Source organism: Haemaphysalis longicornis, unplaced genomic scaffold (assembly GCF_048455015.1).
Source record: "Haemaphysalis longicornis isolate Haplotype H1 unplaced genomic scaffold, Haemaphysalis longicornis Haplotype H1 scaffold_8, whole genome shotgun sequence".
NCBI classification, from domain to species: Eukaryota; Metazoa; Arthropoda; class Arachnida; order Ixodida; family Ixodidae; genus Haemaphysalis; species Haemaphysalis longicornis.
In genome coordinates this window covers 165,520,327-165,808,684 of record NW_027526445.1, presented here as the reverse complement: position 1 = coordinate 165,808,684, position 288,358 = coordinate 165,520,327, and the positions used below count along the sequence as shown (strand labels likewise).

The 288,358-nt window shown below is 48.3% G+C and overlaps 9 protein-coding genes, 1 long non-coding RNA gene and 1 pseudogene across 12 annotated transcripts in view; 6 read left to right on the top strand and 5 right to left on the bottom strand.

The window, feature by feature from the left end:
* LOC144150035 (ubiquitin-like protein NEDD8) overlaps positions 1–3,351 on the top strand; it is a 12,479-nt gene extending 9,128 nt beyond the window's left edge. Inside the window, exon 5 of the mRNA XM_077681831.1 lies at positions 3,102–3,351. Within this exon, the coding sequence (XP_077537957.1) occupies positions 3,102–3,210 (109 nt within the window). The 3' untranslated portion in view covers positions 3,211–3,351. The remainder of the gene's footprint in view (positions 1–3,101) is intronic.
* The window catches only part of LOC144150034 (sulfotransferase 1B1-like), a 55,057-nt gene extending 34,141 nt beyond the window's left edge, over positions 1–20,916 (bottom strand). The window contains exons 1-2 of one of the 2 annotated variants that reach the window (XM_077681829.1): positions 19,985–20,916; positions 15,796–16,768 (exon numbers count right to left, since the gene is read on the bottom strand). In XM_077681829.1, coding sequence (XP_077537955.1) covers positions 16,094–16,768; positions 19,985–20,539 — 1,230 coding nt within the window. In that variant the 5' untranslated portion in view covers positions 20,540–20,916 and the 3' untranslated portion in view covers positions 15,796–16,093. Of the gene's footprint in view, positions 1–15,795; positions 16,769–19,984 lie in introns of those variants that run through there. The other variant, XM_077681830.1, reaches the window with a different exon arrangement.
* Positions 20,917–22,589: 1,673 nt separating this feature from the next.
* Positions 22,590–31,387, bottom strand: LOC144149234 (BTB/POZ domain-containing protein 3-like). Its single transcript, XM_077680775.1, has 3 exons — positions 31,051–31,387; positions 28,506–29,062; positions 22,590–26,850 (listed from the first exon to the last, which is right to left on the bottom strand). The coding sequence occupies exons 1-3, from the start codon at positions 31,320–31,322 to the stop codon at positions 26,318–26,320; spliced, it is 1,362 nt and encodes a 453-aa protein (XP_077536901.1). The 5' UTR covers positions 31,323–31,387; the 3' UTR covers positions 22,590–26,317.
* A 75,933-nt stretch (positions 31,388–107,320) lies between these two features.
* On the bottom strand, positions 107,321–113,161 carry LOC144148805 (sulfotransferase 1C2-like). Of its 2 annotated transcripts, XM_077680308.1 has the most exons (3): positions 112,800–113,161; positions 111,418–111,800; positions 107,321–108,113 (listed from the first exon to the last, which is right to left on the bottom strand). In XM_077680308.1, the coding sequence occupies exons 2-3, from the start codon at positions 111,709–111,711 to the stop codon at positions 107,388–107,390; spliced, it is 1,020 nt and encodes a 339-aa protein (XP_077536434.1). In that variant the 5' UTR covers positions 111,712–111,800; positions 112,800–113,161; the 3' UTR covers positions 107,321–107,387. The 2 variants fall into 2 exon arrangements, with proteins under 2 accessions (XP_077536434.1, XP_077536435.1); XM_077680309.1 differs by lacking the exon at positions 112,800–113,161 and having other exon boundaries at positions 111,418–112,435.
* A 16,780-nt stretch (positions 113,162–129,941) lies between these two features.
* LOC144149900 (sulfotransferase 1E1-like) lies at positions 129,942–138,095 on the top strand. Its single transcript, XM_077681626.1, has 3 exons — positions 129,942–130,707; positions 134,662–135,006; positions 137,733–138,095. Exons 1-3 carry the CDS (start codon positions 130,429–130,431, stop codon positions 138,039–138,041), a joined length of 933 nt encoding a protein of 310 aa, XP_077537752.1. The 5' UTR covers positions 129,942–130,428; the 3' UTR covers positions 138,042–138,095.
* A 10,049-nt stretch (positions 138,096–148,144) lies between these two features.
* Positions 148,145–150,106, bottom strand: LOC144150038 (sulfotransferase 4A1-like). The gene is made up of 2 exons (XM_077681835.1): positions 149,913–150,106; positions 148,145–149,145 (listed from the first exon to the last, which is right to left on the bottom strand). Exons 1-2 carry the CDS (start codon positions 149,915–149,917, stop codon positions 148,284–148,286), a joined length of 867 nt encoding a protein of 288 aa, XP_077537961.1. The 5' UTR covers positions 149,918–150,106; the 3' UTR covers positions 148,145–148,283.
* Positions 150,107–165,098: 14,992 nt separating this feature from the next.
* On the top strand, positions 165,099–166,480 carry LOC144149752 (uncharacterized). The gene has a single exon (XM_077681406.1). It carries the CDS (start codon positions 165,218–165,220, stop codon positions 166,469–166,471), a length of 1,254 nt encoding a protein of 417 aa, XP_077537532.1. The 5' UTR covers positions 165,099–165,217; the 3' UTR covers positions 166,472–166,480.
* Positions 166,481–175,233: 8,753 nt separating this feature from the next.
* Positions 175,234–203,966, bottom strand: LOC144150051 (thioredoxin domain-containing protein 9). Its single transcript, XM_077681848.1, has 4 exons — positions 203,830–203,966; positions 200,475–200,595; positions 191,270–191,523; positions 175,234–175,664 (listed from the first exon to the last, which is right to left on the bottom strand). The coding sequence occupies exons 2-4, from the start codon at positions 200,593–200,595 to the stop codon at positions 175,377–175,379; spliced, it is 663 nt and encodes a 220-aa protein (XP_077537974.1). The 5' UTR covers positions 203,830–203,966; the 3' UTR covers positions 175,234–175,376.
* Positions 203,967–204,319: 353 nt separating this feature from the next.
* LOC144150048 (uncharacterized) lies at positions 204,320–214,951 on the top strand. Its single transcript, XR_013318412.1, has 2 exons — positions 204,320–204,507; positions 205,234–214,951. It is a non-coding gene; the product is annotated as an uncharacterized LOC144150048 (long non-coding RNA).
* A 7,618-nt stretch (positions 214,952–222,569) lies between these two features.
* On the top strand, positions 222,570–224,699 carry LOC144148565 (CCR4-NOT transcription complex subunit 3 pseudogene; annotated as a pseudogene).
* Positions 224,700–230,091: 5,392 nt separating this feature from the next.
* LOC144148795 (CCR4-NOT transcription complex subunit 3-like) lies at positions 230,092–248,676 on the top strand. The gene is made up of 2 exons (XM_077680302.1): positions 230,092–230,170; positions 245,566–248,676. Exon 2 carries the CDS (start codon positions 245,607–245,609, stop codon positions 248,310–248,312), a length of 2,706 nt encoding a protein of 901 aa, XP_077536428.1. The 5' UTR covers positions 230,092–230,170; positions 245,566–245,606; the 3' UTR covers positions 248,313–248,676.
* The last annotated feature ends 39,682 nt before the right edge of the window (positions 248,677–288,358 follow it).

Genomic DNA, 288,358 nt, shown 5'->3' with positions numbered 1-288,358 from the left:
GCGTATAATCAGGTTCAACCGTATTGTGGTCAGCAAATCAAATGATGGTCGCGGTTAATTTCCAAATTCAGAAACTAGTGTTTGTATGTGTGGTTGTTCAGTAAGATGTTTTCATCTGCTGAGCACGAGGTCGCGGGTTCGATTCCCGGCTGCGGCGGCTGCTTTTCTGATGAAGACGAAAAGCAAAAGCACCCATGTGTATGAGATTTCGGTGCACGTTAAAGATTCCCAGGTGGTCAAAATTCACCCGGAGCCCTACACTACGGCGCGCCTCATCGCCTGCGTTGCGTCGGCGCGTTAAACTCTACAATCAATCAAGGTGTTTTCATCTTCACTTTTGGTTCTTTACGAACCTGTGTCCCGCTATTGTACAGCATATTGTCACGAAGAGAACGCAAAGACGACAAAGCTGTGTGCGTGGTGCTGCTGGGGGCTGTGATGGCCAACATCATGTCATTATATCGCTTCACATTCAACAATGGTTCCTGCGTCTTGCCGCCATGTGACGTACCATCCTGGTCAAGGTCGCAGTGGATGGGCGAGTGCGTGGAGTTGAAAATGAGGTGATGCATTCGATAAACCACTGCCCACAAACAGTGATGCCCACCAATCTAGGAACCCCCAGGAAAACGTACAAGGAGCTGAGACAGGCAATGCTTGAGGACAAGTATAGGGATGTACCCCGCACCTTCACCAAAACGTTAACGTGTCAGCAGGACAAATGACAGGAACAATGGTTGAACGCGAAGCAATGTATTTACTTGATGTTGGCCATTACAACACCCAGCAACGCCACGCACACAGCTTTGTCGTCTTCGTCTTCTCTTTGTGACACTATACAACACCACTTTGTACCAAGGTGAATTTGCGTAGATCAAGATTTCTACATGTAGAGGTTTGTACCCATTGCAAGCACAATTGTTTTGAGATTGCTTTTCCAGCACTGCAGCTTACTCCTACCTATTCTGTTTTTAATCCAGGGGTCTCTGAAGATAGTCTGGGAGGAAACGATTTTTGGGAGTGGTTTTTGTACACAGGTCTCTTTTGTGCTGTACGAATTTGTTTTTGACCTCCATATTACTTCTAAAATGCAAAAGAGGTGTAGTCACCATGAGCCTTTTATTGGTGAAGTAGGAATTTCATTAGTCTCCTGTTTTGCCAGTGAGAGAAAGGAAAAAGTGCCCCAAACTTCCTTCGTTTGAGTTTCTGTTGCTGTGCAAATCAAAGTACATTTTCCAGTGCCCTAAAAACAGACTTATCGTAACGTCTGTCTATTCAACGTTAGTGCATACCATTAAAAGTTTATGGAATATCGTGCCTGCTGGCAGGGGAATATTTTAGCATAGTTTCGGATCCTCTGGCTGGACAGGTGACAATATCTTCGGGGTCCAAACAAAACAGAACAAAGAAGTACGGTATTGATGTGACACTGGCCCCTAAACTTTTTCCTCCATGCTGCCTTGGTGCTAAAGCTGTGCGGTGCTGTTTTGGGCTTTGAAGTAGAGTGCAAATGTCTACAATGGGTCATTTCTTGTTTTAAGGGGCAAAGTCCTTTAGGACCTCGCAATGTCCGTGCCGATGTCTGGCGATGTCCGTGTGCAAGGAGCTTTACGTAGCACAGCATTGTACGCCATCTATCGAGAGCAACCACATGTAGTACCATCCGCGCGCCATCTGGGGAGAGTGCCGATAACTGCAGTAGCAAAGAGCGCGAATTTCAAAGGGTAGAAAACGCAAAAATATAGCAAAAACCCGAAACTATCTAATGATAATTTGCGGGAAAAGACGCCATGAACGATGCCGAGGGTGCGAAGTACTGGGATGCAAATTGTCTTTCGTGTGGCGCTTGTCGTTTGCAGTCCATTTACTGCACCTCAAAATCATTTAAAACTCAGAGTGCATCAGCACGCACGGATGATGACGCTCATCACACAAGCAATACACAACTTGCGTGCCAGTGCTTCGCACCCTCGGCATCGTTCATGGCGTGGAGATGTGCGATTTTGTTTTCTTTATCTAGTGTCTTCCTACTGGAGTGTCTTTGTAGGCAGTAGACAACTCTGGTAAAGCATGAAAAATGTTGGCGCCTTGAAATGAAGGCTGTTCAATTTTTGGCGATGTTTGTCAAGCCTTTCTACGGGCAGGCAGTCTTAGCTTATCTTGTTCGGTGCAGATGCTGCCATGCGGACGTTGTATTCTGAAGTGATATTTTTTTCCATTCCGACGGCACTCAATTTTTAAAATTTTTTTATTCTACTTTGCTCGCAACGCAAAAGATTTCTACTCTAACTGATATCCTGGTCCAGTGATGATGTCCTGCCACACAGTGGTTAGCAATTCCATCTCGCACTTTCCAACACAATGTACATAACTCATTAGCGATGGAAACATGGTGACAGCTCTGCGTGCAACCCGCAATGCTAATTGCACCTCCCAAAACTCGTTTTGAAGGGCATCAATGAATGGCTGCCGGTATGGCTGTTCTCTTTTCTTCGGTTTGGGTTGGGAAAACAGTTTTTGTTTTGTAAAGTTTTTCACGAGTCGTGTGTTGCATCTTTTTTTTTCGAGTGTGGGAACCAGACAAACCGGTTTTGCCTTCCAAGCCCAAACTTCAAACGGTTGAAACTTCTGCTACAGACCAGATAGAATGATGCTGTTAGTCTCATTGCACTCCTTGACTTCTGCACAGGTCACGGGTACCTTGTTCAGCTGCATCACTCCGGCAGTTCTTTTTCAAAAGCTGTCAAAAAATAAATATAAAAATCCGAATAAATTAGAGTGTAGTCGTTTTACAGAAAAACAAATTTTGTATCTACAATCAGAATGAAACACTACACATGTCCTCCTGCAATTTTTTTATCATAACTGCAAAAATGAAGTTTTTGATCAAAGACCCACGTGCCCCCTTAACACCCTAAATTCTAATGTCAGCAAACAGCACTACAGGTAGGGTTACCTACATATTTTTTCAAACTTTTCTGACTAAACATAGCTATGCGTTACAATCCCGCATCAGAATAGTGCTGGTACGGTGTCGTATTCCGTGCTCCTACCAGCTCTTCCGAAAGACGAGAACTGAGTCTGTTTTCTTCCTCCTCCAGGAACGACGACAAGACGGCCGCCGACTACAAGGTGACTGGCGGCTCGGTCCTCCACCTGGTGCTTGCACTGCGTGGCGGTCGGGGACAGCCCGTGTGTCGTCGAGAGTGAGAGAGAGACTGTCAAGGCCGCAAGCTCGTCACACCCCCACCCCGCTGACGCCAGCAGCCGCCGTGTGCGGCAAACCCAAATTTTTTTTGTAACTTCAATGGGGTCATTAATAAATTAAGCCTGCCATGCTGTTTTAAGGAACGCAATGTTTGGGGCAGTGTGGACTCTAGTTGCATCCCCGCATCATCATGGTCGTTACACAACCGGAACCGTTCTGTGGCGTTAAGAATGTACAAGCTCACAAGGTCTTCGGTATAGCCACTCATTTGCTGACAAGCTCGTGATTGTTTGAAAGGAATTTCAAGCTAAGCTCATTGTGGTGAAGTAAGGCACATACATAGTGAGGTGAACATTAATGTGCGGTTTGCGCTCATCTTTTTCATACGATGAGTGGCACCAGCCCAGCTATATTCGAGCAATATATATATTTTTTTTACTACTTTGAGTTTTTGGAATGCAAGATGTTGTTGTAGCTGTCAGATGTTTTACTGCTTTCTTATTTACTTGCACAGCAGCTTGTCAAAAAGTAGTCAGAGTAAGGATCTCTCCTGTAATATCTCTTCAGAATGTCTCTCCTGTAATAAATTGGAAGTGTGACGCTAATTTTCATTGCAAAATAGGTATAATTGCTGCTCTTAATGGTACTTTAACATGAATATGGAGGCGGAGCGTTTGGTCTTGTTCAGTCAACAGTGACGTTCAGCGTGAGGGGTTGTAGCACTTGAGTCTTTGGAGAGTCCGTGGCCCGTTCCTGGTCGATGGCTCTTCGCGATGGTCGATCGCGCAACTTGGACTAAAAAATCAAATTAGTGATTCTTGATGTAAAAAAAAAAAGAGAAACGCAAACAAGAAAAACAGAACGAAAATGATAACACAACATTGTTCCTCCTTGTGTTGTCTTTATTTACGTTGCGCGGTTTCTTTGAATCGTGACTCTAAACCAACTAGCCCTACTTGGTGTCCTTTTACAAATGAATGATGGCAAATGTTGCATCTGTAGAGTAACCAGTAACCATTCAAAGTGTTATAGACCGTGGCACCATATTTGTATAATTTGAATAACCCGTAGACTGGCTAAAAAAAAAAAAAAAGGTTAACTTTTGTACTTGGTGAAAATGTTCTGTTGCAGCATCGCAGTGTGTCTCAGAAGTGTAAAATCATGGCTGCACTTTCCCACTGACAACGTTGGTTATGTGCGTGCATAAATAACACGGCAATGTCCAGTAGAAGAGGGGGTTGAGTTGCACGCTGCTCGAATTGGGCATGCCTTCTATAAAACTGGTTCCCAAAGGGGGGCTGCGAGAACATTTCAGAGTCTGCAAAATATTCCATGAAACTCTCCATTTTTTCTCCTTTTTGCGAAACCTTGCTCACTGTGCAAAATATATATATATATATATATATATATATATATATATATATATATATATATATATATTTGACTTTAGCTGCTAGAGCAGAATGTTCGACAGTATGGCACTGACTGACATTTCACCCTCGCCACTTTCGCTATCCCACAAGAAGTCCCCAGGACGCCAGTGGTTAGAAACCAATGCTTCATCACACTGAAAAATCTAGAGTCGGGAAATTTTCACTGAAGCTGCTACTTTCGGTGCTTCTTTTCTGGCTCTGAAGCTTTAGGGTTTTTGGCTACATTCTTGTGTTGGAAAGTTAATATTTTTGCTACTTTCTTGGCCACAATGCAGAGGTAGGGTGAGACTATGCACACCACCCTAAGCGATCATTATTTACCTTTGTGCTGATAGATTTAACATTTAGAGCTTTATTTCTGAGTATGTTAGTTGAGTTCTGTATATTTAAACATACATTGGTGAGATTAGTCGAATATCTCAAACAAACAAAAAAAAACTAAACTTAAAGGGCATGTTTTTAAAGTGTGTTGCTATTAACAGTGGCAGTTGCTGCTTTTGAAGGTGCCATCTAAAGCAGCGGGCCCAACATGCAGCTTTTTTTCCAGACAATCTCTAGTGTGTACATGCCATCTGCACTTGTAGAAAAAACCCTGGGCTTTCATGGTAAACACTCAAGTATGTGTCCTATCTTTGAAGCTTACCGTCTGCCATCTGAAGATGACGAATTCATTGGCCAATCACCGTCTCAAGCTTTCCCCAACAACCCGTGTGGCGCTATCACTGTATGATACAGGTTGTATTGAAGTTTCACTAAATGGTGCTTGGTAAAATGGAGATATGCTGTCTTTATTTTCCTTACATGCTTGTTTCTGTGAAAGGAGTTTTTAAGCATTTGTCAGATGTTAAGTTTTTAAACCGCATTTCCTATCATGCATAATCAAAACTGGCCCTATACACCAGCCATCACCATTGCCTTTTAATGATTTTACGGTTTGTCTGGCTTACATGTTTCAGAACCAACTTCTTTGTGGTAATCACTTTTGTTTGGAGCTCTTTGCCCTAGCTGGCCTTGCTCCAAAAACATCCAACAATCATCATCATCATTGAATATGCAAGCTGTTTTTATCAAGCGATGAGACATCACCTGTGCATACGCTATGGCAGCCACCTTATTACTTCGCCCACATTCTGCCTGCAATGAGCAAACCCTTTCATTTGTGACACTTGCAGATGGCGTGCAACATGGAGCCAGAAAATCAACATTCTCTGGCAGAATTAACTGGGCGTTAATGCTTAGTTGCACCAAATTGTGACAGAATTTCGTGACGACCTCACGACACAACTTACCTGTCTTTCAATGGAATGAAGTGAAACTTTGGAGCGGCTTGCTACATCGGGGTACAAAATCTGGCATACATGTTGAGCACAAAAATGCAGCTTAAGCTAAAGAAATTTCAAAGTGTAGTCAATGGGGATTTCGCTGGTGGAATTCAAACTTCTGCCTCTCACTTTAAAGGGTAGCTCATGCACTATGGGGAGCAACAGGCTGGATGCCAGTAGCAGCGTTTCCTCGCATGGTTGTCTCGTTGAGCACGGATTCCAGTTCGTTCCGTGTAAGACGAAAGTTGTGTATGGCATTTTCATGTTCTGTGGCCGTACATAACTGGTTGCTGTATGCAAAGTCCGTATGCTTAGCGGAGCACCATTCCTCCTTGAATGAAGGCCATACACACATATGGCTCTGCACTGTGCTGGCTGCTGCTGCAAACCACGTTTTTCAGATACGGGAGCACTTTTTGAGCATGGCAATTGTGCTACAAGAGAGCTTGCTGAAAAGTTTCACATCCGATGAGGTGTTTTCAATGAGTCAATCAACCATCACTGGGCGTTCTTGACATTTCGAAGGGCCCCCCCAAACAAATGTGTTAGGAAAATAAAAAGAAAGGGGAGAGAATTAGGGAGTGTTTTCACTTAGGACCTGTGCACACAAGCAGTGATTACGCGTGCATGAGAGTTGGGCCTTGGGCACGTAAATAGGTGCTTTCTTTGTAAGAACTTTTTGGTTGATAGCAAGCACTGGTGCTGCTTCTCTTCCTTGCCCGCGTGTCAGTTCCCCCTAAAGTTGCACTCGTGAATACTTTTACCTAGCTTATCTACCATGATTCATAGTTTTTAGTTTCTCCGTAGTGCAATGACAGTATTGGGCCTGTCCATGGTTTTACAAGCCCTTCCTTTCAGGCTGTCTTTGTCATTTTATTGACGTTGTGGTTTAGTACGTACTCGATTTTCAAAATGTATCGTACTATACTGACTGAAAATAACACTCGGTTCATATCTCCCTCCGCTGCCTTGATCAGTGCTTTGGCAGAGTGCCTAATGCCCGTCATTCTTTCGTTCACTTCTAGGCACAGTGGGGCGTCTGCTTATACACAGAGTGTAGAGCCCCTGTTGCAAATGTGATGCAGTCCTAGTGCTGTTACACCTTTCCAAGTTCCTTGCACCTTTGGCATTCTTTGTACACTGTATTTCTTATTGCTGAGAGGTTAATTATAGCTGTGTTTTGCCTTCCTGCAAAACTTAGTATTCCTTGTGAGTTTTCGAGCAGTATTTTTATTTGTCCAAACTGCCGAACATTCATGGAGTGTGTGTAGAGGGGGATAAGTTGTGGGGGGCCGGGGCTTCATGATGCACGTTCGTACGTACTGATAATTTTTTAAGCTTGGAACGGGGCTTACATCACATCTTGTGATAAAACCATTGCCTGTAGTTTTCCTGTGCTTGAAATAAGGTTGACATCTGTGGCTTCCAGGCCACGAATAGCTAGGAGTAGTCAGCGCCTGCCTGTCCTTCTGGTTGTAAACCAGAAGGACGTCTTCGTGTGTGTTATAATCGTGTAGTACAATGTTTTTGTCATGTGAACCGATGGTGAGGTTGTCTTTACCAGCTCAGAGAGGTGGACACAGGAAAGCCGTTGACATGTTTAACAAAACATACATTTAATGCACACTTGGAAAACCCGAAAGCAAGGCACTCAAGAATCAATTGCAAACAACCGATAAACAATCAAATCTCAAACTAAATATCTCAACGCCAGTTCAAAGTAAACCCCATAAGTATCTACAATAAAGTTCTACACCATTAGTTTAAATGCACTAATTACCTAAAGTCCTACTTAATCTCTTTGTCACCACAACCCCCTAGTTGTGTCCTATGACTATGTCCTTAATGGACTGACCTACCCCGATGTCGTCGGCGCTGACGTGTCGCACCCGTTGTGTGGCCACGACTCGGTGGTAGCCTTCCTTGTCTCGTATCGGTGCCTGCGTTCGATGCACGCAGTCACTCCTTGGACGGCGTGGGCTCCACGCGTCCTGAGTTGTTTCCTCGGTGGCTACCCCCTGGTAGCCGCTCTCATTGGAGGTCCTTGATGCCAGCGTTCGACGCGCGCGGTCATCCCTTGGGCAGCGTGCTTCCTCAGTGGCTACCCTCCGGTAGCCGCTGCCGCTGAAGGTCCCAGGTAGGCTCGGCACGACTTAGCCCTTCGGGGCCGTCGAGACGGAGGTCGATGGCCCCGACCCCTCTTTGTACGCCCCGCTTTTATCCCCTCTGGGCTTTCCCGTGGCACACTCTCATTGGCTCTTTGCCTTTCCCATGTCCATATATGGCCATCACGCCACTGGTCTCCTGCGCGGCGTTCTGTAATTGGATAACCAGTGCGCTGCCATATTAGCCCATGATGCCTCGGTGTTTCGGCGCTGGCGCTCGCTCATTGGTGCGCTCCTGGCGCGCACTTCAAATTCCCGTTCCTTTGTTTATTTCTTTCACTTTTTGGGGGGGTTTTGGTGCATCCCCTTTCCGGGGGTGCCCTGACACATGACAGTTTTAACCACGTTCTTTTGCCAATGGGCACTCTTCAAGCCTGTTTTTCTGTCGTGCCGTATCGTGTTAACAGTGGTGAGCTTAGAGTATCCCAGTTTAAACTGGTGGACCGTATCATCGGTTGAAGGCCAAAGGCCATACATCTTATGTACTCCGTAAAAGGGCTGTACCAGCCTTGGGAAACCATGTAGTTATAAATTTTGCCATTGAATCTGTAACTATTGCAGATTTTTAAAAATATCTACAGCTGCCTGTTTCTCAGTTCAGATTTTTATTAGGAAGAGTTAAAACCGTGGAAGCATGTGTGGCAAAACAGTCAGACCAGTGTGCCCCGCTTCTTGAATGACATCGAAAATATCTGGTCTTCAGCAGACCCAGTCAATGAAAATCGAGCATGGGCGTTGCCAGGGGGGTGCAAAAAGATCTCACCACCCCCAACCCCTCCCCCCACCCCACAAGACAGAGCTTGCTACCCCTTCACCGCCACCCTTCCTCTGTCTTCCTCAGACGCTCTGTTCCATTCGTGCTTGCTTATTTTGTGCTGACATTGGGGCCGAGAAACTCCAGAAAGTTCATTGAGGCCGCAACAGCTTTGCCGTGCTAACTCTGATCTTGGCTTCTTTTTTTTTTTTTTTTTTGAAGAAACAAAGTTTTCACTGTAGAAGATTTCGTGACCTACCTTGGGCATTTCCAGCTCAGCTACGCCTGGTTTTTTCCCAAGCGAACCTCTCGCCTAACGGCAGGTACTTAGCCACCTAAGGACTGTGTCAAATCTGTTTGAAAGGCCGGCTTCTGCAGCTGCGAAACCCTCTGTTCAGAAGGTGCTGTTTCCTTTTTTCCGCACATCTTTGCTAGGCCCCAACTGCAAGGAACCAGGTTCCCATGATTATGGTAATCTGTTCCGACCCCGCAAACCTTCGCCGTGTTCACTACAAAAGGCCAGAGAGCGCATCAGCATCAACAAGCGCTACCCCCTCCGTTCCCCCTTCCCCAGCATTTTGCATCTCTGGCTATCTGCTTGTGGGTGTGTGTTCAGAGCATTTGTTGACTCCCATAGTCATAAACTCTTTGATCCCTTTTGCCACCTCTTGCTGCCAGTTTTCTTCCAAGTGGAGTGGCTAGTTCACTGTGTCGCCTGAAGTCTTACTTGCGGCATCCGTTTGAAAGGCAAAAAAAAAAAAATTCGTGCCCGCCCCCTTTCCCTTTGAAAGCGACAGGTGAAATCGGCAGCACCCGTGTTCAGCCGTTCAGCTGGCGGCAACTCGCCTGCTTACTCGAGGAACCTTCTCACCTTCGTAGGTGAGAAGGTGTACTTCGAAGGTGTAGGTGTACTTCGTAGGGCAAGCAAAGCAAAAAAAGGAGAGAGAGAGAGAGAGACAGAGAGAGAGAGAGAGAGAGATTAGTCCGGCAGGGCACTTTTCAGCCTCTGTGCGCTAAAGTGAACTCGCGTCGGCGAGCATCGCGAAGCTGTTCTAGACAAGTGCGGTGCCACTTCAAAGCTAAAATGGTCTTCAGAAGCCTAATTACTTCAATGACAACCAGATACTGATTTTCATGTTGCGTCTTGTTTGATAAAGAAGATGAAACTTTGCAACTTGGTTGATGATCCTAAGTACGAAGATATTTTGCTACAACTGCCGCACCTGAGCAGCTTCCACCATCGAAAGACCCTTGAAATAATTTCTCGCCTGTAAATTCACCCAAACCAATAGTCAGGCTTTAGTTTTTGCCAGAACATTTATGTTCATCCACTTTTTGGGCAAGGCTAATTAAAGATAATTCATTACCAATTTCTTCTTTTTTGTTTTGCCTCTTTCTCATTATTAGAGGATAAATGTCCTTTATTGAAGCACCTCACCGACTCCAATGATGATCTCTTTGAGGAAGCATATAGAATTGAGAACCGTTAAGGAAACACGTGAAGCAAGTTCACTGTGCTCATGTATGCCTGTCTGTCCGGTAGTGCGTTGGTCTTGTGCGGTGTGGTATTCGTTCTAGGAACATATAATCTTCTCGTTATGCGATTCTGGAAATTTTCTTCTCGTTATGCGATTCTGGAACACACTACCGGGTAGACAGGCATACATGAGCACAGTGAGCTTGCTTCACGTGTTTCCTTAGCGGTTCTCAATTCTATATGCTTCCTCAAAGAGATCATCATTGGAGTCGGTGAGGTGCTTCAATGAAGTAAAAAATATTAGGCTTAATTTTAGAAATACAGTCGATCCCGGATATAACGAACCCGGATATATCGAATTATTGTATATATCGAACAGTCTAAACATCCCCTTGGAAATCCCATGCAAAAGTATAGCGCTGTTGTACGCGTGTATCGAACTCCCGGTCACCGCCACATGCGTATTTCGAACACTCCCGCGCGTCAAGCGCCCCTGCAAGTGCGCTTCGCCGCTCCTCCTGGGAAGGTTCCGGCGACGAGTTCTCGTGCGCGCTCCCGCGCTCGGTGAGAGAGAGGCTCCGTCGCGTCGCTAGAGTGACCTTGGACGCCTCAGCCGCGTGGCAAAGAACGCGGGCGAGAGACAGTTGAGGAGGAAGGAAAATCCAGTTTCTGCGCGCTTGAGCCTGTTTGCTTGAGCGGCGGAGTGGTCCGCTCTCGCCGCTTGGCCAGTGGCAGTGGTTGCTCCGTCGGGAAACTCATGAAGTGTGGTGCGTGTTTGTTTTGTTTTTGCGGCGTTCAGCGTGTCGGCTTGCGTCGGCGTTCAGCGTGATTCGCCGCTGTTGCGGCGCAATGGAAGGCGCCGGACTTTCGCATTTGGACAGCGTCAGCAAACTTGAAGACAGTTTAATGAACTTCATGGCGCAAAAGAAGAAGCAGTCCAAGCTCACGGACTTTTTTCATGCCAAATAAATGGCCGTGGTCGTTGCGCTGTGTTTCGTATTTTCCGTGCTTTGGAGAACAAGTCGGTTACAAACCGCTTGTCACGATCTCCGAAAGCTCTCAGTGATGTGCGGAGTATTCAGGTAAGCTTCAGGTAGGCATATTTTATATTTCGAATTATCGATATATCGAACTATTTTACGATCCCCTTGGAGTTCTTTATATCCGGGATCGACGTATGCAGATGAAACTTTCAATATACAAGTCAGGGTGCCGATGTACAAGATCTTTTTAATTGAAAAGCGAAGTAGCTTTTTGTTTTTGCTTTTATATTCAATTTAGGGCATTATTTAATGCTTCTCGGTAACTTTGTACGTCCACGGGCGGATCCGCTTGTACATCCGCTTCAGGATGTCTTCTGTACGTCCGTAAGCATCCAAACATGGACGTACAGTGGCCGCCAAAATGGGTATTGGCTGGTCAGCTGTATTTCGGACGTCCCACGGACCTCCGTGGTTGCTTGGGATATGCCAGGATATACGTAGCGTGAGCTAAGGTTCAGCTGGTTATTCTTACACTTCCTGGTTGTCTAGGATTAGCTGATTATCATGCTTACTGCTGCTAAAATGATTTCCAATCCAGTCCAGTCACTGCTCCTCGCGCACGCGCAGCTTGGCTCTCCAGGAGCCACGCGAAAGTGCTATTAAGCGGCTCTGGCGCAGCGTCAGACTTCGCTACTGCGCAACGGAGGCGCAAAGCTGGGCACGCGCCGGCGCCAGTGCGTCTGCCGTGGCTATGACGTCACTCCTCTGGAATGCGCAGACCGGCGAATGTGCATCCACAATTCTCTACACACCCATACTCCAATTGGGTTGGATTTCCAATCCAATCCAATTTAATCCAATCCAATCGAATTCCAATCTAAATCTAATCCAATCCAATCCGATGCTCCTCGCGCTTGCGCAGCATGGCCCTTCGAGGTCCACGCGAAACTGCTCAACCTCGGCCAGTGTAGCTTACGCTACGAAACCGCTTTCCAGTCTAGAAAAAAAAAAAAAAATCCTAGAGCCTTCATACTTTGACACAAGACGGTTTGTACTGCCCCTGAAAGAATGGGCCTCTTCGATTTTCCACTTCTGGCTCCCCGCGGGCTACCCGCGGGTAGTCCGAGGATTCCCCGAAGCCATAGGGATACACGGGAAAATCGAATGTTGGACTGCTTCTCGGGGAGTCCGCGGTGAGCCCGAGACTGTAAATCGAAGAGGCCCAATATCTTGCTAGCAGTGCGCTTGTGTTTAGAGGTGAAACTGACTTTAGGTAGATCGGTGTAAGCTTGGTCTTCATAAGCTGGCGTTTCCACATTGTGCGTTGCACAGTGAAGCATGGCCATCTATGGAGGGACTAGGATTACAGAAAACGGCTGCTACTATTGTGTCATCCAAAGTACCGTAATTACCCGGTTCTAACGCGCCCCCGATTCTAACGCGCACCCGATTTTCCTGGCAAAAAAACCGAAAAAACTTGCACCTCCGATTGTAACGCGCACGGAACTTTGTGAGCAAAAAAAAAAAAAAAAATGCGAGAGAAACGGGCGATTTACTTCCCGAAGTAATCTCACTCATCTCGCTCCTCGGTCTCCGCTGACCACAACATCTCGTATTCGGTGCCGTCAAGCGCGTTCGCGATGCCATACTTCTGAACGAACGTTCAACCATGGTCGATGGTATCGTGGCCCACGCCTCGCAAGCCCATCCCGCGAGCTTCTCCAGAGGCGCAGGCTTCAGCCGACCGCTCGTTTTGAGCGCGAGAGAGCCGCTGCTGCCATTGCTGTTATCAAGCGCGCCAGTGGAACGATTTGACGATTTGTGTGAACGCCGATAGAAAATCCCAGGCGCCTATGCTTCATGCGTCCGAAAAATTGTTGCTAAAAACTTTGGTGCCATTATGGTCCCTCGAAATATGTGCATATTCTAGGGACCATAGTGCCATCTTGAGATGGCGATGGGTGGGACGAAATTTCCGCTGTTGCGGCAATTTCGGTTTCGTATCCGATTCTAACGCGCATGCGATTTTTCGACCTATTTTTCCGGAAAAAAAGTGCGCGTTAGAATCGGGTAAGTACGGTACACCAAAAGAGATCATATGGCCATTAGCCGCTAATACGACTCTACCAGTGGGCGTGTTTCATTTGTGATTCTTTCACTGTGAAGTTTTAGACGTTACAGAATTAATGTCTGCTTTCAATACATGGTCATCTCAGGGAGGAGTGCGGTTGCAGGAAACGGCTGTAACTGTTGTTTTACCAGAACTCTCCAAAAACAAATTATACGACAATTAGCTGCTATGACTAACATTACGCACCACATCTTCGCTGGTCATTTTTCTTCAAACAGTGGGAGGTCACTGAAGTTTTTTGTTGTGCTTGTTCTGACCATTTCGTTGAAACACATTAAGGTTTGCTGAAGGGAAAGCTGCCTTTTAGTCATAATCTTCTGTTTTAGGTGGGCCCCTCGGGTTTCACCAGGAAGCTACATGTTCTACAAAGGAAGGCTACATTAGTATAGTGCAGCATGCGCCATCTTAGTTTTTTTCTGTTCTGTGCAATTCATTTAAAAATTATACAATTTAAATGGAGATATCGAGAGCACGCTGCGCAGACGTCATGCCCGACACTTTGCTTGCGGCGACGTCCAGTCGGCGTGGGACAGCCGGGAAAGCTTTGTAACCGAGAACTGGAGGACCAAGGTTATACTCCCGCCGCAGCAGCGTTTTCGATTTTTTACTTGCTCACAAGAGGCTTCATACAACCGGGAGCACTGCAGGTTGGTAAACAAGTAGTGGTTTCACAGTAAAAAAATCAAGCCCCCCTCCTTCTAACGACGACGATGGTTGAACGCGGAGCTTTCTCGTGACGTGTCATCGTCGTCTTTACACGGCGGGGTGCACGATTTTTCTGTGTAATTTTTTTGCACGTCCATGCACCCCTCTCAAGATCCAAACCACTTCGGCCATGTCGAAATGGAGCAATCAGATAGACCCCGGCTTCATTCTTGAGGGACCAAGGTTTGATTCCGGCCACCGGAAGGGTCTTTTAGATGCAGAACATCTTTTGCTCGGGGCTATGTCCGTTGTCCGTTGTCCGTTGGCGTCCGCACCTCTCCTCCTCGTTCCCCTCTCTACACCAGTTGCGCGATAGCGCGCTACTCCCTCCGTCCTCCTCTCCACGCCAGCTGCGCGATAGCGTGCGCATGCGCGCCTCTCCCTCCGTCCCCCTCTCCACGCCAGCGCTATATATAACCGCGTGCACGCGCCGCTGCCTCAGTTGCTTCGTCGGATGAGTCTCGCTCCGGCGTCTGATGAGTACCGACAGTCCTGCTAGCGGATTGGCTGACACAAGTTCAGCCAGCATCAGCCAACCAGTTAACAGAGCCGTTTGTCAGAGGGGAACTCTTAGGTGATGCGAAGCATCGCGGAGTTTCCAACAACGTTCACGCGATGTGGGTAACCAACGCAAGTCAAAATAAAGGGAACTCCGCGATGCTTTGCATCGCCTCGGGAAGATAGTGTAATTTTTTTTCTTCCACTTCACCCGTTTTCGCGTTACAGACGCCATCAGTAAGAACACGAAAGCTTCGCTTTAAAGCAGCTACTTGCCTTCCGACGGACTAACAACGAAGCGAGGATGGAGTCACGTATGTTGCGAGGGTCAGAAAGCGTAAACTCGTGACGTCGCTATCAACGTCTCTCGGGCTATAAATCTAACCACGTGATGTTATTAGCGACTTGGTAAAAGGGGCGGGATACGTTGTGGTGATAAATGCACGTAAATGAGTGGGTGCAATATTTTTGATCTGCAGCGCCACTTCCGGCACAAGCGGAGGGAGTGCCTTCTATGGTTTGCTGGCGTGACATTCAGCATATATATGGTCATACGCTTTGCCCGTTTTGAAGACATCCTTAAGCATGTTTATTAAACATCAAGCAAGCAAATTTACAATTTGGTGATGGAAACGAGGAGACACGTTGAGAAGGTTGAGAACGTGAGACGTAGGAGTGAGCAAAATGCGTCACGTGGCGTAGTAGGTAATCGCTGAACGTGACGTTATCACAAAAAAGCGACGTTATCAGTCACAGGTGCCCTGCTAAATCTGTGATTTGTTTCCTGGCGCAAGTCCACTGAAGTTTCATACACATTCACTGCAGGCGTGTTCAAGCCTTCAGTTTTAAACGCCACCAATTATTTTTCGATGGCTTACCGGTATTCCTGGCTTCAAGGCTGTGTGGGACACCTTAAGATAGAGTACATAAAGAATGCGCAGGGGACACAAGACAACTTAGGAGAACAGCAAAGAACTGCAAGGACAACAAAAGAACAACAGCCGGCATACGAGGGAATAATAGCTGTAAATCCATGCGCTTACTGCTGTTGCTTATCTTACTTTACGCCCCCAACCGGGCTAACCTACAAGTGATAACTCTTCAGTATCTCTGCTCCATCCTTACGATCTGCGAAAGTTTCTCATTGTCGTAGTCAGACTCGCGCATTACAGAGACATGAGGCCTGTAAATGTTTACACATACAAGGGAACAGCGTGTTACAAAAGGCAGGAAGTATACACTAGTCCACATGGGCTGCCCAAGTCTCTCTAGCACAAAGTGCACTTTTGTAGTCACGATTTGCCTCGAGGAGGACAAGCCTTCTCTGAAGCTGCACATATGCTCTTTACGTTTTTTGCAATAGCAGTAAAAGCACATCCCGAAAGCCACCGGTAGCTGTCTTCACGGCCCTGACAGATCATTCGAGCCACTTCTTCCACACACGCAACATGTCCGTTCCCTTCAACCGCTCTTCGCACACCTGTCGCAGGCGTCGCTGCTGTTCTGGCCTTAGATGCCCCTTGAAATCGCCGACTTCACCCTTGCGAAAGAACTTCTTCGCGAGATTTTCAAATATGTCCTCCTCGCGAGAGGGCCTTCCGTTGGCTACGCTCTCGCCAGAGCCGCCTGACGCTCCTTCGGCGCTCTCCTTGAGACTCTTGAACGACGTCTTGTCGACGATGAACCGCAGAGTCGCCTCGTTGTGCCGAAGCCGCTCGGCGATGGCTGGGTCGAGGAACTCGGCGATTTCGAGAACCACGCTTGCGGGACGCTCCTTCAGCGTCTCGTAGTAGAAGAAGAACACGTTTGGGTCATTGCGCCGAGCATACCAGGAGAGGACGTTGTCGAAGTACGAACCGAAAGGAACGCGTCCCGCGAGGAACTCCTCGAAGAACTCGTCGAACGTGGCACCCGGCTGCATGCCCATGTGCGGGTCGGCCGCGGAGTGGTGGTAGAAGGAGACGAGGCAGTCGAACGGGTTGCGCACGATCACCACGTTCCGCGCCTGGGGATGGTACGGCGCCAGCGAGAAGGGAAGGTGGTGTTTTATTATGCGTGGCTCGGCGAGCTCTTCGACGGCTGTTCTGCCGGCCTGCAAGTAAGAACGTGCGTGTGAATGTTGTTGCGACATGGCTGAGACGCTGCACAACGTTTTAGCAAACAGGTGACATTGACGGCTTTGCTATAGATGAATGAGTAATATCACGGCGAACAGCGCCATGTGGAGAGAGAGAGTAAACATTTATTTCTGAAAATTGGGTGAAGGTAAATAGGGTGTTAAAGAAGACGGGCAAGGGCGGCCATCCTAGTCCGGTAGGGCACGTGCCACGGCCGCTGATCTAGCCCGTTGGACCAGTGCAGCTGGGTCCTTGGTCCTTGAGCAGCACGCACTCCCACTGATCGTAGGTTGGGTGGGGGTGGGGAGTGAATGGTTAGTAGGGCCCTGCCATACCAAGTGGAGTGCTGTCAATCGGGAGTTGCAGTGTGTGCAGTTTAGGGAGTAGGTGGTCGGAGATATGCGGTGTAGATGTTGGTGGTTACAGAAAGTGCCGCTCTGTAGGCGGCGCCAGATCCGAGCGTCCGCGATGGGAAGGAAGAAGTGAAGTGGTGAGTGGTGGGTAGTGGCGGCGGGACTGACGGTAGTGGGGGAGTATATCGGCGTGGGGGGGGGGGTGTAAAGGCTGGAGGGTAGGGGTGTCTGGGGGTGGTGGGTGGTTCATCCCCTCCGGATATGCCCGGTAGGTTAAGGTGCGGGCAGTGGCCTGAGCCACCTCATTCCCAGGAAGAGGCGAATGCCCTGGGATCCATACGAGGCGGGTGTCCGGTAGTGTGGGTAGCTGGGTGAGGATGGAAAGGGAGAGGTTGGTGATACGACCCATGGCGTAGCGACGGCAGGCGAATTGGGAATCAATCAGCATGGTGATGTGCGTAGCAGGCGTGTGTGCAATGGTGAGTGCAATGGCCGCCTCCTCCGCAATGTCAATAGATGTGGTGCGTATGGTGGCTGTAGTGGTGGTGCTGCCTGTTGAGTGTATGATTTCGATTGCGTGCGCAGGGTGTGGGGTGGCGTCTGTGTAGTAGGCGTTGGGGTCAGTGCCATAACGTTTAAGCAGTAGTCGTGTGAGGTGTGAGCGGCGCCCCTTGTTGTAGATGGGGTGCACGTGCTTTGGTATTGGGAGTACTTGGATGGCAGCGCGGGTTGTGGGGAGGAGGGTGCAGAAGGTTTCGGGAGTGGGGTTGAAGGGGTAGCTGAGGCGGGTTAGGTGGAAACTTGCCCATTTTCACTTAGCGCCATTCACGGTGACAGGATTAGGCCTCATTCACACAGCTGTCACCTTCTCCCTCACGGCACCGTCACGTCGAAAAACGGCGACGGAGACGTAATGGAGAAGCTTTCGTACTGGAGCTCTCCGTCAGGGTACAGGGTCGTTTGCCTAGTGATCAGTTCAGCCTAGAACTGAGCTTGCTTAATCTGAGAAGTAAAGAAAAGGTCTTGATACATACCATACAAGGCGACTAGATTGCTTCAATGCAAAAATACACAATGGCTCAGATTTTTGCTTTGCAAACGGTGTGCTCTATTTCGCTAAATTTAGTCCTAAAATTTAAGTTTTCTGATTGGCTGGTTACCGCGGGGCGTGGTCCCGTCGCGTTGACGGAACTGGAACGTAGAGCTCGTTTTCCCGTCGCCGTCGCACCGTCTTCGGCGAGAAATCGCCCGAGAAACCGTCGCCCTTTACGGAAGACGGTGACGTGACGGGGTGAAAAACGGCTGTGTGAAAGATGCCTTATAATGTCCTTTCTACAGACACGTAGTTTCAGCGCCGGTAAGACAGCCCTGCATTCTGCTTCTATGGGCCTGTTCGCTCAGTTTTCGTCCTGTGCGTTCAAAAATGGCTCAATTCAAGCGTCACACGAAAGTCGTACCATTATCAAGTCGCAGTATAGCGTTGCCGGCTTAGGATCTCATGGGCTACCGGGAAAAATAATTGACGATGCACTGGACACGAGTAAAAATGCGCTATTGGCATCTTTTTGCCATCCGCACTACATGTATTACAACAGATTCGTACACATTCCCCCGCCTCACTCTCGGTTCAAAGTGCTGTGCTCTCAGATACCGTTTTGTTCCTTATACGTTGGAGCTTTTACTATAAAAAAGGTGGTTGTGAAAACACACGTCTGCAACAAGGAAGTGGGTTAAATTCGGACGCAGGGCTGCGGAGCTGACCGTTCGAAGATTTGTCGGTTGAGCGAAATAGACGAAATTGTGAGTCAACACACGGTCACGCAATTTCGAAAGCGTTCAACGCAGTGGACGTCGCTTTTACGCATGTATGACAAAAAAAGCAGCTGTCTGTTTCGGGGAAAATGTGCGCGCTCTGCTGTGCGCGTGCACTGGTGTAGTAATGCTTTCCGCTACAATGAAGCTGTCGAGAGGGTTGCGCTTTGCCGCGTGCTGCTTTTCCCACATACCAGTATGCCACCCACCGGACCTACGTACCTCTACACCTCAGCTCCCGCATCACTTCCTGAGACCACTGGCTCAACCCGGGCCATGTCTGTAGACATCAAATCGACTAAGGGAACTTCTGGCACACCACTGCCTTCAGGTTAGTGACAGACTTTGGGGGAGTTATAGAGACTAGCCGTCTCCTAATATATACGCTGCGGCATGACGGCCCGGACTTAACACTAAGTCGGCGCGGCTGTGTAATACTAAAGCTTTTTTTTAGGTGTGGAGTACCTTGGGACCGCACAATGTCCGTCCGCGTCCGTGCGCATAATCGCAAAAAAAAAAAAAACCGCACAGGCCCCGGCAGGATTTGACCCTGTGTCTGGTAGACCAGACAGAGTTGGTGTCAGTCGTCATTGGGTTACGACCGTGAGTATTTGAGAGTCGAACAGCTTACTCCCTCGCCCGTAACGGTGCGGAGTACCTTAGGACCTCCCAATGTCCTTCCGCGTCCATCCGTGTGCACCCCACCACCAAGCGAAAATCAAGCGAAATTCGATTTGAGCCGTGAGTTGCAGTTTCGTTTAGGGAATAATCAAGGTGCAACTGACAGCTCAAATCGAATGACGGTCGGGGCGCAAATGGGATGTCACTCGGGGCGCAACTTGGATGTCATTTCGAGTCCCCGTACTCCGCACCCTCACCATCATCCACGGAGTGGAGATGCTGCCATTTTTTCTTCTCTATCTGTCCTTCGGCTGTTTTTTAAGCTTTTCTATACTTTTTTTTAACTTAATAGGAGATATCTGCAAGGCACTCTGCATGCGATCAAAGGAGAACACATGTACTCACAAGTTCCAGGAAGACTACAAGCCGCGTCATGATGTCCTTGAAGGAAGGCAGGCCCTTGTCCAGGTTGAGCAACATCCAGACGATGTACTGTGTCCACGTGGTGCCGGTCTTCGGGTACGTGGCCACGAACACGTCACCAGGCCGGGCCTGGTAGCGGAGAGCGTCCCGCACCACTTCGAGGTTGAAGCCCTTGGGCGGAACAGGTAGCCCGTCCGCAACGTACTCCAATTCAACGACGCTTGATGATGATGATGATGAAGATGACGCCCTCGGTGAGAACGGCAAGCTGGATACCTTTAAAGACCGGGTGAGATCATCTGGAAGTTCATCTGTGTCTTCAGCGTCTGAAGCCGGCGATGGACCGCGTCTTTCGTTAGCTTCGGCATTGCGTCGAAATTTCTTAAAACGGGTTTTGAGAAGTCGCCTAAAATCTTCCATATTGCTACTGATGCTGTCGAATAATGCCGAGGAAGCGGGTGATATAGTCGAAGCGGGTGACTCTGTTCGGCTGTGCAGGTCGCTTGAAGAGCTTCGTGCTTGCCTTTCTGCTGTCATGTAAACTATTTAAAGAGGGCGTTAAAGTGCAGCGTCATCGACTGGAGCTTGTACAGCTTATTGTGATGTCAGTCAACCGACTGCTGTCAATAATTACTTGCAATTACATGCACGAGGCGGATTGTCTCCTTTCGCTATAATCACGCTGCACCTACAAGAGCGGCTATAGCTTCCGAATATTGTCTAAACAAGGCTGCAGTCTGCCTTTAAGTGTTCACAGCCGACAAAGAAAGCGCCACTATTAACCTCAACATTCGTCATCCACCAAGCGTGGCATATTTCGGAAGGCCACTTAAATATGCAAAAAGGCTGTTTAAAACCGCTTTATAAACGCGTAGCCGTAGGTGCTGCCTACTGGTCTGCCCAGACTTCCCAGCTCAACGTCTCTGAACAAAATGGAGAGGACGCAACGACGCAGACTGCGTAATACGGCTTATCACGGGATCTACCCGTAACCATGTCCGTACACAGACTACAGTTGGCCTTGGCGCGAGAGGTATCTGCGAGTTCATTGTGACGAAAAACTGAGATGTTACCCTCGTAGGAATGGTTCGCTGAACACATCTCTATGGACACGTTGGTGCGTACTATGCGGAGCGGCGGATGTTTTGTATGTAATCAGAGGTTACGGCTCGATGGTTTTCAATTCCCGCAGCGATAAGGTCTCAACTTCCTGGGCCTTGTACGGGATGTTAAGACAGTGAAAGGGTTCAACCGGAGACGCACGGCACAGCCGTAAGCTTCGGACACTGCTGGTAACCGCAGCAACCTTTGAAGGCAGTTGCGGGCGCAAACTTGCCACATTGCAAAGAATGAAGGAAGAATAGTATTGGCAGAGCTGCACTCAGGAAAGATAGTGTACCATGTCAAATGCAAAAATTATTCCGACTGCAAGATGATGAGGTCTTAGGTACTTATTCCCCTACCTTCTTAGACCTCTCAATTCAACAGGTTGCCAAGAAATGTTCACTCTAAGATGTCCCCGTAGGTCTTCTTCACCACAGCGATTTAGATTGACCAATCGAAGTGAGAAAGTGTGCAAATTCGGCGAATGACGAAGCCCATCATACGATTTGACTAAACAAGTATGTGTACAGGGACAACACGAAAGGCGTGAATGGCGTTTTGTAATGCGCAATTTTCCTGAGCAGATGCCCTTTTTCACTTAAATTGAATGCTCGACCACGCAATTCGTCAAATTTGCACACTAGGCCACTTCGATTGGTCAATCTGGAGCATTGTGGTGAAGACGCCCTACGGGTGCGTCTTCTGAGAGTGTGGAAATCCCTACGCGACCAGCAACTTGCATGCGATCAGCAACAATTCATTTCCAACTTGTGTGTCCAATATGAATGCACTTGAAATTTAACGAGTTTCTTCATTCAGTTCTTTTTGTTCCTAAGCTCATTTTCGTCGCCGAAGGATTCATCTCCTCTTGCCGAATCGGTTTTGTAGCACAATATATGATATATGACGTCGCATTCTGTGACGGAATTTTATGACGCAAGTGTTTTATTTAAAATCAAGGGTTGGACGGAAGTTAGTTTGGGCGGGAAAACGCATGACAACAATTAAAAACTGGCCCCGAATAAGAATGTTTATACAAAGAAAGACGTGAACAAGGCTCCCGTACGGGATATGAAAGGTCTTCTTTTTTTGTCGTACGGGAGATGAAAGGTCTTCTTTTTTTGTTTTTGCAAACATTCTTGGTCGGTGCCAGTTTTTAATTGCAGTCAAGTGTTTGTTTCCCCGGAACCTCCATCTGCTTGCATGCATACCCGAGTGAAATTAGATTCGGTGAGATAAATGCTTTATGAATCCTACGCCCGCTTTACGACTTAAACCTACGGCCATTAAACCATCCCAATTCGCCTTCACAAATATGTTATGGTTTGCTTCCTCTAATCTCTCAATATCGTGCTTCCTCTAATCTCTTCAAAAGTGTGGCGTGAAGATAAAATACACCGTGTACCAGCATAGGCAGTTACGAGACGTCAAAGCAGCGGGTAACTGGACATTCAGAGATAATTTATTCAACATTTCGACAACATAATAAGTATATTTCTGTGAATTGTGCTTACAATGCGCACGTTCGCTCTCCCGGGTACCCTGGACACACCAGAGTATAAGCACAGAATAGGCGCTGTGTTTATACAGCAGCCACTAATGTATACCTATGTTTTATTACAGACGCTAAGCGTTGTTCATGCCTGAGGCACGAACTATCTTTTCAACCAATGGCAAAAAAAGGGCGGTTTCAAGGGCTGCGTTTGCTAGCACCACTTGCGTGGCTGTGATTTAATTTAAACAGGTTAAGTAACAAAAGCTTTGAAATATTTTTCAATTGTTTAAAATGCTGCGGGTGTTGATAAAACGAAATTCGTAAAAATTATACAAAAAACATTTCTGGCGGATGGTCGGTCCGTGTGCACGACTAATAAGTTGAAAAAGAAACTGTTTTTAATGAAATGACATTTAGCTAGTGCCATGTGGCAAATCTGTTGTGGTCGTTCGAGCTTAATAACGCTTGCCGTGCCACAAACCAATCAGCGCACCAGGTTCTTTACACAGTGTTTTGATCACACGCATGCGCAGTGCACATCAATGTTGAAGTGTAGAAACTATTGTGCATGGACTTCATACAAGCCCTGCGCATTCTATTTCTGTCGGTGAGCTGGAGAACTTTGTCTCGAGCCTGACGAGATTTCTCGTTTTTGCCTCTCGACTGGACAAGGAAATATATATATAGACAGTAGTAAACATTGCACATTTCAATTCTGTTTGAACTCAAATAAAGTGATAAATTTGGATACTGTTTTCCTATTAATATTTTGCAATACAATATCAAGGATTTTGAATAACTTAATTTCAGTATACAAATGTTCTACGACATTTTCAACCATGGCCGTTGTGGAAACGCTTCATCAAACTTCAAAAATAATGTGGTGGCAGGAAGGCAAGAGGCAGTATATGTTCGAAGAGGCAGCATATATGCCCTTGTAAAGTAGCAAACATGTTACATGACTGTAGCAATGTCACCTGGAATCGAATTGTGATTGGCTGACTACAAAACAGTCACAAACTTCGGTACAAAGCAGACAGTCGCTGCGAGAGAAATTCCAGGCATCGAAACCGCCAGCCCGCCTTGTGGCCTGTATCGGTGGTACATGGCTGCAGCCTTCTTCAGCATTCACAAGAACCCTTCATTCGCCATCTGCTCACACGGTTCGCAGCTCAGCTGCCATATACAAACTCACCATCAAGCTTCAAGCTTCGTCAGCCTGTAAAAGCACAGGAGAGTCGCAGGGAACTTTGAGTACGGCGTGAATCTTCTCTTCCAGACCTCTGAGCGCTTATGATCTCCAAGTATACCCTAGTAAGCATGTAACAAACCGGTCGTTATAGGCCTGCTCGTCTGTTATGCAACTGACCTGATTGGGACAGCTCTGCATAATTCCTGTGGTTGGTGTGATGTTTGAGATAACAGTAAAGAAAACGCACCATGATTCCATTGTGTAGCGAAGTAAGAAGCAACAGATAATCGCTAATGTCAGTTACATTTACAGAAAATTAGAGCGAAAGCTTTACTAACCACGCCATGTCTCACAAGGTCATTCATAGCGTCGCAATGACCTTGAGCCGCCCGAGCGCAAGCGTGGCAGGTGTATCATCACGCCACGTGATCCGCTGTGGAGAGGCACCACAGCTGTGCTCGCTCGGAGCCTCGCCGCTGTGTTACGACGTGACTAGGTGAGGGTTCAACAGCTGCTTCGTTGGCGCTTGGTCGCTCTGTCTCGTGACGGATGGCGCTCCGGCTTGGCAGTCTGTGCGCGTGCTTCAGCGCAAGCCACAAACAGAATCCAATCATCCTGTAGCCCAACCTTCGTGAAGCACTCTGTACATAATCTTTGAAAAACCAGGCCAAACTGACCGTTCGCTCGCTCGTAATAATTAGGTTTGAAAGCGCTAAAACTGACCCATTTTTTGTTTCGTACCAAGTTTCCAAGACTAAAGCTAGGGCAAAACAATAAAGCTGTACTATAGTAACAGGGAACTCCTTTTACAAATCCAAAGGAGTGCGTGCTCGTAAGCCACTCGTTCTGACTGTTGAACGTGGGAAATGGGTAACACTAGCTTTTTTTTCTAGTTCAAGACGTGACTATCTTGGGAACTATACTTTATGAGGCCCCCAGAGGAGAGGTGGTAATGGCAGTACTTGGTTATTCAACTGGGAGGCTCTTGGCCGGCTCTTCCACGGCCCAAAACACGCGGCTGAAGATGTGTAGCGTGAACGACAAGTTATATGTAAATAAATGAGCTTATGCTTGAAGAAGAGAACGTTATTTTCAGCAGAGGCAACTTTCTTTGCTGAGTCAGGTGTTAGAGTATTGAATCAGTTATACAACAACAGGGTTAGAGGTTTGGTGGGTTGTTTCAAAGTGTAAAAGAGACGCCTTAAGACCTCGTCGAACAAAAGTTCGTCACAACAAACGTGAAGTCATGCTCCTGAACTCCATAATGGCGTGCCTTAAATAGCATCGACTGCGCGAAATTGGTGTGTGGAGGCTTTTTATGTTAAGCATGATAAGAGTCGTTATTAAAGGGTGCACCTAGTTAGAAGTTGGAGCGGCGTCTTCTAAGAGTGCGAAACCTGTTTCAGCTCTCTAAAGGACTGCGAGGATTTTACAAAGCTCTAGAGGTGGAAGACAGAAGACCGCTACTGCGACGCGCGTTAACCTTTCAGCAATAATACAGCAGCGTATGTGACAGGGCTAAAATTCCTTATAGTTACCCACTCGAGCGTGTATTACCTGTTGTCGGCTCTTGTAGACCTCACCTCTAAACCATGGGGTAATGAAGGGCCGCGCTAGAACGCAGTCCAACAGGAGTCATTACGGAATGACTGCAAAACGAAGCTCACTTCATAAAAAAAATGAGAGAATGCCTACATTAAATACAGTTATGCTACCTGCCTGAGTACATGGCGGTACGGTGCCGACATTTCGCCTCGTCCGCGTGGGACGATGCTTATTGAGCATGCCCCTCTGAAGCTGTCGTCTAGGCTCTTGTTAACAAGTTCACGAAATTGTATTGTTCAGAGCTGGGAAGAGAAGCTTAGAACCTATACGCACACCTACAGATAAAACGTTCGCTAGAATGGGCTAAGGGAATTGCTGTTCTTATCAAGAACACCTGGACATTACAAACAGGCCCTGAGAGAGGGAAAAGGCAGCAACTTCATCAGGAGAACACCCAAACTGTAACAGGGACACCATCATGTATGCTTGGTAGCAGGAGTGGTCCTTTCCAGAAAGCAAGATTCTTGTCAGGAAAGGTGCCCATTCGGCTTTGCAAACAATTGCTCGCATATTAGAAGATTGCCTTCACAAAATGGCGGCGGCACCGATCTTCTGTGCACCTGTGCTCGGTGTTCGATGTGGTGTTACGTGGCTCAGACACTTTCCTTCAAGCCGACGAGGCTGAGCTATAAGCGCGACCTCTTCGAAAACATCCTTTTTTGTCGGGCAGTTACTGTGCTAGACGTCAGAATATGCTGTTCCCTCGCGGCTGCTTAACTGCAGCGCCACAAGTTTTCCAAGAGTCGCACAAAATCGGCACTTCAAAGTACAATGAACAAACCAGTTTCACGGCATTTACGAGAATAAAGTACCCACTGCACGTTACTGTCGTGCAAGTGCGGAGATCAACACGCACTTCCTCGCAAAGCCATTATCGAGAAACTCGAAATAAAAACCTTCACACAAACAGTGCACCAGTTCAGAAGTAAAAGAGCAAGTCGGAAAACTCGAGGATCTCCAGCACGTTCGACATGTGCGGCCGCTGGAAGGCCGAGAACTGGAACGTCACACCTTCGACCGTGTCCTCTTTCTTCCTGTTCTTGAGGGAGGGCACGATGACGTCGTCACTCATGAGCGCGCTCAGCTGCAGCTCGAGCTCATACTCGAGCCCCTTCCGCACGAACAAGGGTTTCTTGAACTTGATGCGCACGTCCTTGTCCTTGGCGAGAGAGAAGGACACGTCGAGCTCCTCGCGCTCTCGCCGGTCCTCCTGGACCTTGTAGCTGCAACGCAGCTGGCCGTCGAACTTGGGCTGGCGCACGCTGTACGAGCCGAGGTCCTGGCGCACGGGGAAGCCCACGCCGACGAGGAACACGTCCTTGGTGGGCACGGTGAACTTGAGCCCGAAGAGCCGCAGAGGCCGCGACGGCGCGTGAAAGGACACGGCCTGGTAGCGCCGGGCGACGAAGTGCTCCGGAGGGGACGTCCGCTTGGCGCCCTCCATGCTTACACCTGGAGGGAAAAGCAGCACACACACGCACTCAAGTTCGAGGTTACTTGAGCTCCGCAGAAAGGAGAGGTTACTCTTATATTGCGCAGCAAAGTAATATCGCCATTTTGAAAACAGGCGCGGAAATACGTTGACCAAGAAAAGAAATACACAGGACGACGCGCTACTTGCAACTCGTAACATTTATTAAGAAAGGAAAATAGATAGGGTGACCAACCGACATAATCCAACTGATTAAGACTTACGCAGAGATTATCAATAAAATTACCCCAGACTTAAAAAATACAACCTATAATGTGCTATCACCGCACGTGTCGTCCCAGAAACATCAACTCTATGTCTTGCAGACTGACTGGAGGATGACTCACGCACATCGACCGCTGTTTCTTAATAAATGTTGCCAGTTGCTAGTAGTGCGTCGTCCTGTGTATTTCTTTTCTTGGTCAACGTCTTTCCGCGTCTGTTTTCATGATGAATCAACACCAACTCGCCCAACTTTCCATCCTGTTAATATCGCCGAGCAACTGATTGCACTGCTGCGGGAGCTGGACATTTGGCGGATGATTTCCGCCGCCTCAAATGTGTTCCTAAGTTTGATAACACAATAGTCTTGCGCCGCTTTTGTGAGTAAATCGACAGAGAAGTATTCGACGCATACAAAATCAACAAAGAGGCGGAGAGATGTGTAAGCACCCCGTCACTGGCATTATCAAAGAAGTATCTGAAGAAAGGAGCAACTCAACAAGAAATGCGTATTGTGATGTAATGTGCGCACAAGCGTGGTTTTTGGGGCCCCGGCGTTTTCATGGTTTAATGTTATGTAGTTTTAGTTGATGCCTAGCGTTCGCTCCGTCCGTAGTCTCCTCCAAGTTCCCGTCTTTATTGCGCTTGAAAACATGTGCCATTTATCCCAGTGCCAAATTTCCCAACTTTCCTTTACCCTTTTGACCTTTCCCATGCCCTTTACCCGACCCTGCATCGTTCTATTGCCATCAAGTTCCTAACGATGATGCTCATTTCTTGCGTGACTTCTGTCATTTCAGCACCAAAGGGGTATCCTCCCTCTAAATTTTTACCTGATATTCTATTCGAAAATTTCCTCTTTTCTGATACAGGAAGGACGGAAGAGTCTACGGGGCCGTGATACGATCTCTACCTGCCCACTTTGATTTTAAGTAAGTAAGTGTTGGCATGCATTGCAAGTGGATGGCATGCATTGCAAGCAGGGTGTACATAAACACAATCCTCGAGTCTAAGGCAAGTACAATTCAACCATATCGCAAATTTTGGTGATTAAATATCCCATCTTAACGACCACGTGCGAAATGCCCCTAGTCGACGTCATTTGCAACATCATGCATCTATCTATAACTACGACGACATGACAGCATCCGAACATGGAAAGAAGGTACGGTGCCCCCAAGCTATGTATACTTTCCGTTGGCGGCTGAGTGTTTAGCGTTTCCGGAATGCTGCCGGCCACTCCAAAGTGGCCTTTGGTATGTTATGCAGTTCGCACTTACCACATCATGCTGCCGGGCGCAAAGTGCGAGCTCACTTTTTATCAAAAAACAGAATTGACACTAAAGTATCTGGGGGCTCCATTCGTGTAATTTAATGCTACCAGTGTTTACAGAATAGTGGTTACAGAACTAACCTTTCGGCAGAGGCACTATCCCCGGAATGGCCATGTTCATGAAGACGGAGAAGCACTCCTCTTTGGAGAGCAGGCCGCTCTTGGCCGGCCCCTTGCAGAACTCTTCGGGACTCATGGCCAGGAAGCGGATGAGCGGCAGCACCGTCTCAATGACGCTCCGCACGTTGTCCATGTCCCTCTCGAGGTTCCTCCGGGAGCACTCCTCCTGGCCCCACTGGACGACGGCCGAGTAGAGCGCGTACTCGGAGTACAGGTTGAGGTACTTGCGCCGCACGATGGTCTCGAGCGTGTGCAGCGCCACGTTGGGGAAGTTGGTCGAGGTGAGCACGTGGTACGTCTGCCGGTCGATGATGTTCAGGCACTGGTGGATCAGCGCGAAGGCCTCCATGACCTGGGCGAACTCGAACACCTGGCACACGGTCTGCGGCGTCACGTGCTTCTCGATGAAGGCGAAGCAGTCCTTGAGCAGGTGCGGCAGGATGTACTTCTTGGCCGCGTACGCGGTCAGCATCGCGTCGTCCACCGTCTGCAGTTTCAGGTTGTCGGTGTAGGCGTACCTGTCGGAGGAGATGAAAATGACGGCAGCGTTGAATACGAAGTAGCCTGTTTGAGTATTAGCGCTCTCATTTTCGGTTTAAGTATCGAACTTTAAAGAAAGAAGCGGAAAGTGTCGTGATTATGGGTACGGGACATCCCTGTCGTCGCAAATTGGATATTTTCCCTGAGGCATATTAACAATAAAAAGTTATTCATTGGCTTACGTAGTTCTTTAGCGTCTTCACCTGTATGAGTGTTCTTTCACGTACTCGTATGTTGTGACGCCATGGCGTTATCTGTGATTATTGTCAGCTGTAGTTCGCGGTAGGTTCTTCTCTGCATGTGAAGTGTGGCCGTATCTTCGGAGTCTGTTGTGATGTTGTAATCTGTAACCGGGTTACAAAAGTACTGCCCCGCAAGACTTTCAGAAGATATACCAGTCATACTAGTACGACACTTGTATACAATTACCTGAGTTCACTTTTTTTTCTTGCCGGCGTTAATGCCGCTTGAAATAAAACATGAAAGCTCGACAAAGGAAGGTTACAGGAAGCAGAAGCGAAACAGTTTTCATGAGGCATTTTGTGTGATGTCATTGTGTGATGTCGTGACCCGGAAAACGGGGGGGGGGGGGGGGGGGGGTTCTTTATATACCAGCTGGCGTGGTAGAAACAGGTAATAAGGAAAAAAAACTGGCGCTCCTCGTGGCCGCATCATGAATCATTGCAATGACGCCATAATTGTTTCAAATGGGGTTTCATTAGTTTGCTCTCCAAAATCTTTATGCCGACGTAAATCTTGCTCGCGCCTATTAAACTTGCTCGCACCCCAAGAATCCAACGGAACCAAATTGTGACGTCACATCCGACCACCAAATCGGCGAGTAGTATGCTGCAACGCAGGCGGCACGTGTAAAGTTAATTTTTCTTCTGGAAATAGGCACCTCGAAGTGGGCCGCTTCTGCGTACATAGCGTCGGCCGCCTTCTGCTCGGAGTCAGCCGCAATGGTTCCCGCTCTAAAGAGTGATAACAGTATCAGGTCGACTTACAGCATGATCACTTCCTTCTAAAAAAACTCAGAACATGTCTATTTATTCTAGACATCCAGCAGACAGAGCAATACGACAGCGTCTAGGCTCCATTTAGTGTCCCTTAAAAGGAAGGGGGGTGGTTAAAGGGGCGGTGAAGGCAAAATACAAGCTTGTATTCCGAAAGATTTCGTGTTTTATCATGTCCCAGCGCTTGTCCGGAAGGAAACTATTTATTCACAGAGACATCAATCAATTAAAATTAAAATTCTGATTCTCCCGCCAAATCGTGTGATTTCAAGACGTCTGCAATGACATCACAAGAGCAGGTCTGCTTGTTTACCGTTAGTCAACCGAGATGGCACCACCATACCGCGGCAGGACGTTTTCTTCCTTTGCTTTGTTTTTGACCGTATTTATACCTGGCTGGTTTTTGTTAAGGTAGAAAATAATCGTTTCGTGAAACATGGTGTTCGCTCGACAAATATGTTCACGTAAGACACCGTCGCTTACGCCAATCGGCTAGTGTCGTGTGAGACAACGTACCCCAAAGTGCTGCAGTGCTGTGCAGCTAAAACAAGTATAGTGCGCGCAGCTACAACAAGCATAGTACTTTCGTAACTTCCGCTGTTTAGCCCACCATTCTTACTCCTATAAAAACAATATGCCCTAAATGTAAGCGCAAATAGCTCGTTCGGCAAGCTTATCAGCTTTGCCTAATTTAAGTTTGCTTTTGCCAGTCCCAGCCAATCGCACAGCTGGCACATATGACATTATAGGTTCTGTTGTGGGAAACGAGCTAGTGGGTCGTATGACCGTTCCTTTTTTCCTAATTATGTAGCTTATTAGCGGGAGTTTTATATTAACGGTGGTGTCAGTATAACTCTAACGAGGCAGTCTTTCGAACGAACCAAACTTGTATTCTGTATGCGTGAAAGCTCGTCGGCATGCGGTCGTCCTCCGCTAGCTACGTGCCTCACCTGAGCAGGTTCTCAAAGCCGATGGGCGCGATGTCGGCGATGCGTATGACCTTGGACTTGTCGGCCATGTCTCCGTAGAACATGGCCTCGAACACGGGACTGGTCATGGCCAGCAGCACGCGGTGGCCCACGTACTTCTTGGAGGCCGACGGCGGGCCCACGATGAAGGTGACGTCGGTGAAGGCCTTGTTCTGCAGCAGCGACGAGGTCCTCTGCAGGACCTTCTCGCCGTCGGGCTCCCCGCCGCCCCCGGCGTGCGACGAGGGATCCATGCCTCCCCGGCCGCCGCGAGGGTTCCCCTGGGGGTTGCTGCTGCTGCCTGCGTGCGCCAGCTCGCTGCAGCCTGCAGTGTCCAGAGGCGACCACTTCAACTGTTACTCCCGCCCTACCAGTTCACATGGAAGACTAGGAAATAAGCATACACCGCTCTTCTAGGCCCTTTAAAAGGACAATGTAATACTTTTTTTTTCAACTTCTTTCGAAAATTTAAATACTTGCAGAACGTAATCAACCAACACCCAGTAGTTAGATTAGGGGGTCGCAAAGTACCTTTGCCCGAAATTACGGCTCTATGCCCATCAGATAACTCGGGAACCTGTTCAAGAGATTTTTAATGCGAAAGTGTTTTTGGACACACCAAGATTTCGCTGACGTCATATCCGTCCCTGAAGTGACGCCTGGACGACTAAGCCAGCGGCCTGTGAAGGGTGCACTCCTGCACACAGGGTCTTTTTGCGGGGAAGCAACCTTTAGTACCAAAGAGTACGTTATAATGAGAGTTGTTCGTTTTCGGGATTTATATTTTAACACGAAAATGTTTTATGCCGCGATACTCCACGATTTCACTGACGTCATATCCATCACGGAAATGACGCCAGTACACCTTTTCTGAAGCGACCCGCCAGCAGGACGTCGCTCGCCAAGCACATCCACAAGACCCGCAAATCACGCTCAGCTGCAGATTTCGGTGCACATTTTACTTCCGTGTTTTACTGATTCCTATGACGAAAGGAATAAACCGCGCAGTATTTTTCTCTCTTTCCCGGTCTTGACGCTGCTTGACCGCTGGAATTACGACATTACAGCGGTGTAGCGGCTATTGGCCGGCTCCCCTTCGATGCAGCAATGAAGGCATTCGATAGGAACTTTAAAAAAATTCCCGCGCCTTCCCGCGAGGGGAACACGAGTAAATGCAGAGCAGTGGGGGTCGTTAACGCCGCGTAAAGTCGCGTTAGGGTGGGTAGTTGGGTCGTAGTTGCGTTGGTGTTGGTTTGGGGTAGAGAGAGGAGAGTAAAGTCGCGTTAGGGTGGAGCGAGCGTCAACCAAGGAAGGAAGGAGCAACGCAGTGACTGAAGCACGAGCGACCGCTAGCCGCTTTATATTTGCAGCGCGCGCAGTAGAGGGAGAGCAGTACAGGGGGGGGGGGGGGAGGGAGAGCGCGCATGCGCAAGCAGCGCGCGCCCTTCCACGCACCACCGCGCTGCTATCACGGACCTGTTACGCCGAGACCGCGACGGAGCGAACGGGCTGACTACGACGCATGCGCGCGCCAGCTGCTGTTGAGAGAGAGGAGGGAAGGAGGAGAGGCGCACCTGCTGCGGACGCGGAGCTGTGGACGCCGTCCGACGCAGGAAGAGGCGAGGCTAAGAAATGCTCTGCATTTAAAAGAAAGGCACAAAATCAAAGAAGAAACGGAAGGCGTATCTGCTGTGGCGAGCAAATCACGCAGTGCTGCTCCGTGCTTGCGATAAGTATAGCTTTCGCAGTGCTTCCAGACGCGAAGAAAAGAGTGAAAGCAGTTATTGGAAGTATTGCAGACTCCCATTAAAGTAGTTTTCACTACAATGCAGTCATGTCTCGTTAATATGGACCCCGTTAATATGGATACCCCGCAATATGGACGAACTTTTCGGCGACCGTTCTCTCACTATGCAATTCTGCCCCGTTAATATAGCAACCCAGGGTCCGGACTATGGACGGCTATTTTGAGGACGAAACGGGTAATTACAGGCCTTTTTGTCTCGTTATTATGGACGCGGGTGCACAAAGAACAAAATAGAAAAATGGCTGATGTGGAGAAAAATAGGTTTATTGCTTCCACTTTAAGCGACGTACGACTACTGTTCTTTTCCGTGGCGGAATGCAGCTTTTGCGCCCCTTCGCGCGCTCGCACTCTCTCACATGATGCTGCCGCGCGTCTTCGGTTATGGGATCCAGCGGGTATCACGTCGCTTCGGATTGTTTTCTGCCCCCGGTAATCTCTTTCAGAAACGCCGAAGGGAATACGGACACGGACGCCACCACCACCACACGCAATTGTGGTCGTTTCGGCGGCGGCAATGGCTGGGGTTAATCGTAAACGGACTGAGCTTTCCTTTCAGCTGAAAAAGGAGCTTGTCGGCGGATCCTCTCAACAGACCCAGCAACTCGAGGAGAGCTTTTCGCCGACATAAGCAGCCGGTGAATCAGACAGATCGACCGTCACCCGACGTGAAGTTCGCCGTGGCTTGGAGACGGCTATCGCATACATTAAACAGGAGGTACACGCAGAACGCGCACTTCAAGTAGCGGACGTGGTGCACTTTCTAGACACTACAGTAGGATCGAAGGCATTAGTGCAAACCCACATCTCCTCGTTTTTTGGCTGAATAAACCGTGGTATTTCCTTGAACGATTCTTCCTTAATGTTTGTGTTTTTGACCTTGAATCGTCAGTATGGACGATTCACATTATGGACGATTTTAGGGGGAACAGAGGCGTCCATATTAACGAGACATGACTGTACACAAATGCGTCGCTGAGACATTTTTCTGATGGTGATGGTTGTCGTTTAATGGCGCAAGGCCAACTGAGCTGGGCCAAAGAGCGCCAAAAGCGAGTACATTTTTCTAGGTGCGATATGTAGGGCTCCGGGTTTTCGGATTAAGCCGAGAAAATCCTGAAAAAACTCGCCGGAGAAATATAGAGCAATTCAAATTTATCCGATAAATACCAATTTCAAAGCTCACGGCAGCAAAATAACGATCAAAGTTCGGACTTCAAGATATCCGCTAAGTTATTGGCCCCACTGGCCGTTCGCACTTTTCGGCGATGACCACGAATTGTCACCGGTCCCACAGGGAGGCTCCCTTGTCCTCTTTGCAGACCAGCACCATTGCCAAAACGAGGGTTATCTACCTTGATTTGGTTGGACAGAAAAGGCTTCTGTGGCATCACGTGCCGTGGCATGGTCGTCTTATCACTGTTTTTGCATCTCTCAGGTAGCGTGCACAGTTACAATCTTTCAGTGTGCCTCGAGTAAACAGTTTCAGTTTCACGTGCGTACAGACTTTGTGTACGCAAACGTGAAAAGTATACGTAGCCAACGCGCATGTACTTTGAAACACCTTTAGTTACAGGTACGCGACGCACTGCACGCGTAGGTCGTTTGTATGCATGCGCTCTCCGGGCATAGCCGCGCGTTATGCCTAGCGCCATCTACCAAACGACACAGATCCGCTTGTGACCGCTCGTAATCTCGCGATCCTGTTGCTATGACGACGACAAACGCTACTTCGCCAGGCTTAACAGCTGAAAAATCGCTCTCTAATCTGAGAAACAAAAAAGCTGTTTGTCGATTTAAAGGGGCACTGACACAAAATTTTGAAGGCGAGATAACTTCGGAGATAGATTGGTGGGTACACATATACATCATCTGCAAAATATCAGCGGCGAATACAGCCTAGAACATATTTGAAATCAATTTTAAAGTGTGCGAAACGCAACCGAGCAGCCAGCAGAGGACCACGCGCAATGGACATCCCGAGGATAATGTGTAAATACACAACATCCAAACACGTCACGAGTTTGCCGCTTCCGCACTGCCGGCGTTTTTCGCCGGCTCGCCCGGCTCGCCGCTCCAATCGGAGGGCCGGAGGGCGGAGCTTCTGCTCTCGAGAACGAACGACCCGATCGTTGGCGGCGGAGGCGCCGTGATTTCGTCAGCTAATCGGGTAGCTGGCCGCGACCAAAGTTCTACAGCGATTCCAGGCACTCTGTTTCTATTACTGTTTATTACCATTGGATGCGAAAACGCGCCGGTGGCACGAAAAGCCCACTGAGCTAGCCGCACGGTCGCTGTGCAGGCGGCGGCCACGGCCGCGAAGTGGCCCAGGCCGGCGCAGGTAGCTCGAGTGATAGCTTGTTACCGCTGCACGAAATTGTCCCCAAGTCCCGACCATGGTGGCTTACATGAGAAAGGAGTTAATGATGCGATGGCGGGTTGCATTAGAAATTGTCATCTGCACCGCTTACGAGAACGGCACTCGAATATCCGCCGCAGTGCTAAGCCGAACACATCCGTAGGCGGACCTGTAGGCAGACCGGCCGGCTGCTCCCAGCGCGCGTCTTGCCACCCAGTGTCTCGAGCGTCGCGCGTCGTTCTTTAGCCGCGGTAGCATTTGCACTCGCAGCGCCTGCGTCACATCCACGGTCGCTTTTAAGAGCGAATGCTCTTAAAAGCGACCCCAAACTATCCACCGCCGGCGGCGGCGTCCGCAGTGGTCCTCTATATTTAAGAAAGAAACAGCATCCGGCGCCAGGTTTCGATCCGAGGACTTTGCGGGCCGCAGCCCGACGCTCTACCGAATAAGCCACGGACGCGACGCTGATATCGGTGTCAGAACGCGCCTTATATCTTTAACGCACTCAAACTACGTCGTCAGCGGCGTGCGTTGGCGACTCAGCGGCGTTATAGCGGCTTGATAACTGCGTGGTGTACACGTGATACTACAAACCCGATGGAAGAGATGGAAGAGAAGGCGGCGAGGCGGTGGGCTGCGGGGGCCGAGCGCAAGCGCCGCAAGCGGGCCGACAACCGTGCATTCGCCCTTTCACATTCTCCCCCTCAGGGAAATGCGGGGGAATTTTTTACTTAAGCGCCTCACTAGATCAATACGTGAGGGCATTCGCAGAAACTGCCGTCGATGCGGATTCGACAGTGCTACGGCGGCTCTGCTCTGTGATATGCCACTGATATCCCTCCGACGGTCACGTGGTCAGCTTTGTTCCCACAAAATCCACAAAATCCATCGTTTCGCGGCCCTCGCTGATACCGAAACTGGGACTGGCCGCATTGAAAATGCCTCTAATTAAACAACCGTCGCACGCTGAAGCAAATGAGGTTTCTACAGGTTATAAGTAGGTCACTAGCTACTTATCGCAAAAAAAAAAAAAAACGATGCAAAATTTTTGTGTCAGTGCCCCTTTAACCTGTAGATGGGCGTAAGAACAGGCAAATTGATGGCGAAATCAACAGCTTAGAACACAATATCGCACAGAGGGATTTAGCGACGAAGCTGTTTTCGCTGCAAAGCGGGAGGGCAGGGCGTCGCCATGTTGGTCAACTCTACGTACGGAAGCAATGTGAACACCACAACGTATAAATTCGAATCTCACGTACGACCCGCCGCGGTGGCTCAGTGGCTAAGGCGTCGCGCTGCTGAGCATGAGGTCGCGGGTTCGTTTCCCGGCCGCGGCGGCCGCTTTTCTGATGGAGGCGAAAAGCAAAAACGCTCGTGTGTACGAGATTTCGGCTCACGTTAAAGATCCCCGGGTGGTCAAAATTAATCCGGAGCCCTCCACTACGGCGCGCCTCATCGCCTGCGTTGCGTCGGCGCGTTAAAAAAAAAAAAACAAGAGCGAGAGAGAGAGAGAGAGAGAGAGAGAGAGAGAGAGAGAGAGAGAGAGAGAGAATCTCACGTACGTCCGTGAGACTCACGTAGGCCCTTTGCGTTCTGAGCATGCGCCGCATTATCACGCGTGAAAGGTTTACGTACGTGTAGGTTCTACGTACGTGAAACTAAAACTGTCTAGTGTGTCTTGAAACTGAACACATAAGCCAGCTCATGAAAGATTTTGCAAACTTACAGAGATATGAAATAAAAATTAAAGCCGTTCCACTCAATTTAAAAGCTGTCGGAAGTGCAGATTAGTGATTCGCCATAATGGGCCGCAGCGCCGTTATTCGCTCACTGCTACCACCCATCACGCTCTTCGCCGCCCTGCCTCACTCCTCTCATGATGAATTTAGCGGAGGTTTGTCCAATGCAATTCAAATTCCCCGCCTTGGCAGTGCTCGCGCGCCCCCTGCCTGAAACGGCGCCAGCAGGAGTTCTGTTTTTTTCGTGCTTGCTTTTCCTCCCGCGTGTGCCGGCGTTGCACTGCCATTTTTTTCGCTTACTATCGGAAAAACCAACCCAACGAGCGTTGCTAAGTAAATGACCGCGGGCGCTGCCGGTTAATTACGTATATGTTGCCTCAAATGTACCCGCAGTTTTCTTTGCGCTAAACAACGTGGAGATTTATAGGTGTATTTAGGCCCTCTAGAAGAGGGTATTGGGGGAGGGGGGGGGCAATACAACATAGTGTGAAAACAACAACAAAAAAACAGTACAACAAGATACATTGCAACCTGACAACCGCAACAAAACGCGAACCATGAATACGTGCAGCAATTGCATGGCGTTATACAATAGTTAAAACAAAAACAAAAACAAAACAACAAAAGCAACAAAAAAATACTTAGTCACCGTAGTGCGCATGAGTTGTAAAAACTTAGCTGTCTTTTTCGGTGGCAATGTGTGCGGGCACACTGTTCCACTCAATAATAGTGCGCGGGATGAATGACTGAGCGAAACGAAGTGTGCGAGATTGCGGGTGCTTAACTTTGTTAGTGTGATCACGGCGTGGAAAGAGGGAACAGGGGGGTTCAAAAAACTGTCATGTAATGATGGGTGATTGTAAAGTTTGTGGAAAAGTGATAAGCGCGCATATTTCCGACGAAGGGACAAAGTCTCTAGCTCAGCACGGTTTTTTAAGTTAGTGACGCTGGAACAGGAAGAATAATCTGAGTAAATGAAACGAGCAGCACGGTTTCGCAATGATTCAATATTTGATATGATGTAGGCTTGATGAGGGTCCCAAATGGCACTGGCGTATTCTATTTTAGGGAGAATGAAAGTGGTAAAAGCAAGCTTTTTTTCCTGCGATGGAGCCTGTTTAAGATTTCGTTTCAATAACCCGAGAGACCGGTTAGCAGCCCCAAGAGTGAGTTCTATATGATGGTGCCATAACAGATCCGATTGAAAGTGGAGGCCGAGGTACTGGTAGGTAGATGTTAACTCAAGTGTCATATTATTCAACGAGTATTGACTAGGAAAACGGGTAGCAGCGTTAGTAAAGGACATACACTTTGTTTTAGAAACATTTAACGACATAAGCCAAGTTGAACACCAATGATCAATTTTGTTAAGGTCAGATTGCAAAGCTAAGCGGTCAGAATCAGAAGAAATGTTACGGTATATTACGCAGTCGTCCGAAAAAAGTCAAACGTGTGAAGATAAAGAATTCGGTAGATTAATAATATAAACGAGGAAGAGTAGAGAACCAAGAACACATCCTTGGGGTACACCAGATGTTACCGGTAAAGAGGAGCAGTAAACATTCATAGCAAAGGTGAATTGAGACCTGGAGGAAAGAAAAGCTTTGATCCATTCAAGAACGTTAGGGGGAATGTTAAGTTGTTCTAGTTGTTCTAGCACGGATAACTTAAAGGAGGGAGGAGACAGTGTACTAGACGTGCTTGGTAAATTATTTTTAGAATGCTTAAGGACTTTGAGGGTGCCAATAACCCAGAAAAACATCAAAAAAAGTTTGATTATCAAGAAAGCTGATGTTAAAGAGCTTATGAGTTACAGGCCAAATCAGCCTACTATCGGTTGTACACAAGCTGTTTACCAGTGTAATACTTAACTACACAAGCGACAGCTTCGATTTCCACAACGAAGGTGACAGGATGTGTCTAGAAAAGGTTACTTAACAATGGATCACATCGATATTACCAGTCGAGTAATACAAAATCCGCGGAGCGTAAAATACCCCTTTACATGACATTTATACACCACAAAAAGCGTTTGATTCTGGCGACACAGCAGCAGTACCGGAAGCATTGAAGCACAGGATAATAGAGGAGAAAGAAGGGATGTACGGGCAGGATAGTTCATCACAAGAAAAGCGAAATGTTCTCCATCAGACGGGAAGTACGACCGGGAGATGCCATCGCGTCAAAATTGTTCACAGCATGCCTGGAGAAAGTATTCAGACAGGTTGACTATATAGAATAACGCAGAAACACGGAAAAACGTGGATTACCTGAGTTACTTCAGGTGCGGACCATATAAACTTTTTTTAGAGTCTGGAGCGCAACTGTAAAAAAATGCTGCAGCATCTGTAATTAGAAAGATTGGCCGAATAAATTTGACGAATAAATTTGTGCTGAATACATCTGCTGGAAGCCCTCTCTTCAGCCTGTATAACGAAATAAAAGAGCAAGTAGACGGATATAGCTACCTCGGACATCTTGTCACATTGTCAGTGCTGATTCCAACCACAACAAATCCGACGGTTTGGGGTGCACTCGGCAAATTCTCCAGAAGAATGAAAAGAAGGCTACGTCTATCCCTAAAAAGAATAGTACACAAACCAATGCGCATTGTCGGTGATGATATATGCGGCGGAAACTTGGCGCCATAGAAGCAAAACTTAGGTATGCTCAACGGGCCCTGGAACGCCGAATGATAGGTATCACGCTTAGGGACAATGAACTATACTCGGTTACAACTCAAGAACGGCACCACCTCATGTAGTGTATCACTCCACCAAAGCGCCGGACCCGTGACGTCAGTGCGCGCGTGTTTTGAAAGGGGTGTGCTATGAATGCGTGATATCGTCTGCCTTGTCTCACGCAGTTTTTTTGTCGTCACTGGAGTAGTTTATAAGCATATTAAGTCCAAAAAATCACGGGAACGGCTCATGCCATGTTCAAAATATTCCCAGTAACACCCTACTTGCGCCGCGCGGAGAAACATCCGGCTACGGTGATAAGGCACAGCGGCAACTTCCGGTGCCGTTCTTAAAGGAGCCATGAAGAGAAAATACAACTTCGTTTAATTTGAAAGAACTAGGATACAGTATCTCACTCAGCTCCATTGCAGCCCCAAAAGATGTTTTTTTAACAAAAAAAAAGCAAAAAGTATTTATTAACTTTCAAATTTTGCGCCACAGTGACGTGTTATGAGCGAGAATGACGTCATACGGGCCAACAATAAAACGTAATTTTCAGTCCGTTAACTGCACGTTAGCATTCAAGTGATGCGGTAAAATGGAACTAGAGGCCCCATTACAGACGTCCAGTCATGTGTCGTCGCGACAGGTCAGTTAGGGGGGCGCCAATTGCACAAACAAGGTTCCGTGACGTCATAGAAAAGTTGCGGGAAATTGGCTAGGGGGTCGCCACGGCTTCACACGTTTTCGTTAATATCTCCGTTATTTTTTCGAAGATTGCAATGATATTGGTATCATTGTTATCGGGACTAAGCAGTCTTTCTAATAAACCCAACTTGTATTTTCTCTTCATGGCTCCTTTAAGTTGTCACCAAGTAGAGTGTCCTGCACCAGTGAAAAGAAACTCAGGTGGAAGGTGTCATTGCTTAAATGAATAAAAATAATTGGGCTTGGGCTGACCATGTAGTGACAATGTAGCGACAGCAGGTGGAGCACCGGCATTACAGATTAGATCTAGAAGTAAGGGAAGGCCTTTAAGCAGATGGAAGGACTAAATAAGAAAACTCGGGAGCAAAGAACGGACTCGAACAGCGCAGGACAGGAGTGGTTGGAGGTCAATGAGAGACGCCTTCGTCCTGCAGTGTACCTAGATGGCCGACGACGGTGATGATAATGATGACGATTTGGGATTTCATTAACCACACGTATTAGAGTATAGTGCACCCGATTTTTATTAGTTTGATCGCAGTCACTACCAACGCCAGTGGCACCCTGTTTTTGTCAAGTTACGCTGTGAAGTAAGTCTCCATGTTTGCAACAAAGGAGAAAATCTGTAGGCATGAGCCGACCGAGTGGCCAAATATGAGTACGTGCCGCAGTTGACGCTGTCGTCTGCATTCTAATGGTGCACACTGCACACCGCCATGTTTCGTCGTTAATAGCCTTATTTTGTTATGCTTTCGTTGTGCTGTGGTACTTGTGCTTACTTTTTTAATGCGAGGTTGCGTTGTTTAACTGACATAGCTATAAACACGGACGCAACCGCATTTATATGTAGTACATCCGCTGTGTTGTGGGTCTATAAACCTTTCCACGTTCCTCGTCCTGGGAGGATGCCAATTTATTATTAGGCCGGTCTGTTACCTGGCACATGCACAGCCCAGTGCAGGACATTCCAAGTTGTTGTACAGGTTTAAGGACTGAAGAGTGAAACGGCGGATCACAAAAGGGGGACAACGTCCAATTCCGACTGTGCACGCGGGATCGAGTATTTATACCTCCTATGGACATAACTAAATGCTTCCCATTATAACCACAACGCACTCTGTCACCTGTCTGCGGATCTCTCTGTTTGCGACGTAAGCTGCCTGCATGATAGAGCAGTGCGGTTGCTTTCACATCGTCCGTCTTGCCTCGTTGTAATTAACATTATCTATCCTTACAAACGCGGTTGCAGTTCAGTCTCGAGTTAAGCGTAACTCACAACCATTACCAGAGCAACAACAACCAAAAGAGAGCGAAACTAAACGGAACTTCCAAGGCCCAATAAAAGAGAGGAGACATAGCTGCAATGTGTTACTCGCGAGCTGGCGAAGCGAGCAGTGATACAAACTGTCCAGGAACCACACGTCGCAGTAAACCGAGCGCAATAACACCAAAAAAAGGGAGCCGCACCGCGATGTGGTAAATAGAACAGACCCGAATGCGGCCGGACTGGCGGGAAGGGCCGGGCGTTCTCAATAGGCTCCCCAGGGCTCGCTTAACCGCGCGAAGGTTGCGACGCCCGGGAGGATTGCGCAGGACCCCCGCCGCTGATTGAGGACGCGAGTCTGAAGTGGAAACGTGACTGGGCGTGCTTTAGCGCCAACGAATCTCCGAGCAAATTGGCGCTGCTGGCTCCCCACGGAGATCGTCACAAAGGCCCGAAAGGACGAATGGGAGGCAAAGAAGGAAGAGCGATGGTCCCAATAGGGAGGCTGAGACTAAAAAAAAAATAACGAAAGAGCGAGTGAGGGGTGAAAGGAAGGAGAGAGAAAGGAGAGAGGGAGAGATGAGAGAGAAAGACAGGAGAGAGAGAGAAAAAAAAGAGGGAAAAAGGAGGGAGAGAAAAATGAGAGAGAGAGAGAAAGGAGAGAGGGAAATGAGAGAGAGAGAGAGAGAGAGAGAGAGAGAGAGAGAGAGAGAGAGAGAGAGAGAGAGAGAGAGAGAGAGAGAGAGAGAGAGATGATTTTTAATGGTACTGGTGAGGTTAGTCTAGAACAGGCGCCTAGCTTGCTACACCAGATGTATGAGAAAAAATGACATTGATGAAGTGATGATGATTATACTATGACGACCATGATGCGCTCACTTATGAAGCCTTATTTTGCGAGTCTGATGAAGTCCTGTACTTCGCAGTAAAGTCGATAGAGCTTTTATTGCTCGGGGTTCACGTTTAGAGTTAGACCAGAGGCCTGGCACGTCACTTAGCGTTGGTCTTTTAGAAAGCGGCCGGCCCAGAACCACTAGAAGGGACGTCCTAGATGCTCTATACCGCGCACATTCACGTATTACGGAGTTTAAGACCTTGGGCGTCACAAAGAGTGCAGAAGGGGGGAAGTGTCCTGTTGCAGCTTGAATCTAAAATGACTCGTGTAAGGGACATTCAGCCGCACGCGCTGAAGAACCGCTTCGTCGTGCAGAAGAACCGAGAAGTGAACGAATTCCAGGAGACTTTCAAGTCATCCGCGAAAGATATCCCGAGAAAAAAATTCAGTACCATTCCTCTCTGTGAAAGTGGATGACCAGCGGCAATGTTTGTGGATTATTGGTTCGTCACAAACTCCCGCTTAAATTGCGTCGTCACGCCGGGGAAGCTTCCGGCGAAATTAAAAGTAGGCTTCACCTTGCAACACACACATGTGCGAAAGCCAACTTACAAAAACCGAAGTAACAACGATCCCTAATGTCGCTCCTTAAAGTCGGCTCCACTTCTAAACACAAATGCATTGCTGGGAAGAACATTTTTCAGGGACAACATACGCCATCCTATATCAAAATATGAATTACCGGAGACCAAGAGGTGGCCTAAAGGAGACGGTATGACGAATTAAGGAGGAGGGGGGCGGCTTGTCTTGTCCTACGGAAGCAAAAAAAAAAAAAAAAAACCCGAAGGTGTTGGCTTATAACAATTCCGCTTTAAAAAACGCGACAAGTGACACGAGAGAGTGTACAAGCCAAATCTGCTTATGACGCGCGGCCCTGCCTCCCTTGTAACGAATACTGTGCTGGACAAATACCAGCACAGACAAAAGAGCAATGGTGCTCCGGTGGGTAGATTGAAAAGGAAACCCAAAGGAAGAGAGAGAGGTGGAGAGGGAACCTTCAGAGAAAGGCAGTGAGAGAGGAAGAAAGCAATGAATGGGAATGAGGGAGGAGCGAAAACATGTAGATGGAGATAAGTCACATGCGGGATGTAAACGGCGACAAGGAATACAAGCTCCTCAGTTACGTCAACGCACGAGCGCAAGGCGGATAAAGCCGGCTCTAGGAAAAGACAAAATCAAGCCACAGAGAAAATGGAAGATAAAGAAAGAGGGAGAGGCGACAAGAGAGAATAATAAATTAAGCACTGAAGGCGACTTCCAGCTTGAAGTTCTCTAAAACACGAGGTGGTATGAATAAAGTGGGTAACTTGGGAGAAAAATAGGGTAGGTAGCCGGAAGCGAGAGAAGATAAAAAAAAAAGAACGGAAGGGTGGCGAAGTGGCGGCAGCTAGAACTAAAGTTCGAAAGATGAGTCCGCCATAAAAAAATGAGAGGACAAAAACTTAGCGGTCAAAAGCGAGGATTATGAAAGAGAAAGAGCGAGGGCATTACAGGCATGGAAAAGACAATTAAATAGGCTCTTGAGCTAAGGACCTGAGAGCTCACGTGCGCTTAATAACGGAACGACGCCGCGGCTTCCCGCCGCTCTTGATAGATGGCCGGCTGGTGCATCGTTGACCCGCGCTGGCTGCAGTGAAGAGCGCCGTCCCCTCCGGCGTTGCAGGGAACGGTTTAGCGCGTATTCAGGTCTCCATAGGCTCGTCATATAAGCCACTGACCTGGTCCCGAACGCGGGGCTACGTGACGGGTGAACCTTGACGACCCCGGCTCACTTAAAGTGAGCTGCACTGGCTTATAGCTGCAGTGCCATGCATTGTCGCAAAATGACCCGTTTTTAAAAGGTCGTAACCAAATGGGCTGCTCCCCGGCGCAACCCGGGGGGTCAGGCCGTCTCCTAATTCGTGTATTGCGAACCATACGTTCGATGTTCCTGCGATACGGCATGACACCGATGGTTTAAGGTATTACAGGAAACCCTCGTTTTAACAAAATCTTCGGGGGAGGAAGCTGACTTTTTTAAGTGCAATGCACTTCTTAAGCGACCCTGAACCTGCGTCCACCGGCGATGTCCGCGCACGTGGAGATGGGCGCGCGCAGCCTGGCCGCTGACATGGCACATACCCACGTGGGGGATTGGCCAGGAATCTCCTCGTCTTCCTTGGCAACGGGGGGGGGGGGGGGGGGGGGAGATGGGCGCGCGCTGCCTGGCCGCTGACATGGCACATACCCACGTGGGGGATTGGCCAAGAATCGGGCGTGAGAAGGGCTAATGCACCTGCTTAAAGGAGTACTGACACGAAATTTCAAAGCTGAGATCCGCTCTAGCAATCAAGTACAACGACAACACAAATAGGTGTCTGTGAATAAATGCATCTTTCTTTCTTTGTAGTTGTGTGTGTGTGTGAGATCTCTCTTTCGCGAACATTACCGAACCGCGCAAATTCAACTCGTGCATTCGCACTTTCACATTCTTCTCCTCGGGGAAATGCGGGGAATTTTATAAGCAATACTTTGTTATAAGCGGGGATGATTTGCTGTCTGTACACTGAAGTCTGGACCATGGGACACTTCGAATAAAACGAGATTTCAAATAAAGCGGATTCGTTATAAGCGGGGTGCACTGTGCGTGTTCGTTGTTTTCGCTCAAGAAGATCGCGCAAGAAGATAGGAATGGTTAGGTTATATCATAAGGGAGCTTCGTTCTACAGCACTATCAGTTGGCAATAAGGTCGCCGAGCGGCTCGTTGCGCCATATATCAAGGCCTACGGTAAGCAGGAGCACTTTGACATGACCTCCTGGGAGCCTGCCGGTTTTCGTTGGATTGTCCTGTTTGGATATGCTACGTGAAGTCGACACACTAACTCTCCGTTTTAGGTACCTGCCAAAAAACGTCCTTGCTGACGTCACAAAACATGAGGTGCAGGGCGGAAACTAAAACTTTTGCTGAAATCGTTATAATTTTCAGTGAATAAAGCATTGTTTGCTGCGGGATAAGTGCTGCGGGTACTATAAAGCACCTAATAATTTGAACAAAACAAAGTTGTATGTTACCTTCAAGGCCCGTCTAAAACGGCCATGAAGGGACACGGGACACAGTCATTCCCCCATCTTTCCTGCAGTGCCCGCTCGATGGCTGCAGCTTCCCTAATGAAATCATTCTCTGTACGAGGTGGATTTAACAGGAATTCATGTCCGGGAAAATGTTCATTGAGTTAAAACATGTGCCGCTCGTGAACCCTTTCAACGGAATCCATTACGCCACTTTCAGCAATGACCTCCCGGCCGACATTTCTTTTTTTTCTTTAAACAGCAAAGGTTCGTTAAACTGAGATACTGTTGCAAACGCTGTTCGTTTAAGCGAAGATTCGGCGTAAGGGAGCGCTTAGTGTCGCTCAAAGCGGCTGACACGTGACACCGCGAGCGCGTGTGAGGCGTCCGAGGCGTAAGCGACGAGTGGAGTAGAGGCTGGCACGGGTGTGATCGGAGAGGATCAGGGCGTGGTCTGGCTGTGGCTCGCACGGTGGGCTAACGACCGACGCTCACCGCCAACACAAGAAGCGCACAGGATTCGCACGCCGGATATGCCTGCGTGGTGAGCTGCCTCAGCGCTGTCGTCGGGAACAGCATACTCGACGCTGTCGACGCTATCAAGCGGTCGTGGAAGAATTGGTTATTGGGTGCGCGTGAGCGTTGGTTGACGTTTAGCGTCGCCGCACCGTACCGCTGTGCCGACGCCACACTAACCCCGTAGGCGTCGGCATCATGGCGACGGCACTGGCCATGAAGCGGAGCAGGTAGCTCCAGCGACAGCTTCTAGCAGCTCCTTCAAATGCACTACGAGGCGCAAATGAAGTTGCTCACGCGGGAAAGGAGCTTATAATCCGGGCAAAAAGTTCACTATAAAACGTAATCCGCGCCGCTTGCGAAAGCGCCCATCAAATATCTACCGTGGTGGTAAGCCTAAAAGCGGTGCCAGCCTACTGACTGCCTCGAGCACTTTGAAGCTCCCGCCATAAAGAGCTTCCCATTGGCGAAAGTCGTCAGGTGCGAGACGTCACCACACGTGATCACGACCACCATCGCTCATTGGCCTTTGCGTCCTGCAGCGGCACGGCAGAAATGGGTCTAGGATCCATTTGCTCTGCGTTCTCGGCGAAATTGGGTTTCCAGCGGCTGCCGACGTCGGCAAGAGGCGCCTGGCACGGCACGGCGACGCTAGTGTGCACGTAGCTTTAGGTCGTTTCAAGGAAGTTGGAACTGGCTAACTGCGGCCGAAATTTGTTCCCAGTTCGCAAGTAATAACACTCTGTGAATCAGAAGTAATTGCGCCTAATTTTGACGTTCAAATCAATGAAGGACTGCAATCTTAGTAAGGGTGCTCTCTGAATTGCAGACAACATTGCAGACAGCTGCTTAGGGAGCAGTCTCAATTAGGCGTTGGAGCATGCGCGAAAACCACGAGGATTGATTGTCGGGTTTAACGCGCCAACGCAACGCAGACGATGAGGCGCGCCGTGGAGGGCTCCGGATTAATTTTGACCACCTGAGGATCTTTAACGTGCGCCGAAATCTCGTTCACACTAGCGTTTCTGCTTTTCGCCTCCATCATAAAAGCGGCCGCCGCGGCCAGTAGTCGAACCCGCGACCCCGTGCTCAGCAGCGCAACGCCTTAGCCACTGAGCCACCGCGGCGGGTGCATACACACTTTCTTTTTCATGGATCTACAATGTGCTTATATTTACGCATGCGGGGATCTCCTGCAAATGCATGAGACATCACGTGCTAACATGTATCGTGCAGCTGTACCGTGCAGTAACCTGCAGTTTTAGTAACGTTCAGCTGAGCGCGGTGTGTTCTTTAAAGGTCCCTGTGTGCATGTTTTCGGAAAAGGAGCCACTGAAGTTGTTTTCGCGGCACCTATAGCATCTTGCCGACAAGGAAGACTGTATTAAGCGTGGCTACGCTAGAAAATTTTGTTATCGTGAACAATATGGAACGTTTACAGGAACGCCATTCTGCGCTGTTTGATGATTTTAAAATAAGACTGGCATTTAATTGTGTTTGGGAAGTAATTGTATGTTGCATACTTTGTAGCAATATGTCTACGCAATGGGCAAATGATTGGAGATGACGTTGAATGGAGAGTTGGGTTTAATTGCGTTCATGATGTAAAAGTATTTGCGCATTTTTTACCAAAACGGTAGTGCAGTACAGTAATGACTGGAAAGCTTTGCAAACTGCATATCAAAGTTAGCTTCATGCACCTCAACTTATATACATACATATAAATAAGTTGCACGGATACTCGAATTCATTCTGAGCGTGCTTTGAAGACATAACGTTGTGTATGCATGTAAAAAAGGACACTCGATCTATATACATTACATTCGGAGCAAGCATAAAGGCAGGCACAACTAGCAGTAACCTCGGTAAAATGCGTCTCAATGTGTGTTCTTGAGGCTCCATGTCGTAATACGTGACTCTTGTCAACATAAGCCGTAGGGCTAACAGCAGCACATTTAAAGTGGCCCTGAAACACTTGTTTTCACTATCTTTGTCAATTTGAAATGCTTTGAAACGTAGTCAGTAAGCGCATCGAGTACTTCAAATAGGGGACCACGAAGTACTCCAGCCAAATATTACTGCTTACGCCCATCAGATAACTTGGAAACTGTCTCAAAGAATGTTTATGTCTTTCTCAGTATTGGCGTTGTTTGCGCACTCCAGTGTCGACATTCGAGTGATGTTGCGGCTATAAGCCGGATTCTTTTCTGTTCCAGCAATAAACGCATTCTACATCCATGTTAAAGATCACAACAAATCGAACTGGAAAGCGTATCGGCTGTGATGAGCAAATCACGCAGTACTGGCGATAACTTGAGCTTTTGCAGTGCTCCAAGGCATGAAAAAAAAAGTGAAAGCCTTTATGAACAGTGCTGCAAGGTCTCTGTAACGTACAGTAAACCATCGTTATCACGAAGTCTTCGAGATTGATGTAGGCGAAAAGGGAAAACGCCCTCGTGTTCGAGATTTCGGAGCACGTTAGAGATCCCCGGGTGGTTTAAAGGGGCACTGACACAAAATTTTGAAGGCGAGATAACTTCGGAGATAGATTGTTGGGAAGACATATACATCACCTGCAAAATATCAGCGGCGAATACAGCCTAGAACATATTTAAAATCAATTTTAAAGTGTGCGAAACGCAACCGAGCATCCAGCAGAGGACCACGCGCAACCGACACCCCGAGGATATTGTGTAAATAAACAACATCCAAGCACGTCACGAGTTTGTGTTTGCCGCTTCCGCACTGCCGGCGTTTTTCGCCGGCTCGCCTGGCTCGCCGCTCCAATCGGAGGGCCGGAGGGCGGAGCTTCTGCTTTCGAGAACGAACGACCCGATCGTTGGCGGCGGCGGAGGCGCCGTGATTTCGTCAGCTAATCGGGCAGCTGGCCGCGACCAAAGTTCTACAGCGATTCCAGGCACTCTGTTTCTATTACTGTTTATTACCATTGGATGCGAAAACGCGCCGGATTCACGAAAAGCCCACTGAGCTAGCCGCACGGTCGCTTTGCAGGTGGCGGCCACGGCCGCGAAGTGGCCCAGGCCGGCGCAGGTAGCTCGAGTGATAGCTTGTTACCGCTGCACGAAATTGTCCCCAAGTCCCGACCGTGGTGGCTTACATGAGAAAGGAGTTAATGATGCGATGGCGGGTTGCATTAAAAATTGTCATCTGCACCGCTTACGAGAGCGGCACTCGAATATCCGCCGCAGTGCTAAGCCGAACACATCTGTAGGGGGACCTGTAGGCAGACCGGCCGGCTGCTCCCAGCGCGCGTTTTGCCACCCACCGTCTCGAGCGTCGCGCGTCGTTCTTTAGCCGCGGTAGCATTTGCACTCGCAGCGCCTGCGTCACATCCACGGTCGCTTTTAAATTAAGTGCCTCACGAGGTCAGTACGGGGGGGGGGGGGGGGGGTATTCGCAGAAACTGCCGTCGATGCGAATTCGACAGCGCTACGGCGGCTCTGCTCTGTGACTGTGATATCCCTCCGACGGTCACGTGGTCAGCTTTGTTCACACAAAATCCACAAAATCCATCGTTTCGCAGCACTCGCTGAAACCGAAACTGCGACTGGCCGCATTGAAAATGCCTCTAATTAAACAACCGTCGCACGCTGAAGCAAATGAGGTTTCTACAGGTTATAAGTAGGTCACTAGCTACTTATCGCAACAGAAAAAACAAGATGCAAAATTTTTGTGTCAGTGCCCCTTTAAATTATTCCGGAGCGCTTCACTGCGGCGCGCCTGATAGCCCAGGGCAAGCTTCGACGGGAAAAACATGCACAATCAATCGATGTCTTTGAGACGAAAACTGACTTCGTTATACGCAGTACTTCACATAAAGGGGTGAGAATTTGATCACTCGGTACTGCAGCAGGGAGGAAAAAACTTCGAGTGAAGAGAAACGTTGAATGAAGTGATTTCGTTATACCGGGGCATTTACTGTATTTTCCAGAAGGGTATGCTGACGGGCCAGTTGGTACATTGTAAACTAAGAAAAACAGCGCAAACGACGGGACGAAGAAAGGTAAGACAGCGCATGTGTTTAGTCTTACCTTTCTTCGTCCCGTCGTTTGCGCTGTTTTTCTTAGTTTACTGTATTTTGTTGCAATTTTCAGACTTCACGGGAGTAACGTTTAGAACATGGTTTACATCAACGACAGCCTGTTTGAGGGGGGGGGGGGTCTTTAATTATTTGTTGAAGCAGTGAGGAGGTCTGAAATATGTCACGGCGAAGAGGCTGTTTATGGCCTTCTCCATGTAGTTAGTAATTCGTGTTCCTGTTCATGCACAAGTGCTAGTTCCACACGCTGCCTGTAAAGCTTGGTTTTCTGTAAGGATGGTAGGTACGTTTGAGGAGCCGACTTAGGGAGTAGTCGAGGCGCGGAACGCAGGCCAATTTACAAGGTAATCCTGCGGTTCAGCTTCATCACAATGCACTCGTATAAACGACCTATGCAACCAACAGAGGACTTTCACGTAATGGCGATGTCGAGCAGACAATCTGACTCGGAAGTTCGGTCCGCGATATGGCATCACGCAATGCAAGCATGGCGTCCTGCATTGCGCGAAGCCACGGCGCAGATTACATTTTGTGAGTAAAATGGTATCTGCGTTACTGCTACTTACCCAACTTGCTTTTTTGGCGGCATGGATTGGTCACTGGAGGGCATTGTGGTGAAGCTGAACCACGGGACTGCCACAGAGTGTATGGGTAACTGTCTACACGAATGAAGGAATACCGGAATCTACAAATTGGTGGACGTCAGCTACACGGGCGGCTAATGCCTTTTAGCACTGCGCTGACAAAGGTGCTGCCGCTGGCGCATGCGCACGGATTTCAAATGCATGTATAACCGAGTGACGTGACGGTGTTTGCATAGCCAAATTACGGATTGGCCACTTGTTATGCGCGTCTTGACAAAGTCATTACTGGTGATGTGCCGGCGGGCGTTAAAGATCCCCGGGTGGCCTAAAATATTTCTTAGCACTCCACTACGGCGCGCCTCATAGCCAGGGTACAGTAAACCATCCCAGTCGTAGCTTCAGCATATAAATAACCCCAATATTTGAAAAAATCCCGGGCAATCTACACTAATGTGAAACCTGGGGAGAGGCGAAGCATGCAGTGTATAAGTGTATTCTTGGCGCCCTGGCGTTTTTTCCAACGGATATTAAAACTTTGGGGGATAGAGGGTTGCAGCTTTGCTGTAAAAGTCTCGTGTCTTTGAAGCACGCAGCTCTCTAGCGCGAGGCGTAAACGAGTGTTCCGGTGTTTTTTAGTACGCGTTACGTTCTAGCGCGAGGCATAAACGAGTATCCTGGTGTTTTAGTGCCGTGACTACATAAAACGACGATTACGACGACGACAGGAGACGCCAACAGCCCGAACCCCTGAGGGGCTTCGCCCCTAGAAAAAAATTTCTTCGTGCTCAAGAGGTACATCTGAGCGAAAATGGTGGCGTCGTCGGCGTGCTACCCCGGCTGCGTTAGCTAAAGGTAGTGAACTAAAGCGACGAAATATCCTCGGGATACAGAATAGAGCGCCTCCTCAGAAGCCGACCGAACCCCACAGAATTGTTGAGGAAAAAGCCGCTTCAGTCTCCGTACTGAAGTAAAATGCCCCAAGGACCTTTGTCAAGCTGCTGTATGGCAGCTTTTTGTTCTTGCCCTAGCATTCGCGTTGTTCTTTGTTAAAGAATGCCGAATAAAATGAAAATGAAATGAAAAATGAAACCCTGTTTTATTGTTTTATTCTTGTGTTTATTTTTGACGCCTGCCATCGTCCTACTTAGATTTACCTTCTCATTTTCCTACTAGCGGAAATGAATGTTTTATTGTATTATGTTTCTGTCAAACTAATACCGAAGCCTCAAGTAATGGTTCTAAGGAAAGCGTAGAAAAAATATCACATCCGGGGATCTGACATGTTCAGTTTGGGATGAGCAGTTGAATGCACGTTACGACACAGGTTTACAAACCGTTCATTCGGAAATGACATTAAATTTCTTTAAAGGTGTCAAGAAGACAAAATACAACTGTGTTCAACTAGACAAACATAAATAGCCTTTGGTAACTCAACCAATCAAACTTCAGTCACGGAACTTGTTTTCAAAAACAACCAAACGCAAAGAAATATAAAAAGATTTCATATTTCGCGCTACCGTGACACGGTATGGGAAGTAAACACTGTGTTACCTGCACTTTGTTACTCAAAAGATACCATCAAGTGGAACTCGAGGCCTCACTACACTGGCCCAGCCATGCCTCTTGGCGGTGGCCTCGGTTGGCGGCAGCCAATCGCACAAACGAAATTCCGTGACGTCATAGAAAATCACCTGAAAGTGTCAGGGGAGTCGCCACTTCTCCATCTGTTTTCTGCAATATCTCGATTACGCGTTTGAAGCTGGCGATAAAATTGGTGTCATTGTTATCGGGACAAAGTAGGCCTTTTGATTAACCCCACCTGTATTTTGTTATAATGGCTCCTTCAGGCTCAGTAAGAATCTGAAACACGTATAAATGTGTCCAATCGGAGAGCGATCACACCGCTCTTAGATCTCACCCGACCCACAGCTCCAACCTCACCCTCAAGCTCATCGGCTGGTGTTGATCTCAGCCTCTGGCCTTCCACCGAACTCACCGCTCATGGTGAGGTTCGCGTCCAGTTCAAGTTGGGGCGAGCCTCATGAGCCTGCCCTTTTCTATACTGTTGTATATTTGTATACTTGGTTTCGGTTCCGCGATCACTGCCGTTGGTGGCACCACTGTTGTTTAGGTATAGGTGGTTTTCATTGAAAATTTTAGCTGTCAATGTCTTCGCTTGGCAACACTGGAAACGGCCACGGACATGGCGCTGCTTGTGCCACTGCGCCCGCACGCCCAAGAAAAGAAAAAAACACCGGCGTGCGTCATCTGCTCCGTTTCAACCCTATTCTCAACGGTGGTGTCAACAGATGTTATTAATCGCCCTCCCATTGGAGTCGAGGCATTACTGTGCGTTTGGTGGGGTACAGTTTGGAACGTCCAACACACATCATATGCTTAGCGCAGACAAGTACCACCATCCCGCGGAGCCCGACGTAACCAGTGACGGCGCACTCACATGGTTGCCTGCATGCGCGCCTCGCCAGTGAATACAAGCTATGTAAGCATGCGCAAGTTGGAATAACGGGCTTTTAGTTCCGATGCGCACTGAAGTTGCATAGTCGTTCATTCATCGGCGGCACACGCCGCTACTACATATACTGCTGAAGCACCTGTTCTCAATTATGCTTCGTGTTTTTTTTTATTCCAAATTTTTCACTAAAAAGGTGTACTTGAAACGATAACGCCCAGTAAAGCCTCTTATGTGTTGTCTGGACAAAATAGTGCTCATGAAGAATAAAACAAAAACATGCTTCAGCTAACACAAAGACCATGCCACTCAAAGACCGAATAAAAATGATTAATTTCCAGCCGCTATGACAGAGTAACTTAAAGGAGCCATGAAGAGAAAACACAAGTTTGGTTCATTCGAAAGATTGCCTCGTTAGAACCATAACGACACCACTTATAACGCAAACTTCGCTCAAATAAGCTACATAATTAGGAAAAACGGGAATGGTCATGCGACCCACCAGCTCATTTCCCGCAACAGAACCTATGCCGTCACATGGGCTAAGCTCTGCGATTGGCGGAGGCCGGCAAAAGCAAACGCATGTTAGGCAGGGCTTACAGCTTGCATAGCGAGCTAAATGCCCGTGAAACATACTGCACATTCTTTTTATGACAAAGAACGGTGGAGTAAACGGTTGAAGGTCCGAACGAACTCGCAAGCGTTTGCGCCAATGCGTACGAAACTAGCGCGCCGGCCGAGCTCGACATCTCGCCGTCGCGCAGACGAATTTTCGGGTTCGAGGCTCTTCGGGGCCAACGAACCGTTCCAGCACGCACAGCCGCGACCTTGCTTCGTATCGTAATCCCTTCACAGGAGGTTGGCCGTCATATCGCCAACCAGCAAAGGTAAAAATAGAAACGAGGGGAGTAAGGGACAGCAAGAAGCGACGAGATAGTGCCTGTCGTCGCGTAAGTTTCGAATGGTGTTGGTTTGCTGCTGTCGTTACGAGCTCGTTTCCAGTTTACAACCACTGAAAACTTCAGTTTGTTCAGTTACGGCAGGGACCCTTACGTTAGCTCACTCCTGGAACATGCTGGCGCTCGTTGCCGACTTCGTCAAATCGCTCTGACCTTGGGGAAAAAAATGCCGTAAACACCGCGCATTGACGCTCGTATCTTTCTGGTCGAAGCAGAGAGCTCGCGCGAACGGCTTTCCATACACGACACCGGCCAACTGGCATAAGTGATACTGCTACTGAAATTGAACTATTATTAACCGTAATCAACATACGGCACATACGTACCAGTCTATATTCGTCCGTCGCGACGGGGCTGACGAGGCAGCGGTGCCGACGGCTGGGCGTTCGTCTGTTGTGGCTATCGCGGAATGGTCGCTTTCCCGTCCACCGCGTATCCCACAACCCTTGCCGCTCGTGCACTTAGAAGCATTGAGCGTTTTTGTGGTGTGAGGTTGTTAAATGCAAGCCCGAGCTCCTCGGCGAGAGTTTTGTTCTCCGGATCAGGCGATTCCATGACTAGGGCTGCGGGTGCACTAGGTTTTACTAGTATTTTTAAAATGGCCGCCGTCTCGATCGACTCCCGCGTGTGGGTGCTATATGGAGTCGACATACTAAGTATCTGTTTCATGGACCGGCTCTATGACGCCATTGTACACGTCACGGAATGTTCAATTTTAGCGGGAGATTTAAAATTTTGGCTTAAATTGCCTTATTTATCAGTGAATAAAGCATCATTTGCTTCCGGGAAAGCGCTTGGGGTACTATGAAACACCTAATCTTTCGAATAAAACAAACTTTTGTTTTCTCTTCATGGCTCCTTTAAGAAACCTGCTTTAAAATTCGCATATCTCGAGGTAAATCTTGCCGATAAAAAGCAGGGGGCAGCACACGTAATTACTTTAGAAGGAAAGAAAAACTGTGAATATATCTTTGCAATCCCAAAGGAAGGAGAATATGCCAATCGGCGAGCCTTCATCGCCTTCCCCTCCATGGTTGCCGGCGTTTTTGCAGATGAAGTGATTGAATTGTTGCTGCTCTCAGCACAGATAAAAAAATAACCAATAAGCCATCGCTCGTCCATTTGGCGTCAGAAGCATTAGGGATCTGTGAGCTCTGCGAAACATTTCCTTTAAAGCTACGACTACACATTTTCAAAACCTAAAATCCTTGCATTTTTTTTGTTGCTATCGTGGGTTCTGGATACTGCATCATCGGGTATTCCTCCACACCGTTACCCTACCATTAAACGCATTGAATCGCATATTAAGTAATATTTTTGTGCATTGGACATTGTCATTCACGGGTAGAGCTTATTGCCGGATTGCGCGATAAAGGTAATTGGGGAAAGTGCGAATACTAAGAGTTCAGCCAAACGTAGTCGTTCGCTACCATTCAGCGCTTATTGAAGCAAGCGCTTGTACGTGCAACAGTGAATTGCAATATGCCGATCGCGTTCGAAATTCCGCGAACAGAAATGTGGGAATTCCCTGTGAAAAGTTAGGCGCGAAGAACACTACGAGTTCAGTCGAATGTAGTCGTACGTTACTACGCAGCGGTTGATGAAGCAAGCGCACGGTAATATACGTGCAACAGCAATCTGTTACACGCTGTTCGCATAGGAAATTCCGCGAACCTAAAGGTGGGCATTCCCCGAGAAAAGTGAGGCGTATCGGACCACTTGGCGTTTGCGAACGTCATCAGGTTGTTTCCTGGTACTCTACTCGCCCGGAGCAGCCGGGCCGCCGTGGCAACGACCAGCCGTCGGTGGATGCGCTTGGCCTGGTACAAGCGCCATCGATCCGCAGGCGTCCCGCAGGGCGCAACTTTTTCCCCTCTGCTGTTCACTTCCCCACCGCACGTGGCTTCGGATTCGAGCGGGGCAAGCGCTTCACTTTTCGGTTGAAGGACCATCCAGGTCTGCACTGGTTTTCCCGTTTTACCAGGCGTTCGTCGTTTTTCCTCTTCATTATTTTGATATAGGCTTACTGTTTCGGGATACCCCGGTAGTGCTTTGTCCACTACAGCAATACATTCCCGTGGTGCTTTCCTTTCATGTCGCCCTTACTCGTGCATGTTCTTCCTGTTTCATTGTACAAGGCTGCAGCATTTTCCGTATCACACAAATCTCACTGGGAAACAGAATAAAACCGTCCTTCACAACAAAAACCTCGTTCTGATTTTTTTCTTTCTCGTGTCTTCATCCACTTAGCAGTGCCGCCGCGTCCCGCGTTTTAATCTGATGTCATACTTTTCATGCATCACAAATTTCCTCCTGGTACCCCTGTTCCCGTTCTCATGCTCCCAGTTTTATCCAGTGTAACCCCAGTTTGCTTTCGTTGTCTCTCTTACTCCGGAGCATTTCGGCGGTTCCTGTTCCGATCCAGGTCACTAGATTCAGGTCGCTTCGGACGGTGGTGGGAGAGCGCCGACGCGCCGTGTACGGACCTTATTACACTCCCATCTGAACTCGCCAATGCAGGACCTACGCCACCGAGGAAAGAGGAGGCCTGCGAAGTACACGCCACTGATTAATTCGGAATACCTTGAACGTGCCCTCGTGAGGGATCGTGAAAAAAACCACAACGATATTCTCTACGAGAAAAAGAAAAAAAGAAAAAAAAATCTGGAAAACCAGGTAGGCAACCGACCTGGTTAGCAAAATGTTTTTTTTTTCGCCGACGCGCATATAGGTGATGTCCACCTTCACCTAGCGCTATGCAAATGTGACGAGCTACGCAGCTCTAATTCGGAAGAAACGTGCCATAGGGTCAAAAACACCATCGCTTGTTCTTGCGGGCATTGAGTATAGCCGTATGTGTTGAAGGGTTTATTGTCGCGTTATCGTTTTTTTTCGTAATCAGCCCCACGCTCAACAGAATTCTAACCAGAGCTTTTAGAGACAGCCCCAGAGAAAGCAGTTGAGGAAGGCGAGAGAAAACTTTTTTGAACAAATTCCTAAGTTATCTCATCTCAGAGGTATAGAGCAGTAATTTTTGGCTGAGGTACTTTGCGACCCCCTAATCTAAGTGCTCGATGTTCTAAGTGCTCTAAGTTCTCTCGGGAGATTTGCTCTTATTCTTGATTTTTTTTCTCGATTGCATAATGAACCAACTGCCTTATCTTTCCAAGTTATTAACCCTGGAAAGCTGTTTTCTTAATCTTGCCGGATGACGCAGCACCCACCCATCGTGATTTTATTTCAACTATTTAATTTGCATTCCCTGTTAAAGCGTCACATGTACGCCGCGGCATCTTGGTGTGTGTGTGTGTGTGTGTGGGCCCTGTGCAACCCTGTGCGCCCCTATGACCATTAAATACGCGCAGAGAAGAACGTACCCATCAAGGGGATCAGCTAAGACCTGATGAAACAGCTAATAAAATAAATAATTTAAGTCAATTGCAATCAGCCAACAATTTGAAATCAATCCAGCGATAGACCAGTATACCTAAAGCATACTTCCCATTGAGGTTCGGCCAGCCAGAACTCCCTGACAAAAAATAGGCCTCGCATCTGCTCATTTCGCTGCAAAAGACTTCGAAAGATGATAGCGCTTCGGCCATGCGTGCCATATCAGCCTTCCTCATCTCCACCCTTATTAACCGGCACACTCTTCCCCTCCTCTCGTCACTTTGCCGCTCTTGCCCATCGCGCTTACTACGCCCCATTCATTTCAACCGTTCCCGTACCCCTCAATTCCTGTCCCTCGAAACTCCCCTAAACTCCCCTCCTCGCTAGCCCTACTGCTCCCACTTTATTCCGCTTCTCTACTCTCTCCTCGCATTCCCCACCTTTTGGTTCCTCCCCTTTCCCGGACCCTCTCCTGCTCATACCTTTCCTTCCTCCCAAATCTCCCCCCGCTTCTCTATCCCCTCCATCTTTCCACCACACCATGTCTTACCACTCCTTTTCCCGAATCCCTGCTACTCCCTTCAAGAGACCCTGCAACGCTTTTTTCAACTTTTTTCGATATCTTAAACGTTTGAAGAACGCCGTGACCCAACACATCGAGCACTTAGAATAGGGGGTCGCAAAGTGTCCCAGCCAAAAATTACTACTCTGTGTCCATGAGATAAGATAACTTAGGAATTTGCTCAAAATATTTTTCTCCCTTTCCGGTGTTGGCGTTCTTCGAGCGCTGGAATTACGTGACTACAGCGGTGTAGCGGCTATTGGTCGGCTTTCCTCCAGTCGCAGCAATGAACACATTGGATAGTCACTTTAAAAAATTGGCCGCGTATCTGCTCCTTTCGTTGCAAATGTCGTCAAAAGACGATAGTCTTTATCGGCTTTTGCGAAGTAAATGCCTCCCTTCGCTTTACCGCTCACCTCTCATGTTGTTCCTCTTGCGTCGCGCTCCTCCCAAGGTAAAGGCGCCAAATGTTTGCTTAAATCATTTTAAATTTCCCGCCTTCAACTGCTCCAAACCGGGTGTCTCGATGCGAATGCTGCCGTCGGCGAAGACGGGCGTTAATCGAGGCACCCTACTTCAACGTTTATAGAACCGCGTTTCCCTACTCCACGTGCGTTGCAAGCAGAACGTGGAAACTATCTAGTGGAACCTTGCGTAACTGTTGCCGGTTGATTTCTTAAATTGGCCCCAGAAGCTATAGTGGCGCGGGCGACAGCAGGCGACGGCGGAGTGAATTCTTTTTCTACAGTTGATGAAGTATTTAATTTCGCAAAAGTCAAGCATGTTTGAATTTTTATAAAGGAACACTGCAAATATCACTTCCGTATTGATTTGTTGTCTCATATTTGCGTAATGTCTTGTTCTTCTTCAACAATGTTGACAAGTATGAACATTACACTGGACCAAGACGGGTAGATTTAGTTGTGACTATATAAGACTATTGCGCAGGCATTGTTTTGCTTTGGCCGGGTGGCTGAATCGAGTCACAGACAGACAGACGGACAGACAGACATACAGATAGACCAAAATTTCTGGGTTTAAGTAGCCCAAGAAAGACTATCGTCTTTAAAACAAAGACAGAAAAGCTAAGAAGAAACGGAAGGCATATCTGCTTCGACTAGCAAATCACGTAGTCGCCCTCTGTGCAGGCAATAACTATGGCTTTCGCAGCGCTTCCAGACGCGTAGGAAAGAGTGGAAGCGTTTATCGGAAGTGTTGCAGAATCACTTTCAACTTTTAAAAATTTTCATTCATCCTTCCCAATCTCTACCTCCACATCCACCTCTCGCCCTTCCATCTTCCCCTCTCCTTAATTACTTTCACCATCACCTATTCTTCTTCCCCTCCTTCACCAATTTTCTTCCTCCCTCCTCTCGTATTTATCCCTTACCTATTCCTTCTCGCCCACCCCCTCAACACTCTTTCCCCTACTCCCGGTTTCATCCATTACGCTTCTTTCACCCTCCCTCTTCACTTCCCTTTCTCTCTTCATCCCACAACCACCATTCCCTTTAGCCTTCTGCTGCACTCTTCTTCCCTCTCTCTCCTCTAGTCCCATCACCACCCCAAATTTGAATTCCCGTGCCCACCCTCCTCTCCACCTCATTATACCTCACTCCAATCTGCGCTCAAGTAAAGGTTTTACGAATTCACTCAAGTAGGACGCACAAGCAATCCCACACACAATCCATCGCTGTTTAGCAGCGAGCTGGCGTTTCCCGTGGCCGACTGATTGATTTCGCATATTTTAAGCGGACGCAAACGTCTTCAAAAGCGCTGTTTAGTCAAGCTTAAAAGGTATTTTACGCAGCTGTCAACCACAGGGCTACATGGCATACACCAGGTAGAAAAAGCGACTGACTGCTGAACGGCCGCCAGCAAACGGACACACCCGTGACGCAATTTCCCGAGTGCATCCAGAAATAATCGATCGATACTTTGAAATGAACGCACGAGGGGCTACCGAGAGCTAAATCACACGCTCGGAACCGTTTATTCTACTCCAGATTTTTGACAGAACGAGGACAGTGGCATATTGGAGGACGAAGGACGACACAGAGAATAGGGCTTGCGTTAGTATTATTAAAACAGGTCATTTTTGACCGCGAAGTACGAGCGAGACGAATTAAAACAAAGTGCTTGTCGGCGCTTTGAGCCCTGGGTTGGACGAGCTTGACCAAGGCAGCGTGCAATGTGTCGTTAACAACAAAGAAATGAATAAAGCAAATGTAAGTGATGAAAAGGAAACCGTGAACGCGGCCGTGTACGCAGAAAAACAGGGCGGTTCGTTGGCCATTATGACGTCGGCCAGAGCTCGTTCGCGTACGCAGTCAGGTGTGAAGTCTGCGTGTTCCGTGGGCGCAGCCCTAAAGCAACGAACATTTTTGTGGCGTTGTGGACGCATGGCTCAAGCCGTTAATTGGCGCCGCAGCGGAGTGCAGCCGCATCTGTGAAGAAAGGTCCGGTGCGGTACGGTAGTGCGCGAAACGTAGACTGTAAATTCTATAGTTAGACGTTGTTTGAACCTTAATTTCATCACTTCCTGCAAGTACTAATATTACACAGAATGCTACTATTACCACTGTCGACTCTATAAGGACAACAGTACTTCAACTACTAGTATGCTACACCTATATTAACTTGTATTTTTTTAATTATTGCTCACAATTAACAGTTTCACTATCCTCCTGATATTTTTTTTTCGGGCGCATTGTGCGTTTCGTATCAATAGCGCTTATAAACAATTTTGATGAATTCCAAGACGTTTGAATAATCAGTATTCTATCAGCTGAGTGACGTGTTTAATTCCATTCTGCCTATGTCTCCATAAATACCCGTGTACAATGTGCCATATAGTTCGCTACAGTACTTTATCTTCACTGTACCATTTACACTTACACTGTCATGTCGTATTTGTCTTGTGTATGTGTCTTAGTACGAGTATGATTACGCTTCTTGGTTTTTGGCTGTATTACTATTCTTTTTTATTTTCCTAGTACACGCTGTGCCAAGTTGTCTTATGTTTGTTATTTTTCTTTGTGTTGCACTGCTCATGCACCACTCCCCTCAGTAATGCCCCGGGGAGCATGAGGGTATCCTAAATAAATAAATAAATAAATAAATAAATAAATAAATAAATAAATAAATAAATAAATAAATAAAAATAAATAAGTAAAAATTAAAAAAATAAACAAATAAATGCTGTGCCCCTCTATGCCGCGTGCTAAAATTTTTCGCCGGTCATCCACTTTTTACAGAATACAATGGGTGATAATTTATAACCATACATTTTCAGCGGGACTTTTTAACATGGGTATTAAACAAAGCAGGTGGTGTGACAGCTCGGAAGAAGCTGCGAGCAAAAAAATTTCGCTCCAATCCACGCTGTGAGGGTGGTTGGACTGCGAAGCTGTAAACGACGCCCACAACTATTACCCATGCGGCGTCACTCTAACTCATACACGTGACTCTACAAAGAGCGAAACCAGAGACTCTGGCAGCCGTTAGCTAGGTCTCGCGGGGGCGGCGTTCGCTTTACCGAGTGAGCCAACGCAGCAGCGGCGGCAGAAAGAAAGCGGAGGGGAGCGTCTGCCAATGGGTGAGGAGGAGGGCGGCACGCGCGGCTAAGGCGTCATCTCTCTCATTGCCCCCTCCCCTCGCTCTTGTTTTATGCGCCATCCCAGCCCTCCCCCTCCCCTGACGCTGCTTCGTTCGCCGCTAATCCAAACCACGTGAACGTCGTTACCATACATTCTGCGGTGTGCACTTCACACGAGGACTTTGAATGAGCGCAGGTGCTAGACCCACCACTGTGCTCGTTGAGTACACCGTCTGTCTCCCCGTCTCCTCAAGTGGGCGTAGCTTAGTCGGTAAGACGAGCTCTCGCTCCGTTTCTCTATTCGGTCGGATCCAGGTTCGATTCTTGGCGGCGCCAGTAATTTCTTTCATTCGACCCATCATGACTTACTGATTGCCACCACCTCCTCCTCTTCCCCTCTTCCCCTTCCTCAACTACGCCCATGTGGCCTTCCCCATCTCAATAAACGTTATTCAATTCAATTTAGCCTCGCGTTTTCTGCTGACGCGGACACGAAAATCTCCTTGGCTGGTGAGGTGTACTGCTTCGCAGCAAAAGAAAAAAAAAGTGCAAGTAAATGTCTCGCAATTTAGACACGTCGAATGAGGTAGAGTTCGAACGCGCCAGGGTAGTTCGTGTGTAGCGCACAAGCACGCCGTCCACAAGCGGCGACAGAGACACCGACAGAAACACTGTAGAAACGTTGCATGGCAGAGACGCCGCAAACCGCGCGCTGTCTTCGAGGGGGCGTGGCGGCTGCAGCGACGACAGCGTCGCCCTCCGCGTCACCCGCTAGGGTACGTCGCGGCAGCTGTCAAGCGCGGCCGTCTGGCTCTTTCAGACAGCGCCCGACGTGCGGCGGTGCTATGCGGACTCGATAAGTGGGCCGTAACTGATGACCATCGCCGTGGTAGCGGGCAAGCTATTGGCTCGATACGCCGCGACCATACCACCGCGGGCTGACACCTTTGTCACAGAATGTAATGTATAATACACGTCTGACTGCGAGCAGGAATTATGTTTTAAGTACGGACTTATACCATAACGTACAAAAATCATGCGCCCCTCCGTCTAACGAAACTGTTTTATGCCGGGATACACCAAGATTTCACTGACGTCATATCCGTCACGGAAATTACGCCAGTAAACCTTTGCCGAATCGACCCGTCAGCAGGACGTCGCTCACTAAGCACACCCACAAGACAGCCGCCGACCCGCAAATCATACTTAGCCGCAGATTCCACGGCACATTTCACTTGCGTGTTTTACCGATTGCTATGACAGAGGAATCAACCACAGTTTTTTGATAACGCATCTTGCATGGGAATCCTGCGTTTGAAGCCCCGCGTTCTGCTACTTGACGCAAAGCGAAATGCTTCAATTTGAATAACGGTGTCTTCGTTGCAACTTGATAGTTGTGCAGCAGCTTACCATTATTTTGTTGAAACACTCCACATTTTGCATATCAAAGCTATTGCGTTTTGCAAAATTTCAGTTGGTTGGTACGCTGGAGTACCAAGGCTCTTTCCCACTTCAGAAAGCGCCGCTGGCCAATACCCATTGCCGCTGCTTTCACGCTTACATAGACGTCTAAACAGAGTGCTTTTTGGGTCTCTTTCCTTCTCTCTGCGTGCTGCAAAAAGAAAAGGGGTTTCGTATACGGAGAAATCGGTAAACTGCAGAGAGGCCTAATTCTGTGCAGGAGCGACTTTTTGCGGTAATCCTCCCAGAGTGTTTTTGCTGCACGGACGAAAACAGCGCGAGTTTTCTACTAAACTACCTACTAAATCAAAGGATGAGCCGTAGCGAAACCGCCACGAAACACTCACAATCGCTGCAGGTGTCGTCGGAACTGTCGCTGGCATCGACGCGCGTGTACTCCGGTAATCCGGCGGTGGCCAGAAGCGCCGACGGACTCTTCCAGTAAAGGGAGCCCAGCATAGCGGGTTCCGTCCAGCTGCGACGAAGCCGCCTCAGACCCGTCTCACAACGGACGCAGGGTAGCACAGGCACCGTGCTTGTTCGCACCTCGATCTTCGTCGCACCCTCGTCGTAGTCCGATCCAGTGTTTCGGTCGCCGATTGCCGCCAGTGTGCGTTGAAACCGGGCCCCTATGGAGGCCAGAAAAGTCACGCGAAACCGAGGACCAGGAACGGGCGTTTGTAGGAAGAGGGCTGGCCGGTTTTCGCTCGGAATCACGTCTTTTCCTTGTGATAAAGCTTAAAGGCGAACGGCCAGTAGAATGTCACTTTTTACTCAGTTCATACGTGTCTTGGTCTTGGCAGGAACCAGGTTTTTCACTCATTCATAAATTTGTTTGTGCTGTTTGTCCTGTCTGGACTATCACTTTCTTGATATCCTGCGTGTTCACTTCTTGACGATCTTTTTCCTTCACTCTTTTCACTTAAAAACGTACGAGGTACTCACACAAGCATTGAAAAGATCACGTAGGGACACTGACTTCATAGAGTAACATTTCTATGAGAGGAACTTCTTCGTACGTTGGCTTGGCGAACTGTTTCGTATACCGGAGAATGCCGAGTAGGAACATGCCGTCATCTTCATTTCGTATCTTGAAAATCCGGTGTACAGCTCGGAAACGGTGGCCGGAATAGGAGGGTATACAACTTCAAGCGATGTCCTGTTTTGTTGTAACTTTTTCGTAGCCTGCGATAGTTTGCTCGAGCGAAATGCAATTTCAGAGACGGGACTTAAAATTTGTCGCAAAGAGCGCTCTCAAAGTGGTGGCAGCTGACTCGGACTGTAAAACACGGGAAATGCTGTCAGAATAACACGGTTCTCTTCTACTTCCGTGCCTTAATCTTGTTCTTCAAGCAGATGCCTCTACGACCATTGTCTCTCGCTGTTCATGGCAGTACGAGTAGCAAGCCTAACTTCATTGATTTATCACAAGCCGTAACTGAGCATGGCCACATCACTCTCCTTCGTATACACGGCTTTCTTCTTCAGTTACAAATCTCGTCACATGCAGGAGTGTTTGCTTCCTAAAATGTTACTAAGCACTTCAGGTACTGTGTGCTACCACGTATCGTCACCGCCGGTCGCCTGCGTCGCGGTCCGTCGGCACGAGGTATCGTCTGCACGTTGGTTCGTCTGCCCAACAGACCGTCTTCCGCAACAATTTTCGTTGACTGCACGACTAAAACGGCTGCTCCACTGTTAGCCCGCACGTGTACAAATCACTTCCGGTTTTATGCACTACCATGCATCCTCACCACTGATCGTCTGCGTCGTGGATCGTCTGCACGATGTATCGTCTGCACCGATCATCTGCTGCAACACTTTTTGCTGACTGCACCACTAAATCGTCTGCTCCACTCTTCACCCGCACATCGACACTCACTGTAGGAATGACAAGGAAGCCAGGTCGCCTTCCCGTCTCCTCACCCACCGGCGACCGGCGCTGCAGTGACGTCCGATACACCCGTAAAGCTCGCCGAGGGGCGACTCCACCACGTCCGACTCGATCTCCACCCTCGACCGAAGGTCTTTGTGGCACCTCGCCCTCCGAAACCTCCCATCAAGCCCGGGAATGAAACGGGGAGGTACTGCCGAAGTGGAGCGCGATTTTGTTTTCCTTTTTTCCCCTCCCCCCCCCCCCCCACTCCACTAGCGGGACACACGCAGACAAAGAGGGATCCATACTTTATTTCCATAACGGATTAATAAAAAGCGTCGTTTCGGCGTAAGTGGGCGGGCGTGCTGCCTCGCCACGGCCGCCTTTCAAGGTCGCGTCTTTCCCGCCGTACGCTTCTTGGCAGCCCGGCCAGCGCTCTCTCCCTCCGCACGCGTAACCCTGGGGCCCCGGGCTTCAACCTCGAGTCAGCTGTCGGTGGGCCCCGAACAGAAAACAAAAATAACCCCGTGAAGGCGTAATGGCACTCAGGGTCGCGCGACGTAACCGCCCCTACCGTGTTTCCTTCCTGCCTCGCGATGGGGTAACAGTTATGCTGCTTTTGTTCCAGCGGCCACTTGAGTATTCGAGATGAATCGTATCCTGGGCGGCAGAAGAAATATTAAATTCCGTCCGCACTTAACGGAAGGAGCGCTTTAAAACGACAGCGGTTCAGGGAAACGCGTCCTCTCTTCCCTACATGCTGAAAAGCAGTGCAAAAGCTGTAACTTATCATATTGCGCAAGCAGCGCAAAAACAACAGACTGAAAAAAATATGAAGGAAGCTCACACCAACGCATAAGATTTCAATGTAGCGAAGCTGTGCGCAACCTTCACAACCACCACGAAGGATTAAGTCCACGATTGCAGCGGATTTGCTTCTTCTTCGCCGCCGCAACGACATTTACTCCATCATTGTTGCTATAACTGTGAGTTCCTTTCATTATTTTTTTGCAATGTTAATCATTACACATCACTTTGAAGGGTCGTACGCTATGACGTGTCATTATGGTTCTGAGTGAGTTTTGCCACGCTCACGGCGATCGCTGGAGTTCTTTTTTTTTTTTTTTCGCCGATCCTGGGCCATCTCCCTAAGTGGTTATGCTTGGCCTGACAAACGTGCACCGGAGACGCTGGGCGGTAGCTGCGCGACCCGCGTTCACGTGCGTGCACTCTGGACTATCTTGGTATTTTTAACTGCAGATGCGGCTAGAAAAAATTACGACTTGCTAAACAGCTTCGTTGTTCAAAGATGGAGTCCGGGCAGCACGCGTTTTGTATTCCCATATTTCAAACTCCGTCATCTTTCTGCTGTTTGCGCAATATGAACCAGCGCCAACTTTCCCGTCGGCCGTCCCTCTTCCGTAAGTTATCGGAAACGAAGAACAGAACTCTGCGATTTGCTGACCGCAGTGTGATATCTCTTTTAGTTCCCACTTTGCACTTATTGCGACTTTCCTCAAAGTGGTCATCGAACGCTTTATTTCTGCAAAAGAAGGCACCACCCTCAAAGTGGCGGGGAGGTTTGAATGTGCCAAGATAAGATAGGCGGAACTGCGGGATGGCACTGAGATAAGCAAGGCTGCGCTTGTCACCGGGGTGCCACTCTGACTGTCCGTTATCTGGGTGCCATCCGCATGCAGATCAGGACATACACGCACGTATCACTCGTGAAGAAAAGACATGGACATCGGGCAGCGTATATGCGTTTCCTAGTCAGTACAGCCAGCCGTCACCTGAGCCTGCTTATAGGGGTTATATGACAGCATAAACGTACCTAAAGCACACAAAACCACCCGAACTGCAATAAATAACAGCCAAAGCGGACCTGCAATGGTTGAACACCACGGTGTAGAAACAATATTCAACAGAAATAACCGAAACCGACCTAGAAGGGGAAAACCCGCGAAAGCGTACAAGAAGCAGTAGCTGAAACTTACCAAAAGGCAACAGAAATACCCGAAATTCCATTTATAATGCATAAAGATGTCATAAATAGATTATACGCGTGATAGCAAATGTTAATATTCAAATATGACACACCCTTGAAAATGAAAAAAAAAGGGGTAATAGGATTTCAACTCGGGTTAGGATGTTTGCTTCGCAAGAGCGGAACTACTATACTACGAGACCAAGCGGTTCTGAGCGATTAAATTGAGAGCCACAGGCGTGTGGACATGGCTTGAAACATGCCCCTAGATGGCGCCTTGCGTCGCTTGGCTGCGCTGACTAGGACACGCCTGTACCCCATAGGGTACGAAAGAACTAAGTGAAACGAAAACGCTAGTCCAACAAATACGTGCTGGGCATGTTTGCAAGGAAGAAGTTTCTTTCATTACCAAGCAGATGACAGCTCAGCGGACTGCGGTAGTCCTAAAGAGCGAAATGTTTCCAGCGAACAGCCACGCTCACCGACACTTATATCCCACCCTCAAAAAGTTGCTCCTCCTCAAAGCTCTCTGGAGACCCACATTCTGTTACTCGGGGGTACTTGTAAGAATGATGTGTGGTCGTATATTTTTTTGTATTTACAACCTAAAAACCAAGCAATATATCTTTTTTCTTGTCTTTTTGTCCCTTGGTGGCGGTATTATAATCTCTCACTTCATTTGTTGCGATTCAGAAACGGCCGCGGCAAGCACTTCAGCAGCGGTGCATCACACAGAGAAAAGCATCCTGACCTGAATGTTCTTGCAAGATGACAGTGCTACCCGCCAGGTGGCCAGCACAAATTTGGAATTGCGAATAGACTATTGCTTTCAACAGGGCCGGTGCTATGGACGGGCCCACTCTGCCAGGGCGGGCATGGACCCAGGCCTCGAAAATTAAGCAAGTACAGCCCCTTATCGTGAAGCAGTGGCGTCGATTGGATGCAAAAATGTTGCTTCGGCGTAGCAGTCTATTTCAGAATGCATAGGGGAGTTGCGGTCAAGCTAATGTGCTCTCTTGAAAGCTAATTAGCAAGCCACATTAGCAAATGCGAGTTCTCAGAATGAAAGTCGTTAGGGCTGAAGCTACCCTTCAGCCTTTCTCTGGCTTCGGCGTAAATCAAGGCGCACAAACTGCGACCGCAGAACATCACGCCCGCACTAATGAGACACAGGAGAGCTGACGTGCCAGCGGCTGCCGTCACGTAACATGTGACGACACATTCAGAGACGACGCGATAATTGACATTAACGCCGTGGTGGAGTCGAGCGTGGTGAAAAGTTCGTACAAGGGCGTTATAAGTTAACCTGCACGTCCAAGACGTGATTACACGTGGCTGACCGCAAAATGAAGACAGTTGGTGATGCTTACATAGTGTATACACTCAGTAATACTGCTCTGGAACTGGAGAGAAAGGTATAACTCGAAGTTTAAAAATAGAACAGTTTTACGTTGCATCGATGGAGTGTGGGAATTAATCTGCTAGCAAAAGACGAAAGTTGTTTTTAGTTGGGCCTCGCGTTTCGGAGGCGTTGGGCTTGGATGGCCAGGGTTGCCCTGTACAGGGTGATCAAAGGAAAGTGACAGGTTTTTTTAAAAAAAATAGGCGCTTAGATGTATGTGAAGGCCACTTTTACACGAGGTTATGCGCCGAGGGGACACCGAGGGAGGTGGTAATTATTGATGTCGTTGGCTTAATTAACTAAAATTGAATAATTAACTTTTTGGTGGCTGCAGTAAGCAGGCATGTTTGTATTCATAAATTAGACGCAATCGTGTTTCTAGGCAGTTTCATTTGGCAAATTCTTCTAGCGCATCCGTGCTCCGAAATATCGAACTGCGAAGCGTAATTGCCATTTGCATGATTACGCATGCTAGACAGCGAAGACCGGCGCAAAGCTCCTCCCTTTTAAGTGCGAATGCACTTCTTAAGCGACCCTGAACCTGCGTCCACCGGCGATGTCCGCATAGCATACCCACGTGGGGGATTGGCCAGGAATCTCCTCGTCTTCCTTGGCAACGGGGGGAGATGGGCGCGCGCTGCCTGGCCGCTGACATGGCACATACCCACGTGGGGGATTGGCCAGGAATCGGGCGTGAGAAGGGCTAATGCACACGCTTAAAGGAGTACTGACACGAAATTTCAAAGCTGAGATCCGCTCTAGCAATCAAGTACAACGACAACACAAATAGGTGTCTGTGAATAAATGCATCTTTCTTTCTTTGTAGTTGTGTGTGTGTGTGTGATCTCTCTTTCGCGAACATTACCGAACCGCGCAAATTCAACTCGTGCATTCGCACTTTCACATTCTTCCCCTCGGGGAAATGCGGGGAATTTTGTGACGTGCCTGCTGTGTACGGGGTTTAGTTTGGCAACTGAGTGGAGGCATAGGAAAAAGTGATAACTGGCGCCCTTTCAGTCTTGGCTGACGTTATCGCTATCTGCAGTACTCGGAACCGCTATCGAAACACATAACAATAGGGATGAGCTTTGCGCCGGTCTTCACGGTCTATCGATCGGCAATTAAACTTTGCAGTTCGATATCTAGGAGCACGGATGCGCTAGAAAAATTCTGCCAGAAGAAAACTGCGTAGAAGCACGACTGCGTCTAACTTTTGAATACAAACATGCTTGCTTACTGCAGCCACTAAAAAGTTAATTATTCAATTTCAGTCAATCAACCCCCATTAACCATTACCACCTAATTCGATGTCCCCCTGGGCGCGTAACCTCGTGGTCTTCACGTAAATCTAACCGCCTAATTTAAAAAAAGAGACCTGTCGACTGAATTTTGACCACCCTGCATATGTACCATCGGATGCTGGCTGTCGAGGTCACAGGTGGTCAACTGGCCTGCCCAATGCTGATAGGTGGGAACCCGCCGCAGTGGCTCAGTGGCTAAGGCGTTGCGCTGCTGAGCACGAGGTCGCGGGTTCGATTCCCGGCCGCGGCGGCCGCTTTTCTGATGGAGGCGAAAAGCAAAAACGCCCGTGTGTACGAGATTTCGGCGTACGTTAAAGATCCCCAGGTGGTCAAAATTAATCCGGAGCCCTCCACTACGGCACGCCTCATCGCCTGCGTTGCGTCGGCGTGTTAAACCCTACAATCCACAATCAATGAAAGGCCGAAGTTTTTTTTTTTTTTTTTTTTTTTTTTGGGGGGGGGGGGGGGGGTGCTCGTTGTATGGCACCACCGTCGTTTCAGCGAGCAACGCCGCCCGTGGCAAACTGCTAGTCAGTGGAATGCCGGTGGCGCTCAGCGCAGCGTTCCTATGCACGTCTTTTCGTCGTTCTGCTGGTGCGGCAAGCGAAGTTTAAATAATTACAAGGACTTCGTTGAAGTATGTGATCCTTGAGAGTGGAGACAACCTTTACGGGACATGCCACGTGCATGATTTACGAACATCATCAAGCGAAAACCGAAGAAGCCGCTCAATGCACCAAGCTACAATGTCGAGCTGGATTCATTCGTGTAACCGCTGTAATACACAAAACACATTTTCATGCCTGCTGCCTGCGTGCTGCTTGGCGTATTCACGTATACCCAGCAGCTAATTGCTCCTGCAAACCAATCGCAGGCGCCCGATCCAAGCACACGGCGCGTTGGAACTCACAGTTGATAAAGAAACGGCCGTCGCGCACGAGCGAAAAAAAAAAAAAAAAAACCTAAGTTGGAGGCACCTTCTCAGATTTGCCCCGAAAAAAAAAAGTCTACGTACCGTCATTATTCACGGTAGAAGCGGGGTTAATTTAACGGCAATACGTTTACAACAGTCACTGTGGTACGTGTTTGTAAAATAAATACCACATGCCAGTAGAAATTCATTGCGTCACGTGGAAAGGCAAGACTTTATGCCGTTATAAGACTGGGTTGCAGGCTACTTGATTCGTGCCCTTTGAAAAAACAGTTACTGCGTGGATAAGCGATAACAGAGACAAGACTGTGCCAAAGAGCTGCTGCCTTTATCCTGATGCTGCAGTAGAACTGTCCTTCCACCTACGCTTGAATGAACAGAAACTGCATCGCTTGCGCTGCACTTAAACCGTTATCGCTAGTTGTAGGTCCAAGTGAATTCCCCCTCCCCCTTTAAAAAAAGTTGCATAAAAGTTGCCGGGGCTCGATTGTTCCCTCTCTCCTGGAATCCCCTGCCAGTGTGTTGAGAATGAGCAAACATTCTAATGAGCTCAAAAGTGAGAAGGGAGCCCTAGTTCGTGAATCCATGCGTTGCCCTATCCGCCTTGGCCCATGTCACCAGGAGAGTCTAGTCCTCCAGTTTAGGAAAGGAACGGGTGGAGAGGGGTGGTAGGGCTGGGTTGGGAGCGCTTTCTAGAATTATATGCTGGAGGGTACGTATCTCTGTAGAAAATTTGCATAGAGCGGAGTACTGTGAGGGAAACAATAAATTAATTCGAACCGCGTGTACGTACGTCCCTGCTTGTAATTGTCGGTGTTATTTCCTGAGTTTTTCTGAGGAGTGGGTAAGGGCACGGGAATTTTTGTCTGGTTGTCCCGCAAAATTGAGTAATGTCCTGATAGTTGAGAAGTGTCGTCGGAGTTGCGGTGACCTCGGAGCTCGGGTGGGCCAGTTCGCGAGCCTGTTGGTCGGCGAAGTTGTTGCCCGTTACAGAGGCATGACAGGTGTCCAAACGATCGCCATTCTGTGAGATGAACGGTAGTGTTGAAGTACCCGTAGGGTCGTTGGTGCCACCCTCCCTGAAAGGAAACTGCGGCAGGCTGCTTGAGAGTCAGTGATGATGACTTTGATTTTTGCTGTTTCTCCAGCATGGCACCACTAGTGCAAGTTGCGCCAATTTTTTGTTGTTGTGACGTGCGAATGTAGCGAAATTCCCCTTCTCTGCCTTCCTCAAAACTGTAGGAGGGGCTGCAAGCCATACGGCCACGACTTTCGAGTGAACTGCCGCACTAGTTGTTGTTGTTGTTGTTGTTGTTGTTGTTGCTGCTGTTGTTGTTGGTGATGATGGCGATGATGATGATGACGATTATGATGATGAGCAATACCCAATCAGGGGATCGGCCAAACAACAGAGGTTGGAGAAGAAAAACGTCTCATGTGATTACGGGGTACTGTATAAGGATAATTCGACAAAGTTGGAAAGCATTTAGGTGCTTCGCCCTCTTACCCCTCCCCGTCATCACTGTCAGTGGCAAGTTCTGCACTGGTGAAATCATAAATGTTGCCCTCCGTTGCCAGCGCAACACACACCACCACACTCGCATCAATATGATCCATGTCCGCGAAGAATGCGCGTCCAAAACGTCCGCCATGAAATTTTAGATTGGTTTTACCCCCCGCGATTTTGCCTGATTCTACCTTCTCTCCGTTCTCCTTTCATGTCCGGAGGTGACGTATCCTCGTGTGTAGGTAGCGGGTGCGTGTCTCTGGCCGTGTGCCAGGCGCCAGTGGCTTTGGCGCCTACTCAGTGGCCAAGCCTACTCGCGTCCGAATTAACGGACTTTTACTGCGAAGCACTTTACCTCGACAAGCCAAGGAAATTTTCGTGTCCGCGTAATAAGAAAATTCCAGGCTAAATGAAAGAAATTACTGGCATCGCCAGGAATCGAGCCTGGACTCGGCCGAATAGAGAAACGGAGCGACAGCCCGTCCTCTTACCGACTAAGCTGCACCCACACGAGGAGACGGGGAGACAGACGGTGTACTCAACACTCTTAATAGAAAAGGTCGTAAAAAGGTAGTAACGGCCGTATTTACCAACTCCTTACGAACCTTACTACCCCGCGGTTTTGTACGTAGGCTCTGCCACTAGCAACTGCATGGTTAGTAAATTAACTGAGTGTAGGAAGCAGTACAAACTAGATTAAGGTCATGCTTATGACTAGGTTATGCATGGCGAGTTAGTAACCGCATGTAGTTCAGAAGAGTGCTATCGCTAGGACTTTTCTAGGGGAGGTAGTGGTGCTTACTGCCTGCTTCAGTTTGTAACCCTGACTAGTGCTAAATTTACTACCTCCAGTTACTAAGTACCTAGTGTATACTGGGACAAGTAACTCGTTAGTGTTCCATTAGTGAATGTCCCGACCTTTTTTTTAAGAGTGAAGAATTACAGTGGCGGGTCTACCACCTGCGCTCATCCAAAGCCTTCGTGTGATGTGCGTACCACATAATGCATTATAGCGGCGTTCACGTGGTTTGGATGAGCGGCGAATGGAAAAGCGTCTGGGGCAAGGGCCTTGGCGGCGACGCATGAAACAAGAGTGAACGGGAGGCAGTGAGAGAGCCATAGCCACACGTGCCGCCATCCTCCTCAGCCAGACGCTCCTCTCCGTTTTCTTTCTGCCGTCGTTGCTGCGTTCGGTCACTCCGTTACGTAGACGCCGCCCCGGGGAATCCAGCTAACGGCTACCAGAGTCTTTGGTTTCACTCTTTGTAGAGCCACGTGTGTGAATTCGAGTGACGCCGCATGGGTGATCGTTGTGGGTGCCGTTTGCAGCTTCCCAGTCCAACCCCCTTTACAGCGTGGATTGGGGCCACATATTTTTATACACCTACTTCTACAGAGCATGAACAGACCAAATCGTACAGTTCGAGTTATCCATAAACTTTTATTATCGAAGTTAGAAATCACGAGCTTTCACTCTATTCCAAACTCAAAAAAGATAATGGAATCGAAGTGACTTCACTATAAGGAATTATATAGACAGTGTTGCTGAATTCTTCAATGCTACGGCGGCCAAATCTGGCTAAATGTCTTCGGTTCTTCACACTCTGTGAAGCAACAAGGACTTTAACGAAGCCGGCTTTGCCCGGACTCATGAACACACCATCGGAATAGAGGAAACGGGGTCGCCAGGAGGTGCAGCTCACCTTGCATCCCAATGGCGGAGAGCGCCGTGACTCACCCGGCCCGCGGCCCGATCACGTCGTGCGAGTCGATAGCGTTGCTGCACCTTGGACGCGCTGCACGGTGTCGCGAGCCGGGAGGCAGGTACGGTGGCGCCTGCGGAACGAAACACCGGCACGGACCAGTGAGCGCTGGGCCGAGAGAGGTCAAGGAACCGCTGCGGCATGCGCCCCTCCATTCGGTATACTATCAGCGGCCATAACTGAATGGGCTAAAAGCCTCGACGTGCGGCAGCATCGCTTTTCTTAAAGGGACCGTGCAACACTTCTTTCAACTTTTTTCGAAGCCTTAAATGGTTGCAGAATGTAGTCAACCAACTCATCCAGTACTTAGATTATAATCGGGGGTCGCAAAGTACATCAGCCAAAAATCATAACTCAATGCCCATCAGATTAGAAACTTGTTTGAAAGATTTTTCTCTCTTTACTGGTAATGGCATTCTTCGACCGCTCGAATTACGTAATTACAGCGGTGTTGAGTCTATTGGCCGGCTTTCCTTCAGGTACAGCAATGAATGCATTCGATATCCACTTTAAGAAGAAGGCCACCAAAGCAAAGCAGAAACGGCAGGCGTACTGCTGCGACGAGCCAATAACACAGTGACGCTCCGTGCTGGCGATATAACTACAGGTCTCGCATTGCTTTCAGACGCGAAGGAAATAGTGAAAGCATTTATCGGAAGTGTTGCTGAGTCCCTTTACAAGGTGCTGAAACAGCTGGATAAATATAGGAGGGTGTAAATTGTGAATTAGCAAAAGAAACTACTCAGCCAATCGGCACAGTGATGGACAAATGAAATGCTAACATTAAAATATGAACCTGAACACACAAAATCGAAAAATACTGTTCGTAGAGGTCCAATAATGGCGCGCTATTGGTAAATTTTGAAGGCCCGGGCCACATTTCCTGACTTTATTACCGTAAATAGGGCACGCGTCTATTTGTCTTGCACGGAAAGAAATCGCGCTATTGTGTGTTCCTGTTCATATTTTGGTGATCGCGTTTCATTTGCCTATGACTGTACATCCCACTGGGAACGGGTGACCACATCCAACTCTGAGCCACCTAGACACACACTATGACGTATCAGTGTAAGGTTTTTCGACGTAGGGAGGTGCTTTCACCAGGCTCTGAATAAGGTTTTTGAGCGACAACAAAGACGGAATTTTATTAGAACTTCATTTGGTCTACAGCCACTTTCACTGCGTATCTCATGGCCATAGAAGGGCTCTTTTTATGAATAGCGCCATCAAAATTCTCTCGCAGAATACGTTTTGTTTATATTCGACCCCGCTCATGTCTGCGATCGTAAAGTTGGCTTTCCTCTATTAAGAAAATGACTGAGGTAATGATCTGTTGCAGGGTGTTCGCGGATCGGATGGCACGCGGTGTGAAACCATGCTCGGATCCCACACAATTCTGTGGTTGTAATCACATAATTGTAAAACTCGACAATCCCTCTATGGCAGCTCATGACACTGCCACAAACAGACGCACCACGATAGCAGGTGTTTCTAGGAAACGCAGGATGAAAGCAGCGAAGTGTTCGTCGTATGTGTAGAGCGGACCGATCGTGCCAGGCGGAACGAAAGCGCGCTACGGACCGGAAGTGTCCGATCAACTGAAAATACCTTCCTTGTGTGTTCCTCCTAATCATAAATGTTCGTGCAAACTCTTATTGTGAGTACGCAAGTAACGACATATCTTTCGTGATGCATATGTCCCGGACTGTTTTTCGGGTCACACAACGGATGTTACGCCCCAAAGCTAGAAATTACCATCAATTAACCAGCCCAATGGCTGCCAAAGCAAGCAGTGCATATTTTTATTTTCCCAACGAAGCTGTCAATGCCAGCTTTACCGGAATATTAAGTGACTGTCGTTGGTGTACAGAGACAGAACACTCGTCCTCACGCAGACACCCACTAATCCTCAACGCACTTTTTGAGCGGGATCGGGTGGCACGACATTTACCCTACCCTAAGCAAGCACATTTACCAGCCCACCCTCGTTTCTTCCGTAAAAAGAACAAAAAGAAATCTCGGAGTTAGATGGCTCCGTCACTACATTGAATTGGGCCGCGCACTCCAGTCCCTGACTCGCGTGCACAGCTACCCCGGCAAAATCAGCGTTCGCAACAAACTCAACCTTGACCCTTGTCTGTTAGACTACTCAAGCAGTGCTAGATAAATGGCTATATTCCTCCCTCCCCCACGCCCCATGAAAACACCGAGGTTACTCTAACCCCCAAACCGAGTAAACCAATTAGCGTCGAAAATCTCCGGCTCATTTTCTTGACCTGTTTCATGGGAAAGCTTTACGAGCTCCTCGTCAACAAACAACCCGGAAGAAACCGATATCTTCCCCAACCCAACGTTTGGATTTCGAGCTTACTTGTCCGCGCAGGATGTCTTCCTACAGCTCAAAGAAGCGCTCGACAAGCACGCCACGCACTGCGGAACAATTGTACCATCCTTGCGTAAGACATTAATAAAGCCTTACTTGAGAACCGCAAACAAAGCTCCGTGATTTATCCGCTACTTTAATGCGTAGCATTGTTTGCCGAGTTCCCCCACAAACGCCCCGTATTTCCCCAAAAATGCAGATTGGGCGCTCAACACATTTAATCGTTATAATAGCGTAAATGAAGACAATTGGTCGGAGAGAATTTTGAAAAAGCAAGAATTAATAATAAAAAAATAACACTTTACAAAAATAATCTGACGAAATCAAAATTATGCACCTTATACATCCCCCCCGAAGAAAACGAAGAATAAACAAAGATGTTCCGCAAAAGAACGCTAGAAATACGAATAAAAATACCGTACACTGAACAACTGTGCAGTATTCCTAGCATCTTCAGCAGAAACAAACAAAAAACTAGCAAAGTAAAGACTATCGCTATGATGGCACACATTTTAGACTATTGGCGAAAAAAACAACAGAAAACTTAAAGAGAATAAAACAATCCAACGTATTTCGCTGCTCATGGCCGTATACTATTTGGCTGCAAGCAACTCACACTCTAGAGAAGCGGGCTAGCAGAGAGAGAGAGAGAGAGAGAGAGAGAGAGAGAGAGAGAGAGAGAATAATACTACGCATTAGTAGGCCTCTGAATTTATGCAGATTTTAAAAAAAATAGCCATGCTGCAACTACACCTTCTACAGTACCTCCCACGGTTATAGCATGTTCTGTACACAGCTGACCTTACTATCTTGACAACCGTAGATTCATAGGCTATCATCAGTACGCCCTGGACGGAGTTCTTAACGTCACCGAGACATGCCTCCACGCCCGGTCTCTCCTCTGCGCGGCCACGATATGGAACCTCCTAGTGTTATTAAAACGCATTCAGGGCCGACGACGCCTAAAGCTCATTCCGGGCTCAATTCGAACTAGCGGGCACCATCCTACTCCTCGAAAGGACGCTATCCGTTTCTTACACCTGACCTCCGGTTGGACGGGGCAGGCATGCACACCGCCCACAGACTTGAGGGCAAACTCCTCCAGATTACAAACCTCGTCTGCCGTATCGCCACCCGCAGTCGAAGGCTTAAAGAAGTCCACCTTAGGAAGTCCACCTTAGGAAGAAGTCCACCTTAGGAAAGAAGTACACCTTAGGAAGGCTTAAAGAAGTCGAAGGCTTAAAGTCCACCTCATACAAACACTACTTGTAAGCCTCATCACATAAGGCACCTCCTAACTAGAACCAAACAAATATATCCTGACAAGCTCAACATCATGCTTCGATAAGCACACAAACTATAGCAATGGGGCTTCCCCCAACGACTTCCACTGCACAATTTTTTTACAGACGCAACACATAGGATAAAGCGTATCAGGTAAAACAGATTGCAGTCTGAAACTTGCAGCCACCGGCTGCAACCTGCTCACGTGGCGTAGTTATAAATTTTCAGACACTATCAACCCCAGATGACGCATCAATTTTCACACCTGCACACGTTCCCTCGCCCGAGCCTCAAGCCATTCTACACCATCAGCATAACACCGAACCCAGTACAGTCCGCAAGGACAGTCAAAGAGTACTACGAAGTTTCGCCACGAACGATATCGCAGCAGCTGTTTACACGACCCTTACGGCATCCCTACAAGCTCGTCTCCACCTACGCGTTTTCCTCGACTGGATCCCTGGCCAGGAATGCACAGATGGTTCTGAACCAGCTCAGGCTCTGGCCCGCGACGCTCATTCCCCGGGCAGCGTTCAGCCGCCCTGGACTGACTGTTGAAAATATTTCAAAGGACGAAGAGGTGGCCACTGGCAACTGCTGCCTAGTATCACCATCATTGTTTAGTTCCATCCGCCATTAAAAAAGAATCACCCACGTCCCGCGGTCCCCGCCTTGGTTCTTCAACAAAATGGTGCCGTGACCAGGATCAAAGGATAACACAGTTGAAGACCTGAGTGCGCACCACCCCACAACGATGACGTGAGTGACCGCAACGATGGGACTGAACTGTCACCGCTGACCATTGACCGCAAGCGTCCACAAGAAAACTTAAGGAATTGAGGACGAGCCAACCGTGCATGTACCGAATCCCACGCCCTCAACCATTTTACCGATTCTTGACGGACGTCTCGCGGAGACAACTGAAAGACAACGACCACGGCTTCGACATCAACGACAACGGCTTCGACATTCCACCGAGCGTGATCCTTCTCGACGACTACCTAGACATTAACGACGTCGAGAATGGACCTGCAAAACCTTTGCCAAAGAAGAAGCGTAATCCGACAGGACATCAAAGCACTGATCGACGACATAAAGTCACGCATTACTGACGAGACATCATCAATCGGTGAGCTAATTTTGCTGAAAAAAAGTTTATTAGAAAAATATGAAATCCTCAAGAAACTGGACGGTGAAATTGAAGAGCTTGTCGAATTGGATGATTTAGAGAAAGAATGTGAAGCATCAATAGAATTCGAAGATTCAATCCTGCTGACAATATTTAGAATGGAACGATTGTTCCCGGAATTACAAAAATATCCTAGCAATGACACTGTAGCAATAGCCTCCGAACAAGACGACAGCACCATAAAGAAGAAAGAGTCAGCACTAAAGAACAGTGGCCGTCCTAACGAAAACAGCGATTTGGCGGCACCTCCGAAGGACGATCGTCAGGAGCCCCATGTCACCGCACGAGCTGGTACTTTCAAAGTACAACATAATGCCTCAATTGACAAAGTGCAGGCAGAGGCTCCTAAGGCTTGCTCAGATGAACTGACAAAAACTTTTTCCACAGTTGACGCTGCAAGCGATGAACCTGTGTCATTACCTCCAATGAATATAAAGAGGGATAGAAGCGACGACACTACATTGGAGGTACCAAAAAAGAAGTCTTCTGCGCAGGATTTTGAAGAGATTAAGAAGTGTGCACCGCACAACGAACGACTTCATGGAACCCCGAAGGTGAACCAAAGAACACTGCAGAAACATCGACAGATTGACGCAGTTACAGGCGCACCTGTCGATCGTTCAATTATATGTTGCCATCACGGAAACACGACTATTGTGGGGATTTTATTGAATAGAACAAAACGTGAAGATTTTATAACCCCGATGCCAAAACAACGACGGCGAAAATGGCGAAGCCGGACAACCCTACGACAGGCAGGTACAAGTAGCACAAATAATGCTCAACCGAAACGTGTGATCCAGTACAATGTGAGACTAAAAGCAAGGAATCAAGGGAAAGCCCCATGTCGAAGGACCTGTATACACCTGAAGAGATACATCCGGTACTTGAATTTCCTTAGGACCCGACAGTCAACCCGACGACCATGCCGCATGAAGTTTGTACGAAGTCTGCAAGGTCGTCATCCAGGACAAACGACAGTCCAAAATAGTCGATTAACCTGTTCAGATTCCGCGATGCACAGGTTTCACAGACGCAGGAAACATCGGTGGAAACGAAAGCATGGACTAACCCGGTGCGGCTACCACGGACGTGACATCGATTTGTGCTACGGACTGTGTAATGATTTTGAACTTGGACTGATGGGTACATCGAAGAAAGCTATTCGAGAAGACCGCTAAACATGGTTCACTCTTCCCGTCATGTTCAGCATCTTCCTGTGCAAATCGCGTGGCCGGGAGGATGTTGAAAATATTTCAAAGGACGAAGAGGTGGCCACTGGCAACTGCTGCCTAGTATCACCATCATTGTTTAGTTCCATCCGCCATTAAAAAGAATCGCTCACGTCCCGCGGTCCTCGCCTCGGTTCTTTAACACTGACGAAAAAAACTCAGTGGAGTAAATGGCGGTGCACTGCAAGCAGCGCCGCGAACCTCTGACCACCGGGCAGCCAGATTGCTACTTCCCTTTCCGTCATAATTCATGTCACGCAGACACGCTATATACATCAGAAAGGCGCGGAGATTGTCCCTCCACTTCCATCTCTTCCAACGATGCATACACAGTACTCCAGGCCGTCCACAATGTCTGGTATACAGCAGCTAGACGGATAATGAGCCTACATATTAAAGGGCCGCCTCGTCTCCCACATTTCTGGCCCTGGACGCGTGCGACCACTGGACACACTGCCACCTCTCCTGCCTCGCTTCTCCCACGACAAACAAGGTTTGCTCAAGTCGATTCAAATATGCCGCGTTCCACTTCTCGCGCGCCATCTGGTAGAACCTTTCGTTACTTGAAATGCCGCCACGAGGTCTATTCTCGGGCGACATATCCTTTTTTAATTTTTGGCCCGAAAATATTGTTTCAACGCGCATTTTTATCTGCTGTCGCAAAAAATCAATCACACATCTATTTTCAATTAAAAGAACATTGCTAATACCAGTTATGTGTTTATTTTTGCCTGAAATATGCCTGATGTCTTGTTATTGCACCACAATGTTGAAAAGTATGAGTGATGGTACCAGATTTATTCGACTAGAAAAGTTGGGTTTATATAAGGTTCTCCTTTCAGAATTCTTTTAACTTTAAGCCAAACAGCTGAATCCAGGTATGGAACGGAGTCGTACGTTGAGAGGCAAAGGCGCAGTTTATGCAGTCTGGCTCAGCATGCTTCCATGTACGGACATAGACATGAGTACAGAGGAGAACTGATGTGTGTGAACTGTTGGGGTTTTTATGTCGACCCCCCGCGTGAACTCTGGTGTCTGGACCTTGTGCCGTGGACATTGACATTAATGTAAAGCGCCTTCGGTCCGGTGGACCTTGTTATAAGTGCGAATGCACTTTATAAGCGACCCGGAATTCCGATGACCGCCGTCCGTCTACATAGCAACAGCTGCGGGTGCGCGCGCTCCTCGTCTTCCTTGGCAACGGGGGGAGATGGGCGCGCGCTGCCTGGCCGCTGACATGGCACATACCCACGTGGGGGATTGGCCAGGAATCTCCTCGTCTTCCTTGGCAACGGGGGGAGATGGGCGCGCGCTGCCTGGCCGCTGACATGGCACATACCCACGTGGGGGATTGGCCAAGAATCTCCTCGTCTTCCTTGGCAACGGGGGGAGATGGGCGCGCGCTGCCTGGCCGCTGACATGGCACATACCCACGTGGGGGATTGGCCAGGAATCGGGCGTGAGAAGGGCTAATGCACCCGCTTAAAGGAGTACTGACACGAAATTTCAAAGCTGAGATCCGCTCTAGCAATCAAGTACAACGACAACACCAATAGGTGTCTGTGAATAAATGCATCTTTCTTTGTAGTTGTGTGTGTGTGTGTGATCTCTCTTTCGCGAACATTACCGAACCGCGCAAATTCAACTCCTGCATTCGCACTTTCACATTCTTCCCCTCGGGGAAATGCGGGGAATTTTTTTGTGAACTTGTGTGCTGCTCACTCTGTTTCCTCTCTAGCACATTGCGTAAATCCTGTGCCCTGTCGACCCGTGTAGTAGCTAACTACAGGTGTCCTAGCTGTAACTAGTTTTAATAAATTATCTTTTCGACAGTCAGACAAACTGGACATACAAAACGAAACACATACATACATACAAATGGATAAGAGACAGACCAACATTTTAAGTTATATTGAGCCCCAGAAAGACTACTGTCCTTAATATAGTTGCGGCAAATGCGACAAAGAGCCGTGCGATAAGAAAGGCAAGGTTGTAACGCATGACAAGGAACGAAAAGTTCGACAGTTATTGAGACGTTATTGAGATCTCCTAGTAAACCATCCAAAGCAGCAGCAAAAGATGTAGCAACTGTTCAAACATTCATGTGCACAATTATATGCCGGACTTGATGCTCACCCCATTTCCTCCCTTAGACCAAGCACTTGGCCATAAAGGTGTACTAGAGCTAATCAGGCTCACATTGTGAGAGTGCACTTCGTTTATGTCAAAGATGTGTAAAGGGTGGCTTAGCAGATTTCTTAGCTTGTTTTCAGGTAATATGCTTCTTGAAGTGGTAGCAGACAATCGTGAAACTTGAAAAAAGAGAAAAGAAATGCAGCTTGAAGTTTACAATGTGGTATATCGGGAACCAAGGAAGATTGCTACTTTTTTGAAAATTCACCCCCTGGAGCCATACTTGGTTTAGTCATAAACGATGTGGTGTTTTTGTGTCAAGTAGGGCCCTTATAAATTTTTTTCCAGATGTTACAAGTACTACTACACAATTTGTAACGCATTACATAACTGGGATTGAGCGGTCTAATGTATAAAGACCACAGGAGCTCAAAAGCTGTTTTAGTTAATGAGATGCTACGTAGTAAAGTTCTAGTTTCAGATTTTATTTCGTGGCGTAGGCCATGTCAAGGCGAAGGCTATGTAATAACGTGTCATCTAAACGACCGAGATGGGATGCACATTGGTATGCAAGGGGCAGGTCCACTTCAACAGTGATGGGCGATATTTATCTGTCCACCTGGTTTCCAAAGAAATGTTCAACTTTCGGAGTAGCCAGCTCCTCTTTAGGCTGGAGCTAAGCGCTCAAATAAAAACAAATAAATAATTATCTCTCTCTCTCTCTCTCTCTCTCTCTCTCTCTCTCTCTCTCTCTCTCTCTCTCTCTCTCTCTCTCTCTCTCTCTCTCTCTCTCTCTCTCAGGTTGCTTTCACTTTCTTTTTCACAAACTTTTGATTTTGTGCAAAAAATAAAACGATAACGCTCCTACAGTGGGGCGACAACTAAACGGTACTGTAAATCATACCTTTGGCATCGCTGATTTTCAGCTTGCATGCAATGGAAACTAAGTGGTTACTATCTGCCGTAATTTAAGGCAAATATCAAAGTATTAAATAACATCCCAAAGCAATAGGTGTCGAATCCAGGCGAATAAGCTTACGTTACATTCCTTTTGCAAGTATATACGTTTGTTATATATGTAGGACTGCCTCTCTCCATGCCCTAGTTCTAGCTGTCAGGATACGTTAATGAATGAATGAATGAATGAATGAATGAATGAATGAATGAATGAATGAATGAATGAATGAATGAATGAATGAATGAATGAATGTCAACTCGTAGCCAGCATCTTCTTATGGCGTGATTGCGCTGTCTTTATCGTATAATATCCAGCTTATCCGGGTAGAAAATATATCTTGTATCGTGGCCGCATGTCTTCTCGTAATGCTTCTGTTTTTTTCTCCGGTAAAACCAGCCAGAATGTCAGGCATTTTGTACAAGCACGGTGTTCTTTGTTGGCCTGTTTTCAGCGCTTGATGAGTCAAGTATTCGAATCAACCTTCAGTTCGTAATTAATGATTTGACACCTTTTTTTCTATTAAATTCGGTGTGGTATATTACAATTCCCACTTCACCGATATAAATGTTAATTGACAATATGAAATCACCGAATACGACGAGGTAGGTTACCCTACAGTTTTTAGTTGTATTACCGTTGCTGGGTACGGGCTGCTTCAGTGCTTGAGTGTGATCCCATATTTTAATCCAGAAGCTTGTCGCAGGTGTAATGCAAACCATTATCGATGCATCGTCACGCCTGTTGACACTGGCTGTTATCAAAACTCTCAATTTCCGGGCCCTTCCTGCCAACCAAAGAATTGAATCCCTGACCGTTGGACGGAATAACTGATAGGTTGAATTGTTGCTTGAATTATTCATTGAGACATATCCTGCTGCTCTTTCAGATGGGAAAGCTTAAAATTCGAAATAGTAAAGTCACTCCGAGCTTTGCCAACAACTATGCTTTAGTCCTATAGTTAACGAACAACTTCCTGACATGCAAAACTTTGCAAGCTAATATAAAGCGGTAGTCAGAATACATAAAAGATGAATAAGTGTCATTTTACTATGTAGGTTTAGGTTTTCCTCTGCGGTGCTGCCACTTTGGACACCTGAAGTGCATTTTGATCTTGTCTCAGGAAAAGTCCCAATGCAAGGTTCTACATGGAATGACTTGCCTTGATGACAGCGAACGCTGCAATGTATGCAGTTTACTATGTTCTCGGTATTTTGCTTCTTGGTTTGAAATGAAAAAAAAAAAGCGGAAACATGTCAAATCTAACTGCCAGTCTACCACAATGTTATAACGCTTTCAACACAATATAGGTTTGATAATTGTACAACCCAAAGCTTTGGATGCTGCCATTGTCACCAGGAGTGTCGCATGACTGACGCAGTTGAATATATAGTCGAGTATAGTTGACTCCTTCAATAAATACACTTTACACTGGGGTACTACGGACGTAGTAGGTAAACAACCACTATGCTTCTTACGTCTAATTTGTGCTTTCGAATTTACGCGCAATAAATAGATGCATATCAGATGCCCGGATAAAAAAAAAGCAATTTGTTATAGTGCCTCACAATTTTGAAATGAATGCCATACCTGGAATCTAACCTCAATGGTGTCTGTAGACTCACCACCGCATTCGCCGAGAGGCCTCCATTATTTACGCGTTTTTACACATACGTGCCAAAAAACGCGAGGCAAGCGACGTGATAGAGTGCACGCTTTGCCGGCGGGTCACTGAACTCCCCTTGGCGAGCGAACGTGAGAGGCAATTACCTTTACGCTGTCTCTCCCGAGCGCAAGGGCGTATTCCAAGCGCACCACCTATTCACAACTGCTCCCACAGGTCTCCTGTCAAGTTGTCCAGCACTTCGGGCCCATGCAGGTAGTCGCAGTCTTCGCACGTCTTCACCGAGGACTCGTCGAGGATATCGCGCTGTCAACACTCAATTCGCACACAGTCAGGTTTACACACAATAATCCTTTAAAGGTGTCCCCACCGCTTTCTAAAGCAAACCCTGTTCTTAAAACAACAGTGGTGGGTCGTACTTGAAGCTAAGCCTACGGCGGCGAAAACGCGTCTGATGGTTCTTGGGCCACCAGTCAACGGCCAGCTGGTTAACGTGGCCGACGCGACGAGTATACGCGCACGTGTGTGTGTGGTTGGATGGCGACGGCGCACGAGGAGGCGCGTAAAAGAAACAGAAAGCAGCGCTGGGTGAAAACAACGAACCCCTCCGGGGTGGCAGGGGAACCCACGGCGCGAATCGAGGTCAGTGCGCTGATTGGCCCGGGTCCGGCAGGCACGTAGCTAGCGGAGGTTGTTATGGAGACGGGGTCCTCCCGCGATGCACACCGTTTCCGCGCCGAGACCGCGGGTCGGGGTTCCAATCCGACAGACACCACAGACCCGGACACCGGTTGGAGACTGAACGCCGCGAATATTACGCTGCTGTAGGCACATAGCTGCAACCAAGGTTTGAACAGAACCCTGCTATGGCCTCTTGAGAAGCTAGGGCGCTCGGCCGCTCCATATGGCGTCACCTTCATCAGTTCCACATAATGGTTGCTGTCCTGTGCTAACTGCGACCAATTTGTCCCCGCAAACGTCTTGATCTCATCTGCCCACCCAACTTTCTGCCGCCCCCTGCGACACTTGCCTTCTCTAGGGACCCACCAACGTTTTCTTGCCTTCGCGTTACATGCCCTGCCCACGCCAATTTCTTCTTATTTTCTACTAATATGTCCTTTACACGCGTTTGTTCCCCGACCCGCTCCGCTCTCTTCTTGTCCCTTAATGTTGCACCTATCATCTTCTGTTCCATTGCTCGCTGAGTCGTCCTCAATTTAGGTTGAACACTTTTAGTAAGCGTCCAAGTTTCTGCCCCGTTGGTGAGTACCGGTAAGATGCCGCTGTTACACACTTTCCTCTTCAGGAACAATGGTAATTGGTGATCGGGACAATTGGAGATCTAGGGGAGAGGCCTTTTCCTTTCAGTGGGCGTAGACAAGCTGATGATGATGATGATGATGAATGGTTGCTGTACCTCCAGGGGAACGAGTTATAAAGACATGCGTGTAAACAGGGCGATTGCATAATGACTTAGCATACTATGAGGCCTTCCTTACAGTGGGCTATAAGAAGGTGTGTCTTCAATCAAAGAACCTGAAGTGCGCAAGTGTTGGTTGCACTCCCTCTAATGAGCTTGCACTGGAACGTTTGCCTTGGCTATACTCGCTCCTTTAATATGCGCGGATTTCTTATATTGAGGCGATGTTGCACCAAGCGCGCATAATGCGGCACAGCATAATTCACTGGACTTCAGCGAGAGAGCAGTTAGTGGGGAACTTAGCGGTTGTGCTGATTTTTCAGCGTCGCCCGCGCTCCATATCGACGTGTACGGGTTTATGCAATTAGACAAAACATTCCGCAGGCCGCTCAAGGACGAAACGAAGCGTGCAAAGCAGCGCGCGGATTGTGCAATGTCAGTGGTGACTTGCATATTAATGAGTTCGGGAAAAGCGCATGTGGGGCAAACGGGAAGGTGCACAAATGAGAGGGCGAGGGTCAGTAAAACAGTCGCCGCCGGTGCAATCTGGCTAAACACTGGGACAGGCGCCCATGTGACCAATACTAATCACAAGCAACGATTCTCTAGAGATATGGAGATAGAAATGCTTTAATATTTAACAACGCATTTTGTACCGGAAGACAATGGGAAAGCAACTGCGTGAGTTCCCAGTGAATGCACCTGACAGGTATAGTGATTTGTTTTCGGAAGGAGTAGCCAGAAGGACGGTAAAAATAGTGTATTTCTGTGGCGCACTTTGTCTTGCCCAACTCCTGCCCCTGTTTATTCATACGTTTACTTTTACTATATATCACTATTTCTACCGATGTGATGTGTGAATAACAATGCGTGAACTAATGACTCGCGGCCCAGAAACTGGGGGAATAACTAGGATCCTCGAAAGAAAACGTAGGACACCCCAAGCAGCCATGGAAGCAAGAATGATAGGAGTAACGCTTAGAGTTATGAAGCGAGAGTCTCGATTTAGGGAGCAAACTCTGGTTGAGCGACATCCTATCTCAAATCAAGAGAATCTTATGCGAAATAAGATTGAATGTGCCTCGTGGCATCGGTGCATTTTTAGCACTACAAAAGCCTCACGGCACTTGGAGCAGTCCCGAAATAGTTCTGGCAGTCACTTAAGTGGTTTTGGGAAGCAAGAAATACCTTGTCAGTGCTAAATACATTTGGTCAGACGCCCATGAATTGATAACACAGCTAACTGCCGACCGGTGGACCAGCATGATAGCGGAGTGGCTACGGAGAGACTAGACTAGGTGTAGGGGATGGATTATAAGTCGATGGAGGGATGAGATAAGAAAATTTGATGGCAAATATATCTTTCTGTCAGTGCATGGTAGGAGAAGCTGGAAGTCAATGGGAGTGGCTTTTACCTTGCCACGGAACTTCCTGCCCTGGAATCTGACGCCTCTATGGAGAAAATCATTCATATCCGGAATTGATTCCAAAAAACATATACCTCAAATTGGCCTGCTGCAGATGACGGTTGCACATATTAACAGATTTTACTCGGCAACTACTCACATTTATACCGATGGATCGGAGACACCTGAGTGCAGCTCCTCGGGAATTTTCATTCCATCAAGTGAAAAAGCATTGTCATATCGGCTTGAACGACCGACTTCGCCTTCGTCGGCGGAGCCCTACGGGATTAGAAAAAGCACTTCGATACATTCTACGCCAGCCGCCGACATGTTGGACCGTTTTCTCTGATTCGAGGGCAGCACTTAAAAGTTTACAACGCGCTAGCTGTTTCAGCTTGCACGAACATGTCCAGCGCGACGTAAAGTATTTGCGCCATCTCGCATACGTCGCTGTACATCGCGTTACCTTCCAATGGCTTCCAGGCCACAGCGGCATCATGGGAAACGAGAAAGCGGACGAGGCTGCCCGCAGGAGCCTACAAATGAGAAAAAGAAAGAAGATTTTCTTCACGAAGCATGATACCGCCACAATGATGAAGACTCTAGCTTTGTCGGAAAGGAACCGTTTATGGTCCTTGCAGCAGCATCATTACGGTTTTTTATATTGCATAGACCCATATATCAGAATGCGGCTGCCAGAGCGTCTACCCCGCCACTTGGAGACGTTGCTGCATAGACTTCGTCTTAATGCAGCACTAACAAATTCCTATCTACATCGGATCGGCCAGACTTCAAGCCCATATTGCGACAATTGTGGTTCACTTGAAACTGTTGAACACATATTACTGGAATGCTCTGCCTATGCCGACTCAAGGTGCCGTTTACAACATAAAATTGATTGCCTCCACCCTGGACCATTGACATTAAGATTGGTACTTGGACCATGGCCCTCTCCCTCCGCTCAGCGCGTCTTGTCCGCGCTATTTGAATTCCTCCAGGACATTGGTGTGTCCACGAAATTGTAGTCGTTCCTCCATCTCAAGAATCTTTGAACTGAATACCTTGAAGAAGGATCATATTTTATTTTTTTCTCTCTACTACTACTCTCCTTTTCTTCACTACACCTACTACCATTTTCTCTCTCCTCCTTTCCCCGCAGAGTAGCATGCCGGCGAACTGATGTCGGCAAACCTCTCTGCATTTTCCTCTTTAATAAAGAGTTTCTCTCTCTCTTGCAGTCGACAGAAAACAGGCTACTGCTGCTACTGATAATGATGATGAGGACGATTATGATGATGGCATTAACGACAATTACGACGACGAGAATGATGATGATGGGGCTGAAGAAGAAGAGGAGGAAGGCGTTCAGGCAGTTCATCATCGCACCAACGACAGGCAACGGTTCATGCATACGCACCCAGCATCGTCATTGCCTGTATATCAAACTGGGTGCATGGTTTTCGAAGTGCCCTTCAATTACACTCGTCGTTTGTGTCCTAAATAAAACTGTTTATCGGTTTAATGAAACCCCCTCTACATCCTGATTGGTTTCAAAACGCTATTATTGAATTTTCGCTTAGTGTGTTACTCGGTTTAATACGAAAAGCCTATGCGCACTATGGTTCGCACTCGAACCTTGTCCGTCTATCAAGACAATACTATCTGAAATTATCCATGAAAATGTTCTGTAATCCTCTGCAATTTCATATTGTCCGATGTAGCAATTCATCTGTCGCTCAGCCACTGCAGTGCCCTGCGCTTTCGATTTATTTGGGAAACTGCATTTTACTGTTACATGGTGGCGTTACCAAGAATATTTCATGCTTTAAAGTATTCTTTTGTGTTAATAATCACAATTATAAGTGTTCCAGCACCTCTATAATGACTTCTGAGTGACCAGTGAACCAAAGGTGAGAGCTTTGGACCACTTGTAGACATCATTGGTTCCACGTCGCGGCACCCCCTACAGTTAGGCGAACGAGTTTACAATAATAAGGGAACTACAGAAAACCACAAAAAGATTTCAGAATGCATGGCGCATCTTGCAGATGCGCTACTACCTATGAATGAACACCCACCAGGATTATTGTCACGCATCCAGGTTCCTAAACAGTGACATTAGAACCAGGTTGTACAAGTAGATGAGAAACGTCATTCCCCAAATGTGCCTGGAAGGCCACTGCATCTGAACCACTATTTCACGTGTGCATCGAGAACTGTGTTACAGATGTTTACTTGGCGAGCGGTTCCCTTGGCAACAAGTGAAACACGTGTACAAGAATGTTCTGCTTTATGTGAATCTTATGTGAAAGCAGTTTGAGTATGCCCGTTGGAGTCACTGCATTGTTAGCACAACAAAAACATCACGGCAGTTCGAGAAGTCACGAAGTAGTTTTGACATTCACTGTATTGGTTTTGGGAAGCCAGAAATACTTGTCAGTGCCAAAGACATTTGGTCAGGCGCCCATGAATTGATAATTGATCACTTGAAAAATAAATTTAGTCTCCCTGCTGTCACAGGGCACCATATCATCTATTTATTGTTCGGCCTGTGGAAACTTTTACTTTACCTGGCACGATTATATTGAAAAAGTGATTTGTATAGTTTACGATCCCCTTATTCAGTTCAGTTGTGGCGAGAAAATTCTCCGGAGTAACTAGACGTTAAGCACTTGTTAAACGATTCTTGAGGGACGTGCGTTGTAACTGCTATACCTGTGTAAAAAAAACCACTTGCTCATAAAACACACCTGGTGATGCGAGTTTTATTCCGTCGAATTAATCGCAACGTTATATTGTTATTATGGCTGCACTACAACGCAAGGACCTGAATGGTAAGGGGTGGGTGTTTTGATACTTCCCCAAGGAAAAACGAATTTGTGGTTGGTGGTTAGCCTAAAGGACTATCGTTTAACGCAATATCGTTGCGTGCTTCTAACAGCGGAGCGGCTGTAGAAGCCGTAAGCTCGCCGTCGCAGGAAAAAAAGATACCAAGAAAATGCGAAGCGCTCGTGAGCGCGTGCTCGCGGCGACCACCGAGCGTTCCCGGCACGCGCAGTGGCTTTAGCAGGAGGAGGAGGAGGAGTAAACATTTATTGAGCAAAAGGACGGGAGTGAGGGGTGGTGGTCAGCTTCCTTCCTATACGTCCAAGAGGCCGCGAGCTTTTGCTGATTCCAGGGCTCGTTGCACCAGGGCTTTTTGGCGCTCCGGTGCCGAGCTGGTCAGCGCAGACTCCCACTGCTCAGGGGAAGAGGAGGGGATGGGGTCAGGATTGCGGCTTTAGCAAAAAAACAAAAAAACAAACAAACTCTAGCACTGTTGTCAAGCGCTATGCGCATGTCATGCTTGGCATGAAGAACAGGACGATATCGATGCACATGACGATGAATACTACTAGCACAGTGCAAAGCAACAATGGAACATGTAATTAAACAATTTCAAACTTGTACAAATGCGTGGTGATGTGTCCTTTAGCGCCACGTATACAGATCCTGCAGCTTCGCTATGGTGCAAGCCTTGCGCTACTTAGTTCAAGCTTCGCCAGTTGAGTTGGTGGAAATCTACCATGCTGAGAATGACCTCGCATCTGACGACTTATCCGATGGTCGGATGCAAATTCGACGATCGGAAGACGACGACCCCTTCCATGCATATGACGACGATTACTAGCGCCGCAACTATGCAAATGAACAATGATACTAAAACCTAACTATGTGTCCGGCAATGCTCATCTACAACAGCTCCACCATTCAAGTCTTGCGCGTGAGTGCAAGCATCCGTAAAATTTTTAAAGCGAAGCTTTTTACCTTTACGCCCCCCCATCCCACCCTCCAAGGGTTCTGTCACGACCATTGGTGTCAACAGAAAACGCCTGCTAACAAATACAAGAAGGTACTGGCAGCACCAGGAATGGAACCTAGAACGAATGGTGAAACGAAGCGAGTGCCCGCTGTCGTACCGATGCAGCTACGAGTCCACGCGGAGACGGGGGGGGGGGGGCAGACGGTGCACTCACCGGACACATCTGCGGGTTTAACCCCTGCGTTCCTGTTGAATGCCACGTGATAGCGTCGCGCGACCTCTCGCACCACTGCGCGCTCCGCCCACGGCACGTGTAGCGGCCGTTTGCGCGCCTTGCGCATGCGCTAGGAATTATCCAAATTAAAGGGAGCTCAAACAAACGCATGGCATCTCACTTCTACTTCGTCTCTGCCTCCGATCTCGTCACCTCCGTCGGCGGTGGCACAGACGGAGGAGAATTGAGATCGTCTAACACCGGGTTTGAGCTTCCTTTAAATTTATATAAAAAAGATTTTCCAATCATGTGCTTCACCAATGCAGCTCAACCAACCACCGTTCATGAATCATGCGTTAATTTAATATTAGCAAAGAATATCTCTCTGAAGTAATAAAGGGTGTGGTTAAGTGCCTTTAATTGTCTTTGGTTTAACCCTTTGTAGAGCCAGGTGTGTGAATTCAAGTGACGTCGCATGGTTAATCGTTGTGGGTGTCGCTTACGGCTTCGCTTTCCAACTACCTTCACAGGGTGGATTGGCGGACATTTTTTTAACAAGACCCTTCGCTCCTTGTACAGTGCGCCACACCCTTGTCTATGGCACTGAGTTCAACTTCAACTAGTTACCTCTCAAAACTACGGAATCAAACTTTTCACAAAAAACGCTGAGGTCAAAATATATGGTCAAAACTTCAGTATGGCACAATAGTTTTCTTCAAATGCTTTTCGGCCGAGGCAAGGCTATAAGTACGAAAGCTGTGTTATAGACAAGTGTGTTGACCTCTGTACAATGACTTTCTCACTCCTCCTTCCTCCCCAGTGGCTCACGCCATACTTACTCTCATTGATTTAGTCTCGCCGATATTCTCACCATGGCGGTAACAACAATGTCTACATCTCCAGTACTTGTACTAAATGAAATTCGTAACAAGGCTACTGTCTTTCAATGGAACGCGCGTGGTCTCTGCAGCCGCCTATCAGACCTCAGGCAACTCATCCAAAAGCACCGCTTCCCAATTATAGCTATTTCAGAGTCCCGGCTGCCTTCCCAAATTCGCCTTTCTAGATACTCGATTTTCCAGTCTGCCACAGACGCAGACCAAAGCAGGGTTCTACTTGCGATTCGGAATGACTTCACCTTTATATCGCACACTGTGCCCAAGGACTCGTCGAATGAGTATGTCGCAGCTACAGTGCAACATAAAAATATTACGTTCACTGTAATAGCAGCATATGTACCACCCCGGGCCATGTTTGACGCCAAACGGCTTAGTTCCCTGCTCACAGCTACACAGCCACCACATGTGCTAACAGGCGACTTTAATGCTCATCACCCTGCTTGGGGAAGTGACAAACTCACCATGAGGGGTCGTCCCCTGCTGGACATGGCCAGTCAGGCAGGACTGGTGGTGGTAAACACAGGAACCCCGACATTCATTCGTGGCTCGATGGCTAGTGCGTTGGACGTCACAATGGCCTCTTCCTCGTTGATGAACTCTGTAACCTGGCACGCCGACATTGAAACCCTTGGAAGTGATCATGTGCCAACCTACATCCTTATCAAGGGTCTACGCGGGGGATCATTCCAATCCAAAGTTGCTAGGGTAGATTGGAATGGCTACAGGGCTCGTTTAGAGGCTTCCAGCGACAGAATCACAACTCACGACGAGCTCGTCGAGATTGCAACAAAAACCGCTGCCGCAAGTACAGTTCGAGTTCAACAACTAAGTCACGCTCTGTGGCGGAAGCTGAATACGAACGGCTTCGAGCCATCCGGCGCCGAGGCGAACGCCGTGCGCGAAGGACGTTATCGCCAGATGATATGCGTGCTGCCCGGCACGCACAAAAGCACGTGAGAAAACACATCGACAAGCTTGGCAAGGAGCAATGGAGGCTGTTCTGCTCACGGCTGGACCCACGCAAGCCTCTCTCGCACATCTGGCGCGTAGTCAGAAGCTTGAAGTCGGAGCAGTGTCAGATGCGCCCATTTCCATCAGTGGCTCTACGTGGCGGACTCAGTGAGATTGAAGTGGCGGAAGCGTACTGCAAGAAGATCACTTTTCCTTCCACCTCCACTGTAGTGTCTTTTTTCGCGACTTCCGGACTCTCTACGTCAAATGCTGTGCATTTGGACTGTCCTTTCACCATGCGGGAGCACATTAATGCCTGAGCGTCTGTGAACCGATCGTCAGCACCAGGCTCTGACAAGATTACCTATTCCACGTTAGCCCATCTTGGTGAGAAGGCCCTTCAGCAGTTACTCTCCATTTACAATTCTTCCTGGAGCACAGGGTGCCTCGTTGCCAGCTGGAAGATCGGGCTTGTGAGACCAGTTCTCAAACCGGGCAAGTCACCAGCGGACATGAACTCCTACCGACCATTAACACTTTTGAGCTGCGTTGGCAAGGTTATGTAGAAGATGGTTTTGGAGCGCCTGGACTGGGACCTTGAAAACAGGGCAGTATATCCACCACAAATGTCGGGTTTCATGCGTGGAAGGAGTAGCATGGATAATGTTCTTATGTTATTACGGGACATAATCCAGCAGATGGCGTTAAAGAACATTGTCGTAGCTGTCTTTCTGGACATCAAAGCTGCCTTTGACAGTGTCGCCCATGATGCTATTTGCCGAGAAATGACGGCTGCAGGTATCAGGGGGCAGATGTTTACGTGGCTAAGGGACTTTCTTCTAGACAGGACTGTATATATGACCACTACTAGCGGAGATACCACCCGTCACACTATAAGACAAGGTGTTACGCAAGGCGGTGTCCTTAGCCCCACTCTCTTTAACATCTGTCTTGTTGGTCTCACAAAAGTATTACCCTCTGGAGTGAATGTATCATTGTATGCTGACGATATATGTGTCTGGTGCTCAGGGAGAAACCGCCGAAGCATACGAGCGAAGCTGCAACTGGCGATCCTACGATTGGCGCGATATCTGAAAAATTGTGGACTGGTTCTTTCTCCTGAAAAATGCGCTGCGATGGCATTTACAAGACGTGACATGTCTCGTTATGCCCTGACTGTAGCAGGCTGCACCATACCATATGTGCGATGTCATCGATTCTTAGGCATTGTATTTGACAGGTCAATGTCATGGACTTATCATATTCGATGCCTCAAAGACAAACTACAGTCTTTCGTGCACATCCTACGGATGCTTGCAGGCACTGCATGGCGTTGCTCGGTTGCTTCGCTACTACGACTCTACAGGGCACTCTTTATTGGTCTGCTTCGCTACACCCTGCCTACCCTCGGTTCACTGTCCAAGAGCAACGTCAATCAGCTAGAGGCACTACAGGCGCAAGCTCTGCGTATTTGCCTGGGACTCCCTAAGTGCACTTAAATGTCCTGGACACTTTGTGAAGCGAGATGCCTCTCAGCCAGGGTACTATTAAGACAAAAAAATATCCGTGTCTGCCTCCGCCATGTTAGCGGTTCATTTGCCCATCCTTTGGCAGATAGCTCAAGAAGACATGTGCAGGAATTCCTGCCGGTTTACTATCAACGTCCTATTAGACCCGAGTTACCACCTTGGCAATTTTCTACGTGGTCAATAACAACATCAGGGCCTGGGATCGGAAAAAAGTCAGCGATGCCTCCACCGGCCTTGACCTACTACACACTTCAGCATATATCTCGCAAGTGTCTGGCCGGAAAGACGTGGGGTGTCTACGTGCACTCAATGTTACGCCTATACGATGCCCTGTTTCTCGGTGTTTTGCGTTACAGCCTGCCTGTATTAACCAACACATGTAAAACCAACCTACAGGCAATTCAGGCCATACAGGCCCAGGGTCTTCGTACATGTCTCGGTCTCCCGCGTTGCTCCTCAACTGTGGCCACAATTTGCGTTGCAAGGGATCACCCGATCACAACCCACATGACAGTGGAGACACTGAGGGCACACATTAGGCAACTCACCCGGTTGCCCCATCACCATCTTGCATTCCTGCCTTCAACACGACCGCAGGCATCTTTTTGTAAGGTGGTTGCCGCTCACAGAGGGAGCTTGCCATCGAGCTATGCACCTCCGTCTCGGCCCTCGTCGCCACTTTGGTGCCTGTCGCAGCCACAACTGCACTTAAACATCCCGGGAATAAAAAGAAAGCGGACCTTCCACCTAGCGGTCTTCAACAACTATCCCTACTCTTTCTACATCAGGCATACAGAGACCGGGTCCATGTCTACACGGATGGGTCGGTCACCCCGTCCAGTTCTGCCGGCGCTGTTATGATACCACAAAAGTCGACCGAAATTCATTTTAAGCTTTAAAACTCGACGACGTCAACCGCTTCTGAATTGGCAGCTATTCGGGAGGCCCTTCTATTCATCCAGCGGGAATGGCCAGAAAAATGGGTTGTGCTATGCGACTCGACGTCTGCTCTTCAGTGCATCCAATCTGCCCTCCGCCGCGGCCCATACGAACAACTTCTGGCTGAAATCCGGCGCTTATATGACACATTAGTCAGGCATAGACATTATATTGTTTTCCAGTGGCTCCCAAGGCACTGCGGCATTACTGGGAACGAACAGGCGGATAGAGCAGCATATGGCGCCCACACAAGTGAAAGATTGACCTGCATCCCTCTATCACGCACTGATGCAGCAAGGTCGCTGCGGTCCATTGCCCGGGAAGTCACTCTCGCGAAGTGGAATACACCTGAGTTCTCAAACGCTCGTCTTTAATCGCTCGACCCAGATTTGCAGCGCCACCTATACCTAATAACGTGCCACGCTCGGACGTCACCTTACTTTGTCGCCTGTGGCTAGGTGTTGCCTTCACCGGTGCTTACTCCTACACCATTGGAATGGCCAACAGCCCTGCTTGTGATGCGTGCGCCACCGACGAGACGATTGAACACCTTCTGTGCCATTGTGACCGCTTCGTAACGCCGAGGCAACAGCTCTCCACCACACTTCGCCGACTCGACGACCTCCCCTTTACAGAGCAGACAATTTTGTGCCATAGGCGTTGCCCGTCCCAGGCCGAAAAGGCTATAAAAGCCCTACTGCTCTTTTTTTAAGGACACGGGCCTGTCAGAACGATTGTAGGGACATTACTATAGTGCAGTGCCCTTAGTTCGCCAATTTTATCAGTGGACCGTATTAGTTTTGTGCATTTTCTGGTTGTGTGCGTTGTTTGTACCGCCTTTCTAGTTGCCTGGTCACGCCTTGTGTTTTTTCTACTTTTCTTTCTCTCATTTTCTCCTTTAATATGTACCGCTGTCCTTTATTTCCCTTTCATTTCCCGTATCCCCTCCCCACTGAGTAGGGTAGCCAACCGGACAGTATTCTGGTTAACCTCCCTGCCTTTCCTGTACTATTCCATCCTTTTTTCCTTCGCTGCTATGGCGGGTATACCCACGTATATGCTGATGGGTCCGTGACTTCTGAATCTTCCGCCATAGGTGTATGGGTACCATCTTCAGGGGTCTCGTGAGCCAAAAGCTCAGCCACAAGACATCGGCTACAAAAACCGAGCTGGCAGCAGTAAGAGCTGCGCTGCAGATTGTCAGGAACTGCCCTCCAAAACCTTGGGTAATTTTCCTGGACTCCCGCTCTGCGCTACAAACGCTTCTCAAGCGAGGAAGTAATCAAGGCCAATTGATACAAGAAATCAACGTCATACACACTGAGGTACTCCGCAACGGGCACACCATTTCTTTGCAGTGGCTGCCAGGACACTGCGGCATCACAGGCAATGTGATATCGGATCGGCTCGCACGCGAGGGCCACTCCACAAGCTCACCAGTACAACTCCCTTTATCCAAGGAGGACATCAACGGAATAGCCACAACTCATGGATGGCGCATGCAATTGCAGCACTCGCGGAACCCTGACTGCAGTACGCCCCCCTTTACGCTATCGACCCGCAGTGTACGTTTCGTATACCTTACGGTTTATCGAGGCAAACAGAGTGTGCTATACATCGCCTGCGCCTCAAAGTAGCCTATACAATAACCTTTCTTAACAAAATCGGTCTGATGGCATCACCTCTACGTGCGCTTTGCGGTGTACGAGAAGACACTGAACACCTGTTCTGCGTTTGTCCACGTTTTAACTCAGCGCGAACGACAGCGCGAAGTTTATTACGGGCGAGAACTGTCAGCATGGAGGACTTTTTCGGCCCCTGGAACAGCGAAGACAGGGCGGTGCGGGGATTTAAAGCTCTTGCGCGTTTCCTCAGAGACTCTGGACTCGACTCCAGCATGTGACTGCCTGTGACTTTTTTTTGTTTTGTTTTTTTTTGTTTCTGTTTTTTATGTGTGTTCATGTGTCTGTCTGGTGGAGTTTCGTTTTTTTTCTTATTTGTATTATTCATGTAAGCATACAACCCTTATCACATGTTCACCAATCATCTGAAGTAGCAAGCCAAGCATTATGCAGGGCTGACCTCTTCGGTCTTATTAAAGAATTTTCTCTCTCTCTCTCAACCATGACGTTTTCCTTCCACCAGTGTCACTACAGGGGCGACATAAGCAGACGGAGAAAAAGCTGCAACCATGCAGCTTGACAGAGTACCGTCCGCCGACGCAGCAATGACAGGCTTAAGATGTATACATTGAGAAAAATGGTTATACAAAATTTAAGCACAACAACAAAAATGACAAAATGCGACACGTAAATGAACATATCTTGGATGCGGTCATCATTTAAAACCAGAACATCAATTTGCTCTTTGCAAAAATAATTGAGCGTGTTGTGAAGTGTACGCTTTAGTAGCTGCTGTTCATAGAGAGTCCGTGAGAGCTAAAATATTCGCAGTGCATATTCGCAGTTCATAGTGAGTCGGTGAACACTCGCGTATGTGAAAATCGCAGTTCGGTATTCCGTACCAATATTCCAGCGACTGGTGCTGTTCTTCAAAATGATCGCACGCCGGACTTCCAGCCACCCGAATGAAACACTTGTTATAACTAAATCACTTGATTCGAAGTGTTGCATGGTCCCTACTACAGTGCACTGAGAACAAATTATCTCCGCTTTTACAATTTACCGCTTATAACGAAGACAGTGTAATCTCCTGAAGACTTCTTTATCGAACCTCGTTATAATAAAGTAGTATATCAAGTCAGTAAATTAGTTCGTTATATCCGACAGTCGTTGTAACAGTAGGTGTAAAACTCGGCTCTGACAAATCGGCGATGTAACTCGCGCAAAAATTCTTGGTACAAAAACGCATTATTCTACACTTCGAATCCACTATAAATGAGGTAATTCTTACCTGCCTCCTTGCCTTGTTGCAAACTCAATTTACCGGAACATGAGAGCTTGAAATAAAACCAGTCGAATTCGCTTTTGCACCGGAAGGCCAAAAATTCTGCAATTTTCTCACACGAATAAAAAAAAATCTCTCGTGTTATGCTTCAACTTTCATCTTGTTTTTTTTAATGTTTTCAGCCTTGCGCGAACCAAATATTTCTTTGTTACAGCCGACATCGCGTGCGGCTCTCGCGGTTTCATTTTATTATATAAAGAATAACTCTCACCGAAATGAAGCGTGCCCAACCAAATTTTTTGTTTAGTTATTATACCCGACAATTCGTTACATCTGTATTCGTTATAACGAGGTGCAACTTTACTTACACATCAAATACCCGTCCAGATATATCCGGGTAAAAATACCGGGACGTCATAAAAGATCGATCGATTTGGGATTTGCAAACCCTTCACTTTGACTGAAACTTCGAACTACGTGACCTCACGCAAACGCGATTTTACTGCATGAAGTCTTTTTTGCCGAAGTTTTGGCGGCAAGCATGTGGTTCCCAATTCCGCGGGCGCAGCTTGCTGTCGAATATGTGGCAGTTCATTGGCCGCTACAACCGAGAGCGTCACGTGCGCTTTTGGGTTAAAATAGCGCGTGATGCAAAATGTAATTAATTTTAGGTGTTCAGACAATTATTCTGGCCTGTTGTTATAATTATTGTTTGTTTAACTTGAACTCTTTAAGCTCTTTGCATAGTTCCCGTTCTGCGCGAATATTGGCAGACTAAAAAGAGTGATGTACAAGAAGATGGACGCAACTCTCGTATGCTAATGTTATTTTGGCGTCGTAAATAACCTACAGTGGCACCATCCCTGTTAAATGAGGCCATTAATAACGCCAAACATTAACTCAACGTTACCTCGGTTACGCCTAACAGTGCACGTTTAAGCTACACTTAAGCGGGAATGCGCTGTATTTATGAGACAGTCATCGTCGTAAATCCCATTTGTCGTACAAAGCCGTGTCAAAATTAACTTTTTTTGCGTCCCAGCGTCGCCAAGTGTGTACAGGAGACCCGCAGACATGGCCCACTCCGCAGCGCGCAACAACCTCATTAACCCTGGTCACGTCTCGTGCGGGTTGCGATGTTGTGTTTGTGGAACCAGGTTAGCACTCCGGTCGACCTGCTTCGGACCTTGCATGTATATATTTATTTATGTATATATCGCACCGCGAACCCTTCGTGGTGCAAAGGACGAAGTGCCAGTGAGCGCTGGCAACACCTCCGAGTAACAGGCTGCTTATAAGGCCTGCTGCATAGACGTAATCTTTGGAGGCCCAAAAACCACTTTCAGTGCCAGCTCTCACACTAACGGGCACTCCTTAAAAAAATCAGTTACCCCTCTGTGGAAACGAAAACGATGGGGGAATGCGAAGCTTTCCAAAATCAAGTCCAACACCAAACTAACCAACCCACAAGCGAGCGGACCCGCATCACACCACCTGCACATAAGGCATTTCTTATCGGGATGGTTTACTGCACTGCGATTATGCTCTCTGCTTAGTAAATGCGACTTTTTTTTCTTTTGAACAACAATGTGAGGGAGGAAGCACAAAAGATACGAGGGTTGCAAAATCGCGCAAATGCAGAATTGACGTATACTTTTACACACTCACGCACCACCACTCGTACCTGTATGCGCATGCTGTTAGTGCGTGAACAAAGTACGTGTTCGTCATTCTTTGTGTTTGGAAAGGCAGCGTGCTGAATTGTGGTCTGCTGAAACGCGCCCATGACGCCGCTAAGCTTTCAGCTGTGCTAAAATGATTCATTGATTGATTGTGGGGTTTAACGCGCCGACGCAGCGCAGGCGATGAGGCGCGCCGTAATGGAGGGCTTCGCAATAATTTTGACCACCTGGGGATCTTTAACGTGCGCCGAAATCTCGTGCACACAAACGTTTTTGTTTTTCGCCTCTACCAGAAAAGCGGCCGCCGCGGCCGGGAATCGAACCCGCGACCTCGTGCTCAGCAGCGCAACTCTTTTGCCACTGAGCCACTGCGGCGGGTAGCTGTGCTAAAATAGGATTTAACCTAGCAGCTGAGCCCGTCTCATGTACGTCAAAAGTCAGTTACAGTGTTTTTTCTTTAATTTTTATCTTACCAGAAATGCTGCTGCGCAAAGCCAGGTCCTCCAGCTTGTCCGTGATTCACCATCGCCTCCGCAGCTCTTCGGAAGTACAAACCGAATCACCGGGCGTTGAGCTTTCCATTTCTAATGCCGTACTCGGATATCCGCCGTGCTTATGGCGTGCGTATGCAGCCACGCACTAGCGAGTAGTTAACTTGCGCTAGAATACGGCTGCTTTCACCTCCGTCTTTGCTTTACTGCGTTCGCCTTCAGCCATGACGTACGCGGGAGCTGTCAGACAGGCCTGTTCAGTCCGCAGGGCGTGGGCGTGCGTCGGCCGCCTTATCTTTCCGCACGCGCCGCTGATCCACGGACCGCTGGCCGGGCGGAGCGAAGCCATTAGCGGTGCTGCGGCTGGCTGTGCTTCGCTTGTAACAAAACAGGCCCGAGCTCACTTACGGGCGTCGTGGCAGATTAAAGCACGGTGACCGGTGAGCCCAGCTGCGCGGAAACGACGTAAACACGTTGCGCTGCACAGACCACCTGCTGGGATGTCTTTTTTTAGGCTAAGGGTTTCTCGGGGTTAAATGTTCCTGACGTTAAACTACAGTTCCCGGGATTTCTAAAAGCTGGGCTCCGTATGCAGCTTCAGGTATTATGAGCGATCACTGCTGGCGGCAGTGGGCCCGTGGGGGAAATCAAGGGGTCCTCTTGCTGCATCCCAGGGAGCGAGAGAGAGAAAGAAAGGCAGAGAGAACGGCAAAAGTAGAGGCCGAAACTTTTTTTAATAGCTACTTTTGCACAAGAGGTGTCAGAGGATGCTGACGACCCACAAACCGCTAAAGCTCCTGTGCCCGCTCCAGACCATTCCGGCGGGGCGCTTTACAGGTGCTCCCAAGGGAACCGAGGATCGCGCTAGACGTGCTTGCGTGCTGCGAAGAGTCTGTACGCCCATTGCTAAAGCGCACCCAGGCAAAAATCACAGCCTTTTCTGCCGGGAAATAAATTCGTTTCGCGGCAGAACCCCTAACGTTTTATTGTTATTTTTTTCACCGCGGACATTGTCGCACTAAAAAAGATTGATGTACAAGAAGCTGGATGCAACTCTCGTATGTTAATGTTATTTTGGTGCCGTAAATAACCTGCAATGGCACCATCCCAGTTAAATGAGGCCATTAATAACGCCAAACATTAACTCAACGTTACCTCGGTTACGCCTAACAGTGCACGTTTAAGCCACACTTAAGCGGGAATGTGCTGTATAGCGCATTGCGACATAATTGGCAGGCGAGCGCCGCGGCCGCCACAATTGCGATGTCATGGTGGATACTGGGATGCGCCTCCCTTTAGACATCGAGTTTATGGAATCAACTGCTTGTGAAATGACAGTCTCGATTTTACGAAGTTCTCTATTTAACGAAATAATTTGCGATTCCCGGTGGCCTCGTTAGATCTGGTCTTAACTGTACTATGCATTCATTAGCGAGCAGGGTGACGACAGGTGGTCACTGGGGCGTGCGACCGTATTGAAGAAAAAAGGAGTGGCGAAATTGGTCTCCGGGCGAGTTTGCAAGCCGGTATAACGGGCGCAGGCGTCTGATGCGCGCTCCGATGTGTTTCCGGCCAGGTGCACTGTAGTGAGGTGGTCTCTGAGCCAAACAGTAGTGGGCACTGCAGACGGAGATTGGAGAGGCTTCGATGCTTATACCTCGAATTTTCCGAAAGGTGGCGGGAAAAGTGTGTAGGGACCCACCGTAGAAACTGCACTGCAGGGAGCCAGTAAAGGACGCTTTATAAAGCTGCAGCACGTCATTCGGAACTTGAACAAAGTAGATGAGCTTCTATGCCCTTAAAGGGGCACTGACACAAAATTTTGAAGGCGAAATAACTTCGGGGATAGATTGGTGGGAACACATATACATCATCTGCAAAATATCAGCGGCGAATACAGCCTAGAACATATTTAAAATCAATTTTAAAGTGTGCGAAACGCAACCGAGCAGCCAGGAGAGGACCACGCGCAATCGACATCCCGAGGATATTATGTAAATAAAGAACATCCAAACACGTCACGAGTTTGTGTTTGCCGCTTCCGCACTGCCGGCGTTTTTCGCCGGCTCACCCGGCTCGCCGCTCCAATCGGAGGGCCGGAGGGCGGAGCTTCTGCTCTCGAGAACGAACGACCCGATCGTTGGCGGCGGAGGCGCCGTGATTTCGTCAGCTCATCGGGCAGCTGGCCACGACCAAAGTTCTACAGCGATTCCAGGCACCCTGTTTCTATTACTGTTTATTACCATTGGATGCGAAAACGCGGCGGAGGCACGAAAAGCCCACTGGGCTAGCCGCACGGTCGCTGTGCAGGCGGAGGCCACGGCCGCGAAGTGGCCCAGGCTGGCGCAGGTAGCTCAAGTGATAGCTTGTTACCTCTGCACAATATTGTCCCCAAGTCCCGACCATGGTGGCTTACATGAGAAAGGAGTTAATGATGCGATGGCGGGTTGCATTAAAAATTGTCATCTGCACCGCTTACGAGAGCGGCACTCGAATATCCGCCGCAGTGCTAAGCCGAACACATCTGTAGGCGGGCCTGTAAGCAGACCGGCCGGCTGCTTCCAGCGCGCGTCTTGCCACCCACCGTCTCGAGCGTCGCGCGTCGTTCTTTAGCCGCGCTAGCATTTGCACTCGCAGCGGCTGTGTCACATCCACGGTCGCTTTTTAATTAAGCGCCTCACGAGATCAGTATGTGGGGGCATTCGCAGAAACTGCCGTCGATGCGGATTCGACAGTGCTACGGCGGCTCTGCTCTGTGATATCCCTCCGACGGTCACGTGGTCAGCTTTGTTCACACAAAATCCACAAAATCCATCGTTTCGCGGCACTCGCTGAAACCGAAACTGCGACTGGCCGCATTGAAAATGCCTCTAATTAAACAGCCGTCGCACGCTGAAGCAAATGAGGTTTCTACAGGTTATAAGTAGGTCACTAGCTACTTAACGCAACAAAAAAAACAAGATGCAAAATTTTTGTGTCAGTGCCCCTTTAAGATGTTTGTAGAGGCTAGTTTGTGGGTGGTTGAGTTTTGCTTGGAAAGAATATCGCACTTTGAAGACATTCCAATCTTCCCATTTTTCAATCTTCCCAATACTTTCAAATTTACTTGCAAAATTGATGAGTTACAAGAATTTAGAACTCTTTCGCTAGGGCTGGGGATAACCTTTTGGGCACAATCAGGTCACCAATACATACGCTACGACCCGTCGCGGTGGCTCAGTGGCTAAGGCGTTGCGCTGCTGAGCACGAGGTCGCGGGTTCGATTCCCGGCAGCGGCGGCCGCTTTTCTGATGAAGGCGAAAAGCAAAAACGCCCGTGTGTACGAGATTTCGGCGCACGTTAAAGATCCCCAGGTGGTCGAAATTAATCCGGAGCCCTCCACTACGGCGCGCCTCATCGCCTGCGCTGCGTCGCACGTTAAACCCCACAATCAATCAATCAATACATACGCTACGCCCTCTAGGAATTAGTTTATGTTGGTGACCTAAACGTGGGGTGTTCCGCGACTGCACAGTAAAGGGAGACACGAACAATTATCAATACATTACTAATTCACACTCAATGTACGTAAATTGCTACAGAACTATAACAATTTGGACTGATTTTTACGATAATCGTTGTTGACATTGACAGAAGGCTTCTTTTCCTCCGTTATCACACGGATAAAAATTATCTCTTTGCAGCCCGCAGAAAACTACGGATGCAGGAACCGCTTTTCGGCGCAGACATGTACGTACCCGTATACGCAAATCCACTCGGGGCTTCGGTCCGTTACTTCGCCGAAAGTGCGTTCTCTTGTCGTGAATAACGAACGCAAATTTAATCGGGCGTGGTTCTCGCCGCGCGCAGTCCGGAATCACAATGCCCAACAGCGTGTGTTGCGGACGTTAAGGGTAGACGTACGGCCGCGGGCATTTACCGCGTTGTTTTCCCCATCGGGCTTGCTTTCATTCTTGGTAGTATTACGGTAATTTGCGACGATGCAGATGGATCTGTTTTTGGGCATTTTCTTTTGTCTTCTTCGTTTGGTGAGGCCATTTAATAACGTCATCGTTGGCCTTAATCATTTTCAGCCAGGTCGTTTTCACCCGGCGATTCAACGCTGACTAGGAAATGACCCGTAACCACACCTTCGTGTTGAAAGTGAAGCCAAGAGTGCTGCCATCTAGCCTCAGTTGTTGACCTCATGTTATACGTTGCACGGATCGTATGATTGGGGACGTATGGAGACGTATTGGGGAAGAGGAACGACTGAAATCTTATAGCCCAGGTTATAATCTGATTACACCTTACTACCGCAGCCTTGTTATATGAGAGGTGTTGCTGCGAAGATCGCGCAAATGGCGGTTGTACAACGCTTGGCCTCGCGCGGAAATGCAAAGTGAACGCTGATGTTTTTCGCGGAAAGTCGCCACGCAGCCGGCGGGTCGTGCGTATACTGTGAGGTTATGAACACGCTTCCCATAGTTACCGCTAAGCCTAGCTCTTGTCTAATAACTCTTTTTAGTCTCCCAAATTATCGTTTGTCCGAGTCTTACGGACCAGTAACGGCGAAGGGAAATGCACGTACCGTTCAGAACGTTTACAGTGTCCGAGCGCAGGAACACTACTCAAAGCGCCCTTTTGGTCGGTCGGTGGAGGTGGGGCCCGAAGAAGGTAAACCTGAGTTAAATAAAACATCCGAGTGATTAACAACACCGGTAGCTTTAATTCACCATGGGGATATCGTCGTCGTCGTCGTCGTCGTCGTCATCGTCATCACCAGCAACAACCGCCTCCTCGTATATGCTCGGCAGGGTGAAGGCCTCTTCGATGTTTCTCCCACCGTCCTTTTTTTGCGCCGCCTTAGTTCCTTCTTGGCGTCCGAATTTCATGATTTCATCCCTTTAGCGAATTCATAGTCTTCCCTACTGCTAGCCCCGACCCTTGGTGTTAGAAGCCGAGTAAAACTTAATTTTTAAGTGCAATGCACTTCTTAAGCGACCCTGAACCTGCGTCCACCGGCGATGTCCGCTCACGTGGAGATGGGCGCGCGCAGCCTGGCCGCTGACATAGCACATACCCACGTGGGGGATTGGCCAGGAATCTCCTCGTCTTCCTTGGCAACGGGGGGAGATGGGCGCGCGCTGCCTGGCCGCTGACATGGCACATACCCACGTGGGGGATTGGCCAAGAATCGGGCGTGAGAAGGGCTAATGCACCTGCTTAAAGGAGTACTGACACGAAATTTCAAAGCTGAGATCCGCTCTAGCAATCAAGTACAACGACAACACAAATAGGTGTCTGTGAATAAATGCATCTTTCTTTCTTTGTAGTTGTGTGTGTGTGTGTGATCTCTCTTTCGCGAACATTACCGAACCGCGCAAATTCAACTCGTGCATTCGCACTTTCACCTTCTTCCCCTCGGGGAAATGCGGGGAATTTCTGTGACACCCTCCGTGACAATAATAGTGTGGCGCAATGTCCAAAGTGCGCTGCCACTGTTCGCCGAAACATCAGTCCCCACCTTTTATTTACCAAGTGCGTCAGCAAGGTTTTCTTGAAACGGAAGCGTTACTTGGCAAGGTTGGCCAAAGGGCGTGTCCAGTTGGAGTCCACAAAAGGCGTCCGGAAAAGCCGATTCCAGAAAGCCTGACTGCTTCAGTCGAATCTGGCGCTGGCACCAATACCTTCGCACTCAAAATACATAATCTAAGTATAAAACCATGGCAGGAGCAGAAATCGAGCCCAGGAACCCGTGGTGACAGGCAGGTAACTTACCCATTCCTCTACGACGATCCCACGCAGAAGAGGTCGTTCGAGGTACTTTAAACAGCAACCAAAAGGGGACAAATGGTAAATAAAACAAAACGAAAAGGAGAATTTGCTTATGGTTACTTTATAGCGCGCGACTCAGAAATAAAACAAAAAAGGTGCACGCTTCTAGTTTCAATCTGAGGTGGTCGCTGATAACGAACAATTTAGTAGATGGCGAAGCTGTCCTATTCCGCGTAGTTTGAATTTGAGGTATATGAACGACTGTATGAGATGCACACATGCACCATGTATGTATGTATGTATGTATGTATGTATGTATGTATGTATGTATGTATGTATGCATGTATGTATGTATGTATGTATGTATGTATGTATGTATGTATGTATGTATGTATGTATGTATGTATGTATGTATGTATGTATGTATGTATGTATGTATGTATGTCCTTCCCACCGCAAAAAGCTCCATGAGCAACACCGTAGCGTTGATCATGAGCGTATCGGCCCCTCAACTCAGGTTATTATACAGACGACCCAGAACCCCAACTTGAAACGAACCGATATTTATTTTATTTTCAGATATCCCGGGGGACAGGCGCACATCTGTTAAGCCACTAAGTACACATCCAAACTCCGGACGGTCGCTCCAGGATCTCTCAGTCCAGGTATTCCTCCCAGACGTCCCACATCTCTGTTCCGCGCATTCGCCTGTCGTACATGTCGCGAAGCCGGCGCTTCTGCTCCGGCTTGAAGTGTCTCCTCCAGTCCCCGACCTGCCCCTTCCGAAAAAAGTTGCTCAGTGGTGCCTGAGCTTCTGTGGAGGCCTTATGAGCCGGCCCATTCTCTTTGTCATCAGCATGGTTGTGGCCTTTGACTTCGCCTTCTGCCTTGTGTTCGCTCACGGCATGCACGTCACCTTTAAAGGACACGCTAGACTTCAGGTTGGCGAATGACGTCCGTTCTAGGAACTGGTTCAGGAGCGCTTCGTCGGCTCGAAGCCTTCCCCAGATCTTCTTGTCGACGAATTTGGCCAGTGCGAGGACAGTCTGGGCAGAATCGCGCTTGAAGTGTTCGTAGTAGAAGAAGAAGACGTTGGGGTCGTTTCGGTGGGCGTACCAGGAGAGGATATGCTCGAAGTAGTGGCCGAAGGGCACGTGGCCGTCCATGAAGTCCTCGAAGAACTCGTCGAAAGTTGTGTCGGCGCGCATTCCGAGGTTGACGCGGTCGCCCATGCAGTGGTGGTAGTAGGAAACGGCACAGTCGAACGGGTTGCGCACGATGACCACGTACTTGGCGTCGCGGTGGTACGGAGACGCCGTGAACGAGAGGTGGTGCTTGATGATGCGCGGCTCCGGAGTGTTCTCGGCCACTTCGCGACCAACCTGCGACAATTGGGAGGGGAGGCAAGTTGTTCATAATCTGTAGACTACAGAGTTAGAGTAGGTCACGCTCAAATGCACATAGTGCGCTGTGTGTCTCTGTATTTGTTTCGGAATGTTTGAATGTGCTTGTGTGCAGACAGACTCGAAGAAAGCGTCCTGTTCAGCATGGGTAATGAAATTTCAGAAGAAAGATGAATATAACCATGCTGTACGAGTTGTTACTGCTGATCCAAACCAGAATAAATAAATCAAGCGTACATTTACCATGGGCTGTGTATATTCAGCAGTCACTTTTTCAAATAATGAGCAGTAGCCCACATATGAAAACGGGCAAAGAACGGATTAGGACAGTGTAAAATAGCAGAAGTTGAAAGCCTATGACGGAGTCTGGTTACCACCATATATGGCAGGCCACGAAATGTTCTGTATACGACTCAGGGAGCCGACAAAGGTATCCTATTGTAAAGTTGTATTGAAAGAATAACAGAGTAATTGAGGAATTTTTGTTCAAAGCTTTTACAATGTCATGCCGTCGTCATCCCGTCTGGCAGATCTGAGCCCTTTAACTGAAACTGCTGTTCCTAACTAACTTTTATTATTCTGCAAACTCTTATGTCATTCAAGACACTCGTGTGCACTTCGTTCCAAGTGCACTGTGTCAAAATAAACAGTTGAGCTGGTCGGGTATGATTGGTTAGAGCCAAAAAATATTCGAGAAGGCAAGCACGTCGAACACCATAAAACGAGTCATTCGCACTGAAAAATTTTATAACAATATAAAATGCAAACTACAGCACCAGACTGAGTATCTTCCTTTCCAGAAAAGTTTTCAATCTTTTTTGTAAAAATTAACTTGCTTATTCTCTCCAACTTACTAGGAACTTTGAACCTATTATCTTCCTTTCGACTACATGTCGTTTATAGACCTTTACGTGAAGTTACACCCGAATGGTTTGTAGCCTTTTGTTTGATTATCCTTGTAACTGCACTAAAAATAAGTATTTGTACGGAAAAAATCCACTCTAGCTCATGTGATTTCCAGATGTAAGCAGCAGGGCGACAGATACGCAAATGATACAATTATCTGTACAAAACAAATACAACGAATGGCAGTGAAACTATTGCCCTTCTTAGGATTCGCTGTGGAGGCGACAGGATACTGCTGCTTACGTACGAAGAATGGTGACGTGGTACCCTAACAAAGATTAGGGGTACGATTGTCTGGTCAAAAGGAACGGAAACTTTGCATTCCACGGGAAAGAAATCTAGACGACTGCAATGATAGGGCCTAAGACTAAGCGGGTATGCATAAAATGGAGTAGATAAAAATACACATGGGTTGCGGTGAACGCGTTGTCCTGAGGCATTTTAAGAGGCAAACAAAATAGCCCGTACTGCATCATCAATACTAGGACACAAACATGGCAAGTTAAAACTAAGGATAAGGCAACACAATGCTTGAAGAGCACAACACATAAATGTTGAAGGGCAACATCTTTTGGTTAAAAAATTGATGACCAAACGATTTTACACCGAAGTCGCCAACGCGATCAACCCATTTTCGAACGAACCAGGAGAGCCCAGTTATACTATTGAAAGCCACGGCAAATTGAGAAGGGAGCAGTACCACAGGAACTATCCCGGTAGCTCTGTTCCCAGTACACTCTAACATTAGAATAAATAAAGAATGGTATCACTATACTATTTCTTACTTCTTCAAAATATTATTTTTTCTATTCCTTCATTTCAGTATTTCTTCGTTTTACTATTACTTCATCTCTTGCAAAATACCGCACATGGTGTTAGTAAGATGGACTTGAAGGTTCACGATCCTCATTCGTGATGGAGATATACACGCACACTACAGGTACATTTTATAAAACACTTAACAATGCTTAAGGCGCAATTAAAAGCCGAGTTTCTGAGGCCAAACGAAACGCCGAAAGATTCAGCTTTATCATTAGTTTTTGAAGAGACTACTTATTGTCAGGTCGAGCTTTTGATTTGTGTGTGAGAGCGCACATCAATGAAATGCTTTTATACAGTCTTCTCGAAGCTGTGAGCGCAAGTTGTCGTTGCGACGTGAATGTACCACTCCCTTGTTTCCTCATCACCTTCTATGCATAATTTTCCAATCAACAATAACTGCTGAGACACATAATCAGTACAGGCTGTAGCCTCTTCTAAACAGTTCAACGAGAAAGAAATGTCGCCACATGTGAGAGACGCAAATGTAGTAGTGTCTTCGTATACGGTGAAGAAAAGTATAATTCTAAATAACAAAACATTAAACTATACATCGAATTTAAGCATACCTGACGTGAATGCCGAGCGTATTTTCTTTTATTTTTGTTTTTAAATTTTGTTTAAATTTCAGCGTCTCTGGCAGTCTGTTGATGTCTTCATCTAACTCGACACAACTTCCCGGCCAAGCAACACTTGAGAGGACGCTTGGCAACGAAGTATACGTAAGGCCATTCCAAACTACTAAAACTGCTGGAATGGCTCATAGATATCCACACTATTCAAGGCAAAGGTCGCCTCAGGCACATTTGAGGCAAAATGTGAGTACAGACTCTGTCAAAACTTTCTAGGCCATGCCAAAAGTGCCTAGGACCCTAAAAATTCAAAGTACAAGCTTACCTATTGCGCGAAACTGAAAATTTTTATGCCGGAAAGCAGGAGAAAACACCTTTCTATTTCACTATCATAAAATGATTGAGTCACAGTTAAACGTTAAACGTTTGCTTTATATTCTTTGTGTACTAAAAACCTTTGTCATGGCCTAGAAAATTTTGACAAGGACTGTACATAATCGGGAGTACACCAATTGTTTTTTTATAGTTGCAATCGATTTTTATAGTTGCAAAAGAAAAAGAAACGCGCTATAAACGATATAGAAGGGAGGCGAGATGGAAGCAAATACTTAAGACGGAAGACTTCGAGCTGCGCCAAGATTAAAAGAAACAAAAGGTGCCAACAGAAGCGCACGTGCAGTGCGAACGCCGAAAGGTTAAATTTAACTGAGGAAACCTTCACTTTGTTAACCAAGGAAGCTATGTGTGAGAGGGAAGGAAAAGGGAGGAGGGGGTTAGTGACAGGGCGGCAAGAAGATATCGCCTTTCTACGACATTTGGAGCGTAGCAAGCAGGTGCGCGGCCATTTTTTATTTATAGTTTTTGTACTGCTTGAAATCTCTGAAAAACCTTGGACTAAACGGCCAGTAACGACGTTCTCGCGAAGAAAGGAGCAAAGGGTGGCAAAGTGAAGAGCTGCGAACAATGTGCACGATTCCGCATCTCACCAGTTCCAGGAAGGGCACGCACTTCGTCATGATGTCGGCGAACGAAGGCAGCGTCGTAATTTCCTTCCCCGTTCCCTCCTCGCCTAGGTTCATCAGGCACCAGAGTGTGTACTGAGTCCACGTGGCCCCGGTCTTGGGATAAGTGGCGAGGAAGATGTCCCCGGGTCGAGCCACGTACCGGAGGCCGTCTCTGACCACTTCCCGGCGGAAGGACTTGGGAGGCACCAGGACACCGTCTACAAGGTCGAGCACCAGAGTGCGCGGCACCGGCTTTCCCTCCGAGCTCCCGGACATCCCTCAGACTCTTCCAACTTGTGGCAGACAGCACACGAAGCTGTTGATATCTTGTTCGTCGCTGCTGTCTTGGCTCGCAAATACACGACCTGTGAAGGGAAACTTCTCTGGTAAACAGGATATTTGATTGGCAGAAATACATAGGCTTTGCTTTTTGAGAAGCGTGATAGAAACGTAATGTAATACAAAAATACGAGATTAGTGTGTGACGATGATCTGCGAATAGATGATCTGCAACTAGCTGTATAGTTTGCAATCATTTGCAGCAATTTGATTTTCAATGGTTCGATCAGAAGAATAAGCCACTACCACTCATGGCGGCTTAGAATCCTTCTTAGTCAAACGCCTTATATCCGATTCCATTTGTTACACTGGTTTTAATTCCGCTTGTGGATGATTTAAGTGAGGCAATGGTAACTTTCTGAGGGAAAGGTCTGAGCCGCTTGCTTACTCCGGAGTTCTTTAAATGTTAAAATTGCACTGGGCCATGCGAATTGTTCCTTTTCCTTCATGTAAACTGGGAAGCTATCCGATTTTCATATATAGCAAAGACACTTTACAAGAATGCTGAGTCTGTCTCCCATTCTAAGGTATTCCGGCCGCAGTATCCGAAAGCCTACAAGCTCGACACCTGCAACGCATTTAATTCCAAGGCTACAGTGGCTGTACAATACACGCGTTTCAAAACTGCTCAACGCACCTCGTTGTCGAGTTCCGGGAGAATATGGGATGGCATAAATGGTTAACATTCTTTGTGTTCGCGAAGCTGCACATATGATGGACGTCAATAATGCAGGGTCTGCACAGGTAGACTGGTAAAGTATTTAAACTTGTGAGAGAAGAGCTTATTGAGAGTAAAAAAGAAATTTAGCTAAAAATTTGTCCACACATCTTAGATCGATGTTACGCGTAAAGACTGTTGCAAGGATTGGTAAAAAGCACGAATACTCGTGTTACGCAATTTTATTTCTGATACCCTGTCTGCGAACACATGGTTCCCGTCTGAATTAAGGAAACTTTACTCTTCACTCAGTAACAAACAATAGGCGAGTTAAAAGTAGATGCATTTAAGAGTAATAGCAGCTCACCTTATGGTAACTCTGTTGTCCCTTTGTTGCTCGATTACGCGAGCTTGAGCGCTTTAACTAGAAGCGCTGGAGACAAACGTTCCAATAAATGCTTGCAATAGATGTACGCATAGAAGCACACGACGCTTAGAGTTAACACAGTGTAGCAAAAACACATTTCCCCCCACTCTCCCTGAGACAGCAGGCTCTATGCGGATTCTCTGCATCTAACGTCGTAACCACCCGTGTTCACCTTTTATGCTCACCGATTTCTTCGTAATCGCCTTCATTGAAAAGCCAAGTCTCTTAAGAACGCGTGTCAACACACAAAGAGGTCTTCAATTTCAATTTGCCCTGTACGGGTAGCATGCAACGCCGATAACGGCGCATCAAGGTATGGCCAGCGGTTTGGGCACGTAGATGAAGCCTCGTCGTCCCCTTGGAGGCAATCATTTCTTTAAGTTCATTTCCTTAGAATATATAGTTACGCTCGGGAGATTTTCTTTCAAGCGAAAACACCGGAGCGTTGCAAATGACTTACCTGTACTCGGCTGAAGGTTGCGCTAGGAGCCACGGACGGCGGGGGAATGGCGCACGGGCTTCAAAGGCGCATCGCTGCGTGTCAGAACGTTGATTGCTTTGTTATCAAGGAATATTATTTATGTAAAGATCTGTGGTCAAATACAAGTACGCGGACTAAAAGCCTGCAGAAGATTACAGGGACTCTTCTTTTATTTATGCATCCGAAAGGGTCATAATGCAATTAGGATTGACATGCTTTTAAATGTGATTTTAATGCGATTAGCTTTATACTTAGAGTGGTCGTGCAGATAAAATACAATATTGTTTTATTCGAAACATTTGCTGCTATATAGTGCCCCTAGCTCTTGTCCGGCGGCGAGCGATGCTTTCTTCACTGAGAAATTAAACAATTTAAGCCAAAATTTTGATTGATTGATTGATTGATTGATTGATTGATTGATTGATTGATTGATTGATTGATTGATTGATTGATTGATTGATTGATTGATTGATTGATTGATTGATTGATTGATTGATTGATTGGGTTTAACGCGCCGACGCAACGCAGGCGATGGGGCGCGCCGTAGTGGAGGGCTCCGGATTAATTTTAACCACCTGCGGATCTTTAACGTGCGCCGAAATCTCGTACACACGGGCGTTTTTGCTTTTCGCCTCCATCAGAAAAGCGGCCGCCGTGGCCGGGAATCGAACCCGCGACCTCGTGATCAGCAGCGCAACACCCAAAATTTTGATTGTTCCGCGAAATTGTGTTTCGTGACGTCTGCGGTGACGTATCCAGGCCAGATGTTCAAGCGAACACTAGTACGCTGTTTAATCTGCAGTGAACTGCGAAACGCTTCTTTTAGTGTCAGCGCTCCTAGATGGCGCCACTATACCGCTGTCCGCGCTCGCTTTGTTTTGGAGCGTATTTGCATCCAGGTCGTTTTTGTTACGGTTGACAGAGAGCGCTCCGTGAAACATTTAGTATTCTCGACAAACAGGGTCACGTAAGACAATGTCGCTTGCCCCAATAAACCAGTGTCGTGTGAGACAATAACCCAAAAGCACCGCACTGCTGTGCAGCTATAACAAGCATAGTGCGTGCAGTACCAACAGCAGTACGCACTGGTGCTTCCATGTTTACGTGTACTTTTTTAACTTCCATTGCTTACCACACCATTCTTACTGCTACAAAGAGAATATGCATCAAATTGAAGCGCAAATAGCTCGCCCTGCAAGCTTATAACCCTTGCCTAACTTGGATTTGCTTTTGCTGGCCTCAGCCGATCGCACAGCTGCCCATAATACGTCATAGGTTCTAGCGCGGGAAATGAGCTAGTGGGTCACATGGCCATTCTCTTTTTTTCTAAATATGTAGCTTATTTGAGTGACGTTTACGTTAAAAGTGGTGTCTGTTATTTTAACGAGGAGATCTTTCAAATGAACCAAACTTACATCTTGTCTGCATGGCCCTTACGTACCCTTATTTAACTGATAACGGCTTGTGACACAACCCATTCATCGACGTGAAAGATCGGTAATGGTGGACTCAAAATTATTCCCATGGCAATGTTTACGTTGTGTGCCTCGAGCAGAACGGTAACAAAAGCGTACTACTGTGTTTTTTTGTGCCCTTCAATCCCGTATTCGCACTTTCTACATCCCAATTTACAAATGCGTTATCGCACCTAAAATTTCACCCAAAATGACGCGCTGCTAGTACAGTTGAGCACATGGTAGGATGCGAGGGGGGCATGAAATAATTCTTATAATTGACATAAATCTTCGCTTTAAAAAGGATATGAGATATACACAGAAGTGCGGCAGATTTCAAGGACATATGCGTGGACACAAAAAAACACTCCTATTCCTAGTCAAAAATAAAAACAGCGCCTTTTGGGCACATAAAACGTTCCGTGAGAACCATATCCATTTTACAATCACAGCTGTATAGATAGGGGTTATTGACTTCCCTTCAGCGAAAACTGGCGTAAACAAATTGGAAAATGTACAGAAGGAGACAGTTCTCTTCACGTTTAAGAGCCATGGATGCACGTCTATAACTGCTTTGGTAAAATAAGTCAATGGACCGTTATCTTGAGAAATAAACAGTAGAACAAAATGAAGTTATTACCCCATCAGCTATACAATAGAATACAACACAAGATTTATGCTTCTGTTACATTGTCGTCGTCATGCGGGGACACCAACGGACAACGCCAGCACCTGAAAATGACCTCTTTTGAGGTACAAACTTCTTTAAATACTCATTTTTCCCTCGTGAGTAACCAGATAAATTTAATTAACTATGGATCCAGCCTTACAGGCTTCTTTGACGCTCCTTGCAGCGCATTTTAAATTATTGTTCGTTTTCAAATATTATTCCCGCGTTATATCCCATCGCCAAACGGACACCAGTTAATTGGTACAACATGGTGCCTTTCACACAGATATAACTCCATAGAAGCGTCTAAATGGGTGTACTCAACGCTTGGACTTGTGCAAACAAACACGAATCCCCACCCAGCACTGATGCACGAGATGTTCCCAAATCAACACGAAGCCCAATGCAAATTCTGTACGCAGTCAGGAACACTCACGCACATTATCCTTGAATGTGCCCAGAAGCCTGATTTGCCACCTCCTCCTCATTCACCCGAGAAGTGGGAGACGCTGCTGCCCTGCTCCTGCTGGTTGGGTAGCATGTAAGACGGCACAAGGCTACGTGTAAGAAGGCTCCACTCCCACAAGGCTCTGCTGAATAAAGAAGTTTTCTCTCTCTAACCGCGTTCTCAATGGGGCATTTTTTCACATCACATGTGACGCGGCTGCTAGCAGTCAAGCAGATCCTGCAGCCTCCCGTGATCCTGCTTCCCCACACGCCTACGCACGCTTGCAGTTCCTAACAGCAAAGGCACGTCGATACGAAGGGAGCTGTCGCGTCGTCAGTGGCACACTTGGTGTGAGCCGTTTTCCTCAAAGACCTCCAATGCCTCTCTCTGACGAACATTCCGGGCGCAGGAGCGTGGACGGAGAGCCCCGGATCCGGCTGCCCATGCTTGCTTTGCCGCTAGGCTATGTTTCGAAGAATTCGCCAAGGAAGCAGCAAGAGCGTTTTTTACGTTCCATGATGTGAAACTTTCCGAAATCTCCTGGCTTGCCCAAGATTCCTCCCTGAACATGCGGACAAGCCTCCATTGCCTTCTGACGTCGAAGGTATTAGCATTTACGATGACAGAACTGCTTGCGGCAACAGACTCTGCTCAATGAAATACTGCGCGTGGTCCAAACGCTATTCCCTACGAAGCCTTCAAGAATTTAAGCAATGATGTGCTCGCTCAGCGCCTCCATTCAATCAATGAGGCACGGCTTAGTGGCGTCGTCCCTGGCAACTGGAAAGCAGCGCATGTCGTTCCTATACCAAAACCTGGCAAACCAGCGATGGTACTAGAAAACCTTCGGCCAGTATCACTTACGGCGACGGTTTTCAGTATAGTAGAGAAGATGCTAGCCACTCGCTTGTCGTGGCGGCTTGAACAGGATGGGTATTACCACCCCGTGCATATCGGCTTTCGCCAATCACTTGGCGCAGAGGACGGGCTAAGTGTTTTAGCAGCGTCAACATGGTCTTCAATCCGCAGTCATGGTGTCCGAACCATCCTATAGCAACGGACATCCGAAAAGCGTATGAAAACATCAGTCACGCTGCTATCCGGGGATCAATTGATATGCTTTACCTTCCCACGCGGGTAATAATGTATTCATAGAAACCTTACAGGCCCTACTGGAGGGCATGGAGTAAGGGGGGCGTGTGAAAACGTAATAACAATACAAAGCATAAATTGACGACAGGAACATCATAACAACAAAATGTAAATGCATTATACATATTTTGCAAGAACAAGGCGATTACTTTTTCACCGTACATGAACACTTGTGGCCTACAATTTGTGAGAGAAAAAAAAACACACACATACACAACATACACGAAAATCCTGGTAATGGGTGTTACACAAAAATATTTTAACAGCATTAAATTGTGTAATGCAGGAGTAGCTGACGGCGAAATGTTTCGGGGTTAGATATGGTGGCAATGTTATCAGGCAGATCATTCCAAAGGCGGATGACACGAGGCAGTGCGGATTGATTAAATGCATTGGTTTTACCGTATATGCGCATGAAACTGGACTGATTATGCAATCTGCGTGAAAAACAATGAGGTATTTGAAGTGGTAGCCGGGTTCGTTTATGGGTGAAAATATATTTGTGGAAAAGGCACAAAGCAGCAATATTACGGCGACTGTCTAATGGAGGAAGTTGCAGGTCTAGTTTTATTTGTGTTGCGCTGGAATTGATAGTGTAGTTACGTGATATGAACCGGGCTGCTCTATTCTGTACCATTTCTATCATATTTATTACGTAATTCGGGTGAGGCGACCAGATTGGCGAGGCGAATTCTAATTGTGGCAGGATGAATGTTTGAAAGGCGAGTTTACGAATGTTCGCAAGTTGCGACGTAGATAACCCAGCGAACGTGATGCTTTGGCGCATAAAGACGTGATATGAGGGACCCATGAAAGATCGGCTGAAAGAAGAACACCAAGGTACTTGTACGAAGAGGTATGGGAAAGCACAGTGTTGTTTAAGTGATAAGAAAATTCCGAATTTACATGTTTACGGCTGAAGCACATTACCACGCACTTGGTAAAGTTTAATGTCATGAGCCATTTGGAGCACCAATTACAAAGAAGGTTAAGATCTGCTTGGAGTACTAAGTGATCATCAGTAGTGTAAATGGGACGGTAAATAATACAGTCATCTGCAAAAAGTCGCATGCAGGAAGTTATTTGGGTCGGTAAGTCGTTAATGTAGATTAAGAAGAGTAAGGGCCCAAGGACGCTGCCTTGCGGCACACCGGAACTGACAGAAGAAAGTGGGGAAGAGAAATTGTTAACAACTGTGGACTGTTGCCGAAAAGAAAGGAAGTTTCGAATCCAGGATAATGTTAAAGAGTCAAGTCGTAGAGCAGATAATTTAGAGATTAGGCGACAGTGGGGCACGCGGTCAAATGCTTTGGAAAAGTCAAGAAAGATACAGTCAGTTTGAAGGTTGCGGTTCATGTTAGAGTGCAAGTCAGTCGTTAGTTCGAACAGTTGTGTGTCACAGGAAAATCCCTTCCTAAATCCGTGTTGATTTGTAAAAAAGAAATTGTGTGCCTCGAGATGATTGTACACGTTAGAACTGATAATGTGCTCCAGCATTTTGCAGCATATGCAGGTTAATGATATGGGTCGATAGTTGTCAGGCGAGTGAATATCTCCAGTTTTGTGAATTGGTATTATTTTTCCTACTAACCAGTCGGCAGGTAACATTCCAGATGATAGGGATTGCTGAAATATATGGCATAAGATCTGGCTTGATATAGCGAGGGTGTTTTTCATTATCTTCGAATGAATGTTATCGATACCGGCTGATGTAGATATTTTTAGGTTCCTAATGAGTGATTCAATGCCTTCAACAGTGATAGTAATGGTTCCATATATGCGGCGTCAAGTTCGGAAAAGGTTGGAACATTGGAATAGTCCTCCTGAGTGAAAACAGATGAAAAAAACGCGTTGAACACTGTGGGGCAATCGGTGCTAGGGATGGGTATGTTATCTGTTCCGTGTAAAGTTATTGTGTTAGCTTCTCTGGCCGGAGATATGGTTCGCCAAAATTTTTGGGGGTTAGAATTTAGCAGGGAATGTAGGTCTTGGGAGTAGTATTTATTTTTTGCTAAAGTTACTGCCGAGCAATAGCTTTTCAAAGAATCCTTGTATGCCTTCCACGCCTCGGAAGTGCACACGCGTTTAGCCCATTTGTACGAACGCTTCTTTTTGTTTCTTAGTTTACGAAGGGACTGTGTGAACCATGGGTTGGAATTATCGTTAGTTATAGACACTAGCGGAACGTACCTGTCTACTAGCTCTGATAATTTGTCCCGGTAGAGTACCCAGTTGTCGTGTACAGATCGAAAGTTAAACGATGGTAGTAACACTTGGTGGAAAAATTGTTCTAGTTGAGAGTTAATCTCATCGTAATTGGCTCTATTGTAATCGGGAATTTGTTTTGTTGTTGTGCCAGGTACAGGTTTCGGGATGCCAGGAGTTAATTGAAGAAGATTATAGTCACTAAAGCCGTCCACATTTGAAAGTGATATTACTGTGTCAGGAACGTTAGTGAAAACCAAGTCTAAGATATTGGAAGCACGGGTGGGTTCTTTAATGATTTGGAAGAGGTTGAAATCTAACGTTAAATTGATTAGTTCCTGGGACGCGTGACATGAAGATGACATATGTTCCCAATCGATAAACAGAAAGTTGAAATCACCAAGAAGATAAACATGGGTGGCAGGACATAGATTGAGGGCTTTAGAAATGCGTTCCCGCAAGCAATTCAAAAAGGAATTGTCGAAATCTGGCACCCGGTAACATGCGCCAATAAGTACCGCACTTGATTACATAGGAAAAGCAGCCCAGACAATCTCAAGAGAAGAAGACTGGAGTGTTTTTTTTTAATGGCAATAAGTACGCCGCCGCCACGCCTATCTATGCGGTCGTTTCTATAGATATCGTAAAGACTAATGTTTGGTAGTATTTCATGATCGCGAATATCTGAATGCAGCCATGTCTCCGTTAGTACTATAACATCTGGATCACTATCATCTAGAAATGAACAAAGTGTGTCTCGTTTAGGTAGCAAACTTCGGATGTTAGTGTAGACCACCGAGAGTGACGGAGCGGCTTGCGGCGCGAAGGGCAGCTTATGCAAGCCAGAACTCGCATTTAGCTATTTGGTAGATAATACTGCTGAGTCTTTGTCGCTATCGTAAACATAAACTTTTTTATCTACATAAAGCTTGTCGAGTACCAACTTAAATGGCTTGTCTAAAGGTTTAGCAAAAGCTACCAGCTTCCTTCGAACTGCACGTGTTGATGGCGCAAAGTCTTCACCAATGAAAAATGTTGTCCCCTTTAGCTTATGTTCGTCCAGTTCATGCGGCAGTTCGTCCAGTCATTCCTTCAAGACAGGACATTTGCGATACGCCTTCACGGAGAAGCTGTTGGGTCCTTTGTTTCTGTACGTGGTGTGCCCACGGGATCGGTATTGGCTCCGACCTTATTTAGTATGGCCTTGATTCCACTGGCATGGCGCATTCACATTGTACCGGATCTTAGATTTCTCATTCGCGCCAATGACATCACCGCATGGAGCACTCACCATGACCTGGAAACTCAAGCGAGTTCCCTGCAGTCAGCCATAGATGTCACCGCAGCTTTTTGCTCTTCGGTGGGCTTTCAGCTTTCAGCGAGTAAAACAGCATACACATCCGTTGCGAACCGCTGGGGCCGCCGAAGGCTGGCTGCTTGTCCCATCCGTCTTCAACTGGCTGGGCAACCACTGCAAGAGAGCCCCACAATCAAAGTACTGGGCTTTATGATACACCAGTCAGGAACGGCGACAGCTTAGCTTGCTCAGGCTAAATACCAAGCTGCTCAAACGATATCACTAGCCCGCCGTATCGCTCCCAAAGCTGGTGGAGCCAGCTAACTTGTGGCACGACAAATAGTGAGAGCCGCTTCACAACCGCGCTTGCTGTACTCTGCTCAGTTCCAGCATTTGACGGCAACGAAGTAAGGATCGACTGGAAAAAATCAACAGAGAGGCCATGAGAGCAATTACTGCGCTTCCACGCATAACCCCTGTAGTTGCTCTCCAGAAAGGAACACGCCCAACTGAGCACGTTGGAGGAACTTGTTCACCAACGTCGCGAATATCGGAAATTGAAGCCTGCATGCGTGATTCTGCGCGAGCATTAATAGCTTACGCAGTCTCGCATACGCAGCCAGCCCAACCGCAGCGAGTACTTCCCCCTTGGCAGTTCGTAGAATTGAGGGGCAACACGCCAACCTTAATCGCCCAGAGTCCACCAATTCAGCGTCTGCCCTTCAACAACGCATCACCGAAATGGGTAGCCACCCTCCACCCGGCTCCACCATATTATATATCGACGCCCGTATTCAAGACAGTGTGATTGCCACTGCCATTCATTGCACTAGCCATGGAGCCCTCAGCACGACGTCCAGATTTGAGGTCCAGGAACCTCCAGCATCGTTCTGTGGGGAACTTGTGGCCATTAGAGAGGCTTTGCTGGCTGTAACCGGAATCACTTAGCAGGCCGGGGCGCGCACCGCAATTCGCACAGATGACCGTCAAGCAGTCCGCTTACTACGGTTACTTAGTCGTAGCCCCATGCTAGCCCGAATGTTCCCCAACTTGCGGAAGTAATTGCTCACGAGTTTCATGTTGAATGGGTTCCGCGTGACCTACTGACAGCCCACTGCAAGGCAGACGTGGCAGCCCAGCTAGCAACCTCCATTGCATCTCCGACTTCCCCGTTGGAGCTGGATGATGCCACTCTTCTGCTGACGAGAAAGGAACACCTCCGGCGCCGCACACGCGCTCTCATTCCACCGTGTGCTGCCTTTCCCCGGGTCTTATCCGTGCCGAGGAGGTTGTGCTTAGGAAGATTCGGGTGGGGGTGGCCTTAACTCCCACCGTGACCCGCCAATGGCCTCACTTTCGAGATTCTTTTGCAAACCCCGGTTGCCCAGTTTTCCACCGCAGCGATGCGATTGCCGACCTCCACCACTTCCTCTGGTCCTGCCTCGCCCAGCGTCCCAGGAGGATGCGACATCTGGCGGCGACGGGCCTCGGCGAGACGATGCATCCGCATACACCGCATGGGTACATGGGCCCCATCATCGTTCCCTCCTAGACTTCATCCGCGAAGCGAACATTTTCATGTTCATTATTGAACTTTCGTCATCATCAACTCATACCCCCTCATCTATATGCCGTGTGACAAAATAAACGCACAAAAAATATGTGATGCAGTCTACGAAGTTTACTTTGCTTTCCAACCTTATTTCGTCTCCACAGATAGGCCACTCTTTGCCACGTCTTCTTTATTTCCCTCACTACAAACCCATAGATGTCCCTAAACGCTATACTCCTCCCTTTTTCGGTACCCATATCACCTAATTCCCACGACCTGCCTTTGGCCCTCCCTGCCACCTTCTTGCGCGCGTCCGACCCACAGTCATAAAAAAAGCTGCTTCCTCCGAATCTTCCAGGTGAGGTTCTGCAAAACATGCACGTTGATTGCTCCTTTATCTGCTTATATCCACCCCATAAAGCTAAATTTAGGGACGCTTAGAGTTCGTAGCATCGGTTACGTCTCAATGCAGCTCACACGAATACCTACCGGTATCACCTTTGGCCTAACGTCGAACCCTTATTGTGACAACTGAGGTTCACAATAAACAGTCGATCACATCTAACTGCAGTGTCCTGCATACAGTCAGGCAAAAAACGACCTCGCGCAGAAGATCCCAACTTTAAAAGCACTTCTGGGACCGTGGCCATCTCCTCCGACTCAGCGGGAAGTACTTGCGGCATTATTTTATTACCTCCGCGACACTGGTGTCGCTGAGACCATATAGGACTAAATATCCTCACACTATGCAACTATCTGTATATAGACTTTTCACGTGTCGCACTCACGATTTCAATTTTTTCACTTGTTTTATTTCCTTCTTTCTTTTCTCTCTTCCACCTTACTACTTCCTGTTGGGACTTTATTCCCTCCTCTCCACCCCCGCAGAGTAGTCATGTAGGCGGCAACATACCGGCAGATCCCTCTGCTTTCCTCTAATATAGAGCCGTCTCTCTCTCTCTCTCTCTCTCTCTCTCTCTCTCTCTCTCTCTCTCTCTCTCTCTCTCTCTCTCTCTCTCTCTCTCTCTCTCATACATGTACCAACAGGCCCATTTACAATCCTTTTTGTAGGGATTCGATTCAGTTTCCTTGTTTTACTTATTTCGTTTGCTGTCTCACGCTAATATTTCCCTTCCATATTCCTACTTCCGCTACGCAGTCCATATTCGTGAAAGCTCGATCTACTACAGCTCGATCAACTACAGCCCAGCCGCAAAATGCCGTTCTACACGTTGAGCTACGCGCTTGCTGAAGTGTGTACCGTAGCTCAGAAGTGCCATTGGAAGCCCGCATGGGTTATGTCTTTGTGAACATTGGTCGCAACGAAATTCACTAGCTTTACTTGGCGGCCATATGCCTCTTTCTGTTGTAACCAACAACAAAGTGAAAGTGCCTTTTAACACGAAAGTGTTTTACGCCCGGGTACACCAAGATCTCACCGGCGTCATATCCGTCACGGAAATGACATCGTCAGAAGTTCCCTCGACGCGGCCCCGCGTGGGTTCGAGCCACGAACTCTCTCGCCGCAATAGGAGGTTCATTGAGGTCTGCCAAGTGCGCTATGATTTGAAGCGCAAGTTGTTCTACTAACGCGCCTTATATCTTTCCCACTACCTTGTTCATTCGAATGATGCTGCCGTCAAGGAGAGGCGACGCGAAGTAGTTCATCATGACGCTCATGAGCGCCGACAGTTGGCGCCTCGATGCCAGCGTCTTCGTGTTCGCGGCACGCGGGTGAATTGAGGCACCATACGCCACCTAAGCTTTCGGTTTCGTTTGCACGGTTTTCCAGGAGCTGTGGTTTCGCAGTGCTCCGGCGCGTGCAATCCAGTGTCCAACGTTGATGCGTCTAACGGTTCCATACCGACGTAATAAAAATAGCGATGTGCAAGTTCATATGGATGCACAATAAACACTTAAATGCTCCTGTGAAGGCACATTTCACTTTCGTGTTTTGCCGATTCCCATGAAAGAGGAATCAACCACATTTTTCTACGTAGCCGCTTGCGCCTCAACCCCACCCCCCTCTGTGCAAAGCGCGATCTGTTCGCCTTCGGGAAGCGCCGAGAGTTTTCTGCTATCTGTTTCGCAATCCTCTACGGCGTCCTTGCAGCATGTCCTTTACCGAGGGAGGCTGTTAGCGTAACTGGGTTCCGCTCTTTTATTCCTTGGCCTCGCCTTATCTCACTGGCCACTGTTTGTCCCGGAAGCATGTTACCCTGAACTTTCACCCTCACGTGCTCTCTTGCTCTTGTCTTGTCTTGCCACCCTCTGGCTCTTGTCTATGTTTCTGCACTGTACAGCCGGTAAAACGCTTGTCTATAACAGCGATTTCAACTTCAATCAGCTACATCCGAAAACTGGCGAAACATACTCGTTCCAAACATGTCGGAGGAAAAAGTGAAGGGCTAAGACTTCAGAATTCCGCAGTAGTTTTATTCAAATCCCGCTCCGGTGGGGCAGGATAGGGCTGAGAGTACGAACGCTGTGTTATAGACAAGCCTTTTACCGGCTGTACGTGTTTTCCGATCGTAGGGCTCTGATCTTTAGTTGCACATGTTTAGACTGCGAACGTAGAAATACCGATGTAGGCAATGCACCTGGAAATCGTGGTAGCGAGTGTTAAAGAGTCGCCAACTTTAGCGACTGTTAATAATACAGCTATTACGACACAACCAATGACCGATGAGCTTTCGGTTTTTTACAACCATTTCGTATGAGACCTGTGGTGACTGCTGTCTTTAAAGACTCTTTTAGGTGCGAAGCACCTTAGGACTTCGCAATGTCCGCCTGTTGGTGTCCGCGCACACAGCATTATGGACGAACGGCTCAAAGGCAGTCGCAGAAAAAAAAAAAGGAATCTAGCACCGGCGAGATTCGAACCACCGATTCCTGCAACAACACGTAAGAAATCCAATACGCTTCCACTAGACTACGCCGCCATACAGAAATTCGAATATAGGATAGGTACTGAAATGTACAGCGACCTCGCAATGTTCGTTGGCGTCCGTTGGCGTCCGTGCGCACAGCATTATAATCGAAAAATAGGTGAGTTAAGCCACCTACAAGGGAAAAAAAACGCAAAAAAAATCACACATCTCCACGCCGCGAACGATGACGATGGTGCGAAGTACTGGGACGCGAACTGTCTTTCGTGTGGCGCTTGTCATTTGCAGTGCATTTACTGCACCTCAAAATCATTTAAAACTCAGAGTGCATCAGCACCCACGGACGATGACGCTCATCACACAGGCAATACACAACTTGCGTCCCAGTGCTTCGCACCCTCGCCATCGTTCACGGCGTGGAGATGTGAGATTTTTTTGGGCTACCCAAACGCGAAAATTTTGGTTACGTCACAATGAAACGGAAGCAAAACAGAGGTTTTCAAAACGGACAAAACACTAGAATACCGCCCCTGGTTTGATTCCCATATTAACTACGATCTACCCGATTTTCTTTTCAAAATAATGGATTTGCTTTATCGAAATTAAACCCCGTACACACTTCGGCACAAATATCAACAATTTTGAAAGTGCGTGTGTGTTTTTTTTTTTTTTACTCTTTAGAGCGGCGGACGTTTTCTGTATGGGCAACGCGGCCTCTTTGCCCAATGGAGCCATTAAAAGGAAAGAACGTGGAGGCGCATTGCAGGAGCTCACGAAGTTCGTCTTTCCCTGGCGGCGGCCCGGCGGCAAGTAGTTGAATCGAGTCGCAGACAATCAGATAAAAAAATTGCGTTTTGGTAGTTCAAGAAAGACTACCATCTTTAAAGTGTATTCGTGCATTAGTAATGCACTCACTTTGACGGTGTAACGAATATAAGTGATACCCTGGCAAGTATGGGTACCTCGTGAGATTTATTTTTCGAGAAAAGGAGATTCCCGCCTTCTTGCTCTTTTTAAAGGAGTACTGACACGAAATTTTCAAAGCTGAGATAACTATGTAAAAGGCTTCCTTTGTATATGGAGACATCTCCCAGTAAGTTTCAACCTTAAGCGTTCAATTCCATAATTTAAATCAATTTTAATCTTTGAGCGAACGAGAAAGGTCAGAACGGATACCCTTTCAGCATCGGCATCATCATGACACCATCTGCTTCTCCTGGCCTCAAAATGTTGACGTCAGGGCTCCCGTGACGTAGCCAACGCGCTGGCTGCGGTTGGCGCGCACTGCTCCGCCTTGTGTAACACGTCATGGTTTTGGGACTGACGTCACGCTTCCCGGCGCGTATATCGGCAGTAGTGACAAGAAGGGTGACGTCACGAGCGCCGTTCTGTCATGGCGGTCACCTCGATGTTCGTTTTGTCGAAACCGAAACTAACACGGACAAACGACGCTGTAAATAATTATTTACACCGCGAGCGACCGTCTAATTTGCTATTCTATGACTGGTGGGCTGGTAGGCACACCGTATATGGAAATGAGGCGCACCGTATATGGAAACGAGCGATCATTGCAAACAAACAATTTTTTTGTGCTGTTGAACATTTCTTACGGGGTGGGGAAGAGGGTATGATGGGATGTCTAGTATTTCGCAGTGCAAATATACATGCATGCTTGGCCTTAATTAAACAACATCCGAACCCCTTTTTCCGCACCCTGTTAACACCCTACCAAAAACCAAGGGTATTAAAGTTTGTCAACATTCTTTTTTCACATAAAAAGCGTGCAGAGCTAAGAACAATGGTGTTGAGTTTCAAGAAAAAAGGTGTAATGGCTTCCCAACCCCATTTTTCCACTTATGCCACGCCTTGTTGGCCAAAACGTGTGTAAAAAAGTTTAGTGTGTGGGCCATGAAGCACACCGTATATGGGAAAGAGCGATCATTGCAGATAAACAATTCTTTTGCTTTTGAACATTTCTTACGAGGTGGAGAGGAGGGTATTGGGGATTTGTTGCGCTTCAATGTGCAAGTAAACACGCATGAATGGCGTTAGTCAATCAAACACTGAACACCTCTTCCACACCCTTTCAACACCCTACCAACAACCAAGGGTGTTGCAGTTGGTCAACACCCTTTTTGCGTGAAAAGGGTGCAGCGCTCGGAATATGCGGGAACCAAACCTTCTGCTTTGTTATCCCTTCTAATTTTTGCAGCACCTGTTTCCTCTTTTTCGGATGCCGGTTTTCTGTAAACTCGGCACTGATGAGGCAGCCGCGTGGATAGTTTTCGTAATAACGTCCAGGTGCGTGTCTGGGTTCGGCCGGCCACGCTAAATGAAGCGAGGGTATCGGCCCACCGAAGCGCATATGGGAAGCATATATGTTTTGCAGGCCCTATGATGGCCAAAATCTCGGTGAAGATCAGTGACTTCGTGCACATGCCTCATTTTAGGATCTCATTGAATTAGGTTTCTTTGAGCTGCGTCGCGAGTCAAATGAACGAGTTATGTCCAAAAACGAACGAATTTTGTCAAATGAACGAATTAAGCCGTTGTAGACAGAAAAATCGCCTACGTGTATTTTGCTCTGAAGTTGACTGACTACGCTTGCCGCTGATGCCCACCACTGTTGGCTTGTTTGCTATGTTTCCAATCACTCTGTGGCAGAGTGTAGCCTGTAATGGTTTTAGAGTTTACCCTGTTCTCTTTCTCGCTGATGGTTATAGTGTGCCATCTTGAATAGACGATTCTGTTACTGTTTCTTGTCCGGCTGTGTGCACGGATTTCCGCTTCCTGCTAGGCGCTGCCACCTGTGCTTTATTTCTGTAATTTTCGCTACTTCAATTTGCGTGTGTCTTGTCGCTTGTTTGTTTCTTCCAATATGTTTATTGTATTTTGTTTTCAAGTAACTATCCGTGCGCCAGCACTCAGGCCTCTGGCTGTTCCTGGGCACGTAAATAAACATGATTGATTGATTGATTGATTATTATTATTATTGTTATTATTATTATTATTATTATTATTATTATTATTATTATTATTATTATTATTATTATTATTATTATTATTATTATTATTATTATTATTATTATTATTATTATTATTATTAACTGTTTTTAACTGCTTAACTGTTTTTATTAACTGCTTAACTGTTTAGAGTTTAGTGTTCCACAGAGGCCCACCAGGTCGCATCGCCCTTTCTTGACCGCTGCGCGCAACTCCAATCATTCTCCAGTGCGCAGAATACAGAATTGCTACAACCGCTTCTCTGAACGCCTTGACATCTTTCAAAGCTCCTTTACAATTTACCGTACTGCGCTGTTGAACACAGTATGTTAAACATCTATGATATCTCTGTCGTTCGTTTTTCTTTTTTTTTTTATTGCTGAAATTTGGTTTCTCTGCGGTTCTGTTTAACCAATATAGTTGCCTGTTTTTGAAACTGTTTACTTATCATGCTTGTCTTATCATTTGTCTCTATACTCTTGTCATTGTTTTTGTCGTCTTACTGTCAAACTTTGTTCTCTGCTTGTTGTGTATTCATTACAATAAGCTGAGCCACAAAGGCATCTTCTTTTTTCTTTTTTACCTGTACCCAGGCTCCGCCTGTGCTTTATTTTTGTAATTTTCGCTACTTCAATATGTGTGTGTCTTGTCGCTTGTTTGTTTCTTGCAATATGTTTCTTGTATTTTGTTTTCATATAACTATCCGTGCGCCAGCACTCAGGCCTCTGGCTGTTCCTGGGCACGTAAATAAACATGATTGATTGATTGATTGATTGATTGATTGATTGATTGATTGATTGATTGATTGTGTAAAGTCGGTTGGATTGCACTATTTTATTTCTAATCTTCTTTGCCGTTTTTTGTAGGTCTTTCTTTCTTTTTTTTTTTTTGCTCACTGAGTGTTTATTAGCAAATTGTCGATGTACTACAGTGCTGCATTTTCCCCTTTGAGTGCTCCAGTACGAAGGCCTCCGGTGTTCCTAGGCACTATAATAAACATTGATTGATTGATTGATTGATTGATTGATTGATTATTCCACATACTTTTGCCATTGATCCACCATTAGAGTTTCTTAATCGTCTAATTTTGGTTGGAATACCTTTTTATTATCCTTTGGGTTTATTTCTATTGCTTTTCTTTTCTTCGCTCGTCTTTCTCGTTGACTGTTTATATCGTGAGTTTCTGCTGTATATTAGTGCCGCATTTTGTCTTCCTCAGTGCTCCAGTACGAAGGCCTCCGGTGTTCCTGGGCACTATAATAAACATTGATTGATTGATTGATTGATTGATTGATTGATTGATTGATTGATTGATTGATTGATTGATTGATTGATTGATTGATTGATTGATTGATTGATTGATTGATTGATTGATTGATTATTATTATATACTGGTCTTAACTGTGCGCACGGCTCAGGAGACCGACCGACCGGCCGACAGACAGACAGACAGACCAAGTATTCGCGCTCAGGTAGCCCAAGAAAGATATCGTCCTTAATAGCATTCGTAGCAAACAATCTTTAACAACCACGTGCCAACATGCTTTTTTAAGCGCTTATCTGGCCGCGGGGCATAAACCAAGTTGTGTGATCACACGACTATGATGAAAGCTGATCATATGAACACGAAATAATTTGCGGAGGCGAACGACGATGGGGCCCTTGTGCAACGTAGGGGGGACGCGTCGTGTACACAGAGGCCCGGCGGCGCCAGCTGTATTTTCGCCGGACGCATGCGTTTCTTTCCGTAGATTTACTGCTGAGGGGATTCGCCGACATTTCCCTTCCGTGCGGCGCTGCCAGAGATTGCAACGCTAACAAACTATATATAAATCGCGCTTCTGCGGCTCAGTCAGCGCCAGCCCTGGGTAGAGGAGGAGAGCGAGGAAGAGGAAGAGCCTCTTATCGGAGGCCGTCCAGGGAAAGCCTGCACATGTTCACTCAGATACGTGCGCTCTGCAAAGCAGCGTCGCTCGCTGAAACCGTCAGGTGCCGGCGCCAGCTGCGCGGAAGAGTGGATGGTTGCGAGTTTTCACCTCTAGCAGGTTGTGGGCTGTTACAAGGGCAGCGACTCAGCTGCACACGGTTTAGGCGAAAGGGATTCACCGCCCTGTGTGTGACTCGAAATCGTGTGCGACCGTGTCAGTTCATACGCTTACACAATTCGCACGGCCAAACGGCCTTCAGCCTGCACGCGCCGACGTATGCTCGTGGCGGCTGTCCAAGACCGCCGTAAAGCCTAAGCGGGAGGGAATTAACGAACGACACAGCTTCCCAGCGCAGCTGCGGCGCGTTCCAAAGGGGCCCTTGCCCTCTCGCTGGCAAGATATTAACGGAGTAGGACGGAGCATTCATCAGCGAACCCGCCACTTCACGCGTGCGGCGTGCGAGCGAGGTCGACAGTCGAGCGGCTAGAGCGATGCCCGCCGACGGGGGGAGGAAGGTTGTCAACTACGAGGCGAGGCCTACTTTCGTCGACGGGATCCCCGTGGTGTCCCACTTCGACGAACGTCTGGTGCGCGAGGCCCTGAGATACGAGCCCCGCAGCGGCGACGTCATCCTGGCCACCTTCCCCAAGACTGGAACCACGTGGTGTCAGTACCTGATCTGGGGGATCCACAACCTCGATGCGGTGGAAGCCCGTTCCCTGCCGACGGTGGAGGACATGCTGAAGAAGGAGTTCCCCTACATCGAACTGGTGCGTAGCCGAGAGAAAAACTCAGATGTTGCTTAGAGATTAATGTAGTCAGAGAGCTCGATTTAACCCTTTCAGACCGGATTTTTTTTAACCAAAACAATGTTTTCTGTGTGTTTTCTTAAACTTTCTGTTCCGGTAAGCCCGCAAACAAGAAATATTGCTCTCACTGCAAGTATTCGCTGAGTTATTAATGAGACAATTAATTAGAACATCTGGCAATTAAAAATTTTATATTTAGCAGAAAAATACTTTTTGCAAGCTTTACTAAACTTTGTGACCACATGAGCCTGCAAGCAGAAAATGAGCCCCGTAGGGCCCGTATTTACAGATTTACAAGCTTGGGAATGACAGTAGCACCTCCGGGTATTTTAGCGTCAACGTCGGAATTTTGACCTCGCCGAAGCTTCTCTTGCCGCGCCCTGCTTCTCTGAAACGCAACAGCGGCGGTGTCTATCCCAATAGAAATCACTGAAGAACAATTCCTCAGAAAAATAGTAGTTTTGGGTTCGTTCTGTATGCGGTAGAGGTACTTGTATGTGATGGCGTCGATTTACACCACCAGAGTCTAAAGGGAAACCGCTCACGTTTCTTAAAATGCGCTGAAACTCGGCCCACACGATGGATTTTTTTTTTGTATGTTGTCACCATCAGGAATTCAGCCTTCGTGACCGGAAGCCGCAACCGAGGCGATTAATTCGACGGCTGAATGAACGCCACCCGCCTCATGGGGAAAAAACGACAACTTGGGTGGTGTCGTGCGAATGTTGATTTTGTATTGTCCTCGAAGCTATTTTGGTGAACTGAGTTGAAGCGAAAGTTAAGTTTCACAGAAGTTAATTTGTCCCCCTGATTAATACAGTTACTTAGACTTGAAAGAAATGTTTCGCAATAGCCAATGCACCATTTGCAACGAAGGTACAAATACTGGTTGTAGACCAGTGCATACTACCGGTTATGACATGGGGAGCTGAAACTTGGCACCTTACTAAACAACTAGAAAGCAAACTTAGGTCGGCTCAACGGGCCATGGAACGAATAATGTTAGGAGTAACACTCAGGGACGGGAAACGGGCTACCTGGATCAGAGAACAAGCTAGACTTGGCGATATCACATAAAAAAAAGAAATAGAAATGAACTTGGGCTGGCGATGTAGTGAGACGAACCGACAACCGGTGTACAATTAGGGTAACAGAGTGGATGCCAAGAGATGGGTCTTGAAGAAGGCGAAGGCCGATAACACGATGGAGGGATGAAATGCGGAACTTCGGGGGTAAACTGTGGACTCTAGTAGCGCAGGAGAGGAGCAGTTGGAGGTCAATGGGAGAGGTCTTCGTCCTGCGGTGGACCTGATGATTATGCAAATAATTGTATCGCGCACATTCCAGCAGAAAATCACATCTAACTTAGGGCTCAAACTTTGAAATGAGACCCGTTTTGAATTTTGAATGAGACCCATTTTGAACTTTGAAATGAGACCCAAAAATGAGTGATAAATGCAGAAACCCCTACGTGTGACATAAGTGCGAACACGCCTGCCTCGTTATTTTTATGGGAGAACAGTTAAATATTATCCTGCCTCGAACGACGAAGTAGGCTCGAAAAGGTATTTTACCCCTTGTTTCATCATCCAACACCTGCAGCGTGCAGGGCGGATTTGGCTTGGAGCGATAATCGGTAACTGAAGTACCGGCACTTTCCAGGAAACGTAATCATTGGGGACGCTTGATGTTGTCTTGGTGGCTAGGCATTGAGAGACCTTTGAATCGCAATCGTGTCAGTTTTGTGCGCACTGCAACTAAAGTAAAAAAGTACGTGTTATATATAATGCGTCTTAAGGGAGTCATGTAGACGAAATTCAATTTTGTTCTATTTGAAAGATTCTAACTAGATTTTGGTAGCTTCCTCAGCTCCAGTGCAGCTACGAAATACGTTTTTTAACCGAAATACCGCCATAAATACTGAACATTTTCAAATTTCGCGCCATAGTGACGTAATTTCGGCAGAAGTGATGTGTTATAGACAGGCAACTCGGACCATTTTTATCATTGTGTTAACTGAGCGTTAGCATAAAAGTTTTACGATCAAACGGAACTATGGGACCCCTTACAATCTTCCAGTCATGTTCTTTGGCGGTGGCTTAGTTCGGCGGTCGCCAATCGTCCGAACAAAATTCTGTGACGTCACAGAAAACTTGCCGTAAAGTGGCTAGGGTTCGCCACTTCTGAGTATGTTTTCTTTAATTTTGCAGTGAAGCTGTTAACCTCTATTGTTGGTCTGAAAATTTCGTGTCATAAACAAAAAAACCCGGGCAGGACCTAGAAGTTCTCGCCTAAGTAAGACGCCGAGCGCATTCTAACCAGGCATACAGCATAGAGCTCACTATTCGTTAAAAAAATTCACCCCACCTCCCCGAAGGGAATCGTGAGGAAATGCGAATGCACCGGGATCGGCCCGGCGCCGCTGCCGCTTGGTCTCGGCCTCGCGCCTCTTCACCTGAGGATCGACCGAGCGAACGGGAGAGTGGGGCGAGCGTCGAGAGGACAAGCACCGAAGCACCGCGCCTACCCTCGCCTACACTCTCCCACACACGCGGGAGCTCCGGCGAGCTCCCGCGATGCAAGCGCCCTCACACGCCCGAGCGCGCTCCTCCTCTCCACTCACTCGCCGCTGATCCGCCCGCACCACCTGCTCCGGTTGCTAGGGGAGAGGAGGAGCGCGCGCGCTCGCAGCTGTTGCTATGGGAGAGGCGGTGAGAGCGGAGAGATAACACCTGCGGGTGCGTGGACGCCCCACGGCGCCTGACATGGCTCGACTAAGAAATGCATTCGCATTTAAAAAAACCACAAGGCAAGGCGCCAGTGAACATAAGGCACCCCCCCCCCTCCCTCCCGCCATGTGTTCGTGGTAAAGATTATGCTTGCAGATTATGCTTGAGTGCTGGGCAGGACTAGCGCATCCAAATACAGCAGTTCTTGCCCAAGACGCCGAACGCATGCGTCAAGCTAGGCAGGACCCAGCATTTGCACCCGATAAGCCGAGCGTAGTGTCAGTAGATAAGGTATTAGAGTACCAGTGTTGCGGATTGCCCATCGACGGCCTCGTGGCTAACTTTGACCGGGTCGCTTTTTAACAACAGTACCGAAGATACAACAAAACGGCATCTTCGGACATACTTCTGCCGCTGAAATTCTGTTATAAGCATTATCTTTGATTAGCATTCGAAACGACGTCAGTCACGCGCAGCCGCAGCAGAGCAGAGAGGACGCCCATGAGCCGTCGCAGTGCAGACAAATGTCAGGTAATGCGTACTGACCAATGATTATGGCGGCGGCACGGAACAATTGAAGAGAGTTCCGATACTCTGTACCCTTATCTAGTGATGCTAGCCGAGCGCAAGCGCCAAGCCCGCCGAGACGATAAGACACATTTCATACCCTCCTCCAACACCATTTCTAGTGGTTTGCAACAGTTTCGCTGGACATCCACTTTCGCAGGACGGGATGGCGAATAATTTGTTTTAGTGATGTGCTCATGGTTTCCTCATATATGTGTTTTTTTATCTGCAAATTTTAGTCAGCAGTAGCGCTTGTAGACGGAAGTAAATGCATTTAAGGGCTTTACACGTGTATGTCAGGCCTAACATCAGGAAAATCCCGGGGAGAGACGGGCTTCCCTCGTTCGGGAGGCTATGCCACATGACCAAGAAGCGAAGCAGACGGTCCTGCGATTGAAAACAGGATTCCCGACTCTTCAAATCTTCAATCACCTTTGAGGAAGATGACGCATGGCGTGGTGACTACCTTTTGTTCGCATATTTTGCCAGAGTGCACGATTGTTCATTGGCAGGGGGGGGGGGGGGGGTGTCGAGGTGAATAGCTTCGCTATAAATGTGCATGTAATGCCGACGCTAATACTAAAACCGCGTTAACGTTGCGCCTTTCCCCTTCACGCAGCTCGGCACTCAATCCACCATTGCCGAGCGCGACCCGCCCCGCTTCATGAAATCTCACCTGCCGCCAGAAGTGATCCACCGGCCCCTGAGCACCGCCAAATACGTCAGCTGCCTGCGCAACCCTTTCGACGTGGCCGTCTCGTACTTTCACATGCGCTACGGCAGGCGTCATCTCACGGGCCTTCCTCCGGACTACGGCTTCGACCACTTCCTCGAGGAGATGCTCACCGGAGGACTCGTGGGAGGCGACCACTTCCAGCACTCCCGGTCCTGGTACGAGCGAGGCAAGAAGCACGACAACGTGCTCGTGTTCTTCTACGAGGAACTCAAGGAACAGCCGAGTAAAGTGAGTAACGGCCCAAGTTCTTCTCCCGTATCCTTGTTCTTTTCTTCTTTTTGGCGCGGAGCTGTATATGGCCAGGGTAACGTAGGATGGTCACGCACAAATTCCCGAGGCTCGACGTGTCTTTGATGCTAGAGCTACTAAGTAAGCTACGCTTGCCTGTATTCAGTGACACTAGCTCATACATATCAGATAACTTTCACTAGCTGGCCGTTGTGCATACGTAAGTAACCATCCAGGTGGAATGCCTACGGCAGCGTCAAAAAGTTTATGGGAAGTTTATCTCCATTTAAGCATTACGCTTCTTTTTTCACCGGTTTCCTGTAGAGTCTACAACACGATAACGAGGGAGCCTTACGCAGCGCTGCTACTGTTTCTACCATGTATGTTTTTTAACTAAAAAGGAAAACAAAAAGCCAGTTATTCGTACTACTTCGCGAATAAGAAGTGGCCAATTCACATTCACAGGCAGGCACTGCAGTGTTGTCTACATACATGTGTGCGCTTTTGAGATATACTTAGAATGACGTAAAGCAATGAATGGCACGCATAGAGGTATCCTGTACGTCCGCATTGGTTTGAGCGCCATACTACGTTTTACTGGAATCAACGTTATGCACTCAAGCATTGTTTAACGTAACGGGATACAAAGAAATGGATATAGCGTAGTAAATGAAATTCCCCTTGAAATTTCCACAGAGAACCCCGCATTTTAAGCCTCGTTGTCACGAAGTAAAATTTGACCTTTCAGTGGATATAACGAACTATATTAGTCCCCCCCTCCCCCTACTTCCCATCAAAAAACAAGAAAACGACCACGGTGCCTGAAGTACTCCGCGGAGATCGACACTGGTTCGGCGCGGCTGTTGTAAAACTCCCGCGTCGATTTCACGAGCGGGCCGGTTGGTGATGCCGGTGTTGTTGGGGTGACGCCGTTGTTGTTGCGGCAGATGATTTTTTTGCGCTTGGGATCAACGCCGGCGCCTGGTCACTACGCAGGAGTATCATGATGGTAGCGCACTTACACACGGACACTATAGAAAAGGAAACAACAACTACAGGCGCTGCCAAGTGTGAAGTTACTGTCAAGTGTGATTAAGGATAAGGCCTTTCACCTGGATGTGTTCTTTGCCATAAACGGGAAATCCCGTTCCGCGCGATACTAACCGAAAGAGATACGTGGCAGACTGCAGTTTTCAGTTACTTGCAAGAGCACTTGCAAACGCTATGCGTGAGCGATCCATTTGTTCTACGCAACTCTGATGAGCTTGTCGAGTGGCGTGCCAACTGTAGCCCTGGTTCGTGCATTTTTTTTTCTGTGTTGATGTACGGGACTTCTACTGCAATATTCCAGGTGATGAATTGAAAAAAAAAAAAAAAAAAACAGCGCTGTGGTTTGTCGTCTCCTTTCTTAATGTCCGTGTAAGTGCGTTATCATCAAGATGCTCCAAATGCAATACCAATGATTCCAGTTGTCACTTCTTCTATACTACGGAGGAGCCGACAGACAATGCCATTGTCGCAGATGTCACCAGACTAACCTACGTAAGCGACGACGAAGACACCGTGGCCTCCTATGCACACACGTTCGACGCGCCAACATCGTCGCAGGCGCACGATGGGGTTAACCTTCCACGTCGTTTCTTCGACGCCCATGGCGACGGTGAAAACTGCATTGGCCACAGCTGAAGAGGAAGTATTTCGCTTGCGATGTCCGAAACAAAGGAGCATCACAGAATTTTAGGGGCGAAGCTCCTAAAGCAATGTGTCTGTCCATCCCTTGTGTCTCGTGGTACGTGACCGCCGCATGCTTTCGGAGATGTCGCAAAGTGGGCCGCGTTGCACGCGCAAGAACCGGCTGCAACCGGCAGCGCAAACTCGGCACCGGGAGCGCGAGCTTGTCTGTGTTCGCCAACGGAGTCGCGAGCGCACGTGCACTGCGAGGGGGAGATCACGCAAGAGATCACGCCACGAACGCAGGCAGTCGTTCTCGCAGATCGAACGAGACGCAAGGACCTTTGCTCGTTTCCTCTCGTCTTGTTCGGGCACAAGTTCGCCCTAAATAAAAGTTCTTTCTTTACCGTTGTGTCCCATCCTACGTGACAAATTGTGGTAGAGGTGCGGGGTAGTCCTCGATGGCGCGGGGTCTTTCACCAGGTCTGGGCCTGGGAGCATTGACTCCGAAAATAAACGTTGATTTGTACAATGTACGCACACAGTCTTACGTCTTTCTTAATGATGTAATGGGCGAACTTTCACGGGAGAGTTACGGTTACCGATGATCTCCCCCTCTCGAGCTTCGCCCCACTTATCATCATTCATTCCGTGGATATGGCGTGATTTTTTTTTCCAGCTATGTCTAACGGACAATAAAAAGGGCTGTGTGCGCATTGAGCAAGCAAAATATTTTTCTCCGATTTAATTTCCATCGCATGCGTGGTCGCTTAGCGCTACGGTGGTCTGCGAGGTGGTTTCATTCTTTGCATGCTTATAGTTGAGCATAGATTGCCGTAAACTATTGTAATTGATATAACGAAATAATGGATATAACGCAATAATTAGGGTTCTCCTTCAACCTCGTTTGAGTATATACCGCAGGTTTCCCCATCGCACCTAATAAAACCTATTTCATTTCCATTAAATTACCCGTAAGTCTTCGGATTGTCTGGAACAAATCAAAGCAAAACTGCCCCCGTCCTTGTTTCTTTTTTGAACCCCTCGAACCGCAGATTGTGTTCCAGTTGGCCGAGTTCCTCAACCCAGACTCCGCTACAAGACTGCGCGCAGAGCCCGGTCTCCTGCACGGGCTTCTGGAGCAGACGTCTCTGAACAACCTCCGGCGTCTCACGGGCGTCGAGAGCTACGTCGAGGGCGACTTCTCGTTGCTGCACCCGACCTCGGCCCTGTTCCGCAAAGGAGTCGTCGGAGGCTGGAGGTCCTTGTTCACCGAAGACCAGGAGCGAAAACTCCGGGAGGCCTACGAAGAGGCACTGGGCGGGACGGAGCTGTACGACTTCTGGGCTAAGCACATAAAGTGAAGTTAGAAGCCCAAGCCCGCGGTGAAACTAAGTAGAGTCCGCACTGAGACGTCTAGAGCGGCTTGAGATTGAGGGCCGTGAGTTCGGACTTCGGACCACAGGGAGGATGCCGCAAAATACAAAGTAGGTATTTATTAAGCGAGGTGCCTAATTTCAAGTGGCGGGGAGTGCGACCGTGATTATCTGGTCTTTCAGGCAGAGACATAGCAAGGGACACGGCGAAAAAAAAAATGCTCCGCAAATCGCCAGACAGTCGTTTTCCGTACGGGAAGAGCCCGCACTTCCTGACACTTCGTCTAACTTTAGGCAAATTTGTGGTTGGTTAAAGAGATGTAATTTTAGTTAGCTGTGATTACTCTTCATTTTCAAGAACGGTAATCGGTCTGCCATAATCGTTCATGAACCACTCAAATGCGGAAATTTTGGTGATGAAGTGGTAATTGTGTGCCAGGGAGCTTTACTAGTATGGTTGCACCTGTAAAGCGCAAAAAAAGCCATATTTCGGGGGTTTACGCACTGAAGCTTCACCTGGGCTACGAGGCAAGCCGTAGTGGAGAGCGACGGAAGAACACAGAACGACAAGGCGCGTACAGAGAGAGGTGACGTCAAGCCGAGCTGGCAGCAGCGGCGCTGCCTTCGCTCAGCTGCCGAGCAAGCGTGGGGTTACAAAGTTGCCATCCCACCGCTGGAAGCCAGTTACATACGGGAAGGCGCTCCCGAACCGGGCTTCGTCGCCTCCGTCATGCGTAGTAGCGTGGTGAGGAGTTGCCAGCAAAGGTTGCTGCCTTGGTGACGACGACAAGAAGCCGAAGGGAAACTTAACTGGTTTACTGCATGGCGAGAGATGAGCCGAAGCAAGGCAGGAACAATGCCCTTACGGGCGAGGTTGCAGTACAGGACTCGAGCAGAGCGACAGCAACGATTCCCTGCTCCAAAACGAATGCGGTTCTGCGCTCGAGGCAACGCGTATTTATGACCAAAGCGCTAACGGTCAAAACAGTACTCCCAGTGATTTTTGCACACGGCGCGAACATAGTACAGACACACACAATGCCTTTCCAGAGTTCGTGCAGGGTCGGTAGTAGCGGCGCACGCCGAGTCTGAGAGAGGGGGGAGAGGAGATCTCGGCTGCGGCGTCCGCGTCCTTCGGGCACGTCGCTGCACGCCGCATCTGCAGCTGCCGAAGTTTGAATCCCGCCGACATCAAGGCGCCCACGATCCGGCCGTTCCCAGGCACGTTGGCACTTGTCCGAGGCAGCTTTTTCTTAGCGTGAGCTACACTGACCGAGGTTGAGCAGTTTCGCATGGCTCCTGGAGAGGCGTGCTGCGCATGCGCGAGGAGCAGTGACGTCAGACGGCGCACAGCCATCGCCGCCACGCGCGCCTCGCCGGTCTGCGCATTCCAGAGGAGTGACGTCATAGCCGCGGAAGATGCACTGGCGCCTCCGTTGCGCAGTAGTCAAGTCAGACGTTGCGCCGGAGCCGCTTGATGGCGCCTATAATTTTGTGCGCATGCGCAGAGGCATCAGTGGGGATGTACATATAGCGGGGCGTTTGCCACTGTGGTATAGTCACGGAGAAGGAGAGCGAAAATGCTGCTCAGCGGCGCAGAAGAGCGGAGAAGCGGAACTCATCGGATGCCGAAGTAGTTGCCCGGCAATTAACGGTTGAACGTTAGAAGAACGAACAGAAGGGTAAACAGGCTGCGGAGACACAGGACCAAAGGGAGGAACATCTAGCAAAGCGGCATCGCCAGGAGGCTGTGCGGCGCTAATCCTGGACAACCAGGAAATCTAAGAATAACCAGCTGAACCTTAGCTCACGCTACGTATATCCTGACATAGCCGAGCTAAGCCACTGCTAATTTTAAATGCAGAGCATTTCAGTAACTCACGATGTCACCCGCGTTGACGTCCGTAGTCGTTGTCCGCACCCCTCCCCCTACACTATATAAAAAAAAATACTATCCGGCGCCTGGTTTCGATCCCTCGACCCTGCGGGCGGAACGCAATGTACAGGGTGCGCTACCCACTGCGCCACAAAGCCGACACAGAATGGGAGGCTACGAACGCGCCTTATATCCTTGACTCATTCAAACTACGTCAAGAAGCTGCTGATACAACGCATTCACTACCACCAACTCCCCAAACACTAAACGTTAACGCAATACACCCGCCCCCTATGCGACGCATTTACTCGAGTCCCCCTCGCGGGGAGATGGGCCCAATTTTTTTTTTTTTTTACTCACAGGGGCACTCCGCATAACTTTGCAGGACGCGCGAACATGGTAGCGGCGCACAGAATCGTAACAGTGGCCACTGTGAGATGATTAGAACGCAAAGTACTGTTGGCACGGTGTGCGAGGGGAGTGCGAGAAGCGCCGTTTCGCAGGCTTCTAAGCATGCAGATGCAAGACGCGCGCATAGGGTGGAGTCTGAAGTTTGCGAGCAAGCGGGATGGGATGCTCACGCGTCCTCAAACATTCACCAATGAAGCTTACAACATTTTTTTCTCAATGGAACTAGGCAGCACTCCAAGAATAATAATGTGCTTTGAACACTCGGTCTTCTTTAGTGGCCCTTGCGCATCGGAGCATTTTTGCACAAGCTTGCTGCGCATTAAACAATTTTTATACCTCGGCTGTGCACATTTCGGAATTACAAGCGATTTCTTTTATTAGGATCGAATAAACGAAGCCTACACCAAAGCCTCCTTGTCACAAAGCAAGAGAGGTAACACAAGATCCTGGGCAAGACAAAGTAAGTATTTATTAATCAGGCTACCCTTTCATCACAAGGGAGGCGGTGGGACCGGGATTAACTGGAGTTCTCGAGGAGAACATGAGAAAGAGGAACTGTGCGGAAAAAAATTCCTCTGGGCACTTAAGTCTGCGTAGGTAGGTGCTTCGAAGGTGAAAGCCTGGGTATACTTGTGCTACATCGTATTTACGTGTCATGCTTCGCTTTCGATTCTCTTATTTTGTCTTTGGCGTGAATTACTCCGACCGGCCTCTTTCTGCTACGCCGATTTTGCGTCCCTGTCTTCGCTTCCGTTTCTTCTTTTTACGGCGTGAATCGCGTCAACAGGCATTGCTGACAACGACAACTTCTGTTCTACCGTTGTCAACGTGCGGCGATAGCTCAGCGGTAACGCAATGGGCTGCTGCCGTGAAGACCCGTTTTGAAATTCCATCGGATCACGCGCATGTTTTGTTTGCTCTTCGGCAGGAATTTTCTTGACCAGACCACGACTTTTTCCGCAGAATGGGGGGCACTTAAATGAGTCATGCAGACCAAATACAGTTTTGTTTTATTCGAAAGATTTCGTGTTTTACAGTGCCCCCAGCGCTTGTCCGGAAGTAAACGACGCTTTATTCACTGGGAAATTTATAAATTTAGGTTAAAATTTTGATTATCCCGCCGAATCGTGCGTGCTTATGACGTCTGCAATGACATCACATGAACCGCCCTACAGCCGATTGTGGAGCCTTGTTTACCGTTAGCCAACCTAGCTGGCGCCACCATACCACGGCGGGCCGTTTTCTACCTTTGCTTTGTTTTTGACCGTATTTGTACGTGGCTTATTCTTGTTCACGTAGAAAATAATCGTTTCGCGAAACATGGTGTTCGCTCTCCAAATGTGGTCACGTAAGGCACCGTCGCTTACGCCCTTCGGCCAGTGCCGTCTGAAACAACCCCAAAGCGCCGCAGTGCTGGGCAGCCAAGATAAGCATAGTGCACGCAGTACCAACAGCAGTTGGTATCGGTCCTATGTTTACGTGTACTTTCGTAACTTCTACTGTTTACCCCGCCATTCTTACTTCTATAAAAAAAGAACGTGCTCTTAATTTAAGCGCAAATAGATCGTTCGGCAAGCCTATAAGCCCTGCCAAATTTGCGCTTGCCTTTGCCGGCCTCAGCCAATCGCAGAGCTGCCACATATGACATCATAGGTTCTGTTGCGGGAGATGAGCTAGTGGGTCGCATGTCCATTCCATTTTTCCCTAATTATATTGCTTATTAGAGCAAAATTTACGTTAAAGGGGGTGTCAGTATGGTACTAACGAGGTAATCTTTCGAATGAACAAAACTTCTGTTTTGTCTGCATGGCCTTTCTCCTTGAAAATCGTTTTGCGCACGAGAAGCGTTTGGGCTTTGTAACACTTCGCCTAACTCTAGCCATACTTGTTGTTGAATAAAGACACTCATCATTTTAATCAACTGTGATGATTACTCTTTGTTTTAAAGGGGCCACGAAGACAAAATACAAGTTGGGTTTACTAATAAAGCTGGTTTTTTTTTTCGATAACAACAATGCCAATTCTATCGCCAACTTCACCAAATGATTGAGATATTAAAGAAACATTTTCAACAGTGGTGACTCCCCAGCCACTCTCCGGCAATTTTTCTATGACGTCACAGATGCGTGTGCGATTGGCGTCCGCCGATATAAGCCGCCTCCAAAAACAAGACTTGAAGGTTGTAATGGGCCCCAGTTCCGTTTGATTGTATCACTTGCTAACGCGCAGTTAACACACTGATGAAAATTCTTTTAGTGCCGGTCCATAACACGTCACTCCTGCCCATATTACGTTGCTATGGCGCGAAATTAAAAGCTAGCTGTTGATTGTTTATTGCGTTGTTCGGTTTAAGAACGTCTTTCCCTGTTGGTAGGGGGCTAAGTAAGCTACCGCAGTGTAGTTCTTTCGAATAGAACAAAGTTGTATTTTGTCTTCATTGCCCATTTAGGAATGGAAAATTTGCGTAGTATAGTCTTTGATGGGCTACCCTAATGCCAAAATTTGGATGCCTGTATGTCACTCGAGAACCGCCACAAAATATTAGTCTGCTCACTGACCCACTGGGAATTGGCAGGTAAGCGTTCGGGGAAGGAAAGGGAATGCACAGAGAGAGAGAGAGAGAGAGAGAGAGAGAGAGAGAGAGAGAGAGAGAGAGAGAGAGAGAGAGAGAGAGAGAGAGAGAGAGAGAGAGCATAACTTTAATGAAGACCAGCGATGTTAGCAGAGCCGTAGAGCTGGCTTGCTACGCTAGATGAGAGAAGAAAAACAAAAAGAAAGAAAAAGAAGAAAAAAAAATGAAAACGAAAAGATGCCATTTGATGCGCCCAAAATTTTCAATCGCAAAACTCTATTCAGTTCTGTGGTCCGAAGAAACTCCAAGAGAGCTTTGATTGCTCGTGTAGACTAACTGGGACCCGACCAAGGACCCGAAACAGCCCTCAGCTCAAGTCCCGCACCAAGCTGCCTGCACAAAGATAATATGAGTTTCTGTCTGTGCACGGTGTACTTCGGACACACGCATATAACATAATGAATGTCTTCTCGGAAGTCACATGTGCAACGAAGAGGTGAGGATTCCTGCTGGATTTTCTACAGGTAATGCCCCGTGTAGGCCACATTCAAGCGCAGCCTGTGCAGAATGGCTTCCTCGCACTTGCTAAGTCCAGGTGGCATTCTGAAGATCACTTGGGATCAATCGCGTGAAGAGGTGAGTACTGCTTCCTTGCATCAGTCCAGATAGACATCTGTGCTTTCCATGCGGTTGATGAGGCGAGTATTGCCGCATCCTTCATCGAGGGGAACCGAAATTCATAAGGTGAGGCAATGGATGAGGAAGAGGGAGAAGAGGACGGGAAGAAAGAGTGTATAGCGCGAGGCTGACGGGCAGGGGAGGACACGGAAGGAAGTGGTGGAGTAGCGCTGGGGGTGTACGATTAGAGTCCATAGCGAGAGAGAGAGAGAGAGAGAGAGAGAGAGAGAGAGAGAGAGAGAGAGAGAGAGAGAGAGAGAGAGAGAGAGAAGGAGAGAGAGAAGGAGAAATATAGTCAATTTAATGAATGGAAGGCACAGAGAGGTCCGCCTGATCGTATAGGCTCTGGCCTACTACTGTGTGTTTGTGAGGGAGGAGAAAGGGAGAAAAGAGCGTAGATAGAGGGTGGTGACACTTTTGCCGATCGTGAGGTTGTGATGAGAGTATACGTATATACAAAAGACGCCTATACCATGTGCAATACATGTTCAATGGCTCACCACAATGAGCTCGGGCTACAATCTAGCTGCCATACCACTGTGCTTCAAGAATTTCAGAACTGCCTTGAACGCCTTGTTTGAACAAAGCGGGTCTGGCCATGGTCCCAGCTGGACATCCTCAGCCAATGCCCGATTATCTAACCGGAACAACTACGTGGCTAACTTTTCACAGTGGTGCTCGTAGCAGGGACAGTTGCACACTACATGTTCATATTCTGTAGTATGTGACACATTTCACAGTCGAAGTCACTCGTACCGCCGATGAGGTGTTGTTGGAGTCGGAGGAACATTATTAATGAAGAATACTTTGTGGTTGAAATTACGCGGAAGAAGTGGTGTTGGGCACATCACGTAATGCGTATAACGGACTACAGATGGACCATCCGTTTAACTAACCGGTTGCTAACGGACTGTAACGAAGTATAATTCGTTACAGCCCGTTGGCAACCGATACTAGCAGACCAAGGTCTCGATGAATGTAACTCGGAAAATTGGGGGGTCGAGAATGAACAAGGCAAACTCATAACAGAAGTGGCTGGGAATGCCTGCGAAATTCCTTCACCCTGCCGTGGATACAAACAGGTGATGGTGAAGGAGGAGAGTGGGAGACTAAAATAATTTGCGTCCGTGACGCGGAAGGAATGAGGGAATATGAGTGAAGTGGAAAGGGAAGTGGTGGAGGCGGAGTAGAATGGAGCGGGAAAAGGGGAGAGTAGGGTGAAAAAGAGTAAAAAGTGCAACTTGAGAGGGTAGGGTCGGAGGGGAGATGAAGGTGCGAAAAAGTGTAGTGGGAAGGAGAGAGAGCTCTTGGAATTGAATGACGTCGGGGAGGAGGAGCGCGGTTGGAGTGGGGAAAGTGTGAGGAGGGGAGAAAAGAAGTATAATTGGAGATGGTGATGATATTAAAAGATGAAAAGGAAAGAGGAGGAGGAAAAGTTATAGAGGGGAAGCAGGGGGAGAAAACACGTGATTGACATTTAAAATGGGGGAGGGGGTAGGTGAAAGGTAACCCCGACTCCGGCTCAGATAAAGCCGAACGCCACGGAAGCGGCCTCAGCTCTGGCAAGCAACAGGAGCTGGTCTTTGAGTGAGATGCTATGTAGGATCAGCCAGGCAAGAAGACGAAAGCGAAAGCAGATGGTGCTGTTTTTGGTGCCTTCTGTTTCTGCCTGCGTTGCATGCCTGGTTCCTTGTACACGTTTTCTGTAGGTCCGGTTCGGAAGAGTCGTGGCGGATGTGATGAGCGGGGTTAAGGAACCGGGAAAGGAGCCGTCGTGAGACCCGGGGTACGGATGCAGAGCCAGACCGCAGGCTCCACGTTCCGTCGTATACCCGGGCTCACCCGTGCTCGGGCTCATGACGACGGAAGTTGCCCCTGGGCCTCATCACCACCCAGGCTAGCTGTTACTACGCCTGGCGCAAAGAGTGCGTTGCTGCGAGTATTTTGAACCGGAAGTGAGTCGCTTCGGTGATTTGTCGGAATTAATCTGCTTGTAAACTTCTGCAGCGACGACAAACAACCTACTTGGATAAAGTAGACGATGTCACGCATTAAGCGCAGTCTCCTCTCAAAACGCGCGCGTGCGTTGATATCCGGGTTCGTTTATTCGGCGGAGTGATACCCTGCATGAGGTATTGCCGGGCTTAACTTGTATGCGAGTGCAGTCGCAGAACGCACAAGCTTGCCATGGTAAAACTGGTGTAGCCTGCCTGATTGGAGGCAAGGTCAGAGGGGTATGGGAAATAGGAAGGTAAAAAAGAGTAGCGGGAGGGATGGTGTCGGGAAGGCGAATGGCGAGGTGTATGAGTGTGATGGGTAAGTGGAAATACAAGGTGAGGAGGGTGGAGAACGGGAAGGATAGAAAGAGGGGAGAGGGGAAAGGAGGAAAAAAGGCGGGAGAGGGGATCAGGAGGGATATAGGGTAGGCGAAGTGAAATAGAGGAGGGTGACAGGGATAGGATGGAGAGGGAGCGAGTAGTGCGGCACTGAGAGAGAGGGAATGACCGAGGGGAAACGTGACGGGGAGAAAAGGTGTAGGAGCAAAAGGAAAGGATACGGGATATTTGAGGAGGAGGAATGGTAAATGTTAGAGGGTAGAGGAAAAGGAGGCGGAAGGTTAGGAGTGATTGGGAAATAGGAATATGGTGAGGGCAGGAGTATAGAAAATATCTCGAAGAAGGGGAAAATAAGAGAGAAGAGAGAGAGAGAGAGAGAGAGAGAGAGAGAGAGAGAGAGAGAGAGAGAGAGAGAGAGAGAGAGAGAGAGAGAGAGAGAGAGAGAGAGAAAATGGTTTAATGATACTGACGAGGTTTGTCCAGCAAAGAGACTGACATGCTACGTCAGGTGAAAAATGGAAAGAGTCAGAAAAGAAAGAAAAAAAACCAAGAAAAGAAAAATTAAAGCAAGAAGGAAAGATAGAAATAAGGGGGAAATAAGATGGTGAAGGTAGGATTCAGGCACGGATAGTAAACAGAGGTGGGGAGAAGAGAGGTAAACGTGAGGAAGGAAGGAGAGTGGAGGAGTATGGTATGAGGGGTGCCAAAATGACAGTGGAGGAGGCGTTACATTGCCGAGGAGGCAGAGAAGCTATCGTCTTTCGACGTCATTTGCCGCGAAGCAAGCGGTTAACACACGCCACTTACCCCTTGCCCAGGCAGGAAGTAGCTCAACATTGAATGAAGTCTACGAGCAACATGCAATGAGCGCCGGCTTTCTTGCTTGCTTGACGAACGAGACGGCTCCTTTTGGGGTTTTATGCATTCGACGGCCTTGAAGTTAGCCGTCACATCTTTTTATCTTAAAACATGATGCATGCCGGTTCCCTAGAAAACGAAGTTAGGGCAGCCACAACTCCAGTTGTGTGAAAGATTATGCTCCTCGCAAGCGCTACACGACGTCCAGAACAGCGCCGTTAGTGAAGAATAACGTCTCCCAGTAGTGGTCCGCCGTTGCCTAGGTGTGCGCGGCCGGTGTCAATCGTCATGCGCACAGGCTTTTATTTTTTCGCCTTCATCGGGCAGGTGGGCCACGCATAACTACTCGTGCAGCCGGTAAAAGGCTTGTCTATAACACAGCGTTCGTACTCTCAGCCCTATCGTGCCCCGCCGGAGCGGGATTTGAATAAAACTGCTGCGGAAGTATGAAGTATTAACCCTTCGCTTTTGCCTCCGACATGTTTGGAACGAGTATGTTTCGGCAGTTTTCGGATGTAGCTGGTTGAAGTTGAAATCGCTGTTATAGACAAGCGTTTTACCGGCTGTACGTCAGTGCTTACCCGTTGACCGTGGTGGTACGGGAAGGGCATCTGTGCATGAGCCCCTTTAATAAAGTGTTTTAACGAGCGTGCGTGCGCGCGTGCGTTAAGCGCGTTTGTTACCCAACCCTCTGGAGCGAAACTGCCAGAAACCTCGCGGAGCATTAAGTCGTGAAGCCGTTACAACGCTTCCCTCTGCCCATAATTATGACGGAAAATTGAGCGTACGGCAATACGCACGCAACTCGTACACAGAACATCAATATTCAATCAGCGAAGTATGGGTTTATTTCCCGCTCGCAGATGAGCCAGAATCAATTTGGTTAGATATTTACACTGGCTTTCGATCAATCATCACCGTTCGAACAGCAACGACGTGCTTGCGTTAGCGGCTCCAGGTTGTTCTCATTATTGCCTGGGAATTCTAACGATGATATTGTTACGGGATGGCAAGGACTTCTCAATTTCATTTTTACGGCCTCATGGCAACACCTTAGTATGGCACCTCTACTTCACTATGACGAAAAGGCCCGATAGGTATGAAGACCCCGGCTAATATCCACCCGTATTCAAACTGCTTTTACTATGGCGAACATTACCAGGCAATCGGTGTCGTCCGAACAAGTTTCTTGACGTAATATCCGCTGCACCCCAGTTGTATACATCTCAGGAGTCCGAAATCCCCCGTCCCGACATTATTTCTTTGAGTCTACGTGTGGGTGGAAAAGGGAGAACTCCACCTTTCAGCTAGGTCCACACAGTCACGTCCCTCCGCTGTTGGAAAGCATTACTACAACGGTAGCTGTGGGTACGAAAGATATACGGCGTAAGCACATACAGTCTTATCACAGTGTCATCTCAAATGTACACAGTCTTGTCACGGTACTTAACGTGACTGCTCCTCGCTGGTGTCCGTCAACTCGACTTGTTGTTCGTGCGCTAAAGGAAATCCTCCCACACACCCAGCAGCTCAGTGTCTGCAAGCTTTTCCTTCGTCATGTCCGACAGACAGCGGTGCTGCTGCTTCGAGAAAAACTCCTTGTAGCAGCCGACCATGCCCTTGGCGACCTCTTCTTCCAGGTGGATCCTCCCGGCCACCGTAGCCTCCAACCCCGTGTCCCTCGCGACTTGAGCGAGGGCATCCGCGCTGGCGCGAACGCTCAAGAAGTCAGCGACCAGCTTCACCGTTCCCAGCGGGTCCCTCCTCATGGTCTCGTAGCAGAGCAGCAGGACCTGCGGGTCGTCCTTCCGGTCGTACCAGGACAGGACGTGGTCGAAGTAGTCGCCGAAGGCCACCTCGCCTCGCGTGAAGCACTCGAAGAAGTCGTCGAAGGTGCCTTCGTAGCTCTTGCCCAGGTGGACGTAGTTGGAGGCGCACACGTCGAACGGGTTCCTCAGCACGACAACGTGCCTGGAATCTGGACCGGCGGGGCTGAAGGCGTACGGCAAGTGGTGCTTGACCAGCCGGGGCGCACCCTCTTTGACGCAGACGGTGTCGGCGTCGACGACCTCGATGCAGGGGAACTCCTTCGTGAGGAGCGTGTGGAAGTCTGGCAACGGCGAGCCCTGGTGGAAGAGCGACCAGATGATGTACTGCGCGAGGGTTGAGCAGGAACGAGGGTAGGAGCCGACGAAGATGTCTCCGGGCAGAGGCTTGAACCAGAGGACCTTGCGAATCTTCTCGCGGTCGAACTCGTTCTGCTGCAGAAGGAGACCCTGGACGTTGAAGAGGTCCACCTTCTTGTAGGAGACCTCCGCGTGCCGAGCGGGCGGAGGAGGGCAGCCCCGGTGATCGTCAGCCCTGGTGTGAACGACAAAAAAAGGGAGCGTTGGCAAACGAGGTCCGCTTTAAAGCTTGCCCAAGCACTCAATTAAAACTGCAGATGGCATCTATATCATTACTTTGCTATATCTCAGTTCGGAGAAAGATAAAACCGCTGACGTGTATAAAACCGCTGACGCTGATAAAACAGCTATCACGTGCCTGAACCGAAGAGCTGCTTTACCCTGCGCATAGTTTTACGTGAGGTAGTTCAGAGTATTCTTTACGTCTTGAATTGAACAGCTACTTTACCCTGGGAATAGTATTACGCGAGATAGTTAAGATAGATACGTCAGATAGATCACCAGGGTAATAGCTTTTTTTAAATTTTAAATCCGTATTTTATAGAATATTTTCAAATCAGATTTTCCCCGAAATGCGTGTGAACGTTATCTCCTCATTAATTAAGAGTACTTTTTTTACGCACGCTTATATTTAACGTGCGCTACTAGCCGTCAGTAATTCTGTCTATCTAGCTGTCAGAAAGGCCGCGGTAGAGTACACGCGTGCTGCAAATTTAGTGCTCTTAACACGCGCCGAGCTATATATATATATATAGAGCTAAACGCGGGGAAAAGGTGCGTTCACCGCCCCTAATCTTGGCTGACCACCAGCTGACATTCCGCAGCACGGAACACGTTAATGACTTCTTTCCCGCGGCCTAGCAAAAACCCCGCGTGTCTACCAAATTTCTTTTTCTGGACTTACTTAAGGCAACCCAACGACAGAAACCAGCGGATACTCACGGCATCGTTCAAGGCGTCGCGTCCCCCGCAGGACGACCGGACAGCTGCCGAAGAATCCGCGCGCAATTCCAGCAGTATCGTGACGGCGCGAGCGCGCGAGTATCACCCGACCGGCAAACAGTTGGCTCAATTCTCAACTAGGAGGTCAGCGCCAAGCACCAGACAGCGGCCTTGGCTGCGCCGCGCCAGCGTCTAGAGCGGCTCTTGGGATGGGGCAACGGGAGGAGGAAGAGAGAAACAAAACTAAAAGGCACAAACACGGGGCGTCACGTCAGCGGGCCTGTAAGCGGCCCCTGAGGCAACGCGGGCCTGATAAGGTAGGCCTCAGGGACGCGCTCTCGCCCTCTATTTTTCTTCCAATCAAACACTGACTGTTGCTAGCAGGCGACTCAAAGCGGGAAAAGAAAATTATCAGAAGGAAAAGGAATTACGAAAGAGCAATGAGACCTAACGACAGCATAAGCGACGCGGTTCAACATTCATTACGGACAGAAAACCAAAAGCGAAGGGATTATTTGTACTTTTACACTAGCCAGCAAAGGACGCGGCTTCGCATCCCGCCGGCGGGAGCTTTTACTCACAACTTTTGAAAACTACCCCACTGCCCGATTGCTGAACCCATCCTCCTCTCTTTTGTTTTTACTTTTAGTTTCGGGATGGCTTTTTAGGCTTCCTCTTTTAATGCCAAAGAAAAAGGGAGGTGAGGGGGGTCGTTCGATTGAGTGGATTTTTTTTATTATTTTTTTATTATTATTTATTTGCACGGGCGTAGGCTACTGCGATTTTGCTCGTGCTCGCTACGTTGCTCGCGTCACTGTACATCGGCCGCTTCAGGCAGCAAAACAAAGCGGTCGCTCCCGACCGTGACGTAGACCACGGGCTTTATCGTGTATGCGGCGTTGACCGGAGGCGAGGGCGTGCGGGGAATAGCGGATAAGCGCAACGGCCGTTTCCGTGGGACGCCCTGCCCTCACGTGTTGGCCTCTGGCGTGATCAAAAGCTGTCGTGCGAGGAGGGCCCCCTCGCGAGAGACGTTCGCGCCACGGCAGGGACGTTTACGACGCCGGGTGACCGCACGTCTTATCGTCGTCTCCAGAGCTCACGTATCGCTGTCCTTTGCACTGTACAATTGGCGGCAGCTTTGCGGAGGCAGCAGGCACTTCGGGGGCCGATACCGAGATAAGACGAGTGCATCTTTTCGCACGGCGGTTGGCATCGTCTGGACGCACAGCAGCCAATGCGTGAACTGGATAGCCGAGTTTTCGCACCAATCTGCCACAAAACGTATTCCATTCCCATCACTGACTTGTTCGTTTTGTTTCCTGATGATTTTTTCGCAGGTCATTCAAGTCGACCGGCGTGCATGCACATGCACAAACAGGAATGTCGAGGCGGTGCACATGGTTTCCCCAAAGAATGAAAGCCGTATAGTTTCAAAACAAGCGGACCCAAAACGCCGGAGAGACTTAAGAAGATCTTTGGAAAATAACGCGGCACTAAAGACTGCACTAAGTCCATGGTTAAAAACGAAACGTAGACTACAAGAGGTTACTAACTACTGTTCACTTGCCAAATACATTTTGAAAAGCACAATGGGTGAGCGGAAACGAAATGTCCCGCATTACGATTCAAGACTGAATTGTAAATCACGCTCCGCGGGTTCTTCCAAAAGGCTTTAGCTGTTATTAAGCAGTCGCAAGCAAACCGCCACTGCTCGATAACGGTAAAGGGTTAACAGGGTGTGTGTGTGTGGGGGGGGGGGGGGGGGGGGGGGGGGTGGAATGCAGAGCGCTTTTGGCCAGAACGTCACTTTGACTTGGCCAGAAAGGTCAGCAAAAATTAGCTGGAGCTCAAGCGACAACCTGAGAGAGATGCAATGGCGAAACTCGATGCAACCTTTATCACACACAAAAAAAAAACAGCGCGAGAAATCGTCATAATTGTTATCGAAGATAGCTCAATAGGTCTATATCAATGAAGACTGCGAACGTTATGAGTATGTTCTTACTGAAACAGTTACGAGTAATGCAAATCCAAACTACGAGTGCAGTTATAACGCCGAATCGTGTGCATAACCAAGGCTATATACGGCCAGCCTGACGTTCATTTCTACGCTGTTTTGGAAACGACTACGCAGCGCTACGACAACGCTTTCCAAGCGGGCGGAGCTTTGTGCGGGTGTCTCAACAGCAAGATGCATCCGTGCTACTCCTGCCTGGTGGCGTTAAGTATCCGCTGCTGCCGCGGAAGCCAATTACCGTGCATATTTCAAGGGGCAAGGCGCGCTACATTCTGTTGTGGCATCGTCTGTCGGCTGCAGCTCATGGAGGAAAGAATACTGATGAGATTCCCTTATAATATCCCCAAGCGGATTACAAAAAATGAGGCGGATGTGACGTCATTTTAAGGAGGAGGTACATTGACAGTGTTGCTTAATTTTGTTTACACCTGAGGCGGCTAAATCTGGCGAAATACCACGGACAATTTTTACGGCGATTAGACATATCTACGAGTGTGAACGATATAAGCGGCCAAGAAGGCGAGTACGGCCGCTTTCCAAATGATTTTGCGGCGTCAGCAGGTTTATTCAGCGTTCGCGTGCTCTGGCGTGCCTCATGATTTGGTCTTTGAACGGAAGTAGCGGCGGAGAAGGCGAGGCGCAGAAGAGGAGAATCGGAAAGGGTAGTGGGCCCTGTGGCCATCCTAACACTGCGGGAGCAGCTCAACCAAATGTGACGTCGGCGTCTCTTCCGAGTATCCTTTCCTCCATGCGGCAGCCATTTTAGCGTCATATGTGATCCCGACGTTGTCGAAGGTTTTCATTTTCAAGGCCACCTAGGCCAGCTCGTGTGCGCGCATAGCAACGATGCAAGATGGGAGATTTCCTCCTCTACTAGCTGCTCGCACGTGCCTAACGGGCACGTGCGGTCTCTTCGTCGAACAGGAAAGCTCGGCGAGCACTCGGCCGTCGGAGATCACGCCCCCTTCTCCTGTAAAGCGACAAATACAGGAATATCGGTGCTCACAGTAGCCAACTGCCCATACGAATGGCTTTTGCCATTAGACAGGTGCAACGTCCTGGCTCATCACAGTTCTTTCAGAAGTAAATACTCTGGAGTTATTCAGTGCACTGCAAAGTATTTTCGCACAACTAATACTGAAGATGAAGGCTTTTGTGCTGCTGAGCACGAGGTCGCGGGTTCGATTCCGGCAGCGGCGGCCGCTTTTCCGATGGAGGCGAAAAGCAAAAACGCCCGTGTGTTCGAGATTTCGGCGCACGTTAAATATCCTCAGGTGTGCAAAATTAATCCGGAGCACACCACTACGGCGCGCCTCATCGCCTGCGTTGCGTCGGCGCGTTAAACCCTACAATCAATCAATCAATCAATCAATCAATCAATCAATCAATCAATCAATCAATCAATCAATCAATCAATCAATCAATCAATCAATCAATCAATTAATCAATCAATCAATCAATCAATCAGATTATAAAAGGGAAAACAGCGCAAACTCAGACAAGACACAAGAAGAAGGAGGTGACAAACACGAGCGCTCGTCACCTCCTCCTTCTTGTGTCTTGTCTGAGTTTGCGCTGTTTTCCCTTTTATAATCATGAACCAACTCGCCCAAGCCCTAACCCTTGCAAGCTTTATTTCTAGTACAATGGGCTCTTTTAATTGTTTCCTAGTGGACCAGCGCTCGTGTTTGTCACCTCCTTCTTCTTGTGTCTTGTCTGAGTTTGCGCTGTTTTCCCTTTTATAATCATGAACCAACTCGCCCAAGCCCTAACCCTTGCAAGCTTTATTTCTAGTACAATGGGATCTTTTAATTGTTTCCTAGTGGACCAGCGCTCGTGTTTGTCACCTCCTTCTTCTTGTGTCTTGTCTGAGTTTGCGCTGTTTTCCCTTTTATAATCATGAACCAACTCGCCCAAGCCCTAACCCTTGCAATCAATCAGAGCCATGGAAACTATCAACTCCTGGCAAAGCAATGCAGCGCAGCTTCCGCAGTTGCTACTTCTCAAGATGAAGGACAATGCATTCCAAGAAAAGGACACTCTCCCCAACCGAAAGGCTCCACGAAAGGGGCACACTTCGTGTAACGTATTTTGGCTTGAATAACTAAAGCAATGCATTTCCACAAGCTTTATATGTATGGGAAGTAACTTCTGACAGCGAGTTACAGTGGCTAAGGCGTTGTACTGTTGTACCGAAGGGCGCAGGTTCTATCCCCGCCGCGGTGGCTGCTTTCATGGAGATGAAAAGCAAATACGCCGATGTGTCGAGATTTCGGCGCAGGCTAAATGTGGTCTGAAGTAGTCCAGATCCCTCCATTTTTGCGCGCGTCCCAAACCCCAGATATAGCTTCGGCGCGTTAAACCCCCAAAATATGAAAATTTTATTTTTAAAGTCGACCCGAATAATCTGCAGACAATCACAGGTGGCCTAGTTAATGAGCAGTTGGGAAGGGGGGGGGGGGGGGGGGGACGTCATTCCGGGAGCGCGGCTTTCCTGGGCTGCTGGATAGAAGCCGTGGTTTCCTGGACGGAAAGCGAATGTGTTGTCATTGCGGCTGCTTTGCGGAAGTGTCCTACGCGCCGCAGCAAGCCGTAATTCCGACACATTCAAAGCAGCACACGGTTTAAGCGGGGGAACCCTACGAGAAAAAAATGCAGTGGCTTTCCTCTCTGTGAAGAAGAACGACGAAGAGAAGCCGCGGTGCGTAATGTTAGGAGTCATCTTAGCGACTAATTCTCATATGATTTGTTTCCGGACAGTTCCGGTAAAACAACAGTTACAGCCGTTTTGTGTAATCATACTCCCTCCGTAGATGGTCATGGATAAACAGCAGACAGTAAATGCGTAACGTTTACAACATCACTGTGACACTTTGAACTATCAAATGAGAGCAAGTAGATGAAACTCATCGTAATGCTCGAATCGTTTTGGCGGCTAATTGCCACATAATTTCTTTCGTTATACCTTCGATAACGCAAGAGTTAGAGCCGTTTTTTTTTTTTTGTAATCACACTCTCTCCTTAGATGATCATGCTTCACTGTGCAACAGACAACAATGAAAAGCCAGCCTACAAAAAAACCAAGCTTACAACGATCCATTTAAACTCAGCTTCACCTCTACACGCAAATCTGGGAAGATGTCTTTCCTGGGGGCTGCATAAGCCATCATGTATTCAAATTGGAGACCTTAGGACTACCGGCATAGCCATGGGGCTTTTTTGGTATCAGAACACCCCCCGGGATTTATACATGCAGAAAAATGACATATCGCTTAGGCGTTCGACGCAATCCCTCTTCCTTTTTAAAGCAAAGTTTTCTACATGTACTAGCGAACGATTTCGCTGTGCCGTGCGCCACAAAAAATTCCAAACCAGGCTATAAAACTACTGGCATCGCCAGGGATCGAACCTGGGCGCGAAGAGAAGCGGAGCGAGAGCCCGCCGTCTTAGCAACAAAGCTACGCCCCCCGTGGGGACGGGGGAGACAGACGGTGGTTTTGATTCAGCGGTTGGGAAGGGGGAGGGCGCTTTAGAGGAGACACATGAAACAAGAGTGACGGAGAGGCAGTGAAAGAGATGACGCAGTAGCCACGCGTGCCGCCCTCCTCCTCACCCTTCGAAAGGCGCTCATCTCCGTTTTCTTTCTGCCGACGCACGGCCGGGCTACAGCGGAGACGTCCGCCGCTCTAGTTCGCCCGTGGCCGACGCTGCTGCGTTCGGGACGCCGCCCCCGCGAATCCCAGGTAAAAGCGGAGCCCCTCAAGCGAAGCCTTCAGTTCATCGCAGGCTGCCATGGGGAGACCGCACAAAGTGAAAACTGCAGAAGAAGAGCGGGGATACAAAGCTCGACGAAAAGAACAGTACCGTATCTCTCGAGAGCGCAGTAAGCAGGATCCGACACATGGTGCTAGAGGAGGAGGAGGAGGAGAAAACTTTATTCCAGCAAGTGGTTAGAGAAGCGCGGTTGCCACCGGCCCCAGCCCACACTGGCATGGAGGGGAATGAAACCGCATACGCTCTGGCTCGCGAACTCACACACCGAGCCGGCGTGAGTATCGTTCCCCACCACGGGGCGCGCTCCGCCAGAGACCGACTAATCACATTTAATGAGAATCCATCCCTTACGATAAGCCAGGCGCGTATTTGGCGGTTCTTGCAAACGGACGCCTTCCCCAAGCAAATCTCGCCTCTACCACATCCATCCGACAGAATTCCCTTCGTCAGCGTGCCCCCTGTGTGGGGAGCACGCCTCACTAAGCCATTCCGTATGGGAGTGCATCCAAGACCCCTTCCCTCTAATCACCAGCAGCGAGCAGTGCAGGGAGGCGTTGGATAGCTCCGACCGCGCTACACAAGAAGCCCTGGTCAAAAGAGCCACCGAAGTCGCCACATATGCTGCTAGAGCCACAAGTGTGAATTCAAGTCACGTCGCATGGGCAGTTGTGGGTGCCGTTTACAGCTTTGCTTACCAACCACCTTCATAGTGTGGATTGGAGCCATTTTTTATATTTTTTTCCCTGCGGTGCATAAAATACCCAAATAGAGCTCTGGCTACGCCACTGCCTCAGTTATTTATCATTTGTTATGAAGTTTTTCTATACTGAGTATCTAGAGAGAGCGTGACGCGATACCAGCAGAGACTGCCGTCAGTCCCAGCCCTAGAACAGCTCCCCCGCTCAAATTCTCAACGCTCATTGCGGCTTGTGCAAGCCTTCAGGGGCGAGCGGTTCGACGCGCGATCTCACTGGCTGCTTCCGCCACATGTTGGCGCCAAGGGCAACGAAGTCGCTGATCGGATGGCACGGTACGCGCTGTCATTTTCTCCCAGGTAGAAGGTTTTCCGTAATCGCCGGATCATCTTCGGGCGAGCACGTGTTGTCCATTTCAGGTCCCCGCCGAGTAACTACTGACGTCACCTTCGAGTCACAAAGGGTCCAAGAGTAGCTGACGCATCTCAACTCTGTCACATCCGAACAAGCTCAGAGAAAACTCCGGCCTGGAGAGAAAGAGAGAGATAGAGATATACAAGAAAAGATAAGGTAAGATTAGATAGATAGATAGATAGATAGATAGATAGATAGATAGATAGATAGATAGATAGATAGATAGATAGATAGATAGATAGAGAGAGAAAGAGAGAGAGAGAGAGAGAGAGAGAGAGAGAGAGAGAGAGAGAGAGAGAGAGAGAGAACTTTATTTTGGAGCCTGTGTCCAAAGGACTGCTCGGCTTCTTGGTAGCGTTACAGGGACTTGACTAGTCCAGGCGTGTTTTAATGATTTACTAATGTGGTCTGATAGAGCTTTTCAGAAAATTCAAGATGGGCGTCGTGCGACAGCCCGTGTGCTTGTCATGTTGGTGGTAGAATATGCGCAACACTACATAGCGTCGCCTGTGCGGACGACAGCGGCCCCACATACCACAGTGAATCAAATTCTCTTCCCAAGGAGACAACTGCATGGGTACAGCGGAGCAGCCACGTCTTCTAAGTTCCACTGGACGAAATGACTTCTGGCATGAAATCTAAAGGCCCGTTCACACTTGCGACGAAAGTGAGCGGAAGCGACGGGAATTCTGTCGCTTTGTCGCGCGGCGACAAAAATTGGTCCCGACCATTCGACAAAAACAATCGGCGCGATACAAAGCGACGGGATTCCCGTCGCTTTCGATCGCTTTCGTCGCAAGCGTGAACGGCCCTTAAGGTATGACGGAATCTCGTCTGATCTGGTAGAACACTCATAGTTGAAAAGGGTGGATCTTTGACCAAATTAAGATTGATTAAAAAGAGACGTATTGGCTTCCATGCGGAAGCATTGTTCGCTGTCGAGAACAAGGCTTCCGTATGAAGTCGAAATGTCTTTTATAATATGTAAATATTTCTCTCTTTTTTTGTTGTTGCAGCTTCCATACGTAAGCCGTGCACACTCTATATGCACCTATAAATGCGATTACTAAATCTCTCTTTCTTTTTTCAAATTGTGGGCGTTTAAAGCTCCGAAGCTATGAGGCGCGCCGTAGTGTCGGGTTCCGGACTAATTTTGACTACCTAAGGGTCTCTCTTCAACATGCGTCGAAATCTCGACACAGGTGTTTTCGCTTTCCGCCGCCATCAGAAAAGCCGCCACCGCGGCCGGGATTGGATCCGCGTTCTAGGATTGTTACATTAGATTCCGATGTCATAAGAAAGCGTGCATATACATGCTGTATATAGGTGCATACATTCTAAAGGCACACTGTTGATTTATGCTAATGCACATGCTGCACATGACATACCGTTTACCTAGCGCACACATGTCCAGTTAGTGAACCTTTCGAATGTAATTTTTATTAGACTGTTCATTCTAGTCATTGTACCCTTCCCTTATTCCAAAGTTTGGAGTAGCCTGCTTCCTTTTGTTTTAACTAACCTCCCCAATTAGTAAGTATTTCTCTCTCTCTCTCTCTCTATTTGTCCAGCAGCCTCCAGCGCCGCACGCCCGTGAAGCTTACCATCCCATCCGAGACATTCCCAAACAAACAAGCTTTCGGGCCTGTGCTCGCTACGTCCACGTGAGAGTCACTCGATCGAGGCATGTGCAACCGTCGGCCTTGGGCGACGTTTCCGCAATGAGGGCGTTAGCGTTGACGGTGACGTCATCAACCGCGGGATCGCCCTTGTTTATCGTGCATGCATGCGACGAGCACGCCAGACGCTGTTATCGTCTGCGCGTCTGCGGTTGAAGGCGGTGGCGGCGTGCCAGCAGGGACAATTATCTGTAGGATATGCCAGACGAGCTGGCTATTTGGTGACGCTCGCTGGAGCGCGGCGCCACTTGACATCGTGAGCCAGCAAACAGCCGTGCATTGAGCGGAGTCTGTACAGCCGTCAAAAGTGTTGACAACAACAAAGAAAGTGGAGGAAGCCTATCGCACAGCGGCGGCAAGTATGCTACGTGATGCGCATGCGCTGGAGAAGCCGAATACAGCAGGTCAGCATCGTGAGCTCCGTTTATCAGCCGCCGAAAAGAGAGAGAGGGATAGATAATAGACTTTATTGGGCCAGACCGGCACATCACGATTCTTGGCATCCCGATACATGAAAGCGGAGGTGCGGCAACGTGGCTACGGCAGCTAGAGCCTAAGTGGAAACAGCTTCTGCATCTTCTAAGACGCATAGCCCACAAATCCGGAGGAGCCAGCACACGCACAGCTCGTACCCTCACAATGGCAGTACTAACGTCAAAAGCTTGCTACGGAGCTGTGTGTTTTGACTTGACAAAATCGCAATACGACAAGCTGGAAAGACTACACCGGGAATGTCTTCGGGTAATAACGGGCCTGCCCCGCCATGCCCGGGTCGAGGAGCTGCACCGCTACTCTCGCATCCCGCCGCTCAGAGACATCATCGCAGAACGCAAGGCAAGACATGATCGCCGCCGTCTCTACATGCGCGCGGGCCAGTCGCTCTAGAGCTGGACGGGGAACAGCTGGGTGAACAGATAAAAGTTCTCCGCGCGATCGCTCCCTGGGACGACGTTCAGGTTCGTGTCACGAAGCCAGTCACGCGCCGACGCACGAAAGGGGATCACACGGCCCAACGAACCGCCCTTGCTGAGAGGGCTGACTTCCAGGACAACGCCATCTTCACGGACGCCGCCTGGGATCCAGATACGTTCCGGGGAGCGGTAGCTGCCGTCCGAGGACAGCAGCGGGATGCGCGGGCGTTTCAATACTGCCAAGAGCAACCTGTGAGGTCACTTGAACTGCAGGCCATCCTTTATGCACTAGAGAAGTTGACTGAATGAGCAAGGACCAGCCCACTGTCTGTGCGGGGACAAACCTTCACCATTTTTACCGACTCATTGGACGCCCTCAAAAATCTGACGAAGACACCTAGAGCCGGCACTTTGGCGCACAACGTGAAAGTCGCTTGCGCAACCCTTCACGAGTTCTACGGCGTGACGGTGCGTGTGGTCTGGGTCTCGGGGCATGCGGGCAGCATCGGAAACGGCGCCGCCCATGACGCGGCGAGCGAGCTGGTACGTTTCTGCTCGCCCCCCCTTGACGTAGTCCTTCAGGCTCCGCTGCTCTTTGACCCGGACGAGGAACACGAGCGGATAAAGGTGCAAGCCAAACAAGAACTGAGGGCGAAGCTAGGTGCCGCACAATCCCCACCCACTTCCCAAAGGGCTTCCGCGCGGCGCGGAAGTGCTAATCTACAAGGCTAGGACAGGTGCTGCCCTTACGGAAGATGTTCTGGCAAAGTGGCGAGCACACGCTGCATCCAAAAGAGCTCGTGGCGGTGACCCACAGGCGGACATCACCGATCAGAACGAGGAGAGCGACCAGGCAGCCACTGCGACGTGCTGCACATGCAATAACGGTGCCTCTCCAACGTTAAGGCACCTACTGTGGGACTGCCCCGGCCTTTCACCGTTGAGGAACAGGCACAAGGGCGCCGGCGTTACATCATTGGAAGAGTGGACAACCCCGCCCCCTCACTTGGACGCCGCGATCACGATCCTTTCCTTGTGGGAGTTCGTGCGAGCGGCAGACCTGACAGGATGACTCTGACGGCCTCCCCACTCCCTTTCCCCTCTCCCCCAACTAAGCTAACAAGCCCCCCGTATCATTAATAAAGTTTCATTCATTAATTGAGCCAAAAATGCTGCCGCCTTTACGCGCCAGGTGAAGTGGGGCCCTCTTCACGGGTTTCACATGCTGTTCTAGCCACCATAGCTGTTCGAGCCTCCAGGCCCCTGGAGATCAGTAGGGTCTGGTCCTCCAGGGCGGGGCCGAGCAGCCAAGTCTCCCATCGCTCAAGTAAGGCGGTGCTGGTCGTGGGGAGAGGAGGGGGAGCGGTGTGGGAAAAGTCGCACTCTCCAATTATGTGGCGGAGTTTGCCGAGTCGTTTGCAGAAAGGGCATTCCTTGTCGTTTCGCGCGGAGTAGATTTTGTTTTGAAGTAGAGGGTGTGGAAAGGACCCGGTTTGAATTTGTCGATAGGTGCATTGTTCTTGTCGAGTGAGGGAGTGGTGAAGTGGGGGGAAACGTGCCCTACCCTCCCTGTAGTGTCTGACTATTTCGCGGCGGCTAGTGACGGGTTGTTGTGCAGTCTCCTCGGCCCGGAGGGTATACCTTCGCGGGCATGTTGATGGGCAAACTCATTGCCCTCGACTTCGGAGTGCGCTGGGACCCAAACGAGCTCGGTTTTGGGATTTGGAGAGTCTATCTTTTGGAGAATGCGGGACGCTGGGAGTCCGTGATAATGGTCTTGGTGCCGGGTTGAGTAAGAGCTATCGCTGTGGCCACTTCCTCGGCCTCTTCGGAAGAGGGTGTGACGAGGCAAGCTCAGCAGATGAGAGAGAGAGAATAGTCTTTAATGATACTGGTGAGGTTAGCCTGGCCAAGGCGCCTAGCTTGCTACACCAGATGTATATATAAAAAAAAATCGATGAAGAGATGATGATAATGACTGTGATGAAGATGACGCGCTCATTAAGAGAGTCCTGTTTAAAAAGTCTGATCAAGTCCTGTGCTTCGCAGGAAAGACAGTAGAGCTTTGGTCGCTCGAGATGATCGTTTAGAGTTCGTCCAAGGGCCTAGCACGTCACTGAGAGTTAGGCCTCTAGACAGCGGAAGACCCAAGGACACTAAAAGGGACGTTCTGGCGGCTCTATACCGCGTACACTCACATAGCACGTGGTTCAGGTCCTCGCGCACTTCACAAAGAGTGCACAAGGGGGAAGCGGCCTGTTTCGTCTTGAATCGAAAGTAATTGGTGTAAGCGACATTTAGCCGCACACGGTGAAGAACCGCTTCGTCATGTTTGGAAAGTCCTTCAGGCATCCTAAAGGTCCCGTGCGGGTTTATGGAGTGAAGCGGCGCGTAATTATGCGGCGCAACAGCCCACATGGATCGCTGAAATCTCCAGGCAGCCTTGGACGCAAGGGCAGAAGCATCTTTTCTGGAGAACGGTATCGGTATCACTGGCCCGTGCAGATCATGCGCTATCGATGCCGCAGTGTCCGCCTTGACGTTTCCAGTTATACCGCAGTGGGCAGGAATGCACTGAAGCTCTACATGATGGTGCGCATTTAGAGCTTGTAAGTGCAATGCATGGATGTCTAAAACAAGCTGTTCTTTCGGGTACGATTTTAAGCACTGAAGGGCCGCCCGAGAATCCGTGAAGATTGCCCACTGACGTGCTGGTTGCTCGATGGTGTAGGCGAAAGCAGCCCGCAGAGCGGCAAGTTCGGTGACCATGGATGTCGTCCTGTGGCTAAGCGTTGCGCTGAAGGCCGTACAGGAGGACGGGAACCAGATTCCTATAGCCGATGAGCTAGCTGTCACAGACCCATCCGTGTATAGATGGGTGTGGGCCCTGTATTTTTGGAACAGCAGTTCCAAGGCGAAGAACTTTAAGGCAGGGGTGGCGATATCCTGTTTGCGGGTAATGCCGGGCACTCCAGTTGTAATTTGCAGACGCGGGTACATCCAAGGCGGTTGTAGCGACGGAGAAGGGTGCTGGAAATGCAGAGGCAGAAGGTCTCGCACTTCAGTGGCTGAGCTGAGTGCTAATGGGTGACTTTGATGCCGTGCTGCAAATCTCAGTTGAGCCCGAAGGACCTCCTGCGTGCCAAGAGCAAGTGGTGCCAGTCGTCGACACTCCACCATAGTTCCCACCGTGGATGTGGTCTTCGGAACTCCAATGCACACCCTCAGGACCTGTGCTTGCATACTTTGCAGGGCTCTGGCATTTCCCTTTGAGAGGGGGAGAAGAACAGGTAGGCTGTAGCGTAGCAATCCTACGCACATGACGTCATACAGCCGAAGAAGAGACTGGACGTTGCATCCGCCGGCGTTGCTAGATAACATGCGGAAAATGTTGACGAAGGACGCAAGCTTGTCTTTTATATAGCGGACGTGTTTTGACCAAGTCAGAGACCTGTCAAATGTCACACCCAAAAACTTATGGTGCGGAACATAGGGGATAGTGCAGCCTGCAACGGTGAGTCCATAATTTGATACATCACGCTTTGTGAAAGCGATGGCAGCGCACTTGCCAGCTGATATATCTAGGCCTCGGGTTCCTAGAAACGCCGCAATGGAATTGATTGCCCGTTGCAGTCTCGCACGCAGTACCCGCCTGTTGCGTCCAGCACTCCATATGCAGATGTCATCCGCGTACAAGGATATTTCCACTGACTGCGGTAAGCACTTCTCTATGCCCATCATAGTGATGTTGAAGAGCGTTGGACTGAGGATACCACCTTGGGGAACACCACGGGTCACTCTGTATAGCGGTGTGTCACCGCTGTCTGCTGACATGTAGATGAATCTATCGGTTAAATAGTCCGAGATCCATGCATACATGCGACCCCCAAGGCCCGAAGACCTCATGGCCGAGCGTATAGCTTCATGGTACACGCAGTCATACGCTGATTTGATATCAAGAAACACAGCGATTGTAATGTTGCGCTGTGTTTTGGCTTGTTTAATGCTGTTAGCAAGGGCTAAGGCATTATCAATGCTACTCCGTCCCTTGCGGAAGCCAGACATCTGTGGCGGGTATGCGTTGCGAGTGGTCAGGTCCCAGTACAGGCGATGGAGCACCATTTTTTCCATAAGCTTGCCGACACAGCTCAGGAGGGCAATAGGACGGTAGGACTCGATGGAAGTCGGTATTTTGCCTGGCTTCAGTACAGCCACAATACGCCCGTGCTTCCATTTTTGCTCTAGGCGGCCAGCTTCCCAAGAACGATTGAAGATGCCTAAAAGGCACTTCTTTCCATTTTCGCCCAAATGGGAAAGGGCTGTGTAGGTGATATTGTCCGGGCCAGGTGATGTAGCTTTCTTGACTGAGGTCAGCGCAGCGACGAGTTCTGCCATGGAGAACGGGCTTGTCAATTGTCGTGACATCTATCGTTGAAGATGCGCCGGTGGCTAAGCTGACACTCTGTGCATAGGATGGCACCCCTGTCCTTGTTAGTATTTTTGATGTCTCTGGGTGGAATAGAAAATGAGAAGGAACAAAATGGCAGTGATGGAACGAAGGATATGGAATAAAAAGTTGTATAACAAAAGCTCAGACAACCCTATTATAGCTCAGAAAGCCCTGGATATGCAAAGCTAGAGCTTGGCTTAGCCTGGTCAAGTCTTGGTTTCACTTAATTAATCTTTACTTTAGCTGTTATCACAGTCAAAACTAGATCTAACAAAACCTGATCTTACGAATTTTTCGATCTAACGAACATACTCGGATTCCCCCGCAGTGCTTTCATGAACTAGAACTAACGAAAGAGATTCAGCGCCATTCCCGATTTAACGAAGTATTCGAGGAACATACATTTAAAAACGGAGCAATTTCGAATGTGTTTCCTTAGAACACCGCGAAGATTAATGTGCCACGCTAGAAAAACAAAAACGAGGCATCTAGTTTTGTCTTTACGGAGCTCTACGAGATAGCTCATCAGTCCTGTGGCCACAGACCCGGCAACCCCGGCAGCACGCTTTCCACAATCTTGAAAAGAAAAGACACCATCATCCATGCCACTTCGTCTTGACACGCGTCGAAGAAAACTAACTTCAAGACCACCCCGTGCAAGAAGTTGGAGGAAGTCCTTTTACGTGGTTCAATGATATGAGAGCCAAGAACGTTCCTCTTAGCGTGGAAGTGGTACAACAAAAAGCGCCGTGTTTCGCGCGTCTGCTGGAGTGCGACGACTTCAGGGCAAGCCTCGGATGGCTTATTATTTCCACCGCGGACTTTTATCGCATTGCTAAATTATTGGCAGGCGATTAAGCGCCGTGGTCATGGTAGCTGCTGGTTTGCGCCTCCATTTAGACATCGAACTTATAGAATCAACTGCTTGTAATATGACAGTCACGCTTTTACGGAGTTCTAGATTTAACGAAGTAGTTAGAGGTTCCTGGTGACTTCGTTAGATCGGGTTTTAACTGTTAGTATATCATTCGTCCAAAGCCTGCCTTTTTCTGCGGTCGTGGTCCCGCTTCCGGCGTTTTCCAAGACGAACTGCTCGTCGAGCGATATCAGACGATATCGGGCGATATCGTCGGGTCAGGCGCCACTTGCCGGAACGGCTCAAAGCGTCCAGCTCTCGCGCAACGCTCAAAGACGGCCCGGCCTCGCTCTCATTCAGAGAACACAAGGCTTTGCATCTCTTTAACAGGTGGTTCTATCAGAGAAGTGGAAGAAATTAGGATCCTGGGCCTGCTTATTCACAACAAACTTAGTCCAGAGACCACCATTGCCAAACTGAAGCGAACAGGGGAACAGGTCGGACGGATGATACAACGCGTATCCAACAAGCGCGGCGGGTTACGGGGCAGGGACGCACTCCGGCTCGCCCATGCCTTTGTAACCAGTAGGATCCTCTTCTCCGTACCCTACCTCCGTACGAACAAACAACACGAGAACAGCATTGACGTCATCATTAGGAAGGCCACAAAACGAGCCCTTGACCTCCCGGTGGCTACCTCCAACACCAGGTTATCGGCGCTGGGAGTGCTCAATTCGTATCAAGAGCTGAAAGAGGCTCATCTCACAAATCAGTACACTAGACTCGCACAAACGGCGTCCGGGCGCCACTTGCTTAATCGCCTACAAATCAAACATGAGTGCATCCCAGAGGAGACGTGCAAACTCCCAGAGTTGTGGCGGCACAGGCTCTGGGTGCATCCACTTCCGCGTAACATGGAAAAGCACACTCACGAAGGCAGGAGGGAAGCACGCGCTAAGACCCTGGAAAGGAAATACGGAAATGGGCGAGGTGTGTACTACGTTGATGTGGCAGGACCGTCGCCTCTAGGGTTCTTTACTGCCGCTGTAATTCACAGGGACCAGCAAGTCGATGGGCTCTCCTACCGGGCTCCTAACTCCACGCAAGCCGAGGCGATTGCCATAGCGCTCGCCGCCTCGGACCCGAAGTCAAGGACAATAATCACGGACTCTCGCCGAGCCTGTGAAAGCTATTTAGCGGGCACGGTACCACCCTTGGCCTACAGAATTTTAAAACGAGTGGTACGGTTCGTAGACCCCGCACCTAAAGAAATTGTGTGGTCTCCGGGGCATCAGGGTCTGAGAGGTAACGAGGCCGCGCACGCGGCTGCCCGAGCGCTTACACACCGGGCGCCTCACCCATGCTCTCCCGGCTCGGAGATTAGCAAACCACTTCTGCGGTTTAGAGAAATCGTAAAACATTACTGCGATAACCGCCGGCTTTACCCAGCCCCTGCAAGGGGTCTGAGCAAGGCCGATGAGCGAATACTGCGGCGCCTGCAGACGAACACATTTATGTGCCCTGCAGTAGCAAAGCATTTCGACCCTAAAACCGATGGGCGGTGTCTGCACTGTGGGGAGGTGTCCGACACCTTCCACATGGTGTGGGCATGCCAGCGCAACCCTGCGTTATCCCCCAACCCTTCCCCTACCAGAGAGGCATGGGAGGCAGCCCTGCTCAATTGCTCGGGGCTGGAGTCTCAAAGGGCTCTAGTTCGACGGGCGAGAGTGGCGGCCTTGACCAATGGGGTCCCGGAATAGGGACTGCACCTGTGCGGAGGGCCACATGCCCCAACTCTCTTTTATTCTGATCAAAAATAAAGTTTCACTCCTCCTCCTCCTCTCATTCATGGCCAAGCTCGCATGCACGCGGCGAGTCACGGGTGAAGCGGTGGACGCATGTCCGTCTGAGCAATCTAGCAGGTCAAAATATCTAGCAGGTTGGATGTGCGCGGAAGAGGGCGACGCGGCGGCTTATCCGGCAGCCAAACCGGTTCACAGCACACAGACGCGCGCGGGAACGCGTGCTTTTCCGCCCATGTGTTCCACCCTTCAGGCACGAATCAGCGGCGGAGAGCGCATGCGCCAAGCCGGCAGGGGAGGCGGAAGCGGCAAACGCGGCCGTTGTTTTTTTTTTTTTTGGCGAAGGCCGTCGGCGGAGCTTTACCCGGTGAGTAACGTGATGCATTGCCAAGGATACGGCGCAGCTGCGGTCAAATGAAGGTCAAATTTACCGAGAAGGCGAAACCCCGCTCGACAAGATTAGTAACGCTGTGCTTTAAAATGGCTAAGCAATTTTAACGCTTACGTAAGGCGTTCGCCATACGCATCGCTAATCGGTTGATACTCGCATCGCCTTTTCCCCCCCACCAAATTGAACAAAATTCGCACAAGATTGAGTTTCGGTAGTCACGAGTGTAGCGTATCGAATTTACCGTAGCATTTCAGCGTTTTGGTGTGCCTAGCGATATAGTGCCCTCGAACACCTACGTAGCACGAAGCTCAAAGTCTGGTGAGTTGAGGTGTTGCTTAGTGGGGATGGCGTTAGATTTGTTCGGGTCTGTTACTCATTTTTCTTGTCTCGTCCATCCTCCACTAATCGAGAAAACCTATGAAATCCCTTCCCCTTGGCTTTTACCTCACCCATCCCACTTCAGGAGGAATGGAAAACCACAGTTTACCTGTCGAGTACACTGTATAATGATTTACACCCATACATCCTAGCAAAATAAGAAAAAAACCTTAGGCGTTTTGTCCTTTATAATACCCTTGCATCCGAGCAAAAACACATGAATACACCCTTGTGAAGGGTGTTTTATCGTGAATTACGCCCTTTCAAAGGGTGTTTTTCTTTGTTTTTAGACATTGCGCTGCTGAGCACGAGGTCGCGGGTTCGATTCCCGGCCGCGGAGGCCACTTTTCTGATGGAGGCGAAAAGCAAAAACGCCCGTGTGTACGAGATTTCGGCGCACGATAAAGATCCCCAGGTGGTCAAAATTAATCCGGAGCCCTCCACTACGGCGCGCCTCATCGTCTGCGTTGCGTCGGCGCGTTAAAACCCTACAATCAATCAATCAATTGTTTTTAGACAGGGTGTAAGGGTGTTACTTATAGACAAAAAGGAGTTAAGTACACGCTGAATCACGGGTGCCGAACTACTTTAAAAACCTATCGAGGGTTTCACGGGCTGCAGTCAGAAGCATGTTGAAACTGTAAACATAAATAACGAAACACACAAATATAAACAAAAAGTAACTATCCCCCACTCTTTTGTCTCAGTATAACCAGTATAACCAGCTTCAGCCGATAAACACGTCACTATAATAGGTAACTATATTTTGAAAATACAGTCGAACACGGATATATCGAACTCCAAGGGGGTCGCGAAATAGTTCGATATATGAAAAATTCGATATAAAAAAATATGGGCTCTGAGACCTCACCTATGGCGGGACGATTACTTACCGATCGTCGCATTCAAGAATGACAACTAATTCCGCACTCACGACGCAACAGGACGCTTTGTTTCCGTGAGAAAAAAAAAATCGCTGATCTTGGCCTGCTTCTTCGTCATGGAACTAAAATTAAAGACGCTGGTCTCGATCTTTTCGAGGCTGCACAACTAGAAAATTCCAGCAGTACGCTACGCCATCGCACACCATGCACAACACGCACGCAAAAGAACAGCGCGCATGTACCTCAAGAACTTTGAAGGTAACTATTCCAAGGCTCTCTGAACGGACTCCAACAAAGCGCTCGCGATTGTCATCTCGGAGAGAAACAGTGATCGCCGAAAGGTGCGGGACCACTCGCCAAAATGCAGCAACAGCAGCAAAATGCAAAAGGAGGAGGAGGCTGCCAGCGCCTTCGTTCCCTCTTCCCTTTTCCGAGACGACATTGGGGAAAGACAGACTCAGAGAGAGAAAAAAAAAACTCTTTTTCGGCAAGTCGGGGAACGTACGCAGCCGAAAAAAAAAGGACGTGCGCAGTCGGGGCATCCCTACCTTGCACTGTCATATTTTCCGAGCGTTCGGGCTTGTGTGCCTTGAGAGATTTAGCATACCGGACTCCGTCCGCTAACGCTACGGCGGCCGGTAGTGGGGCTCGACTGGGCGTGCGTAAATTCGTTCGGTAGGGGGGATTAGTTCCGCGAGCCAGTCGTCGCCATGCCCGCGCATTCCTCCACATCCTCCTCAACCTCAATCAGGGGTGCAGCTACCGCCGAAGAGCACCTTCCAGCTCGCGCGGCGTTCGATATACCCAATGTCGGGAAAAATACGGTTCGATATAAACGTACGAATTCCTATACTTTTACACAGAATTTTCAAGGGGATAATTAATGAGTTCGATATAGACAATAATTCGATATACCCGTGTTCGATATATCCGTGTTCGACTGTATAGCTGGCTTCAACGAAAGAGAAACTACGCACTTGTTTCTCGGAAAACAAAAATTTGGTTTCGGAGAGAGGCAAGGAGGAAGGAGGACAAAAAAAAATTTTTTTCACACGGATATAGTGCGCACGGATATAGTGCACCAGGGGTTGACATATGCAAACTCACCTTCAATGAATGTCGCTCATAACATAGGCACCCCTTCCACAACTAAAAACACTAAAAACAAACAGGCAAGCACAGACACACATGCATGCACACACGTACGTAGCGCGGCAATTTCAAAACAAAACTTTGGCATTGTTTCCAATCTTGGTATGGGGCAAATTTTGTGTGAAGGAAACTTTTAAAACTACTTGCTAAGATTGTTTACCTTTTCGTGGAAGCACTTAAGCAGCGAATACAAACTACTTACCATTGGTGAATACGCAAGATCAGGGAGAAATGGCTGCGACAATGAGTCGGAATCTTCCGGAAACATACAAAAACGACCATCGCGTAGACTTCCGCTCCTTCTAGGGAATTCATATTACCAATCTTTTTTTTTTAAATTCCATTCAAAGTGCTCTCCTTGTGCGGTACCGAACCGATTCTCACTTTCGACCGACATGAAGTTTCCAGAATTAAAAAAAAAAAGGAAAAGTTTCTATCTAGATTGAGGCCTCGATTTAAACAAAGATAAACTGTTTCTAAGTACAAAGAAGCATCAAGAGGTGCTTAAAGGAGTACTGACACGAAATTTTTATGTTACGTTTTTTTCGCTGCTATGCGTGCCTACCAGCCCACTAATCATAGAATGACAGATTAGACGGTCGAGCGCAGAGTAAACATTCATTTACGGCGTCGTTTATTCGTGCTAGTTTCGGTTTCGACTGAAAAACGCCGAGCGGCCGCCATGACAGCATGTATAACATGACGTCACCATTCTTGCCGTATCGCTGCCTCTCTGGAAGCGCGCGCGAGCGAGCGCACGCGCGCGCCCAGACCGGCCGAGGTTTTTGCCGTCCCCACAGGCCCGGGCAGCATGACGTCAGTCCCAAAACCATGACGTGTACACACGCCCGAGCAGCGCGCGCCAACCACAGCCAGCGCGTCGGCTTCGTCACGGGAGCCCCGACGTCGGCAGTTTGGGGCACGTAGCAGATGATGTCACGTCGGCCCGCTCTGGGCTTTCTCGTGCGGGCGAAGATTAAAATGGATTTTAAATATGTTTCGCTGAACGGTTGCTGTCGAAACTTGCTGGGAGATATCTCCTGATAAAAAGGAAGCGTTTTACATAGTTATCTCAGCTTTGAAATTTCGTGTCAGTACTCCTTTAATCTTATGAACCTTTGTGTTCTTAATCTACAATAAGCATATTATTACATGTGGGCGTTGGAATTATTAGTATAATGGCCCTTGCAGGCCCCATGATCGCTTCTACTCTCTAAGCCGGTAGTTCTTACTCATGGGTTTTGCAGGGACCCCTTATGGATCGGTGGAAGCGATGGGAGATCCCTTGCAGCAGAAATTGGGGGGGGGGGGGGGGGGGGGGGGCAACCACTGGACGTCCATCGGCCGTCCAGCGTATGTCCATGCCGGCTCTAGCGTACACTTGCTGGACGTCTGTTTTAGAGCCGATATGCCATGTACGTCCGTAGGACGTGCGGATTTAACACTTCCGTACGTCCATTCGGACGTCGTAATGGGATGTATATCGGACGTTCCGTAAAAATTTACAGAATTACAATTTTATTAACGAGAAGCACATGTTACTGCAAATAACACTACACCAACACACTACCGGGCCGATAAATATACACGAACACGATACACTTTCGCCACACGTTGTGTAAGCAGTTCTCAATTCTCATATAACCTTCCCCAAACAGATCATCGTTAGAGTCAGTGACGTGCTTCAAAAAAGTTTAAAAATTAGACTTAATTTTAGTAGCACAGAGATAAAACTTGCAATATACAAGTCAGAGTGTTGATGTACAAAATCTTTTTTATTGAAAAGCAGAGTACCTTTACCTGTTTTGCTTTTATGTGAAATTTCCGCCATCGTTTGATGCTTCGTGGTAACTTCGTACGTCCGCGGGCGGACGTCCATCTGACATACGAAAATGTAAATCCTTACTACATCCGTTGCTGGATGTCCACAGTACGGCCGCAAATGTATACCCAAGAGCAAAAGTTTGCGGTACACAAGAGCAGCAATTTTGAGTTATTTCTCTGCCGCATGGCAGCCTGGAGTACTATGTGCGGTAGTTTTCGTTAGTTCAGTACTTATACGTCTGTCATGCATTCGACAGTTTGTTGGACTGCTATTGGAAAAGAAATAACCTAAAATTGCCATTTCCCTGGTCCGTAAACTTTTGATCATGGCTGTACATATGAATCCGGACGCAGCACAGTGGCCATCAAAACTTGGCATTGGATGTTTGGCTGTTTTTCGGACGTGCCACGGACGTCCGTGATTACTTGGAGGGGGGGGTACAAGAGGCATTTGTTTGGAACTGCCATACAAACATCCTTTGTGGTAGAATTTCCGACATGGCATACTGCTGCAGAAGCCATCCCAAATAAAGGTAAAGATTGTTTGGATAACAGCACACTCGACCCTTCAGGGTAACGCGACATCGCCAAGTTCTATACCGTCAGGCGACCCGAGGGTCTTGGGTAGAGACTGTAATAGATAACAGAGTACTAAAAATAACCTATCCTCCTGCCCACCAATCCCAAACCAAGGGGCAAGAGCAGTCCCTCCGGCTCCTCAAAGAAATATTTCCTCATCCGACCAAACTCCACTTGCTTCATCCTACGCAGTACTTCCCGCAGTGCAAATTCTGCGCTGCCCCGGGCACCCTGTACACCGTGGGATGGGAGCGTTCGGCCAACTTAGATTCCTAGAATCGAGCACCCTTCCCATGAGCAGTAGGAGGAGCTGTGCAGCTCCGGTCTCGATTCCCAGCTTATAAGCTGGGAATCGAGGCCCCTGTTGCCACGGCCCTTTGCCCCAGCCTATAGGCTGAGGCAAAGGGCCGTGGTAACAGGGGCCCCGATGAAGTCCTGGACTGAGGTCACCCCCCTCCTTTTCCAATGCTCGTAAAAAAATTCAGGGACGCTTCCACTCATGCGCAAATTCTTTTTAGATGCAGAGCATCTGATTCACTCGCCTTGTCCCTCCGGCGTCGTCGTCGCCGTTGTCCACCCCTCCCCCATTCTCCTAGCCGCGCCAGCTGCGCTCTCCGCCGCTCACCCCCTCTCCTCTCCGATAGCGAACACTCTCTCGCGAGGGGCATTGGATTGGATTCCATTGTATTTGGATTGGATTAAAGTGGATTGTGTTGCGTCATAGCCGCGGCACGTTGCGTCACAGCCGCGGCAGACGCGCTGGGGCCGGCGCATGTGCAGTACTCTCTCTTCCGCGGTTTCCTCTCCTTCGGGCGCGCTGCGCATTTAACCGGTGTGCCGTTCTCCGGCGAAGCAACATCCACGCTTGGCTCAAACACCTACTCTGGTATTCTGAATCCTTCCTTTACCCGGCCCTCCAGTGGAGGGGATCCTTGAAATTGACCTGCCCATGCATTAGCATTGCAGAATCCTCTCCTCAGCCGAGTGGACGAAGAAAATGGAGGGGAGGAGGGACTCAGAATACGGCCCCTAGAGTCCACGCCGCTTTACAAGTACGCCAACGTCGTCATCGACTGGGACCGGCTTACGCTGTCCCCTCAACGTTATGCGCGCTATGCGTCGCATCTACACAGGGGTTCCCGCGAAGGGAGGTGGGAGTTTTTAAATGCAGAGCATTTAAGTAACTCACGATGTCACCCGCGTTGGCGTCCGTAGTCCGCACGCTCACTGCGCATGCGCGTCGAGTCGAGGCGAAAGCGAACACTCTCTCGCGAGGGGCATTGGATTGGATTCGAACACTCTCTCGCGAGGGCATTAGATTGGATTCGATTGGATTGGCTTGGATTGGATTAAAGTGGATTGTGTTGCGTCATAGCCGCGGCAGACGCGCTGGGGCCGGCGCATGTGCAGTACTCTCTCTTCCGCGGTTTCCTCTCCTTCGGGCGCGCTGCGCATATAACCGGTGTGCCGTTCTCCGGCGAAGCAACATCCGCGCTTGGCTCAAACACCTAGGGTCCTCGCCGCTTTACAAGTACGCCAACGTCGTCGACTGGGACCGGCTTACGCAGTCCCTTCAACGTATATAAGCGGCGGAGCGCGCGTTCGGAATTCAGTCAAGGGCGTCTTTGCTTGGCTTTCGCTTGACGCGATGCTTGGCTTGCCTCGAGTCGATGCGACGCATTTACTCGAGTTCCCCCCGTGGGAAGATGCGGGCGGCTTTTTTTTTTTTTTTAGATGCGACGCTGAGAGCATCTCTTGTCGGCGGCCCTGTCCTTCCTGCGTGCGTCCGTCGTCGTCGGCGTCCGCACTCTCCTCCGCTCCGATAACGAACTCTCTTTCGCGAGGGGCATTGGATTGGATTCGATTGGATTGTGTTGCGTCATAGCCGCTGCAGACGCACTGGCGCTGGCGCGTGCCCAGGTGAGAGCGAACACTCTCTCAACATCTGCGGGTGTGCGGCCTAGCGCGCTCTCACTCCGCCGGTGGGCGGCGCTGCGCGCGGTGCTACGCATGTGCATTACTCTCTCTCTCCGCGGTCTCCTCTCCTTCGGGCGCGCTGCGCACATAACCGGTGTGCCGCTCTCCGGCGGCCTTTCGGTCGACGGTTGCTCTCCGCTTTCGCCGTTGAAGCCCCCTCAGCGTCGCATCACACCAGGGTTCCCGCGAGGGGAGGTGGGCGTAATTTTTTTTTTTGCGATCCAATGTTCATTGGCATGAAAGTAACTCATTTACAGCTAGAGATGGGTACCCATCCCTCAGAGGAAGGCAAGAAGAGAGCGCTACCTGGTGGGGTCCCCAGAGCCTTTGCTAGACATTGGGGCCTTCCAGGATGGAGGCCCGTGCCTCTCAGGTGTCGGTTGGGCGGTTGGCAGCAAAATCGTAGGTCGTTTTCCGTATGAAAGTCGCCAGATGGCAATAAAAGTTTCTGTACCCCATAAGTCTACGAAGCTGCATTACTTGCTTCAGTAAAGAATGCGACGATCAGGTGCAGAAAGCAATTCAAATAACACACAGCATTAAAAGTTGTGACAAAGATGCAAGAGGATAACAAAACGATAAGAAGTTTCTCAGGATAAAAAAACTCTCCTTTTAATTTCGGAACGATCGCAAGCATTGCAATAAATGCTGGAGTAAAAAAATAAATGAACCTAGAAGAAACTACGTGAATATCACAGAAACAATTTTTTTCGCAAAAGTAATACAGCAGAATGACAGCACTTGCTTTTTACACAACAATCCACCATAAAAAACACGAGTAGGCTGGAATAACAGGCGAATTGTCTAATTTAGAGGAAAAACAAATTAGATGCACTATGTTCGTAGCAACAGAAGGTGCAACTTCAATGTAAGCACGAATGAACATTTCATTTCAGTGCTGTAGCGTCCACTCAATTCACATGTTTCAATGCAACTGTTGTTCTGACGAAATCTGATGACAGAAAACAAGCAGTGAATGTTCACAATGGTTTTAAACAAAACATCAAGGCAGAACCATTTTGTGATAAATGTTATAGTGATTCGAGCAGCAGCCTCATCGGCGCGCCTCATCGTTTGTGTAGTGTCGGCTCATTAAAACTTTGTAATCGAGTGCCAACAGAAGTAAAAAGTGGGTGGCATGAAACAGTGTCGCCGATTCGACACAAAGTATGTTGCAAAAGCTGTTTACCACAGAAAAGACTTGTGCACTCTAAGCATGTTATACCGAAAAAGACAGCCGCAATCTTTCATAGAAATCTTTCATCAGGTGTAAAGGCACTGCATCGAAAAAATTCTTGTGTTGCAATAAGCTTTACGCAAGCTCCTTTCACCAACACCAGTACCCCCACAGTGCGCAGTACAAGCTTTGACGCAACATGGTTTCAGCGAGCAGTTAAACACACCAACAAATGATGCTAATGACACCGGAAAACAGGCTCTTCTTGTTCCCAAACTACACCCTCTTCAATGCCTTTCAGAAATTTATTATGAAAGAGTCGATCAAACAATGTTCAAAGCTTCTACATCAGCCCTCCACAGAGCCCCGAAAGAGAGTTCCATAAATAACCTAACCAGCAGGGACATGAACTGACAGATCGAGATGTGTGGCCTAGAGCAAGCAGCCGTGCTTGGAGAAAGAGCTCACACGGAACAGTACTGAAGACGATGCGCGTCGCTATCACTCGTCGTCGTCACTGCTGTCGCCGGCAGTCCCGCGAATCGTTTTGCGCTCGACGGTGAACATGGGCCGGCGCTCCTTCGCGGCCTGCGCGGGCGGAACGGTCAGGTCTCCGTTGTAGTTGATGATGCCGGAGCGGGCAATGCGCCACTCCATCATCTCAGTGGTGAAGTCGTCCACTCCGCCCAGGTCATCAAAGCCGATGATGAAGTCCTTGGACTTGAAGTCCTTGAAGAGCACGATGGTGGGGAGGACGCGGATCTTCATGCGCTCGCACAGGAACGGGGCCTGCAAGACGCAAAAAGCCGGTTGAGTCAGCTCGGCTTTTGGAGTGCATCCCTGACAAGACAACACAACATGCCTTTCGGCACTGAAGCAATGGGTAACGTTCAGTTCACACTGGTCTTTCTGAAGACGCGAAAGCCCAGGGAAACATGTTTTAAGTGCACAGCACTTTAGGGGCTCGCCTTGTCTTCGTAGCTCACTCGCTGGGCCCAAGTAGAGCCACACGGAGTTCCATTGTCGCAGCGTAACCCAGAGGCTTCGAAAGCCCATCGGATTATACAGTCATAAGCGTTCAAAGCTCGTGAACAACTGGCGCTCGTCATACATTTCCCCGCTGTGTAACGCAAAGAAAACTGCAAGTACATTTGTGGCAAAATATCGTCATTAACCGGCAGCATCCGCAAACATTTAGTTTGGAACGCTTGTTGGGTTGGTTTTTACGATAGCAAGTGAAAAAAAAGTGGCAGTGCAACGCCGGCACGCGCGGGAGGAAAAGAACAGAACTCCCGCTGGTGCAGTTTCAGGCATGGGGCGTGCAAGCACTGCAAAGGCGGGAAATCTGAATTGTATTGGGTGGTAGCAGTGAGCGGATAACAGCGCGACAGCCTATTATGGCAAATCGCTGCTCTGCACTTCTGACAGCTTTCACGGCTTTTAATTTTTTTACCTTGATCTGGAAGCATCCAGGTGATGGGAACAATTTGCCAACTTAAATAACGATTTGGTGACCTTACAGCACAGACTAACAGCGGCTTAAAAGATCACTCAATTTTTTAGGGGCGAAGCTCCTTAAGGCGTGGGTCTGTCCATCCTCGACGTATGTATGTATCCACCTCTAGTTTAGTTCTTGGATTGTTTACTAGATGGCGTGGCTACCTCTAGTTTAGTTCTTGGATTGTTTACTAGATGGCGGTACTTGTATATGATGAAAAGATGCGCTTGGATTGTTTACTAGATGGCGTGGCTACCTCTAGTTTAGTTCTTGGATTGTTTACTAGATGGCGGGGAGCGTTGTAATAAAATCCGTTCGCTGTTGGCGCGCGCTCGAAGTCGCCCGATGGATAAGGCTGCAGATGTGTGAGCCCACGAGGCAGAAGCGCTCCGTGAAGCTGCGCGACGCCGCCGCCAAGATCCTGCCGTACGAGAGCGGGAGGCCGAAGCGTGTCGTCTGGCTGCGCGACGCCGCCGCCAAGATACCAGCGTTCGAGAACGAGAGGCCCAAGCGTCACGGCAACGGCGCGAGGACCCTGCCGTACGCGAAGCGGCACGAAGAGGATCTCCAAAACGTCAGAGAACGGGAAGCGGCGAGAAAGCGCGCGTATCAGCAGGCAGACCCCGATGCAGTGAGAGCTCGTGAGGCGTCTGCAAAACGCATCAGGCGAGCTCAGCCCCAAGGTGCCGACGCGCGGTTTAAGCGAGACTTTCTAGACGTTACGTTCGGACACAGATGTAGTGGGCGAACTTTCACTGAAGAGTCACGGTTTTACCGATGATTTCTCCTCAGGAGCTTCGCCCACTCATCATCATTCACCCCGTGGATATGCTGTGAATTTTTTTTCCATATGAAAACCAAGACGTACCGCCAAAAAGATAAGACGTGCGAGATGCTTGGATTTTGATGTGGCTGTACCGGGTTAAAAGTAGAAACAAACAAGCCAACAAAGGCACTGTGAAACTTGCAGGTGTTTCTGCTTGGTTATCAGTCATGACATCAGCTGCCCATAGGGAGGAGGGGTAGAGTTCCAAGTTTGTTTGTTTCAGAGATGTCCATTTCACGCCCCTTTCAATCATGACGTAATCGTCCTTGTAGCACCTCCATCGAACCAAAGACGTGCATAGAAACCACCTCATCATCAGCTTTCAGCCAATCAGGGCTCACTTGAAACAGACACTCTGAACGGACACGCGAACAGACAAAACTGGTAATTTCCCCCACCCTATCGACTCACTTGCAAAGTGCATTGGATAGCGCATGTTTAGTTAGTACTTTTGCAGTTGGCCAGTGCAAGCCTGGAGCCAAACAAGTAATTGTGAAGGGATGCTTTTCTTGCTCAACTGCACGCACGTTTGCACACTGATCAGTGCATGAATGGTGCACACATTACAGCGAAAGGAACCAGATCAAGTAGCATTTCTGACAAGACAACAGTGGCTCAGCTTGCTTAGAAGACTACTCATGTTTTATCTTGCATTCGTCTTTAACACATACATGCAGTACAATACATCACGAAAAACTCGGAACAAGCATGATAAAACCATAGTGATGCCGCTTACAAAAACAAATTCCCGGCCATATTCCTTCTTTCCACGAACAATTTCCGATAGGAATGAACTACCCTGTGACGTCACTAGCATTGCAGCACCCGACGCATTCTTATCAGCTGCCACTGCCTGTTTGTACTAAAAGCTGTCTGGTCACATGTGCAGGTTTCAATTCCTCGTATCATGCTTTTCCACTTCTATTGCGAACAAAAGTTGGGTTGTATTTCGATAACATTCTTGTGGTGCTCCTGTAACCCGAGTATACATGTCCCACGCAAGCCTGTTATGTGGTGATTTTATTTCTGTACCGTGAACTGTACTGCGTTGCGCGGCTGCAAGTATGCAAGTTTGTATCACTCCTGCCTTGGCCACCAAGAGGTGGCTGGCAGCATGTATTAAATAAAATAATAAATAAATAAACATGAGAAAATTCCACTCGTTTAAAGCGAAACAGATCACCAAAATTCACTGCTTTCCTAGCGAACGATTTCAAATAGGCTTCATGGAGCCTCCACAAACGCTGATCCATGCGGTACATCATACCAGAGTGGGCTGGGATGTAACTGCAGTTTCTCACATGCCATTTTAGGACAATAAAGCCACATATAACGATTAGTTTATCCCAAAGGGACCTGTGACACCCTGAACAATGCATAAATGGGTCCCGAGATATTCCTGAACTCACGAAAACAACACGGAAAAAAAAAAAAAAAAGACTTTTTGAATTTTACGAAGTGAAATATAAAACACAAACCAAGACATCATACATGATTTTGTACTCATACCAAGACATCGCTCCTCAGCCTTGCTAGGGCTTCTTAATGGCTTCCCAGTTAAAAATACAGTACTTCTCTTCGCTTCTAGCTTTCTCCACAGCCAAATTAGAAAATCTGCCCTATCATTATTTGCTCATATTCCCGTCCCTGCGATTCCCTGCCTGCCTGCCCAAAAGAGAACGAAACAGACAGCTTGTTGGTGGCTCACACTTCATCATTTTCAAATACGAAACAACCTCGCCACAGAATATTGATCATTGTCATGGAGGAACGCAAGAAACCCCATTACTAGCTACAAATGAAATACTACCCTCAATTCCCAACTGTGTTTCTTTCTGGAAGATTTGGTCACATCAAATGCAGCACAACAGCAACTACAAGGCTTAGTGCTCGCACAACAAAGCGCCAGGTCGTGCCGATGCAGGGCCAGTTCGTTTCAGCGGGTCGGTTCCCGGAACTGCTATCACTCTGGGGCCCCTCCAAATGTGAGTGCTCCTTGGGAATCAAGGGCTTATTGAGATAACTCGATAACCAGCAAGCATCAGCAACAACTGAGATAAAAGGAAACCCAAACACCGAAGCACACCAAGAGATGCAGGCTTGCGCAAACCCTCACGCCAGTCTACGACCAAACGCGATGATGCGGCTGCTTGCCTAGCGTGCTTCAACGACTACACTTTATGATAAAACAGTGTCAGTGCCGCAAACTGCAATGAAGTAAGGCTATTCGGCACTGCAACTTGCTTCCGCAAATCATGTGACAAGGACAGAACATACGACAAGGATGAGAGACTGATTCATATGATGGGAGATCCATAGAAATGGACATGATACATTTGGATACAGTTAAACCGGGATATAACAAAGTTGACAAACATTCGCGGTTTTTTGTTACAGGCAGGTTTTCATTACAAGCAGGTTTCGAGTTAAGGGTCGAGTGAATGAAGCAGAGACGAAACCAAAATGCTAGACATCAGTGATGGTGAACTCACCCTTCAAGGATTTATTTCACAGCGAAAAGCTGCGTGATTTGAGCCTGCTGCTTTCCCCCACGAACTTTGTCACTACACGGCACTCCGAAGAAGCAAAGTCACTCACACCCATATTCACAAACGTAACTTAAGCATCACTTTTGCTTTTGACACTTTTCGGTGCCTAAACCCGTTTCGGGGACCAAACTTGTGCTGAGAGGGCGCCTATTTCGTGAACTTGATGCTCTTTGCCAGAGGATACTATACCGGGCAGCGACGTTCTTATTTCTTCCCGGGAGGAGGTGGCTTTCAAATTGCGAGCTTGCCTTGAAAAGACAAAAATTTTCGTTTTCTGGCAGCAGAACTCACCACTGACGAACGCACACCGCAGATGGCAGTGGAGATGCACAACTACATACTGACAAGCAGGCGTAGCACTTAACCGACACCGCACTCGCACTGGAAGCGAACGGCAGCTTGCGGTGCGGGCGAAACTCGCTAAATTAGTGCATTTCTCCAGCCGATTTTTTATAAAAAGTGCACAAAACAATGCCCTATCAGCGTAGCGAATTGGTTACATCAACGTTAACCGTTGCCACGACTTCGCTATATAGAGGTTGCAAACACGTGGGTTTCAATGGGACTGGCAATGGGGAATTGAAAAACTTCGTTAAATCTAGGAATTCGTTACATAGAAATTCGTTACACCCTTGGTGAACTGTACAGCACTGACTAAGCCCATGTATGAGTGCCCCGTAATTTCTATAGCAGCACGCATTTTGTGGATGCAAGGGCCAACCCCCAGCAGTGATTTGCAGAGCTCGACGTCGAAACAGGGCAGCACGTGTAAAAATGACATCTACACATTGCACTGCAGCAATTTTCCACCCTGTGCTGCCTCAGATAGCAGGCACTTGAACGTAACAATGAGTAACCTACAATGGGTTTTGTACTGCCGACTCATCAACAGATATGCTGTATAGAATATCCTCCCAAGTGTAGTACTGCTATCTGAAGCTGGATTTCCTTTTTGCCTGACAGCAGCAAAAGAGTAACTTGCAAAAGTGGCTTGGGTGTTCTGCATTTATGCAGGTTGATTAGCAGCGTCTTCACAAGTAGGAGCGGTTTATATATTGAATACGGTCCCTTGCTAAACGGCTCCAAAGATTATACTGGCCTAAATAATATAAAACTGGCGCAAATAAAACAGAACTGGACAATACTGGCCGAAATAAACATGAACATACGAAACAGTGCAAAAAACGAGGACTGGAATAAGAGTGAAGGGCACAGACGAGCGCTGAAACCATATTCTCGCATCTGCAAACCGTTCTCTTGGATTTCTGAAACAATAACCTCAAACATGCTTCTGCACACTTGCGCAAATTGGCACACACAACACTAATACGTCCTAAAATACAGTACGCTTCAAGCCAATATGGGATCCTCACCAAGCATACCTAATAACTGATTTTGAAGCCCCGCAAAACTGTGCTGCACGCTTCATCTGTGAATTATTCACGTAACACCAATATAACAGCATTAAAAAATCGCGCTGAGCTTGAAGCCTTATCCCATCGTCGTCGTGTATTTTGTTTAACACCATTTCACAAACTTTACTATCATGCGTCTCTTAATAATGATTTCATGAGTAAACCTTCAGCCATCTCACTGCGTCATGATCATCCACACAAAGTCAAACGCATCATGTGTCGTTAACTCGCATTTGCTCACTCATTCATACCACGAACCGCAATAGAATGGAATAATCTGCCATCACACGTTGTCATCGAAACAAATGTCTAGAAGTTTACAGATGCTCTTCATTTCACTGCCTCATCTGTAAATTTACATTTTCCTTTTCGTGTTATTATCTTTCTTTCTGTACCCTAGTAAATGTGCGTGTGACGTATCAATTTCGACACGGTGCTCCCAGAACTTTTTTCTTTTTGTGTCTCCTCTGTGAGTGTTTCTTTTTTACGTGATACACTGTCATTTATTTTGCCCTTTTTTGTTTTTAGGTTTCGTTTAAATTAAATTTTGATTTATCATTTTACCATTGCGATGTGATGTACACCCTATGTATTACCCTCCGCTGGAGGGCCTTTAGGGATATTTTGAAATAAACAAATACATAAATAAATAAATTATTATTAGCCAGGAATGGCTTGTGCGGTGAGACTACACTGGGATAAAATTCACTTCAATTTAGATTTTAGAAAAATGCACTCTCCTGCACCCTATGGTGACATGGGAAAGCACTCCACGGAAATAAGTTCTGGTTGAATGAATGCTTCTCTAACAGCATGCGTAAGAATTGATTTTACACAATCCATCAATCGTGTCACCACACTATCCAAGCTCCACATTGGTACCGTCCTATGTTTGCTGTCGGAAATGGACCAATGTGTTTTCAGAGGGAAAACAAAGTATGTTCCTGCCTTCGCTAAGTGTGGTGTCAACCACAGAATGCGAAACTGAAGTGTTTTGCCCTTCCAAGCACTCATAAACTTATAAAAGCCATACTTTTCACATTTGATACGCTTCACTCAGCTCCCTCTCACACTTATCAATTGAAGCTCATCAAATGCGAAAGCATGGTTTTGATACGTTTGTGAGTGTGCCCTCAACAACGGTATCAGGCAAAGAAGCTGAATAGTATTTGAAAAAGAGCCGATACTAAATTGCGTCACCAGCTCCTCCTTTCAATTTAGTTTTTACGGCTCATGCCCGGACTTTGTTTTTCCTTTATTCATTTTTTATTGAACTGTTGCTAGTCCCAGCGTGTGTGTTGCCCTACTCTCTCCTCGTGTATGCGTCTTCAAGGCTTGGGTTCCACCGTTCTTCAGAATATGTACCAACAGGCCGAACACCAAACTCAAAGTCACGCGTGAATTTGAGCCCACGTGAGGCTGAGTGAGCAGGCTCACCGGTGAGTCTGCTGACCGTTGGTTGTCACACACACATTAGCCAACCCCAATGCTGCTAATTGGGGGCACAGGTACTTCTGTTGTGGGTGCATGACCGCCAATGTCGGGTGAGTTTCTGCGTGAACTCTAGCCGAATCCCTGTTTCACTCACGCATTGAGTGCGTGCACTAAAAGCAGGTGCTGGTTTAAAGAGTGCCTCCCCCCCTCCTGTTTGTCCTTTGGCACCCAACTGAGATTTTTCAAGAGAAAAGGTAGCAGTTTTGTAAAAGTCCTGTGCAGTGTCAAAAAATCACAAATACTTCATGGCGCACAAAACAATAAGAGCGTGTGTGTGTCTGTGCGTAAGTGAGAGAGAGAGAGCACTGCATGGTAACAAGTGATGTTTCACATTTTAAAATTTTGGAGAACTGTTATGCACCATGATGAAGGCAACCAGATCCCATGCATGTTTACACCACCTGCATTTCTTTAAATGTAAAATGTTACTTGGCTAGGCTGGCGAGAGCATGCGCTCAGCCAGCATCCACAAAAAGCATTCACGAAAAAAGTAACCCTCAGCACGAGCTCAATTTTCATTGGCTGCAACGTGTCCATACTGCGTTCATCAGACAAAAATAAAGCACAAAAAATAAAGCCATTCCACTCAGCGTGACAGCTGTTGGAAGTGCAGAGCAGTGATTCGCCATAATGGGCTGTAGCGCCGTTATCCGCTCACTGCTACCACCCAACGCAATTCAAATTTCCCGCCTTCGCAGTGCTCACGCGTCCCCTGCCTGAAACTGCGCCAGCGGGAGTTCTGTTCTTTTTGTGCTTTTCTCCCCACACGTGCTGGCGTTGCACTGCCACTTTCTTTCGCTTACTATCGTAAAAACCAACCCAACAGGTGACCTCTCCCAAGCAGGGTGATTTTCAACTTTAGCATTAGCGCTGGAGTCATTTTTAGGGGCAAAGCACTTTAGGGGCTGGGGCTGTTAGCGTCTCCTGTCATCACGTCGTCGTCGTAATTGTCATGCCATGTAGTTATGGTACTGTGGCGGCGCCCCAGCAGCTTGCGTCGTCTGCTGCCGCAAACGGGCACGCTCCAGGAACGATGACGCTGGGGCTGAGCCACGAGTGGCGAGTTGCTGACCACGCGCTTGCGGTGCGCGCTGGGCACGAGCGTGGAATAAAGCGGGGACCCCAGTTTGGGTCCACGGCGCTGTAGCGTGCAGACGTGTGTCTTCTCATCTCTCTGTCGCCGTCGCGACATTGGTGACCCGGACGTTGCAGCGGAGCCACGTATTCAGAGCCACGTACCGCTCCTTGAACGTGGCCACTGTACCCGACAGGTACCCCTACCTAATATACAGGACTTCACCAATAACCTCAGTGGATGTACCATCTTTTCAAAGCTTGACCTCCAAAAAGCCTACCACCAAATCCCCGTAGCCCCGGATGACGTCAAGAAAACTGCCATCATTACACCGTTTGGCCTCTTCGAATTCACTCGGATGCCTTTCGGGTTACGCAACGCAGCTCAGACTTTTCAGCGCTTCATAGACGTCGTCCTCCGTGGTCTACCTTTTGTTTTCGCCTACATAGATGACGTTCTTGTCGCCAGTTCATCGCTATCTGAGCACCTGCACCATCTGCGGATAGTTTTCGAATGCCTAGCAGAGCATGGCCTCATCCTTAATAGCGAAAAGTGTGCGTTCGGGTTGCCGTCGTTGGAGTTTCTCGGTCATTTCGTTGACTGCAATGGAATTCGCCCTCTACCAGACAAAGTGAAGGCGATAATCGACTTTCCCCGACCTGAGTCCTTGCGCCAACTGCGCCGTTTCCTAGGGCTGGTGAATTATTACCGACGGTTCATCCCGGAATGTGCGGCCATTGTTCAACCTCTCGAAACTTTCCTTCAAACTTCCAAGTCTCCCGAGTGCAGTCTTGAATGGTCTGAAGCTGCTGATCGCGCATTCACTACCACCAAGGAGCGCCTGGCCTCTTCTACCCTCCTCGTGCACCCACGCCACAACGCTCCCACAAGCCTGATGGTAGATGCTTCCCACTGTGCGATTGGAGGTGTACTTCAGCAGCACATCCGCGGCAGCTGGCACCCACTCAGTTTCTTTTCGAAGAAGCTTTCTCCCACTGAGCAACGGTACAGCACTTTCGGACGGGAACTCCTGGCGGCATACCTCGCTGTGAAGCATTTCCGCTTTTTCCTCGAAGGCCGCAGCTTCGTGATCTTCACCGATCACAAGCCTCTTACGAACGCCTTCAAGTCATCGAAGACTACATATTCTCCCCGAGAGACGCGACATTTGGCTTATCTTGCAGAGTTTACGACATACATTCGGCATGTCAAGGAAGTTAACAACATTCCAGCCGACGCCCTTAGCCGTATTTCCGCCATACAGCGCTCCGGTTTCAGTTCTCAGGAGTTGGCCCAAGCCCAAACCGATGACGAGGAGCTCCGAACTCTACGTTCTTCAAACAGCTCCTCTCTGCAACTCGAGGACATTCTATGCCCTGATTCGGGAATCAGCATCGTTTGCGACATTGACCCGGTCTCAGGCCGCAGACGGCCGTACCTTCCTGCGTCTCTCAGGCGCATTGCCTTCAACTCTATTCACCGTCTCTCTCATCCTGGAGTTCGTGCCTCTCGGCGTTTGATTGCCGAGAGATACGTCTGGCCGGGCATGAATACTGACGTACGCGCCTGGGCCCGTTCCTGCCTCGCCTGCCAACAATGCAAGGTCTCTCGGCATACCACATCTCCTCTGGCTACTTTCCCACTCCCGGACTCAAGGTTCTCCACAATTCACGTGGACCTTGTTGGCCCACTACCACCATCTAAGGGCTGCCGCTACATCTTGGCAGTGATCGACCGTTTTACCCGCTGGCCGGAGGCTTCTCCAATCGACGATATTACGGCCGAGACTGTTGCTTCCACGCTTATGTCGACGTGGATCGCCCGTTTTGGCGTGCCGTCAGAGATTATCACAGACCGTGGCCGCCAATTTGAGTCCACACTCTTTCGCCGCTTGACATGCCTACTCGGTGTTACTCACCTGAAAACAATGGCCTATCATCCTCAAGCCAACGGCATGGTCGAGAGGTTTCATCGTCAGCTCAAGGCCTCGCTGATGGCTCACGAATCACCTGAGCAGTGGGCAGTTCACCTTCCTCTTGTGCTGCTAGGATTACGCACTGTCATCAAAGATGATCTTGGTTGTGCTGCATCCCAAATGGTCTACGGCACGTCTTTGCGATTACCGGCAGACTTCCTGGTCCCTCCACAGCCTCAAGATAACCCTTCCTCTCCTGGCCCATCCTACGTAAAGGATTTAACCCGGTTTTTCAGCTATATCCGTCCCCAACCGCCACGGCCGTGTTCCACAAAACCCACTTTTATTCACCCAAGTCTTTCTGTCAGCCAATACGTTTTCATCCGTGTCGACAGTGCCCGCCGGCCACTTCAACTGCCCTACACCGGCCCTCATCTCGTCATTTCACGCGGCGAAAAGACGTTTACAGTTCGCGTTAACGGCCGCGACACTGTCGTTTCCATCGATCGCCTCAAGCCCGCTTTCACCGAGGCCGAACCGCCTGCCTTCGACACCACCATCCAGCACTCCACCCTGAACACCACCACTCTCCCCTCCGTTCGCAGCCTCCGTTTTGCCAACACTCCGTCTGAAGAGGGGGGGGGGCTATGTGGCGGCGCCCCAGCAGCTTGCGTCGTCTGCTGCCGCAAACGGGCACGCTCCAGGAACGATGACGCTGGGGCTGAGCCACGAGTGGCGAGTGCTGACCACGCGCTTGCGGTGCGCGCTGGGCACGAGCGTGGAATAAAGCGGGGACCCCAGTTTGGGTCCACGGCGCTGTAGCGTGCAGACGTGTGTCTTCTCATCTCTCTGTCGCCGTCGCGACAGTACTAAAACACTGAGAAACTTGTATGCGCCTCGCACTAGAACGTAATGCGGAAAAAACACCGGGACACTCGTTCACGCCTCGCGCTAGAGAGCTTCGTGCTTCAAAGACGCAAGACTTTTACAGCAAGGCTATACTGTACATATACCTTGACCCCCAACGTTTTCATCTCCATGGGCAAAAACGCCAAGGCGCCAAGAATACACTTATACACTGCATGCTTCGCCCCTGGCTATGTTTCACATTAGAGGAGATGGCCAGATTTTGTTGTTGTTGTTGTTGTTAGAGCCCCTGCGTGAGCGGCACGTGCTCATGAGCATTCGCATTTTATTGGCATTTCTTCCTGCAATGGCCTTGTACAACGGCTCCGCTGTTAAAAAAGATGAAGCAGTGGCAACTCCCCAGCCAGTTTACAGCGATTTCTCTGTGACATCGTGGAATCTTCTCTGGGCAACTGGCAGCCACTGGCCCAAGCCACCACCAAGAAGCATGATCGGGCAATTGTAGTGGGGTCTCCAGTTCTGTTTGATTGTATCACTTGAATGCTAACAAATGGTTTATACATTGATAATTATGTTTTTAGTGCTGGCCTTTCTTATATCCCTCTCTCCCATATTATGTCACTGTAGTTCAAAATTCAAAACTTCTTCAATATTCCTTGCATTTTTTTTTGTTTTGAAAAATGTCTCTTGTGGCTGGAATGGCACTGAGCACAGTTGTTTTTCATCTTCATGGCCTTTCTAAGCAGAACAGCCAGCACCACAGCTTTTTCCACACAGGCCGCACTGTCAAATGTTTCTCCGCAGAGTGGCATGTAGTTAGCCAACGTCGTGTTCTCAAAGAAGTAGGCAAATTCCCCACACAGTTACTTGTGAGGCTGCTATGCGGGAAAGCCTATTTCAAATAGATTAACAATGTACAAAAAATAGCTTAACAATGCACAATGCACAAAGAAACAACGCTGCCACCGGCTTTTGCAGTGTTTTGATGTCTGCACAAAACGGTGAGGTCATTCCCCGATTCTATCATGCGCCGCGCCCACCGAGATGGAAGTGCAGGACAAACCATTTTCAGGCCGTTCAATGTAATTATCGTGCATTTAAGTATTTAAGGTGCTGTTTCAGGTTTGCCAGGCCACTCGGCATTGATGAAATCAATAAAAAAGGAACATAAAATGTTGGTGCCAGTACTCCATTAATGCGCCGCATTTCATAAACACAAAGTGAAGCCAGCAGATGGCAGTAATTGGTAGGCGCATTGATCAGACACTTCTTTCCACACTCATTACTGGCAGTGGGGCCCAGCATGCTGCGTTGTTACCACCAGCCTTAACGGGTAGTCCCCACCTAATAAATTTCGTAGCTGCAGCAGGTGATACAAAAGCTATCAAAAAATTATGGTGCAAGACAAGCGATTCGCGAAACATTAAACATGAGGGACAGCATTGAAGGCTGCCGGAACGGGCAACCACAGTGCAGTAGCGAAATTTGGTGTGCACCAAGCCTGCATCACCAGGTAAATGAAGCAGCGGATCAGATCATCAAGGGCACCGCAGCACTTCACAGAACGTTCATCTAAAGCGCACAACAAACACAGACACAGAAGACAAGGACAAGTGTTACTTCCAACTTGTCCTTGTCCTTGTCTCGTCTCCTGTGTCTGTGTTTTTTGTGCGTTTTAGATGAACGTTATGAAATACCAACTAGCCCGAACGCAAGCCCAACTTCACAAAACCACACAAGAGCTGACATGCCCGACATGAAGGGGAAGTCTGTGAGTTTGTTCCTAGCAAGCAATGCAAGGGCTTCGTTGCCACAGGTGCTTTGCCTCTGCTGAATGTGCTTTGTGGCCATTTTACCCTGAAGGTAGAGACCAAACTTTCAACGAGCAATCGCGACTTGGTTGCGATCCCAGGTGGCATGACGCCAGTGCTGCAACCTCAATGTTTCAGTCAACAGATATTTTCAAGCTAATCTTCAACAGGAGTATAGAGAGTGGGTGTGGAACCCTGAGTGAATAGCGATGCTAATGGGAAAGTTGCAGAAAGCGTTCCCGTCAACGATGGCAAGGTGGATTTCAGACGCAGGGATGCGGGTATAAGTTGACATTGCGGCCAAGTCATTTAAGGAGCGTTCGATTACAAACCACTTTGAATGAAGGGAAGACCTACTGTGGGATTTTGAGAGTGGCAGTTCAAATGGTGTGACAGACTTAAGTGGCAGTGAGAGTGACTGAGCATCAGACATAAGCGGTGGGTTCACTGTCTGTTACAACTGGCTACTGGCTACACAAACAAACTACTGGCACCACCAGGAATCAAACCTAGGCCCAAAGAGAAGCGGAGCGAGAGCCCGTCATCTCGCAGACTAAGCTACGCACACACGTCGAGACGGAGAGACAGACGGTGGTCTGAATTCAGCGTCTGGGAAGAGGAGGAGGCACTTTTTGGAGGCGACACATGAAACAACAGTGAGGGGAAGGCAGCAAGAGAGATGATGCCATACATAGCCCCGCGTGCCACCCCCCTCCTCACCATTCGAAAGGCACTTCTCTGCGTTTTGTTTTTGCCAATGTTGCTGCGTTTGGGACGCCGCCCTGGTGAATCCCAGTTAACGGCTGGAAGTCACTGGTTTCACTCTTTGTAGAGCTGTAAGCGCTAGTGACTAACTCTAAGCGCCAAGCTTCCTTCATGGTTTCCCCTCCATTTACTTGCCATCAGGACATCTTCATCTTCTTACCTCACCTGTTCATCATCGGCACATCATTGTTCAGACATGCGACGCTTCATGATCATCATCGTGGTTCGAGGCCCCTTCTCAGGTTCGAGCTGCTGCTTGCCGAATAAACGGCCTTCTTGCCGTCAACCAAGCCTTCTAGCCGGAGCCTTTCAGAGCCACATGAGTGAATGCAAGTAACGCCACATGGCTAATCGTTGTGGGTGTTGTTTAGAGCTTCGCACTCCAACCACCTTCACAGCATGGATTGGAGCCAACTTTTTAGATGCGACTGCATCTCGTTCACTCGCCTTGTCCCTCCATACGGCGTTGTTGTTGTCCGCCCACACCCCTCCCCCATTCTCCTCGCCGCGCGAGCTGCGCTCTCCGCCACTCACCCCCTCTCCTCTCCCATAGCGAACACTCTCTCGCGAGGGGCATTGGATTAGATTGGCTTGGATTTGGCTTGGATTGGATTAAAGTGGATTGTGTTGGATTGTGTTGCGTCATAGCCGCGGTCGTTCCAGCACCGGCGTTCCGATTTCCATCGATGCGTTGAATGGAGCCTAACAATTCTGCTATCGCCCGCGCAACTGTAACAAGCATCGATCACTGTGATAACAGGAATGCTAGCGCCACTGAAGACAAGGCTGCGAAGCGGCGCGAACGTGATGCTGAACGCAAACGATTGAAGCGAGCAGCCGATTCCGAACTTCGTAAATGTGATACCGAACGCAAACGGTTGAAGCAAGCAGCCGATGCTGAACTTGGTCAACGTGTACACTTCAGCGACCACAAAGCCGTCATCGTTAACGTTACGCCGCGTGTTAAATAAAGAATACATCATACGCGTTCCTCACACGTTTCACGCAATTAGAGAATCAACCCAACGGAAACACCAAGTGAATTCCCAAGATGCGTCGCATCTCCACAGGGTTCCCCTCGCGGGAAGGTGGGGTAATTTTTTTTATTTTCATGTTTTTGTTTTAATATATTCTTCCATTTCCTCTGTACGGCGCATTTCTGGAGAAAACAAGACCAGCTGTAAGTCAGTGCTTCGTTCATCTTTCTCTTGATTGTTTGTGCTGTGTGTGGTTTAATGTCTGATGGTGAATACAGAGGGAACACATACCGCATTTACTCGATTCTAAGCCCCCCCTTTTTTTTCGTGATCGCAATGCCCAAAGTGCTTAGATTTGAAAAATCTAAAATGACACCCCCCCCCCCCCCCCCCCCCCACACACTTGTACCGGCAGTATCTATTGACGAAACAGGTGCAAGGAATAACGTTTTATACCAAAAACATTGCAACAATAGGCACAGACAGTGAATCTGCGACTTACGTCTGACACTCAGTCACTTTCACTACCATTCGAGTGTGTCGCACCACTTGAGCCGCTGCGCCCAGCATACCACAGAAGGTGGTCTTCTGTTCTGCCAAAGTGGTTTGCAACTGAGGATTTTATAAATAAATCGGCCGCGTCAACTTGGACCCACTTCCACGCATCTGATTGAGATGGTTGACGGGGATGCTTCCTACAGCTTTCCCGTCGTGTTGCTGGCCTGGCTAAGCTCAGGGGCGAGAATGCGCGCCTCCACTCTATACTGTCCGTGCACTAGAAGCCGGAGATTGTGCCCCTCCGACAACTTTAGCTCACGAACAGAGCGAGTAAGCGCGTTTGGCGGCCTGGGCGATGCGCGCTTCCTCAAAGAAAAGGGGTACTTAGATTAGCATGCAAACTTTTTGCCAATTTTTTTTTTGCGTTAAAATAGGGGAAGGTACTTCGAATTGTGGAAATACGGTACTTGTCTAAACACAGATTTCCTATTTCCAGCCTTCCTCACCTGAGAGGAATTTGACGAGAACTACGGTGACGTTCTCAGGTCTTATTTAATAAGCCAACCTCTTTCGTACCCAATTTTTGTAAAGATTATGTCTTAGAGCTTTACAGTTGCAACTACAAGTTGAACTCGCTGTTATAGACAAGCATGCTGCACACTGTACGTTACATTAAGAAGCCTAGCTTCCCACAGGAGCCTCACCTTGTCGACGCTGATCTTGCAGAAGCGCGTCTCGACGTGCTTCTGGGCGAGGATGGCGAGGTGCTTGTCGACGATGCTGCAGCGGAAGGTGCTCTGGCGGTAGAAGTGGATCACCACGTGCTCGCTGGCCTTGCACGCCTCGAAGAAGTCCGGCTCTGAGGCCAGCTCCGAGTACTCCCCGTGGCCCTTCTGCAGCCAGTCGCGCTTCTTCTTCTCAAACTTCTTCAGGGCGTCCAGCCGCTTCTGACGCAGCCCTGGGGGAAGAGAGAGCAGAGGCAGAGGTCACGTGCGCACTCTCCAAAAGAGAGTCGTAAAACTTGTTCGGTCACCCTATCCCCTTAGTCAGTGCCAAGAAGCATGACTGGGTGGTTGTACTGGGGACTCTAGCTGTGTTTGATGGCATCACTTGAATGCTAATGTGCAGTTAAAACGCTGATTTGTAGTGCTAGCGCATATTATGTCACTCCTGACCATATTACACCACTGTAGAGCAAAATTTCAAAGATTTTTCATATTTCTTGCAATTTATCAGTTCATAAATGTCTCTCACAGCTAGTTACCAAAGGCAAGTTCTTTCAAAGTGAACAAAGTTGTAGCATTTTGCCTTCATAGTGCCTCTTTAAAGTTTAGACATACCATGTAACTCGTGCTCTCGAGCTTCCAAGGCTAATTTAGGCATGCCATTTCGTAAGAGAAAGATTCATTGGCGCAAAGCACAACGTGCCTTGGGAGAAGACTTAAGAAACTACGTTTATGCATTAAACTTGCAAATGTATCACAATGTGTCAGACATAAAAAATGGCCGAGTATCTGCTCCTTTCGTTGCAAATGTCGACGAAAGATGATAGTCGATTGGCACCCCTGCCGAGTAAATGCCTCCCTTCTCTTTCAAGGTAAGCACGCTAGAGGTTTGCTCAAGCCAATTTAAATTTACCGCGTGCCACTGCTCCAGGCCGGCTGCCTTGATGCCAGCGCTGCCGTACGACGGAGACGCGCGTGAATCAAGGCACCCTACTACAATGTTTATAGAACCACTTTGCCCTACTCCACGAACATTTCAAGCGGAATGTGGAGGCTATCTAGTGAAACCTTTCGTTGCATTTGCCGTTTGATTCCTTGAATGCCAGGAGCTATAGTAGCGCTGGCAACAGCAGGCGATGGATTTCTGCAGTTGATGTAGTATTTCATTTGCTATCGCAAGAACCAAGCATCCATAAATTTTTCAATAAAGAAACACTGCAAATATCACCTATGTATTGATTTGCTGCCTTATATTTGCATAATGTCTTGTTCTTGTTCAACAATGTTGACAAGTATGAACATTGCCACCGGACTTAGACGTTTAGATTTGGCTGTGGGTATATAAGACTATTGCGAAGTAAGCATTTTACTTTGGCTGGGTGGCTGAATCGAGTCACAGACAGACATACGACAGACCAAAACTTCTGCATTTAAAGTAGCCCAAGAAAGACAATCGTCTTTAATTAAAGAGCATTAATTTGCCGCAATCACACATGGTATCTGCTTGTCGTGACCATGAAATGAAAGTGGGTAAATTTTGGCGCCAAAATTAAGGTTTTAAAGATCTTTTTTTCCGTATGAGATATTTCAAATATAACCAGCTACCAGACGGATACCAGAATATGTATCAGAATCACTCCAATAATTTTTGCCTGATTGTTTTCAAGGAGCCGACTGTACTGCATTTTGCCATATTTTGCATTGTATTTTGACTTGGTATTTTGCCTCAATTTTTTCAAAGCAACATGTGGGTTTTGTGTGTATTGTCCCCCCCTGGAGTATAGCTGATTACACGTGGCATGACTTCTGTAATAAATAAAAGTGTCATTCCCCTCGTGCTTTTTCTAGTACACAATTTTTCAGCAGCAGCCAGTATGAGCAATTCCGGAAGTCTTGCTTTCGTTGTTTTTTTCCTCTTGCTTGTTGTCTATTTAGTCGTGTTTTTGTTTTCTACTGCTCCATCTACGATTTAAAAAGTAACTTTGTACTCATGACACTGGTGGTGCGAAAAAGGAAAGGAACCGCCTATGGAAGCCATACTGCCCATTCTATTTTATGCATACTTTCTGCATTTACATATGTAGGTTATAATCAATTTTGTCCCCCAAGAAATTGTGTTTGTTGGCCTGGTTTCACTCTGAAATTAAATTTTTTTGCCAAGTTACGAGAGCAACACTGGGAAGCAGTGGCAACACCAAAACACGGCGGGAGAACACAAACTTTCTACTGCCTTTCAGAACTGTTGTGTAGATCGGCGGAACCCCTTCCAGTTTGAAAGCCAGGTGACTCAAATATCATTTCAAACACTCATATACCATGGCCGTAACAATGATGTTCAGGGGAAGATTGAGCTTTGAAATAATGAAAAATGACTGAGAAATGAAAACGGCACTACAGCGAAGATTTTGCAAGAGACATTTTCTTCTTTGAGGAAGTTACACGGATAAGCACCTTCTTGCGTTATATAAAATGGAAGCAGTTATTCACTATTAAAGATCAACCAGGCAACATACACTTGGTCAGCTCTCACAAGCCCCATGATGCCTTTGTGTTCATTAAAATGAAACAATCAACAAATTCAAGGATTCCGAAGGGGCAGTAAACATTTCATTACTTTCAAGGCCTTGAAATAAAAGTTTTCACATTCCAGGTTTCCCGAAGTCCCGCATGAACCCCGATTCTTCTTTCCTTCAATGAAGCATCAAACACAAGCTTACAATAAACCTATAAGGAAAGCTCTTGCTTTGGTGTCTAGAGGAGCAAAGTAGGCGAAACGTTTGGGAAAGCACAAATGATTCAATTCAAGCTGCCGAAGCTGCTTGTTGTGTGGCCCTTTTGTTTTTAGCTAATGCTACACCCCACAGTCACTTGCTTCCAGTTTATCCTGAAGTAAATAGCAGCCAGGTGTTCCAATCATTGAATTTTCCTATGGGCAAATAAGGAATAGCTTAAAGGAGCCATGAAGAGAAAACACAAGTTTGGTTCATTCAAAAGATTGTCTCGTTAGAATCATACTGACACCACTTTTAACGTAAATTTCGCTCAAATAAGCTACATAATTAGGAAAAACGGGAATGGTCATGCGACCCACCAGCTCATTTCCCGCAACAGAACCTATGATGTCACATGAGCTAAGCTCTGCAATTGGCGGAGGCTGGCAGAAGCAGACGAAAATTAGGTAGAGCTTACAAACTAGACGAACGAGCGATTTGCGCTTAAATTTAGGGCACATTCTTTACAAAGCAATAAGAATGATGGGACAAACAGTGGAAGTTACGAAAGCACATGTAAACATAGAAGTACTGATGCGTTCTGCTGTTCGTACTGCGCACAGCATGCTTGGTTTAGCTGCACAGCACTACGGGGCTTGGGGTTGTCTCAGACGACACTGGCCGATTGACGCAAGCAACAGTGTCTTACGTGACCCCATTTGTCGAGCGAGCACTGTTTCAGGGAACGAATATTTTCTCCCAGAACAAAAACAAGCCAGGTTTAAATGCGGGCAAAAACAAACCAAACGCTTGCCACGGTATGGTGGCGCCATGTAGGTTATGGAACGTAAAGAAACGTGGGAACAAACCAACACCGCTGTACAGGGTGGAGACAACCTTTGAACGGTCCCGTGCCGCCGCAATTGGGCCAACGGGCTCAACGCGTTATTCTTTTCGTTTCCCACGAGACCTAGCAACGCGAAACAGACAATATGATTCAAACTTATTCAGTAAACCGCGTTGCGGCGATAATTTTAGCGCGGTTTTGACACAATGACTTGCTTCGGCGGCGAGCGAGCAACCGAAAATGGCGGCGCCAGCGTATACATGTCTCTACCCTGTACGGCGGATGTGTGAATGAAGGGACTCTAGGCTGCAGAGCGGTCGGTTCCTGTGATGTCATTTGGGACCACGAAAACGCACGATTGAGCGAGAAAATCAAAATTTTAACCTAAATTGTTTAATTTCTCAGTGAATAAAGCACCGATTGTATCCGGACAAGCGCTGGGGGCACTATAAAACACGAAATCTTTCGAATAAAACTAACTTGCATTTTCTCTTCATGGCTCCTTTAATTTGCAATATTTCAGCAATTACTGCACCTTTTGGTGGCTAACAAACACCAAGAGGGCTACCGGAAGGTCGAACTCCCATCTGAAGTGAGGTTGCTAATCCTCTTCAGTATCCCTTTGACCCTTGCTACTAGTACAGTCTCGTCCACTTATAACAATATCCAAGTGCCAAGGAAATCCCATCGTTATAACCGATAATTGTTATAAGCGGGTTGCGAAATAAAAAGACGGAACAGAGCTCAAAACATTTTATTCACATGCCAGCAAGGTCGTGCCACTACTAATTTGCGGAAAAGAAGCCACAGTCGGTCACCTTCAATTGAAGTGTGTGAAGCTAGGGCAAATCTTTTCCAAGAGCATCTATAGGTGCTTCACCTAGCTGAGGTAAATGTCCTCTTCAGAAACAAAGTCCCCAAGGGACTGTGTCACGCATTGGGCCTCCTATGAAGACACTACCTGAGTAGGCTGCGCAACCACGTAATTAGAGTCGTCACTGTTGCACTTTTGGTGCACAATATCACAGGATTCAATCGTTATAGTATCTGATATCGTGGCACTGGAGCATTGTAATAAGCGGTTAATTTATCATAGAAAGAATTCAAAAGTTGATGGTGCCATAGCTGTTCATCGTTATATCCAATATATTGTTATAAACAGTATCGTTATAAGTGTACTCAACTGTACAGTGCAGGGCGTGCAAGTTCCCCAACACTTGTGTCTCCTGAACACGACCATCCCTGAACACAGATGAAAATTTTAGCGACTTCTGTGGCACCACGCAACTCTGCCCCTTTACGCGAGAACTTGCAACCTGGATTATGGACAGCCACTTTGGTGGTGAACTGTATGTTGCACTCGTTGAGATATCTGTGCACCTACGTGTTGAGTTTTTTCCCGCCTTGCTGCTTAAGCCGAAGGGCACGTCATAATCTTCCATTGCAACCAGCCTCAAAACTCCCATTCGCTGCGCATAAAAGGCAAGGCTTGTATGCACACCTACATTGGTGCAAAAATACTGCCCGTTGATTCAGGATTCCCTTGTGCTTAAGCTAAGGCTCACTAAAGAAGGGACCTTGAACGATACTGCATCAGTCTCTTGAATGACAATCCGCCACAAAACGTCGACCAGAGGTGGAGGTCTTCAAAAATCACGTAGGGCGCAAAAGTGTGTAAAGGTTCAATCCACTCTGAACAGTTCCAAGGTACTCCCAACAACAGCGCTCCTACAACGAAGCAACATACAACGAATGGCCTTTGTTACGGGTTGACTGTGGTGTACGTGTTAGTGCGGCACGCATGCTTCGATAGCCCACAAAGTGACTCGTCATTGAGCTCTGCTGCAGGACTTCAGAGTTCTGTTGTGAAGACCACTTACAGGGCTGAACAGTGCGAGTCGGTATACGCTGCGACGCTCATGTGACATTGAGAACGTGGCGGGCTCAGAACCCTCTCGCGCATGCACAGGCTTGCTGCAGCGGCTGTTCATGTGTCATGGCAACTCCGACTCTGCCAGACTGCTTTTGCTTGTGCGTGCTTTCTGCTTCGAGTGCGTTGGCACTCATTTTGACCATTGCATTGGAGACTATAAATAGGCTCCTCTCTCTCTCAATGACAGCAGGGCATCCTGGAGCAGCAAGGAGGAATGTTCCTCTGCCCATTTGGGCTGTCATGTTGTAAACACGATAGTGTGCTGCTACCTGTATCATAGTTCTTCTGTACTTGTAACACATTAAACAACTTAAGTTTGGCCACTCGCTCATGAGCTTCCACAATGAGACGGTCATATTCGTACGCCTTCATCTGTGCTCCACTCACCTGCCACTCACAGCACACAGTAAAGCCCTCAACAAAGGCATCGACAATCTTCGAACAAAAAGTGGTAACAACAGTTCAGAGGCTGTGAGCAGCAAAGAAATCTTACAGTTTGCTGGTGGATTCTCGCAGCAAGCGCATCAACTCGAAAAAAACTCTAGGCCGAATGAAGCAGCTGATGAAAACTGAAACTGAGTTACTCGACGTGCAGTCGGCTTCCATTTGGAGGCATCAATAGCTAGCACAGAGAATGCACCCGTCAGGTAGCATTCAAAGCATCGCAGCACAACAACAACTCATTTTATGGTTAAATATACTGTGTTTCACTGTTATTTTTTTTTTGCCATGCTCACCCATTTTATTTCGACCCTTGACGGGGCCTTACGCCTTGGACAATTTTCCTGACAAACAGCGGGGCCAGTATGATTGACACGTGGCTGCAGCACTACTACCCATGAACTGACTGCAAACGCAGCCTTTGCAAGGAAGGGGAAAATATGCCACCAGCTAACCTCGTAATGTTCATGTTTTTTTTCCACTGCTTTGATTGATTTTTACTGGCCTAGCAATCATTAAAAACAACACTGTGCTCAACAAACATTCACAACGCAATGAGGATAGCTAGTTTTCGTTTCAACTGCTTTCAGACTGGTGGAAATTGATAGCAAAAGCTATTCATACCACAAATGACTTAATTTTCACAACCCCATTTTTGCGCATTTTGTGAACTGCCTTACACTGCGAACTGCTTTGAAACCGACAAAATTAAGCATTTCATCCCTGATGCCCCAAATTTCTATGTCCTGCGGCTTATGTGGTGGTAAATGCCAATGAATATAGCTAGGTGTGTCTTCTCTATTCAGAGCTAGGCCTTTTTTCACTCGCTTTTTCTATTCCTTTTTTTGAGTGTGGTCAAGGGCAAGTGATAAAGAAGGCTTCTGTGTGATACAAGACTGCCCAAGGAGAGCAATTTCAAGCATGAAATGAAGAGCTTCAGAAGCCCCCCTATTTTTAAGCTTAGGATAAAATAAAAAGTTCAATGAGAGGACCTGTTTTCCTATTAAGACTCACTTGAATAAGTCTTCTGTCACCCTAAGATTTCAAGGAACCCGCCAACAATGACTCATAAGGAACTTCACAAAGGTGTGGACGTCTGTAGGGTCCAATCCACTCTAAACAGACCCAAGGCATTCTCAACAACACCACTGCCTCATGGAGCAAATACAATGGACGACCTTCGACTCAAAACCGTTTAGACAATCAAGTTGTGGCACTGCTCCAACGTCAAGATAAACTCCTGAGTTAGTCAGGCACTGAAAACCGTAAAATTACACTTGCATTCATGAGTGTGACAAGAGATGACAACACGATTAAAGGGGCCATGAAAACAAAATGCAATTTTGGTTCTTACGCTTTGTTGCCACAACAATGACATCAATGATAGTGTAAACTTACAAAAAAAAAAAAAGACAATCGTGATATTACAGAAAAGATCATATGAAGAAGCGGAAACTCCCGAGTCACTGTGTCACTTTCGTGATTGGCGGCTGCCGACATAAGGCACCACCAAGAAAAATGTGGGTGATTGTACTGGAGCCTTCAGTTCCACCTGACCATATCCCTTGAATGCTCACGTGCTGTTAACACGCTGATTACCATGTTTTTAAAGGGTCACTGAAGGCAACTAGCAAGTTCGGTTCAAACGAAAGTTCAATTTCCGCGAAGCCCTCTTAGCGCTTATTCGGCGGCGAAAAGATGTTTTAGTTGCCGAGACATTATCAACTGCAAAACACGTTTCTTCCTTCGCGCCATTTCATGACGTTTCACGTGACGCAAACGGTGACTGAAAGCGAGTGAGACAGCGGTGTGGTCTAGCAGGAAAACTAAAACCTACCAAGCAAACAATCGCGGCTGCAGGAGCCCCTGGTCACGCTTTCGGAGCATACGACAAAAACGACTTGCCCGCCCTGCATGTCCATAGCTGCAGCTATGTGTGTGCAAATCTTCGTGCGGCACGGGACGTGCGATAGTGGACAAACAATGTAAATGTGACGGGCGGCCCTTTACTATATTTACAAAAACGTCTAGTGAACAGCGGGGCCTCTACGCCGTGGGCTGGCCTGTTGCCAATGCACTCGACTTGACTACGTGGTGCCATCTATTAGTTCCACTTGTAACAGTGCCCAAAGCCTAGAGCAAAAACAGTGCCTAGGTACTCCAGTGCACGACCACTTGAAAGATATCGATATTTACAGCTCGACAGATGGGCTTACCTAGCACAGCCTTGGTACATTTAGAGTTGGAGGTAATGGGAACAGGACTACGCCGAACGCAACATTACTAGATCCCTATATAGTAACGTTCGCCAAACCTGCAATAACTATCGCAACCACCAGCGGTGGCATGGCTTTGCAGCTCGCGAATGTCAGCACAGCTAAAGTTATACCTGTACACTTATACTTGTTTATGACATGAAACTTAACGTGCAAAGAAAGATTTTACGCATTTCCTTGAGAGCACGTGTGCGTACTTCTCGTTCTATTGTTCGTCACGTGACTCTCGGTGCATCCGTTCAGTCACTGTTTATGTCATTTCTGCTGGGCATCTGATAGTGTCAGTTTTGATTATTTACGAAATTATTTTAAAGGTACTGCACCAGAGACTGGTATATTTGTTTTCTGAGGAAGCCAGTCTATGTATTTAGATGAACTTCGGTTTCGTCTTCACTGTCGCTTTAATGCTGGCTGATATTATGTCGCTGCAGCACAAAATTTAAAAGTTTTTAAATATTTCTTGTGTTTTTTAAGTTAAAAAAGAAAACATCTTTTGTGGCTGGAATGGAACTGAGTGAGTTACCAAAGGCTAGTTTTTTCAAACACAGCAAAGTTGCATTTTGTCTTCATGGCCCCTTTAAATGACCAGGAAAGATGCCGTGGCCTGGTAAGTGTGCCTGTATGTGGAAGACTGAGCAACTCTGACTTGTCCAGGCTGTCGTGCCTCTTCTTCAAGCTGACAAACTGCTGCTGGCGCATAAGCACATATCCAATCCATCCGACGACACAAAAGCGGTTACAGATGCATTGAAGGCTCCCGTGCTCTGCCAGAATAACCCAGGCTTGAAACCAATTCCCAGCCCTACCTACAAGCAGTGGGAGAATGAACTTGCCAGCTCTGCCCCGAAAAGGCAGCCATGGCTGACCGAAAGAGTTAAGACGGCAAGTAGAACCAACGGAGTCTTGGTCTAAGGACCTCCGCCTACCTACGAGCTCTTCAGTCGAATGGAGTTTTTCCCTCCTCCTCCTCACCTACCTTCGAGGTCATCATCGGCCATCTTGTCAAGCTTCTCAATCTCCGCATCGATCTGCTCCTCGATGACCCTCGATGCTTCCAGGAGGTTCTGGGCCACGGCGGCTTGGATGTTCACGGCCATCTGCAAGGGACCGTCAAATGCAAAAAACTTAAAAACAGCAACAAACTTCAAATTATCGTGCAAGATATTTCACTTGGCTAATCAAAATGTAGTTTGATGTTGCGTTAATACATTTTGTGAATCTTTATATCCCTCTGGTGTAACTTCTCGTTTTTATTTCTCTTTTCCCTTTCTTTGCCTCTTTTTCTTCTCTTCATTTTTTTTAAAAGGAGCACTGCCACCAATTTTCGGCGTTAATATTATTACACAGTTCGCTTCCTTCACTCAACAGAATACCCTGGCTGAAATATGAGTGGCCTGTGACACAAAGAACATAGTTCAATTGGATCTCATTTATCGCGCTGACGAAGCCGCGCGCGGAGCGGCACTGAGCAAATGGACATCAGCGTGACATCATCCAGTGAAAGCCAAAAGAAGTGAAGCGGCAGCGCTCGTCAAAAACTCGTGACGTCACTTCATGTGCGCGGCCCCATGAGCGGCGAGCGGGCGCCGGTAACGTCTGCACAAAGCTGTGAGGTTAGTTAGGGATTCTGTCATATACGCCGTTCGGAATGAAAGCGCAGGAATTTGAAACAAATGATTTTCAGGCCGTTCAATATAAATAACTATCGTGCGCTGAAGTATTTGAAGTGCTGTTTCAGGTTCGCCAGGCCATTAAGCATCGATAAAAGCAATAAAAGTGTAACATAAAATTTTCGTGTCAGTGCTCCTTTAAGACCCTGATGGATACTTGTGGCTTTCTGATTATTGGTCTAAATGTTCTCTGTAAACCTTTTTTTCATCCTGCGATTGACTGAAATGAGGCCACGTAAAGCAGGCTGAAACGATTTACACTGCAGTTAACTGTGCTCAATACATCCACACCCCGCTTCTCAGTTTGCCTTGTTGACGACCTACATTCAACTCACTATTTTATCAGAGGCATGATGTGTGCTCAGCTCGAAAAATAAATGTTTGTGAGTTCGCCACAGCCTTTACATCACAATTGTCACTACCATGACTACGACTAATGCAAAGATTACGATTGTAATTTTTTGCTAAATCTTTTACGCTCACACGGATACGTTGAGTGCAGACTCAGCCAGTATAGTAACACCCCTGGAGAGAAGAAAGACTGGGAGATAGAAAGTCCCCTGACGCCCATGTAACTCATAAACAAAGTCAGTCTTTCCTAGCACATTGTAGTTTTTATAAATTCGTGAGCAATCGAAATTTTCCCTGCTCACCCACACACCAACTTAGTCAAGCACGCAGTTGGCAGCTTCTTGCCGGAATCACAGACAGTGCAACTTATTTACAAATTTTTGTCCAAGTAAGGGTTGGGAGGTATCACTTATACATTCATGTGGCTCATCCTTGAAATTTTCAGTAGAACAGCTATGGGGGCAGTGTGACCTTACAATGGTGCGACTTACATGCCAGAAAATGCGGTACATGAGAACTGCAGCCCTCTCAAGAAACGTTGCCCACAATGCTTATGCTGGCTTGCTGTGTTGCTCATGAGTAAGTAGGTGGCTGCCAAAACGGAGCACAAAAACAACTACTAGCGCATGCAGTATTGAATCCCTCTATCACCCCCACTAAAAAATATAAGTAAATGAAAACCCCTTGGCGCCGTGTTGCCCCGTGCAGAGTTCAAGAAGCAACTTAACGCTCACTTGAAACAAATTAAACATTGATGTGACCTCTAACAGAGAACCTTTGGACTGTGCCAAGCTTGTTGTTGAGCAGCAAGTCAACCAAACAATGCAAGTAGGATAATATAGTTAGATTAAGGCAGGTACTGCACAAATGTTTAGTACTGAAATGGCACCCAAAGTGCTGCACCGGGCGATGTGCATGCACAGACACATATACAGGCCACTGACCGCCACAAACAACAGGCTGAGCCAACCACGGCCGCCCTGAAAGTTCTGCAAAACTTGGAAGGTTTTTCAGTACTTCCTATCTTCTTTCAGTCCCCCCCCCCCCCCCCAAAAAAAAAAAAAAGAAATCAAAAGAAAGAAACATCTTTCGGGGCTAATAAATAGTTCTGGGTTAACAACGGCAACTTCTTTCCAATTAAACAAAGCCGTATTTTGTCTACATGGCTTTTCCTAAGAAGCACCTCGCAGGAAAGCCTAAATTCGCCCAAAGACCCATAGAAAGAAGGATGTTACAGGTATCAAATCAAAGCATACATCACTTATTAGGGACCTCAATAAAAGGGTCAGAATTCCGGTTCAAATTAAGACAAAATACATGGTCTGCGGCCAGACTTGTGGAGCAAAGACTGGACGACTGATGGTCGGTACTCTAGCACTGCGGCTAATGCGATGCAAGCACACAAACAAACAAGCAAGCAAGAAAAAACTTAAAGAAGCCGACAGCTAATGTGCATACAGCGGCAATACAATGGTCATGCAGTGGTTATCCCACTAGGTCCACTGCAGGGCGAAGGCCTCTTCATCGACTTCCAACCCCTCCTGTCCCGCGCCACAACAAACGACGTGACCTGACGGCAGTAATCAGCTCGGTTTTACTGAAGGACAGTAGTCTCATAAATTCTTTCGACGGTACACCTCTCACCCGCTTCGCAACAGATCAAACCCCACGTAACAGTCGCTTTGGTACGCGACTTGTGCCACGAAACGTCCGTGCGATATCTGCAGCACGTCTGTCAGCGAGATACTAACCCAAAACCACGCACACGAGCGCGAGCTCTCACATAAAACCAGAGGCTAGTAGATTGGATAATTACAGCTGTGGCTCGTGAATTGTTTACGTTTGAGTTGCTGACGCCCCGGCACGACCATTGTGCGACACCGACAGTGCTTGCGACGACTCGATTAGTCCTCGCAGCAATCACGAAGTCACACTGATATGCTAATTACATACAACGCGTGTCTTTCTCGTTATAACCGAAATTTATTTGCCTAGTGCACGTTTATGAACTCAACTCGCGAATTGTAACTGCCTCTGCAACCGGCGGGGATCCCGCCAAAAAGAGACTACACAGCAGAAATAGGAACAACGGTTTCATTTTGAATACACCGGCCAGGAGTTACACAGGTGTTCGCCGGCATAAAAAGATCGCGCCAAATAAGGGCGTAATGCGACTTAGTCCTCGATCGTGCTATGGGCGTGGGTGAAACGTAAATGAGTCAAGCATCCACACCACTCGCAGCCGAACGACAAGGTCCGAGTTACTGCTTGAAATCGCCGACACGCTAGAGAGAAGTACAGAATACCTACTTTTTCGCTTATTGAAGCGGCGTCCTAGAAGTTCACGTGGAGGATGGGAAACAACGGCCGCTGACAACGACGGCGAAGAAACAAGAAACACGGCGGTCAGTCAACTTATCTGTGGATGGCTAAATGGCCGCTAGTAAAACGTTGGCTGCGGCTCGGTTGTCGAGTAATGATGTCGTTTGAAATTGCAAACCTTAACAAAATTATGCCAAAATGTGTACAGAATGAAAACAAAAAGGTTCTCACTGGAAGTTTGTAATAGCTTTACGCGATCTTGTATGCCGCGGCTTCCGAATTTGGCGGGCTTTTTAAATTTAATGGCGGTATTTCAGGCTGGCCAGCAGTGGCGTGCGTTCACCTGCCCTTCAGGAGAGGAATTAACCAACCTCCTGGGCGGGTGAGGAGCATCGCTAGGCGGATGTGACGTCACGTTTGCTCGCAGCGTTCCCGCGCGGCGCGCGGTATGTTTACATTTTTCCGAGTGCTGCCTACACGGCGTACGTGCCGTAGCGATTCAAGTAGTCGCGTTCGACTTATGCGGTCAACGCAAGAATTCATAAACTGGCGGTGGTTGTCGCCCTGTCAGTCGTCGTTCAACAGCTCCAGCAGCTCCAGCGTCTTCTGGCACTACAGCTTTGCAGTTATCTGTGGGCGTTCAACTGTCCACCATCGGCCGACCAGGTGAGTGTTTTTTGGCGGGTTTGCAATCAGTTCGCATATCTCCTACTGCAAAGCTTGCTTTCTGCTCGCGGCAGTTATATTAGCGACGTTTACGAAATTCTTAACGGCGCGTTCTCCCCGTCTTGCATTATTGTCGCTGTTTATGCTGCTCGTTCGCGTCTGTCGGCGATCGCGAGCTGTTGACGGTTTGTTACACGGCGCGGAAACGCGCTCGCATTGCAAACCCGTCTCGCCCATGACGTTTCATTGTCTCTTTAATGTGGCGTCATTAACATCACTTGTTTTCCTCGACGCTTTTTCTAGACAACGTGCCTTGTGCTAACCGATCTTAATATTGTAACGAAAATGAACTTGCAGTACGATCTGTTGGTGAAGTTAGGAGCGTGACAGGTCCCTGTTGGCAAGGTTTTCGTGTGTGCGTGTGGTTCGTGAGGGCGTTGTAACACGCTACTTTAGCCTGTTGCACTCGTTGCTGCATCCAGCACTTTTGCTGTCAGGAGTGCCTGCCAAGGAATGCTTACGTCGTTATGTGTTTTCATCTCATCAATCGGCGTTCAATAACCGATGGAAATTCAGCGGGAACGACCCGTATAACGCAGGGCGGGCAAGAGCACTGCTTGTGTGGTCTTCGCTTTCGTTTGCCCTTTTTTTAGTCATCCTAGATTGTTTATTTACTGCTGCCTCAACGGTGCTTCATTCCTCATGTTCCATTTATTTCTCTTGCAGCATCTCCTGACTGCAGTCACGGTGCCCCTAGCCTGCCTGCAGCACTCATCCTGCCATTCTAGTGCAGGCCACTTGTCACAACCAAACGGGTTCCCGACTTTTCCTGGCTTCTAGTGATGGTATACTTTAGATCCACCAGTGCGTTCTCACTCCGTGTACATTTCAAGCGAGGGTTTACAGTAACACGGTAGTTGATAGCCATGAAGACAGCAGCGTGTGTACTAAAAATCAAGTTTAGTTATTTATGCCAATGTCAAAAAACCAACCTGGTCTATGCATCCATTCCAGCCTGACATTTTCAAATACAAGTCTTTCAGTAGCTAGTGAAACAATGAAGAGGTAGGGATAGCTCATGCACTGCTTAATTACTACCTTCATTTTTTTACTGTTGAAAATTTATGGATGATGCTATATGTACCACCTAGTGAAGTCCCACCAGAAATTGTTATATGCACTACCGATATAGCACAATCTATGAGGTGGGCTGGCGTGACCTTCGTGCAAACAGCACCGTACATGGTTTCCGTCACGACAAAGTTTGCACTGTAGTCTTGGGCGTGTAATGGGTTATGGCTGACCGCAGGGCCGTTTACAGTGCTTTCCAGCTTCCAGTGGAGGCAGGAACATAAATTACGTCGTCGGCCAGGGCACAGTACATGGTGTTAGTCAACACCATAGATATACCGTGCCTCGGATGGCCGCGTAATATATATATATATATATTTTTAAATTTAACTTTTGAGTTTTGTGTAAGCAAGGATGTATCTAGTGCCCCTATGCTGTCTATCCTTGGTTTTTGTAAACACTAAGTAATATCGCACGGTCGCTTTATTCATCGTAATGAGATTTCTCAGGTGCCAGATTGCTCAGATCTCACATGGTTTCCTATGGCTGCAGGGATGTACAATGTCTTGGGTTCGATTCTTGGCTGCCGGGGCTGCATTGAATTTATAAAGCCAAAAAAAAATAACCTTCTGTACACAATGTCTTGGTTTACGCTAAAGATCCTTGAGTGAGGGGTCTACCACACTGCCCTGTGCCTCATAGTGCGAAGTGACCTCAGTTTACTCGATTATGATGCAATTACTTAATGCCTTCTCATGTAAACTCTTGAGTGCAAACTGGAGAAGGTGCACCTACCTCGCCTTGAGCTGTTAGACTAAGTTGCCTTTTTCGCACGACATCTAAGCTGTGTGAAAAAGCCATACAGGGCTAAGAATGTTGTAAGAAATGCCTCTTACGTGAGGCAGCTCATACATAATGTTTAAAAAAAGCATGTTGCATTATTTTGCCATAAGCTCTTTAAACGTTTTACACCCCTCCTACCGCCCTGCTTTTATTGTTAATAAAGGCACTTTGCATATGTAGACACAGGAAAATGAAGCAGAAAGACAGATATTTTTTTCAGCTGCACAGTGTCGCAGGCTATGCACCTGACGCAATGCTGTTTGTTCATCACGGTTTGCACTGTGCTTTGAAACAGTTTGTTACCAAGGTCCAAAGATTCACTTGGCTATTTCATGTCAGGAATGATACAAAGGGATCATCTGTGGAAGCAATGCCCATCTTATTCTTGTCCTTTTGTAATTTATGAGAGCTGCTGCAGCCAAGCATTCTATGGTATATTTATGAACTAGAAAATACATGGAAAAGGCAGTCTCTAAGCTGGAGGGAAACTATCGAGTAGCATATGCATTTAGTTTAAATAGTGGCGTGTTGCCCAACTGCTGGGCAACCACATTAAGTTTATGCCGTGCTTGTGATTTGCTCAAGTATGTGAACTAGTCTTAGGCATTTACGTGTTGATAAAAGAATTCCGTGCTATCTTCATTCATTCACTGCAACTCGTTTGTGCTCATGGGGAGCATTCGGAATATGACCCTTAGCATGATAAAAATCAGAATACGCTTTACTCAGTTGGACTCAAGATATACCTGATCAGGACACGTCTACTCCTGAATGCTTAGATACCTGATCACATAAAAATTGGCCAACTTAACAAGCTGCAGGAAAAGAAGCAGCCCCATTCCTTCACCATAAAATAAAAAGAAGACAAGAAGAAACTATTTTACATTAGCAAAAGGTCCAGGCGAGGCTGTTGTTTCTTACACTTTCAAGAATACATTAGTACTGTTGTTGTTTTACAATATAAAGTGAATTTTCCTTACACTACTTAATCGACTTCAGTTGTTTTCCTTTCTGGGTGACCTATGAGACCAAAGGTGCAATGTAATTAACAGTATGGTCATGTTGGTTGTAAACATGATAGAAAAGGAGCACAAAAATATGCATGGCAAAACTCAGGACTTTTGTTGTGTTGTTTTTCATTTATAGTTAATTTTGTTTTGTCCTATGGCACAATGCAATTCTCGAAACCAGCTTTCCTCAGAAACCTATAGAGCACAATTTTTCATACTAGGCAACATTACATGCAATGGCTGCACAGCACTTTCTGCCTGAATATAAATGTGGCTAAAAAATGTCTTAGTTATTTTGAAGCAGGCAGTTTTCATTGCCAGTCAGACAAAATGGGGCCAGATGCCATCTGTGCAAAACCGCATGTGACCGCACCATGGGAGGAGGAGGACAAACATTTTATTGAGCCTTTAAAGGCCCCTTAGGGGACGTGGTGACCGGCGTACCGGTGTCCGCAGCAGCCCTCGCCGTCACCACCCGCTGGGTAGACAGGTCGAAGCTGCCCAGTGCCTCAGCCCAGTGCCCACCGTCTGCTAAGAGAGGATAGGGGTTGTGGGGACAGTTCCAAAGAAGATGGTCCAGTGTTTCCACTGCTCCACAGGCTGTGCAGTTGGTGGAGGGGTAGACGGAAGGATAAATACGGTGCAGGTGGTAGCGACATGGGAGGGTATGGGTTTGCACCAGTCGCCATAGCCGTTCTTCCCTGTTGGATAAATCCGGGTGTGCGGGGGGGGAGCTGGCGGCGTGAGAGGCGGTAATGTGCCGTAATGTCTTGGAAGGTCAAGAGACTGTCCCAAGCTGATAGGGCTCCATGAAAGGGTTCGAGGCTAGGGCCTGCTTGGACGGTATGCTCTCGAGCGGCCCTATGTGCTGCCTCATTTCCCCCCATGCCCATGTGGGCCGGAGTCCAGATCAGCTTTATTTGTATGGTAGGAGGATTTTTGAGGAGAATTTTGAGCGCCAGGGGCGAGATCATGCCTCTGGCGTAATTTCGAATGGCCGTTTTCGAATCCGAGATGATAGTGATAGGGGGCGGCCTATGTGTAAGGGCTAGCGCGATAGGTGACCGGTAAAAAGTGCAAAGGCTCATGGGTACGTTGTCTGCTCCAGCCACTTTCGGTTCGAGATCTCGCCTGGCCTCCCGTACGCTGGCGGCTTTCACGCGCGTGTGTGCGTGTTGTTTATTTGTCACAGAGTGCTAACCTTTCAGAAAAGCCCCTAGTAGAATTCATTGTTGTTACACATTGAATGTGCGATGCATGAGCGGTTTTTTTTTCAGTGGAAACAGATAAACAACAAGCACAAGCGCGCGTGAAAGCCGTCGGCATATGGGAGGCCAGGAGAGCTCTCGAACCGGAAGTAACAGAACTCCGCGGGGGCTGACAATGCACCCATGAGCATTTGCACTTTTTACCGATCACCTATTGCCGCCTCTTCCGCCTCAGCGGTCAGTTGGTGCGGTCTGTTAGGGATTTAAGAGGAGGAGTGTTGGGATGGTTGATTACTACTGCGACAGCGTATGCATCCTGCCATCGATAGCAAGCTGCGTCCACGTAAACCGTAGTGGGGTGGACGGGGTATTTCTCTGTAAGTGCTTGTGCTCGTAGTTCCCTAGGCTGCTTGTTGAAAACAGGGTGATATTGCGCGGTAAAGGGTGGATAGTGAGGGAGCCATGAATGTCGGCTGGTACCAGGAGCCTGTCATCACAGAGGATAGGGGCTTTAAGGTTAAGAGTAACAAGGAGAGTGTGACCGGTGGGGGTGGATGAGAGCCTATTTAGCTGACCGATAAGGTGGGCTTCAATGAGTTCTTCCGCAGTATTGTAAATGCCGAGTTTCTCGAGTCTGGCAGTGGTAGTGCTCTGAGGGATTTGTAGCGCCGTTTTTCAGGTCTTTCGAATGAGGCAGTTGACTTAAGAGAGCTCGGTACGTGAGGGCAAGAGATACAGGAGGGAGTAAGTGAGAAGGCATAGCCCAAATGCCTGTATCAGCCGGATACGCTCCGTTTCTTTGAGCCCCTTGTTGCGGGCAGCAATCCTGCGGATGAGGGCGATCGTCTGATTCACCTGAGAATTCAGCTGTGCTGGGTACTTAATGTTTGTGAAATTGCGCTGTATGCAGAGCCCAAGTATTTTCAGGACTTCCACTTGGCGAACATCCCTACCATCAATGCGGACCTCAATGGTGGGTGTCTGGGCCGGGTTGCCGGTTGATTTGGCGGGGTGGATTAAAAGCTCAGATTTTTCAGGTGAGCATCCAAGCCCAACTTGCGCGGCGGCGGTAACTAAGTCAGCTCCCTGTTAGAGAACCTCCTCAATTTGAAAGTCGCTGCCTCTGGTGGTCCACAGCGCAATATTATCGGTGTATATGCTGTGGAGTAAGCGAGGGATCGCGGCGAGCTTACTGGGAAGGTGGACTAGGGCAATGTTAAATAGGAGTGGGGATAATACTGCACCTTGAGGCGTGCCAATGGTTGGGAAATGGATAGTGTCGGATTGTAGGTCACCGAGCTGAATAACAGCCGTGTGGTCCGAAAGGAAGTTACGGGTATAGTTGTATGTGCGGCGACACGGAGTGAAAGTGGCAATGTTACACAAAATAGCCTGGTGTGATACGCGATCAAAGCTTTCTAAAGATCAAGTGCCAAAATGCCTCAATTATCTACCTTTGAAGGGGCAGCGATAATTCCGTGTTTTAATTGCAGGAGTACATCTTCGGTTTCCGCACCATGGGAAGTGTTGTCCAGTCTTTTGCAAATCGCTTGTTAGCCCTACGGGAACCGCAGCACGTGTAGTGACTGCCATAATCTTTGTCTCAGCCTTATAAATTGACGTGAACCTTTTTCCTCCTTACTTAAAACAGATTTCCGTTTTTGTTGTTTGATCCTGTTTACAGCAAGCCCTTTTTTGTAGAGAAAAGGAACTGCCACCTGAAGAAAACCACCTCTGCTTCAAAAATGCACTGATCAAGATTAGTATCATACTACAATGAGAACATATAAATGTTAAAATGTAAAAAATTAGCCATATACACAAATAACTAATGAAGTGTGTCGCTGCACAAATTGGTTTTCAATGCATAAACAAAGGAGTGCTTCAAAGAGAAAGGACAAGAAAAAGGGCAGGGGTGTTTTCTGGTCTGCTTCACTACAACCTAAAATGATGCTTTGGCTCTCGGTAAGTAAGTACACTATTTATATGGTACTAGGAAGTGTCCAAGCAGCATTTCTGACTCGCCCCGTCTTTCTACGAGCATTACTGACAGTTTCTCTCTTGTTGATCGAAGAAAGGAGTGAAATGCGCTGAAAGCATCAAATCTGCATTCGCACCGTTCAGTTGCATGGTCTGGCTCATTAACAAGGAACCACACGACAAACAGACGTGCTCACACGTCAGCTCAGAGTTGCGTATCGAGAAATTCTGGGCGAGCTAGAGAAGCTTGCCAGGTCTTGCACTTAAACATCATTAAAGCATGCATTATGCGACAAACCAACGACGACAGAAATAGCTACCTTCATACTGGGCAAGTGTTCGAACCACTGTGGCGTGTTAACGCCGCGATCAGAAAGTTGCCACGCCAGTTTGACAGCCCTGGCGCGAATCGTGTGTGTCAGTCCGGCCCACAATTGAAGACTTCCGTGTTATTACTGTGATTTGTGGCAGCCAGATTGGTGGGATCGACCCATGGATGATCGGTCAGAAGCAGTGACAAGCAGCCATTTTGACCCTCCGAACGCTTGAAAGTACGTGTAAACATATAAAAAAGTGTTGCTGACTGCAGCTAGATAATGCTATATCGGTGGTGGGTATAGCACTTCATAGGTTGTATTCACTGGTGTGGCCCATAAGTGGGCGACCCTGTGTGTGCGCCGCCATGTATGTGCCGCAGCGTCTGTGATACGTCGGACTCCATGAGATTGCGTTAATGGACCTTTTTCTATTAGCAATCTGCACATGCGCGGGCTGGTAATCCGCCATTCTGAACAGTCGTCTCGGGCAAAACAAACAAAAGGGTGCCCCCTCCACTTGTTGCTGGGGTAGCAGCTATGCTTTCTAGTGATGCACGTTTTTATTTCTTCTTTTTCGACAGCATGTGGTGAGTTGTGCGTGCACACAAAGGATTTCAAAGGAAAGGGGTGAAGACTTGAGGTTGACCACGGTACGAGCACATGGCTACCAGCAAGGGGGTGAGCGGTGCAAGCATGGCACAACTCGGGAGATGGCATCACGTGCACTGGCTTCATTTAATATAAATATAGAATATAACTATAAATTGGCGTGTCACTGTTGGCGTGTCATTGGCGTATCAGCTGAATCACTGTTCCAGAGGAGGCTGGAACAACTGCGCTATTGGCTCCGCTTGTTCCCAGGCTTGGGTTGCGACATCAGTGTCCTGACAGCACCACACCTAGCTTGCTCATCCCAGAGCTTGCAGTCTCCTCCTGATGCATTTTTCTTGCTCTTTGCTCCGCCTCCTTTCCATCTTGAGGTTCGTGCTTAAATACTCTCATCATGTCTTTGCAGCACCTGCTGACTGGGCTCTAGCCTGTGCCTCCTGGTGAAGAGAAGTTTGCTGTGAGACGAGGGTCTTGATGAACACGTAACTCCTGTTGTTAAAGTGAAGCTTTCAGGACCTCACTGATTGCATTCAATGTGGCTACATAATGCACTGCAGGAAAGCTAACTTTACACGGTGATTTTCACAAAGCGATGAGGATGATAAGCACATGCACCTCAAGAAAAAACGCTTTCCATGGTCATAATGGAACCAGTGTCCCTTGCATTATGAAACCATTGTCTGTCAGACTGCGCCCTTCTGATACGGTCGAAGCAGTTTAGATTTTGGACTTTGACTCAAGTCGCATAGAGAGAGCGAGAATAAACTTTAATTAAATGCGCAAAATAATTCAGAGAGGTGTCCTCATTCCAGGATGCCTTGAGCTCAAGCCGCGTTGACAGTCCTTTTGATCAGGCGCAGCTGACCTTCGAGGCCGGAGCTGGCCAGAAAGCTTCGAGTTAGAAAGGAACATCAGTTTTTGATCAAAAACTTTATTTTTACAGTTATGATGATAAGAATCAGGGATGCATGTGGTTTTTCATTGAAACTGTAGATATGAAATTTGTTTCTGTCTAATACGACTCTATTCACATTTATTTGGATTTTTATGTTTGATTTTACGACAGCCTTTATAAAAAAACTGCTGGAGGGGCGCAGCTGAATAAAGTACCAGTTAACTGTGCACAAGTCAAGGAGTGCAATAATACTAGCATTATCATTCTATCTGGTCTGTAGCAGAAGTTACAGCCATGTGAAGTTTGGGCCTAGAAAATGGGAACCAGGAAAACTGGTGTTGCCGTCCAGGCCCAAACTTCAAACAGCTGTCACTTCTGCTACAGACCATATATAATGATAATGTTAGTCTTATGGCAGTCAGTCCTTGATTTGTGCACAGTTCACCGGTACCTTGTTCAGCTGCATCCCTCAAGCAGTTTTTTTACAAAGGCTGTCAAAAAATCAAACATAAAAGCCAAATAAAGTTTAATGTAGTTGTTTTACACAGAAACAAACTTCATATCTAGAATTTCAATGAAAAACCACATGCATCACCCAATTTTTATTGTCCTAACTGTAAAAACCATGTTTTTTTTTTTTTGTTTAAGACCAGGTGCCCACTTAGAAAAAAAGAATATGAGTTTTTTGGTAGGCAGCCCGGTAAAAGACCTCCCAAAAGCAAATATTGTGGTGTGTTTCCACCATACTACTCTAGGGTGCTGGTGGCAACTGCCCTGGATGAACTGCTTTTAAACTTTATTTCAGGAGATGAGTGAAGATCAATCCCCTTTTACGGTGGGGTGCTACATGAATGGTTAGCCACTAGATTCAAATGTCATGTCTTCATCCTCTCTCTAAGGGGTTTTGGCACCTCCCCTTAAGGGTGATTGACCTTGACTTGTGAGAGCCACGCAGCACTTTTTTCATTTGTAACATCATGGCAATTCGCAGTCCCACTTCCAGTTTGTTTCCTCCTACTGTGTACTGTGGAGTACAGACTACTGGGTGGTAGTAGTGTCGCCAGCAAGCAGTCCTCTAGCTCCCATGTTGCTGTTCATCTATACCATCCAGCCACACGCCTGGTTGATAAGAAAGTACAGTGGCTACTAAGACTCCCAACCCTTAATTTTGTCCATTTGCCGTATTCTTCGTCTCTGTTCAGCTGCGTGGGAAGGTTCAGCCGCAGCTGCTGTGCTCTTCTATTGCTCAGTCTCCTATCCAGAGAGTTCCTCTCCACAGTTATGTGCAAATCTGTGGTTGTCAGTTTCATCATTGCTCTCTGTTACTTGTTCTGTCATGTGTTCATTAGTTGCTGCAATTAATTGCAAGGAAAAAAAACGTGCACGCTTTTGTCTTACGACAATAATGGCTTTTTTTTTAACGTTTCTTGAACTGTTAAAAAAAACACCGGGGGGCCTCTTGCTAGTGCATCAGATCCCCTTAGAAGTAGCGATTAGTTAAAGTTCACGACGGGTATGGGTGGGAAATTGCAAGGGAAAAATAGTGGGTCGGTATATGGAATGCAGGAGTGTGTCCCACACTGCCTCCGCTAAATTAGGTGGGTAGGAGGGACGCAAGAGATCATTTAAGGAATTTGGTTGTAAGTTAGTGGGAAGGGTGTCTAGGAGAAATTGTCTTTCAGTTTAACTCAGTTTTCTCGCGAGGGATTTCTTGCTAGATTGTCATCTGAGCTTAGACGTTGCCTGTTTCAGCTATCACTTACTTGCATGTTGTTTGGACTTTTGATTGCAGTGGCTTTGAAACTTCACCGCTTGATTTTGCTCGACGAAAGCTTCGCGTTCAAACTGTCGTCGTCATTAGAATGTGAGGTGCACCATTTTTGTCTAATTTTGCATCTCGATGCACCGCTATCCAGATTCAAACTACTTCGACCATGTTGCAATGGTGTCACGGAATAGATGTTGGTTTCACACCGCGAGGGTCCTGATTTGTTTCTGACTGCAGGAAGCGTTTTTTTTTTTCTGCACTTCTTTACCCACGATCATTATCATTGTCAGAGAAAGTTGGCTTTTCTGTAATGCCTTTTTGGCATGGCATATTCCACTGGTGAGACATAGAAAGTTTTGCTTTAAAATCAGGGTCTTCAAGCACTTTTGGTCCAGTGAGTAGCAATCTGCACGTATTTGTAACCATACAATACTGAGTTAGCACCCTTCGATCCTTCCTGTCTTGTGCCAGCAGTCTCGTCATCCAACACATGAAAGTGCCCTCGACTTTTGCCCGCACTTTTCACTTATGCCTGACCCAATAACTTTTGTTGATTTCCAGTGTTGCGCATGTCACATTTTCATTCAGGGTCACCTTGGGGCAGATAAGCGCCTGCTTGTATTTTTATCAAGTGGTTTTAGCCACGGCGCATACTTCGCACTCTTGTGTGAGCAGAGTTATGGTGCCTTGTTGCTTGTCCAGCAAGTGATGTGATGCCATGTCAATAAACATTCTTCAGTGTTTGTGATGACTTTGGTGTTTTCTTGGCTTCACTTTCATATAGTGAGAGTTGCTATCCATCAAGAAGCATACACTTACAAATGCTAGGTATTCTTATTTTTTTCTTAGGAAGACATTTACAAAGTTTCGTTGGCAACACAGCATAACATCAAAACAAATAAAACCAACTAAAATGGCAAATGTGGCATATTTTTAAAATTAATAAACTGGAAAAACAACACAGCACGAGAGAGAGAGCACGAAAAGTGACAGCACTGCCTGTTGGTACCATTCTGTTGTTTTCGTGCTAAATATTTTCAAATAAATAAATATGCAAGGAATGCAGTTGAAGTAGGGTAACTTTTTATTTGAGCTTGTCTCTTGGACATACAAGTACATTTCTTGAATCGATTGCTGGATGCAATTTTCGATATTAGGCAAACACTGGATTCTCGAATGGACACAACAGACGTTTGTTCAATTCTTATTTGCAATTGCATTGTGCAGTTTAACCCGTACAAAACAGTTCGCCAAAGTCCAAAGCATTGGTTTAGGTAGAACAAAAAAAATGCCTGTGTGCCAAGATTTCGAAGCATGTCAAAGATTTATAGGTGGCCTGACTTAACCTATAGCCCTACACTGCAGTTTCCCTTCATAGCTGGCCCAAGTTATGCTGAGCTTTTCCTCGTGAAACCTAAAAAGTTGAATTTTGATGTTTACAGCTACGCTGTGCAATGTTTAAGCCTATAATAGCATGATTTACTCTTCAGTATTTTTACTCTATCCAGGTTTTATGTTTATTACACCACAATAAAAGTTTGCAGCCAGTGTTGAATTGACGAGCGTCAACCAATTCAGGTTGAAAGCACAAAATGCTCTAACAGAAATCGCAGTCTTCACATGTGATCAAATACGTAGTTCTTTAACACTAAACAAGGCTACTGCAGAATGCTAGGAGCGTAAAATATACTCGATGAGGTGCAGTTGGCCAGTGTGTAATTTAAGCAGCATTGTTTTAAGACAAACGGGAATTGGTGAAACAGCCATGAGCTTCTGACAGCAGCTATCATCGTGACTGGCCAATTCACCTGAGTGGGGATGTTACGGCTATGTGCTGGCCTAATGAATTGCCAAGAAATTTAAAACTCGTTGTATGTCGGGTTGCTTGTACCTGTGGACTTTTTTTCAGTTTAAGGTCATAATGCACTCCCTGGGTCCACCTTTAGTCAGCTAGACCCACTGAGCTATAGTGGTGTCAAGGATGTGGTGCTGGACTTGCACTAGGGATGTCCTGGGTTTGATTCCCATGTGGTTTGAACTCTTCCCAAAGTTTTGAACTCAATCCACTCTTTGCTCTCTTTGCACTGCCGGCCGGTTTAGGAGCTGTTGTGCTAGTACAGACAGCGGATAGTGGCTTCTTAGTCAATGGGCCACTTATTGCTTTCGCGTTGATAAGGTAGAGTTTTCAAGATTGTGTGTTACGGTCGGTTACACTTGCCACATTTAGGGTGCTTAAATCCGACCATGTGCAAATTGCAGGCCTGTGATAAATGGGTACAGGTGATTATTTAGATGCATAAAACTGCGCCTACTGTCAAGGCATGCCGTGAATTTGTTGGTGGAATGGACATTTACAAACGTATTCGCATGATTTCCACTGCAGCATAAAAAATTGAGGTAAAAAAGGTGCATTGTAATAAAAGGTGCATAAAAGGTGCATTGTAATTTTGCAGCTCCAAAGTAGTACACTACACAAGACCAGCACTGATTCCCCTTGTGGTGCTTTGGACGGCTCACAGCAAAGTCTACTAAGCATCAGAATCAGCTAGTGCTTGATGTAGTTGCTACATCTATTCCCTTTGAAACGCAAGCTGCTGGACACCAGATTTCCCTACACTAATAACATTAGAATTGGGTTAGAAAAGTGAAATGAACTGGAAAGCTGTGGGTGAAAAGTATGATCAACATGACAATTCCAACAGGGACAAGACCACCCTGATTTGGGAGCTTTACCCCAAAAGACCAAGGCACTTGGCAACGAAAGGAGCCCCAGCTGAAAACAGAGCAAGGCCTCATGGCTTGTGGAGGGTGCTTCTCGTGGTAGAATATAACTGCCTGTCATCATGCGATTTCGACTGCCCAGGAGTCTTCACCACCACTGTGGTGACATTGAAGGAAGGTGACAGGAAAGTGTCCGCAAAGTCGCACATCAAGGCTACTATTCCTGTTGACACTGGACAGATAAGAGCCAAAATTACAACTAAACTTGTTTTCTGCACAAGAAAGAGGTCACTTTCTTGCTTTGCCAAAGCTAATAACATGCCCTTAAATAATCCATGCATGACATATGTTCATCACAGACGGGTTTGGGTGCACCAAATTATTTGTTATACGGAACCTTTTTTCCCCGCACTGAGCAGTGCGAACTCGCAGGAAGCAGTTTTATTTCGTGTAAGGCATTTCTAAGAGCAACGCAATCACTTTGTTCTCTGTCTACTTTACTCATACTATCAATTCGTAAATTTATACCAGCAAATAGAAAACAAATAGAAAGAAGAACACAATTTAGCGCACGAGATATCCCCAGCTGTCCATTGCCTTGACACTCGCTGAAAGATTTGTATTGGTCAAGCTGGCATAGATCTGTAGATCGTTTGGTTTTGTTTTCACTGGCATTTCCAGTACACACGCTGCTGTCTTCATGGTTATCCACTGCTGTGTTAGTGTAAACACTCGCTTTAAATGTATGCAGAGAGAGAACGCAGCAGTGTATCTGAAGTATACCATCAATTATAAGCCAGGCAAGGGCGGGAACCCGTTAGGTCGTGACAAGTGGCCTGCGAACATCAGTTCCCACTAGAATGGGAGGATGAGTGCTGCACGCAGGATAGGAGCACCGTGACTGCAGTCAGGAGATGCTGCAAGAGAAAAATGAAACGTGAAGAATCAAACAACGTTCACGCAACAGTAAATAATCTACGACGACTGAAAAGAAGGGCAAACGACAGAGAAGACCACACAAGCACTGCCCCTGCCCTGCGTTGTTATCGGGGTCGTTCCGCCTGCATTTGCATCAGTTATAGAACGCTGAGTGGTTCACTATTAAATATGAAAACACATAACGAAGTAACCATCCCTTGGCAGGCACTCCTGGCAAGCAAAAGTACTAGATGCAGGAAAGAGGTGCAAGAGGCCAAAGCAGTGTGTTACAACGCCCTCACGAACCACACGCGCACACGAAAACCTTGCCAACAGCGTTCTGTCACGCTCAGTTCGCACAGCAAGTTCATTTTCGTTACAACATTAAGATAGGTTAGCCCAAGGATAACAAGCGATGTTAATGACGCCACATTGAAGAAGAGACAAAGAAGCGCCACGGGCGAGACGGGTTCCCGCGCCGTGCAACAAACCGCCAACAGCTTGCGATCGCCGACAGACGCGAACAGAGCAGCATAAACAGCAACAATAATGCAAGACGGTGAGAACGCGCCGTTAACAATTTCGTAAACGTCGCTAATATAACTGCCGCAAGCAGAAAGCACGCTTTGCAGTATGAGATATGCGAACTCCGCCAAAAAACACTCACCTGGTCGGCCGATGGTAACTGGTAACCGGCCGATGGTAACAGATAACTGCAAAGCTGTTGTGCCAGAAGACGCTGGAGCTGTTGAACGACGACTGACAGGGCGACAACCATCGCCAGTTTATGAATTCTTGCGTTGACCGCATAAGTCGAACGCGACTACTTCAATCGCTACGGCACGTACGCCGTGTAGGCAGCACTCGGAAAAATGTAAACATACCGCGCGGGAACGCTGCGAGCAAACGTGACGTCACATCCGCCTAGCGATGCTCCTCACCCGCCCAAGAGGTTGGTTAATTCCTCTCCTGAAGGGCAGGTCGTGCGTTCCTCCCATGAGTGGCGTGAATTGGCAGAAATGCTTGGATTTTTGGCACGGCCACAGGGACACTACACCGAGTGTGTTTGAGTGCATCAACTTGCAGACGACGCCAGCGAAGCAATGGGGAGTGCTGTTGGAAAATTATGTTGGTTGAACTGCGCGAAAAGGCCGAGAAATGGAAAGCCACTGGCCTTTCAATGTTTGCCAGGGCCTCAGTGTGTAACGTATTTTTTATGAGTAAACTCTTGTACGTTATTCAGGTACTTCAATGTTCGCATAGGGACGTACAGGCTCTGCATCGTGTGTTTGCAGTGTTTATTTGGGAGTCGGCAGTGGTGGACCGGGGAACAAACGAGTCTCACGAACTTGTTTCGGTGCATGCGCGTCGGGGGAGGGGGGGGGGGTCTTTCTCTCTCGCATTTGCTTTTGTGACAAGTTGTCAACAGGTCTTTGTTTCTGCGTGACGTGAATGATCCTTTCTTGCGCACTGTGTGTCATATGAGGCTTGCTAAAGTGCAACGTGATTTTGTTGTTTCGTCTGCGTTTTTCTTTTTTTTTTTTCGTTTGGCGCACCCGGCCGGCCGGATGATATTTTCGGGAGGTAGTACTGGCAACAAAATTTTTATGGGCCCACTTCACGCTGGAATACTTGACAAGCGTGACGCGCAAAATACTGTACCATGACCTTGGTGATATTGTTTTGCCTGTGCCGCTGTACAGATCCATGTACCGCGCAGGTCCTGGGCAAGACGTACTGAAGCTAATAAAAAGGATGGCGATGCCGCCATGGGTTAAGACAATATTCCTTCTTAAACTTCACGTTGGTGTCCGTCCAGTAAAAACCTGGCAAAAAGAAAAAAGTCTATACATTCGATGGGGGTTGACTGTTCCCATATGCGAAGAGCCCGAGTCGGTTGAACATGTTTTCTTGGAGTGTTGTAATGGGGTCTTATTTTAGAATGTGCTTCAGCGCACATTAAAGAAGGACTTCCCTCTGGATTCCTGCGGGATCAGGCTTCTACCCATTCAAAACGAGGACGGTGTACCATATGAACTCGTCATAATTCTGGCCCTACATGGCATTTCGAAATCGCGCATGGCCAAACGCCGTCGCGACATCGATGTGAAATGGTCCAAAGAATACTTTTCTGAGTCTGTAGGTCGAGATTTGTGGAAAACATTATTTGCGTGAACTGAAGTGGCATGCATTGAAATGTTTTCTACAAATCTCGAGCTATTGTTTTCTGTGCGCTCCCCCCCCCCCCCCCCTTCACACACACACACCGCTGGTGTGTGCCGTTTTTTACCTCCAGAAGAATGGTCACCCTATGCATTGTTCTCGTCTCAAGGTACAGAAAGACGAAAACATGGCGCAAAGTAGACGTGGACGAAGAAGACGAGATACGACATATGCAGGTGCCAACTTCCAACTGTCTATTCAAAGGAAACCACCCGAATTTAAACATGACTTATCTAAACACGAATAGCAATAACAACAACAACAAAAAACAACCAAGGTATAATCATGCTAGCAAGTGTAAAAGGTGGCGACAATAACTAGAATGAACAAGTACAACACTGCTGATAGTATGACAACATATCTACTCCGGCCTCAATAGAGCAATCAAGGCGGTCCTAATGCGCATGCGTGCCATATACAGGTTTTACGCGTGCAAGGTATTATACGCGGGCAAGATACAGGTTTTGTAGCGTGAGTTACACTGGCCGAGGTTGAGCAGTTTCACGTGGCTCCTGGAGAGCCGTGCTGCGCATGCGCGAGGAGCAGTGACGTCACGGCACACAAAACGTTGCTCGCTGCCCAGCGTCTCACACGTACCCCACACGCCAAGCGTCTTCGCCGACCTCCGTTCTGCACGTGGCGGCCCGGTCAACTTGATGACCATGCGAGGGGTTGCCGGGTGTGGAACTGATGACTCGTGCGTCGCAGCAACACCGGCGTGCGCCTGTGGGCGATTGGTGACTCTGGGGCGATTGGTGACGCTGCGCCGGAGCCGCTCGATAAATATACATGTGTCACATAATGCGTACACCGCGTGTGTGTCATTGAAGCAGCGGTAAGCATAATAATCAAGCTAATCCTAGACAACCAGGAAAGCTAAGAATAACCAGCTACGTATACCCTGTAAGAATCACGCTACGTATACCCTGGCATGGCCGAGCTAAGCCACTGCTAATTTTTTTCACAGAATTTTCGCAACCTTCCTTCGGGGTTCGTGATAACCTTTTTCTTTCGGTTGTGCGAAGGGGACTTGGGCTTGTTCATCTTTTTGTTTGGCAGCCTGTTTCTTTTTTACTCTACTTTCGAGATGTTCAGCATCCGGCTTTCATAGCTGTACTGCAAACATGTCTTGACCATTTTATACCTGATGTTGTGTTTCATTGACTCTGGAAGCAGCCCGGAGTCCATGGGGTATTGTTAATAAAGAAGTGCTGGCTCCGCTTCTTACAAGCTCATTTTAGCCTTTAGTATAGATTTAATGCCTCGTGCGAGTCTATTTCAAATGTCCCATTCCATTATATCGTGTGCAACACCTCCAGCGTCCATACCAGGACGTCGTCAATAAAGTGTGAAATGTGTGTTCCGCCTGGTTTGAAAATATTTTTACTTGAATTGCACACTGGTACCTTCCCTGTAAAAGCTTCGATGCAAAACCGTGGAGTTTTTATAGCGTGGTCGACGAATTGCCAGCTCTGTTCACGACCAGAGACAATTAATCACTGTGTTGTAGATTGGAGGGGTGCTGTTTTTTGTCTGGGAGATTTTGCAGCGAACACTCAGAAAAGGTATAGATGTCACGCCTTTCTCAATCAGATTTTTGTCATTCGGCTGTCCTGCTGAACCACCCCGTGACGTGTTTGTTTTAATTGGTCTGTACAGTCTGTGGCGGTGTCGATTATGTAGCAGGCGTGCCTAGCCCCCAAGATCTATAAAGCCGTATTTTCGAGAAACTGTGGCGTTTGTACATAGTGTGTATAGTTCACTTGACCAACCACCTGACTCGTTACCTTTTTTTGAAGGCGTGTGTGTTTGCCTGCATTTTGATGTATTTGTGCCTGCCCAAATTTTAGTGTATTCTCTTGTCTGCTCGACTACCTTGACATTGTAGTGTCCTTGAACTGTCATCATATTGGAGCACATTCTTCCACTCCATAAAAAAAATGAAGCAGTCAGATTGACGTCGGCTCCATAACGCGAGGGATTCAGGTTCGAATCCGACGACGGGAAGTGTTTATTTCTTGAAGCGCTTCGCGCTTCATCATCATCATGTTTCTTTAGCGTGACGGCAACAGGAATACCCATGTGCTTACAAGGGCTTTTCTTTTGGTCTCCCCGCCCCCCTACAGAGTGTAGGCGATTTTTTCCTATTTTCCATCCCTTTTCCGACTCTAAAGCACGCAGTTTTAGCTAATAGCCCATTCTCAAGCCCTAGCCAATCTCCCTCCGTGGATACGCACCATATCCTTGAAGGAGGAGAAGAACAAGGTCGTGGAAGAGGACGTTTTGGCCTCTGGCCGCCATTTTCTATGGGCCGTCATCCCCACCAGGCGCTGACTGCTCGGAGTGTACGCCTGAACGCCAAGATCGACGTAAGCGCATGGTAGCCATACTGGAAATCCTTTCACCGATATTCCTCGTTATCAGCTAGCTGCTCAGTCAACCGGTTTTTCTGCTCGCGCGTTACCGTGCTCCAGAAGCTACCCATCCGTATTCGTAGCCATGGCCGACAGAAAAAAGCTGCAAGGAGAAATCGAACGGTGCTTGAAAAAAGTCAGCGAAGGTGTGGAGCTGTTCGAAGAGATTTGGCAAAAGGTCATCACGGCAACCAACCCGACTCTGAAGGAAAAGTATGAGACGGACCTCAAGAAAGAGATTAAGAAGCTGCAGAGGTTGCGAGACCAAATTAAGACGTGGTTGGCGTCGAGCGAGATCAAGGACAAGAGCACCCTCCTTGACAATCGCAAGCTAATAGAAACGCAGATGGAGCGCTTCAAGGCTGTCGAGCGCGAGATGAAGATCAAGGCGTACTCGAAGGAAGGCCTGGACGGGGCCCCTAAGGTGGACCCCGCCCAGAAGGAGAAGGAGGACATGACCGTGTGGCTGTCCAACTCCATAGAGGCCCTCGGCATCCACGTTGACCAGTTTGAGAGTGAAATGGAGTCGCTAGCTCATGGCCTCAAGAAGAAGAGCGATAACAAAGACCGGATGGATGAGCTGAAGGCACTCCTTGCGCGGCACCAGTACCACATCCTGAAGCTGGAGACCCTCATGCGCATGCTCGACAACGGCACAATCGAGGCCTGCAAGATCAGCGAGATCAAGGAGGACGTCGAGTACTACATCGAGTCCTGTCAGGACCCGGACTTCGAGGAAAACGAGTTTCTTTACGACGACCTGAACCTGCAGGACATGACTGACATCTTGACCACGGCCGCAATGGGACTCAGCCTTGAACGCACGAATGCCGGCATCCCGGACCAGGCCGCCGTCAACGTGGACGTACCAGCGGGGTCCGACCCGTCGACGTCCGCAAACTCCGCAGCACCCGTGTCGAACCCGGTGGCCAACAACCTCGCCAGGCCTGTCACTGGCGGTCAGGATGTCGATGCAGCATCTAGCGCGGTGAAACGTACTACGACTGCAACGGCGGTCGTCAACAGCAAGCCACTGGCTCCCATCACCAGCCAGAACAAGAGTACATCGTCGCAGGGAAGCAGTGACTGCTCTTCAGTGGCCAACTTGAAACGAAATCATCCAGCGGTTTCCCCGCCAATGCCCTATGCCGTTGCGGCAGCCGCCAGCGTCATGATCACTCCCTCTTCTTCGCCGCCGATGGCGCCGTCCACTGACGGAGACACGAAATACGGGGGCCATTTCCACCGGGCCACCTTGGCCGCCCCAAAGCAGCACAGCGGCATCCCCATCACAAGCACTGCCAACATTGTGGGCCAGAAACCGGGAAACAAGGGAGCAGCGATCAACTCCGAAAGGCCTGCGCCATCCCCCGCGGGGGACTTCCTTTGCCTTTCATCAGAGAACTCGAAAGACTGGCCCAGCTTACCGACCGCACCATCCTTACAGCGGCTCAGCGTGCCACCGGTCGGCAAAGGTGGGGATTCTACGCGGTCGTCGACTTCGATGGCCCAGCGGGCTGTTCGAAGCGCTGCTCTAGAGAGTCACCAATTCCCACCATTGCCACGTGTGCAAGCGCTGCAGAAGTCATCGCTTCAGCAGTCACTTCACCGGATGGTTTGGCATCCGGAACACCAGCTGAAGCAAGGGGAACCTTCTCGTGAAAGAGGCATGTTCCAGTTCTTGGCGACTCCTTGGAAAGAAGTGCCGCGGCCTCAGACTGCAGCTGCGAAAGATACGCCCCCAGGAGCCACGGCCTCCGGGGGCACCGCCCCGCTTTCCGACGAGTGCCGTCACCAGCTACGGTTGCTCGAGGCCGCGTCCAGACACATGCCCTTGCCAGGAGATTCCGAGCGCCTGAGGTCGGACCTCCCGCGGCGGCCCGTAGTGGTACCCAGCTACTATCCACAGAGATTGCCTCAACGCGACATGGGAGCCTTCTTCCAGAAGCTCTCCGAAGAGAGCCTGTTTTTTGCGTTCTACAACATGGAGGGGTCGACGGCACAGCACCTGGCAGCCAGGGCCCTGAAGAAGCAGTCGTGGAGGTTCCACACGAAGCACAAGGCCTGGTTTCGAAGACAAGACGATCCCAAGATCATCACTGACGAATATGAAAGGGGAAACTACATCTACTTCGACTTCGAGACCTGGAGAGAGGGAAGCAAAGAAAACTTCACCTTCGAGTACCAGTACTTGGAAGAAAGAGATCTGAACTGAGTGGGGGACACTGGAATGATGCTTTGTCCCTCGGGCTCCATGGCCGCCTTTGTTGACTGTGCGCTCCATTCTCCCCGTAACAGTATGCCTTGCGTCTTGCCAATAAAATGGAGGTGACCGTCAGAAGTCGTGTGTTAACCCGTAATTCGGAGAGACCGCATGATCACTTTTGCCCCTTGGAAATTTAATGACGCGCAAGCCGGTTGCTTCAAGACATCGACAGAGATCAATTGCCGCGACAACAGCTCAAAAACAGTTGAGATTTTTTGGTGTAGTTTAAAGGTTATAAGGGGTTGGATTGTTTTGAACTGATTGCAATTTAATGTTGTTCAGGACTTTCTTTTGCTCTTAGAATATTAAATAGTTAACTTCTCACAAACTACACTTTCCAATCGAAAATCGCGCATGGATGCCGATCTTTCTAGAGTAGAGAGTGATGCATTATCGAACTAATCTTTTAAATCAAAGCTTTCTACCTCTACCTGCCAATGGTTCTTTCGTGGCGTTCGGGACAAGAAACTCCCAACGCGGCTAAGGATGGGGCGGGCGCTTTTCACTCACGGAGCACAGTGTAGATGGCACGGCGATAGGGCGCTATTACCCAGCGTTCCCCGCACGCAGGTGACTGCTCGCACCGGCGGGACAGGTCGGCGGGACGGCTTTGTTTTCTGCTTTAGCGACAGTTGTTTTGGGCCTGTTTTGGCGCTGCTTCGCGTCCATTGCGCGCTTTCTTCGCACGGCTTGATGAACTTTTCGACAGCACCTGCTGGGTAACCCGGATCCGACGTTATTAAGTGAGCGTACGGCAAAGACACGTTAAGGATTGCTTTGCAGGGCGGAAAAACAAAATGTAGAGACCACACGCAGGCATCTGGCCGCTAAAGAAACGCTACCTTTTGCGCACTGCTTGGCACGAATGGGACTCGTTGGTGAATACCAATTCGGTTGTGTTTTAAGAGGTATTACAAAATGCGACAGGAGCAACTTGATCTGATAAATAGCGATTATAAAAGTTCCCTCAGCTTTTTTGCAATTCTCAAACTTTCTAAACTAGTTTAAATCGGTATAAATGGGAATCACTAAGCTCACATGCCAAAGTGTTTCGGTGTCTGCGCTTGTGTCACGCGGTGGTGTAGCCCCATCAGGATGGTTAGGTCCCGCTGTCTCACCATTCGAAAGAAGCTCCTCTCCGTTTTCTTTCCGCCGACGCACGGCCGGGCTACACTGGCGGCGTCCGCCGCTCTAGCCCGGCCGTGGCCGACGCTGCTGCGTTCGGGACGCCGCCCCCTCGAATTCCAGGTAACGGCTGGCAGAATCTCTGCTTTCACTCTTTGTAGAGCCACGTGTGGGAATTTAAGTGACGTCGCTTGGGCAATGGTTGTGGGTGTCGTTTAAAGATTTCCTTTCCAACCACTTTGACAGCGTGGATTGGAGCTTTTTTTTTTTTGCCTCCCGAAAAATGCAGGTGCATACATGGCAGCGCTGTTTATTAAGTTTCTGGCCCAGCTGGAGAGTCCAGAAAGCGCAAACGCTGTGTGATAACTCGTATATGGCCGACCGGACCAAACACGCGAGCCGCTGTACAAGACGTTCCTTCGCGCTACCATCGTCACCTAACTGTGCTCCCAAATGAACGAGTTTCTTCTTCTTCACCGCCAATCGCGAGAAATGTGTCTGCGTGCCACCGTGAACGACACGTACCCGCTCGGGTGGATAGCTAAGAGTCGCCTATTGTTGTTACTCGGTGTTAAATACACACTCAATCAGGGATAAAGTTGCCAAAAGGTTCTTGCGAAAGCATGAATGTCCAATGGAAAGCCTGAGCTTTGCTCACGACTTGCGTGGTCGAAGGGATTTGTAATCTTGCGCTTGAGACATGTTGCTTTGCGATCCACCTTACAGGGACCCTGCAACACTTTTTTCAACTTTTTTTTTGAAATCCTAAATGCTTGCAGAACGTAGTCAGTCAACACACCCACTACTTAGATTAGGGGGTCGCAAAGTATACTCAGCCAAAAAAATACTGCTCTGTGCCTATCAGATAACTTGGAAACTCGCTCAAAAGATTTTTCTCTCTTTCCCGGTCTTGACGTTCTTCGGTGTCCCGAATTACGTCACTGATGCCATATAGTGGCTGTTGGCGGGATTTCCTTCAGTTGCAGCAATGAATGCTTTTCGATAGAGACTTTAAAAATTATGCCACAAAAACAAAGCGGCAACGGAATCTGGTGCGACGAGCAAATCCCGCAGTGCCGCTCTGTGCTGGCGATAACTGTAGCTTTCGCAGTGCTTTCAGACGCGAAGGAAAGAGTGAAAGCGTTTATCGAAAGTGTTGCAGGGTCCCTTTAAATGGACCATGAAAATAAAACAAAAGTCTGTGTTATGCAAGCTTTATAGTGCCCCAGCGCTTGTCTGACAGCAAACGATGCTTTATAGTGAAGGGGTTCACTGCGCACGAAGACGACGACACACAAGACAGGACAAAGCGCTTCTCATCCTTGTGTGCCGTTGTCTTCGTGCGCTGTTAACCCCCTCATGATACTCCAACAACTCGCCCATCAAGCCACCCTCGATGGTTTATTCACTGATAAATTAAACAATTTAAGCCCAAGTTTTGATTCTGCCGCTACATGTGATGGGTCTTCTGGCCGATCCGGACCTTGGACACCAGAAAGACTTGGTAAGGAGACCCTGGACGGCAAGTCGCAGCCTGGGTATCCCGGATAAGGGACGCCCTCCACCGGGCGAGTGCCCTGCCATCAGCACTTACGCTCATCAATAAATGTTAATTCTCTCTCTTGATCTTCCGTTGCATCATGTGTTTCGTGAAGTCCGTGATGACGTATTCAGGGCAGGTACTTAAACGAACGTTAGTATGTTGACTAGGGCTGCAGTCCTTGCTGACGGAGCTGCGGCACATGCAGCGTCTGCTGACCACACGCGACAGGGCTGCCCTCCTCTAGAGGTTCCACGGCCGGCCCAACTCGCACATGGGAGCGCTGCTGACCATCTTCGAGGGGGGCATCGAGGTGCCACGCCGACCCCATCTGGAGACGCCACCACCAGACTTCAAGGAGGCTCTGCGTATCACCACAACCATGTTCTGGGTCCGCAACAAGCGGATCACACCATCCGCTACGAGGCAGCCACCATGCTGCAGGAGGAGCTGAGCGGCTACTTGCATCTGTTCACGGACGGCGCAGCACGAGCGAGGCTGCGGCTGCATGCATGCGTGGTGCCTGAGCCGGGAGCCAGCCGGAGCTGCCGCTTACTCTTCTCCGCCTCCTCCACACGGGACGAGCTATTCGGACTGCACCTGGCGGCCGACCCCCTAATCGAGAGGGGGCCCAGGGCCACCCCGGGTTGGTCATCCCCACGGACTCTAGGCCTGCCCTGCTGCGGCTTCACGCGGCCGACTACCAACAGCACCCGGAGGGCTCCCTTGCGACCATGATGACCACGGTGGCCTCCCGAGGCTGCGACGTACGGCTACACTGGCTGCCGGACCACTGCGGCATCCTTCGAAACGAAGACTCCGGCGCCATGGCCAGGGAGGCCCACCAGGAGGGCACCCCTGTCTCCCAGGACGTCACCGCCTTTGACGAGGCACGCGCCGCCACGGCTTGGATGATGCGGACGATGCTTCCTGGCCCCCCGTGTTGTAAGTGTTCTAAGCGGCCTCTGACTGCGCGCATCAGCAGGGACGCCGGCTGCCGCTGCTTCGCATGCGGCTCGACTGCTGCAACGTGGCAGAGCGCATGCACCGGCACGGGCGCAAGGACAGCCTGCATGTGCGGTCTTTCCGCAACCAGAGACGCTGGAGCGCCGGAGCACCTGCTCTGCTTCTGCCCCAACACGCGGTGTACATAACCGAGCTGCATACAGCGCACCAGCATCAAGGAATTCCCTGCGCAGGCATGGAGGGCCTTCTATTACCGAAGTGACCTGCGGCCACCCAACGGGAAGTCTTCGCCCAGCTGCTCCACTGCCTGGAGACGACCGGCCTCACACAGCGGGTGTAGCCCGGACTGCAGTGCAATGACTGATGCACCGCGACTGACTTAGCCCTAACTTTTTTCTTCTCTCTTTCTCTACGTCTTTCACACTCTGATCTTTTCTTTCCCGCCTCCTCTCTCCTACGTCATATAGTGCGTCATACCTTCAGTGCGGAAAAGTAGCTAGGGTACGTGGCAGATGTCCATTCTCTGTTTTTATTGTTACACAGCTTATTTGGGTGAACTTTACTTTGAAAGCGGTGCCAGTGTCATTGTAAAGAGGCAATCTTTGGAGTGAATCAAGCTGGCGGTCAGTCTTCATGGTCTCTTTATCGCTTTCTATTGGCTTCGATCTGTCTCCCGCGCGTTGCTCCACGTGTAGTTCCTGCCGCCTTGTAATCGGAGAGTTGATGGCGGCGGTGAATTTTGCTGCTTCTGTTTTGGTGCTGCGCACGCGTTGTCTTGTCAGCCGACAGTACGCGTGGAATTGGCGGCGGAGCGCCGACGAGCTCCGTCGCCCCACTCCGTGTCTGAGACTAATACATACGGCTCAAACTCACGTTGAAAGAGAGAGCTACACTCAGCCGGTTAGACTACACAAGCCCCACCACGCGAACAGAAGGCACCTTTTTCGCCAAGTGACGTACTCCACGACAGTCACACCCAACCCAAGCAACATGTACCCCATCCATAATGGGCACTCCAAAAATCTGCCATACGATTCCTGAAGAAATCTTCCTTACTCGGTACATGGACGTTTCCCCGTATTCACTACAACAGCTCAAGCCGTGATGGCCACCGACGCTGATCGCGAAGAATTTACGACCGCTACAGTACCCATGACATCTACCAAAGCAGCAGAAGCCATACCATTGGCTGCCGTCACTGCTAAGGAAAGCCTCACACTATCAAACAGGGTGTCAAGCCACCTGCCGTACGACAGCTGTATGAAAGACCCAGGGTCCCCACACGCGAATCATTGGAAGATACCAATTTGGCGCAAAGCGTGGCCGCGTTCATGCACACCGGCACGTCACCTCAAGAGAACGAAGAAACGAAGACCCAAAGCACCTTCAAGGCCACTTCTCTTTACAGTTTCACGGACATCCTGACCAACTACCGTTATGAACATCCGAAGTTCCCTCCACGCCGCCAGAGGAACCCCGCCAATCCCAAGCTGAGGTGACCGACTTTAGTCGGCTGCGAACAAACTCTTCTCTACTGCAATCCTTTACTCTTCCAGTAATTTCTGTACGAGTAGGAAGTACCTCTGTCACCTTTAATAATTTAAAGCGAAATGGCGCATAAATGGTGAGCTTCGTAGAAAAACACAGTGTGAAAGAGCCTGTAGTTTGTACATAAAATTGTTTCAAAACACTTTTTTATTTTTGCAGTTAGTGTTGCAACCTCCGTATATTTCTGTTTTATCTCTGTGATAGAGGCCGCTAGGTGTCCCGCATGCGAAGAGACCGTCAGGTAAGCTGTTTGTGAACAGTCTTATTTGGAAGAAAGTAGTTTGAAATTATCAAATAACTTTTGAAAATGGGGCTAGTTCGGGGTCGTTTTGGACTGAAGATATTCTCCGAACACTGAATAAAATATAACACGAATTATTGCTTATTCGAATTAGAGGCTTGCTTATTATTTTCACCCTGCGAGGTCTGGTTATGGTCTTTCTTTTAACGTTCAGGGGTTAAAAACAAGCAGAAAATAGCGTGCCGAAGTTCAAGGCCATCTCCGGCAATCAAGTTCGTTAGAGGAAGCGTGCAGATCAGCATATTTCTCGAAAAAAAGGCAGCACAGTGCGCAACTTTATGTGAGTTGTGAGTTGACTGGGACTGGGCCCATATATTTCGCTGTGATAATGCGACCAGGCTAAGCGCGCTTTATCGCGTTGTACGACATTTCAGCAATTTCTTTTCTGTCTTTATGCCTTCTCACAGCGGGTTGTGGGAGACCGCAGTTGAGCTAAATCTGTCCCTACGGCGTTTCGGAGAGCTCTTCGAACGCCGTCAAAGACGCCGTTTCACCGAACGCTGTTTTATCGTACGTAGCTTTGCCAGAGGACGCTTCTTCGCGGACACCACTAGAGTGGTTTCTTCGGCGTGAATGAACCAACTAATTAGGAAAAGCGCATTCACCCAAGCTTCAGTCTTCAGTCTGACAGTTTTTATGAGAGAGAAAACGCAAACTTGCTCTGTGCATTATGATACGCGCTAAAACTCCGAAGAGTTGGCTCGATACTGGCTTGTGTATAGGTGTTTCTACTAATGATATTTGGATGCGGAAGGACTGAATGGTTCATTGCCCTGCGTCTTTAGCGGCTTCTAAACTACCGTTGACTGCGACGCGTATTGATGCGTGCGCGTCAGAAAAAAAAGAAATGTTACATAGGAGTCGGTGCCCAGCGAAGCTGTGAGGTGCCGAGCTGCTTCGTTCTACAGGATTCGTATCCCGTTCCTTCTTCGAGCTAACATACCGCGTCATGCCGGTCGGCGGTGTCTTCGCGATCTTCAACTGACCGTGCTCGTGTTCGTGGCGTGACCTTGAAGCTTCCGTGTTCACGTGGTGGTTCTCGTGGCACCTCGGACACTGCGCGGCACGTGAGCGGCTGCGTCGCGTTCGTTTTCTCCTTGGCCAGTTTTTTTCTTTTTTCACCGCTGTGTGGCGTTCATTTTTTCTTGGCTTGTGCTTTTTTGTTTTTGCTTCTGTGGTCTCCGGTTTCTGCCCCGCTTCGACCTTCTTTTTGCCCGTGGACGCCATGGAAACCCTCCTTCAATGAGAGGTTCCCAGCTTCGCGTACAACAGAAACGAAGACACCGTTCAGGATGCGCTGCCTCGTTTTCTCAATACCGCCTCCCCTTACATTTTCGCTGCCACTCTTTTGCTATCTCTCGCCTCTAATTTAATTATACTCGGGGGCAAGTTAAGAGTAGCAATTGCCATTGCGCTCTACTCTGCCGAAGCGCGGGCGAGTATTGAACGGAGATGGCGCGCTTAATGCGTGACATCGTCTGCTTTTTGGTACGTCGTTTGTTTGTCGTCGCTGCAGTAATTTACAAGCAGGTTAGGTCTAAAAAATCACTGAAAAGACTCGCGTCATGTTCAGAATACTCGCAGTAAGACGCGCTTTTCGCGGCGCGGAGGAACAGCCGGCTGTGGCGATGAGGCCGTGGCAACTTCCGTTACGCGCTAAACTTCCGGACACGCAGTGGTTAAAGGGGCACTGACACAAAAATTTTGCATCTTGTTTTTTTTTGTTGCGATAAGTAGCTAGTGACCTACTTATAACCTGTAGAAACCTCATTTGCTTCAGCGTGCGACGGTTGTTTAATTAGAGGCATTTTCAATGCGGCCAGTCGCAGTTTCGGTTTCAGCGAGTGCCGCGAAACGATGGATTTTGTGGATTTTGTGTGAACAAAGCTGACCGCGTGACCGTCGGAGGGATATCACAGAGCAGAGCCGCCGTAGCACTGTCGAATCCGCATCGACGGCAGTTTCTGCGAATGCCCCCACGTACTGATCTCGTGAGGCGCTTAATTAAAAAAATTCCCCCGCACCTCCCCGAAGGGAATCGTGCAGAAATGCGAATGCATTGGGTGCACCGATGAGTGTGTTGCGAGTAATGGCGTAATTAATGACGAGAGTGTGAACGTAATCATTTACTCATCAGCACCTGTTTGTGTGAACGTAATGGCGTAATTAATGACGAGAGTGTGAATGGAGAGAAAAAGTGGAAGCTAAAACGTCGTTAGAGATGTACAGGGCTGAGAAATTGGCCAATAGAAAAGAAAATTTCTGCGATAATTCCCAGGGCAGTGCTTTGCTTTTTGGGGCTAGAGCAGATTGCTTGCGAACTATAAGCTTTGTGGGGAAGTATTTACAAAAAGATCGGGTATGCGTGGTCTGCGGAAAAGATACAAACTATGCCGTACTATGCGGCACATAGTGTTAGCATGCGAGGGTATCCATCCAAATTTACATAAGGGAAATATTCTGCTTCCAGAAGCCCTAGGATTTAAGGTGAGCGCAGAGGAAGTTAACTTCGAGGCTGTCGAGGCGACGAAAAGAAGATTAGAATTCTGGTGGACGAAAAACATATAGGGGAATATTGCCTAGGGCAGCTACTACATGTAACAAAAAAAAAATAGTATTTTGTGCCTAATAAGTTTTTTGTGCCTGCCTTAAAGGAGCCATGAAGACAAAATACAAGTTCGGCTGATTGAAAAGGCTGCTTTGTCCTGATAAAAATGATACCGATTTCATCGCAAACTTCCAAAAAATAACGGAGATATTAAAGAAAACGTGTGCAGCTATGGCGACTCGCTAGCCAGTTTCCGGCAACTTTTCTATGACGTCACGGAATATTCTTTGGGCGATTGACGGCGGCCGAACTAATCAATCGCCAGGACACATGATCGAGCGATTGTAGTGGGGTCGCTAGTTCCGTTTCATCGAATCACTTGAATGGTAACGTGCACCTAACCCACTGAAAATTATCTTTTTAGTGCTGGCCCATATGACGTCACTCGGGCCGATAACACGTCACTGTGGCGCGAAATTTGAAAGTTCTTAAGGATTTCTTGCGTTTTTATCGGTTAAAAAACGTCTTTCGTGGCCGGAATGGAGCTGAGTGAGGTGCTGAAGCCTAACTCTTTAGAGTTAAACAAAGTTGTATTCTCTCTTCATGGACCCTTTAAGCAGTGCTAGTATTAAACCAAGAGTATAACACCTATGTATGTTAGTCCTGTTTGGTAAGATGGCACGTCAGTACCCCGCTACAAAGGGAAAAGCAATAGCAATCATTAATCATCATCATCATCATCATCATCGCTGTAGTTCTTATGTTGTAACCAGGTATACTATTGCCAATTTTCCTTCCCCTCTCCCTCCCCCGTTCTATTCACCAGTCCAGTCGTACCTATGCGCCGTCTTCCCCTCCTTTCTTTCCTTCTGAGTACTAGTATTTTCGCGCGCATACTCCGTCCCTGCATATAATCCGCACCTTCACTTTAAGCCCGCCGGAAAAGAATGACTTTATTTAAAAATAGGCCTGAGGCCCTGGGGGGTTATTGGGAGATGAGGGAAGGGGAGTCGAAAGCCTCAATGAAAGTCTCATGTACCCTATTAAACACAACTTTCCCGTTTGCAGGCCCTACTAGGGCTGTCAGACCGCTCTACACTGCTTTGTAAAGACCACTGGCGAGTGAATAAATTCCTACGCGTTCGAGAAGAGTAGCATCGGAGCGCAAGCGCTTCAGCTGCTCCGTATTCGTACGCGGTGGTGGGCAATAGGCTACCAGCTGTTCTCGGCCGCTTTCGAATGTCGGACATGACCATATTAGGTGAAACAAGTTTGGGAGGGTATTAGCGGCACCGCAGAAATTGCACGTAGGTGCGGATGAAAGGGATGTGCTGCCGTGGTGCCATTTGCGAACAATGTCCGGAGTGTAGGCTGCGTCCGCGCATGCCTTGTTTACAAAGATTTCGCCCTGCCGAGAGAGGGATATCGAAGCAGGGAGAAAGCCTGGGGGGGTAACTTCTTGGAGCCGCCGTTGACTTTGCTGCCGCAGTTGTCGTCTTTTTTGATACCAGGCTAAAGATGTAGGTGAGGTTTCGTCAGCGGGCGTGGTAGCCAGGGGAGGAGTCGAAAGAAGGCACTCCCTAGCAGCGTTGTGTGCTTGCTGGTTTCCAGTCGCTGCAGCTGTGTGACCAGGTGCCCAAGCCAGACGAATATGAATGCCTTGTCCGCGCAAGGATTGAATTGTGCTTATAATGTGGTTGGCTATGAGGTTATGGGTATAAGCCTTGTTGAGTTCCTGGAGGGCAACATGTGAATCGCTAATGATGCGGTAATGGCGATGTTCGGGCTGCTGGGAGGTCTGAATTTGTTGGAGTGCTCCAAGAACGGCAAATAGCTCGACATCGTCAGTAAGGCCGTACGTGTTGCTGATCTGCCGAGATCCATTCAGGGTTGGGTCTTCGGGGCAAGTCCAGGGTATTGCTGCGCTCATGCCGCTAATAGCTGCGTCTGTAAAGATGTCTAATTCCTCGCAGCCTTTGTCGTGGGCCAACTGGGCAACGTACTGCTCCCGTACAGTTTTTCGACGTAGCTCTATGCGGCAGCGACGAAGTAGGCCGAGTGCCGGGCGTTCCCATGGCGGAAGAGCAGGCGATATATTGGAGATATCTGTGTGGCTGTTTTCTTGGTCCCATTGCCGGAGAGCTTTCCCTTGAGGGGTAATGTCAAGGCGCTGTTGGTCATGCTATTTTGTATCTTCCACGAGCATGGGGAGGGGTGGAAGCGGTGCAGCATTTTCCGGTTGACGGGAGTCTTTACCTGGTTTGGGAATGGGGTGAATGATCGTAAGCTTCAGGTGATCGTCTACTTGGCCTTGCCCCCAGGAAAAGTTGATCAGTTTGAAAAGCGCTTCATGTCCCGCAGCAGGAAGATTACGGAGGTTCTGCCACGTAACCCCGTCATGGCCAGGGGCCGAGCGGGGTCTGCCTTGTCCCAGAGCCACCTGGAGCTCACCCATGATGAAGGGTTCGTCAAGGGACTCTTGTGGGTTGACGACTGAGAGGCGGGGTAGACGGGACAGTTGTGCCTTGTTGCACGTGGCAAGGGTGGATAACCTTGTCCTCAACGTCGTAGGGATCTGTCTGTAAGATCAACTCGTCAACAATGGGAAGTTTTGATTTTGTCTTGCCCGAAGAATGCTCCAGCGAAAAATGCTTTACCGATGGCCAAGACCTTTCTCTTGACCCAAGCGATGACAGAGATTGTGCCATTTCTCTGTTTGAGGCGTTCTTTGGTAGGCATTAACAACTTTATAATGTTTCTTCAGACGTATCAGATCCCAGTGCCGTTTTCCGCCTGTGCGGCACCGCTCAGTAAGGCGCTCGGCTGTTCGAAGGAGGCGGCTCATGTGAGCGTCAGGGACCTCTATATCGACTGTGCTTGTAACAGTTTCAAAAGCCACAGTCCCTGCATCCGTGACGTTGTGTACAAAGTCGAGCAGAGCGGGGTCCTCTTCCACGCGGAAGTTATCTCGGAAAGTGTTCCAGTGGAGGGTTTTAAGGGTGATCCGTTGGCGCATCTTCTTAATGTTATGAATAAAAATAGGGTAATGATCACTGCCCCATGTCGTGTTCAGTGTTTGCCATCGCTTGGTAAATCCTGGGGTTGAAAAAGTAAGGTCTGGCGTGGTATCAGGTTGATTGCGGTGTAGGCTCACCCGCTTCGGGTGAAATGGCTCGTTGCGAAGGATAAGTTGGCTGAATTCGAGGGCATTCCAAGGAGGTTGTAAGAACTTCTGGAGTGGAGACGGCTCTCGAGGACTGACGCCGACGGCCTCCATCTTGCCTTGGGCAAAAAACGCACTCCGTCGCAGCAGCCGCACCGCATCGGTCGCGTTCTGCCAGCTCCCAGCTGAAAGTCTTGCGGTGTTACGCGCTCGTATGAGTGCATTTATGGCTTAGTTTGTCGTGAATATCCTTCTGACGCTACAAAGCTGTAGAAATCAGCAATGCTGTGCTCGTGCGTCGTATTCGGCGGCGCTAATCGTGCGAAGAAGACGCCGGGGATAACCTTGGACTCCGTTTTGTATCTAACGAGTACTACAGCGTTATAAGTGTACACTTTCGCACTATTTGTGTAGTATGGGGCCGATCCACCTACCTGTTTACGCACTTGTTCACCTAGATATGCAAATGTTTTCACTCGTAGTTGCGGTGGTCAGTGGTCGTCCGACTGCGCGAGATCACGTGTTTGTTTAATACTATCAAACAAACATGTGACATACTATTAAACAGTAGTGCGGAAGCAGAAATTGCAGCAGACATGATGTGTCCCGCAATTTCTGCTTGCGCAATAATTTATATGCAGGGTGTTTTCTCAGGTATATACAGGGTGATCAAAATTAGGTCAATGGGTGTTTTTTTTTTAATAAGGCGCGTAGATTTACGGGAAGACTACCTCTACAGTGCAATTGTGTGCCCTGACGGACATAGAATTAAGTGGTAACTATTGATTTCGGTGGCTTAATTAACTAACATTGTTTAATTAATTTTTTAGTGGCTGCAGTAAGCAGGCACGTTTGTATTGCAAAGTTAGGCGCAATCGTGTTTCTGCGCAGTTTCATTCGGCAGAATTCTTCTACTGCATCTGAACTGCGAAGTTTAATTGCCCTTCGCATGATTACGCATGCTAGACCACGAAGACCGGCGCAGAGCTCCGCCCCTTTGTTCTGTGTTTCGATAGTGATTCCGAGTACTGAAGTTTGCGATAACTCCAGCCAAGACGGAAAGGGCGCCAGTTATCACTTTTGTCTATGCCTCCACACCGTAGTCAAACTAAAAACCATTCACGGCAGGCACGTGACAAAAGTGTGTGGGATGGGCAGGTGGGGCTTTGTGCCGGTCCTCACTGTCTTGCATACGTAATCATGCGAAAGGCACTTAAACTTCGCAGTTCAATATCTCGGAGTACAGATGCGCTTGAAGATTTCTGCTAAATGATACTGCGCAGAAACAGGATTGCGCATAAATTTGCAATACAAACATGCGTGCTTACTGCAGCCCCTAAAACATAATTAATGAATATTAGTTAATTAAGCCACCGACATCAATAGTTACCACCTCCTTTGTTTTTTCCTGGGTGCATAACATCACTGTAGAGGTGGTTTTTACGGACATTTAAGCGCGTAATTATAAAACCTGTCGACTTAAAATTGACCACCCTGTGTAGTAACGATATAAACCAAGGCAGTGCCGTGGAATATTTGATTTGCGCTCAGCCCGCCTTACGCGACTACTCGAAGGGCTTTGATGGGAGTTTAATTGTAAAGGCGAGGTTAGCCGAGCCATTTCGCTTAGCTTTGTACAATTCATTGATGCAATGCTCTCCTGCGTTCTTCGTCTCCGTGTTAATCAACAGCAGGCGCTACTCGCGTGCAAACGTACACGGTTAGCGAGGCTGTGGACGCCAACAGTAACCTTCTGCGCGCAGTTTTCTTTTCAATAGCGGGTTGATCGCGTGCGAATGTGCGTGGTTAACGAAGTTGAGAATGTAATTAAGTAACCTCCTGAAAAAGAGAGAGAGAAAAAAAACAGCGTGAGGGAGACACGGAATGTGCATCAATTGTATAGAGTGTGTACTATGAATAAAGAAACAGCTGTGACCAGCTTAAGGGTACCACCTTAAATATACATTTTGTAAAATACTAGGAAAAGCTAGAAATGGCAGCGATGAACGGAAGCAGAGAATTCTAAAGTGTGGGCCGCATAGTAACTCAGCATGCTACTTAATTTGGCCTTGTGCATGTGCCATCAATGGGGATGTCGTATGAACCAAGAAGCTTGCATGTTGCAGCACTGTTTAAAAACAAGTCGTCTCGATACACAGTTCCGACACAGCTTGTTTTGGTGTGAGGGTTGCGTGATTAACATTAATGAATTCCGGCACCCAGGGCCGTACCCAGAGGGGAGGGGGGGGGGTTTGGGGTTCAAACCCCTCCAGAAATCTTTTCCAGGCAGCGCGTAAACAATACTTACTGTTGCTTTCAGCAAAACTACCCCCTTCCCAAAATTCCCCCCTAAAAAAATTTCTGGGTATGGCCCTGCCGGCACTGCTGCTAGAAGAAGCAAGCCTCCACTAATCACGCTAGAACAGAGGGGTACCGCACTTTCCAGCGTGAAATGCGGGAATTAGTAGCCGTTTTCAGACGGCACCTCTTGCCATGGTGTGCAACATGTAATTTTAAAACCTAAGGGGCGGCCTATAACCTCAGAGACACCGAACAAACGTTTATTCAAATGAAAGAATGATTATGACGTTTTAATGCGCCGACGGAACGCAGACGATGAGGCTAGTCGTAGTGGAGGGCTCCGGATTAATTCGGACAACCTGGGGATCTTTAACCGGCGCCGAAATCTCGAGCACACGGGCGTTTTCGCTTTCGCCTCCATCAGAAAATCGGCCACCGCGGCCCAAAATCGAACCCGCGTCCTTGTGCTCAGCAGCACAGCGCCTCATGCCACTGAGCCACCGTGGCGGATTTTATTTAAATCAAAGCAATAGTGGTGTTTTTAGCACAGAACTAGGCTCTTCACCACGGCTCTTCACCACTTCAAGAGGTGCAAACGCTAATTCGCTGCTGCTCGAATCACGTCAATAGTTCATGCGAAAGGCGAAATTAAGGCTTCCGTCAAATAACCTAATCGAACAATCCAACTTAGCTATCGGTATCTCCCATGCAAACCCAAAGGAAAACATTCTTCGACACTCCGATCCATCCAAGCTTCCCTTCATTCGTATCGTCTGGACCCCTGGCCATGCCTCCCTTCCTGGAAATGAGCACGCACACGCGCTCGCCCGAGAAATGACCCACCGGGCGTCAGAGGGAGCGGACAGACAGATCCGGGGTGGCTCCAAGACATCAGCTTCCATCATCCCATCCCACGAACCTCTCAACTATACACTCACACTCGCCTACTACCGCACACAAAGAAAAACACTACCTCCACCCCACCACTCCCTGTCCCGCGCCGACGCCACGTCATGGCGGCAGCTCCAGACACACACGTTCCCAAACTTACACCACAAACACCTCTTCTACCCCACCCAATACGCTGGCAACTGCCCGGCTTGCCAAAGCCCCACTCCCACCCTCTACCACTCTGTATGGGAGTGTCCGCGTCCACCAGACGGGCTCACCCCTATACGCATCCCCACCCTCTCCTCTTGGGAGGCTGCTCTGTCCAGCACTGCCCCGCAAGACCAACAACGGCTGATCGAGCGGGCCCGCCGGATAGCGTCCGCCATTGGAGTCCTGGACTGAGGACCCCACTCATAGAGGCTGCTCTTCGGCTAACAAATGATAAATAAATGTTTTCACCACCACCCACGCAAGACACTAAGCGTCCCTACCAGCTAAGCGCCCTTTTTACCCACGCCAATATGGGCGCCGGCCGGTTTCCCCGACTTCACCTCCCCGCGTTGCCGGCTATGGGAGCCCTCCACTCCAGAAGTTTTATACAACCTCCTTGGGGCATTCTCAAGGTTTTGCCCTCTAATGTCAGTGTGGGAGTAACCCCAAAGTGTGCTGCGTGCATTGAAGTTCCCTCCAAAATCACAATGGGGCCTTCGAACCGGAGAGCCGTGATGTGTGAGATCCAGTCGTAGGTATCTCTGTAACCAGTGCTGCACAATGCATGCGGGCGATAATACACAGAAACTAGAAGCAGGCGCCGGTTACCAGGTGGTTCTATGCATACTACTATAACTTCCTTATTAGCGTTACTGGCCTGGTCCCATCTGAGTTGAACGGGAGGGGGGGGGGGGACGGCAGTCCTTGCGAACTAAAATAGCCGCTTGTCCTTCAATGACTGGAGAATGCCTCCCTACATGCTCAATGGTGGGATCCATAGACGTAGCATAATTTTGGAGTTTACGTGATCCCCGTGTTTCCTGTAACAGGATGGCTATGGTATTGTGGGTACTGATCTGGTGCTTTCGGAGGGGACCGTTCTGTGAAAAACCACGGTAGTTTCATTGTACAATGAGTCTATTGGCATCGTGTCGTAGGTCGGAAGTCAGTGCTGGGAATGCTTTTTCTTACGCTTTGTCTCCTCGGGGGTGACGGTTCCAATAAATTAGAGGAGCTGATCGGCTAGTTGTTGAATGTCGGCCTTTATCGTGTGTACATGCCCTTGTAACTCGTGAATCCCTTTGAATGCTTTTTGTAGTTCCTTGGAGGCTTCGAGCTTCTAGTGAGCGTTCCGTTGTGCCAGCATGTGTTTCATAACCCATTTTTGCGCGTTGTCCGAATGTTGCTGCGGCAAAAATTTTTATTCACTCGAGACCGGCTGCGGCGCGCTGGCGCGGACCCGGAGAGGTGGATTGGCGTCGCTGCTGCTGTGTTCGCGCTTGGCTGATTTCCGAGCGGAGATATTGCAGCTCGGCACGAAGTTATTGAAGCTAATGTTTAAGGCTGTTGTTTTATTTTATGGTAGTATTCATTGTTCGAGTTGATGGAGAAAAAGGGGCGTCCTTTTGTTGGGTGTGGACCACGTCGGCCCAAGAGATCCCATATTTGAGCTTCGATATGTTCTTTTTAGTTTCTGACGTTTCCTTTTTTTGTGGCATCTTGATCTAGGTCGGCCGATTTCCCCATGCGGCTAGGGCATACTGGACTAACCGCGAGGTGACTGGGCTCCTTGCACGCCACACAGAAGGGGTTGTTATCGCACTCTTCTTCTGTGGCATGTGGGCGGCCACAGTCCCAGCAGACACTCGAGGCAGGACAGAATTTCGCCATGTGGCCCAGTGTATGGCAGTTGAAGCATACTATCCGCTTCGGTTTGTATTCCGCAACTCTCATCAGTTCCATGTAGTACTTAACTCGCGGAAGGACTGCAGAGTTGGAGGTGCTAACGGCGCGGTCCGACTTCCCTATCTTCTGAACTCGCAGTATTTCGGCCTGTTCGCAACTCAGCCAATTAAAGATGGTGTCGTTGCTTTCAGCCGGGTGCACCCGTATAACTCCGCGAATCGTGTTTTTGTTAAAGTCCATTCGGTGGACCGTCAGCTCTATGGTTTCAAGTCGGCCGTTGTGCCGGTACGTGAGGTGGTCTGTTCGGGATAGCGTAGGAGATGCATGTTCGGCATCGTAGGGGGTGATGTGGGCGCTATTAGCGGCGTCGTCATACCTAATAGCAGCCATTTCAGCAAGTTCGGCGCTGGGAGATCTAGAGCCAAAGGCGTTAGCTATACTGTCTGGGGATATCTCGTACTATCATCTTAACCAGTGGTCTCAACTGCAGTGAGAAACGAGTCCGACTTACCCGTTCGGTTCTTGGTAGGCAAGACGCGATGCCAGACGTTGCCGGCGTCTTCGTTCATCAGCTGATCACGTTCGGCGTCTTCATCTTGTGAAGCGTCGTAGCGGCCGGATGGACTGGAGTGGGCGCTCAGTGGCACTTCATGAGCTTCGTGGCTGTCCAGGTTAGTCTGCTGGGTTTCGTCCGCGTTCATATCACAAAGTGGCGGCGCGGAGTCTTTGGCAGCGCTTGCAGTTGCGCCGGCAGCTGCGTCGGCAGCGGCGACCGCCGCCGGTGGTTCCGAAGAAGCACGCCGTCGGTTCGTTAGGCTTAACTGTATTTTGATAGCTGCGTTGATCGTTTTACGAGAACGAAAAGTCCGGTGGGACCGAATGGTCATCCGGGGTGGTCAACACATAGTAAGAAAACCTGCAGCAAAGGTACTGCTCAAGCAAGACATCACATGATATGCAGACAGAAAAAGCGTATACAGGGTGTTGCAACGATAACTGGAACACTTTAAAAATTTTTCCTGAGCGATCCGCCGCTCTGTTCGCGCTCAAACTTCACACAAAGGTCGTATTTTGTGGTCTATTTTGTTTGACACCGGGAACAACAACGGTACTTACCTGTTTATTCTGAAAATAAATAAAAACGATTTTCGCCTATGGGAAAATGGCCGCTGATTTGAACGTGCGAGCCAGCGTAAGTTGATGTTGGAACGACGGAACCACCTGCAGAGTGAAACGCACGTTTGGGATTCACGTACGGAGCCAAATGGTGCAGCAGACGATCAGAAAATGCACCTAAAAATGAGCTAACAGACGATCAGAAAACCCGGTTTTCGGGCTCGCACGTCCAAATCGCCGCCATTTTCCCATAGGCGAAAATCGTTTTTATTTATTTTCAGAATAAACAGGTAAGTACCGTTGTTGTTCCCGGTGTCAAACAAAATAGACCACAAAATGCGACCTTTGTGTGAAGTTTGAGCGTGAACAGAGCGGCGGATCGCTCAGGAAAATTTTTTAAAGTGTTCCAGTTATCGTTGCAACACACTGTATTTATCAAGTAGAAGGCACTGACTGCATGGTGAAAGTCACCATTCACTCAGTGTTACTGCTCTAGCTAGAGCTATCACTTAAGCCGCAGTCCTCACTGTTGTACACAAGGTCATCTTCGGTTCCACCCATGTTATTTGTGATGCAGCATTTTTCAAGCTTTTTTTGCACCATCTCACTTGGAATCGCCCTCCATCCCTCCATGCCTTTTCCTTGTATGTTTTGCGCTGTCGCTGCCATGGAACGCTTAGTCAGTGTTACTGCGTAGGAGCTTCACGGCAGAACGCGCATTGCCGTGAAGCTGCACTAAAGAAAACACCCCGCGTGTTATCCGCACCCCTTTTTTGCCACTGAAATTTTCGCATTTTTGGTGCGGGTTATACGCCCGAAAATACGGTAATACCCTCACCCCACACTGCACCTCTCTCGTCCTCCGCACTCTTTTCGTCTTTTATTCTCCTTGCTTTGCGTATTCCACTTTCTTAATCCGCGTTTTCGCCGATTGTCGTCTTTAACAGGCATGTATTTGATAGTGTGGTTAAGTGCACATGGTTGCGAGAATTAAATAAAGGTGGTATTCGTTCGTGCGCTGGTTAGTTTGGTAAGACGTCGAGGTGTTGAGGACCTCGAGTTAATGCGTTCAGAGTACGGGTGTTCATGTTGCAAAAGTGAAATTTCAAGAAACATTTCGTAAAAAGATCGGAACAACGGGGTCAGAAGGTTTGATTGGTTCTGCGCTGATTTGTTGACATAAAGTCAGATTTAAATACAGAAATGCACTATTGCCCTGGCAATGAAAGGTCGAAATGACTGCTAGTTTAATTAAAATGCGACTAAGTGGGGCGGAGTTATAGCGTTCGAAAGAATTGTCAAAACTAACGGTGATAGTTTATTGCAAAAGATCAGCCAGTGAGTGTGCGGCCGAGCTTTGAAGGGGGGGGGGGGGGGGCAGGGTCGGGAGAAAGTCAGACAAGAAATTTACCGTTTCGGTAGCCCAAGAAAGGCTATCATCTTTAGAAGATTAGGAAGTGGCGTTTACTGAACGGGGTGATGTTTTGGAGAATGACGGTGTCGCTTTAGGTAATCAGGTATCTGTGAGCAGTTCCCTGTAATCAGTTGACATTTTAGATGCGACGCTGAAAGGAGCATCTCTTGCCGGCGGCCCTGTCCTGCGTGCGTCCGTCGTCCGCGTCTGCACAGCTGCGTCTCTCCTCCGCTCGCCTCCTCTCCTCTCTCCTATAGCTAACACTATCTCCCAACATCTGCGGTCGCACTGCGCGTGGCTGCGCACTGTGCGCATGTGCAGTACTCTCTCTCTCCACGGTCTCCTCTACTGCGGGCGCGCTGCGCATAGAAGCGGAGTGCCGCGCTCCGGCCGGTCTCTCAGTCGACGGTCGTCCGCGCTTGCGCTTGCTCTCTTGCCGTACCCGACGATTGCTTGATGCGACGCCAATGGAACCCCCTTCAGCGTCGCATCACACCAGGGTTCCCGCGAGGGGAGGTGGGCGTAATTTTTTTTCCAAACCCCGATGTTTGGCCCAATAAAGCTCATTGTCTGTCTGTCTGTCTGACGCTGGGCCAATCACATTATTGGGTATCTGCTAGCCGTCGAAAGAAATCATAATAATAATCATAATCATTCATATTCATCAGTAAGCTTCTCCGCTTATCCCATTATTCTTGATTTTTTGATGTTTCGCTGTGTTTGCTTTTAAATTTATCCTAAACGCCATTTAAATTAACATTGCGTTTCACCTTGCAGCCAGTTAATATTTTTTCAATTTGACGATTGGCACATCCTGAGGCTTGGTGCGTGGCATTAGGCAGGGTACAGCCTGCCGAATTTTTAATAATACACGGGAGCGATGAGCGATCCGCATGCCGGCACTTTCTGACGGGGCCCAGCAGCGAAATAGGGGAGAGTACGCGCAGGAGCAAAAACCTTCCTGCGCAAGCATCTTCTCCTACGCTGTTGCCTTGAGAGCGATATACCCCCTGAACGACTTTGTTTATGGGGAACCGGGGTTATCTGAATCACATTGGCATCTCCAATGCGAGTTCCATTTTTCTTCTCTATCACTGTGTTCGGCACGTGTGTCAGAAACGTTTACGCTGCTTCAATATTTTGGCCGAGGTTGAGCAGTTTCGCGTGGCTCCCAAACAACCGTGCTGCGCATGCGCGAGGAGCAGTGACGTGACATGGCGCACAGAACGTTGCTCGCTGACCAGCGTCTCCCGCTCACCCCACGCGCCCAGCGTCTTCGCCGACCTCCGTTCCGGACGTGGTGGCCCGGTCCACTTGATGATCATGCGAGGGGTGGCCGGGTGTGGAAAAGATGGCTCGTGCGTCGCAGCAACACCGGCGTGCGCCTGTGGAACCAGCTTAGCTCTGGGGCGATTGGTGGCGCTGCGCCGGAGCCGCTTGATAAATATACATGTGTCACATAATGCGTATACCGTGTGTGTGTCATTGAAGCAGCAGTAAGCATGATAATAAAGCTAGGCCTAGACAACCAGGAAAGCTAAGAATAACTAGCTGAACCTTATCTCACCCTAGCTATATCCTGGCATAGACGAGCTAAGCCACTGCTAATATTTTTTGATGGCTAACGAAGCGGCTATCGCAGATAAGGAAAGCCAGGGGGCGGTGCTGCTCTAAGGAAAACAGCCTAGCAGATGACACTCATACAGCAGCCAGTTCTACGCGCGTGCGCGTAATCTCGCCTACTTCTCCGCTGAACGCCGGGATAAGGCCCTGGCATGCCGATCGGCCGTCGCTCCCCTGGTATTATTAAAAATTTGGGAGGGTGTACATTATCATCTTCCTCATTGGTGATTAAACCAGGCTGCTGCATTTCTTCCCAAAATGACCCGCTGAATGGCATTTAATAAGCGGATAGTCGCTAATTCAGCGGACTGCCCAGATGTCAACGATCTTTTCGTGGATTGATTATCTTCAGGTGCTCATAGTGTCGCTTATTCTGATCGCAGATCACACGACTACAGCCGCTTCGTTTTGTGTGTTCCCAGCCATGGCTGACAGGAGAAAACTTCAAGGCGAAATAGAACGCTGTTTAAAGAAAGTCGGCGAAGGTGTGGAGGAGTTCGAAGATATTTGGCAAAAGGTCCTTACGGCAGCCAATGCGACACTGAAGGAAAAGTACGAGGGCGACCTCAAGAAAGAGATTAAGAAGCTCCAGAGGTTACGAGACCAAATTAAGACGTGGTTGACATCGAGCGATATCAAGGACAAGAGTACCCTCCTTGACAACCGCAAGCTAATTGAAACACAGATGGAGCGCTTCAAGGCGGTGGAACGCGAGATGAAGACCAAGGCTTACTCGAACGAGGGCCTGGATGGCGCGCAGAAGGTGGACCCCGCCCAGAAGGAGAAGGAGGACTTGACCATATGGCTGGCAAACTCAATAGAGGCGTTGGGCATTAACGTGGACCAATTCGAGAGTGAAATGGAGTCGCTCGCGCATGGCATAAAGAAGAACGATTACAAAGACCGGGTCCACGAGCTGAGAGACCTGCTTTCCGGGCACCATTATCACATCATAAAGCTCGAAAGGATCATGCGCATGCTCGACAATGGTGCTATTGAGGTCAGCAAGATCAGGGACATCAAGGAGGACGTCGAGTACTACATTGAGTGTTGCCAGGACCCTGACTTCGAGGAAAATAAGTTTCTCTACGACGACCTGAACCTGCAGGACATGACCGACTTCTCGAATAAGGCCGTAGTGGGCCTCAGCCTTGAACACGCCATTAACGGCGTCCTGGATAAGCCCGCCTCGAACGTCGAGGTCCCCCCGGTTGCAGACCAGTCGACGTCCACAAACGCAATCTCACCCGTGCCCGAACCGGTGCCCGCCGGTCGCACCAGGCCAGTTGTGGACTCTCAAGGCACGGAGCCAGCTTGCAGTGGGATAAAATCTACATCGAGTGCAACTTCAGTCGTGAACAGAAAGCCACAAGTGGCCATCACCTTCCTGAACAAGAGTGAATCGTCACAGAGCAACAGTGCAAGCTTACCAGTGACCGACTACAAAGAAAAACATTTAGCTGCTTCACCGTCACTGATTCCACAGGCGTTTGTGGCATCCGCCAGCGCTGCGGTTAGTCCCTGCCCTTCGCCACCCCTGGTGCCTTCCGTTGACGGAGCCACTGAATATGAGAACTATTTCCACTGGGCCCTCTTGGCCTCCCAGCAGCAGCATAACAGCAACTCCACAAGAAACACTGATAACACTCCGTCGCAGCAGCCGGTGCATGGTGAATCAGCGACGTGCAAGGAAAGCCCATCGCCATCGTCAGTGACAGTCCTTCCTTACCTTTCATCAGTTAACTCCCAAGACTGGCCCAGCTTGCCGACCGCGCCATGTCACCGTGACCCCTTGGCCAGCCAGCACAAGAATAGCAGCACCGTCACTAGAAACACCGCCATCACTGTGTCGCAGAAACCAAGTTATGGTGAACCAGCGATGTGCCAGGAAAGCCCATCGCCATCACCAGCGACAGCCCTTCCGTACCTGTCATCAGTTAACTCGGAAGACTGGCCCAGCTTGCCGACCGCGCCAGCGCACCGTGACCCCTTGGCCACCCAGCACAATAATAATAGCACTGTCACAAGAAACACCGCCAGTACTGTGTCGCAGAAACCAAGGTATGGTGAACGAGCGACGTGCCAGGGAATCCCGTCGCCATCATCAGCGACAGTCCTTCCTTACCGTTCATCAGGTAACTCGCCATCATCAGCGGCAGTCCTTCCTTACCTTTCATCAGGTAGCTCGCCATCATCAGCGACAGTTCTCCCTTACCTTTCATCAGGTAACTCGCCATCATCAGCGACAGTCCTTCCTTACCTTTCATTAGGTAACTCGGCACCATCACCGACAGTACTTCCTTACCTTTCATCAACAAATTCCGAAGATTGCCCCAGCTTGTCGACTGCGCCGTCGTTACTTCGCCTCAACGTCCCCCCGGTGGTCAAAGGTGGAGCATATATACCAACGAATGTTACGTCGCAACAGGCGCTTCGAAGTTACGCTCTTGAGAGTCCCCTACAGCCGTCATTGTCACAAGAGCAAACGTTGATGAATACTCTGCGCAAATCGTCACTTCAGCAGACGATTCGGCAGACGCAACATCACCAAATGTTACCTCCGTGTCAAAGAGTCCTCTCAAAGTCCATGCAAAAACCTTCGCAAGAAGTGGGGCAGCCGCAGTTTGCAGGAGCAAGAGAGCCGCCCACTGCATCCATAAGAGGCCTGTTCCCCGTTGGATCCAGCCCCCTCACCAAGGAGTGCCTCTACCAGCAACGGTTGCTTGAGGCCGCGTCCACTCGTCTGCCTAAGCCGGAAGACTTTCAGCGGCTGATGCCCCGTCTGGAGCGGACGCCTGTGAACGTTCCCAGCTACTACCCGCAGAGCTTGCCTGCTGGCCACACGATAGACTTCTTCCAGAAGCTTGAACCCGAAACGCTATTTTTTGTGTTCTACAAGACGGAGGGGTCCTTGGCACAGTTCCTGGCAGCGAAGGCCTTAAAGAGACAGTCGTGGAGGTTCCACACCAAGTACTCGGCGTGGTTTCAAAGGGAAACGGAGCCCCGGATAATCACGGATGAGTTCGAAGTGGGCACGTACAAGTACTTCGACTACGAGTACTGGGGCATGGGCCGCATAGACGGCTTCATCTTTGAGTACAAGTACTTGGAAGAGGTAGACCTGAATTGAGTGGCACTGTGCGCCCCACCCTCGGACTTCGGTCTCTCTCCGCCCATACCATGGCAGAGTGTGCGTCGTTCGTACTCATAAAAGCATGCTTCCACTCTCAACCGTTAAAGTTCTGCGAAGGTCACATGTATTGTGTTAAAGTCAATCATTCAGAGGAAGTGTACGTGCGTCTTTATGGTTCCATATGCTGATGACGCGGAAGGATATGGAGAACAATGGAGAATTATCGCGAGGATATGTGTGGACAATAAGATATCGGACGGTTATTCAAGGTGCGCATACGAGGCTTTTCGTGCCGTGCGGTCTTGTGTTTGCGTTATGTTCTTCTAGGGCACCTTTGTTCATACGTTATTACAATTTAAAATCTGTACAAAAATTATTGTTTAATAAAATATAGCGATGTTGAAGTGCTCTGTGTGGCTAGGCGGTTATTTTGGGAGCCTCCTTTGGTAATGTAATTGGTAAGTGGGACCCTTCTTGGGTAATTCACTTGAATTAAAAATATGGGAGAACTGCGGTGAGCTGAAGCAGCGTACGTCCCATTGTTTGCGGGTTTCATATAGGTGGTGCATACAGTGCCGTCCTACGGTTCTATAAGCACTCTACTAAAGCGACGCCTATCGGCGTTTCGATGAAAAAAAAATTCCCCGCATTTCCCCGAGGGGAAGAATGGGAAAGTGCGAATGCACGAGTTGAATTTGCGCGGTTCGGTAATGTTCGCGAAAGAGAGATCACACACACACACACAACTACAAAGAAAGAAAGATGCATTTATTCACAGACACCTATTTGTGTTGTCGTTGTACTTGATTGCTAGAGCGGATCTCAGCTTTGAAATTTCGTGTCAGTACTCCTTTAAGCGGGTGCATTAGCCCTTCTCACGCCCGATTCCTGGCCAATCCCCAACGTGGGTATGTGCCATGTCAGCGGCCAGGCAGCGCGCGCCCATCTCCCCCCGTTGCCAAGGAAGACGAGGAGATTCCTGGCCAATCCCCCACGTGGGTATGTGCCATGTCAGCGGCCAGGCAGCGCGCGCCCATCTCCCCCCGTTGCCAAGGAAGACGAGGAGCGCGCGCACCCGCAGCTGTTGCTATGCGGACGGCGGCGGACGCTTCAGGCTCGCTTAAGAAGTGCGTTCGCACTTAAAATGCCGCGCCTGGCGCTACTTCGTGTCCATTAATAGGTAAAATAACCTAACATTAATAACGTAACATTAATAACGTTATTAATAACATTAATAACGTAAAATAACCTAACATAACCAAAGGAACTGGAAACAAATCGTTTAGAACACCTAAAACTAACCTACGCCGCAAAAACTATAAAACTCAAGAGGTAAAAAAAATATACAGGTGGTAAGGGTCGGAATCGAACCACCGTTCTAGAAGCAGGAAGCTAAGACGGAACCCCTTCACCAAAACGGCGGATGCCCTAGGCAGTGTCAGTTCTGCCGTAAAAAAATGGCCGGATATCTTCTTTTTTTTTTGCAAATCTCGACAAAAGACGATAGTCTTTGTCGACTTTGGCTAAGTAAATGCCTCCCTTCGCTTTTCCGCTAACCTCTGAGGCTGCTCCTCTTCGCGCTCCGTTCAAGGTAAACACGCTAAAGGTTTGAAGAAGAAGAAGAAGAAGAAGAAGAAGAAGAATACTTTATTTTTCAGCAGACGTTGTTACAATTCCTGCTGAAGGGGCAGGAGCTAGAAGCATTGAGTGCCTGACGAGGGCGCCTGACCCTCTGGAGTTCACAACAGAGGAGTTCACAGCAGAGGACATGTTCAAATCAAATATGCGTGCTTAGCAATAAGATCGAGCAATACAGAGGAAAAAAATAAGTAAATTAAGAAAAATACAAAAAATCGTACATTTCCAATAATGAGAATACAAAGTTATACAATATACGCAAAACTATTTTCAACAATACCTGTTACCAGCAGATACAATAGATACAAGTCGATTCAAATTTACCGCGTTCCACTCCTCCGGGCCGGGTTCCTCGATGCCAGCGCTGCCGTACGGCGGAGACGAGCGTGAATCGAGGCGCCCCACTTCAACGTTTATAGAACCACATTGCCCTACTCCACGTGCATTCCAAGCAGACCATGGAACGTATCTAGTGGAACCTTTCGTAACTGTTGCCGCTTAATTTCTTAAAATGCCGCCAGACGCTATAGTGGCGCGGCCGACAGCAGGCGACGGAGGAGTGATATTTTTTTTCTGCAGTGGATGTAGTATGTCATTTCGCAAAAATCAAGCATCTATGATTTATTTATGTAGGAACACTGCAAATATCACTTACGTATTAATTTCTTGTCTTATATTTGCGTAATGCCTTGTTCTTCTTCAACAATACTTAGAGGTTTAGATTTTGCTGCGAGTATACAGGGTGTTGCGACGATAACTGGAACACTTTAAAAATTTTTCCTGAGCGATCCGCCGCTCTGTTCGCGCTCAAACTTCACAGAAAGGTCGCATTTTGTGGTCTATTTTGTTTGAAACCGGGAACAACAACGGTACTTACCTGTTTATTCTGAAAATAAATAAAAACGATTTTCGCCTATGGGAAAATGGCCGCTGATTTGGACGTGCGAGCCAGCGCAAGTTGATGTTGGAACGACGGAACCACCTGCAGAGTGAAACGCATGTTTGGGATTCACGTACGGAGCCAAATGGTGCAGCAGACGATCAGAAAATGCACCTAGAAATGAGCTAACATACGATCAGAAAACCCGGTTTTCGGGCTCGCACGTCCAAATCGCCGCCATTTTCCCATAGGCGAAAATCGTTTTTATTTATTTTCAGAATAAACAGGTAACTACCGTTGTTTTTCCCGGTGTCAAACAAAATAGACCACAAAATGCGACCTTTGTGTGAAGTTTGAGCGTGAACAGAGCGGCGGATCGCTGAGGAAAAATTTTTAAAGTGTACCAGTTATCGTCGCAACACACTGTATAAGACTATTGTGCAGACCTTGTATCACTTTGGCCAGGTGGCTGAATAGAGTCACAGATAGACAGACAGAGCAAAATTTCTGGGTTTGTGTAGCCAAAGAAAGACTACCGTCTTTAAAATTCGATTGCCGTTCGACGGCACTCTAACCACGGATGCAGCGCCGAGCTAGAGTGCCGTCAGACGGCACTCTGGACACTGCGTTTGAAATAATGAGCTGCTTCATGCACAGCTACTGCTGTTGACACGTGATACTGGCTAGATCTACTGCCCGCACGAAATCTCTCCAGCAAACGATAATCGCCGTGGAACACCACACTGACCTCTCTGTCCTACACAGGAGGGGCCTTACAATCACGGTGAGTGCTGTTGGTAGGGGTGAGCGCGAACTCAGCAGCCACCAAGCAGCCGCAGTGTGATCGCACTGAGCGCTCGGTGTGACGTCGGCTGAGCTACGAGCGCAACCTTCCTATGGTATAGCTGCTATTGTGATTGATTGATTGATTGATTGATTGTTGGGTTTAACGCGCCGACGCAACGCAGGCGATGAGGCGCGCCGTAGTGGAGGGCTCCGGATTAATTTTGACCACCTGGGGATCTTTAACGTGCGCCGAAATCTCGTACACACGGGCGTTTTTGCTTTTCGCCTCCATCAGAAAAGCGGCCACCGCGGCCGGGAATCGAACCCGCGACGTCGTGCTCAGAGCTGCTATTGTGGCAATGTTCCATAGTGGCAGGCACTTTATGGTGGCGAAACACCACAGAAGACCTGCCTTGCGTCCCTTTCGATAGCGAGCCGTTAGTGTAGCGGTAAAGGCCCATGTTCAACCCAGGTGACTGAAGTACGAATCCGAATGCGGCAAACGTCTTTTGTATTGCAACAACATAAAGTAGAAAGGCTTAGATTTCTTTACCAACTTAAGAGCAACAAACTTGGCATTAACCCTGACCAGTATATTCGGCCATTGCTGCTCGGTGTACACGACATCGACACAGTGCATCTTTGACCCCCTACAGCGCCAGAACAAACGTCTCGAAATTTTCCTTTTTCCGACGCACCATATCCGACTGGAATGATCTGCGCATATTAGATGCGACTGCATCTCATTCACTCGCCTTATCCCTCCCTCCATACGGCGTTGTTGTTGTCCGTCCACACCCCTCCCCCATTCTCCTCGCCGCGCGAGCTGCGCTCTCCGCCGCTCACCCCCTCTCTTCTTCGATAGCGAACACTCTCTCGCGAGGGGCATTGGATTGGATTGGATAGGGTTGGCTTGGCTTGGCTTGGATTGGATTGGATTGTGATTGGATTGGATTAAAGTGGATTGTGTTGGATTGTGTTGCGTCATAGCCGCGCCACGTTGCGTCATAGCCGCGGTCGTTCCAGCACCGGTCAAAGAAATAAAAAATACATCATACGCGTTCCTCACATGTTTCACGCAATTAGAGAATCAACCCAACGGAAACACCAAGTGAACCCCCAAGATGCGTCGCATCTCCACAGGGTTCCCCTCGCGGGAAGGTGGGGTAATTTTTGTTGTCTGCAGCATTGGTGAGATTGAATATATATAAAATTGAGACAGTATGTTTTTCGAAGTTACTGTATTTTACCATGTGTTGTCGGTTTGTTTACATTTGAGTGATTATGCCCCTACAGTAAAGGACCGGTGTTAATCGAACCAGAATCGAATCTGGTTCGATGAACACCGGTCCTTCACTTCGAGTTGTTGATCATTTCGCTCTCGCGCTGCGAACGACTAGCCTCCTGGTTAGCTCAGTTGGTAGAGCGACTGCTCCGGTTAAGCAGTGGTCCCGGGTTTTTTTCCAGGACGAATTTTTCTTCAACTGCAAAGTTTCTGAGGAAGCTGTATAGCTTTCCTTTGTAGCCGTGTGACTGCATTCAGGTGGATGTCATACTTTCCTTTGCAGAAACTTACTCCACCTTGGGGATTTCCCCTAAATCTGGTTCAATATACGCTACAAAAAGCCGAAGAGCTGTTGCGATCTTAGCGACGTCGGACAGTATCCCCAAGTCGGGTGGACTAACTTCCTGACGATCCTTATCGTTCTTACTTCTTGCGTACCGTTGACAAAGAAACAGTTCGCAAGTATACCATAAACACAGAATGCTGCTCATCGTATAGCCTGAGGTAACTGTAAATGGTTGCTTCAGCGGGAGCATATTCAAGACGACGCGAGAAACGCAGCCGAGTCAGCTGACACTGCTGGCCTGGCACCGCCTTGAAAACGAGTGGAAATTTTATTTTGTATATTCGCAAACTAAATGATTCTTGCTTTACATTTTACTCCATACGATTTACGTACGGCATGGTACATGTATAGTAGCGAGTAGGTGAGGAAATAGCGTCAAATAAACAAATTAAGCGCAATTAAAGGTCGCAAAACAAGCACCAAATCGCATGTCCGCTATTGCAGAGATGTGTAATTCTATATTTACATAACACAGCCACATACACGGTGCGCGGCCCAAATATTTACACGGGATCTTAATTCATTGAATGTATTGGTTATATCTACATGCAGGGTGCAGGGGTCGGCACCCTACAGCCCGTGGGCCGAATGTGGCCCGCGGGGCTGTATTATGCCGCCCCCAGCACGTCGTCATAACCCCTACCCCTTGCCACCAACAATCTGAGCGCCGACACGCCTGTTTTGACCTTGAATAGTGTTTGACGGGGAGACAAGGACAGAAAACTGATCGCTTCCAGCTGCATTGTTCCCCATATTCACACTTTGCCAGATTATTGTCAAATATTATTGACGATTCGCTGAATCTTTTCTCGTTGCCTTCAAAGCCCCTTCCACCTTATTTGCCATCCAGCCCTCCGCCGTGTCGACTTCATGCAACCCGGTACTACAACTGAATACGTTGCCGACCCTTATTCTAGTCTGTTTAGTGCGAACTGGGGATATATGATGCAAGAGCGTAATAAATAAGGTGAGACCCAAACGAGGAAACGGGACGGCCACTCAGTTCGCCCGACTACTTTGTTTTGCGGCCACTACTTTCGGAATCACAAAAGAGATTTCACGCCTCGGACGCTCGCTGAATTTTGTCACTGAGCCACGCAACGAAACGGCAAGCTAGCGCTGCACCATGTACTCGTAACGACGACGCAAACCAGCAGTGTTTAATGAAAGTACACGCATAGTGCGCATGCACGTACGAAAGTCGGCCCCACAAAAGTCGGCAGGCGGGTAGGATCGTTCCCAACGGCCGCCCTTGATGCAGTGACGAAGCACCGGACGAGTAAGGAAGTTCGACTCTCCGAGGCCGAAACGGAGGCCATCGTGATCCATCCGCGCCCAGCCCAAGACCGATGCACTCTCTACTGCATCTCAACGGCAGACCACTCCCCTGGCGACGCAAAGTCGTCTACCTCGGCCTGACCATCGACGAAACCCTCTTATGGACGTCTGCAGTTAAGGCACAACTCGACCAGATGATCCACACCGTCAGTGGAATGAACCAGCTCCTGGCGCGGGGAAGTGGGTGCTCGCACCTCGCACCAGAGGGTGCTCGCACCAGTAGGCGCTCCGGATCTACATAGTCTGTCCTGTATCTCGGGTCCTTTACGGACTCCCCCTGGTGATCCTCAGGGATGCTCAGTGTAAGACCTGGGAGCTGGTTCATCGAAAGGCCCTGCGGCGCTGCGTTGGCCTCCCAAGAGACTCCCCAGTGTCGACCACCTCGGCTGAAACCAGAACGTGGCCCATCCAGCTGTTTGCCACGCAGACCGCGCAGCAGCATGTTGAGCGCTTGAGCCGAGCACCTCGGGGCGCCCACCACCTGGCGAGGGTTCGCTCGAGAGAACAATCCCGCAAGGGCAGCATGGCTGCTCTATTTGCGGATTACGTTAAGGCCCTCAGAGGGAGTGCCTTCTGCCTCCACCGCAACCTGCAGCCGTACCACGGGAAGTCACTACCGCGCTCCCAGGAGTTAAGCCCCGGGCGAGACTGCCAGAGGTCGGGATTCAGCAGGAAGCCGCTGTCATTATAGACATTCAACGGCCTAGACAACTCCTGGTCTACGCAGATGGGTCGGTCCTTCCAAGCGAGTGCCGTGGCGCTGCCGCCTGCACTGTGCTGGTCAGAGCACCCCACCGGAAATATCATGTGCTGTTCCCCATAAGCTCCTCAGAGGCCGAGTTGGCAGGCCTACACTTATCCGCGGACATGTTGTCATAGGATCCCCCACCAGCGGCCACCATCACCTCCGACTCCCGGCCGGTACTACTCCGCCTGAGGAAGGCATATTTGCCACGGGGGCGAGGTGGCCACGTCGAGCTGTCTCTTGTTGCCAAGCTGCGCGACCTGCTGGAAGAAGGCTGCAACTTGCGACTGCAATGGATTCCGGCCACAGGTTGGCATACCAGAGAATACGGCTGCAGATGCACTGAAAAAAGTAGCTCACGACTCCCCCACGGTCCCAGTCTGTACGAATCTGGGGCGCTTCGATGCGGCTATGGATGCCAACAGGCGAGAGGTGGCCACACGCCACCACTGCAGACGAATGGCCTCCTGCGAGATCCGCGGCTCCTTCCCATTAGTGGTATAGCACAAACGTGGTGGCCCCGCCTCCTCCGACTTTAACATAGCAGCACTAGTACGCCTCCACAAGCAGGGTCGCAAGGCCTGAGATAACTGTGCACACTGCCCGGGCCCGGAGGCTAGGGCTACCTTCGAGTACCTCATAGAAGATCCTGCATCATCGGGTGCCCCTCATGCTGCACCGAGAGGCCTTCAGTCTCGTCAGCACATACCTCGAGGAGTCGGGACTCAACACCCGACCACAAACTGGGCAAGCATAAGGCCCACGCACCACTCACCTCCTGTTTCCGTTTATTCCTTTTGTGTGTGTTACAAAATGGGATCTGGTTCGTGGGATGATGGTGACACGAAAGCCAAGACGATAAGCCACTGCATGAGGAGTGCTGGTCGTGACATCTTCATCGATGGAATAACGCTAACAGCGTGAAGGTCGCCATTAAAACGGTGCTTTTCTAACCGCTTCTCTTCCTGGTCTTCAACAATTTCGTGCCATGACCAGGATGGAGGCAAGCCTATTGAAGAGGACGAATCGGCCAAGAACGACGTATCGCATCATCTTCCACCCGAGCGGCATCTCTGCGTACCGAGCGCCATTAGCGACTGCCTAAAACCGAATCGTGGTGTGATCCGCGCCTCGACTACAAAGATCATCAGCGAGATGAAGGCTATAATGAAAATGACCCTACTACTAATTAATGAGCTCGCTGAACAGCTAAACATGCTTATATTTGTGGTTAAACTGTCTTAACAGCAACGTCATAACGCGAGTGTGACTTTTGAAGATCACACCTTGTCGCGGAATTTAGCTGGGTTCGTTTTGCTTGCCTGCGACTCAACGCGCGCGGCCGGCCCCATGCCTCAATAAGAAAAAAAAACATCTCTAAAACTGCTTTTGCAGAATTACTGGATTTTATTGGTACCACTTTTCAGCTGCTTCTGGCTTTTAAGAAGACACTGGCATTGACCAATGACACATCGTCGCCACACGGATTAATCTTTGCAGACCATTAATACTGTCAAAAGAATTAGTTGTTTTTAAAGTTGCGATTTATGAAGCTACTCGTTTTTCGCAGCGCTTTTAAAAGGGTTGGGTTTACTTCTTCGAGAGTAGAATAGTTTCTTCGAATGACTATCAATTCAATTCCATAAAATCAAACCCACTTCCACGCTTGTGAAATCTGAAACAGTTGTTTTTGAGCGAATATTCACATGCATTTTGCTTTCGCCTGCTTCGTATCTGATTCTGAAGCACTCACTTCTAAGCTTACCTTTTCCGTTGATGCACGCGAATGCGAGTAGTACTTAATTTGATAGGCAGCCATTAGCGTATAACCTTATACGCGAGTTTCAGCCTTAAGTTCATTGGCGACATGGATAAGCGGCGCGAAATCAACAGGCACAGGCGAGGTTCTTGGGGGTGTCAAATCGCTGTAACCACCAGACTAAAATTGGGGCCGAAACGTCTTATTTGCGAATGGTCATAAGGTCCGCAGTATTCATCAGAGCGCGCTATTAGTGGTTATCACCGATGCTTACCTTGTAACGTAGAGGCGATGAAATTACCGCCGAACGATGGCAAGAAATGCTTTAACTCCGTATAGCCTGAAAACAACACTCCACAAGAAAGTACTCAGAAAATTTTTTCTACGCTCAACACCTGGTGCTCCCCTATAGTACCAAAACATGGAGATCTCATGGGCTATGAAACGCATCCTTTGAGTGTCATTGAGAATTACGTCCCTTGAGAATTACGTACGTTGGTTCGCTAGGATTCCGCGAGTCGCGCTCTCTCGTGGAACCCCGAGAGGCTCTTTCTATTGGCAACTCGAAGCTCTATATGGCTATCCGATAGGATAATGCGGAATTTCAGTTCGTGCAGAATACTCTCTCTACGCAACCGACTGCTCAAGCCCTAAAAAGCAGGCTGGAGAGGAGTTATGAGGGAGAGATTGGCTGGGTTTAATGATGACGTAGCTGCACTGTCGCGTATACCGACACTAGTATGTAGGAACGGTACGTAGGAGGGAACACAACAGACGTGTAAACACCAGCTACATATTACTGCTTCGCTGGTGTTACATTGGCGAAGGCGTCCCCGTACAAAGCTCCGTAGCCTCTGTCATGTAGTTGTAGCGTGGTCGACGAGCGGCGAGCACGAGTATTGCCTCAGTGTCGACGTCAAAGAGCCGAGAGCCAAATTTCACTGTTTAATGCATGGCAATACGAGAGTAGCATTGATGCAGAAACAGCAGCCCGCTGGTGTACTCGGGCAGAGCGAGGCTCTTGCGAAAACCCGAAACCACTTGACACGGCGCACGAAGGGGGGACTTTATGCACCAAGTGCCCCAGCGTTTCACAGCCTTCCAGCGTGTTACGGACGTCTCGAATGAAGTAAAAACTAGAACACCCCCCTCCGGTATCACCATAGCCGGCGCACGTTGTGTCAGAGAGGTGTGATAGAAGGGTTCTCAATGGCGGAGTCCACTCGCAGAGGCGGGGAGGAACATGCCTCTGCTACAAGAAGCTTGTCTTTGATTTTGCAGCCTCGTATGGCGTGAATCCTCGCAGAGGGTCCGTGCTACAAAAACGCTCCGACTTCTAGAAACGTATCGAGGATGGCGGCCTTTACTGCCACACACAAGAACGCCACCATAATGCCCTAAATGTTGATCCCGCGCGAACAGAGTAGCGACGCACCTAGCCGTAACCCTGGTTCGGCAAGGTGTGCATGGGCGCATTTTGTTTCTCCTCTCGCCAGCACCGCGCCACGGTTCGTGCATGCTCGTTTGGGCATCGCTTCTGCGCCTGCTGTCATTCGGAAGGTGTTTCACGCGATCCCACGGAGTTGTGAGGTTTTCTCGCAACGCCTGGATTATTTATCGCCTCACAAGGCACAATAGGCTTGAGCCACCAAAACTGGGACGAAAGCCTGTGGAAATCTGAGCCCCTGAACACCGCAGGTTAGTTCCTGTAGAAATGCTCCGACAAAGGCTTCTTGAACTGAGCCAACATTTCCCGGCCCACAGATAGATTTTCTATCCCCATGCTCCTAATAATGTGGAAAAAGGAGAAGCCGTGGTACGACACTGCTACTCTTGGCTTTGTTTCACATAAAAAATAACGTAAAAAGTTTTTGGGAGCTACATTTAGTCAAACGCGAAGCAGTAGTACCTCAAACGTTTTTTTATTCTAAGCAATGTTCTGCCTCTTCTTAACTAAGGCATATTATTGACTTGCAAAAGGTCGGGGGTGACGAAAAGCAAGTACTCAACTGATGGGCTAACAAAAGAAGCAGCTCAGTCTCCTTGGATAATCGGCATTCGCGTGTAGTAGACAACAAAACAAATGCACTCTCACGGGTAGAAAACCAACAACACATCAAACAGGCAGTGAGAAAGTTGCGTTCAAACATCAAACGAGTATGGCAGTTTCAGTGAATGTTTGCACGCCTGACAGCAAACAAAGGCCGTGCACCCTCAGCTGAAATCAGGTAGCCTGGAAGCATAGTATAAAAAACAGTACATTTATTGATGCCTTGCAAGGTACACGTAGAAATAAAGTTGCCATGTATAGGCCAATGCACACAGAGGACAAATGCCATCTTGGCGGCAACAGATATAAATGAAGATTGAGGGCAGGGCAGGCAGCGAAAGCTACAGCTGTTGCATGGAACCACCCTCTTCACACTTCAGCGGATACTTTGTCATCATCATCATCATCATTATCATCATCTACGCCCACTGAAGGGCACAGACCTCTCCCTTTTATCTCCAATTATTTCTGTCCTGTGCTAACCGCGACCAATTATATCCCCGCAAACTTCTTGATCTCATCGGCCCATCGTACTTTCTGCCGCCCTTTTAAACGCTTGCCTTCTCTATGGATCCACTCTGTTACCCTTAATGACCAACGGTTGTCTTGCCTTCGAATTACATGCCCTGCCCACGTCCATTTCTTGTTCTTAATTTCTACTAATATGTCCTTAACACGGGTTTGTTCCCTGACCCACTCCACTCTCTTCTTGTCCCTTAATGTTATACCTATCATCTTCGGCTCCATTGCCCGCTGAGTAAGTGAATAAATTACTTTATCGTTTCACACGCGCAAATAGTTTCATCTGCAAGCAATCATACAAACACAAGCACATTCTCTTTCAAACTTCTTGAAAGAGTGACTACTATTTCGTTCTACTTTCATGTTCTAGGTTTCAGCGACGCCGAGTAAAAATTTAGCCACTAAGCGAGAGCGCAACCAGAAGGCTTAAGTGTGGAACTCAAATTTTTCAGGACTCGAAAAAAAGTCGAGGCGGCACGGTCGATCACAGCCGTGTAATTCAATATGCGTTCAGGCTGTCTCTGATGGCTTGGAGTAACTCGAAGGGCTTCAGGCACAAGTTCTCTCTCAGGATTGTGAGGTGCACATTGAAGACCAGCCAGGAGAATCTGTTCCGGACGCCGATTTTCTGGATATAGTTGGCCTGCATGCACGAAGAAAGGCCTTTGTTCCACTTTGGCACAAATAAACGTTAAGAAAGTGAGCGATGAGCACAGAGAGGATGGGTTCACTCAAACAAGTGCAATACCACACATAAACCTCTCCTCTAAATAGGGAAGTGCTGATGAATTATTTGTGTTTATGTTGGACATATGGAGGGAGAGAGACACAATCACGTTCCTCAAGAAGAGTAGTGGTCGGGTGGTATGAGGAGGAAGCTGGTGGTTCGATCCTTAAGGAGGCAGAGGGTGGCGCGTCGATGTAAACTGGGTGCTCCTCCTCCATTTTGAATAGTGCCAGAAGCAGCTGTTGTTCAGATGCCAGGTACTCATTTTCTGTCATGAGTAACGAGTGTGATCCCACGACCCGTAGGTTGCCTCCTTACGATTCCACGTCTCAGCTCATAAAGGCGGAAAACGTCACGATGACGCCTCCCTACATAACTACGCACGTCTGAACAAAAAAGCTTCACTATACCTTCCCATACGATCTAATAACGATATATTAACAATTGAAACATGGTTTTGAAATTGGCATATGGCTCTAAACATTAACAAAACGTCCGTCGTTTTTTTTTTCATCGTGTGAAGTATTACCCGGCTCCAACATACTTTATTTTCGGCTCTACGTTATCCCCCGTGGATTCCTATAGGTATTTAGGATAAACATAACACCCGATCTTAATTGGACACCCCACATAACAAATATCTGCAACGAAGCAAAAATTGGCCGCGTATCTGCTCCTTTCGTTGCAAACGCCGTCAAAAGACGATAGTCTTTACCGGCTTTTGCAAAGTAAATGCCTCCCTTTGCTTTCCCGCTCACCTCTCGTGTTGTTCCTGTTGCGTCGCACTCCTCCCAAGGTAAAGACGCCAAAGCTTTGCTTAAATCATTTTAAATTTCCCGCGTTCCACTGCTCCAAACCAGGTGTCTCGATGCGAACGCTGCCGTAAGGCGAAGACTCGCGTTAATCGAGGCGCCCTACTTCAACGTTTATAGAACCGCGTGTCTCTACTCCACGTGCCTTGCAAGCAGAACGTGGAACCTATCTAGTGGAACCTTACGTAACTGTTGCCGGTTGATTTCTTAAAATGGCGCCAGAAGCTATAGTGGCGCTGGCGACAGCAGGCGACGGCGGAGTGACTTCTTTTTCTGCAGTTGATAAAGTATTTAATTTCGCAAAAGTCAACCATGTTTAATTTTTTTATAAAGGAACACTGCAAATATCACTTCTGTATTGATTTGTTGTCTCATATTTGCGTAATGTCTTGTTCGTCTTCAACAATGTTGACAAGAATGAACATTACCACTTCTGTATTGATTTGTTGTCTCATATTTGCGTAATGTCTTGTTCTTCTTCAACAATGTTGACAAGAATGAACATTACACCGGCCATAGACGGGTAGATCTAGCTGTGACTATATAAGACTATTGCGCAGGCATTGTTTTGCTTTGGCCGGGTGGCTGAACCGGCCATAGACGGGTAGATCTAGCTGTGACTATATAAGACTATTGCGCAGGCATTGTTTTGCTTTGGCCGGGTGGCTGAATCGAGTCACAGACAGACAGACGGACAGACAGACATACAGACAGACCAAAATTTCTGGGTTTAAGTAGCCCAAGAAAGACTATCGTCTTTAATAACGTTCGCACGCGTTTGCGCGCTCGATTCCACGTGCTCCCGCGCCCGTGCGCTACCTCGCGAAGGCCGGAGACTGGGCGCGAGGCTAAGCGCGTCGCTCGCGTTCTCGAAGATCTCATGGTCTCCTGCGCGCCTACCGGCCGGCACCAATAGGCCTCCTGCGCTGGAGTTTTGGCGACATGCAGCGCCCCTAGCGGCCGACGCCTCTGGGTAGTACAAAAGCAGACGACCCTCGCCGCCCTCCATGTGTTTTCAATTACATGCCAGAGTGAAAGTTGGTTGTGGCGCTTTGCGGCGTGTTTAAATGACTGCATACTGCATGAAATAGCCCTGAAAGTAGCTGCAGAGGCTAAACAAAATTATATCCCCTAATAGAAGCCGATTTGTCGGCTTTCTTTTGAGCGAGCTGTAACGGTGGTCGCGGCGTGGGACAATATCGCTAGTTCGGTGGTTTAACCAGTTTAACTGTTTGACGACAGTTACAGTTTTTTTCTTCTTGCGTGCGGTCGACAAAGGAAAGTTCACGAGTAGCATAAACCCAGAGTGCTGCTCACCTTACATCCTGAGGTAACTGCAAAAGGTTACTTCATCGGGAGCTTGCGCAGATTTGCGCAGCCGACTCAGCTGACACTGCTGGCCTGGCACCGCCTTTGAAACGAGTGGAAATTTTGTTTCGTATTTTCGCAAACTAAATGATTCTTGCGTAACGTTTTACGCCGCATGATTTACGAACGGCAAGGTACATGTATACTAGCGAGTAGGTGGGGCAATTGCGCCAAATAAATAAACAAATTAAGCGCTATTAAAGGACGCAAAACACGCACCAAATCACACGCACAGCATAACATAACACAGCCGCATACACGGCGCGGGGCCCTGAATATTTACATACGATCATCCCTGACTGTGTTGGTTTTCTAGTGCAGGGGTCGTCGAATCTGAACGCCGACACGACAGTTTTGACTTCAAATGGAGTTAGAAGCAAGAAAAGAACAGAGAATTGGTGTCCTCCAGTTGAATTGACCCCATCCCCCGATGTTCACACTTCGCCAGAATATTATCAAATGTTATTAGAAATTCGCTGAATTTTTTCTCTTTGCATTCAAAGCACCCTCCTCCTCCTTCTCCCCCCCCCCCCCCCCCCCCCGCCCTCGATTTGCCGTCCAGCTGCATGGAACATGGAACTCGGCCGTTGCTGACCCTCATTCTAGGCTATTAAGTGCGAACTGGGAATGTATGCTGCAAGAGCATAATTAAGTAAAGTAAGAGCAAACAAGGAAAGCGAGCGGCCTCTTAGTTCGCCCGACCACTTCGTTTTACGGCCATTTCGGAATCGCAAAACAGATTTCACTCTTCTGACGGTCGCGGCAATTTGTCACTGAGACACGCAACAAAACGGCAAGCTAACGCTGCACATGTATTCGTAACGGCGACGCAAACGAGCACTGTTTAATGAAAGTGCACGCATAGTGTGCAGGTACGCAAAAGAGCGGCGCACCGCAGCAGGCGAGCCTGTGGTCCGCCGGACTCGCTGGCTTTTTAAAGCGCGATCATCGCCGATTGCGTCACTCTTCTTTTTTGATCGGCTGTTTTTGAGAAGTCTTTGTCACCTAGAGTATTAGTTTAAACTAGAAATTTCACTTAAAATTTCACTTTGTACGACCATCGATCGGTGAACCTGCGAGTAGCAGACGCCGTCACGGTCCCGGCACTTTCGTCGGCGCTGTAAACGTGTTTAGCGCTGCAAAGCTTTTTCCCCTAATGCCACGTTGATCGCTGAAATAGATCGGACGCGTCGGGGATGAGCTGGTGACCACGTCGCAAAATAATCGAGAGCGTCGAGCTCATTTTGCTTCTGTCAACACGGGATCCCATGGGACCCGCGCAGCTTTGTACTACCCGGAAGTACTGCCCGGAAGCCGCTTGCGCAGCGCCCCCTGGGCAGCGCAGGAGGCCTATCAGAGCCGCCGCTCGAAGCGCTTGCGTTTCCCTGGCCGGGCGGGCGGCGGAGCCCGCGGGTGAATCCGCCGGCGGCCGCAGCCGGCAACGTCGCTGCCGCAAAGTTCCCATCTCCTCGTTGTGATAAGTCGGCGTAGTTGGTTCGTTGGCCGCAAAGGTTTATTGGGTGCATGCGCTTCCTTCGTGTCGCACCAGCAAAATACGCCATTGGCGAATAACAACGCACGCGAACAAACTTCGTCGCCCATCAGCCGGAGGCAAACATGGCTTTCCGCCGTCGTGTGTGCCTAGCGACGCGGCGATGCTGTTGTGTTTTAGTCCGAAGCTGGCGTTAAAGGTAATGTTGCTCTGCTGTAAGTCGAAAAGCCGACGTTTGTGTGTGTTACGATGACAGGGTAGCAGTGTTGGGCGCTGTACGGTTGGGCCATATCGACAAGGCGGTCCCGTGAAGCGCGGGGCAGGCTCGCGCGCCTCCGTCGCCTCCGTGTGGGTGCGTGCCCTCGTCCTCGTCAAGCGCTTGGGCGCGTAGACACAAGAACGCGTGTGGAATCCAGCGCGCGGGCGCGTGCCTGTGGTTAGCGCTTTACGCCTTGCCCCTCCTCCTGTAAAACGGTTAGCTTACCTAACGTTAGTACGCCGGAAACTCGAATACGCTTGCGCCGTCTGGGACCCGCACCAATCTAATTTATCTAAAATGTTGGAATCTATTCAGAATAGGCCAGCAAAGTTTATTCACTCTGTATATTCACATCACTCAAGTGTCACTAATCTGAAAAACCAAGCCCAACTTCAGAACCTGGAATTGCGACGCAAGGCTGCTAGACTAACTCTTTTTCACGACTTCTTTCACTCATTGTCTGACGCATCCAGTATCAGGCCCGCACATCGAATCTCTTCTCGAACTACCCGCCACAACACCGTTTGTCTTGCGCATGCCCGCATAACTGTCCACCTTCGCTCGTTCTTTGTTCAAACAGAAAAGGATTGGAATGATCTTCCACCCGACGTCGTGCACCACTCAAGCCCCATTCTGTTCAAGAGTTCCCACATAGAAAGAAATCTGTACTACAGCCCACCCATCATGTAAGACCCCCCCCCCGTACTGGGGTATTTGACGAAAAATAACTAACTAACTAACCAACCAACCAACCAACCAACTAACCAACTAACTAACAAAATAAATAAATAAATAAATAAATAAATAAATAAATAAATAAATAAATAAATAAATTCAGTTCAGTTTCAGTTCAGTGCCGCACTTCGGGACCTCTTTCTGTAATACCAATCACCATGCACTGTACCTTTGTTATCGATTACAATAAACAAACTGAAACTGAAAAACTGAATCTGTGCATATGCTGCCTTAACTAGAACCATTCCTTTTTTTTTCAATTTTCAAGTAACCGTTATGAGGCACTAAACGCCCGTTTTTGCGCAGGTGCAGTGGTACAGAGATCTTATCAGGGCTTTTGGGACGACCTAGCCGTCTATAAGGAAAGGCATTAGTCTTTTGACAGGCTGCCATTAGTAAAGCGTAAGGTGTAATTGACATTTAATCGTTATTCAGATTTTATACATTGCTGCCATGCTTTTGACATTGGCATGATTCCTGTGGACAGCTTAGCCATTAGAGGGAAAACTTTAATCTTTATGTATGTATATATCGAGGCTGACTGCCTGACTGACCTGACTTTACCTGACCTGGCGTGAGATCACACTTACCTTACTTGACCTGACTTGCCGAACTGGCTGATTTGACTTGGCCTCGCCTGACGTGCCTTGACTTGAGATTGCATGACCTGACCATTCTTTACCTCACTGACTTGACCTGACTTGGCTTGAAACCCCCATTCCCACATTACTCATTACTACCAATCAGTAATCAGTCATTAACATGCCCTACCGATTCATCACTTATACAAAGCAGCCATACTTTTGACATTTCTTGGTTCACTTTTGTTTAGGCATAATTCGTGCTGACGGCGGGGTCATTCGAGATGGACCTTCCAATCTATACCTAGTAAGAGATCTGGACTCACTGAGTGACCTGACCGACTGACCGATTTGGCTGAACTGATCTGACTTGACCTGAGTTGGCTTAACCTGACAGAACCTACCCTATCCGAGTTGACTTACCTGACCTTGCCTGACGTAACCATGGCCTGAATGACTGGAGCTCACTGACCTGACTTGACCTGACTGGTTTGGCCTGAATTCAACTCACTGGACTGGTTGACTGACTGACTGACTGACTGACTGATGCCTCGTAGCCCATTCAAACTCCAAATTTCGAGAACACATTTGCATCACGACGTTAGTGCATAATGAGGCGTAATTATCTAAAATTCCGCCCTGATTGGAGGAAAATGCGTACATTAAATAGTTATCGCACATTCGTGACTATCTCGTTTGCACATTGAGATATCGGAGTTGTTTTAAGAGCGAAGCTGTTTACGAAATCGTGATTTTTCGTGTCCGCAGTTAAAAATACTAGGAAATCGCTGAGCGCACACACGTGAGCGCGGCCTCGCCGTGACCGCCCTGCAGTTAACAAAACCGACACTGACTCTGACTCTGACCAAAAAGGTTCGTTATTTCTGTTATATATGTATTTTGTGGTTTTCCGAGTCGATGCTCCACAGGGACCGTTCTTGCCCGCAACTTGGTGCCAGTCGCACGCAGTTTGTGGGAAAAATCCGCGAGCCGTGTCCAACACACCGTGAAACGCAAACTTAGTGCCAAGAATCTACTAGGCACTATAAGCTAGCCTGCACGACCCGCCACCTTTTCGCCCTCGCCACATTGGCCGAGCCACTAGAGGCCACTCCAGCCAACTTCACCGACTACTCACGTGCCCACAGGAGCTGTTTTGTTGTATGTCCTTCTGACGGGCATTGTATACGGACCAACGGCAGACAACGTTTGTCAGTGTACCCTAAGCCACGAAAAAATTGCAAGCCAGGCAGATGTTTGGCCCGTGTTCTCTGCGCCTAAAAAAAGAGAGCCACCCCTGAGCCGGAGCCAATTAGGCCCAGCGTGGTTCCCGATCGCTGTAATGGCCATCGGAGGAGCTGTCTCGTCGCCTTCGATGAGGAGCGCCGTTCAGCACTGGGGAGGACGTGATATATACGCCGTTTGAGTCTCTCGTTATCTGATTGGGGGAGTTTTCTTGGAGAGCCTTTCAGTTTGATCATATGCAAATGTCGTTTCAAATCGCGCGCCATCAGCCGCAAAGGGTTCGCACAACATCCGACAGATGGCGACGAGTGTACTGGCCAGTAGGAAGACGCATTGAAACATCCCCCTCGCGAGGGCCACGATGAAATGCAGAACATTTCCGGGGGCGCACGACGTTAAGTAGTTTGCGTTACGTTAATGTTGTTGCACTTGTGGCAACTGCTGACGAGAGAGCGCTCGTCAGCAGTAATTTGAATGAGTCAACGATATAAGGTGCGTTCATAACGTCGCATTCTGTGACGGCTTTGTGGCGCAGTGGTTAGAGTACCTTGTACATTGCGTTCCGCCCGCAAAGTCGAGGAATCGAAACCTGGGGCTCCAATTCTCCAAAACGGCGGGCCGTCGCTTTGAAGCGACGGGGTAGCGCCATTGAAATGTATGTGTTCTGGGGTTGGGGCCGCCGCTTTGAGGCGGGCAGCGTGAAGCAGGAGCTGCAAGAAAAGCACTGTGGCAAGGACGCGAAGCGACACCCACTGCCCTCCGTCATTTCACTTGTCGCTTCGCGTCCTTGCCACAGTGCTTTTCTTGCAGCTCCCGCTTCACGCTGCCCGCCTCAAAGCGGCGGCCCCAACCCCAGAACACATACATTTCAATGGCGCTACCCCGTCGTTTCAAAGCGACGCCCGTTTTTTAGAGAATTCGGCCCCTGGCGCCGGATAGTATTTCTTTTTTTCGGTTTACGTCAACGCGGGTGACATCGTGAGTTACTGAAATGCTCTGCATTTAAAAAATGCCTAGCGCTCGTGTGTGCGCGTCTCGCAACGACCCCTCAGCGTCCTCTGCGCATATTTGTCAACCAAGCATACCCACTTAGGGAGATGGGCCAAGACTGCGGATAACGCCGGGCAGTTTAAAAGTCTCGAAAATGCCCAGCTCTTTTGCGTGTGTGCCTCTCGTCGAACGCCCAGCGTCCCGGTATGCGTTTGTCAAGCCAGCATACCCACTTAGGGGTTGGCCGAGATTCGCAAAGAAAAAAAAAAACAAAGAACTCCAGCGTTCGCCGTAATAGTGGCAACCCTTGGTCGGAACCAGAAAAACACTTTACTGGGTGATGCCCAATGATTATCACTTCCAAAAAATGAATGACGCTCACACTTATAGTGGCAACGATGGAGTAAAGGCGTGCTGCGGCAGCGAAGAAGAAGCAAATCGGCTGCAATCGTGGACTTAAAACTTCGTTATGGCCGGGAAGGTTGCGTAAAGCTTCGCTGCCATCTTGTGAGCTGCTTTAATTTTTTTTTTGCTGATATCCGTGGCGAGTAAAGCATTTCTAGACAGTAGCTTCAAAAATTCAGCCTAACGAACCCATAGGGTGCGAATTTTGATTTCGTAGAATATTGCGTCTTTTTACAGATTCTACCATGTATGTTCAACTAATTGATATATTGAATTGATTTTAACTGATAAATATTACTCAAACAAATACACAAATCTTTGAAAAAGAATTTCGCCTAAAGACACCGCTGAGAGGGCGAGCACGATTCTTAGAATTAAACGCCCAGAGAACTCAAATGGCGTAAAAGGCAATTTTATCGCAAAAGGAGAATATGAAGACGACAAAGGTCTCTTCGTAGTGCTGGAATGAGCGGCATGATGTAAATATATTGCCTGCAATTTAGCCATAGTTCCTGACGTTTATTCCAGCAGCCACGTGACGTATATGCCTGATCAAGTTGGCCTTGTTAATCTCCATCGTGTGTCTCCAGCTCCACACCTTATCTGCCTTGAAGCTGCTGTGGAGGCTACGTTGGTCGTACCGCGCGCCGAAAAAGCCCATCAATGTCACCTGCCGGTACTCCCCCGCTTGGGACAGGACGATCAAGACGAGACGAGAGCAACCCAGACCATAAACACGTAGCCGTGACCTCCCGGCTTTTCTTACGGCGTTGCTTCAAGGGCTTCAACTAGTATTCTCGGTTATGGCACGAATAGCTGTTCTGCGGCTAGGGTTCACGCAACTCATCATCTTGGAACCATGGCGGCAAGGACCTCATCGCTTTTATGTTGCCCTTCAACGTTACTGCGCCCGTTCACGGACTGGGCTTTCACAGGGATGGTCACCTTCAAGCGAGGGTGTATGCAGCGAGAAGGAACAAGTCGTCGGCGGTGCACTATGACCACCGGGTTCCCGTCAACACAATTAAGCGAATGGCGCATGCTCACAAAGTTCGTGCAGTCGTGCCTGCCCACTAAATCAACTCGTCCATTATCACCTCGTGTCTTAAGTCCTGGTGTCGCGAAACAAAATCAAAACTAATCCAAACTCCCGGCCGTAAAGGCTTGAAACCTCGGTAGTGCATTCCTACCGTTGTGCACATATACTCAATACGGTTGAATTTAACGAAAAATTCCGCCCCCGAAAAAGTGAGAAGCGCTAATATAGTTTTTCATCAATTCCCGGTTATATCGCAGGAACGCTCAGGTATCAAATGTCCATTCGAATGTTTAAAAACGGCGTCACGAAGTTTCGCCTAACCAATCCCTAATACTAGGAAATTGTACTTGGAGCAAATTATGGCTTTTTACGGATTTCCAGCACTTAGATATATTCAACCTTTGCTGCCGGCAAAGTATACCCAGACAAATCCTCAGGAAGAACAATTAACTGGAGAATATTGTCCCAACAATGTTGCGGAAGCCTCAGCGATATTTCTCAAATTACAGCTCTAACGATGTGAAAAATGACTGAGTTTTGATATCAATGTACTACACGAAATGCTGGGACTGAAGAGCCTATTTTTGTATTATTAAGCCTATTTTTGTATTATTAAGCCTATTTATGTATTATTAAGCCTATTATTGTATTATTAAGCCTATTTTGTATTATTAAGCCCATTTTTGTATTATTAAGCCTATTTATGTATTATTAAGCCTATTTTTGTATTATTAAGCCCATTTTTGTATTATTAAGCCTATTTATGTAATATTAAGCCTATTTTTGTAATATTAACCTATTTTTGTATTATTAAGCCTATTTTTGTATTATTAAGCCTATTTATGTATTATTAAGCCTATTTTTGTATTACCGCCCTAGGATAACGAACACAGTTGCCGCGTATCTATTTGCTTCGTCTAAAATATCGTAGAAAAGATGAGGCTTTCAGGCGTGCCTGCCACGTGACTAGATACAGCTCCTCTATCACTGTCCCACCTCTCATGTTATTCTGCGCGTCTTTTCTAACTCTCCCATCCCTCCAACTCAACGTGCGCATGAAAGAAACATGAGTTTGTAACTTGATATACAGCTTGTTCGCTTCAATATGCGGGGAGAGCTCGCGGTGGTTTCTGTAACCACACGCGTGTGGTTATTTCTTGCAATTAACTACCCCTTTTTTAACCCGCCTACCCTTCACAGTCAACCCCTGCAATCTAGAAACTCATATTAGGAGTACATTGGAGGTTAATTCGATTTTCCCGCGTTAGCAGAGCTCGCCCGCCATCTTTTGCGACTGCGTCCGGCGTTGTTTGTAACCGCAAGCCTCTATTAGAAACCCATGTTATTCGCTGCAAAACTGCGAGTGATAGGCATCCATAAAACTTAATTTCCCATGGGTTTTTTGTCGTTGCAGCACACCAACGTCGTACTGTTTTTTTACGGGGTAGTCCTAAAGCAACATGGGATTGTCGTCTCTACCATTTGTTGCTGTGTAGTTCAGTAGGTATCCGCGGTACGGAGGCAACGTCCTGATGTGCGCTCCGTATATGGCTCTTGCTTGTTACGATTTCAGAGCTGGGGCATATTTACAGAGAATACACAAGGAAGACGGGCAGGACACACGGAAGGGACTGCAGTGCCAGTCGCGGCCGTTCCTCTGGTGTTTACTTTGTAAATCTGCTCAATCTTTATGCGAATACTGTGAACCAACACGCCGAGAAGCTGCAGTTTTTTATTATTATTTGTTACGTTGCGGCATCCATATGACATAAGCCAGCGGTTTCGGGGTCAAAATTTCATAGGTGATGCTGACGCAATGTTTGATCTCCCGCTCAATTTCTGAATTTCGCGCGGAAAAGAAAATCTATTTGGAAGTTAGCTCCTCTACCTGTCCTTCTCGCCCTTAGTGCAATTTATTTTTTGCGCCTATAGGCATTAACTTTGGGTTTAACCACGTCCACCACCGAGAACCAACCCCTTTCAGGAATAAATCGGTGGCTGATGAAACTCAGCTAAGGCGGGTACTCCCAGGAGAAAGGTAACCATTATAAAAGGTTAACAAACCTTGTCGGTCACACTTGGCGGAATGTCGCCAATATAGACGTGCTCCTTGTCGCCGTCTACGACGAAGCCAACTCTTCCAAAAGCCAGGTCCTTATAGCGATTTTTGTTGTCACATAACTGCAACGAGCATGGGTGGGCACTGTTAAGGCGTGTTGGGCTCATAGAGCTCCATTATTCAATGATCATCACAGTTTTGCCCCGCCTTGTAGTCATCGAAACACCACTGCGCCGTTATCGATCACATATTCAGGATTATCACAGCGGCCATGAAACCGATATGCTTACTAGAGAACAAACTTAGAAGCTCCGGCATCTCGCGCCTCCAAACTGAATTCTGTGGGGCGGATTCTCCTATCGCGTAGCTCCAGCAACTCATGTTTCGGACACCCCGCGACACCCAGCTTTTATTTTGGATACGGATATAGCTACGGTTTAACGGGGTGGCCGTTTGCGGTCCGTTTTTCAGATATGTTCTTCAGTGTACTAGCCCATCTTTTTTTCTGCTACTCAGCCTAGTGTTTCTTACTTCAGTTCAGTGGGACTTCAATTGTTGTCACAAGGAAAGCTTTGACACCTATTTTGGTGCTCCAGGTGTCATAAAAAACCAGCGAAATTCATGAATAATTTTGAATAATCAAAGAAAATATCCAGTGATGGAAGTGCGGAGGGCTTACCCAAGCCCGCACGCATGCACGTCCATGCAGGAACGAGCAGAAATAGCTAAAAAATATATTTACGGTGAATAAGGGTGCTCCATGCTGCCGAATATGCAGGACTTAAGTGCTCCGGTAACCGAAAGGGGCTATGTTGGAAAATCTAAGTTTGGTTCATTCAGGAAATTGCCTTTTTTAAGAAGCACCATACTATATCTCTTCCAAGCTTTTCTGAAATGTGCTTTATAGTTAGATAGAGAACAGACATGTACCGGCTATTTCGCACTGCGGCCCGGTTGTACCATTATCTGAGTCCCACAAGATAAGAACAATACAAGCAATATAAGAATACAAAACGACCTATATGAGCTTGAAATATAGCGGATATCGAGCACTTCAAGAAGCGATTAATACAGCGAAGCTGTATGTATCAGATCACCCCGTTCTAACGCCGGTGTAGGAGAAAAGCTCGCGAATTTGGTTCGCCATTTGGTGGGCATTAGGACCTGAGCTGCTCCTCAGTGGGTGGCGGCTGTGTCACGTGCGCCCCTCAGTTTACTCAGCGGGTGCATGCGTGCACAGTGTGAAAAAAATTCTTTTCCGCACTCCGGAAAGTGTATCCCTAGCAATGCGTTTGTTACTGAATGAGAAGCCAACTTCAGAAATAATCGTTTATTTATTTATTTATAAACACTGCAGGCCACAAAAAAATGGCCCAAGCAGGAGTGGGAAGTGTTACAACGATAATATTATGGCCAATTGCATAGTCGAAAGGTGTAGAGAGAAAAAAAAATAGACAAGTATACAAATTATTCAAAACATAAATCACATTCCAAAGTAATTTTCAAGGAATTGTAGTATATTTCCAGACTCAAAAATGTGGTGCAGTAGTTCGTTCCAGTCTTATTGTGCGAGGGAAAAAAGACTACTGAAAGGTGTTGGTGCGTGCCAATATAGGTGTGAAGTATTAAGATTGGGATCCTCTAGCAGGACGCGAAGATAACGGAGTGAAGACAAGCGAAAGGTCTATGATTCTGTTTTCCCTTGATAGGTGAAAAGCAAATTTAGGTCTTGCTAGTTTTCTTCGGTGTTCGAAAGTTGGAATTTCGTTATTAATCCTTAGATCCTTCGGGGAGTCCAACTGGCGGAGGCGATTGTAAATAAACCGAACAGCTAATCTTTGGACTATCAAGGTTGTTAATTATTAGTGTGCGAATCCCACACTTCAGACGCGTACTTTAAACAAGGACAGACTATTGTGTTAAATGCGAGGAGTTTAGTTCTGAGGGGAGAGCGTTTAGGGGAAAATGAGGGTTTGGGGGTGAGAGTAACCTTACTTTTTTACGGGCAGATGAGCAAATGTTTTCAGTGTGGCAGGACCAAGTTGAATTGCTGGTGATTGTGACAGCGAGATAATTATAATTTTGTGTAAGTAAAATGGGAGTTTCTTTAATACCGTACGAGTAAATGAGAGGTAATGTGTTAGTAATGAGCATAAATGCGGTTTTCTCCGGGTTTATGTGCATGTCCCAGCCCTCACACCAGGTATTAACTACATCAGTACTTTGGTCCAATAAAATTTGGTCATCGCTGGAGGTAATTCAATGAGCCAGAAGGGAATCATCGGCAAGCAGCCGCAGTTCAACACCATGTTTGGCACAGGAGGTAATATCATTTATGTAAATTAAGAATGCTCGTGGTCCCAGGACACTACGCTAAGGAACACGTTGACGGGAAGAGGATTGGAGTAGGTACCGTTTGTATCAACAAACTGTGTGCGAGAAGATAGATACGATGTTATCCATTTCACAATGGTCGAGGGAAAATTAATTTGGGGTGGGTTATTTTATCAAACGCCTTGCTGAAAGCAAGGAAGATAACGTCAGTTTGACCGGATTTATCTAGGACTGAGGAGAGAGAATGTATACAAGAAACAAATAGGGTTGCAGTGAATAGACGTTTACGAAAACCGTGCTTGAATATTTATAGCGCTCGTCTAGAAAATTAATCATATAGTTAGACATTATGTTCTCGAAAAGTTTAGAACAAGTGCTTGTAAGTGATATTGGTCTACAGTTAAACCAAAAAGTCTTATTGTCTTTTTTTAAGCACGGGAATACTCGAGCAATGCTCCAGTCTAAGGGAACTGGAGCATTGCTCGAGTGGAGCATTGCTCCGAGCGGAGGGTCGGAGCGCCGAAACTCCGCTGCCGGTCAGCGTAGCCTTACCATCGCTCTCCAGCTTGATGCGTAAACGAGTGTACTGGTGTTTTTTTTTTTTGTACGCGTTACGTTCCAGCGCAAGCCGTAAGCGAGTATTCCGGTGCTGTAGTTCCGTGACTACGTTAGGCGAACGATGATTACGATGACGACGACGACGACAGGAGACGCCAACAGCCCCAGCCAATAAGGGGCTTCGCCCTTAAAAGTATACTCATTATTATTTGATTCAGATATGGCAAAACGAACCTCGTTTGCCAAACAGGTCACCGGATCACAGCAGTTGGGTGCACCAATCACAAATGCACGAGGCGGCCGACCCGGTCCTTCCTCAAGTTTCGCTTCATGTATTGCTGAGGAAAGAATCACAGCTCATATCCTTAAATGAGTACTGACACGAAATTTCCCGCTTTCAGTTTTTATGCTGTAAAGAATACCTATTGGCCCAGTAATTACGAAAATCGAACCGAAAGCCGCCAGCCGCCAACACAGAATTAATTATAGCACGTTTATTGCAACCAATTTCAAATTTGGTCGCCGCGCGGGAAAATGGCCGTTCGAAGGCCAGCCTCCAAGCGGGCCAGCCTTACGTCACGGTCTCACCCGTGACGTCAGGGACGTTTTTATTTCTTCCATGCGTTCGCCGCATCGTCTGCTACGATTGCACATGGTCCGCACTCGCCCGCGCAGTCGACATGTCGTCTGAATCGTCAGACTCGGATGAGTCTGACGATTCGTCAGACTCAGACTCGTCAGACTCTGAGTCTGACGAGTCTGAGTCAGACTCAGGCTGGCCCGCTTGGAGGCTGGCCTTCGAACGGCCATTTTCCAGCGCGGCGACCAAATTTGAAATTGGTTGCAATAAACGTGCTATAATTAATTCTGTGTTGGCGGCTGGCGGCTTTCGGTTCGATTTTCGTAATTACTGGGCCAATAGGTATTCTTTACAGCATAAAAACTGAAAGCGGGAAATTTCGTGTCAGTACTCATTTAAGGATATGAGCTGTGATTCTTTCCTCAGCAATACATGAAGCGAAACTTGAGGAAGGACCGGGTCGGCCGCCTCGTGCATTTGTGATTGGTGCACCCAACTGCTGTGATCCGGTGACCTGTTTGGCAAACGAGGTTCGTTTTGCCATATCTGAATCAAATAATAATGAGTATACTTTTAAGGGCGAAGCCCCTTATTGGCTGGGGCTGTTGGCGTCTCCTGTCGTCGTCGTCGTCATCGTAATCATCGTTCGCCTCACGTAGTCACGGAACTACAGCACCGGAATACTCGCTTACGGCTTGCGCTGGAACGTAACGCGTACAAAAAAAAAACAAAAAAACCGGTACACTCGTTACGCCTCAAGCTGGAGAGCTTCGTCCCTAACACAAGAGACTTTTACAGCAAAGTTATCCCGCTACCCCAAATGGCTTCATCTCCGTTGGGAAAAACGCCAAGGCGCCAAGAATACTTATACAGTACATGCTTTGCTCCTCCCCAGGTTTCACGATAGTGAAGGAGGCCAAGGATTTTTTAGTTATGAACATCACAGCGCACACGAGCCTGGGAACTTACAATTTCCTGGTCTCCCAGGCCCCTACCAACGCATTTGCTGTAGGCAATCGTGTTGACGTCGTCAGTGCCTTGCTCTAGCTGGTACGTGAGGACGCCCAACTGGTACGAAAGGCCTACAACGGCAGTAAATTTGTTGCCGTACTCGAAGTCCTCCTTCACGAGCTCCCCGACGCGGTCCTGCGAACGAAGGCATCCGCGACCAGTTAGAGCCTTGACTTGTAGTAGTTGGGATCACGCATTCAAGTCTCAAGGAAAAATATTAGAATAAAAAAATGGAACGCGTCCGATATGAAAGGTTAATGTGCGGTCCAAACAACGCATACTGTTATTGATTCACTTTCGTAAAGTGACAAGGGTTCTTGCTGCGTTTATCGGCATCGTAGTGTGGCGAAAGTTTCTACCATTATTTCCTATTGCTGAGATCCATTTCGAATAAGCCCGGTAGAGAACAAAACACGCACTCTTTAACAAGGATGTTTAGAGCGCGCGAACTGCGCCAAATTGTCTTTAACATGTAAGGGATAAGTCAATAGGGAGAAGCCCTTTTGTTGGATGATTTTCGGGACAGAAAGGTCACATTTGTGCTACTACACTCACCCAGTGGGCTTTCAAATTATCGCGTCCTCCAAGATATATAGCTCGATGAAAATATTATAAGGCCATTCCGCCGTGCGAAAGTTGACGAACACCAAAAACTGTAATTATGGTTGCAAGGAAACCTGCTGTAACTTTTTTTGCGTCCCTCATTCTCATTTAGTAATGACGATCACAATGGCTTTGTTGTGGCTATGATCATGATGTCCCCTGATCGGTGTACTCCAAACTGCAGGCCCATTCTTGGATAATATAAAATTGACACACATACGCGGCTGTATCATGCGTTTGGCCACCCAGCCACGTATGTGTACTGGGACACGAAACACGTGAGCCCCCTCCCTTTTCCCGTTTCGACACGTTTACATGGCTCACACCGACGACGACGAGGCGGGTGGCGTCATCGTTTCTAGCCCGCGTAGTGAGACAGTGAGAACACGCCTAATACCTTTTAAACGGTTCTGACTGAAAGAGCGTTGAAGTCTAATCGAACAACCCAGGCGTTGTATTTCTGCCACGTGCTCTCGAGGGGTCTCGTCCACTTGATGAGTTACACTATTCCTGTCACGATTTGCTTCGCCTTACTCTTTCAAATGGCTTCGATATGTCCCCTACACGTCTCCCCGGGTACTTGTTCCAGCCGCCATGTTTTGGCAGAGTTGACCGGGGTGGTAGATTTTGCTGCGTTTGGGATCACTCGCTTGGTCTAGTTTCCGGCTCTTTAACTTCATCTGTGCTGACCGAAGCTGACTGCCACTTTTAGCTATTGCCGAGATAAAGCGTGCAATATAGAACGCCTCGCGCTGGATAACCGAGCGGAGCCTGATAAGTTTTACCTAAAATTTAGATACTGCAGTCTTTCCTGGGCAACTTAAACGATGAAATATTGGTCTGCTTGTATGTCTGTCCAACCGCACGGGTAGACGTATTTGTATCGGTGAAACGTTTCTTGTAGCACATTTTCTACTTGTCAATTTGTTCGGCAAAAACAAGACTAGGTAAAACAAGAGCTCTTCGCATGCCTTGTCCGCAAACCCCCGAAGGTTGTTACAGAATACCCCTGTGAGGCGGTCGCATTGGAGAAGAGGCTTCAAATACGAACAAGGCAGTAAGACCGCCCACCAATGCGCTAGTTTCGGAGAGGATCCGTGCCGGGGATATGAGCCCCGACTACGGAGCAAGAATTATTTATTTTTCCGTGGCCCCGACACACTACGCGAGATTTATCATCGGTGCAGTGGCGAGGGAGGAGCTTCGGAAACTTTTTTCCAGCCACGCCACAGCCACAAGTCGCTTCCCTGACCGACGTGATCCGGGAAGAGGTTCAACACGCTTTGGTGACTTCTACACCGTCAAAAGCCGGCAGCGAGCCACAAGCTATGACCTGATCCGCATCTGTTCATTGACCACACCCTACTCCAACCCGTTGTCAAGAGGCCCCGCCGTAGTGCCGTCCACTGTCGCCCGCCCGAACCCCCGTAGTCCAAAACCAGAGGCCGCAGAAGACGGACGCGTGGCGAACCCTCGATAATGGGCTGCTGTACTACCACCACGGAGAGGCTGACCCCATCTACCGTCGCTGCTCCTACAAGAGGCTCGGTTGGTGAAGTTTATCCGTCAATGCACCACGCCAACTATTCGGCCAGTGGCCTAGTGGTAATCGAGGAGTACCTGGCCAACGCCAACCGAGATCCAGCGCGCTTCAACCGTTCGCCGTCGCCATACCAATACCGATAGCCAAGCCGTTGACGCGTTGCGTTGACGGCTTCACGCGTGCGAGACCCCCTAGCCCACACAGAGGAAACTAAAAGCAGAAGCTCCTTGAGGTGAAGTTGCAACACAGCGGAAAATCTAAAACGCTCCAATGACGCAATGACTAGCCGATGAATGGGATTAACGACATGCCCTCAGCCCGACAACGCGATCTAACCCAGACGTGACTCCCAAACCCGACGATAGCCACACCGTACCCGACATGACCGAGCCTGCCGCTGAGAAGACGACGAAAATGATGGCGCATTGTTCCTGACCTTCAACACGCACAAATCGTGAAACGACGCCCCAACGCACCCAGGACTCAAGGAAGGCGGCGTCCGAAGTCCAGTTATCCATCGACGGCTTTGATGTAGTCGCCCTCATAGGCACGGGAGCCGACTACTCAGTAATGAACGGATCATTCGCATCTAAGCTGAAGAAAATTACGACAAGATAGGATGGTCCACACATAGTCACAGCAGGAGGGCACCTCGTAACTCCAAGTGGAACGTGCACTTTGCGCATTACCATGGACGGCGCAACGTACGCTGCTGCGTTCGTCGTTTTGCCTTACTGTTCCCCGCTACGTAATTTTCGGAATGGACTTTTTGACATACAACGGTGCAATAATTGATCTGCAGAACAAGTCGGAAACTTTTTCCTCCGATCACCCAATGGCGCCTGGACCGAACCCCGAACATTGTGCGGCTGTAAGGACCGCCGATGATCACGTCACCCTTCCGCCCCGCGCAAGCTTGATGGTCACCGTCTACTGTGAGGATGCTGTCTCTGACGTACGTCGACGGTATCGTAGAGAGTCACCAAAGTTTGCTTTTCGACCGCACTGTCTCCGTCGCAAGATGCATTGCTCGCTTAAAGCAACGCCAATCCCACGTTTTGGTCACTAATTTCACCGAGGAGTACCAGCATCTAAACAAGAGCGCTGCAATGGCGTTCCTTCGAGAAGCGCGAGAAGTCAGTGACCCGATCGCGGTCGCCGACATTGAACGCGGACCCAAAGATGCCTTCAAGCTTACGCATCCCTTCAACGTGAACCCGGGGCTGCCGCAAGAGAAACAGAACAAATTATTGGCTTTGCTGCATCGCTACAGCGAGTGTTTTTCGTCAAACTCAAAATTGCATCAGACGCATCTAGTAAAGCAGCGAATAATACCCGAAGAAGGACCCCGTCCTATCCGACAGTCACCGTACAGCGTGTCGTCACACGAGCGGGAAGCCAGCAGTACACAGGTCGAACACATACTCAGCGACGACGTACAGAAAACGAAAAACCCCTGGGCTGCTCCGGTTGTACTCATGAAGAAAAAAGATGGCACATTAAGGTTCTGTGATGACTACGGGCGGATGAACAATATCACCAAAAAGGTCGTGTACGCCCGGCCACAAACCGATGACAACCTCAACCACCTCTGCCACGCGAAGTAATTCTCATCGTTGTTTCTGAAGACAGGCTACTGGCAAATTGAAGTGGACGAGAGAGACCGAGAGACGGAATTCATAACCCCGGACGGCCTATACCAGTTCAGGGTGATGCCATTTGGGCTGGGCATGGTAACGGCAACATTTCAAAGATTCATGGACATTGTGCTATCTGGCCTGAAAAGGCACACCTGTCTCGTATACTCCGATGGTGGTGTGCTATTCTCCCGAAATTTCGACGAACACCTTGCCAGGTTGGAGTCTGTACTCGAGGCTATTCGTACGTCGGGGTTCACGCTGAAGCGTAAACAGTGACGCTTCACGTACGAGGAAATCTGTTTCGGACACGTCGTCAACGCTGCGGGATTCCTGCCTGACCCAGCAAAAATTTCAGCCATTGCGAACTTCTCAAGACCGAAAGACAAGGGCGTGCGAAGATTTCTGTGTCGGTGGGCGTACTACCGGCGCTTCGCCGAAAACGTCGCACGCAATGCAGAGCCACTCACGCACTTGACGAAAGATAGCACTTTTTGCAGCTGGGAAACCGGCCAACAGGAAGAATTCTGCGAGCGGCAACCATGATTGCAAAGCCCGCCTGTGCTCGCTCATTTCGACGAAAACGCCGAAACGGAAATGAACATGAACGCCAGTGATATAGGCTTGGGTGCCGTACTCATCCAAAAGCAAAGCAGTTGCGAAAATTTAATCGCGTATGCAGCAGTGGTTTGTCAAAGGTAGAATTGAACTACTCAACCTCTGAGAAAGAGTATCTGGCTATTATATGGGCCATTTCAACATTTTGCTCATTCAAGACCATTCAAGGTATGGTAGACCAAGGTTGTGAGACCCCCTTGCGCTGTGCCGGCTCGCCAAATTGAAGGACCCCTCTGGCCGTCTTGTGCGGTGGAGGTTGCGACTGCAAGAATTCGACGTTACAATCGTCTATAAATCCGGCAGGAAAGACTCCGACACCAGCTGCCTGTCTCGCCGGCCGGTCTGCCTACAGGTGTGCTTAAGTTCTGTCTACAGATGTGTTAGGCTTGACACTGCGCGGATATCCGATTGCTGTTGTCGTAAGCGGTGCAGACGACAATTTTTAATGCGATTCGCCATCGCATCATTAACTCCTTTCTCGCATTGTTTGGGACTTGAGTTCATTTCATGCGACGGTAACACGATACCGCTTGAGCTACGTGCGCTGGCCTGCGCCACTTCGCAGCCGTGGCCGCCGTTTGCTCAGCTACCGTGCGGCTCGCTTAGTGTGCTTTTGGTTTCGCCGGCGCGTTCTCGCGTCCAGTGTAATAAAAAATTATAAAACTTCCCACGGGGGGAACTCGAGTAAATGCGTCGCATCTACTCGAGTCAAGCAAAGCGTCACGTCAAGCGTAAGCCATGCAAAGACGCCCTTGACTGAATTCCGAACGCGCGCTCCGCCGCTTATATACGTTGAGGGGACTGCGTAAGCCGGTCCCAGTCGACGACGTTGGCGTACTTGTAAAGCGGCGTGGACTCTAGGTGTTTGAGCCAACCGCGGATGTTGCTTGGCCGGAGAACGGCACACCGGTTATATGCGCAGCGCGCCCGAAGGAGAGGAAACCGCGGAAGAGAGAGTACTGCACATGCGCCGGCCCAAGCGCGTCTGCCGCGGCTATGACGCAACGTGCCGCGGCTATGACGCAACACAATCCAACACAATCCACTTTAATCCAATCCAATCCAATCCAATCCAAATCCAATCCAAGCCAAGCCAATCCAAGCCAATCCAATCGAATCCAATCCAATGCCCCTCGCGAGAGAGTGTTCGAATCCAATCCAATGCCCCTCGCGAGAGATGTGTTCGCTTTCGCCTCGACTCGACGCGCATGCGCAGTGAGCGTGCGGACTACGGACGCCAACGCGGGTGACATCGTGAGTTACTGAAATGCTCTGCATTTAAAAGCAAGAAAAATCGAGTGCCTCGACTCGCTCTGGAACATAGGTCGCGGCCAGCTGTCCCATGAGCCAACGAAATCCCGGCACCTCCGTCACCGACCATCCAATCGCTCGTTGCTCGAGAGTGAAAGTTCCGACCTACGATAGGAGCGGCGAATCGGCGGGAAACGCCGGCAGTGCGGAAACTTCCAACACAAGCTTGTGACGTGTTTGGAATTTGTTTATATACTCCACATCCAGGGAATGTCGCTTGCGCGTGGTCTTCCGCTAGCTGCTTGGTTGCGTCTCACACACTTTGAGTTTAAATATGTTCTAGGCTGAATTTTTTTATTGCTTAAGGGATGTATGTGTGTTCACACCAATTTATCTCCGACGTTATCTCGCCTTCGAAATTTCGTGTCAGTACAGCTGTTATTCACATTTAGGTTCCGCAAATTCTGTTGTAAGATGATATTTTACTGCGCTAAGTTGCTACCATTGCTAGACAGGATGGCATACTTAAGACGAGTGCACTGAAGCCGACTAAAAGGTACCGAGTGAATACTGGCTGTCCTTTTATATTGGCGTCGTTCATTCAAAGGCATAAATCGTGGTTATGCTTTTCCTCCGCAGCTCTTTACCGCTTCCAAAGTGGTTCTCAGTGCTATTTTATATTCAGCAGCACGCAAATAACTTACCAGAGATGGGTAGGAAGTGTCGTGGCTGGAGATCGCTGACACAGGAAGAGCCTTGCAATCACCTTCGGTCTCGAAATACCCGGAAGAACTGATGGCGATCACAGTGTCCACCTGGAACTCACTTCAGCCGAAAAGGCAATGCGATGAAAACAGTGAATACACCGTAACGTATACTGCTCGAAACCCTGCTTCTCAACGGAACTTATATAGGAATCACAGAGGTTAAAGAGGTTTTCAGTGTGAATGTTGTCAAATATTAAGAGTTTGTCAAGTACGATGGGAAAACTCTCAGCTGTTTTGTTTCAAACACCGGTGTGAGAAAAGCCCCTCCCTAGAAATAAGCTTCAAAGAAGCCTTTACGCAAGTGCTGAAGCCAGGTTCCTAATTTCTAAGAGCCTGACGGTTCCTTAGCCCCCCGTTGAGAATTTTATCCAACGTGTTTCAGCAAGTGCATCCCGCGCCCAATTTTTCGAGCGAAACCTGCATTGGCTGACGCGTGTCGCCATCGGTGTTCACCCTTAGTTGTCCAACAAAAACCCCGCCCCTCCCCCCAGAAGCTGGCGCTATTCTCACAAGTTGCGCGCCGGATGACGTCATACTTTTAGGCAACCAGAGGCGCTGGGTTGCACGCAGCCAGTGTGCGCAGCATTAATTTTAGAAGCACACATGCCCTAGTCTTTGCGATCGTGTGGCTCCGTATTTAATACAGAGACGGTTGATGAAGACCTCTCCACGATGGGCTGCTCATAATTGCAGAGCTGCTGTCTTGAACAGAGAAGGGCGCTTCAGTTTTGTGTTCGCCAATATACAGTTTTGGTTTCACGTGCGTAGAAGCTCCACGTACGAAGAATTTTCACGGACGGCCAGTGCGCAGACTCAGAACGCAAAGGGCCTACGTGAACCTCAAGGACGTAGGTGAGACTTACTTTGCGGTATTCTAGTTCCCTGCAGTTGCGGCGTTCACGTTGCTTCCGTACGTAGAGTTGACCAACATGGCGGCGCCCTGCCCTCCCGATTCGAAGCGAAAACAGCTTCGTCTCTAATCCGTCGGTGCGTTATCGTGTTTTAAGCTCCTGATTTCGCCTTCACTTTGCCAATTCTCACCCTCACCTATAAAGTTTAAATCGTTAAACAGCTATTGTTTCTCAGATGCACAGCCATTTTTCAGCTGTCAAGCCTGACGAAGTAGCGTTTGTCGTTGTCATAGCAACGGGCTCTCGAGATCACGAGTGGCTACAGCAGCATTTGGGTCTGCTAGTAGCTGGCTAGCTGGCGCTAGGACTAACGCGTGGCTGTGGGCGGAGAGCGCGTGCATCCAAACGCCCAGCGGGGAGTGCGTTGCGTACGTATAACTAAAACGGTTTAGAACTACATGCGAGTGGGCCACGTGTACTTTTCACGTTAGCTTACGGGAACTCTGTACGCACGTGAAACTAAAACTGCCTAATATGACCAGACTGATGCACTTACTCAACCGCCTTTTTGAACAGATCCTTGTACGTACTCCAGGCACTTGCATCGCTATAGTCATGCAGGCCCATTGCTAGGATGGTCTTGCCACCTTGGTGATTGGCTTGAATGCCTTTCATTACCTGCATTGGAAAACGAAGTGTGTGAGGTCTAAAAACTCGTTGACTGTTGTAAAATGCGCACAAAATGTGATGACTGTCTTTAGTTGAAAGGCGTGTGTAGCTTCAGGGTGGACGAATAAAACTCTTCAATCCTTTCTTTGAATAAAACTCTTCAATCATTCCTTCTTTCTCTTGATTTTCTCTGCTCCCAATTGCCCTCTTCCTCTTTTAAGTCACATGACTAATTGGTTAGCCATGTTGAGTAATCAATAATCCAATTATTTCCAACGACTCAACCAGTAGCCGGCACATCCACCATTGACATTTGTCTGAGTGGGGTGAAACAGTGCAAAATGGTAGCGTTCACCTGGCCGGAGAACAACTACTTTTATCTATTATCTTTTCATGCCCGATACACAGACCGACCGACCGACCGACAGACCGACCGACTGACTGATTCACCAATGCTCCGCCGAAACGGCGGGACTTGGAGCCTTGACACTTCTAGAGTTCGTTTATTTCACGGCGCAGGGACTCAATACAGCGGAATTTTCAGAAATGTCACCCCTAACAGAGGAAGAGGCAAACTAAGTATTTTCGCATGTTTTTGATTATCTCTCTAACGCGGGCAGACATCGAAGCCCCTTTGGCATATATATGAAGAGTAAAAAGCTCTCGAATCCAGTCAGCGTTTAGCCCTACACAACACTGATGGTCCGATTCTGCATTGTATACAGAACAAATTGTTTATGTTTTCGTATATATGTTGCACTGATTGACACATTCAAGTGGTTTTTGTTGTTAAATGACTTATACGAAGTCACAAAACCAATTTTAATGATTGCGACCTTCAGCGCCACTACAAGGGCGATAAGGATTTTTTAAAAAATTACACCCCTGACTGGTCTAAAAGGCCCAACACGTGATGTCCACACCCATCCAAACTGCTGGTTCAAAAGAGTTCTAATTTAAGTAGTACATTCGCGTTATGGTGTAGGAGTTCAATACTGCTACTTTTTACCAGAAGTACATGCCGGGGAGAGTTAAAACGGCTAAAATGTTTTCTTAGACAATTTCCTTTTTATCTGATGTCCGTTGGGATATCGAGCAGGTATTGAGGAGGTGGACAATGGGTGCAGATGCGTAAAAACTCCTTTACGGGATTTTTTATACAGGAACATATTTGATGACAATCAGTATTACTGTGAATGATGGCGGAGAAACGTGGCGTACAAGCGCCCCAGAAGAAAACTTAACCTCTACGAGCCGCCGAAAGAACCATACTGCTTCGGTATACTAGAACGAGCATATAGGATACTGAAAAAAAAAAAAAAACGGCCGTGGAAGGTATCCGCTATAAAAAAGTCCCCGAAGATTTTTGATGGTGATTGTATGAATGCGTGAGAATGTCCTCCTCTTCGCTCAAGTAGTTCTTCCTTGAGCAGTTTGCAGGCGGACGTTTCTCGAGCGTCCCTCGTACAAGCTGCACACCGAGCCTAGCGCCCGAACCATCTAAGTGAGGTCACGTTTGCCGGTTTTATCAGCGGCTTTTGCTGCCTCTCGCTCCTATTCTGGTCCCCCGGTGCTGGCGTTTCGTCTCCATCATTTGCATTCCTTTCTCTTACGCCGCAATGCCATTGATGCGGACAGGATTCCAGAGGCAGCTGGCATACCGTGCTTCGGTTTGTCATCTCGCTGGTAACGTCGCTACTCAGTGGAGAGACGTGATATGTTTGCCTGTACGCCCCAATTACTGCATTCTTCTGCAACCATACCAACTAGCTCGACGTTCGTTACTGCCGCAATATTGCTCTAGGCGCAGGGAAAGTCGGCCGGCCGGCTAAGTGATGTTGTGGGCCCCCGGGGTAGCAGATAGGTAACCAAAGGCAGCCTTTGAGGTGTAAAAGGCCAATCGCCGTTATTAGGAAGGAGATAGGAACGTTCTGCATGATGAATTCGGATTCTTAGAGTGCAAGATAGGACAGTTGAATGTCTATGGGAGAGGCTTTCGTTATGGAGTGGAAACAATACTCTCCTCCTCCTCCTGCTGCGGCTGCTGCTGCTGATAATGAAGCATGGTTTCCTTGCTTAAAGATGTACTGACACAAAATAACAAATACGACATAACTTCGGAGATAGAATGGTTTCAACAAACATACACCATCTGCAAAATATCAGTGACAAATACAGTTTAGAACATATTTAAAATCAATTCTGAGATGAGCGAAACGCAACCGTGAAGCCAGTGGAGGAACTCGCGCAGTAGACATTCCTTGGATGTGGAGTAAATAAACATCCAAACACATCACGAGTTTCTGTTGGCTGCTTCTGCACTGCCGGCGTTTCTCGCCGGCTCGCCACTCCTATCGCAGATCGGAACTTTTGCTCTCGAGCAACCAATGATCCGATCGTTGGCGGCGGAGGCGCCGGGATTTCGTTGGCTCATCCGGCAGCTGGCCACGACCTAAGTTCTGCAGCGATTTCCAGGCCCTCTATCTTATTCTTTTTATTACACTGGATGCGAAAACGCACCGGGGACACGATAAGTATACTGAGCGAGGCGTATGGTCGCCAGGCAGGTGGCGGCCACTGCTGCGAAGTGGGTCACGCCGGCGCAGGTAGCTTGGGCGATAGCTTGTTACCGCCGCGTGAAATGGGACTCAAGTCTCAAAAAAGGCAGCACATATGAGAAAGTAGTTAATGATGCCATGGCGACTTGCATTATAAATCGTCATCTGCACCCCTTACGAGAGCGGAAATCGAATTGCCACCCCAGTGTTAAACCTAACACATCTGTAGGCAGACCTGTGGGCAGACAGGCCGGCTGCTCCCAGCGCGCGTCTCCCCACCCACTGACCAAGAGCTCCTTGCCAGAGCAAAAGCTACTGACCGCAACTAGGGATTAAAGGAGTACTGACACCAAATTTGGACGCCTAAAAATGATATAATTGGCTTCGGTAGTTTGTACAGGTGCCTCACAGAAATGTTTGCAGCGATCCGAGGCCGGAATCACATCTAAAACCGATTTTGATTGTCCCGGCCGCGAGCTTCCACAAATCGGCAGCACTAGCGAAACCGCTTTCGGCGTGACGAAACATCGGCCTGCCTGTCTGGCCGGTTCAGGGTGACGTCATATAGTCGTTTTTGGAACCGGAAACGATATCCTGCGCTGTTGTTGTTGGTGGTATTCGTTTGGGAAGGGGACGTGGGCGTAGCTGTGGGAGCAATGCTTGTAAACTCTGCGTGTATGGCGTCTTTGCTCTTCAATTCGTGGCCGGCGCATGGTGTTCCCTTGCACTAGTGCCGAAAACTGCGCGGTGCCGCGGTGCGCGTCGCCGAGCTCGCCCAAGTTGTGCTATGGCAAGCTCGCGTAATGCGAAGTACTGCTCGTGGAAGCCTGTCCGAGCAAATCGACGACGACGCCAAGATGCATTATTTTCCATGCGACGACATGCAGCGCTACACATGGACTGCGTTCGTGCGCGGCGGCGGCCGCAAGAACTGTCGCCCAAGCCAGCGGGCTCGGCGTTGCTCTGGTCAGCTTGGGTGTTGGGAACTTCAGGCTTAGTATCGTGGCGACTATTTCATCGCTGGTATCTGTACAACTGCGAATGGCCATCCCTTACACAACTTTTCACCACACTATCATCCCGTTTTTCGCATATGGAGCTTTATTTTGGCGATAATTTCCGTTTCAGCGATCGGTGACCAAGATATCTGCCGTGGCCTGTTTTGATTCTAGCGCGCAGGTGGCGTCATCTTTCGGCCGGTCGCCGCACCGCGGTGCCGGCAGTGCTCGGTCGGAGCGCCGAACCTCCGCTGCCGGTCAGCGTAGGCTTACCATCGCGGCAAATATCTGAACGCCGCTTTTAAATTCAGCGCTGATAGCAAGCCCTAGCACAATTTTTCAACACACTAACATCATATTTATCACACGTGGAACTTCTTTTTCGCGATCACATTGATTAGAAGAGTGGCGACAAGCTGTTGCTATAACGGTCTGCGCCGGTTCGAGCCGCAGTGATATTAAAAAAACGGACGACGGCGAAGACATCGCCGGCCTAATCGCCTGGCCAAATAAAGTTGTTATGTCGGGTGGCAGCGACTCATCCGAGTATGACGATTCAGACGACATGTCGACTGCGCGGGCGAGTCGCGGACCACGTGCAATCGTAGCAGACGATGCGGCGAACGTCCCTGACGTCACGGGTGAGACTGTGACGTAAGGCTGGCCCGCTTGCACGCTGGCCTTCGAACGGCCATTTGCCCGCGCGGCAACCAAATTTAAAACTGGTTGCAATAAACGTGCTATAATTCATTCTATGCTAGCGGCTTACGGCTTTCGGTTCGATTTTCGTAATTACTGGGCCAATAGGTATTCTTTACAGCATAAAAACTTAAAGCGAGAAATTTCGTGTCAGTACTCCTGTAACATTATCTGGCGCGCCTTCCCCACCTCAGGGACACTCGCTGGGACTAAGACGCACCAGACAATAAAGTTTTCCTTTCTTAACCTCTCTCCCCATCCACTGCTTCTACTGTCGCGGGTCGTTCTCTAGCCGCGGCAGCAAT

Excerpts from the sequence above, each read along its gene's own strand:
- LOC144149234 (XM_077680775.1), bottom strand. The coding sequence starts at position 31,322 with ATGGATCCCTCGTCGCACGCCGGGGGCGGCGGGGAGCCCGACGGCGAG. Across the intron at positions 29,063-31,050 it reads GGCTTTGAGAACCTGCTCAG|GTACGCCTACACCGACAACC; the intron begins GTGAGGCACGTA and ends CTCCTCCGACAG. Across the intron at positions 26,851-28,505 it reads GATAGTGCCTCTGCCGAAAG|GTGTAAGCATGGAGGGCGCC; the intron begins GTTAGTTCTGTA and ends TTTTCCCTCCAG.
- LOC144148805 (XM_077680308.1), bottom strand. The coding sequence starts at position 111,711 with ATGTCCGGGAGCTCGGAGGGAAAGCCGGTGCCGCGCACTCTGGTGCTC. Across the intron at positions 108,114-111,417 it reads GCGTGCCCTTCCTGGAACTG|GTTGGTCGCGAAGTGGCCGA; the intron begins GTGAGATGCGGA and ends CAATTGTCGCAG.
- LOC144149900 (XM_077681626.1), top strand. The coding sequence starts at position 130,429 with ATGCCCGCCGACGGGGGGAGGAAGGTTGTCAACTACGAGGCGAGGCCT. Across the intron at positions 130,708-134,661 it reads AGTTCCCCTACATCGAACTG|CTCGGCACTCAATCCACCAT; the intron begins GTGCGTAGCCGA and ends CCCTTCACGCAG. Across the intron at positions 135,007-137,732 it reads TCAAGGAACAGCCGAGTAAA|ATTGTGTTCCAGTTGGCCGA; the intron begins GTGAGTAACGGC and ends CTCGAACCGCAG.
- LOC144149752 (XM_077681406.1), top strand. The coding sequence starts at position 165,218 with ATGATACAACGCGTATCCAACAAGCGCGGCGGGTTACGGGGCAGGGAC.
- LOC144150051 (XM_077681848.1), bottom strand. The coding sequence starts at position 200,595 with ATGGCCGTGAACATCCAAGCCGCCGTGGCCCAGAACCTCCTGGAAGCA. Across the intron at positions 191,524-200,474 it reads GGCCGATGATGACCTCGAAG|GGCTGCGTCAGAAGCGGCTG; the intron begins GTAGGTGAGGAG and ends CTCTTCCCCCAG. Across the intron at positions 175,665-191,269 it reads GCAAGATCAGCGTCGACAAG|GCCCCGTTCCTGTGCGAGCG; the intron begins GTGAGGCTCCTG and ends TGCGTCTTGCAG.
- LOC144148795 (XM_077680302.1), top strand. The coding sequence starts at position 245,607 with ATGGCTGACAGGAGAAAACTTCAAGGCGAAATAGAACGCTGTTTAAAG.